Consider the following 288,358-nt stretch of genomic DNA (forward strand, 5'->3'; position numbering starts at 1 on the left):
CCTATGCGGAGTGGGCCTATGGAGTGCTCAGAGACCTGGGCAGAAGGGACCTGTGCACATGTTTTTTAGTTAGCATAGTGGTTAGGTACTACATGTGGAACGCACAGTGTTTAGTTTCAACAAGGCAGAAAGTCCTCCCAGTGGATGAGGTGTGTAGGAACATTCTGGGGGACTTGGTGAAGGTACGTTCTCTCGAGTACGAAATACTGGGTACCAGCAGGGCCTCTCTCCTCTGGAGAGGTTTTGCTTTTAGTGTACCATAGCCTAGTAGTACTCTTCCTAGTGGTGGACTGATACTCTCACGCTAGATTTTTGTTTTGGATAAAGTGTATGGTTTTGAAAGGCTTGCAAAGGCTGAACTTGGTCCTTCGGGAGTGGTTATGTGTGGTTATAGTAATGTTTATTGTAAGTTTATTGTATGGTATATTGTATATATTGTGTATATTATGTTGAAGGATAGGGTAAGTGGGGGTTAGTTAGTTAGGTTGGGTGGGTTAGGGTTGGGGGGGGGACACTTACAAAATGTGGGGAGGCCTACATCCAGTCCTGGACTACGCGGACATGGGGCGAGGGCTGGATGTGGGTGGTGGGGGTAGGGCTGGCCTCGGACTATGCGGACATGCAGAGGACATGAGGCGGAGGTCAGTCCTGGGGGTTTTAGTTTAGGATAGGGAATGGCTAGGGACAGGTTAGGTTAGGGTAAGTTTGTAGTTTGTAGTGTTGTTTATATATAAAAAATATATATATAATAATTTTTGTATATAAAAAAATTGTTTTTTGCTTAGGGGCAAGTTGCCTAAAGTTAAGTTACGGCGAAGTAGCCATATTTTTGTTTGAGTTTGATTTTTTCTGTGTTTTATTTTAATTTCTTTGGGTTAGGTTATTTCGGCCAAACCGGCTGGGTAAGTTTTATTTATTTTAGGTTATTTATTGCAGGTTATTTATTGTAGATTGTAGTTTTATATGTAGGTATGAATGTGTGTGTGAAAGTGGCTGGGGCAGCTGGAATGCTGTCTATGTTTATGTTTTGTTTTTCTGTACTTGTAATTATTTATGTAACGTTTTATAATTTTATAATAAAAAAAGCGTTCCCATAGCAGAGAATCAGGCTTCATGTCACCCACCACTGGAACAGGCCACTGTCAGATATTTTTAGGTCCCGGCACCCAGACAGAGGAGAGAGGTCCCATAGCAGAGAATCAGGCTTCATGTCATAGCAGAGAATTGCATGATTTTCCTAAAATATGATGTAAAGTCATGATTTTATTAAAGACACGGAGGCGAGTATTGCTAGGAATTTCTTTACTGGATCTACCATAGCAGCAAAGAAAAAATATAATGTGGAAACCATGGTAACAGCTCCTCCCCTTATCCCAGTATATCAGTCCTCATCTGCCTGGGATCCTCCTCTTTCTTTGCGCCTCAACCAGCGCTGATCAAACTGGAACTTCTGAAGTCGAACATCCTCCGAAGGGAACAAGGTAACGAAAACACATCTTGAACCTGTCGGCTTGGATCACGGAGAACAACCGGATACCTGACTATTCATGAACTGTTGAACGTAAGTGATTGAAGCGTCAGCCCCTCAACCTAGGAAGAAGGATATAAAGAAAACATTCTATAACCAAGACATTGTACCACACATCATAGGGCTCACCTGTAGAAGACCACTAACAATCTCAATTATCTTGACTATAGTGTAAACAGACATTACATACTCACCCAGGCCGTAACTCCACGGTGGGTCCGGGGAGGGCAATACTCGCCTCCGTGTCTTTAAAAAAATCATGACTTTACGTCATATTTTAGGAAAATCATGCAATTTTATAACAAGACACGGAGGCTCCTATTGCTCGTTTAAAGCTGAGCCACTATAGAAGCAAATGCGTGTGGCGCCGGTCTAAAGTAAAACTTGCGGAAAGTGGACACCCTGGACCAATCCGCCAATCTCATCACGTCTTCCAAGCGTGCTCCCGATGAAGTCATCAAGGTAGCCGCCGCACTGCGAACCGAGTGTGCAGTGAGAACGGTCGTATCAATTCCCGAAAGGGAGAGAATCCACTTAACCCAGCGAGATAAGGTAACACTGGTGACCGGGGCAAAAGGACTGCGAAATTATATGAATATGACTGTGACGAGGGGACATCCTATGCGTCTGGAGGAAAGAAGGTTTGTACACAAACATAGAAGAGGATTCTTTACGGTAAGAGCAGTGAGACTATGGAACTCTCTGCCTGAGGAGGTGGTGATGGTGAGTACAATAAAGGAATTCAAGAGGGGCCTGGATGTATTTCTGGAGCGTAATAATATTACAGGCTATAGCTACTAGAGAGATATCGTTGATCCAGGGATTTATTCTGATTGCCTGATTGGAGTCGGGAAGGAATTTTTATTGTGAGGAAAATTGGCTTCTACCTCACAGTTTTTTTTTTGCCTTCCTCTGGATCAACTTGCAGGATGACAGGCCGAACTGGATGGACAAATGTCTTTTTTCGGCCTTATGTACTATGTTACTATGTTACTAATAAGTGGGGAGAAGAAGGAGACCGTAAGGAACGGGTTCGTTCTTCGTACTCCCGCAAACAAGTCACTGGACATAGTTGTGGTGAAGATGGAAAACGGGGGTAAGAGACCGAATGGATATTGGTCTTTGTGCGTCTGGAAATATTAAATTGAACCCCTTCCGGGGTGAAAGATCTAGCATCAAAATCCAATGCACGCACATCTGATACTCTCTTACAAGAGATCAAGCAGAATAAAGTGACCAATTTAGCTGATAATTGACGCAATGACAATTGGGCATTAGAGGGCCAGTCGTTCAGGAAAGCCAAGACACAAGAAACATCCCAGGTTGACGAAAAACGTGGCCGAGGAGGCTAGGTCAAGCGTTACCCCTTGAGCAAACGACAGACAAGCGGATGTTGTCCCGCCGGACGACCCTCAAAGCCTTTATGTCTGGAGGAAATCGCTGACCTAAAGACATTGATGGTACGGTAAGCCTTCCCGGCCTCATAAAGAGAGGACAAAAAGGTCAAAATGGAATTCACAGGTGCCTCAACGGGATCCAGAGTCCGCTCGATGCACCAGCGAGACCAAGATTCCCAGGCGGCTCTATAAGCTCGCCTTGTTCCGGGTGCCCAAGCGCTGTCCAGTAACAACCTAGTCGTTCCTGAAAGGCCAGCGCCTCCTCCGGGACTCCCGAGATCTTGCAGGCCAGGAGTCGTAACGATCCGTTCTGCAGGAGTGGATGAAACTCTCCTGAGGGACCTCGAAGCAGTGACAATTGATCGGGAAGGAGAAATGGAAAATCTACTAAAAGTTCCAGGATCTGAGGGAACCACGATTGTGTCCTCCAAAAAGGCACAACCAGAACCAGGTTCGCCAACTGCTGACGGACTTGTAGGAGCACCCTCGGGATGAGCGCGAATGGAGGGAAAGCGTACATCAGCGCGCCTCCCCAGTGTTGGAGTAGAGAGTCTACAGCTTCCGCTAGTGGATCTGGTCTCCAGCTGAAGAACCTGGGTAGCTGGGCATTCAAACGGGAAGCGAACAGATCGATGTAAAAAGGACCCAAAAGAGAGGAGATGGCTGAAAATTCCGTCTCGTCTAACCTCCAATCGCTGGAGTCCGAAATGTAGCATGAGCTCCAGTCCGCCAGCGTATTGTGGAGGCCTGGAAGATACTCTGCCACCACTGAGATGTTCCTGTCGAGACAGAATTACCAAAAATCTTTCGCTAGATGGGTCAGAACAACAGAACGTGTTCCCCCCCATGCAGTTGACATATCGGACAGCCAATATGTTGTCCATGCGGAGCCTGATGACCGTACTGACAACCCCATTGGCAAAACTGCGAATGGCAAACGACCCTGCATGAAGTTCCAGGGCGTTGATATGGAGACGGGATTCTTCTTGTGACCACGGACCACCCGAGGATACCCCGTTGCAATGTGCTCCCCACCCGTGCAGGCTCGCATCGGATTCTATGATCAGATCCGGTTGAGGGCCAAAAATTGCCCTGCCGTTCCAGACTGATAGGTTGTGGATCCACCACCTCAATTCGTCTTTCGTTTCTGTATCCAATGTGACGACATCGGCATAGGAAGCCCCCGTCCGAAGATGAGCGATTTTGAGGCGTTGCAACGCCCGATAATGGAGGGGGGCTGGAAAGATGGCTTGGATTGATGAGGCCAGAAGTCCAATCAACCTCGCCAAATGTCGCAGCGACATTTGGGGCATTAGCAGGGCATGCCACAGCTCTTTGCGAATGGCCTTGACTTTTGAGAGAGGGAGACTGAGGGATAACTCCACCGAATCCACCTGGAACCCCAGGAATTCCATCGATTTGGAGGGGGTCAGACAAGATTTCTCTTGGTTGACGATGAACCCCAAGTTGGAAATGAGTGACACCGACATGTCTAGATGCTTCAAAAGGAGAGAATGAGATTGGGCCATGATTAGGATATCGTCCAAGTAGACAATCAGACGGACTCCTCTGCTGCGGAGCCACGCCCCCACAGGACACATGATCTTGGTAAAGCACTAGGGGGCGGAGGAGAGGCCAAACGGTAGGCATGTGAAGCGCCAAGTTTGACCATTCCATAGGAACAGAAGCAGGTCTCTTGAAGAGGGAGTCACTGGAACCGTGAGGTAGGCGTCCTTGAGATCTATCTTGGCCAACCAATCGCCTGAAAGGAGGAGGTCTTTCAAAAGATGGATGCCCTCCATCTTGAAATGTTAATACTGTACGAAAGCATTTAAAGCTTTCAGATTGATGAAGGGGCGCATCTGGCCCCCTTTCTTTTTCACAAGAAAAATACTGCTGACCACTCCCCCTTGATACTTGGGTGCGCGTGTAACAGATCCGACAGCTCTTTCTAAAAGAGGGAGCGTGCAGAATTGGACAGCTGTGTTAGAGGGGGAGTTGGGATGGAAGTTGGATCGGCAACCAGATCTATCGTGAACCCCTGCACAGTAGACAGAACCCACGGGTCAGAGGTTACGCTTGACCACACATGAGAAAAGAACCAGAGTCTGCCTCCGACACAATGGTCCAAAAAAGGTAAAGGAGGAAGAACAGGACTTACCAAATGGGCGTTGAGAGTTCGGATTTCCTCTGAAACCACGTGATCGGTATGGGGCGCCTCGCGACGGGAAGAAGGAAGGCTGGTGCCTCTGATCCTGGAGAAATGCTCTATACGCAAAGGAGCCTCTGCCGGAGCCCCGGGCATGAACGTTGGAACGGCCGGACAGTCGGCCCCTAAAACTGCCGGCCCTGCTGGAGAAACGACCCTGAAAGACCTTTTACATTGATGTCTGTTGCCTTATTGAGTGCCGTAAAGGCTCCCACATATTTACTCAACTCTTTGATAAAAGAGTCGCCAAAGAGTAAACCTTGGGCATCCTTGCCCGCTTCGGTCAAAGCTAAGTTAAATAACTTTGGTTGGATTTTCATCAAAATTGCTTTGCGCCGTTCTATGGCGAGCGAGGCATTTACATAACCAGCCACACAAATGGCCCTTTGGGCCCATTCCCTAAGCTCCTCTGGGTCCACTTGGCTACCTGCCGCCTTAGTGGACTCAGCCATGTCAAATATTTTTGCTAAGGGACCTGTGATGTCAAGTAATTTATCCTGGACTGCCTTTAGAGCAGAGTCCAGCCCTTTGCGGGGGTTAAATCCAGTTTTTGCTAAAAATTGGACCATTTTTGGGTCCACCGAGGGGGTTTCACACACCTTGTGTGGAATCAAGGGTAGAGGACACTCCGCCCGCAGTTTATTACGCGACGCCTTGCTTAGAGGATTGCGTATACGAGCTTCTAGATATTGCGCCACATGAGTGGCGGGCATCCATTCCAGCGAGCAGGGATGGTGCAGTTCGTCTGGATTAAATAACGGTTCTCCGGAAGGATCTTTCAAGAGATCCACCGATGACCCCCGGTGCTCTAATGCGGTCTCAGGGCATACATTAAGTGTTGGGTCCACAGCCACATCCGCCAATTCCTCCTCTAAATCATAAATCAATCATGCGCCTCCTCCTCTGACTCTCTATCAGAGTCTGACCCTGGCTCAGGTAAAGACCTGGCTGTCTTCCATGCCCGCGTTTTTTCCACCTGGCGGGTGCAAGCTCTTTTACGCGGACGAAGCACGTCATCCTGGGATGGGGAAGGCCCATCAGTCTGAAGTGTTCTGGAGGCAGTAACTATTGATACTGGCGGGAGAGCTGGGCCCTGGTTAGCGGTGCTAGGATGAGCAATGAGGGCCTGAGAAATAGAATGGGTTAATGCCGATGACATGGAACCAATGGCAGCAATTATGGCGTTAGAGATTGACTGTTGCAGTGCCAAATTATGAGCATCCGGCTGAAGCACCTCGGACCTCCTATCCTGAGTAGGGGAACCCTGACCAGAAGGGGGGGATCATTAGGGGCCATAGAAACAACAGAATTACTTCTGACCGACATTCTTGCAGAGAAAAAGGATGCCAGGAGTTAGTCACCCCAGCCAAGGAAGGCATCAAGCAGGACTTCACACTGGAAAAGAAGAGAGAAAAAACACCAATGTAGTCCAAAGAATGGGAGGTTATATATAAGAGGTATATAAATGGTTCCAGGGAACTGGCCAACTTACATTAGGGAATAGGGAGAAAAGTGGAGGCTATCCGGCAGGAAAAGATGGAGCAGTGCTGTCTGGTGTGTGCAGAGCGATGGCGTCCGAGTTCTCCTAGTGGCGACCGAAATCTCGCGAGATCCAGGCGCAAGCAAAAGGAAAAATGGCCAAAGTCCCGACTCGCGAGACTTCAAGGCCGGGACTAAGCGCAGGAAATGGCGCCCGAAGGAAATCGCGAGACTTCGGGCGAATGGGAAGAAGGAGAAGGGCCTAGGAACGCGGGAACGGAAAATGTCGGATGCGACCCAAGGTAAACGACGGGAAAGCCGGCCAGGGACAAGGAGGGGGCGCAAGAACGCCTGGAGGGGCAGAGGAACTGTAAAGGGGCAAACGAGAAAGGAAGGACCTGAAAGAAAAATCCCAAGGGGAAAAAAATAATTATATATATATATATATATATATATATATATACAGACGTGGACAAAATTGTTGGTACCCTTTGGTCAATGAAAGAAAAAGTCACAATGGTCACAGAAATAACTTTAATCTGACAAAAGTAATAATAAATTAAAATTCTATAAATGTTAACCAATGAAAGTCAGACATTGTTTTTCAACCATGCTTCAACAGAATTATGTAAAAAAATAAACTCATGAAACAGGCATGGACAAAAATGATGGTACCCCTAGAAAACACAGAACATAATGTGACCAAAGGGACATGTTAATTCAAGGTGTGTCCACTAATTAGCATCACAGGTGTCTACAACCTTGTAATCAGCCATTGGGCCTATATATATGGCTCCAGGTAATCACTGTGTTGTTTGGTGATATGGTGTGTACCACACTCGACATGGACCAGAGGAAGCAAAGGAAAGAGCTGTCTCAAGAGATCAGAAAGAAAATTATAGACAAGCATGTTAAAGGTAAAGGCTATAAGACCATCTCCAAGCAACTAGATGTTCCTGTGAGTACAGTTGCACATATTATTCATAAGTTTAAGATCCATGGGACTGTAGCCAACCTCCCTGGACGTGGCCGCAGGAGGAAAATTGATGACAAATCTAAGAGACGGATAATCCGAATGGTAACAAAAGAGCCTAGAAAGACTTCTAAAGAGATTCAAGGTGAACTTCATGCTCAAGGAACATCAGTGTCAGATCGCACCATCCGTCGTTGTTTGAGCCAAAGTGGACTACATGGGAGACGACCAAGGAGGACACCATTGTTGAAAACGAATCATAAAAAAGCAAGACTGGAATATGCCAAACTACATGTTGACAAGCCACAAAGCTTCTGGGAGAATGTCCTGTGGACAGATGAGACAAAAATCGAAGTTTTTGCCAAGGCACATCAGCTGTATGTTCACAGACGAAAAAATGAAGCATATCAAGAAAAGAACACTGTCCCTACTGTGAAACATGGAGGAGGCTCTGTTATGTTCTGGGGCTGCTTTGCTGCGTCTGGCACAGGGTGTCTTGAATCTGTGCAGGGTACAATGAAATCTCAAGACTATCAAGGAATTCTAGAGAGAAATGTACTAGCCAGTGTCAGAAAGCTTGGTCTCAGTCGCAGGTCATGGGTCTTGCAACAGGACAATGACCCAAAACACACCGCTAAAAACACCCAAGAATGGCTAAGAGGAAAAAATTGGACTATTCTAAAGTGGCCTTCTATGAGCCCTGACCTCAATCCTATTGAGCATCTTTGGAAGGAGCTGAAACATGCAGTCTGGAAAAGGCACCCTTCAAACCGGACACAACTGGAGCAGTTTGCTCATGAGGAGTGGGCCAAAATACCTGCTGAGAGGTGCAGATGTCTCATTGACAGTTACAGGAAGCGTTTGATTGCAGTGATTGCCTCAAAAGGTTGCGCAACAAAATATTAAGTTAGGGGTACCATCATTTTTGTCCATGCCTGTTTCATGAGTTTATTTTTTTACATAATTCTGTTGAAGCATGGTTGAAAAACAATGTCTGACTTTCATTGGTTAACATTTATAGAATTTTAATTTATTATTACTTTTGTCAGATTAAAGTTATTTCTGTGACCATTGTGACTTTTTCTTTCATTGACCAAAGGGTACCAACAATTTTGTCCACGTCTGTATATATATATATATATGAAGAATACAGAATACAGATATATATATTACAATAATCACCAAGAAAAGAATACAGTATGCAGATATATATACTACACTAATCACCAAGGAGGTGATAGAATAAGCAATCTAGACAAACGATAGATATCCCAGACCCTGAGCAGAGCTACAGAGCTGGAGGTGTACTTATCTGCCTGGTAGCAGCAAAGAAAGAGGAGGATCCCAGGCAGATAAGGACTGATATACTGGGATAAGGGGAGGAGCTGTTACTATGGTTTCCACATTGTTATTGTAATGCAAGGCACCAACAAACAGACCAGTGATGAAAGCAAAAAGGTGTTTATTCACCAGAAACATAAACGTCCAGGACACTTGCTGGTAACAAGGAATAATAACAAAAAACCAGGCAAGGAGATTCCAGGAATAGTCCCAACCAGTGCTGAATGATGCTGTGCACTTGGCAGTCGAGTCACTCCAGATCTTGGGTCCGCTGTAAGGACAAAGTTCCTGGCAGTCTTCAGTCACTAGGAGTTGTGACCTATACCTGGTTGAGGGAAAATAACAGTGGGCACTGATCACCCTGAGAGACCTCCTTTTAAATGCCTGCTGACCAATCCCAGGGTGCCAAGTGTCCACTACCATAGGTGAACAAATTGCCCTGCACCTGAGTACAAGGCCTAAGGCAATCACAAGTTGATTAACCCATGGCTGGCTCCCTAATCCACTTTGCTCTTGTGAGTCAGTATAATATGCGCCACTGGTCGACGAAGTGCATAAGAAGCGCGTACTCGCGACCGTGTATCCCTTTGCGAACCTGCCCTCGTGCGTACGCACGGACGCATGATTGACTCAGCGTGAGTATGCGAGCGCGTGGACCCAGATGCGGAAACGGAAGTCGCAGGAGACACCGGAGACAACCCTGGCCGCGGCGTCTTGTCACTCGCCTGGCCACTCTGTCCCCGGGACTCCGACGGTCCTCCCCTCCGATGTCCACGCGAACGCATCTCCGCACTGGCTCGCAAAGGGGTCAGCGCTGGTGCATCAGAGACACGCATAACCTGTCCCGCAACTCCACGAGGACCCCTCTTGGTTCCCCTGGAGTGCAAAGCAGGTGAGGATCTTACAGTTATGTTTTTTCTTTGCTGCTCTGGTAGATCCAGTAAAGAAATTCCTAGCAATAGGAGCCTCCATGTCTTTGTATAAATTCAGGCTTCATGTCACCCACCACTGGAACAGGCCACTGTCAGATATTTTTAGGCCCTGGCACCCAGACAGAGGAGAGAGGTCCCATAGCAGAGAATCAGGCTTCATGTCATAGCAGAGAATCAGGCTTCATGTCACCCACCACTGGAACAGGCCACTGTCAGATATTTTTAGGCCCCGGCACCCAGACAGAGGAGAGAGGTCCCATAGCAGAGATACAGGCTTCATGTCACCCACCACTGGAACAGGCCGCTGTCAGATATTTTGGCCCGGCACCCAGACAGAGGAGAGAGGTCCCATAGCAGAGAATTAGGCTTCATGTCACCCACCATTGGAACAGGCCAGTTTACGATATTTAGGCCCCTGGCACCCAGACGGAAGAGAGGTTCATTCAACTTTGGGTTGCCCTGCAATATAATGGTAAAATTAAAAATAGAGGATTGAATGAAGAAGTGCCCTGGAGTACAAGAATATATGGTTAAGGGGAGGTAGTTATAAATGTCTAATCTGCACAAGGGATGGACAGGTCCTGTGGGATCCATGCCTGGTTCATTTTTATGAACGTCAGCTTGTCCACATTGGCTGTAGACAGGCGGCTGCGTTTGTCTGTAATGACGCCCCCTGCCGTGCTGAATACAAGTTCAGACAAAACACTGGCCGCTGGGCAGGCCAGCATCTCCAAGGCATAAAAGGCTAGCTCTGGCCACGTGGACAATTTGGAGACCCAGAAGTTGAATGGGGCCGAACTATCAGTCAGTACGTGGAGGGGTATGCACATGTACTCTTCCACCATGTTAGTGAAATGTTGCCTCCTGCTAACACGTTCCATATCAGGTGGTGGTGCAGTTCGCTGTGGCGTGGTGACAAAACTTTTCCACATCTCTGCCATGCTAACCCTGCCCGAGGAGCTGGCCGTGTCACAGCTGCATTGGCGACCTCTTGCTCCTCCTCTGCCTTCGCCTTGGGCTTCCACTTGTTCCCCTCTGTTCTGTCACCACATGAAGGCGAATGAAGGTATAACTGGTAATGACTATGTGACTGTCCTACCTTCGTATCCAAGCAGTGGAGCAGACCGGACCGGCAGATGCTCAGGTTAGATGGACCCAGACATAGACACGAGAATGCAATCAAACGTGGGTTTATTTGATCCGAGGCAGCGACATATGATTGATGCAATACAGTAATGCAGTAGCAGAGTAGATGCTGTCATGTGGATGTCTTTTCTGAGGCTAACTGCTGGTCAAAAACTGATGCCTTCACAAGCCAAGGTGTGTGTCTCCAGTCACAAAGGAATGCAGCACTGAAAAATGGCTACAGGAAGTGACAAGGACCAAGGCTGCTAAAACCACGCCCAGCAGAGAAAAACTTTAATGACAAGAACAAGGCGTGCAGCATACGAATTCCGGCCAGCAGATGGCAGCAGAGAACAATACATAGAAACAACATAGTAAAAGAAGAGTTAATAATACAGTGCATGAATTAAATTTGAAAGAACAGCACACTCCCCGTCTGAAATTCACTTTGGGGATTTCACTACGATGAATGTCCATAAAATATAAACAACCTGTAAAAAGAACATGTTAGAATCCAAAACATAGATTAGTCCTGTTTTCCAACTTGGAATGGAGAAGATCTGCGAAGCTAGATATAGTCCTGTTCACCCAGCAGGGACGTTCTCGATGGGTAATATTAAAATTAGTTTGTTAATTGGTCTTGAGAACGTTTTAAGCTCGCCCTTCCTGAAGATCTTCAACTCCACCTTCCGGACCTTGCCATCCTGGCTAGGGAAAACCTTTGAAATTAGTCCGATAGGCCAGTCAATCCTTTCGGTTTGTTGCTCTTTCATCAATACAAGGTCTCCTTCCTTCAAGTTTGGTTTGTGGTGTTGCCATTTTCTTCTTCCTTGAAGAACACTGAGGTACTCTTTTCGCCACCTGTTCCAGAAGTAATCTGCTAGGTATTGTACACGTTTCCAGTGTTTTTGATAGATGTTAGCATGAGTAAATTCTCCACTAGTTATTAGCGTATTCTCAGTTTTTTGGGTAAGTAGAATAGCCGGAGTCAGTATGGCTGGTGTTTCAGGATCCATAGACACTGGCACAAGGGGTCTTGAATAGGGATGAGCGAACTCGAACTGTATAGTTCGGGTTCGTACCGAATTTTGGGGTGTCCGTGACACGGACCCGAACCCGGACATTTTCGTAAAAGTCCGGGTTCGGGTTCGGTGTTCGTCGCTTTCTTGGCGCTTTTGTGACGCTTTCTTGGCGCTTTTTGAAAGGCTGCAAAGCAGCCAATCAACAAGCGTCATACTACTTGCCCCAAGAGGCCATCACAGCCATGCCTACTATTGGCATGGCTGTGATTGGCCAGAGCACCATGTGACCCAGCCTCTATTTAAGCTGGAGTCACATAGCGCCGCCCGTCACTCTGCTCTGATTAGCGTAGGGAGAGGTTGCGGCTGCGACAGTAGGGCGAGATTAGGCAGATTAACTCCTCCAAAGGACTTGATTAACTGATCGATCTGCAGCTGTGGATCATTGAGCTGCTGATCCTCAATTGCTCACTGTTTTTAGGCTGCCCAGACCGTTTGTCAGTCACATTTTTCTGGGGTGATCGGCGGCCATTTTGTGTCTTGTGGTGCGCCAGCACAAGCTGCGACCAAGTGCATTTAACCCTCAATGGTGTGGTTGTTTTTTGGCTAAAGCCTACATCAGGGTGAAGCTGTCACACCAAGTGCATTTAACCAGCAATAGTCTGTTCATTTTTTGGCCATATACAAAATCAGGGGCAAGCTGCGCCTGTCACCAAGTGCATTTAACCCTCAATGGTGTGGTTGTTTTTTGGCTAAAGCCTACATCAGGGTGAAGCTGTCACACCAAGTGCATTTAACCAGCAATAGTCTGTTCATTTTTTGGCCATATACAAAATCAGGGGCAAGCTGCGCCTGTCACCAAGTGCATTTAACCCTCAATGGTGTGGTTGTTTTTTGGCTAAAGCCTACATCAGGGTGAAGCTGTCACACCAAGTGCATTTAACCAGCAATAGTCTGTTCATTTTTTGGCCATATACAAAATCAGGGGCAAGCTGCGCCTGTCACCAAGTGCATTTAACCCTCAATGGTGTGGTTGTTTTTTGGCTAAAGCCTACATCAGGGTGAAGCTGTCACACCAAGTGCATTTAACCAGCAATAGTCTGTTTATTTTTTGGCCATATACTACATCAGGGGCAAGCTGCGCCCGTCACCAAGTGCATTTAACCCTCAGTAGTGTGGTTGGTCAAGCTGTGACACCAAGTGCATTTAACCAGCAATAGTCTGTTCATTTTTTGGCCATATACTACATCAGGGGCAAGCTGCGCCCGTCACCAAGTGCATTTAACCAGCAATAGTGTGGTTATTTTTTGGCCATATCCCAGTCTAATTCTGTCACTAAATCCATACCGGTCACCCAGCGCCTAAATACTAGGCCTCAAATTTATATCCCGCTAAATCTCTCGTTACCGCTGTCCTGTTGTAGCTGGGAAAGTTATTTAGTGTCCGTCAAAGCACATTTTTTGTTCTGGGTTGAAGTACAATTCCCAATTTAGCAATTTCATAATTTAGTGGTTTCTGCTATATCAGAGCTATTTGAAATCTATCCCTAAAAGGGTATATAATATTCAAGGTGCACATTGGGTCATTCAGAATAACTTCACACACACCCGCTACTGTGTATTTCCAAGTCTAATTCTGTCACTAAACCCATACCTGTCACCCAGCGCCTAAATACTAGGCCTCAAATTTATATCCTGCTAAATCTCTCGTTACCGCTGTCCTGTTGTAGCTGGGAAAGTTATTTAGTGTCCGTCAAAGCACATTTTTTGTTCTGGGTTGAAATACAATTCCCAATTTAGCAATTTCATAATTTAGTGGTTTCTGCTATATCAGAGCTATTTGAAATCTATCCCTAAAAGGGTATATAATATTCAAGGTGCACATTGGGTCATTCAGAATAACTTCACACACACCCGCTACTGTGTATTTCCAAGTCTAATTCTGTCACTAAACCCATACCTGTCACCCAGCGCCTAAATACTAGGCCTCAAATTTATATCCTGCTAAATCTCTCGTTACCGCTGTCCTGTTGTAGCTGGGAAAGTTATTTAGTGTCCGTCAAAGCACATTTTTTGTTCTGGGTTGAAATACAATTCCCAATTTAGCAATTTCATAATTTAGTGGTTTCTGCTATATCAGAGCTATTTGAAATCTATCCCTAAAAGGGTAGATCATATTGAAGGTGCACATAGGGTCATTCAGAATAACTTCACACACACCCGCTACTGTGTATTTCCAAGTCTAATTCTGTCACTAAACCCATACCTGTCACCCAGCGCCTAAATACTAGGCCTCAAATTTATATCCCGCTAAATCTCTCGTTACCGCTGTCCTGTTGTAGCTGGGAAAGTTATTTAGTGTCCGTCAAAGCACATTTTTTGTTCTGGGTTGAAGTACAATTCCCAATTTAGCAATTTCATAATTTAGTGGTTTCTGCTATATCAGAGCTATTTGAAATCTATCCCTAAAAGGGTATATAATATTCAAGGTGCACATTGGGTCATTCAGAATAACTTCACACACACCCGCTACTGTGTATTTCCAAGTCTAATTCTGTCACTAAACCCATACCTGTCACCCAGCGCCTAAATACTAGGCCTCAAATTTATATCCTGCTAAATCTCTCGTTACCGCTGTCCTGTTGTAGCTGGGAAAGTTATTTAGTGTCCGTCAAAGCACATTTTTTGTTCTGGGTTGAAGTACAATTCCCAATTTAGCAATTTCATAATTTAGTGGTTTCTGCTATATCAGAGCTATTTGAAATCTATCCCTAAAAGGGTATATAATATTCAAGGTGCACATTGGGTCATTCAGAATAACTTCACACACACCCGCTACTGTGTATTTCCAAGTCTAATTCTGTCACTAAACCCATACCTGTCACCCAGCGCCTAAATACTAGGCCTCAAATTTATATCCTGCTAAATCTCTCGTTACCGCTGTCCTGTTGTAGCTGGGAAAGTTATTTAGTGTCCGTCAAAGCACATTTTTTGTTCTGGGTTGAAATACAATTCCCAATTTAGCAATTTCATAATTTAGTGGTTCCTGCTATATCAGAGCTATTTGAAATCTATCCCAAAAAGGGTATATAATATTCAAGGTGCACATAGGGTCATTCAGAATAACTTCACACACACCCTCTACTGTGTATTTCCAAGTCTAATTCTGTCACTAAACCCATACCTGTCACCCAGCGCCTAAATACTAGGCCTCAAATTTATATCCTGCTAAATCTCTCGTTACCGCTGTACTGTTGTTGCTGGGCAAGATATTTAGTGTCCGTCAAAGCACATTTTTTGTTCTGGGTTGAAATACAATTCCCAATTTAGCAATTTCATAATTTAGTGGTTCCTGCTATATCAGAGCTATTTGAAATCTATCCCAAAAAGGGTATATAATATTCAAGGTGCACATAGGGTCATTCAGAATAACTTCACACACACGCTTCTGTGCATTTCCAAGTCTAATTCTGTCACTAAATCCATACCGGTCACCCAGCGCCTAAATACTAGGCCTCAAATTTATATCCCGCTGAATTTGAATACAATACATTGGGCCAAATAATATATTTGTTGTTGTGGTGAACCATAACAATGAGAAAAACATCTAGTAAGGGACGCGGACGTGGACATGGTCGTGGTGGTGTTAGTGGACCCTCTGGTGCTGGGAGAGGACGTGGCCGTTCTGCCACATCCACACGTCCTAGTGTACCAACTACCTCAGGTCCCAGTAGCCGCCAGAATTTACAGCGATATATGGTGGGGCCCAATGCCGTTCTAAGGATGGTAAGGCCTGAGCAGGTACAGGCATTAGTCAATTGGGTGGCCGACAGTGGATCCAGCACGTTCACATTATCTCCCACCCAGTCTTCTGCAGAAAGCGCACAGATGGCGCCTGAAAACCAACCCCATCAGTCTGTCACATCACCCCCATGCATACCAGGGAAACTGTCTCAGCCTCAAGTTATGCAGCAGTCTCTTATGCTGTTTGAAGACTCCGCTGGCAGGGTTTCCCAAGGGCATCCACCTAGCCCTTCCCCAGCGGTGAAAGACATAGAATGCACTGACGCACAACCACTTATGTTTCCTGATGATGAGGACATGGGAATACCACCTCAGCATGTCTCTGATGATGACGAAACACAGGTGCCAACTGCTGCGTCTTTCTGCAGTGTGCAGACTGAACAGGAGGTCAGGGATCAAGACTGGGTGGAAGACGATGCAGGGGACGATGAGGTCCTAGACCCCACATGGAATGAAGGTCGTGCCACTGACTTTCACAGTTCGGAGGAAGAGGCAGTGGTGAGACCGAGCCAACAGCGTAGCAAAAGAGGGAGCAGTGGGCAAAAGCAGAACACCCGCCGCCAAGAGACTCCGCCTGCTACTGACCGCCGCCATCTGGGACCGAGCACCCCAAAGGCAGCTTCAAGGAGTTCCCTGGCATGGCACTTCTTCAAACAATGTGCTGACGACAAGACCCGAGTGGTTTGCACGCTGTGCCATCAGAGCCTGAAGCGAGGCATTAACGTTCTGAACCTGAGCACAACCTGCATGACCAGGCACCTGCATGCAAAGCATGAACTGCAGTGGAGTAAACACCTTAAAACCAAGGAAGTCACTCAGGCTCCCCCTGCTACCTCTTCTGCTGCTGCCGCCTCGGCCTATTCTGCTGCTGCCGCCTCGGCCTCTTCCTCCGCCTCTGGAGGAACGTTGGCACCTGCCGCCCAGCAAACAGGGGATGTACCACCAACACCACCACCACCACCTCCGTCACCAAGCGTCTCAACCATGTCACACGCCAGCGTTCAGCTCTCCATCTCACAAACATTTGATAGAAAGCGTAAATTCCCACCTAGCTACCCTCGATCCCTGGCCCTGAATGCCAGCATTTCTAAACTACTGGCCTATGAAATGCTGTCATTTAGGCTGGTGGACACAGACAGCTTCAAACAGCTCATGTCGCTTGCTGTCCCACAGTATGTTGTTCCCAGCCGGCACTACTTCTCCAAGAGAGCCGTGCCTTCCCTGCACAACCAAGTATCCGATAAAATCAAGTGTGCACTGCGCAACGCCATCTGTAGCAAGGTCCACCTAACCACAGATACGTGGACCAGTAAGCACGGCCAGGGACGCTATATCTCCCTAACTGCACACTGGGTAAATGTAGTGGCAGCTGGGCCCCAGGCGGAGAGCTGTTTGGCGCACGTCCTTCCGCCGCCAAGGATCGCAGGGCAACATTCTTTGCCTCCTGTTGCCACCTCCTCCTTCTCGGCTTCCTCCTCCTCTTCTTCCACCTGCTCATCCAGTCAGCCACACACCTTCACCACCAACTTCAGCACAGCCCGGGGTAAACGTCAGCAGGCCATTCTGAAACTCATATGTTTGGGGGACAGGCCCCACACCGCACAGGAGTTGTGGCGGGGTATTGAACAACAGACCGACGAGTGGTTGCTGCCGGTGAGCCTCAAGCCCGGCCTGGTGGTGTGTGATAATGGGCGAAATCTCGTTGCAGCTCTGGGACTAGCCAATTTGACGCACATCCCTTGCTTGGCGCATGTGCTGAATTTGGTGGTGCAGAAGTTCATTCACAACTACCCCGACATGTCAGAGCTGCTGCATAAAGTGCGGGCCGTCTGTTCGCGCTTCCGGCGTTCACATCCTGCCGCTGCTCGCCTGTCTGCGCTACAGCGTAACTTCGGCCTTCCCGCTCACCGCCTCATATGCGACGTGCCCACCAGGTGGAACTCCACCTTGCACATGCTGGACAGACTGTGCGAGCAGCAGCAGGCCATAGTGGAGTTTCAGCTGCAGCACGCACGGGTCAGTCGCACTACAGAACAGCACCACTTCACCACCAATGACTGGGCCTCCATGCGAGACCTGTGTGCCCTGTTGCGCTGTTTCGAGTACTCCACCAACATGGCCAGTGGCGATGACACCGTTATCAGCGTTACAATACCACTTCTATGTCTCCTTGAGAAAACACTTAGGGCGATGATGGAAGAGGAGGTGGCCCAGGAGGAGGAGGAGGAGGAGGAGGAAGAGGGGTCATTTTTAGCACTTTCAGGCCAGTCTCTTCGAAGTGACTCAGAGGGAGGTTTTTGGCAACAGCAGAGGCCAGGTACAAATGTGGCCAGCCAGGGCCCACTACTGGAGGACGAGGAGGACGAGGATGAGGAGGAGGTGGAGGAGGATGAGGATGAAGCATGGTCACAGCGGGGTGGCACCCAACGCAGCTCGGGTCCATCACTGGTGCGTGGCTGGGGGGAAAGGCAGGACGATGACGATACGCCTCCCACAGAGGACAGCTTGTCCTTACCCCTGGGCAGCCTGGCACACATGAGCGACTACATGCTGCAGTGCCTGCGCAACGACAGCAGAGTTGCCCACATTTTAACCTGTGCGGACTACTGGGTTGCCACCCTGCTGGATCCACGCTACAAAGACAATGTGCCCACCTTACTTCCTGCACTGGAGCGTGATAGGAAGATGCGCGAGTACAAGCGCACGTTGGTAGACGCGCTACTGAGAGCATTCCCAAATGTCACAGGGGAACAAGTGGAAGCCCAAGGCCAAGGCAGAGGAGGAGCAAGAGGTCGCCAAGGCAGCTGTGTCACGGCCAGCTCCTCTGAGGGCAGGGTTAGCATGGCAGAGATGTGGAAAACTTTTGTCAACACGCCACAGCTAACTGCACCACCACCTGATACGCAACGTGTTAGCAGGAGGCAACATTTCACTAACATGGTGGAACAGTACGTGTGCACACCCCTCCACGTACTGACTGATGGTTCGGCCCCATTCAACTTCTGGGTCTCTAAATTGTCCACGTGGCCAGAGCTAGCCTTTTATGCCTTGGAGGTGCTGGCCTGCCCGGCAGCCAGCGTTTTGTCTGAACGTGTATTCAGCACGGCAGGGGGCGTCATTACAGACAAACGCAGCCGTCTGTCTACAGCCAATGTGGACAAGCTGACGTTCATAAAAATGAACCAGGCATGGATCCCACAGGACCTGTCCGTCCCTTGTCCAGATTAGACATTAACTACCTCCCCATAACCATATATTATTGGACTCCAGGGCACTTCCTCATTCAATCCTATTTTTATTTTCATTTTACCATTATATTGCAAGGCTACCCAAAGTTGAATGAACCTCTCCTCTGCCTGTGTGCTAGGCCTAAATATATGCCAATGGATTGTTGCAGTGGTGGCTGACGTGAAGCCTCATTCTCTGCTATGACATGCAGACTGATTCTCTGGTGACATGAAGCCAGATTGTCTGTTACGGGACCTCTCTCCTCTGCCTGGGTGCTGGGCCTGAATTTATGACAATGGACTGTTGCAGTGGTGGCTGACGTGAAGCCTGATTCTCTGCTATGACATGCAGACTGATTCTCTGCTGACATGAAGCCAGATCCTCTGTTACGGGACCTCTCTCCTCTGCCTGGGTGCTGGGCCTAAATTTATGAAAATGGACTGTTGCAGTGGTGGGTGACGTGAAGCCTCATTCTCTGCTATGACATGCAGACTGATTCTCTGCTGACATGAAGCCAGATTGTCTGTTACGGGACCTCTCTCCTCTGCCTGGGTGCTGGGCCTAAATATCTGACAATGGACTGTTGCATTGGTGGCTGACGTGAAGCCTGATTCTCTGCTATGATATGAAGACTGATTCTCTGCTGACATGAAGCCAGATTGTCTGTTACGGGACCTCTCTCCTCTGCCTGTGTGCTAGGCCTAAATATATGCCAATGGATTGTTGCAGTGGTGGCTGACGTGAAGCCTGATTCTCTGCTATGACATGCAGACTGATTCTCTGGTGACATGAAGCCAGATCCTCTGTTACGGGACCTCTCTCCTCTGCCTGGGTGCTGGGCCTAAATTTATGAAAATGGACTGTTGCAGTGGTGGGTGACGTGAAGCCTGATTCTCTGCTATGACATGCAGACTGATTCTCTGGTGACATGAAGCCAGATCCTCTGTTACGGGACCTCTCTCCTCTGCCTGGGTGCTGGGCCTAAATTTATGAAAATGGACTGTTGCAGTGGTGGGTGACGTGAAGCCTCATTCTCTGCTATGACATGCAGACTGATTCTCTGCTGACATGAAGCCAGATCGTCTGTTACGGGACCTCTCTCCTCTGCCTGGGTGCTGGGCCTAAATTTATGAAAATGGACTCTTACAGTGGTGGGTGACGTGAAGCCTGATTCTCTGCTATGACATGAAGACTGATTCTCTGCTGACATGAAGCCAGATCCTCTGTTACGGGACCTCTCTCCTCTGCCTGGGTGCTGGGCCTAAATATCTGACAATGGACTGTTGCATTGGTGGCTGACGTGAAGCCTGATTCTCTGCTATGATATGAAGACTGATTCTCTGCTGACATGAAGCCAGATTGTCTGTTACGGGACCTCTCTCCTCTGCCTGTGTGCTAGGCCTAAATATATGCCAATGGATTGTTGCAGTGGTGGCTGACGTGAAGCCTGATTCTCTGCTATGACATGCAGACTGATTCTCTGGTGACATGAAGCCAGATCCTCTGTTACGGGACCTCTCTCCTCTGCCTGGGTGCTGGGCCTAAATTTATGAAAATGGACTGTTGCAGTGGTGGGTGACGTGAAGCCTGATTCTCTGCTATGACATGCAGACTGATTCTCTGGTGACATGAAGCCAGATCCTCTGTTACGGGACCTCTCTCCTCTGCCTGGGTGCTGGGCCTAAATTTATGAAAATGGACTGTTGCAGTGGTGGGTGACGTGAAGCCTCATTCTCTGCTATGACATGCAGACTGATTCTCTGCTGACATGAAGCCAGATTGTCTGTTACGGGACCTCTCTCCTCTGCCTGGGTGCTGGGCCTGAATTTATGACAATGGACTGTTGCAGTGGTGGCTGACGTGAAGCCTGATTCTCTGCTATGATATGAAGACTGATTCTCTGCTGACATGAAGCCAGATTGTCTGTTACGGGACCTCTCTCCTCTGCCTGGGTGCCGGGGCCTAAATATCTGAGAATGGACTGTTCCAGTGGTGGGTAACGGGAAGCCAGATTCTCTGCTATGATATGAAGACTGATTCTCTGCTGACATGAAGCCAGATTGTCTGTTACGGGACCTCTCTCCTCTGCCTGGGTGCTGGGCCTAAATTTATGAAAATGGACTCTTACAGTGGTGGGTGACGTGAAGCCTGATTCTCTGCTATGACATGAAGACTGATTCTCTGCTGACATGAAGCCAGATTGTCTGTTACGGGACCTCTCTCCTCTGCCTGGGTGCCGGGGCCTAAATATCTGAGAATGGACTGTTCCAGTGGTGGGTGACGGGAAGCCAGATTCTCTGCTATGGAACCTCTCTCCAATTGATTTTGGTTAATTTTTATTTATTTAATTTTTATTTTAATTAATTTCCCTATCCACATTTGTTTGCAGGGGATTTACCTACATGTTGCTGCCTTTTGCAGCCCTCTAGCCCTTTCCTGGGCTGTTTTACAGCCGTTTTAGTGCCGAAAAGTTCGGGTCCCCATTGACTTCAATGGGGTTCGGGTTCGGGACGAAGTTCGGATCGGGTTCGGATCCCGAACCCGAACATTTCCGGGATGTTCGGCCGAACTTCTCGAACCCGAACATCCAGGTGTTCGCTCAACTCTAGTCTTGAATTGATAATGGCAGAAAATTCAGCGAGAAGGTTGACTAAGTCTCATGTGTGAGTTTAGACGAGTTTACATCCATCAACATAGAATTTAAAGGGAACCTGTCATGTGGATATTTGATTATAATCTAACTAATTATATACAATCATTAACTACTAAAAAGTACCTTAGATGTATTCACTTACTGGTGTGACAGATGGTTACCTCATAATATACACACAAAGATGCCGCATGCTAATGAGCTGATTGGAGTCCAGCGTGATGTCATCGAGTCAGTGTATATTTAATTCAGAGATATAGCCATTCACCTGCCCACCTGCTGCTGAGTCATATGGAAAATAACTGTCACTCAGCAGCAGGTGGGCGGGGAGAGTTAGGAGCTCATGAATATTCAGGACTCATCATTATCAGCTTATCAGCTGGAGCTTTTCAATACAAGATGTTGGCAGATTGACTGGGTCAATTAAAGAAAGTCACTTATTTATGTTGCCCCTTAGTTAGGACACCATAAAACTGGTGACAGGTTCCCTTTAAGATGTTGCGTGAGATGCTGATCATTCTCTCCCAGGAGCCCCCCATGTGGGAACTATGAGGAGGATTGAAAATCCAGGTGCAACCTTTTTCTGCCAACTGATCTTGAATGGACTTGGCTGCACAACTTATCTGAAAACCGAAGGAGTCAGCCGAGAGATCCCATCTGAGGCCCAAGCTCCTCTGCACAGGTGGACTGTCCAGTCCCAAGTTAATGTCCTTGAATACTGGTGCATGATCACCTGATTCGAAGGCCCTCATAACGGCCAGGCTGTTTGAAGCAATTTTGTGTAGTCTAAGTTTAGCTTGGTACAACATACTTTGAGTCCTTTTGAGCAGATCGATAGCCGCTTCTTCAGTCGGTAGTGATTTGAGTCCATAGTCTACGTAGAAGTCCTTTTCTACAAAGTCTCTGGCGTCTTTACCGTACTCTGATTCTCCCTCTAATGCAGTTCGCTGAAGGCTGTAAGTTGCCACAGCAGGTGAAGGGCTGTTACCAAATACATGTACCCTCATTCGATATTCTGCCATCTCTGCGTTGGTGTCATTATTCTTGTACCACAGAAACCTGAGGAAATTCCGGTGGTCCTCTCTGACTACGAAACAGTGGAACATCTGCTCAATGTCAGCGGTGATGGCAACAAGCTCTTTTCTGAACCTCATCAGCACTCCAACTTGGTTATTTGTCAGATAAGGACCTGTGAGAAGGACATCATTAAGAGATACACCTTGATGTTTGGCGCTTGAGTCGAAAACAACCCTAATTTGATAAGTTTTCCGTGGGTGATACACTCCAAATGAAGGCAAGTACCAGCACTCGTCGTTCTTCCCTAAGGATGGAGCTGGTTCTGCATGGTTGTTGCGGAATATTTTGTCAATAAAGGCAACAATGTGTTCTCTCATCTCAGGTTTACTGTTCATGGTACGCTGAAGAGAGTTAAATCTAGACAGAGCTTGTTCCCTATTGTCCGGGAGTCTCACCCTTGTAGCTCGGAAGGGTAATTGAGAAACCCAGTGATTGGTTTAGTCTTTAAGGAACTCATTGTCCATTATCTTGATAAATTCTCTGTCCTCTACTGACAAAGCTACTTTATCATCATCCTTGCTTGTGTGAAAGACTAATCTTCCCAAGTTGTCAGCAAAGAAGGGAGGAATGTCGTCACGTGTTTGTATGAGGTCTGGAGGCTTCTCTTTCACCTCATAGTGATGAGGGCAAGGCTTAATGCAAGTTGTGCATCCATCTCCACGCACGTACGTTTTGAAAGAGCGGATTCTTGGTTGATCCAAGCATACATTTCCTATGACTACCCATCCCAAGTCCAGTCTCTGGGCGTATGGTGCATAGTCGGGACCATTACACTGTTGACGCACCTTGTGTTCCCTTAGATTGTCTCTGCCAAGCAGGAGTAGAATCTCTGCGTTGTTGTCCATAGGTGGGATAACGTTGGCTAGGTGCCTTAGGTGTGGTTGGTGAAATGCAGCTTCCGTGGTAGGAATTTCATCCCTATGGTTGGGTATTTGATCACATTCGATCAGCGTCGGTAGAGGTATCGCAGTATTCCCACTGACGGAACAAGCGATGAATCCTTGTGCCCTCCTGTTGCTAGTCTCTATGCGACCCGAGCAGATGTTTAAGATGTAGGGTTCTGACGGTCCCTTTATTCCAAAGGCTTCAAAGAATTTAGATCCTGCTAGGGAGCGGTTTCTTTGGTCATCAATGATGGCATACATTTTTACTGCCTTTTCTGGTAGCTCCTCCGGGTAGACCTTGATTAGGCATATGCGGGCACAACATTTCTCACTCTGGCCCTCCCCACATACGTCCAAGCATGAGCAGGAAACAGCAGTGGCTGTGTTAGCGTGGTTCTGGGGCTCCCCGCCATGACTTTGAGCAGGACTGGTGGTGACAGCAGCAGGTGAATCCTTTGTGAGTGGAGTTGGGTGCATAGCTGAGGCATGTCTTTCACTATGACACTCCTCATACTTGATAATGGATTTACAGTCCTTAGCCATGTGCTCCAATTAAGCGCGGCATCTGAAACATACCCCAAGCTCGGTGAGGACTTTCTTGCGCTCCTGTATGGTTTTGGATCTAAATCCTCTGCATTTGTTCAGTGAGTGTGTGTGAGGAATATGGATTAATATTTACTGTCAGCCATGTCCTCACACCCCCATCTGCTGACAGATGGCTCCACAGGAGGGCCCTGCTTCAAAGCCCCAGCCCTGATTGTAATTTGATGCACCTCTTGGCATGTTCAGTGTACATGCAAAATGGGTTTCCACCCCCCCAGCCATCTGAGTGTCAGTTGGCAAGAAGAGAGGCCCCCAGGGGGTCCAGGCTTCAAGGAGAAGGTCACACCTCAGTGCACCAGTTTGGAGCCAACTGAATCTTGCAGAAAACCCCCAGCATGGGGTATCCGCCCTTGCCCAGGATCAATGAGACCTCCCAGACATGTTAGCACCTACCTTTCATAAGGAATTATGAATCGCCTGGCCATCGCAGGCGCAAACCGGATACATATTTGTGTCCCGGTGGCCACGAGGTACGTTCCCATGGTCTTTGTTTACTGGGAAGAGGTCGGGAGATATCCATATCTCCCCATAGAAACCACATAACGGTATCTACTTGTAGCCGGAACCCAGGCAGGTCCATTGGTCCCAGAACCATCTCCCTGTGACCCTCTGGTCTGGATCTATGAACCCTAAAGGGTTTTGTGGGTCATTTGCTGCCAGCCCAGAAGAGGGGGATGAACCTTCGTATTGAAGTTGGGGAAACGCGTCGGGAGATTCGGATTCTGGGCCACCCATTGGACTTTTATCATCTACATTGGGCATCTGTGCATGGGATATCCAGGCAGGGATTCTAATTCCAGGGGCAACGTTTATAGGTAGGATAGTTCTCCCTATGGGGGGGGTTCTGTCCTGCTTTAGGTAGGGAGAGTATAGGCTGCTAGGGTCAGTTATCCCATTGTCCGCCTATCTATGGTTGTTTTCATCTTTTTTACTGGGTTACCTCGATTCATCATCAACGGATATCCAGTAATAACTGCTGATCCTCCTCGGGGCCAATCCTGTTCCAGTTCACCCTACCCATGATTTACGTTATCGTGAGTGGTTACTCCATTTACAAGCTAAGGTACCGTGAGTAACCGCATAGCGGTAACCTCTCTTTTTTATACTGCCTCTAATTATTTATAGTCCCACTGGGCTATCGGTCCTAATTATCCTATCATCCATTATGTTTATTTGTTTGTCTGTATCTTTGTGGGTTCTATTTTATTTATATATATATTAAAAGTGACATTTTAACCACTTCAGCCCCGCTAGGTGAAACCCCCTTCATGACCAGGCCACTTTTTACACTTCGGCACTACACTCCTTTCACCGTTTATCGCTCGGTCATGCAACTTACCACCCAAATGAATTTTACCTCCTTTTCTTCTCACTAATAGAGCTTTCATTTGGTGGTATTTTATTGCTGCTGACATTTTTACTTTTTTTGTTATTAATCGAAATGTAACGATTTTTTTTGCAAAAAAATGACATTTTTCACTTTCAGCTGTGAAATTTTGCAAAAAAAAACGACATCCATATATAAATTTTTCGCTAAATTTATAGTTCTACATGTCTTTGATAAAAAAAAAAATGTTTGGGCAAAAAAAAAAATGGTTTGGGTAAAAGTTATAGCATTTACAAACTATGGTACAAAAATGTGAATTTCCGCTTTTTGAAACGGCTCTGATTTTCTGAGCACCTGCCATGTTTCCTGAGGTTCTACAATGCCCAGACAGTAGAAAACCCCCACAAATGACCCCATTTCGGAAAGTAGACACCCTAAGGTATTCGCTGATGGGCATAGTGAGTTCATAGAACTTTTTATTTTTTGTCACAAGTTAGCGGAAAATGATGATGATTTTTTTATTTATTTTTTTCTTACAAAGTCTCATATTGCACTAACTTGCGACAAAAAATAAAAAATTCTAGGAACTCACCATGCCCCTCACAGAATACCTTGGGGTGTCTTCTTTCCAAAATGGGGTCACTTGTGGGGTAGTTATACTGCCCTGGCAATTTAGGGGCCCAAATGTGTGAGAAGAACTTTGCAATCAAAATGTGTAAGAAATGACCGGTGAAATCCGAAAGGTGCACTTTGGAATATGCGCCCCTTTGCCCACCTTGGCAGCAAAAAAGTGTCACACATCTGGTATCGCCGTACTCAGGAGAAGTTGGGGAATGTGTTTTGGGGTGTCATTTTACATATACCCATGCTGGGTGAGAGAAATATCTTGGCAAAAGACAACTTTTCCCATTTTTTTATACAAAGTTGGCATTTGACCAAGATATTTTTCTCACCCAGCATGGGTATATGTAAAATGACACCCCAAACACATTCCCCAACTTCTCCTGAGTACGGCGATACCACATGTGTGACACTTTATTGCAGCCTAGGTGGGCAAAGGGGCACATATTCCAAAGTGCACCTTTCGGGTTTCGCCGGTCATTTTTTACACATTTTGATTGCAAGGTACTTCTCACACATTTGGGCCCCTAAATTGCCAGGGCAGTATAACTACGCCACAAGTGACCCCATTTTGGAAAGAAGACACCCCAAGGTATTCCGTGAGGGGCACTGCGAGTTCCTAGAATTTTTTATTTTTTGTCACAAGTTAGCGGAAAATGATGATTTTTTTCTCTCTCTTTTTTCCTTACAAAGTCTCATATTCCACTAACTTGCGACAAAAAATAAAAAATTCTAGGAACTCACCATGCCCCTCACGGAATACCTTGGGGTGTCTTCTTTCCAAAATGGGGTCACTTGTGGCGTAGTTATACTGCCCTGGCAATTTAGGGGCCCAAATGTGTGAGAAGTACCTTGCAATCAAAATGTGTAAAAAATGACCGGCGAAACCCGAAAGGTGCACTTTGGAATATGTGCCCCTTTGCCCACCTAGGCTGCAATAAAGTGTCACACATGTGGTATCGCCGTACTCAGGAGAAGTTGGGGAATGTGTTTGGGGTGTCATTTTACATATACCCATGCTGGGTGAGAAAAATATCTTGGTCAAATGCCAACTTTGTATAAAAAAATGAGAAAAGTTGTCGTTTACCAAGATATTTCTCTCACCCAGCATGGGTATATGTAAAATGACACCCCAAAACACATTCCCCAACTTCTCCTGAGTACGGCGATACCAGATGTGTCACACTTTTTTGCTGCCAAGGTGGGCAAAGGGGCACATATTCCAAAGTGCACCTTTCGGATTTCACCGGTCATTTTTTACAGATTTTGATTGCAAAGTACTTCTCACACATATGGGCCCCTAAATTGCCAGGGCAGTATAACTACGCCACAAGTGACCCCATTTTGGAAAGAAGACACCCTAAGGTATTCCGTGAGGGGCACTGCGAGTTCCTAGATTTATTTATTTTTTGTCACAAGTTAGCGGAAAATGATGATTTTTTTTTTTTTTTTTCTTACAAAGTCTCATATTCCACTTACTTGCGACAAAAAATAAAAAATTCTAGGAACTCACCATGCCCCTCACAGAATACCTTGGGGTGTCTTCTTTCCAAAATGGGGTCACTTGTGGGGTAGTTATACTGCCCTGGCAATTTAGGGGCCCAAATGTGTGAGAAGAACTTTGCAATCAAAATGTGTAAGAAATGACCGGTGAAATCCGAAAGGTGCACTTTGGAATATGCGCCCCTTTGCCCACCTTGGCAGCAAAAAAGTGTGACACATCTGGTATCGCCGTACTCAGGAGAAGTTGGGGAATGTGTTTTGGGGTGTCATTTTACATATACCCATGCTGAGTGAGAAAAATATGTTGGCAAAAGACAATTTTTCCCATTTTTTTATACAAAGTTGGCATTTGACCAAGATGTTTATCTCACCCAGCATGGGTATATGTAAAATGACACCCCAAAACACATTCCCCAGCTTCTCCTGAGTACGGCGATACCAGATGTGTCACACTTTTCTGCAGCCTAGATGCGCAAAGGTGCCCAAATTCCTTTTAGGAGGGCATTTTTAGACATTTGGATCCCAGACTTCTTCTCACGCTTTAGGGCCCCTAAAAAGCCAGGGCAGTATAAATACCCCACATGTGACCCCACTTTGGAAAGAAGACACCCCAAGGTATCCAATGAGGGGCCTGGCAAGTTCATAGAATTTTTTTTTTTTTCGCATAAGTTAGCGGAAATTTTTTTTTTTTTGTTTTTTCTCACAAAGTCTCACTTTCCGCTAACTTAGGACAAAAATTTAAATCTTTCATGGACTCAATATGCCCCTCAGCAAATACCTTGGGGTGTCTTCTTTCCAAAATGGGGTCAGTTGTGGGGTGTTTGTACTGCCCTGGCATTTGAGGGTCTCCGCAATCATTACATGTATGGCCAGCATTAGGAGTTTCTGCTATTCTCCTTATATTGAGCATACAGGTAATGAGATTTTTTTTTCCGTTCAGCCTCTGGGCTGAAAGAAAAAAATGAACGGCACAGATTTCTTCATTCGCATCGATCAATGTGGATGAAAAAATCTCTGCCCAAAAAAAAAATGGAGGGGAAAGGCGTCTGCCAGGACATAGGAGCTCCGCCCTACATCCATACCCACTTAGCTCGTATGCCCTGGCAAACCAGATTTCTCCATTCGCATCAATCGATGTGGATGAATAAATCATTGCCGGGATTTTTTTTTTTTATATATATATATATATATATACAAAGTGTTTGCCAAAGCATAGGAACGCCGCCTCCTCCTCAGCTCGTATGCCTTGGCAAACGTATCTGTCACTGCAGAGGAGAAAATCCCGTCTTGCAGCGCCGCATACACCGACTTGCGTGTAATCTGACAGCAGCGCAATGCTTCTGTCAGAATGCACATCGGTGCTGCAGCTGGTCGATCGGTTGGTCCACCTGGAAGGTAAAAAAACAAAAAAAAAAAAAACCAGGCCACAACGCAATAATTTTATTAACTTTGGAACAGAACATGTAACTTTAACTTTTGGAACTAAACATTAACCTGTTTGCTTACCTGTTTTTTTTTTGTTTTTTTTTACCTTTATAGAACAAACCTCTCCTTCCCCATGGGTCAATGTGCAAAGCGCAAATCGCCCAAAGATGTGGCGAAGTGCATTATGCACTTTGTCCCATGTGAAAGGAGACGTTTGCAGCAGCAGTGAGTGAATGGGCCCTAATAGCCCTGTGTGCCTGTCCTGGTGAGATGATCCCTATGCTAATAGTGTACCTGTGAGTGGTACTTCCGGAAACACTCTCCAAAGCATAGGGCAGGGTGGTCCGGACAGTCAGGACAGAAATAGCGGGTGTCACGCCTTATTCCACTCCTGCTACAGACACGACATCTTTTTCGGGGTGACTGTTGGGTTGAGGTACCAGGAACGACATTGGGGAAATGTCGCTCGTGTAGACGGCTAACTACACTGGTGGTTGGGGCCACGGAACCTCCTGGATACAGGAGGTTCTCGATGATCTCTTCCTGAAATTTGAGGAAGGATCCAGTTCTCCCAGCCTTACTGTAGAGAACAAAACTATTGTACAGAGCCAATTGAATTAAATATACAGACACCTTCTTATACCAGCGTCTGGTGTGTCGGGAAACTAAATACGGAGACAACATCTGGTCATTGAAGTCGACCCCTCCCATGTGGAGGTTATAGTCGTGGACTGAGAGGGGCTTTTCAATGACACGGGTTGCTCGCTCAATTTGTATTGTCGTGTCTGCGTGAATGGAGGAGAGCATGTAAACGTCACGCTTGTCTCTCCATTTCACCGCGAGCAGTTCTTCGTTACACAGTGCGGCCCTCTGCCCCCTTGCAAGACGGGTGGTAACGAGCCGTTGGAGGAAGCCCGCGCGACTAGTTCGCGCGGTACCACAGGCGCCAATCCGTTCTAGAAACAAATGCCTAAAGAGGGCCACACTTGTGTAAAAATTGTCCACATAAAGATGGTACCCCTTGCCGAATAAGGGTGACACCAAGTCCCAAACTGTCTTCCCACTGCTCCCCAGGTAGTCAGGGCAACCGACCGGCTCCAGGGTCTGATCTTTTCCCTCATAGACCCGAAATTTGTGGGTATAGCCTGTGGCCCTTTCACAGAGCTTATACAATTTGACCCCATACCGGGCGCGCTTGCTTGGGATGTATTGTTTGAAGCCAAGGCGCCCGGTAAAATGTATCAGGGACTCGTCTATGCAGATGTTTTGCTCTGGGGTATAAATATCTGCAAATTTCTGGTTGAAATGGTCTATGAGGGGCCGAATTTTGTGGAGCCGGTCAAAAGCAGGGTGGCCCCTGGGACGGGAGGCGGTGTTGTCACTAAAGTGCAGGAACCGCAGGATGGCCTCAAAACGTGCCCTGGACATGGCAGCAGAGAACATGGGCATGTGATGAATCGGGTTCGTGGACCAATATGACCGCAATTCATGCTTTTTTGTCAGGCCCATGTTGAGGAGGAGGCCCAGAAAAGTTTTAAGTTCGGAAACTTGGACTGGTTTCCACCGGAAAGGCTGGGCATAAAAGCTTCCCGGGTTAGCGGTGATAAATTGTGTGGCATACCTGTTTGTTTCGGCCACAACTATGTCTAAAAGCTCCGCAGTCAAGAACAGCTCAAAAAATCCCAGGGCCGAACCGATCTGAGCCGTCTCAACCCGAACTCCAGACTGGGCAGTGAAAGGGAAAACTACAGGTGCGGCTGAAGTTGGGGACTGCCAATCAGGGTTTGCCAGCACCTCTGGGATTCTAGGGGCTCTACGGGCACGTCTTTGCGGTGGCTGCGACGGGGTCACTACTGCACGTGCCACCGTACCAGCTTCAACTGCCCTTCTGGTGCTCGCTACTTCACCAGGTTGTACGGCAGTGCTGGTACTAGGTCCAGGGAGGGCTGGGCTGCTGGTGTATGCCTCACCACGTAATCCGACAGCACCAGCCCCACTCTGCTGCTCTTGAAGCGGATCCTGCGCAACCTGCGGTCTAGCGACACGGGGCCGGGTACGCCTGGTGGTATCAGGGACCTCAGCCTCCTCGTCCGAACTTTGGGTCAGAGAGCCACTGCTTTCTACAGGTTCGTATTCTGACCCGCTGGATTCATCAGATGAGGGTTCCCACTCCTCATCCGACTGGGTCAGAAGCCTGTAGGCCTCTTCAGAGGAATACCCCCTGTTAGACATGTGGGCAACTAAATTTAGGGGTATTCCCTGAGACTACCCAAGAAAAAAAAAGCAAGCCTGTCTTACAAAGGGGAGGCTAGCGAAGTACCGGAGGCCGCTGCGGTTGATAAAAAATATCAAAACTGATTTTTTTATCGCCGCAGTGCGTGTAAAGTGAATGTGCAGTGATCAAAAAAAAATATTTTTTTTGTCACTGCGGTGGGGCGGTTGTGGGCGAACGCACGTGTGGGCGACCGATCAGGCCTGATCGGGCAAACACTGCGTTTTGGGTGGAGGGCGAACTAAAGTGACACTAGTACAATTATAGATCTGACCGTGATCAGTTTTGATCACTTCCAGATACTATAAAAGTACAAATGCTGATTAGCGATACGCTAATCAGCGAATAACTGACTGCGGTGCGGTGGGCTGGGCGCTAACTGATTGCTAACTACCTAACCAAGGGACCTAAACTATACCTAAAACCTAAAGGTCAATAACAGTGAAAAAAAAAAGTGACAGTTTGCACTGATCACTTTTTTCTTTTCACTTGTGATTGACAGGGGTGATCAAAGGGGTGATCAAAGGGTTAATTGGGGTTCAGGGGGGTGATCAGGGGCTATAGTGTAGTGTTGGTGTACTCACTGTGAAGCCTGCTCCTCTGCTGGATCCAACCGACGAAAAGAACCAGCAGAGGAGCAGGCAGCCATATAACAGATCATATTTACAAATATGATCTGCTATCTGGCACTTTGATTGGATTTTTTAAAAATCAGCAACCTGCCAGCCACGATCATTGGCTGGCAGGTTGCTGACGAAATACTGCTGTGCGAAATGCCGGCGCGAACTGCGCATGCGCGCGCGCATATTCGCGTCATCTCGCGTCTCGCGAGATGACGCGTATATGCGTGACTGTGCGCAGCGCTGCCACCTCCGGAACGCACATGTGCGTTAGGCGGTCCGGAGGTGGTTAAAGGGTACATTTACTAGCTTCAGTGATATTACTATTTTAGGGTACAGATGATTTTTGGTTGCTCTATATTACACTTTTTGTGAGGCAACGTAACAAAAAAATTGCTGTTTTGCACTTTTAATTTTTTGTTATTTAGAATGTTCATCTGACAAGTTAGATTATCAGCTATTTTTATAGAGCAGGTTGTTACGGATGCGACAATACAAAATATGACAACTTTTTGGGTTGTTTGTTTCATTTTTACATAATAAAGCAATTATGAAAATATATTTTTTAGTGTCTCAATATTCTGAAAGCCATATTTATTTTATTTTTTGGGGCGACTGTCTTATGTAGGGGCTCATTTTGTTCAGTATGAGATGACCGTTTGATTGGTACTATTTTAGGGTGCGTTTAACTGTTTGATCGCTTGCTATTACACTTTTTGATGTAAAGTGACAAAATGTATTTTTGATACCATTTTTATAAGTTTTTTTTTTTACGGTGTTCACCTGAGGGGGTAAATCATGTGATATTTTTATAGAGAAGGTTGTTACGGATGCGGCATTACCTAATATGTATACTTTTTATTTATTTATTAAAGTTTTATACACTAATATCATCTTTGAAACAAAAAATAAAATAATGTTTTAGTGTCACTATAATCTGAGAACCATATTTTTTTTTACTTTTTGGGCAATTCTCTTAAGAAGGGTATAATTTTTGTGGGATGAGATGACTGTTTGATTGATACAATTTTGGGGTGCATATGACTTTTTGATCGCTGCCATTACACTTTTTGTGATGTATGGTGCCAAAATGGCTTTTTGACAATTTTTTTTATTTTATTACGGTGTTCACCTGAGGGGTTAAATCATGTGATATTTTTATAGAGAAGGTTGTTACGGAAGCGGCGATACCTAATATGTATACTTTAAAAAAATAATAATTACATTTAACACAATAAAAGCATTTTTGAAACAAAAAAAATAATGTATTAGTGTCTCCATAGACTGAGAGCCAAAGTTTTTTTTTTTTTGGGGGGGGCGATTGTCCTAAGTAGGGGCTCATGTTTTGAGGGATGAGGTGACAGATTGGTACTATATTTGGGGGCATACGCCTTTTTGATCTCTTGGTGTTGCACTTTTATTGATGTAAGGTGAGAAAAGTGGCATTTTTTGACAGTTTTAATTTTTTATTTTCTATGGTGTCTATCGGACAGGGTGGATCATGTGATATATTTATAGAGCCGGTCGTTACGGACGCGGCGATACCTAATATTTGTGTGTTCTTTCTTTTTTATTATAAAATCACGGGAAAGGGGCGTTTTTTTTTCCATTTTTTATTGAAAACACTTTTGTTTTAAACTTTATTTCTGTCTCACTCTGGGACTTCAACCTTTGGGGGTCTGATCCCCTCTGCAATGCATTACAATACATCTGTATTGTAATGCATTGCCTGTTTGTGTACTACAGTGAGTAGTACACAAACAGGTTGCCTAGGAAACGGGCCTGGGGCTGGATCTCCTGGGCACCCGTAGGAGGCAGGTCCCAATGCCGTGCGAGGCATTGGGCAGCCTCTGCACGGTATCGGGCTACCTTCTGACACATCGAGTCCCCAGCGCGGGGACTCGATGCCCTCTCTCACCCGACACAAACCCCTGCTATGTCGCGGTCAGCGTGGACAGCGGCATAGGAGGGGTTAATCCACCAGAAACAGCTTTTACAGCAATGCCGGCGGATACAGCAGGGACTTGGCTACCAGGGACTGCCGGGCCCCTGCAGTGATCGGGCGCGCACCACTCCCGTGCTCGCACGATCAGCCCGCCGTGCATGTACGGCGCAATGCATCCCCTGCCATACCTGCATGCCGTTTTGCGTTAAGGGGTTAATGAAAGCTGTTATTATAAAGTAATTACAGATCTTTTAGCAATCATTGACAGACTAACTCAGGTTATAAATACATAGCTCTAATTTAGTGCTCTCATTGAGAGAAACAAAATAAGAGTATTGCAGGTTTGATACCTTTTAATGGCTAACAAAAATAGAAGTAATGATGTTACATAGCGAACTTTTGAGACATCACCAGTCTCTTCATCAGGCTTACTGCAAGAATATATAAAGAAACAGCAATATACAGCACAGACCAAAAGTTTGGACACACCTTCTCATTCAAAGAGTTTTCTTTATTTTAATGACTATGAAAATTGTAGATTCACACTGAAGGCATCAAAACTATGAATTAACACATGTGGAATTATATACATAACAAGAAAGTGTGAAACAACAGAAAATATGTCATATTCTAGGTTCTTCAAAGTAGCCACCTTTTGCTTTGATTACTGCTTTGCACACTCTTGGCATTCTCTTGATGAGCTTCAAGAGGTAGTCACCTGAAATGGTCTTCCAACAGTCTTGAAGGAGTTCCCAGAGATGCTTAGCACTTGTTGGCCCTTTTGCCTTCACTCTGCGGTCCAGCTCACCCCAAACCATCTCGATTGGGTTCAGGTCCGGTGCATGTGGAGGCCAGGTCATCTGGCGCAGCACCCCATCACTCTCCTTCATGGTCAAATAGCCCTTACACAGCCTGGAGGTGTGTTTGGGGTCATTGTCCTGTTGAAAAATAAATGATGGTCTAACTAAACGCAAACCGGATGGAATAGCATGCCGCTGCAAGATGATGTGGTAGCCATGCTGGTTCAGTATGCCTTCAATTTTGAATAAATCCCCAAAAGTGTCACCAGCAAAGCACCCCCACACCATCACACCTCCTCCTCCATGCTTCACGGTGGGAACCAGGCATGTAGAGTCCATCCGTTCACCTTTTCTGCGTCGCACAGACACGGTGGTTGGAACCAAAAATCTCAAATTTGGACTCATCAGACCAAAGCACAGATTTCCACTGGTCTAATGTCCATTCCTTGTGTTCTTTAGCCCAAACAAGTCTCTTCTGCTTGTTGCCTGTCCTTAGCAGTGGTTTCCTAGCAGATATTCTACCATGAAGGCCTGATTCACACAGTCTCCTCTTAACAGTTGTTCTAGAGATGTCTGCTGCTAGAACTCTGTGTGGCATTGACCTGGTCTCTAATCTGAGCTGCTGTTAACCTGCGATTTCTGAGGCTGGTGACTCGGATGGACTTATCCTCCGCAGCAGAGGTGACTCTTGGTCTTCCTTTCCTGGGGCGGTCCGCATGTGAGCCACTTTCTTTGTAGCGCTTGATGGTTTTTGTGACTGCACTTGGGGACACTTTCAAAGTTTTCCCAATTTTTCGGACTGACTGACCTTCATTTCTTAAAGTAATGATGGCCACTCGTTTTTCTTTACTTAGCTGCTTTTTTCTTGCCATAATACAAAGTCTAACAGTCTATTCAGTAGGACTATCAGCTGTGTATCCACCTGACTTCTCCACAACGCAACTGATGGTCCCAACCCCATTTATAAGGCAAGAAATCCCACTTATTAAACCTGACAGGGCACACCTGTGAAGTGAAAACCATTTCAGGTGACTACCTCTTGAAGCTCATCAAGAGAATGCCAAGAGTGTTCAAAGCAGTAATCAAAGCAAAAGGTGGCTACTTTGAAGAACCTAGAATATGACATATTTTCAGTTGTTTCACACTTTTTTGTTATGTATATAATTCCACATGTGTTAATTCATAGTTTTGATGCCTTCAGTGTGAATCTACAATTTTCATAGTCATGAAAATAAAGAAAACTCTTTGAATGAGAAGGTGTGTCCAAACTTTTGGTCTGTACTGTATATACAATAAGAACAGAGGCGTGGGGGAATGAATGGACATTTGAAAAAAAACAGAACAACATATTAAAGGGTTTCTACCACTTAGGTGTCACATATTTGGCTGTCAGACACTAGCGATCCGCTAGTGTCTGCTCTGGCCAACCATCCTAATATAATTGCTTTTGGGGCGGTGGTTTGGCTAAAAAAACTACTTTTATTAATATGCTAATGAGCCTCTAGGTGCTATGGGGGCGTCATTAGCACCTAGAGGCTCCGTCTACCTTCAGAAACTGCCGCCGCCCAGCGCGTCCCTCCAGCCCGCCCATCTCCTCCTGAATGCGATCCTCCTTGTGAGCGCCTGTATTCGGCGCATGCGCAGTAAATGTCTGACAGCTTCCCTGCTCAGACATCTCCACTGCGCCTGTTCCTCGGAGCACTATGGCGTCATCACGCAGGCGCAGTGGAGATGTCTGAGCAAGGAAGCGGTCAGACATTCACTGCGCATGCGCAGAATACATACGATCGCATTCAGGAGGAGATGGGCGGGCTGGAGGGACGCGCTCGGCGGCGGCAGTTTCTGAAGGTAGACGGAGCCTCTAGGTGCTAATGACGCCCCCATAGCACCTAGAGGCTCATTAGCATATTAATAAAAGTAGTTTTTTTAGCCAAACCACCGCCCCAAAAGCAATTATATTAGGATGGTTGGCCAGAGCAGACACTAGCGGATCGCTAGTGTCTGACAGCTAAATATGTGACACCTAAGTGGTAGAAACCCTTTAAAGATCTTGAGAATGAGTCCTTTAATTATCTTACAGAAAAGGGGTGTGAAAGTTTTATGGTCTCTAAATTGATGTTATCTCAGAGACCTGGTGCCCCGACTATGTCTATAGAAGACTCTTTAGATCTTGTAGTGTGTCATAAATCCCGGGGACAAATTCAGTCCAGTATTCAAAGTATCAAGCAGTGTTATAAATTTGTATTCCCAAATTCTTCTAGTTTTTGGGGATTTGAAGTTACCTTTTAATATGAGAACTTTCATGTGTTCTACATTGTGTCCTGGGCTACAGAAATGCTTAGCCACAGGAAAGTGTAGCTTCTTCTCTTTAATTGTCTGGCGATGGGACCTCATCCTTGCATTGAGTCTCTGTTCTGTTTCTCCAACGTAGAGGCCTCCAACAGGACATTTAGTGCAGAGAATCAGATAAACAACATTAGATGTAGAACATGTGAATGTCCCAGGGATCCTATAGTCCTGCTGTGTGTTGGGGATCCGGATCTTATCTGTTGTCATGTAGAACACATGAAAGTTCTCATATTAAAAAGGTAACTTCAAATCCCAAAAAGCTAGAAGAATTTGGGAATACAAATTTATAACACTGCTTGACACTTTGAATACTGGACTGAATTAGTCCCCGGGATTTATGACACACTACAAGATCTAAAGAGTCTAGAAATGGTTGTGAAGGTGGACCTGGCCTTTAAGAGGACGACACAAAGAACGGGGAGGTTACCAAAAAAGTGCTCTTATTTCCTAATAGAGCAAAAAAGCTGCAGTTTGTGAATCAAGATGTGCAGTTAACAAATCAACTGACAAAGTCCGTAAACCCATAAATGTTGCTGGGACCATGCGTCTCTGCGCCCCTATTCCGTAAATACTGACGATCATGTGATTGGTCTGTGTCCCTGGTCAGAATGTGACTGCCACTTCAGGCGGGTGACCGGTCAGGGCCAAGTCGTTTCATTCCAGCATCTCACGGTCCACACAGTGACCTCTACTGGTCACAATGGAAACTACAGGTCTCATGGTTTTACAGAATGCATAGGGACTGGAGAAGAGACTGCAGGTCCTAAACCATTCTGTAGGAGGCGGTCCTCAGCCATATCACTGGATGCTTCTCTATAGTTCAGTATGCCCCTGACCAAGGGTTAAAAAAACCACCACTTGCTTCCTTTGGTCGGCATGACCGGAGTTTCACCGACGTCCACCGTGAGGTTGGTATAGAGCTCAACCTTCTCTCTGGAAAGCAGGTGATAATCTATGGAGTTCATGCCGTCTTCTCTCCAGGTTTCTCTCGTTTTACTTAACAGATTATACCTGGGAAGATAAAGGAGGAGAACGTCAGATCAGAAAGCTGGCCTTCAGCAGCTAAGTGGTTAACGGTCCCTAGAATACCCACAATGCACTGGTTTCTGATGACGAAAGACTGCTAAATGCAGCTCTGGATGTGACTGGAGTAAAACGTGAATGGAACAAACATTTACTTTACTTAACACTTTATGTCGATTTACAGTTCCACAAAGTGTTCACCGATTGGATGAAATATGAGGAGAAGCGTGTAATTTGTCTGCAGCTCCACCACAGGAGAGGAGAAGTATTACACAGTGGCCATTTACATCAGTGGACGTGCCAGGTCCTCCAGAGAGAGATAAAGATGCTCCTTGCAGTCTCTCGCTACTCTAGACAATGGAGGAGGACCTGGAATTTCCATATTGATGGCCAATTCTCCAGGGAAGGGGGAAGAGGGGGGGACTCCAGGCAGGACCACTGAGCAGATGTTTGAAGAGGCTGTGGCGCTCCAGCGACTGTTGCGGCCTCCTCAAAGATGATACAGGGCTGTACACTGTATGGTGGCTGTGCGTGGTATTGCAGCAAAAGGCCTATCCAACTGAATGGGATTGAGCCGTGCCTAGGGCATGGGACTGGTAAATGTGACGTCACTGGCCTAGGAAGAAGCCGCATGGTGCGCCGAGGCCTCTTCAAACAGCTCATTGGCAGAGGTGAAGAGAGTCTGACTCCCGCCAATCTGATACTGATGACCTATCAAAATCCCAGAACACCCCTTTAAATTCTATGTAAATATCACATTTTTACTGTGCAAGGATCATTACCGGCAGCTGACACTTTCACTAGGTCCCGTTTACCTGTAAGAGTTCACCTCATTGCCGGAGTCTCGGTCATGTGGGATCATTTTATATCGGCCAAGGCTTAAAGGCGTCCGAGTGATTTTCATCCCCGAGAGGCGAATCCTTGTAAAAGAGGAAAACACATAAAAACCTATTAAAGGCCACGTCCAATCGTTGGCCCTTCTGGAAGATGATTACAAGGGAATCTCCACAAAGAGCGCACAATCTAAGGGCACCTGAAGAAGCCATCATATGCCGGGCAAAAGGGGCTCAACCTCACTCATTTTCAGACCTGGATGTAGCCTTCTGGCCATTCAGAAGTGTTCTGAGGGTTACATGAGCGGGGCCCACATAATGGATGTAGGTCAGGTCTCTCCAACGTGTCCTCCAGGACACTTGCCGATGCATTAGATATAGCGGAGTCCAAAATGTTACGTGTAACGTGCAGATTTCGGGTCTATCCCTCTGCTGGGTTCTCATATAGGCAATTTCCCACCATCCCCAACGGATGGGTGAGCTGGAGGCCCGGGGCCCACATCCTTCAGCAGTCAAGCTGTTGTGATACTACCATTCCCAGAGTACTCCACTAATTTCTATGGAGAGTTCTGAAAAGAGAAGACGCAGTATACATGCTGGGAGTTGTAGTTTCACAACAGCTGGAGTGCCGGCCTTCTGCTGCTTCTCCTCCTCATTGGCGTTTTACACTAGATGGGTTCTCGTGTGACCGAGGAGGTTTCTGAACACTTACAGAGCGGCTTCTAGTAGGGGAAAGGGAGAAAGACAGCGCTCGTCCCAATCACAGCTTTGTGACCCTCACCGCCAGGGCCGTCTTTACCAAGGGGCAAAAGGGGCAGCCTCTTGAGCCCTGTTAGCTACTGCCCCGGGTGTCAAGCTGTCTGTGTACTTTAACGTTGTGATCTAGGACCTTAATGACATCATCACCACGTGACCAGTAACCTAGCAATTACTGGTCACATGGCTATGAGGTCATCACAGGTCCTATCAGGAGTGTTGCAGAAGTTAACTCTGGAGCTTTTTTGTGTAAAGATTACATCAGAAAAAGGTGACAGGGGCTGTTATGTTAATATACTGTAAACTACTGTATAGTGGGGTGCTGTATATTGTGTGGGGGCCTGTATACTGTGGGGGGCTGTATATTGTGTGGGACTGTATACTGTGTGGGGCTGTATACTGTGGGGGGCCTATATACTGTGTGGTGGGCCTGTATACTGTGTGGGGGCCTGTATACTGTGTGGTGGGCTGTATACTGTGTGGGGGGGGGCTGTATACTGTGTGGGGGCCTGTATACTGTGTGGGGGGCCTGTATACTGTGTGGGGGGCCTGTATACTGTGTGGGGGGCCTGTATACTGTGGGGGGGCCTGTATACTGGGGGGGGGCCTGTATACTGGGGGGGGGCCTGTATAGTGTGGGGGGGGGCCTGTATAGTGTGGGGGGGGCCTGTATAGTGTGGGGGGCTGTATAGTGTGGGGGGCTGTATATTGTGGAGTGCTATACTGCTGTACTGTATACTGTGGGGGTCTGTATACTGTGGGTGCGGTATAGTGTGGAGTGCTATACTGTATAGTGTGGGGGGCTGTATCGTGTATAGTTTGGGGTGCTGTATACAGTGAGGTGTTGTATACAGTGAGGTGTTGTATACAGTGAGGTGTTGTATACAGTGGGCTGCTATACTGCTCTACTATATACTGTGGGGTACTGTATAGTGTGGGGTGCTATACTGCATACTGTGTGGTGCTGTATACTATAGGGTGCTATACTGCATACTGTGGGTTGCTGTATACTATAGGGTGCTATACTGCATACCGTGGGGTCCTGGGGTGCACTGTAACACTAGGGTGAGCTGAGCCCCTGTTTCCTTCCTGCAGAGCGGTGCCAACTTCCAGCCTGAGCCCAGCTGCCCAGAGCACTGATCCTGAGCCGCTGGAGTCTTCAGAACTGGAAGTATTTACAGTCATTCATTAGACTCTACCAGGTGTGTGGATTTTTTGTGTGTGTGTGTTGTGGTGGAGGCCGTGATTGCCTGCTAAGGTGTGAGAAGGCGGGATCCAGGGGGCCCAAGTAAATTTTTGCCCAGGGTCCAATCAATATTAAAGACGGCCCTGCTCACAGCGGTAGGTTACCTCATAGCGAAATCATCGTCCTCTCCTCCCCAGCCCCAGTATGTGTTGGGGAATCCATTGATCCTCATGAACTGATCTGGTGTAAGTGCAGACACTCCTCCAAAACATGTCCAATATGGCAGGCTGTAGGGGAAGTAAAAGAGAATTACAACCACTGGCGTATTCACAGAAAATGGCTGCCGGCGCCTCATGAGCCCTAAAAAAGCGCAGGTGGTGCACAGGATTTTTGCATTCTGTATCAGTGAAATGCAATCCCCTGAAATCCTTAATGTGTTACCTAACGCCCGATGGTCTCTGTCATGGCTTCAGCCAGAGTCTCCTTCCCATTCCTCTCCCAGCTCTCCCTGGCAGTCAATCACAGAAGGAGATTACAAGCATTATACTGTATGTCTAGAGCAATACTGCAACTCCCAGCTGTTCCCGAGTACTCCCATATACAGTATGTGAATGGGGCATAATGAGAACTGTAGTTACACAACTATTGGAGTGGCAGAGACTGATGATCCCTGGTCTGAAGTATAGGGTCATATGGATTATTGTAGTGTATGGCAGAAGCATTGCAACATACTGTGTGCGTGTGGATATATATTAGTGTAACATACATGTACATATTAAGTTCAGCACTCAGAGCTTAGCTGTACTGCACCTATACAGTGAGCAGCAGTGACACCGTGTGGCGAGTGCCTAGTACTGCATATGTGCACAAACAAAGTTTGAATCATTGCTGGACCTCAGTCATAAGGGCAAACGTCTGCACAGAGTTGTAAATATTTTTACTATATTAGCATACAGATTTAGCTGAAGAGGAAAATATTTAACAATATGTTGGTATCGCCCTGCAGAAATATATCTATACATCAGATAGATAGTATGACATGTTTTGTAGCCACCAACTTGCATTGTGACATAAGATATTCTAACTAAAACTGTAATACAGATGCATAAATACAGTCTTTGGATAAGTTCTGAAACTAAATGCTACCTCATACTTAACTACTATAATACAGCTCCTATGTACAAGAATATAACTACTATAATACTGCTCCTATGTACAAGGATATAACTACTATAATACTGCTCCTATGTACAAGAATATAACTACTATAATACTGCTCCTATGTACAAGAATATAACTACTATAATACTGCTCCTATGTACAAGAATATAACTACTATAATACTGCCTCCTATGTACAGGAATATAACTACTATAATACTGCTCCTATGTACAAGAATATAACTACTATAATACTGCTCCTATGTACAAGAATATAACTACTATAATACTGCTCCTATGTACAAGAATATAACTACTATAGTACTGCCTCATATGTACAAGAATATAACTACTATAATACTGTCTCCTATGTGCAAGAATATAACTACTATAATACTGCTCCTATGTACAAGAATATAACTGCTATAATACTGCTCCTATGTACAAGAATATAACTACTATAATACTGCCTCCTATGTACAGGAATATAACTACTATAATACTGCTCCTATGTACAAGAATATAACTACTATAATACTGCTCCTATGTACAGGAATATAACTACTCTAATACTGCTCCTATGTACAAGAATATAACTACTATAATACTACCTCCTATGTACAAGAATATAACTACTATAATACTGCTCCTGTGTACAGAAATATAACTACTATAATACTGCTCCTATGTACAGGAATATAACTACTATAATACTGCTCCTATGTAAAGAATATAACTACTATAATACTACCTCCTATGTACAAGAATATATCTACTATAATACTGCTCCTGTGTACAGAAATATAACTACTATAATACTGCTCCTATGTACAAGAATATAACTACTATAATACTACCTCCTATGTACAAGAATATAACTACTATAATACTACCTCCTATGTACAAGAATATAACTACTATAATACTACCTCCTATGTACAATAATATAACTACTCTAATACTGCTCCTATGTACAAGAATATAACTACTCTAATACTGCTCCTATGTACAAGAATATAACTACTATAATACTACCTCCTATGTACAAGAATATAACTACTATAATACTGCCTCCTATGTACAAGAATATAACTACTATAATACTACCTCCTATGTACAAGAATATAACTACTATAATACTGCTCCTATGTACAAGAATATAACTACTATAATACTACCTCCTATGTACAAGAATATAACTACTATAATACTGCTCCTATGTACAGGAATATAACTACTATAATACTGCTCCTATGTACAGGAATATAACTACTATAATACTGCTCCTATGTACAAGAATATTACTACTATAATACTGCTCCTATGTAAAGAATATAACTACTATAATACTACCTCCTATGTACAAGAATATATCTACTATAATACTGCTCCTGTGTACAGTGTGACACAGTGAGAAATTTTGTCTGGCAAGGCAGATATTTTCTGTCAGGTGAGGTCAAATACCAGACAGGATTTTAAGTGCCGATCCGGTTTTGGCAGCACCTGGCTATACTTAAATAGGCAGCTGGGCTCAGAAGCGAGGTCTCTTTGTTGGGATCTGGGAGCCTTGTGTCTGGATGAAGGTTTGCTACCTGTTTGGCGTGAAAACAGGTTGGTGCTGCTATCAGCAAGGACTCTTTGAGCAGAAGTGCCGCATGGTGTGAATTAATACCAACACTGCAAGGTGACGTTTTGTTTGATCATGACTGCTTGTTTTGTCACTTGCCTAAAGTGTGAATAAAACACTGAACTGTTTGAGCCAAAGAACTTGTATTTTGACTCTATACTGCGTCCGCTAATCCTGTCTACCAGAGCGAGTCCCCACAATTGATGGAGGATGCGGGCAAGAGCAAAGCTAATAAGCAGCAGCAGGAGACTAACCAGTTGCTGCTACAACACGTGATGGCTTTGCAGACAGCAGGAGCAACCCCGAGTGTCCACGTCCACAATGCCCGGGAAGCAGTCAGAGTCGCAATTCCTAAGATGACCCCCACAGACGACATCGAAACCTACCTGGCGATGTACGAGAAAGTGGCCATCAGGGAAAAGCTACTCCGTGACCAGTGGGCTGAGGTAGTCGACCTGTTCCTGGCATCAGATTCTCAGCGGTTGTATTTCGACTTACTGGACGATCAAGCGGCCGACTACCAGAAAGTCAGGGGTGAGATTCTGGCAAGACTGGGGGGTGAATGTGTGGGTCCAGGCCCAATGGGTACATCAGTGGGGGTTCAACCCGGCTGAGGCTGCAAGACCCCAGTATTATAACTTACTTCACCTCTTGCAAAAATGACTACAGCCTGACGTGCTGAGTCCCACTGCTATGCTGGATCGTCTGTTAGCCAATATGTTCTGGAGGGCTTTGCCATACCCTCTCCAGCACTGGATCGCTCAGGTGTCTCCTGGCAATGCCCTTGAGATAGTGGACCTGATGGAACGCTATGAAGCTACCAGGAATCTAAAGGTGGGTTCTGTCAGGAGGGGGGTCGTCGGCAAACCCTGGGAATCTCCAGGCCCGGAGATTTGAGCCGATAAAACCCACCCGGGATGTACCCACGGCAGACCTGGCTCCGATAGTCTGCTGGCGGTGTCAGGAGCCTGGCCATGTAAGGGCTGACTGTCCCTATAGAGTTGAGCCCATGGACACTAACTATGGCTACCGTCAGTGGCTATATGCCAGGAGGCTGTGTGCAACAGGTACCCCTGAGACTCTAGATCATTTGTGCCAGGTGGAAGTGGGAGACACTCCGGCGGAGGCTCTGCTGGACAGTCTGGTGACCCTAGTAAGGGCTTCGCTGGTGCAGGTCGACTAAGTATACTGAACGGAAAGTCGGGCTGATGTGCATCCACGGAGACTTAAAAGACTACCCCACCACGCTTGTATCTCCAACTACAGTGACCGTCGCCACAAATCTACATAATGAACTCATAATAGGGAGAGACTTCCCGGCACTGTGGCCTATTATGAGAGTGACTGATACCCATGAGACAGGGGTAAACCTAGCAGAGTGGCCCGGCTCAGGGGGGAGACCAGAACCCTGGGAACCTGAGACCGAAGGGCCAGCGGTAGGGGTGTCCGCCACTTCGGTGGAAGAGGAGGATACTACCCCGCTAAGTGTGATGGTGGGAGACATGAAGGACTTGCCGCCGGGTCCTGAATTTGCAGACCTCAATGTCTCCTGGGATAATTTTGGTACCGCCCAACGTCGGGACCCAACCCTATCCCGCACCTGGGAAAATGTGTTAATAGTAGATGTGAACCACAACAACCTGGGGCAGTGTCAGGGTTTCCCGTTTTGTGGTTCATCAGGATATGATGTATCGGGTAAAACAAGAACGGGGTGAGCCTATTGAACAGTTGGTGGTCCCCGAGGCTTATCGCAAGCTTGTGTTAGATCTAGCCCACCAACACATTCCCGGGGGTACTGAAGTCCGCCAAAGGGCATCAACACATCTTAGTCATTCTAGACTATGCCACTCAGTACCTGGAGGTGGCGCCACTGCGACATACCCCAGCCAAACTCATAGCTAAGGAATTAATGGAGAGTTTTTCCCGAGTAGGACTACCTATAGAGGTTCTGACCGACCAAGGGACCCCTTTTTTGTCCAAGGTGATGAGTGAACTCTAAGTTGCTGCCCATAAAACAGCTACAGACGTCCGTTTACCATCCGCAAATGGCCGGTCTGGTAGAAAGGTTCAACCAAACATTAAAAAATATGTTGAAAAGGGTGGTGGCTAAAGATGGGAAGGACTGGGACCTCCTTCTGCCCTATCTCATGTTCGCAGTGCGAGAGGTACCCTAGGCCTCTACTGGGTTCTCGCCCTTCGAACTGCTATATGGCAGATACCCTCGCGGTCTCTTGGACAAGGCCAAAGACACGTTGGAAAAACAACCCACTCTACTTAAGTGTCATTGAGTACGTTACCCCGATGCAAGATCGGATAGAGACAGTGTTGCCTCTTGTTAGGGAGCATATGGAGGCAGCTCAGCGAGCCCAGAGTCAGGTCTATAATCGGCAGGCTTGGGTCCGGATCTTAACCTGGGTGATCGGGTTTTGGTTCTGGTGCCGACCGTGGACAGTAAGTTCCTGGCTAGGTGGCGGGAGCCCTACGAGGGACTCGAGAAAATTGGAGATTTAAACTACAAGGTACACCAGCCAGGGTGGCGAAAGCAGGAGCAGGTTTACCCTGTGAAATTACTCAAACCGTGGTAAGAGAGGGAAACCTGTGTAGAAGACAGCCCGCAGCCGGAATTTCTATCAGAAGAGGTACCAACCCCTCTGTCTGATGCAAGAGAGGCAGCTGCCACAGTAAAAATTGCTGACAGCCTCGCCTCTAAACAGATTCAGGAGGCCAGGGAGTTCATTAGTCGGAACACGGATGTGTTCTCAGACCTCCCTGGATGCACGTCTATAATCCAGCATGACATTGTCACTGAGCCTCAGGCAAAAGTCCGATAAAAACCATACTGGGTACCCGAGGCTGAGCGACAAGCCATATCGGAGGAGGTGCAGCTAATGCTGCAGCTAGACGTCATTGAGGAGTCAAAAAGTGAGTGGGCCAGTCCTATAGTATTGATACCCAAGCTGGAAGGGATGTTGCGGTTTTGTAACTACTTTCGAAAACTTAACAAGGTTTCCAAATTCGATGCGTATCCCATGCCCCGGGTGGATGAGCACATCGAGAGGTTAGGACAAGCCTGGTATTTTTCTGTTTTAGACCTTACGAAAGGGTAATGGCAGGTGCCCTTAACGGAAGCTGCCAAAGAGAAAACTTCCTCCATCACGGTCTTACCCTTTGGTCTGCATGGCGCCCCCGCCACTTTTCAGTGACTAATGGACATCGTGCTTCGTCCACATTGTCGGTATGATTCGGCTTACCTGGACGATATTGTCATCCATAGTACCAACTGGGAAAGTCACCTGAGTGCAGGCTGTAGTGGACTCCCTTCGGAAAGCTGGCCTAACCGCTAACACCAAAAAAATGCGCGATAGGGTTAGAGGAGACTAAGTACCTGGGGTATGTCATTGGGCGTGGAGTCGTTAAACCCCAAGTGAACAAAATAGAGGCGATACGGAATTGGCCCTGACCTGTCACCACTAGGCAAATAAAGTCTTTCCTATTGGGCTATTACATGAGGTTTGATCCCCACTGCTACTCTAGCCGCCCCCCTGACAGAACTCTTGAAGGGACACAAAACAATGATCGTTCGCTGGGATGATTGGGTCCGCTTTGAAGTTGGCCCTATGCTGGTTCCCCGTTTTGGTGACGCCAGACTTCAAAAGGGAGTTTTTAGTACAGACTGATGCCTCTGAAGTAGGCTTCAGTGCTGTACTGTCTCAGGAAGTCAACGGGAAGGAGCGTCCCGTTTTCTTCCTCCGCCTTAAACTCACCCCAGCCAAGACCCGGTATAGTATAGTGGAGAGAGAGTGCCTGGCTATCAAGTGGGCACTAGAATATCTCCGCCATTATTTATTGGGGAGAAAATGCCGCCTGGTAACCGACCACTCCCCTCCCAAATGGATGAGCCAGGCCAAGGACAGAAATGCCCAGGTCACCCGATGGTTTCTCTCCCTACAAAACTTTAAGTTTTCGGTGGAACACAAGGCATGCTGGTTACAGAGAAACGTGGATGCCCTATCCCCTGTCTGGCGTGTGTTTACCCCCTAAGGGTTGAACAAAGGTATGTGACACAGAGGTTTTGTCTGGCAAGGCAGGTATTTTCCTCCCAGTATGTGCTGCTGGGCTGATTTACAGCCAGGTGAGGTTAAATACCGGACCAGATTTTAAGTGCCGTTCCGGGTTTTGGCAGCACCTGGCTGTCCTTAAATAGGCAGCTGGGCTCAGAAGCGAGGTCTCTGTGTTGGGATCTGGGAACCTTGTGTCTGGATGAAGGCTTTGCTACCTGTCTGGCGTGAAAACAGGTTTGTGCTGCTATGGTCAAGTACTCTGAGGCAGAATTTCTGCATGGTGTGAATAAACACCAACACCGCAAGGTAACTTTGTGAATAAAACACTGAACTGTTTGATCCAAAGAACTTGTTGTTGACTCTATACTGCGTCCGTTAATCCTGTCTACCAGAGCCAAACCCCACAACAGAAATATAACTACTATAATACTGCTCCTATGTACAAGAATATAACTACTATAATACTGCTCCTATGTACAAGAATATAACTACTATAATACTGCTCCTATGTACAAGAATATAACTACTATAATACTGCTCCTATGTATAAGAATATAACTACTATAATACTGCTCCTATGTACAGGAATATAACTACTATAATACTGCTCCTATGTACAAGAATATAACTACTATAATACTGCCTCCTAGGTACAAGAATATAACTACTATAATACTGCCTCCTAGGTACAAGAATATAACTACTATAATACTGCCTCCTATGTACAAGAATATAACTACTATAATACTGCCTCCTATGTACAAGAATATAACTATAATACTGCTCCTATGTACAAGAATATAACTACTATAATACTGCCTCCTAGGTACAAGAATATAACTACTATAATACTGCCTCCTATGTACAAGAATATAACTGCTATAATACTGCTCCTATGTACAAGAATATAACTACTATAATACTGCTCCTATGTACAAGAATATAGCTAATATAATACTGCCTCCTATGTACTAGAATATAACTACAATAATACTGCTCCTATATATATGAAAATACGTATCTAGACTAGTAGGTAATATTTCTATCTCGATGACAGACAACATCTATAATCTCAGTGAATATATGCCGTACAATCTGTGACATATAACATGACGGTCACACACTGGAGCTGTATTCATACCGCTATGTGAATCCTTCCAGCATCTGTTAAACCTATAGAGCGCACAGCATCCTACATAAAATGTCCACTAGAGGGCAGTCACAGACAGAAGTAACGTTCTATCCATGTACAGAAGGTACTGTAATTCCAATGACAGGTTCAGCTCTGCTAGATTTGTATATTTATTCAATGTATTCTACCCATGTAACAGATGAGTGGTTTTGTAATAGCAGTGCCAAAATGCCCGGCATTCCTAGCGTGTGTGGCAGCCATGACCCGGCGCTGCATGCGCAGTGCATTACCTGTACTGGAATTTGTCAATGGCGCTGGAGAGATGCTTGGGGTAATGATCGTCGCATATGTACAGGTTGTAGTCATTTTCCGGAATAAGGTCAACGTCTTGAAAGATTAAACAGTCCCAGCTGTCGTAGCGCAGCGCTTCTCGCACGCCGATGTTGAAGAGCCTGCCCTTGTTAAATGTTGCGTTCCCCGCCTGTGAAGATAAATGTCGCTGTTAGCCGGGAAATTGAGGAGAATCTGCCTCGCAGAGTAATAGAAGTGGTGACTATTTCACGGACCATTACAGGAGGAGGAAAAGGAAGGCGACACAGTGTTATCCTAACCGGGATTTATCACTGTATGCAGGGAATAAAAGGGGGGTTTATTATCCGCTAAGACGCCAGGAAGAGTTATAGGAGGAATTTTATGTGTATAAAGAAGTCGCTTTCTCTGCCCCTCACCTTTCCTTTCCTGCAACTCTGATAAATGGTCCCTTTTACCCATAAAAGCAACAAGGGATATATGTGCAGACAGCCTATCCCGCCCCTTATATACCCACTGACGCTGGGTTTAGACCTGAGCTTACTGAACGTACGCTCTGTATGCGCGATTGTACGGGCATTTTCAATCGCGCATTGCGAGACAAGCGAACGCCCATTGTCGCGCGTTCCCGCTGAAGTCTATGTACGGGAACGTGCGACAAGACGCCCCAAAGAAGCTCCTGTACTTCTTGGGGCGTCGGGAATTTTACAGCGCGATCGTACGCGCTGTAAAACGCTCAGGGGAGAACCATTCCCATAGGGAATCATTGGTTCTTGCCTGCTGAGCGTTTTACAGCGCGTAGGAACGCGCTGTAAAACGCTCAGGTCTGAACCCAGCCTAAAGGGATATGTGTGCAGACAGCCTATCCCGCCCTTATATACCCACCGAGGGATATGTGTGCAGACAGCCTATCACACCCCTTATATACTCACCAAGGGATATGTGTGCAGACAGCCTATCACACCTTATATACCCACTGAGGGATATGTGTGCAGACAGCCTATCACACCTTATATACCCACTGAGGGATATGTGTGCAGACAGCCTATCACACCCCTTATATACTCACCGAGGGATATGTGTGCAGACGGCCTATTACACCTTATATACCCACCGAGGGATATGTGTGCAGACAGCCTATTACACCTTATATACCCACCGAGGGATATGTGTGCAGACAGCCTATCACACCCCTTATATACTCACTGAGGGATATGTGTGCAGACGGCCTATTACACCTTATATACCCACTGAGGGATATGTGTGCAGACAGCCTATTACACCTTATATACCCACCGAGGGATATGTGTGCAGACAGCCTATTACACCTTATATACCCACCGAGGGATATAGTAACATAGTATATAATGCCGAAAAAAGACATTCGTCCATCCATTTCGGCCTATTATCCTGCAAGTTGATCAGGAGGAAGGCAAAAAAAAACAAAAAAAAACACTGAGGTACAAGCCAATTTTCCCCACTTAAATTCCTTCCCGACTCCAATCAGGCATCAGAATAACTCCCCGGATCAGCGACCCCTCTCTAGTAGCTATAGCCTGTAATATTATTACGCTCCAGAAATACATCCAGGCCCCTCTTGAATTCCTTTATTGTACTCACTATCACCCCCTCCTCAGGCAGAGAGCTCCATAGTCTCACTGCTCTTACCGTAAAGAATCCTCTGCTATGTTTGTGTACAAACCTTCTTTCCTCCAGACGCAGAGGATGTCCCCTGGTCACAGACCTGGGGATAAATACATGATGGGAGTGATCTCTGTACTGACCCCTGATATATTTATACATAGTAATTAGATCTCCCCTCAGTCGTCTTTTTTCTAAAGTGAATAACCCTAATGTGGATAATCTTTCAGGGTACTGTAGTTGCCGCATTACAGTTATTACTTTAGTTGCGCTCCTCTGGATCCTCTCCAGCTCTGCTATGTCTGCCTTGTTCACAGGAGCCCAGAACTGTACACAGTACTCCATGTGTGGTCTGACCAGTAATTTGTAAAGTGGTAGGACTATGTTCTTATCACCGCCATCTATGCCACTTTTGATGCAACCCATTATCTTATTGGCCTTGGCAGCAGCTGCCTGACACTGGTTTTGACTGCTGAGTTTGCTGTTTATTAAAATTCCTAGGTCCTTTTTCCATGTCAGTGTTACCCAGTGTTTTACCATTTAGTATGTGCGGGTGATTTGCATTATTCCTTCCCATGTGAATAACCTTACATTTGTCAGTCTTAAACCTCATCTTCCACTTCTCTGCCCAAGCCTCCAATCTGTCCAGATCCATCTGTAGCTGTAGATTGTCCTTTTCAGTGTTAGACAGCCTATTACACCCCTTATATACCCACCGAGGGATATGTGTACAGATAGCCTATCACACCTTATATACCCACGAGGGATATGTGTGCAGGCAGCCTATCACACCCCTTATATACCCACGAGGGATATGTGTGCAGGCAGCCTATTACACCCCTTATGTACCCACAGAGCCAGCTCAGCTCAAAGGACGTCCTTCATGAGCTCCATGCCGTATACCATATAAAAGTTAAATATATAAAAATATATGGGCAATGCAATATATATATATTTTTTTTTAATAAAGTTATTTCTCTTTTACAAAATAAAAAATAAAAATAAAAAAATAGTGGATCCCTATGAAAATTTATAGGAGACAGTCTGTACAGAACCAAAGGGTGCAGAAAACTCCCATTAAAATCTGCATGGAGTTACCTGCATTTTGCTGCACATTTCACGCTATACATGGCAATTTATTCTGCCGATCTTTGTGCAGTTTTTGGATGAGATTGGCTTAAATTCAAAGGTGAAAGATCTGCAGTGTATATGCCCAACGCGCCAGTGCCATAGGATGCCAAACACCAATCTGTAAGGCCTCGTTCACACTTCAGTGTTTGGTCAGTGATTTCCATCAGTGATTTGTGAGCCAAAACAAGAAGTGGAGCCTCCACAGACATGAGGTAGAAGGGAAAGATCTGCTCCTGTTCTGTGTTTAGAGTTGCACCTGGTTTTGGCTCACAAATCACTGATGGAAATCACTGACCAAACACTGAAGTGTGAACGAGGCCTAACACTTCTGATCTACCCCGGTCACCTGTAAGCGCTATTACTGTGAAGTGGAGGCATCTGGGAATAACGAGCAGCTTCACCACAAAGCGCGAGACTACGGAAACTCACAGAGCGGGGCTTCCGAGTGCAGAAAATCTATAAGTAAAAAAAATCAGCAATATGTTCTGGATGGCTGAGCTGTGTATCCCCCAACCATCCACAGTTTACAGCCATCTTTTAGCAGAAAACCAGAATTCTGAACTTAGCTTTGGATGTGAACCGAGAAGAACATACTGAAAAAAAAAAACGTGCTAATGTCACAAGGCGCCGGCATCGCACTCCTTCCCTTCGGGGCGCCGGCGCCCTGCGATAACTTTGGAGCGAGGACGTGCGCTGCGTCCTAGTCTCCAAGGCAACGGGGGCGGAGAGGACCCGGCCGCGCACGCCTCCTTAGCGTGGCCGGCGTCCTCCACTCTCGTAAGTTCGGCGAAAAGTCTGAGCTCCGAACTGGCCACTCGGCGCTCATGCAGGGGGATGAGTCATGTGACGCTGGCCACGTTACATGACTCCTTCGCTCCCCTATTTAACAGGCAGCCTGCTGGTCACAGGTTGCCTGTGATTAAGGTCCTATTCCTTGTGAATATTCGGTGGGCGATTTACTGTGTATTTGTATCTCAGCTTTCTTGACTACGTCCCATGCTTGATCCTTTTGTACTTTTGCTTCTCCTGGTATTTGACTTCGGCTTGACCTTTTGACTTGTCCTTGCATGCTCCCTGGTACCGCATTGACCTCCTGGTTTTGACCTTGCTAGTTTGACCTCTCTTTGTTTGTTTGTCTCTCCGCACATACGCAGATTAGGGATCGCCGTCCAGTTGAGCTCCACGAGGACCCTTTTTGGTCACACCGGAGTGCGAGACAGGTGAGGATCTTACAGATATCCAAAATCAGCACGGACCAAAAATTATGATTTCTCTCTATTGAAATTAATTTGATGTTCCTTTACACTCCTCAGCGAGCGGCCCGATGCCCCGTCAGCTGCCAGGAATAGACGAGTAATTAATTATCGTACAGGAAAAAGACTGCAAGGGGGTGGAAGGTGCCAGCTGCATCAGCTCGACCAGAAACCGGACATGTGTCCACTGGGGCCCGAGCCAAGATTTAGAGGTTTAAAGGGTAGGTGCGTTTATATAGAGAACCACAAATGTGTATATGTAATATAAAGTAACTGTAGACAAAACACTTGTCACTGAGCCTAAGGTGTTTCCGGGGTTATCTAGATTTGTAAACCCAGTTGAAGTATTTGTAGTATCCCATTAGGCAATTCTGTATTAATAGATTATTTAAAAATAATATTAAAAGTTATGTTTTATTCATGCTTACTGTGATCTATTTACATTGTCATCCAGTGTAATTTTACATCACATTCTCTCCAATGTGCATTGAAATCCTTGTTAAATGTATTTTCTGTAATTTCGATGTTCACCAGAAGGTGGCAGCAATGTGTTTAGCAGGGACTTAGACAGTTTAGTGTTTCTGAACTGGAATAGTACATTCCAGTTTAGCTCCCCCTCTATGAGCAGAAGTGGGCTGGCCCATGGGGAGGAAAGGAAGTTAAGTTAGTGTGCCAGCCACCCCGGCTAGGGGAAGGCTGTGTCTGTAGGAGCTCCCAGTTTTAGGGATCCAAAGCCAGGATCTTGTCTCGGTTGAGACAATTGATCATCATTCCCAGCCTGAGCCTTGTAGCCTCAGCCGGTGAAAGCAAGCAGCCACCTCCAGTATTCCAGGAAGAAGCATACCCTGTGAGCACAACTGAGTACTGTCCAGAGACCAGGAGAAGCTAAATTCCTCCTCAGCTAGTCAGTCCCCAATACAGCAGAAGATAGTAAGCGCAGAAGATATTAATTTCTGCCACATTACAGAGCCACAAGCAGATGACTTATCCTGCAAAGAGCTCCAGACACATGATAGAAGCAGAAGACAGATCCCTGCCACACATTGCCAATATCTGCTGGGACCCAAGACTATTGCTGTATCTCACTTAGATGAAATCTGCATATAGTAAAGACAACTTTGAACTTTATTCAAAATTATGGATCTCAGATATTGCTGCAAATCCCTCAATTACTCCTACTAGCAACATACTCATTTTGTTGCAGGTGAGCCGAAATCCAGGAGTCCAGCCGTGCCAAGGTAGGAGACACCGTTGGACACCATTACCACTACCTCACAGAGACATTACACCACTCTGGCATTCCTAACCTGGTACGTGAGTTACAACACCTTAAAGGGCCCTGTAACTGCACCCTGCGCACGCTGTAATTGGCATCATGAGCAATACTATAAACTATCATTTACACCTGACCCAGCCATTGCATATTATTGGCATCAGAGTGCATTTTCCCAATCCGGCTTGCTGCATATTTTGTCTTCACTGGAACAGGATCAAGCGGTGTGCCAACAGGAAACAAACTGAAATGTGTGCCAACAGAACCGGCTCCAATTGTGTGCTTAACCGGATCAAATTGCATGTTTCACAGTAATGCAATATCTACAGATTTTGCAAAAACCCCTGAAAATTGACTTTATTGCTTTGTTGCTGTGCCAGAAAGCACTATGCGGTGCCCTCGAGCACTCAAAAGGTTAATTCCCCATATTTGCAAAATGGCGCTGCCTCTCCATGCTTGTCGGAAGTGGGAAAAGTAAAAAATGACCTCTCAAGAGCGCGAAAATGCCGAATGCGCCCCCTAGAAGCGGGAAATCTAAAGCCTGCCAACCAAGAACTTTGCACTGTGAGCCAAGGGAGTGAAGTCTCCTCCCTCTGTGCTCCACCCTCACTTCCTGAATGCACCCCGAGAGAGGAGCCAAGGAAGATGGTGCTCCCTTCACCAAGATGGAACCAAATGGTTATTGGAGGAGAGCCTGTGTACGAAGACCACCTACCGGAGATTCAAGTCTCTCAACTGGTGAAGAGAAGTGGTCCCTCCGTCTTTGCCGCAAGCCCGGAGGCAGTGGATCCCTCTGCGGCTACGGAGCCTGCAACCCAGATTGCTACCAGCACCGAAGAAGAAAAGGCCGCTGCTCCCGCGAAAGAAGACGTTGTGACCAGTCCAGACCTCGGAGGCAGTATATTCCTCCGTCGCTACCGATTCAGCGAACCGGACTGCTGCCAGCGTCAAAGACAAGACGTCCCCAAAATGGCCGCCGATGCACTGCAGACGGCACCCGAAGTCCGCGATGACCACAAGGAGGCACAGGAACCGGCCGCGACACCAGGTAGGAGCAGACTCGCTCCCTGAGACCAAGGCCCGGTCCGTAGTTACCCCTGCACCGCTTCCTGTGGGTCCGATACACCAAACAGGCCTAGGCCTGCTCCCCCAAGGACACCTACTGGTGCAGCGGAGGCGGACGGAACTTTAACTCCGCCACTCAGTGCTGCGGCTACTGCCAAAACGGGATGTCTCAACCCCGAAGTTCCGTGGGAGATCACTGTGCATGCCCAGACCCCATGGGAATATAAGACCAACATAGGGCTCTTTCACACCTGCGTTCTTTTCTTCCGGCATAGAGTTCCGTCGTCGGGGCTCTATGCCGGAAGAATCCTGATCAGTTTTATCCTAATGCATTCTGAATGGAGAGAAATCCGTTCAGGATGCATCAGGATGTCTTCAGTTCCGGACCGGAACGTTTTTTGGCCGGAGAAAATACCGCAGCATGCTGCGCTTTTTGCTCCGGCCAAAAATCCTGAAGACCGGATCCGGAATTAATGCCCATTGAAAGGCATTGATCCGGATCCGGCCTTAAGCTAAACGTCGTTTTGGCGCATTGCCGGATCCAACGTTTAGCTTTTTCTGAATGGTTACCATGGCTGCCGGGACGCTAAAGTCCTGTTTGCCATGGTAAACTGTAGTGGGGAGCGGGGGAGCAGCATACTTACCAGTCCGTGCGGCTCCCGGGGCGCCCCAGAGTGACGTCAGGGCGCCCCAAGCGCATGGATCACGTGATCGCATGGCACGTCATCCATGCGCATGGGGCGCTCTGACGTCATTCTGGAGCCGCATGGACTGTAGGTATACCGCTCCCCACTACTACTATGGCAACCAGGACTTTAATAGCGTCCTGGCTGCCATAGTAACACTGAAAGCATTTTGAAGACGGATCCGTCTTCAAATGCTTTCAGTTCACTTGCGTTTTTCCGGATCCGGCATGTAATTCCGGCAAGTGGAGTACACGCTGGATCCGAACAACGCAAGTGTGAAAGAGGCCATAGAGGAGTGGGTCAAACAAGTCCTAGACGACCCCCAGCCTGGCGACCCTAAGCTCACCAGACGGACAGGGACAGTCCTCTGGTTTTCCGTACAGCGAGAAGTGGGCTTCCTTCAGGACAATTACTCTGGAACAGATATGTTTGTGGGCCGCCGCTCTGAAGCGCCCCTATTTGCCGCAGGCCCGCCACAGTCTGTATGTGGGCGACCAAGTGGAGTACACCCCTATGCGCTCCTTTGCTGCCGGTGCGACCCTGCTGGCCAAACCGTTAACCCCTGCAGTCACTCCAGAGACCTGGCAGGAAGACCCAGGCTCTGCAGGAAGAGTCCGCTGCATACAGGAGACCCCAGACGGCAGGTTGAGGTTCAGAGAACAGCCAGACAGAACCTGAGCCACTAATCCCTGACCTGGCCGCACCACCAACACTGCGGGTGGGCCAAATAAACAATTCGGTTCTCCTCTTCAATCCTAGCGTGCAACCGTATGTTTTGCCATGGAAGCAGCCCCAGGCACCTGCAAGTTGCCTTCCAGAACCCCTTCAGCCGGAGGTTTTAACCGCCTCTGCACCGACTAGGGATCCCGGCCTGCAGCAGGTCACAGCTGCATTCAACAGGCTGTCTGCACAGTCACCACCAAAAGCCACCACTAGAGGGCAGTGGCGTACTACAACAGCTGCAACCCTGAGCTACCAGAGGCAAGAGCGCCCCCTGATGCGCTTCAGTAGCTCAAGCAGCGAGGAGGACATGGACGTCCTTCTCTAAAATGCATCCTTCTCAAGAATAAGGACTATTGGGAGCCACGTCGTGGACTGTTCCTGACGGGTGAGGGCCCGTTGGCATTGGTTTTTAATGTTTCCTTTCCAGGTTGCCCTATTTTGTCCTCACCCTGATGGTCATGCACTGTAAAGACTCCCCCCATCATCATTTAACCCCTTGCATCCAAGTTCACATTGTTTTATCCCCTCTCTCAGGTTACTTGATAACCTTATGGAACTACGGTTCTAAAATATGCTGCTATTTTACCCGTTTTTACATGACATTTTTTACCTCCTTTGGATTACAATTAAGGCTACTTTCACACTAGCGTTCGATCGGATCCGTTCTGAACGGATCCGCTCATATTAATGCAGACAATGGCTCCGTTCAGAACGGATCCGTCTGCATTATATTGGCAAAAAATGGCTAAGTGTGAAATTAGCCTGAGCGGATCCGTCCAGACTTTTACATTGAAAGTCAATGGGGGACGGATCCGTTTGAAGATTGAGCCATATTGTGGCATCTTCAAATGGCTCCGTCCCCATTGACTTACATTGTAAGTCTGGACGGATCCGCACGCCTCCGCACGGCCAGGCGGACACCCGAACGCTGCAAGCAGCGTTCAGGTGTCCGCCTGCTGAGCGGAGGCTGAACGCCGCCAGACTGATGCAGTCTGAGCGGATCCGCATCCATTCAGAATGCATCAGGGCTGGACGGAAGCGTTCGGGTCCGCTCGTGAGCCCCTTCAAACGGAGCTCACGAGCGGACCGACGAACGCTAGTGTGAAACTAGCCTTACTCTTTTATCCCTGTGGATTACAGTTGACTTTTGCCCTGTTTCCAGAGGATTCAACATTAAGCACTTCAATCAAAAGGACTCAAGCTTTATTTGAGCGTTCTATTCCATTAATAAAATTGCACTACTTTTTAAAAATGTTTACTGCAACGTAAAAAGCCTGCACCCAAAGAAAAGACTTAAACGATACCTAAGCTCTTTGTTATTCCTATGTGATATTTTTGCACTAATTGTACCAGTTTACAAGTTATGTAATGTTTAAGAATAACATGCCCATTGTGTGTATTCTCTTCTAGGTGACTCAACGTGACCTTCCTGCACCATTTGTGAAGATTGCACTTAACATTGCACTTACAAAAAAATTTAGCAACTTACTTTAGTATGCCTTATTTGACAGCTCTTATTCTCTCACCTCTTTATACGGACTGCCTTTATGCGGACACTTAATACTAATGGCCTACATCTGGAGTTATATATCCTAGGTACCCAGGTAGAACCAAGTGGTAAGTCCTGGCAGGTCCAGTAACTACATGGGTAACCCCGCTGCTTCGGGAATGGTTAGAAGTCATAGACCCCTCCTTCCCTCTTGCTATGTGTTCAGGATTGCTTCCATCCTGAGGTGTTTCTTCCAGGAATTCCATGGGATTATATGACCCTCCACCTGTGACATTGCCAGAAGTGTATGGAGACGCTAAATACCTCCCCTTCTGAGCCTTTGCCGAAGGTATGGCCCCTCAAACCTTAGAGCCACAATTTAGCTACCCTTAGTCACCATAGTGATCGTGCTATAAGCCATATTTTTCAGACTTTGGTGCAGGGAAGGGAATACAGGATAAAACCACTCTTCCATTTGCGGTCATCTCATTACATAATGGCAGGACTACAGAGTAAAGACACCCCCATGCTTTCTTTGGTGTCTAGAGGCCAGGACACTTCAAAGTCAGTCAGTAATGTTTGCTTAGTGCAGTATTTGGTTCACTGGTTATACCGAGAGAGGGAAACTGTTAATTAGGACACCCTACTCATGCGGGCAGGAACCTTGGGATAGCCGTTTTATGTTTGTCTATGTATGTCTTTATGTGTAATACACGCAGCACTTTGTACTTAATTGGGTACCCCAGAGCTAGTTCTCTTCTCCCTCCTAACCAGAAGCCGAGGGCGGCTTAACTCGTAGTAAGGGGTAATGTAACATCCCAGAGTTATGTTACGAAACTCTTTTACCCCACTACAACCTGTATAAGTGTATTTACATTGTCAAACTAATCACTTTAAACCTCACTTTAAACCTCGCTGAGGATATACATATTTATGATTGTGAATTCATGCAGTAGAAGCAAACGGATCACAGTAAGCATGAATAAAACGTAACTTTTAATATTATTTTTAAATAGTCAATGATCCACCCACTTTAGAAAAACAACGATGCAAACAAATATGTATAAAAAAATGGGAGAAAAGACAGAGTGAGGGGGAGGACAAACGCGAGGGACTCCACTATCCCTATGGGGACCCTCACTATTACCTCAACCCACAGGAACACCCTGATGGTGGATGGCCTGTGGTCCCGTACCTGCCCCGACTCTCCCTAGAAAGACCCTAAGACCTCCCAACGCGTTTCCCTTAGAAAAGGTTCATCAGGGGAGCGATAATGGGTAAAGAGACAGATAAACACACACAGTAACATATCAGTCTTGGATAAAAATTCAATAGATCACCCAATGCCGGGTACAAATATTATTCTTAATCACGGGCCATGACACCAGCTCATATAGTTATAGCAGATATACAATAATAAGATGTATCCAGGGGTCCCACCTATATAAAGGAACTCATTATTCAGATGTCACAATTGATAGTCACTCAAGCACTTGTTCCTCAGGGTCACATGTATGAAAATAACAATGTCATATGCTGTGAACCTTACTTTAGTTGTAAGCGCCTCAATCCACCAGTCAACATGCATGAAATTAATGCTACAGATCTTATTATCACTACTTATAAACTACTTCTGTTCACACCCCAAGGAGTATATATCAATTTGTTATACGGCTTAAGAAAAAGTAACGGATGTGGTCCAAAGGACCTCTTACTTGTCCTTAACTGCCTCAGGACCGCCGCACGCAGGATTGCGTCCTGGTGGCGGCCCTGTTATTCCTCCTGGACGCGCCGGCGCGTCCTCTCGCGAGAGGCAAGATTTCCTGTGAAAGCGCGCACACAGGAGTGCGCGTTCACAGGAACCGGAGGTAAACGAGTGCATCTACAGCCTGCCAGCGGCGATCATTCGCTGGCAGGCTATAGATGCGATTTTTTAACCCCAAAAAGGTATATTAGACGCTGTTCCGATAACAGCGTCTAATATACCTGCTACCTGGTCCTCTGGTGGTCCCTTTTGCTTGGATCGACCAGAGGACACAGGCAGCTCTGTAATAAGTAGAACCAATCACCACACTACACTACACCCCCCTATCACTTATTAACCCCTGATCACCCCATATAGACTCCCTGATCACCCCCCTGTAAGGCTCTATTTAGACATCCGTATGTGTTTTGCGGATCCGCAAAACACATACGGATGTCTGAATGGAGTCTTATAGGGGGGTGATCAATGACAGGGGGGTGATCACCCCATATAAACTCCCTGATCACCCCCGTCAATGATCACCCCCTGTAAGGCTCCATTCAGACGTCCGTATGTGTTTTGCGGATCCAAGGATCCACAAAACACGGACACCGCGGATCCGCAAAACACGGACACCGGCAATGTGCTTTCCGCATTTTGCGGATCCGCACATTGCCAGAACTATATAGAAAATGCCTTTTCTTGTCCGCAATTGCGGACAAGAATAGGACATGTTCTATAGGCTCTACAACAAACGCAGTGTTCCCCCGATCAGGCGCACACTTGTGTTCAGTCTGCCCCACCGCAGTGACAGAATTTTTTTTTCCTGATCACTGCAAAAACACCGTAAAATCGCTGCGGTGCTATAAAGATCACTTTTGAGGGGCATAGCCAGTTCATAGAAGATTTTTTTTTTTTGGCACAAGTTAGCAGAAATAGATTATTTTTTTTTTCTTCTTACAAAGTCTCATATTCCACTAACTTGTGACAAAAAATAAAATCTCACATGAACTCACCATACCCCTCACGGAATCCAAATGCGTAAAATTTTTTAGACATTTATATTCCAGACTTCTTCTCATGCTTTAGGGCCCCTAAAATGCCAGGGCAGTATAAATACCCCACAAATTACCCCATTTCAGAAAGTAGACACCCCAAGGTATTCGCTGAGGGGCATATTGAGTCCATGAAACATTGAACTTTTTGTCACAAGTTAGCGGAAAGGGAGACTTTGTGAAAAAAAAAAAAAAAAAACATTTTCCGCTAACTTGTGCCAAAAAAAAAAAAAATATTCTAGGAACTCGCCATGCCCCTCACGGAATACCTTGGGGTGTCTTCTTTCCAAAATGGGGTCACTTGTGGGGTATTTATACTGCCCTGGCATTTTAGGGGCCCTAAAGCGTGAGAATCCAAATGCCTAAAAATGCCCTCCTAAAAGATATTCATTGGAATTTGGGCACCTTTGTGCACCTAGGCTGCAAAAAAGTGTCACACATGTGGTATCGTCGTACTCAGGAGAAGTAGGTCAATGTGTTTTGGGGTGTATTTTTACATATACCCAAACTTTGTGTGAGAAATATCTCTGTCAAATGACAACTTTGTATAAAAAAAATTGGAAAAGTTGTCTTTTAGAGAGATGCGGCGATACCACACGTGTGACACTTTTTTGCAGCCAAGATGCACAAAGGGGCCCAAATTCCAATGAGTACTTTCAGGATTTCACAGGGTATTTTTACGAATTTGGATTCCAAACTACTTCTCACGCTTTAGGGCCCCTAAAATGCAAGGGCAGTATAAATACCCCACATGTGACCCTATTTTGGAAAGAAGACACCCCAAGGTATTCCGTGAGGGGTATGGTTAGTTCATGTAAAATTGTATTTTTTGTCACAAGTTAGTGGAATATGAGACTTTGTAAAAAAAAAAAAAAAAAAAAAAAAAAAAAAAAAAAAAAAGATAAAACATTTTCCGCTAATTGTGACAAAAAATAAAAACTTCCATGAACTCACTATGCCCATCAGCGAATACCTTAGGGTGTCTACTTTCCGAAATGGGGTCATTTGTCGGGTGTTTCTACTGTCTGGGCATTGTAGAACCTCAGGAAACATGACAGGTGCTCAGAAAGATGGAGCTGCTTCAAAATGCGGAAATTCACATTTTTGTACCATAGTTTGTAAACGCTATAACTTTTGCGCAAACCAATAAATATACACTTATTGCATTTTTTTTTTATCAGACATGTAAAACAATAAATTTAGAGAAAAATTTATATAGAAATGTAGTTTTAATTGAAACATTTTACAACCGAAAGTGAAAAATTTCGTTTCTTTGCAAAAATTTCAGTCAATTTCGATTAATATAAAAAAAAAGTTAAAATAACAGTAGCAATGAAATACCAGCAAATGAAAGCTCTATTAGTGAGAAGAAAAGGAGGTAAAATTCATTTGGGTGGTAAGTTGCATGACCGAGCGATAAACGGTGAAAGTAGTGTAGTGCAGAAGTGTAAAAAGTGGTCTGGTCATTAAGGGGGTTTAAGCTAGGGGAGCTGAGGTGGGTAAATAAATAAACTGTTGGGTCACTTAAATGGCCGCCGCTGGTGAAGGGAACCTGTGCAGAGTCGGACATCCTGGGAGCAGAATCACTGTTAGGGCCAAAAAACAGGTCTCCTCTTTTTAGGGCTTGAATAATTGTGCCATAATGTCTACATCCGGTCAGTGGAACGCACGCTGACTTCACCTGAGTGCGTTCACCGCCAGATCTTCCCCTCTGTGAAGTGCTCGCTTCACTTCCGGTAATTGGAACGCATATGCGTTCCACCTGCCGCTGACTTCCTGTCAGTGGAGCGCAATATGTGTTTCACAGCGATGCCGATAATCTAGCAGGTCCGGGAAGGAGGATATAGAGTTGATACTGCATTTCTGAGAAATTTGGCCCTGCGTTCCTCACACCTAGAGTATGGGGGGGGGGGGCAATCTGAACCTAGTAACATCTAATTAGAGTGCTATAATCTCTATTTTGAGCAAGACTACAATTGTTATATAATAACCCACCTAGCTTGGGCAGAGATGTATCATTCTATAATTGGCAGCCACATGATTCAGATAATGCCGCCACTCTCAAACCTAAAACTAAATTATATATTATATATGAATATACATAGAGACACTTCCCGTGTCGATTTAATGGCCAGATAATATCCTCAATGAACCTATTCAAGAGTCAAAGAACGGAAAAAGGTTTATTATAAAAACAGCAACACCATGTAGTCATAGTGGAAGGGGAGATCTTACATCCACATACCCTTCCTCCTCCTCTGGTCAATCCTCTACTATGCCTCCCTTGAACCAGCCCAATCTTTTATCAAGAGGCCCGGCCCCGTATCAATTGAGAAACTGACCAAAGACTGGGGAATGAGACAACAGGGAAAAGGGGATAAACTGGAAATTACTAATCCATCATCATATAAGTTAAAGGGGTTGTCCGGGTTCAGAGCTGAACCCGGACATACCCTTATTTTCACCCCGGCAGCCCTCCTGAGCCTGGCATCGGAGCATCTCATGCTCCGATGCGCTCCTGTGCCCTGCGCTAGATCGCGCAGGGCACAGGCTCTTGTGTTTTCAATAACACACTGCCGGGCGGTAACTTCCGCCCAGCAGTGTGTTCGGTGACGTCACCGGCTCTGAGGGGCGGGCTTTAGCTCTGCCCTAGCCGTTTTACTGGCTAGGGCAGAGCCAAATCCCGCCCATCAGTGCCGGTGACGTCACCGGGCTGCCTGTCAGCCCCATAGAGAACCCCGGTACGTCACCGGAACTCAGAAAAATGCCTTTGCCCTGCGCGATTTAGCGCAGGGCAAAGGAGAGCATCGGAGCATGAACTGCTCCGATGCTCATGTCAGGGGGGCTGCCGGGGGGGAAATGGAGGGCTGTCCAGGTTCAGCTCTGAACCTGGACAACCCCTTTAAGTGATGTAGAAATAAATCTTTTACAAAAAGGTTTGTCCTTTGTCCCTACAACGAGATTTCATGCCTTTACTTGGGTTAAAGACCTGCACTTATTTACGAGAAAAAACTTAAATGGCATAAATTCATGAAAAATACTGATAGACGGGTTTGTGAACAATTGGGTGTCCAAGAGTGTGATCTACCAGATATTCAGACCTTGGCAGATCTATGGGATGAGGGCTCAAGACCTCCAGGACAGGGCCCTTTTACCAAATTAAAACCAAGGAGTAAAAGACTACCGCCCCCCCGTTAAATCCAAACATATCGATATTTTTCTTGAGATGGTGATTAATGAATTGGAAAAAATACCAGATTATCCCTTATCATATTATAACATATCTAGGGAGGAGATGGAGGCTTTAACTAAATTAGAAAAAGTTGATACTATAATTATTAAGCCTGCGGATAAGGGGGGGAATCTTGTAGTTATGGACACAGACCAGTATTGTAATATGTGCAGAGCTTTGTTATATGATAGTAATTGTTATAGGATTTTGTTATCTGATTCAAAGGATATATTGGTAGCAAGTCTTAAGAACATCCTTGGTCTTGCTCTGAGATCAAAATTAATTGGAGAAACTGAATATCATTTTATGCTCCCGGTGAAGCCCTGTATAGCCACAGTCTATGGGTTGCCCAAAATCCATAAAGGGGTTAGTCCCTTAAAGGGCAGACCTATAGTCTCTGGAGTAGATTCTTTGACACGCAATTGTGGCATATACAGGGAGTGCAGAATTATTAGGCAAGTTGTATTTTTGAGGATTAATTTTATTATTGAACAACAACCATGTTCTCAATGAACCCAAAAAACTCATTAATATCAAAGCTGAATATTTTTGGAAGTAGTTTTTAGTTTGTTTTTAGTTTTAGCTATTTTAGGGGGATATCTGTGTGTGCAGGTGACTATTACTGTGCATAATTATTAGGCAACTTAACAAAAAACAAATATATACCCATTTCAATTATTTATTTTTACCAGTGAAACCAATATAACATCTCAACATTCACAAATATACATTTCTGACATTCAAAAACAAAACAAAAACAAATCAGTGACCAATATAGCCACCTTTCTTTGCAAGGACACTCAAAAGCCTGCCATCCATGGATTCTGTCAGTGTTTTGATCTGTTCACCATCAACATTGCGTGCAGCAGCAACCACAGCCTCCCAGACACTGTTCAGAGAGGTGTACTGTTTTCCCTCCTTGTAAATCTCACATTTGATGATGGACCACAGGTTCTCAATGGGGTTCAGATCAGGTGAACAAGGAGGCCATGTCATTAGATTTTCTTCTTTTATACCCTTTCTTGCCAGCCACGCTGTGGAGTACTTGGACGCGTGTGATGGAGCATTGTCCTGCATGAAAATCATGTTTTTCTTGAAGGATGCAGACTTCTTCCTGTACCACTGCTTGAAGAAGGTGTCTTCCAGAAACTGGCAGTAGGACTGGGAGTTGAGCTTGACTCCATCCTCAACCCGAAAAGGCCCCACAAGCTCATCTTTGATGATACCAGCCCAAACCAGTACTCCACCTCCACCTTGCTGGCGTCTGAGTCGGACTGGAGCTCTCTGCCCTTTACCAATCCAGCCACGGGCCCATCCATCTGGCCCATCAAGACTCACTCATTTCATCAGTCCATAAAACCTTAGAAAAATCAGTCTTGAGATATTTCTTGGCCCAGTCTTGACGTTTCAGTTTGTGTGTCTTGTTCAGTGGTGGTCGTCTTTCAGCCTTTCTTACCTTGGCCATGTCTCTGAGTATTGCACACCTTGTGCTTTTGGGCACTCCAGTGATGTTGCAGCTCTGAAATATGGCCAAACTGGTGGCAAGTGGCATCTTGGCAGCTGCACGCTTGACTTTTCTCAGTTCATGGGCAGTTATTTTGCGCCTTGGTTTTTCCACACGCTTCTTGCGACCCTGTTGACTATTTTGAATGAAACGCTTGATTGTTCGATGATCACGCTTCAGAAGCTTTGCAATTTTAAGAGTGCTGCATCCCTCTGCAAGATATCTCACTATTTTTTACTTTTCCGAGCCTGTCAAGTCCTTCTTTTGACCCATTTTGCCAAAGGAAAGGAAGTTGCCTAATAATTATGCACACCTGAGATAGGGTGATGATGTCATTAGACCACACCCCTTCTCATTACAGAGATGCACATCACCTAATATGCTTAATTGGTAGTAGGCTTTCAAGACTATACAGCTTGGAGTAAGACAACATGCATAAAGAGGATGATGTGGTCAAAATACTAATTTGCCTAATAATTCTGCACTCCCTGTACATTGATAAAATCCTGAGTCAATTTGTATCTGCATTACCATCCTACACCAGGGACACTATGGATTTTTTGAGAAAGGTGGAAACTCTCAGCTTTGACTCTGACTGCATTCTCGTTAGCATCAATGTTGAATCTCTGTATAGTTCAATCCCCCATGCCGAGAGCCTGAGGGCAACAATGTATTTCCAGAAGACTAGGGGCATACACTTTCAGAACTATAATCAATTTATCGTCGATTTAGTGGAATATGTGTTAACACACAATTTCTTTTTATTCGATTGTCACTTCCACCAGCTCAGGGGGACCACTATTGGGAGCCCTTGTGTGCCCTCATATGCTAATCTCCTCCTGGGCTGGTGGGAAGATGTCATAGTGTTCCCAGGGAATCCTGCCTGGTGGTCTGAAAAAAAATTGTTTTTTGGACTCGATACATCGATGATGTGTTTATTGCGTGGAAGGGGAGCCTTGATGAGCTTAAATCTTTCATTGGGCACCTTAATGATAACCGTATTGGTCTCCTTCACCTATGAACACCACTATGACAGGATCACCTTCTTGGATGTAGAGGTGACTAAGTGTATGGCCACAAACAGTATCTTACAATGGTCCAGCTATCATCTGTACGCCCTCAAGAAAGATATACCTAAGGGCCAGTTTTTACAAATTAGAAGGAACTGCTCAAACGTGAAGGGATACTATCAGGAGGCATTCAAACTCTAACAGAATTAGAGAAAAGGGGTATCCAGACCCAGTGTTGAGGGAGGCTTTTAAGAATGCAAGAGACCAGAATGGAAATGAACTCCTCACCCCAAAAAATAATAAGCAAGAGAAGGATGTTGGTATGATTTGATTATATCTACGTTTGACACAGCCAACAAGGGAATGAGAAATATTTTAAATGAATTCTGGCCCATTTTGAGGATGGATCCGGACCTCATAGATGTGGTCCCTCCACGTCCCAGCTTTACATTTCGAAAAGGGAGGAGCCTGCGCGACCATCTCGTGCACAGCCATTTTCTCTGACTCCAAAAAAAGAGGGTACATGGTTGGATTGCAAACCCCTGGGAATGTTCAAGCTTGTAGATACATCAACAATACGAAAATGAATATATATGTTCTGTCATGGGAAAAGAATATTACATCAGAGATTTTGTGAACTGTAGAACCAAAGGGGTAGTATACCTATGTCAATGCACATGTCCGATGGACTACGTAGGCAAGACATTTAGAGAACTGCGTCATCGGATATGTGAGCATATTAATGACATAGAAAAAAGGAAAGACACACCGATTGCTAATCATATGGTGGAAGTGCACGACGGTTATCTGGACGCCCTCAGGTTCTCGGCTTTGGAGGTCATACACGAGTCTGAGAGGAGGGGGGACTGGGACCGACAGATTCGCCAAAGGGAGTCTGAATGGATCTATCGCTTTTGGTCCCAGTCCCCGAACGGCCTCAATGAGAGACTGACATTTTCATGCTTTCTGTGAGGTCTGGTCTCCCTCGTGTATTGACTATAACGACATGGTGTTGCTGTTTTTATAATAAACCTTTTTCCGTTCTTTGACTCTTGAATAGGTTCATTGGGGATATTATCTGGCCATTAAATCGACACAGGAAGTGTCTCTATATGTACAGTGCAGACCAAAAGTTTGGACACACCTTCTCATTCCAAGAGTTTTCTTTATTTTCATGACTATGAATATTGTAGATTCACACTGAAGGCATCAAAACTATGAATGAACACATGTGGAATTATATACATAACAAAAAAGTGTGAAACAACTGAAAATATGTCATATTCTAGGTTCTTCAAAGTACCCACCTTTTGCTTTGATTACTGCTTTGCACACTCTTGGCATTCTCTTGATGAGCTTCAAGAGGTAGTCACCTGAAATGGTCTTCCAACAGTCTTGAAGGAGTTCCCAGAGATGCTTAGCACTTGTTGGCCCTTTTGCCTTCACTCCTCTGCGGTCCAGCTCACCCCAAACCATCTCGATTGAGTTCAGGTCCGGTGACTGTGGAGGCCAGGTCATCTGGCGCAGCACCCCAACACTCTCCTTCATGGTCAAATAGCCCTTACACAGCCTGGAGGGGTGTTTGGGGTCATTGTCCTGTTGAAAAATAAATGATGGTCCAACTAAACGCAAACCGGATGGAATAGCATGCCGCTGCAAGATGCTGTGGTAGCCATGCTGGTTCAGTACGTCTTCAATTTTAAATAAATCCCCAACAGTGTCACCAGCAAAGCGCCCCCACACCATCACACCTCCTCCACCATGCTTCACGGTGGGAACCAGGCATGTAGAGTCCATCCGTTCACCTTTTCTGCGTCGCACAAAGACACAGTGGTTGGAACCAAAGATCTAAAATTTGGACTCATCAGACCAAAGCACAGATTTCCACTGGTCTAATGTCCATTCCTTGTGTTCTTTAGCCCAAACAAGTCTCTTCTGCTTGTTGCCTGTCCTTAGCAGTGGTTTCCTAGCAGATATTCTACCATGAAGGCCTGATTCACACAGTCTCCTCTTAACAGTTGTTCTAGAGATGTGTCTGCTGCTAGAACTCTGTGTGGCATTGACCTGGTCTCTAATCTGAGCTGCTGTTAACCTGCGATTTCTGAGGCTGGTGACTCGGATGAATTTATCCTCCGCAGCAGAGTTGACTCTTAGTCTTCCTTTCCTGGGGCGGTCCGCATGTGAGCCAGTTTCTTTGTAGCGCTTGATGTTTTTTGTGACTGCACTTGGGGACACTTTCAAAGTTTTCCCAATTTTTCGGACTGACTGACCTTCATTTCTTAAAGTAATGATGGCCACTCGTTCTTCTTTACTTAGCTGCTTTTTTTTTGCCATAATACAAATTCTAACAGTCTATTCAGTAGGACTATCTCCACAACGCAACTGATGGTCCCAACCCCATTTATAATGCAAGAAATCCAACTTATTAACCTGACAGAGCACACCTGTGAAGTGAAAACCTTTTTTAGGTGACTTCCTCTTGAAGCTCATCAAGAGAATGCCAAGAGTGTGCAAAGCAGTAATCAAAGCAAAAGGTGGCTACTTTGAAGAACCTAGAATATGACATATTTTCAGTTGTTTCACACTTTTTTGCTATGTATATAATTCCACATGTGTTATTTCATAGTTTTGATGCCTTCAGTGTGAATATTACAATTTTCATAGTCATGAAAATAAAGAAAACTCTTTGAATAAAAAGGTGTGTCCAAACTTTTGGTCTGTACTGTATATTCATATATAATATATAATTTAGTTTTAGGTTTGAGAGTGGCGGCATTATCTGAATCATGTGGCCAATTATAGAATGATACATCTCTGCCCATGTTATGTGGTTTATTATATAACAATTGTAGTCTTGCTCAAAATAGACATTATAGCACTCTAATTAGATGTTAATAGGTTCAGATTGCCCCCCCCCCCCCCATACTCTAGGTGTGAGGAACGCAGGGCCAAATTTCTCAGAAATGCAGTATCAACTAGATATCCTCCTTCCCGGACCTGCTAGATTATAGGCATCGCTGTGGAACACATATTGCGCTCCACTGACAGGAAATCAGCGGCAGGTGGAACGCATATGCGTTCCAATTACCGGAAGTGAAGCGAGCGCTTCACAGAGGGGAAGATCTGGCGGTGAACGCACTCAGGTGAAGTCAGCGTGCGTTCCACTGACCGGATGTAGACATTATGGCACAATTATTCAAGCCTTAAAAAGAGGAGACCTGTTTTTTGGCCCTAACAGCGATTCTGCTCCCAGGATGTCCGACTCTGCTACGTTTCCCTTCACCAGAGGCGGCCATATAAGTGACCCAACAGTTTATTTATTTAAGGGCAAGTAAGAGGTCCTTTGGACCACATCCGTTACTTTTTCTTAAGCCGTATAACAAATTGATATATACTCCTTGGGGTTGGAACAGGAGTAGTATGCATCTGTGGCATGATTAGCAGTGATAATAAGATCTGTAGCATTAATTTCATGCATGTTGACTGGTGGATTGAGGCGCTTACGTCTAAAGTAAGGTTCGCAGTATATGACATCGTTATTTTCATACATGTGACCCTGAGGAACAAGTGTTTGAGTGACTATCAATTGTGACATCTGAATAATGAGTCCCTTTATATAGGTGGGACCCCCGGATACATCTTATTCTTGTATATCTGCTATAACTATATGAGCTGGTGTCATAGGCGATTAATTATCTATTCTAGAAGCCCGTGATTAAGAATAATATTTGTACTTGGCATTGGGTGATCTATTGAATTTTTATCCAAGACTTATATGTTACTGTATGTGTTTATCTGTCTCCTTACCCAATATCTCTCCCCTCATTAACCTTTTCTAGGGAAAACGCGTTGGAAGGTCTTCGAGTCTTTCTAGGGAGAGTCAGGACAGGTACGGGACCACAGGCCATCCACCATCAGGGTGTTCCTGTGGGTTGAGGCAATAGTGAGGGTCCCCATAGGGATAGTGGGGTCCCTCGCGTTAGTCCTCCCCCTCACTCTGTCTTTTCTCCCATTCTTTATACATGTTTGTTTGTATCGTTGTTTGTCTAAAGTGGGTGGATCATTGACTATTTGAAAATAATATTAAAAGTTATGTTTTATTCATGCTTACTGTGATCTATTTACATTGTCATTCTGTGTAATTTTACATCACATTCTCTCAAATGTGCATTAAAAACCTTGTTAAATGTATTTGCTGTAATTTCTATGTTCACCAGCAGGTGGCAGCAATGTGTTTAGCAGAGACTTAGACAGTTTAGTGTTTCTGAACTGGAATAGTACATTCCAGTTTAGCTCCTCCTGTATGAGCAGAAGTAGGCTGGCCCATGTCCTGCCTCATGGGGAGGAAAGGAAGTTAAGTTAGTGTGCCAGCCACCCCGGCTAGGGGAAGGCTGTGTCTGTAGGAGCTCCTAGTTCTTGGGATCCAAAGCCAGTTCTTGTCTCGGTTGAGACAATTGATCATCATTCCCAGCCTGAGCCTTGTAGCCTCAGCTGGTGAAAGCAAGCAGCCGCCTCCAGTATTCCAGGAAGAAGCATACCCTGTGAGCACAACTGAGTACTGTCCAGAGACCAGGAGAAGCTAAATTCCTACTCAGCTAGTCAGTCCCCAATACAGCAGAAGATAGTAAGCGCAGAAGATATTAATTCCTGCCACATTACAGAGCCACAAGCAGACAACTTATCCTGCAAAGAGCTCCAGGCACATGCTAGAAGCAGAAGACAGATCCCTGCCACACATTGCCAATATCTGCTGGGACCCAAGACTATTGCTGTATCTCACTTAGATGAAATCTGCATATAGTAAAGACAAGTCTGGATCTCAATTATTGCTGCAAATCCCTCAATTACTCCTACTAGCAACACACTCATTTTGTTGCAGATTAGCCGGGATCCAGGAGTCCAGCCATGCCAAGGTTGGAGACAACGTTCACACCATTACCACTACCACACAAAGACATTACACCACTCTGGCATTCCTAACCTGGTACGTAAGTTACAACACCTTAAAGGGCCCTGTGACTGCACCCTGCAATTGGCAACACGAAGAATACTATAAACTATAATTTACACCTGACCCAGCTATTGCATGTTATTGGGATCAGAGTGAATTTTAACAATCCGGCTTACTGCACAAGTGTGGGCAGAAGGTCTGATAGTAACATAAGATGGTACAATATACAATTTAACAAAACAATTAGGGCTGTGCAAACCTCATAAGAAACCCACCACCTAGACCAAGGATCGGCAACCTCCGGCTCTCCAGCTGTGGTGAAACTACCACTCCCAGCATGTACACTTGCTAGACTGTTGTTAGTACTCCCATATAAGTGAATGGAGCATGCTGGGAGTGAAAGTTTCACCACAGATGGAGTGACGAGGTTGCTGATCCCTGACCCATCCAGGTTTAGTGGGACACCAACAAGAGATTTGGCTCAGTGATTGGTTGTTTTAGATTTACATCAGTATTTGTGAGCAGGTCAGGGTGAGGATAGCTGGGAGTAAGAGGTAAGTAAATACTGTCCTTTTTAGATCATCTGTGGTCCGATTTAGGGGTCTGAATACACTTCGGGGGTTCTTTTTAAATAACCTTTTTATCTCTTTAGAAAAATAAAAATTGTAGGAGGTTCTTACCAAGAAGATTGTTTTTTTATTTACCAGGATCTTACCAATGTAAAAAGGTTGGGGACCTCTGACCTAAACCAATAAATCTATCAAAATTTACAAGAGACGATGCTGAGAAATGCACGTTACCTGATGGACCACAAATATCGTGTAGTGCAGCTGTTGGCGTTGCAGGAAGGGGTGAAGGTAGTAGAGCAAGCTTCGGAGGTGAGACTCTCTGTTCCTGTGTGGTATAATTATAGCTGTGCGGTACCTTCCAAAGCAGTGCCTGGGGCTGAAGCTACCTCCAGACGTCACATAGCGGTTCTTCATCTGGATCTTCTTCAAACTTGGCGGCTTGTTGAGCGTTATGGTTAAAGGACCAACTAAAAAGAAGAAAGCCCAAGTCACAACCAAAAAAACCTAGAAAGGATAGTCAAACCCTGGGCTCCACGCTTGGTCAGTAGTGATGGACGAACATCGGCCAGGACGTTCGCAATGGGCCCTATTCACATTAATTGCAGGCGAACCTTAAAAACCTTCAGGACATATTTGCAGCCACCAAATACTAGAAGTGCACAAATAGTGCCACAACATGGACACAGTGACATACCAGAGGGGGATCAATGGCAAAAATTCCCACAAAAATATGTATTTTAATCAGGAGCCATTTTTATGCGTCTTAAAGGGAAACTCAAAAATGTGCTCTGCTGGAGCCTAGAAAAATATTATTTTAGGCCACGGGAGTACAGGCCCCAAAAATTAGGCATTCACCTGAACAAGTGATTATGTGGCTGGAGGTATATTAGATGGTCACTGAATAACTATTTTACTGTAGGCCAGTACAGGCCCCAAAAATTAGGCATTCGCCTGACAGAAAAGAACTTGTGATGATGTGGCTGGCGGTACATTAGGTGGTCACTGGCTAAAAAATTTACTGTAGGCCAGTACAGGCCCCAAAAATTAGGCATTCACCTGACAGAAAAGGCCTTTTATGCTGCTGTATATACAGTGAGGAAAAGTAGTATTTGAACACCCTGCGATTTTGCAAGATCTCCCACTTAGAAATCATGGAGGGGTCTAAAATTCACATTGTAGGTGCATTCCCACTCAGAGACAGAATAAAAAAAAATATAAAAAGAAAAAAGAAAATCAGGAAATCACATTGTATGATTTGTAAAGAATCTATTTGTCTTGCACGGCTGAACAAAAGTATTTGAACACCTGGGAAACAGCAAGAATTCTGGCTCTGAAAGACCTGTTACTGTGCCAAAGTCCACCTTTACTCCACTCATTAATCTCACTTAGTAGCACCTGTCTGAGCTCTCTAAAGACTCCTGTCCACCCCAGTCAGTCAGACACCAACTACTACCATGGGCGAGAGCAAAGATCTGGCAAAAGACGCCAGAGACAAAATTGTGGCCCTCCACAGGCCTGGAAAGGGCTACAGGGCAATTGCCAAACAGCTTGGTAAAAATAAATCAACAGCTGGAGCAATTGTAAGAAAATGGAAGAGGATAAAGACGACTGTCAGTCTCCCTCGGACTGGGGCTCCATGCAAGATATCACCTTGTGGGGTATCACTGATAAGAAAGGTGAGGAATCAGCCCAGAACTACAAGGGAGGAGCTGGTCAATGACATGGAGAGCGGAGACCAAAGTTTCAAAGGCACACTACACCAGGGATTTCCCGATTGTACTTCTGGCGGTCGTTTTCGGTTGTGAGAACGAGACAAAGGAGCACACGGCGACATCAGATGGCGAGCCCAGGAAGGAAATAATTTTTTTTCCCCTGTTATCAGCAGAACTTAAAAGGAGACACAGTTTAATTTTCAAAAAGCAAAAAAGGCCGGCATAAGGTAATATCCTTTTCTTTACTCTCATTTTTGAGAAAGTTTTGCTCTTTGTGAACTGAAATCTGTGTACTCCAATCTGCTGGTATCAGAGGAAAAAGAAATCTATTCAAACAACCTATGTGGTTGTTGTCTGCCGCATCAAGGGGTGTGGGGATAAGGTAAGCGTTTTTCCATTGTGTTGATTGTACAGAGATTGTATGATGAGCAGTACAGGGAATTGTGTTTTTTGTAACTTCTTAACTTTTATGTTACTGTGATTTTGTAAGAGACAATTTTATAGAGGTTTATAGAGGCAGCAATTGGTTTTAGTGTGTGTATGACCATGTGCTTGTCGGCCATCTTGACCATGTGCTTGTCGGCCATCTTGACCATGTGCTTGTCGGCCATCTTAGTTAGTTTGCTATGGAAAGCGATTTGATTGTTTTTGACTAGTGTTTTGTTTTTTGTAGCAACCATTGTGGTGTTTGTTTTCTGGTAACAATCGAAAAGTATTTTTAAAGAAGTAGCAAAGTTGAAGGACACAGCGCCCATTCTTCAGGCTATGCAGGGATCTACTGATCCATGGCTGCAGGCCCAGAATTGTGTAGCAAACCTGATCAGTACCAAAAAATGGCGCAAAAGAAAAGGAAAGTATGCTCTGATTTTTGCTGCTGGGTGGATAGCGGATAAATATTAGGAGTCTTGTAGGCTGAAGCTGAGTTTGGAAGGAGAAGTGGAAGATTTAAAAGTGGAAATTCTTAAATTGAGATCTCTTGTCCAGCAGGCAGCTGAAGCTAGCCCTGAGTATGAATGTACTGTGAGGGGTAATACTGAGCTGTGCAAGGAGAATGAAAGTTTATCTGAAAGCCTGAGGCATGCACAGGGTGCTGTAAGGGAATTGCCAGAGTTATTGAAACAACCGTTGGAGAGTAATGTGTCTGGGATTAGAGGCAATGTATGGGCTGTAAGCATGGAGAAGTCTGAGGATTGTGGGTCGCATGGTGGATCTGACTCAGGAATGGAGATGGACAATGTGTCTGACCCTGGAGTTGGAAGTGTTAACACTTCAGAAGATTCCTCAGATGAGTCCGTTGTAAGTTGACTCAATACAGATCGTAATGTGGGAGCTACTCATGCTAGGATGGTTAATGTTATGCGCCAATTCAAATCGCCATGTGAAAGTTATTGTGGAGGGAGGCGAGCTATCCTTTGTTTCGCATGCAGGGAATACGGTCACATTGCACGATATTGTAATGTTGCTAATGGCAACAGACACAGGTATGTTAAGTACCCCAGAACCACACCTAGAAGTAAAGTGGCTTATTCGGCGAGGTGGGGTAATGGTCCCAGATATGCTTCTTTGCAAAGGCAGAGAACCCAGGGACAGCCAAGATCTTGGATCAATGAAGCGGATTTTAAATCACAATATGAACGGTTAAAATGTGAAAGAAACCGGTTTTGGGACCTTGTGATGTTAAGTCCTGCTTCTCTGGTCAAATGAATCTGAAGCTGTTTGGGGCTGGGCAAATTAACATTTCAATTACTGGCTGGGTAGGAATTTCTCCTGTACGGTTTCAGGGGAACCCTCCAGGACATTGATTTGTTAATTCAGTCCTATACAATTGTATGTGTTCCTAAGGGTTTAGTTTTTGTATGCGTTTTGGTTAAGGTAGAATTAACTTTTTACTAAAGCTCAATGTATGTAATCAAGTGTTTTTTTCCTTTTTATTTTTCAGTTATATTTGTCTATTTTTGTTTGGGTATTTCTTTGATTAATTTACATTTACATTTTTCTTCTTTTACTAATTCATTTTTATTTTTTAGGTTTTTATTTAAGTTTCTTTCAGTTTTCCTTACTAATTCATTATTATTTTTTCCTTTCTCATATATTGGAGCTTTTCTCTTTTTAGCTCCCTCTCTTTTCTCTGTAGATTTGGTTAGGAGTACTGTGGGTCTCATGATATTGTGTGGGAACTACTGTCTGAATTCAAGGGTTGCTGCTGAGCGAGAGGTTTTTGATCAGTCGCTGCAAAAAGGGCTTCATGTGCTGTTCAGCTTGACTATATAGAATCATATCGGCAAAGGAAACGGAGTTGATGAGCATTTTTTTTTAAGGAGACAAGGTGATATATATCACTTGGGCATACCAATAGCTGTGTGAGTAACCCCATTCCCCACAGGAGTACTGTGCGTTTGTTCTCTGTGCACCCCCTTTTTCCTCTCCAGGTCAATTGGAAGCCCTATCCTGTGGTCAGGTCACTATTCAGAGCCAAAACTGAGGCTGGTATATCTCATTAGGAGACTCAGAGGGCCGCCGTGTGTCGGCGAGAGCCCTTTTCCTCACACTGATTACTCCTTTTCCTGAGGTCTATCTAGGGTGAACGGAGTCCGTGTGTCGGTGCCAGAAACCCTAGGGCAACTCAGAGGCGAACGGAGGGGAGTAACAGCCGCCCAGCGTGTCTCGCAGGGCAGTCCTAGCGTAGGTCGCAGGACAATTCCTTGCGTAGGTCGCGGGAAAATTCCTTGCGTAGGTCGCGGGAAAATTTATGTAGGGAAAAATTAGGGATCAGAAGGGTACCACTTCTGACTACTATAGGACAGCCAAGCAGTACATGAAATCCATCTATGGAGGAGGAGTTGTTAAGCCCCCTCAAAGATTGGCACCAAGGGACTGGAGGTTCAGAGTGGACCATCCCCAAAGAAGGGACCTTTGAGGTCTGGATTGGGAAAAAGTTTGTCTGTAAATTCCCCACTAGACTCCAAAGCCATGGTTCCCTCCAGAAAGCAGAACTGTCGCTGCACAAATCCATCGATCTCCAGCAACAGGACATTCAAAAGTCCCAGACAGTGCGGACTAACACTGTCATGTACTCCCGTCCCGCTAAGACTGCAGAGTCCAAGAAAAGCGCTTTTCTCTTTCTCTCTCATCCCTCCGTCATCTCTCCATCTAACCTTGAGACGATGCACCATGTTTAATCCAACTTCTCTTCGTCCTGGTTTTAAGGACGATGAGAAGGGGGGAAAGTGGTGCAGAAATCAACGATCTTCAAACTTTCTAACCTCTCAAATGTCAATCAATCACAACTGCCTTTTCTTTGCTGGTACTTGGGTCAGATTTTTGCAAAGCAGGTAAAAATCACGGCCGATCCATGGCCTGAATGTTCCGCTGTAACCCTTTTATTCTATCAGGTATGCCTCCAGGCAGCCCCATGGGTTATCACCCGATGTCCACCACTGGGTTCGGGACTCTCTCCCGGACCCAGACTCAATAACCAGTGTTCATTTTTAGTCAACCAGGTAATTGGGTCGTGCTAAAGAAACATCCGAGGACAGGATTAGAGCCAAGAGATCTTGGGCCATTCCAGGTGCTGCTGATGACGACAACCTCTCTGAAGTTCGAGGGACGAGACAACTGGATCCACACCGGTCACTGCAAGAAGCTGCTCAACTAAGTCAAAGAATGCAGAGTATCACTTTTGTTTATTTGTTTCAAGGAGGCATTTGTTGATGGACGATATTAATATTAGCTCTGGCTCCTGCTCCTCGCTTGTTAATCCTGTATGGGTGTCCGGGCAGCTAGGCGACCCGTAGATTTGGGACCCTCCAGTTGTTAGGAAGGTAGATGGTTATGCCAGGCTAGCAGACACCATTGACAAGGGTCAGGCCCATACTGACAGGAGCAGGGCAGGGGCGGAGCTATGACAAGTGAGAGTCAGAATCCTTTTTAAAACTTTGGGAGGTCTTGGGGCTCACTGGTTTTCCATTGGATCCGGGCGAAAGGAAATAGGACATGTACTTATGTTTTTTGTTTCCATTCCTTCTATACGCCGGAGTGAGATGTACCTGATGTCTAATCGACTGATATACCGAAGCCTGAACAGACAAGACGCCCTGAAGACCAGACCATGGACCAGATGCAGAGGATTTCAAACCAGCCGGCGACCAACGCGAAACGCCGCCTCCTAAGTCACCTCCCGAAGAAAAGAAGCTACGTGTCAAGATTGATTCTCTGTTTTCCATCATCTGTTTTGTTTTATGGATTCAGGACTTTTCGTAGACAAGACTGTTTTTTTCAAAGAAGAAGATCAAGATTCGTCAAGGGACACTGGGGAGCATATGACAAAGAGGAGGGACTGTTGTGGAAATGTTATTATTCGGACATTTTATCTTAGGATGTGTGTGTGTGTTTTATAGATTGTCATCATGTCTCACAGTGGTAATGGTAGGGATATGTTATACAGGGATGGGGTGTGTCCATTGTCTGCACAGCCACATTGACTGCCTCTCCCTGTCCTTTGATATGTCATCACTTCCTGTATCCTTGTCTTGGGCCAGCCCCTTTTACACCTTTTATTGACTAAACAAAAGGTGTAAAAGGGGCTGGCCCAATACAGGAAGTGATGACATATCAAAGGACAGGGAGAGGCAGTCAATGTGGCTGTGCAGACAATGGACACACCCCATCCCTGTATAACATATCCCTACCATTACCACTGTGAGACATGATGACAATCTATAAAACACACACACACACATCCTAAGATAAAATGTCTGAATAATAAAATTTCCACAACAATGCGTTGCATGGAAGGTTCTCCTGCTCAAGTCATCACATGTCCAGGCCCTTCTGAAGTTTGCCAATGACCATCTGGATGATCCAGAGGAGGCATGGGAGAAAGTCATGTGGTCAGATGAGACCAAAGTAGAACATTTTGTCGTGTTTGGAGGAAAAAGATGGATGAGTTGCATCCCAAGAACACCATCCTTACTGTGAAGCATGGGGGTGGTAAAGGGGACAGGACGACTGCACTGTATTAAGGAGAGGATGAATTGGGCCATTTATTGTGAGATTTTAAGCAACAACCTCCTTCCCTCAGTCAAAGCATTGAAGATGGGTCGTGGCTGGGTCTTCCAACTTGACAACGACCCGAAGCATACAGCCAGGATTACCAAGGAGTGGCTTCGTAAGATGCATTTCAAGGTTCTGGAGTGGCATGGGCAGTCTCCAGACCTAAATCCAATAGAACATCTTTGGAGGGAGCTGAAACTCTGTATTGCTCAGCGACAGCCCCAAAACCTGACAGATCTAGAGGAGATCTGTGTGGAGGAGTGGGCCAAAATCCCTGTTGCAGTTTGTGCAAACCTGGTCAAGAACTATAGGAAACGTTTGACCTCTGTAATTGCAAACAAAACTTCTGTACCAAATATTAACACTGATTTCCTCAGGTGTTCAAATACTTATGTTCAGCAGTGCAAGACAAATAAATTCTAAAAAAAAAAAATCATAGAATGTGGGAATGCATCTACAATGTGAAATTCAGACCCATCCATGATTTCTTAGTGTGAGAAATTGCAAAATCGCAGGGTGTTCAAATACATTTGTTCCTAACTGTACATAAGACAAGGACCATTCTTTTTCTGGGTGGTGTCAGATATGTGTGGGTTGGCATGAGGAAATTCAATTACACGTGGTCGTCAAAGGTGTTGAATTCCTCCGAGATCCAGGCCTCATTCATTTTTAGAAATGTGAGGTAGTCCACACTTTCGTGAGCTAGGCGAGGGCACTTATCGGTCATGATCCCCCTGCTGCACTAAATGTCCTTTCGGATAGGACACTCGACGAGGGGCAAGCCAAGAGTTCCATGTCAAATTGTGCCAGCTTTGGCCACAGGTCAAGCCTGCACACCCAGTAGTCCAGGGGGTTCCTCACTTCTCAGAGCGTCCACATCGGCCGTTAACCTGATGTTGTCAGATACCTGTCGGTCTAGGCATTCCCTGAGGCTAGATCCGGAGGGCGGCTCTCGATGGGTTGGCTGCAAGAATGATCTCATATCCAAAGTGACCAACACATCTTCAAACTGTCCTCTTCTTGCAGGCGCGGTAGGATTGCTACCCGAAACTGTTTCACTGTGGGTGGAAATTCCTCTGCCAGCGCCCGCAACAGCAGAATGCAGCATCTCTTGCAGCAAGGCCTGGAAATGCTGAATTCTGACAGCCCTCTGTGATGCTGGTAACATGTCCGCCATTCTGTGTTTGTACCGGGGGTCTAAGTACATTGCCACTCAGTACTGGTCCTTGCCATTTATGCTTATTATACCGGGATCCCTCTTCAAACACTTGAGCATGAAGGCTCCTATTTGCACTAAATTGGAAGCGGTGGAGCGCCCTGGCTCCTGCTCATCGCCTAAGAGAATGTAGTCCTCGGTCTCCTCCCCCCAGCCACGGACAACACCAAGAATCTTAGAAAAGTTTAAAGTCCCCCTCAAAGCCTGCTCTTCTTGCTCCTCCTCCTCCCCCATGCCACCAACCTCCTTTGACTCCTCCTCAGACTCCTGCTGACTTGTCTCAGATGGAGTAACCCCCCCCGGGAATTCATTTAGCATTGTGACTTCCTCATTTTCCAGCTCCTGCTCCTCGATGGCTTGATCAATAACACGACGCAATGCACGGTCCAGAAAAAAGGCGTAAGGAACGATGTCACTGAAGGTGCCCTGGCTGCGACTGACCAGTTTGGAGATCTCATCAAATGGCCGCAGAAGTCTGCATGCATCGTGCATGAGCAGCCACTGGCGCGGTGAAAAGAAAGAAACCAAGCTTCCCAGAAACTGTCCTGCTGCAGAGTTCGTACAGGTAGTCGTTAACGGCACGTTGCTGCAGGAGCAGCCTATCAAGCATATACAAGGTGGCGTTCCAGCACGTCGGACATCTGGTGCGGTCGCCTGCTTCACAAAGCAACCTCTCCATACACTGGCAAAACACAGAATGTAAAATGGCGGCCAGATCGGGTTCTGTTATAGAGTGGGGGTGTGTCCATGTGCTGAAATGTCTCAATTGGCTGTCCTGTCCCACCTGATGGATGTGTCATGGGTCAAAGTTTGGCACAATGCAAAAGAATATAGCGTAAGCGAACATTGCCATATGTTCGCATGTTCCGCGAACAAGCAAAGTTCACAGCGAAACGACCGCCGGGTGAACCGCAAGGGCATCTCTATTGGTTAATGCGCAAAGATTTCGGCTGATCAAGCGTCAAGCCCAAAAGATATAGCGCAGGCACAGATGACAGGTCTCCACGCTTGTTCTTCTTCAGCGCTGAGCAAGAGACGAGACCAGGAGATAGAGCGCAGCACAAGTGACAAGTCTCAGCATTCGGCGAGCAGTAGGAGCAGGCAGAACACGCGCTGAGACCTGAAGAACAGGCACCAGAAGACATGGGTATACCTGATCTAGCCCTGTCAATCCACAGGAGCGGGGGACTAAAGGTGAATGAGTGTAACAAACTGGTGCTCCAAGAGCTTTGGCCAACCACTCGGTGCTCCAGTTAGGTCATTAGTACCTGTATATAAATAAAAGAATATATAAACTCTTCCGATTTTGCTATATAAATTAGTACCTGTATATAAAGAAAAGGTGAATGTAACAAACTGGTGCTCCAAGAGCTTTGGCCAACCACTCGGTGCTCCAGTTAGGTCATTAGTACCTGTATATAAATAAAAAGGTGTTTCTCAGCAGTGTGGCCATGGATATATACCAGACTGTATGCATGGCTTAATAAGGTTGATCATGCTGACAGAGGAGCTTTAAGGTGGAAAGCTTTTCCTCAGTAATGGTTGTAAATTAAGTTATGTGGACACTGAGTAGTTGTAAATGTGGGTAAAGATGCCCATTCCCAACATGGCGCAGACTGTCCCTTTTAAGGCGGTAACATCTTCTGTTGTGTCATTCTATTGATGCTGCGCGATGAGGCTCGGCACTTGTGTTATGTTCCAATCACGTGATCTCTGTGGTGACGTGGTTCGGATCATTATCGCGAGACTAACCAGCGATTCTAATTAGCCCAGGTGCTTTATGAGAGGAATTAATGGGAGGGGTATATATAGGAAGGATAGTGGATGGTTTGACACCAAGCGCGTTTATGAAATGTATTTCGGGCTCCTGGGCACCCCAGTTTGGTCAGCATTAATATTTATTATTATTTAATTCCAGTTGGTCTTTTCCTGGACTACCAATGTATGTATTTCAGTGGTGTTTGGCCCTGTGTCCTCAATAATTGGGTGGTTGGCTGCTAATCCAGCTGATCCTTGGTATTTTACATATACTTATTTTACTGTGGATTGGCCTCCCTCTGTCACCACTACCTACATGATATTGGCTTGGGTGGTAGAACTAGTTATGCCAGTTATGGGATTGTGTTTACATGTAGTTTACTGCCAAGTTTGTGCTTTTCTAGCTCTACCACTTTCGGATCAAAAGATTATTTATTATTTTCGGGATTTGTTAATTTGTTATATATCCTTTTATTATTTACAGTCTATTTGTTCCCGCCATATTAATCTATATCAGGATTGATATCTTATTGTTACTGACCTGATCTACAATCCTGGGGGGGGGGGGATTTCTCACATTGGATTTATTATAGTCATTATATCACTTTTGTGTTGCATATGTCCTTGTTTTGGATTCAATAATAAAGATTTGTATTATATCTTGATATGTGTTGTATTTTTGATTTGGAGTTTCCACTCAGTAGTTGTGTAGAGGGGTTGCAGGGATTGTTGGTTGAAGTGTTCTCAGATTTTTAAGTATGAAATATGAGGCAAAGCCTTTGGCGGAGATGAGGGGTGCAAGATGGGGCACCAGGGGACGGAGTAGAGAGATAAAAGTATTAGAGGTTTAGAGATATTTTTATTCATAACCTATCCTCAGGATAGGTCATCAATATCAGATTGGCAGGGGACAGACACCCGGAACTGGCACCGATCAGTTGGTTGAAGAGAAGGCTGCGTGCAGTGCCTGTACAGCCTTCTATTCATTGTTTACCTGCCTGCCGTCAACATCGCAGCGGTGAGCAGGTGAAATTACAAGAAGCCAATCCATTCAGTTCTATGGGGTTCTTATGTCTGGGGTGGGCAGGGACACTGCATCTTTCACCCTCCTGCTGCTGTGGGCCGAAGGATTCAGATCCATCAGTTTCCACTCCCTAAAAGCCAGAGGCCCCTCTTCCCTTTCTTCTGAGGCTACGAGTGTGCTCTTGCCAATTCTTAAGTCCAGCGCACGTACACCATGATCTATCCCCTGCCTGGTTGAGGGTGCCTGAGCAACAGGTGTATCTATCTTTACTAGTCATTGCTAAAGGTATGCTGTTCCATTTTTCTACCCATGTACGGACCTCTGCTAGTTTACAGATTCTGACCCTCCACTGCCTGACCAAACTCATGCCTGCTTACCATATTGACTCTCTGCTGCCTACCCTGACCTTGTGCGGATAGGTGAAACCTGTTCAATCTCAGCCTTCCCTGACCCCAGCCTGCTACTGACTATGAGAATAGCTTGAAGCCTCGGTGCTTTGCACAAGTGTCTTTAACCCTCGTGGGTCAGCTGCCAACAACACCTGGACTACTCCAGGAGGAAGCAGCCTGGTGGCTCACCTGCAGTGAAGTCCAGATGCCTGTATACGGGTTAAAAGGTGTAGACCAAGGGAACGCCAGGATAACGCCCTTAGGATTAGCTCTAGATCACACTAGATGGTTGACACAGTGGTTGTCACTGCCCGTGACCAGAGTGTGTGAATAGAGAGGTTTGAGGTTTCCACAAGGCAGTTTATGGACACGTAGAGCAGCTGAAGAGTATGGTTGACAAAAGATTGTGGTCATAGAGGGGGAGAGACCAGAGTTTAGATGGGAAGCAGAGGTGGGTGAAAACAAGGTCTAGTGTGTGTCCATCTTGCTGGGTGGCTGTGGAGGACCATTGTGCGAGGGCAAAGGAAGTAGTAAGAGATAGGAGTTTGAAGGCAGTTAAGTGGCGTGTCAACAGGCATACTTGAATCCCCCATGATGGTGGGAAGGTGACCTGAGAAGTGTAGCAGCCAGGTATTGAAGTGCTCAAGAAAGGCTGTAGCGGGGCCTGGTGGTGTAACGCACCTAGTTGATCAGTTAGGATCTCAACTGCGGAAGCAATGGACATCCACTATTATCCCACCACCCTTGTTTGGCTGTGGGATTTGCGGTTACTCAGTATGTACCCCAGGCGTCACTCTCAGTCTTAGGCGGAGAGTTTGGGGTAACAAAATCATTTACCGCTATCCATCTAATTAGTTTTACTGATGGTAAGGAGGGACTCTCAGAATTACAGGAGTCACGAGTTAGTATAAGCTTGTGCAACGTTCAGAGTTAGCATCTAGTATGCAATAGCTTCAGAGGTAGTATATAGCATGTCCTCAGTTTAGCATATAGTATGCCATAGGTTCAGAGTTAGTATAGCATGTCCACAGTTTGGTATATACTATGCAGTAGGTTCAGAGTTAGTATAGCATGTCCACAGTTTGATATATACTATGCAGTAGGTTTAGAGTTTGTATAGCATGTCCGCAGTTTGGTATATACTATGCAGTAGGTTCAGAGTTAGTATAGCATGTCCACAGTTTGATATATACTATGCAGTAGGTTTAGAGTTTGTATAGCATGTCCACAGTTTGGTATATACTATGCAGTAGGTTCAGAGTTTGTATAGCATGTCCACAGTTTGGTATATACTATGCAGTAGGTTCAGAGTTAGTATAGCATGTCCACAGTTTGGTATATACTATGCAGTAGGTTCCCTCTGAGTTCCAGGACATTAATCAGAGCAGGTAACAGGCATATACTTGCGGTTAGTTGGTCCTGGCTAGAAAGCCAGTGGCAAGAAGGTAGACAGTCCTTCACGATGTAGTTAGGCATCCAGGTTTGGATATGTGGACAGAGTGTTCAGATACCATGGAGCTAGCAGGGTGCGCACTCCATTAGTGGAACACCCTGCTTAGCACCTGTCTTCAATTTAAGGGCTGAATGGTAAGTGGGCGGAGTCACAGAAGGCCCGGCGGCCACTGCGTTCCACGCTGGAGCGCAAGCCAGCGTAACACAGGCGGTCGCTGCGTTCCACGCTGGAACGCAAGCCAGCGTATCATCGCAGACGGCCGGTGCGTTCCACGCTGGAGCGCAAGCCAGCGTATCGTCACAGGGAGCCGCTGCGGTCCAGGCTGTATTGTTACAGTACCCCCCCCTTTAAGGGACCCCTCCGGGGTACCCCGCTAGGAGAGGGTCGGTTGGGAAATCTTCTATGGAACAATCTTTGGAGTCTGGGAGCATGAACGTTTTGCACATCTTCCCAAGAGTCATCCTGGGGACCATACCCCTTCCATCTAACGAGATACTGGATCTTCCCCCGTCTTCTTCTGGAATCAATGAGCTGCTCAACTTCAAACTCTTCTTCTCCTTGGACCTCTATCGGAGGCAAGGGTCGAGGGTCATTTGATGGGAACGGTCTAGGTCTAAACGGCTTCAGTAGTGACACGTGAAATGTGGGATGTACCTGTAATCGAGGAGGAAGGGTGAGTCTCACCGTGTTGGGGTTAATAATCCTTTCTATCGGAAAAGGACCCAGGAATTGTCTTCCCAATTTCTTGGAAGGTACCCCCAACCGAAGGTTTTTTGTTGATAACCAAACCGAGTCCCCGACCTGGTAGGGAGGACTTTCTCTCCTATGACGGTCGTAGTAACGCTTCTGTCTTTCTTTTGCCCGTTGAAGGTTGTCTTTTAGCGTCTTAAGGGTAGTTTGCAAAGTGGTCAGATAATCGTCTGTGGCTGGAACGTTTGTGGGAAGGCTGGTTTGAGGAAGAGACCTAGGGTGAAATCCGTAATTAGCAAAGAATGGAGTATGTAATGTGGAGGAATTCGTAGAATTATTATAGGCGAATTCAGCGAGAGGAAGTAGGCCCTCCCAGTCATCCTGGAGAAATGAGCAGTGACATCTGAGAAACTGTTCCAGACACTGATTCACCCTTTCAGTCTGCCCATTAGTTTGGGGGTGATAGGCGGTAGACATTCTGTGGTCGATTTGAAGTCTGGAACAAAGTGCTCTCCAGAATTTGGATACGAATTGCGAACCCCTGTCTGATATGACCTGGCTAGGAATTCCATGTAACTTAATAATATTAGACAGGAATACCACGGCCGTGTCCTTGGAGGAGGGTAACTTCTTGAGGGGCACGAAGTGTGCCATTTTAGTCAGCAAATCCACTACCACCATGATGGTGTTGTTTCCTCTGGAAAGGGGAAGTTCAACTATGAAATCCATCGAGACCCATTCCCAGGGTCTGTTGGCGATGGGAAGACTCATTAGGAGACCATAAGGTCGGTTCCTGTCAGTTTTACATGAGGCACAGGTCTCGCACGTGGAAACGTATTCCTCAATTTGTTTGGTCATCTTTGGCCACCAGAAGTTCCTGCGTATCAGGGTTGTGGTTTTAGCAATGCCGGGATGTCCCGCGAGGGGTAAATCATGGCAAAGTTTGATCACCTGATTGGTGAGGGAGGGTGGTATATACAGTTGGCTGTCCTTGTAAAGGAGACCCTGTTGATTCTGCGAAAGACCAGGGGGGGTATTAGTATGGTCATTAATTAGAGCATCCTTGAGCTGGGTTTCCAACGTTATGGTGGCAAGGACGAGTTTCTTCGGTGGAATGATCCATGTGGGGGCCGTGTCTGAGGTGCGAATTTCAGCCAGTCGTGACAAGGCGTCGGCCTTCCCATTTTTTGAGCCTGGTCGGTATGTAATTTGGAAGTTAAACCTGTCAAAAAAAAAACTCCACCGTACTTGACGGCCTGATAATGTTTTATTGGTTTTCAGGTATTGTAGATTACGGTGATCCGTATAAATTGTGATGGGGTGTATTGATCCTTCTAGTAAATGCCTCCAATTTTCCAGGGAGCATTTTATGGCGAGGAGTTCCTTTTCGCCTATGGGGTAATTGAATTCGGCGGTATTTAGCGTCCGGGAGTAGAAGCCGATAGGATGTAACGGAGTTGAAAAAGAGCTTCGCTGGGACAGAACAGCTCCTATGGCTGCCTGGGATGCGTCTACTTCCAGCACGTAGTGATGGTTCGGATTTGGGAGAGTCAGTATCAGGTGCCGTAGTGAACCTGTTCTTTAATAACTCAAACGCTGATTGGGCGTCCTTGGACCAAACGAACTTCGTGTTGACACTAGTTAAACGGGTTAGTGGCTTAGTGGTAGCGGAGAAATCCTTAATAAATTTCCTATAGAAGTTTGAGAACCCCAGGAACCGTTGAAGAGCTTTCCTGGAATCCGGAATCGGCCAATTTTGGATGCAAGTGATTTTTGAGGGATCCATCTGGATACCTTTGGGTGAAATTATGTATCCGAGAAAGGGAAGAGAGGTAGTCTCGAATACACATTTTTCCTGTTTGATGTATAAACGATGAACACTTAACCGTGCGAGAACCCAACGGACATGTTTCCTGTGATCGTGTAAGTTATCAGAATACACTAGTATATCATCAAGATAGATGATTACACATACGTCCAGTAGATCCCTAAAGATGTCGTTAATAAAATTTTGGAATGTGGCGGGAGCATTGCACAACCCGAAGGGCATCACTGTATACTCGAAGAGTCCATACCGAGTGCGGAAAGCTGTCTTCCATTCATCCCCTTTTCTGATCCTAATTAAGTTGTATGCGCCTCTCAAATCCAGCTTGGTGTAGATTGTTGCTGTTTGTAATCTTTCTATGAGTTCGGATATTAGCGGCAAGGGGTAGCGATTTTTGATTGTTACTTTGTTCAAGGCTCTGTAATCTATAATGGGCCTTAAGCTTGAATCTTTGTTTCTCACGAAGAACATCCCTGCTGCTGCCGGGGAGGTTGAAGGCTGAATAAAACCTTTTCGTAAGTTCTCTTCTAGGTACTGTTTGAGGTGAACAAGTTCTGGTTGTGCCAATGGATAAATTCTACCCGTGGGTATCTCACTACCCGGCAGCAAGTCTATGGGGCAATCGTAAGATCTATGGGGCGGAAGAGATTCCGCCTTCTTTGCGCTGAACACCTCAGCAAAGTCTGCGTATTGGCTGGGGACCTGGTTCACTCCCACGTGCATGAGAGATTTAAGGGGAAAACAGGTCTCCATACAATAAGGTGATGTGAACTGAACTCTCCCCTGTTTCCATAGGAGGGTTGGCTGGTGTATTTGCAACCATGGCAACCCAAGAATCACGGGAAACAATGGAGAGTGTATGATATCAAGGGATAAGAATTCTGTGTGGTTATTTTCACATGTCACCATGAGGGGTTGAGTCTGACTGTGGATAGAACTAGAAGTAGTACCGTCAATGAAACTCACGGATATCGGAACGTTTTTTCTCATGTGGGGAATTTTATTTCGCTCGACCAGATGCGTGTCGATAAAATTCCCCGAAGCTCCCGTGTCCACCATGGCTTCAACGGTAATCCGGTTTTGGTCCCACTGTAAGGTGAGAGACGTGTAAATGTAACCACCAGTACTATTTTTTGTACTGCCTATGGTACAAGACGTGCCGCTCTTACCTTCGCACTTCTTACGTATCGCGGGACATCAGTCAACGGTATGGTCAGCAGACGCACAGTATAGACAGAGCTTGAGGTTACGTCTCCGGGCTTTCTCTCTCTCGGTCAGAGGTCCTCGGATCGCCCCAATCTCCATCATCTCTACAGCAGGACCCTGGCAGAACGGTCTTGTGTGAAGCCTGAGACTCTCTCGGCTCTGCGTTCCCTCAGCCGTCTGTCAATGGTGGTGGCCTTCTGCATCAAGGCATTAAGTGTAAGTGGTAATTCTCCTCGGGCTAATTCGTCCTTCAGGGCCTCAGAAAGACCTAGGCGGAACTGATTCCTGAGAGTGATATCATTCCATTCAGTCTCCCGGGCCCAGCGAGTGTATTCCGCAATAAAGTCCTCTACAGGTCGTTTCCCTTGTTTAAGGCTGCGTATAGCGGTCTCAGCGGTCAGCTGTTTACTATGGTCCTCGTAGAGAAGGGCCATTTTTTCAAGGAACAGAGGAAAGGATTCCAGGACTGGGTCTTCTTTTTCTAAATAAGTATTGGCCCATGCTCTGGGCTCCCCCCTGAGGTATGAGATCATGGTAAGTACTTTTGATCTGTCAGTTGGGTATGTCCGGGGCTGCATCTCAAACATTAATTTGCATGCGTTCAGGAAATCCCTGAACTGTCTTCGGTCACCCGAGAATAACTCAGGTGGGCTTACTTTGGGTTCAGGTCCATCACGGTGGTGTCCTGGCCCCTGAGTGACCAGTTGCCGTAGTGCCTGGTTTTCTAGCTGGAGATGTTGTACAGTCACATTGAGGGTCTCCACCCTCTTAGTGAGGGTGACGAGGTGACCTGAAACCTCCGCTGGATCCATCTGGGTTCCACTAATATGTAACGCACCTAGTTGATCAGTTAGGATCTCAACTGCGGAAGCAATGGACATCCACTATTATCCCACCACCCTTGTGTTTGGCTGTGGGATTTGCGGTTACTCAGTATGTACCCCAGGCGTCACTCTCAGTCTTAGGCGGAGAGTTTGGGGTAACAAAATCATTTACCGCTATCCATCTAATTAGTTTTACTGATGGTAAGGAGGGACTCTCAGAATTACAGGAGTCACGAGTTAGTATAAGCTTGTGCAACGTTCAGAGTTAGCATCTAGTATGCAATAGCTTCAGAGGTAGTATATAGCATGTCCTCAGTTTAGCATATAGTATGCCATAGGTTCAGAGTTAGTATAGCATGTCCACAGTTTGGTATATACTATGCAGTAGGTTCAGAGTTAGTATAGCATGTCCACAGTTTGATATATACTATGCAGTAGGTTTAGAGTTTGTATAGCATGTCCACAGTTTGGTATATACTATGCAGTAGGTTCAGAGTTAGTATAGCATGTCCACAGTTTGGTATATACTATGCAGTAGGTTCAGAGTTTGTATAGCATGTCCACAGTTTGGTATATACTATGCAGTAGGTTCAGAGTTTGTATAGCATGTCCACAGTTTGGTATATACTATGCAGTAGGTTCAGAGTTAGTATAGCATGTCCACAGTTTGGTATATACTATGCAGTAGGTTCCCTCTGAGTTCCAGGACATTAATCAGAGCAGGTAACAGGCATATACTTGCGGTTAGTTGGTCCTGGCTAGAAAGCCAGTGGCAAGAAGGTAGACAGTCCTTCACGATGTAGTTAGGCATCCAGGTTTGGATATGTGGACAGAGTCTTCAGATGCCATGGAGCTAGCAGGGTGCGCACTCCATTAGTGGAACACCCTGCTTAGCACCTGTCTTCAATTTAAGGGCTGAATGGTAAGTGGGCGGAGTCACAGAAGGCCCGGCGGCCACTGCGTTCCACGCTGGAGCGCAAGCCAGCGTAACACAGGCGGTCGCTGCGTTCCACGCTGGAACGCAAGCCAGCGTATCATCGCAGACGGCCGGTGCGTTCCACGCTGGAGCGCAAGCCAGCGTATCGTCACAGGGAGCCGCTGCGGTCCAGGCTGTATTGTTACAGGTGGACGGTAGATGATGGCCATTTGGAGATTGAGTAGAAGCGGACAGTAAACTTCAAAAGAAGATAGGTTGATGAAGAGAAGAGATGGGTTGAATAAGCAGTTACCTGATAGGAGGCCAACACGACCACCAAGTCTGTCCGCATAGGGAGTGTGGGTAAATTGCAGTTTTTCCGGGCAGAGTGTGGCTGTGTCAGAGGGTGTCAGCCATGTTTCTGTGAGACCAAAGAAGGTAATATTTTGGGAAATGAAGAGCTGATGGATGTAGGAAAGCTTATTGCAAACAGAACGCAAGTTCCATAGTGCTCCAGGAGTCAGGTGAATGGGTATGAGGTTAGAGTAATGAGAGCAGTTAGTGGTAGGGGCTCGGTGATAGAAGGGAGATTAGACAAGGGGGTCCAGTATATGAAAAGAGGTCTCCGGCAGTCCGAAAAAGAAGAGTGGGATAGCAGGTGAGGGTAGGATAAGGCATGAGGCAGCTGAGTGGGTTTAGAAGGAGATTAGCAAAGGTGAGATGAAGGGATGGAGAGATAAGGAGGTCATTGCTGAGTGTAGGGGTAATGAAATATTATGTGGGATATGGAAGGAATAATTATGACTACATAAAGCATAGTTAGTTCTTTAAAATGTAGAGGGAAAAAATGGCTGATGTATGATGACTTTTGTTCACTTCTGTGCACTTACTAGTTGCACTTGAAGGTAGATATACAAGTCCAGATAATCGGACAGATTATTGGGAATGAATGTTCCCGAGAATGCTCGTTCCCCATAATCTGCCCGTGTAAAGGTGCCACGAAACGCTCGTTCATTGGGTGAAAGAATCGTTAGTGCAGGCACGATAAGTATAATTTATGGTTGCTGGCACGATCTGCTGCCCAGAAACAATGCAGCTGCATGAGGACGAGCAATCACAAAAGGGACCACTTGTCCTTATACTGTGGAGGAGATCGTTGCATGTAAGTGCAGTGATCACCTCCACTGAACGAGCAGCCGAGTGTTGAGAAGTAACGTTTCCTTTCCAACAATCGGCTTTAGCTTGGCCCGTGTAAGTGCACCTTAAGATGTTGCACAGAAATTTCCAGATATCTTGGATTTCTACAACTTCTAATGAATGATACCAAGTGTGAAAAAAGGGTGATGAGGAGCACGTGGCCGAAGCAGAACAGACTCAGAGGTGCGGAAAAATAAAAGGTATAGATGCTGAATTGCCTCGGAACAGATCAGCATTTAGGATGTCATGAATACCGTAGCTGACGCAGCACCCATGATGATCAACCAAGCATTTCTAAACGTGGGGCAAGTATTGTAAATCCCCAAAAAATAAATAAATTATGTTTTCTCTATATGCTCGTCCCAGAGAGTCGGATGCCCACCAAATCTAATCCTGTCTCGAGGATAGGGAATACATTTTAGGCTAGATAGCCTGTTATTAGAGGGTCTCCTCTGTTCATGATCCTCATTAGTGTTAATCAAGCACCATAGTGCTCAGGTCGAACACCTCGGGATGCTCGGGTGCTCTACAGAGCACAATGGAAGCCAATGGGAAAACCCGAGCATTAACCTCCTCAGGACCGCCGTACGCAGGATCGCGTCCTGGCGGCGGCCCTACTCTTCTGGGTGGACGCATATACGCGTCCTCATGCGAGAGCCGAGATTTCCTGTGAACGCGCGCGCACAGGCGCACGCGCTCACAGGAACGCAAGGTAAGCGAGTGGATCTCCAGCCTGCCAGCGGCGATCGCTCGCTGGCAGGCTGGAGATCCGAATTTTTTAACCCCTAACAGGTATATTAGACGCTATTTTCATAACAGCGTCTAATATACCTCCTACCTGGTCCTCTGGTAGGTCCCTTTTGTTAGGATCGACCACCAGAGGACTCAGGTAGGTCAGTACAGTCGCACCAAACACCACTACACTACACCCCCCCCCCCCGTCACTTATTAACCCCTTATAAACCCCTGATCACCCATGATCACCCCATATACACTCCCTGATCACCCCCTGTCATTGATCACCCCCCTGTCATTGATCACCCCCCTGTCAGGCTCCGTTCAGACGTCCGCATGATTTTTACGGATCCACGGATACATGGATCGGATCCGCAAAAAGCATACGGACGTCTGAATGGAGCCTTACAGGGGGGTGATCAATGACAGGCGGGTGATCACCCATATACACTCCCTGATCACCCCCTGTCATTGATCACCCCCCTGTCATTGATCACTCCCCTGTAAGGCTCCATTCAGACGTCCGCATGATTTTTACGGATACATGGATACATGGATCGGATCCACAAAAAGCATACGGACGTCTGACTGGAGCCTTACAGGGGGTGATCAATGACAGGCGGGTGATCACCCATATACACTCCCTGATCACCCACCTGTCATTGATAACCCCCCTGTAAGGCTCCATTCAGACGTCCGCATGCGTTTTGTGGATCCGATCCATGTATCCATGGATCCGTAAAAATCATGCGGACGTCTGAATGGAGCCTTACAGGGGAGTGATCAATGACAGGGGGGTGATCACCCTGATTACCCTGATCACCCCCTGTCATTGATAACCCCCCTGTAAGGCTCCATTCACACGTCCGCATGCGTTTTATGGATCCGTAAAAAATCATGCGGATGTCTGAATGGAGCCTTACAGGGGGGGTGATCAGTGACAGGGGGGTGATCACCCTGATTACCCTGATCACCCCCTGTCATTGATAACCCCCCTGTAAGGCTCCATTCAGACGTCCGCATGCGTTTTGTGGATCCGATCCATGTATCCATGGATCCGTAAAAAATCATGCGGATGTCTGAATGGAGCCTTACAGGGGGGGTGATCAGTGACAGGGGGGTGATCACCCTGATTACCCTGATCACCCCCTGTCATTGATAACCCCCCTGTAAGGCTCCATTCACACGTCCGCATGCGTTTTGTGGATCCGATCCATGTATCCATGGATCCGTAAAAAATCATGCGGATGTCTGAATGGAGCCTTACAGGGGGGGTGATCAGTGACAGGGGGGTGATCACCCTGATTACCCTGATCACCCCCTGTCATTGATAACCCCCCTGTAAGGCTCCATTCACACGTCCGCATGCGTTTTGTGGATCCGATCCATGTATCCATGGATCCGTAAAAAATCATGCGGATGTCTGAATGGAGCCTTACAGGGGGGGTGATCAGTGACAGGGGGGTGATTACCCTGATCACCCCCTGTCATTGATAACCCCCCTGTAAGGCTCCATTCACACGTCCGCATGCGTTTTGTGGATCCGATCCATGTATCCATGGATCCGTAAAAAATCATGCGGATGTCTGAATGGAGCCTTACAGGGGGGGTGATCAGTGACAGGGGGGTGATCACCCTGATTACCTGATCACCCCTGTCATTGATAACCCCCCTGTAAGGCTCCATTCAGACGTCCGCATGCGTTTTGTGGATCCGATCCATGTATCCATGGATCCGTAAAAAATCATGCGGATGTCTGAATGGAGCCTTACAGGGGGGTGATCAGTGACAGGGGGGTGATCACCCTGATTACCCTGATCACCCCCTGTCATTGATAACCCCCCTGTAAGGCTCCATTCACACGTCCGCATGCGTTTTATGGATCCGTAAAAAATCATGCGGATGTCTGAATGGAGCCTTACAGGGGGGGGTGATCAGTGACAGGGGGGTGATCACCCTGATTACCCTGATCACCCCCTGTCATTGATAACCCCCCTGTAAGGCTCCATTCAGACGTCCGCATGCGTTTTGTGGATCCGATCCATGTATCCATGGATCCGTAAAAAATCATGCGGATGTCTGAATGGAGCCTTACAGGGGGGGTGATCAGTGACAGGGGGGTGATCACCCTGATTACCCTGATCACCCCCTGTCATTGATAACCCCCCTTTAAGGCTCCATTCACACGTCCGCATGCGTTTTGTGGATCCGATCCATGTATCCATGGATCCGTAAAAAATCATGCGGATGTCTGAATGGAGCCTTACAGGGGGGGTGATCAGTGACAGGGGGGTGATCACCCTGATTACCCTGATCACCCCCTGTCAGTGATAACCCCCCTGTAAGGCTCCATTCACACGTCCGCATGCGTTTTGTGGATCCGATCCATGTATCCATGGATCCGTAAAAAATCATGCGGATGTCTGAATGGAGCCTTACAGGGGGGGTGATCAGTGACAGGGGGGTGATCACCCTGATTACCCTGATCACCCCCTGTCATTGATAACCCCCCTGTAAGGCTCCATTCAGACGTCCGCATGCGTTTTGTGGATCCGATCCATGTATCCATGGATCCGTAAAAAATCATGCGGATGTCTGAATGGAGCCTACAGGGGGGGTGATCAGTGACAGGGGGGTGATCACCCTGATTACCCTGATCACCCCCTGTCATTGATAACCCCCCTGTAAGGCTCCATTCACACGTCCGCATGCGTTTTGTGGATCCGATCCATGTATCCATGTATCCGTAAAAAATCATGCGGATGTCTGAATGGAGCCTTACAGGGGGGGTGATCAGTGACAGGGGGGTGATCACCCTGATCACCCCCTGTCATTGATAACCCCCCTGTAAGGCTCCATTCACACGTCCGCATGCGTTTTGTGGATCCGATCCATGTATCCATGGATCCGTAAAAAATCATGCGGATGTCTGAATGGAGCCTTACAGGGGGGGTGATCAATGACAGGGGGGTGATCAGGGAGTCTATATGGGTGATCACCCCCCTGTCATTGATCACCCCCCTGTCATTGATCACCCCCCCTGTCATTGATCACCCCCCCTGTCATTGATCACCCCCCCTGTCATTGATCACCCCCCTGTCATTGATCACCCCCCCCTGGTAAGGCTCCATTCAGACATTTTTTTTGGCACAAGTTAGCGGAAATTTTTTGTTTGTTTTTGTTTTTTCTTACTAAGTCTCATATTCCACTAACTTGTGTCAAAAAATAAAATCTCACATGGACGCACCATACCCCTCACGGAATCCAAATGCGTAAACATTTTTAGACATTTATATTCCAGACTTCTTCTCACGCTTTAGGGCCCCTAAAAAGCCAGGGCAGTATAAATACCCCACATGTGACCCCATTTCGGAAAGAAGACACCCCAAGGTATTCCGTGAGGGGCATATTGAGTCCATGAAAGATTGAAATTTTTGTCCTAAGTTAGCGGAAAGTGAGACTTTGTGAGAAAAAATAAATAAATAAATCAATATCCGCTAACTTATGCAAAAAAAAAAAAATTCTAGGAACTCGCCATGCCCCTCATTGAATACCTTGGGGTGTCTTCTTTCCAAAGTGGGGTCACATGTGGGGTATTTATACTGCCCTGGCTTTTTAGGGGCCCGAAAGTGTGAGAAGAAGTCTGGGATCCAAATGTCTAAAAATGCCCTCCTAAAAGGAATTTGGGCCCCTTTGCGCATCTAGGCTGCAAAAAAGTGTCACACATCTGGTATCGCCGTACTCAGTAGAAGTTGGGGAATGTGTTTTGGGGTGTCATTTTACATATACCCATGCTGGGTGAGAAAAATATCTTGGTCAAATGCCAACTTTGTATAAAAAAATGGGAAAAGTTGTCTTTTGCCAAGATATTTTTCTCACCCAGCATGGGTATATGTAAAATGACACCCCAAAACACATTCCCCAACTTCTCCTGAGTACGGCGATACCACATGTGTGACACTTTTTTGCTGCCAAGGTGGGCAAAGGGGCACATATTCCAAAGTGCACCTTTCGGATTTCGCAGGCCATTTTTTACACATTTTGATTGCAAGGTACTTCTCACACATTTGGGCCCCTAAATTGCCAGGGCAGTATAACTACGCCACAAGTGACCCCATTTTGGAAAGAAGACACCCCAAGGTATTCCGTGAGGGGCACGGCGAGTTCCTAGAATTTTTTATTTTTTGTCACAAGTTAGCGGAAAATGATGATTTTTCTTTTTTTTTCTTTTTTCCTTACAAAGTCTCATATTCCACTAACTTGCGACAAAAAATAAAAAATTCTAGGAACTCGCCATGCCCCTCACGGAATACCTTGGGGTGTCTTCTTTCCAAAATGGGGTCACTTGTGGCGTAGTTATACTGCCCTGGCAATTTAGGGGCCCAAATGTGTGAGAAGTACCTTGCAATCAAAATGTGTAAAAAATGGCCTGCAAAATCTGAAAGGTGCACTTTGGAATATGTGCCCCTTTGCCCACCTTGGCAGCAAAAAAGTGTCACACATCTGGTATCGCCGTACTCAGGAGAAGTTGGGGAATGTGTTTTGGGGTGTCATTTTACATATACCCATGCTGGGTGAGAGAAATATCTTGGCAAAAGACAACTTTTCCCATTTTTTTATACAAAGTTGGCATTTGACCAAGATATTTCTCTCACCCAGCATGGGTATATGTAAAATGACACCCCAAAACACATTCCCCAACTTCTCCTGAGTACGGCGATACCAGATGTGTCACACTTTTTTGCTGCCAAGGTGGGCAAAGGGGCACATATTCCAAAGTGCACCTTTTGGATTTCACCGGTCATTTTTTTACACATTTTGATTGCAAAGTTCTTCTCACACATTTGGGCCCCTAAATTGCCAGGGCAGTATAACTTCCCCACAAGTGACCCCATTTTGGAAAGAAGACACCCCAAGGTATTCCGTGAGGGGCATGGCAAGTTTTTAGACTTTTTAATTTTTTGTCGCAAGTTAGTGGAATATGAGACTTTGTAAGAAAAAATAAAAAAAATAAAATCATCATCATTTTCCGCTAACTTGTGACAAAAAATAAAAAGTTCTATGAACTCACTATGCCCATCAGCGAATACCTTAGGGTGTCTACTTTCCGAAATGGGGTCATTTGTGGGGGTTTTCTACTGTTTGGGCATTGTAGAACCTCAGGAATCATGACAGGTGCTCAGAAAGTCAGAGCTGCTTCAAAAAGCGGAAATTCACATTTTTGTACCATAGTTTGTAAATGCTATAACTTTTACCCAAACCATTTTTTTTTTGCCCAAACATTTTTTTTTTATCAAAGACATGTAGAACAATAAATTTGGCGAAAAATGTATATATGGATGTCGTTTTTTTTGCAAAATTTTACAGCTGAAAGTGAAAAATGTCATTTTTTTGCAAAAAAATCGTTACATTTTGATTAATAACAAAAAAAGTAAAAATGTCAGCAGCAATGAAATACCACCAAATGAAAGCTCTATTAGTGAGAAGAAAAGGAGGTAAAATTCATTTGGGTGGTAAGTTGCATGACCGAGCGATAAACTGTGAAAGGAGTGTAGTGCAGAAGTGTAAAAAGTGCTCTGGTCATGAAGGGGGTTTCACCTAGCGGGGCTGAAGTGGTTAAACCAGGCGCCCCCTGCTCTGCAGAGGGGAGGGTGTCTGGTTCATAGGAAAAGGTCAGAAATTGATGGAAACACCACTGAAATGGTTCGGGAACAGCATGGGGAGGATGTCTGGATGCATCTTGGACTCCTAAGTCGCTGCTGGGAATGATGTAGTCCGAGTAGTACGCCACTTTTACAGACTGACAATAATACGCACAAAACCAAAGATAAAATTGATTTTAGAGGAAAAATTGTTAGGAAACATTCTTTCCTGTAAATTTACTTGTATATAAAGAGCAAGTGCTGCCAAAAAGGACAAGGAAGAGGCACTCCGATACACCCTGTATATCACATAAAGGAGGGCCTCATTCACATTGTGGTACAATTGTTCAGGTAGTGGGACTCCTACACTCATAAAGCCTATGCACTAAGTGAGAAGGGCTGCCAAAAATTACAAGGAACCGGCACTCCATTACACCCTGTATTACACATAAAGGAGGGCATCATACACCCTTGAAAAATTATGATTGATGGCATGCTGGTGACCCTCAAAAACATTAGGAGCGAGGGCCTGCTGGTGACCCTCTAAAACATTACGGGCGAGGGCCTGCTGCTAAGCTGACCATCTAAAACAGTGGTTCTCAACCTAGGGGTCGCGACCCCTTTGGGGGTTGATCAGCCCTTTCCAGGTCCCCTGAGGCTTCCTATTGTGGGTCGCCTGCACAACGGCAGCGGCCCCTTATCCTCGCACACAGGAAGTGATGTTCTATCACTGCCTGTGCTTGAAGGAGCCTGACGTCTGGCCTGACGTCTGGACGTCTGCTGAGGTCAGAGTTTTTTCGTTAATGACACCGCCGCTGAGCACCACTACCACCAATGATTTAATTGAGCCTGGCTGAGCCTGGCTAATTTTATTTTAATTATTTGGCTGAGCAAGGCTTAATTTATTTGGGGGGGACATGAAGCACCACTGATTTATTTATTTGGGGGACCCTGAGCACTTCTGATTTATTTATTTAAGCCTTAAATAAATAATACAGAAGTGCTCAGGGTCCCCCAAATAAATAAATCAGCGGTGCTTCATGTCCCCCCAAGTAAATAAATAAATCAGAAGTGCTCCGGGTCCCCCAAATAAAAAAATCAGCGGGGCTTCAGGTCTGCTTAAATTTTAAGCAGACCTGAAGCACCGCTGATTTATTTATTTGGGGGACCCGGAGCACTTCTGATTTATTTATTTGGGGGACACTGAGCACCATTGATTTATTTATTTGGGGGAAACCTGATGCACCACTGATTTATTTATTTGGGGGACCCTGAGCACTGCTGATTTATTTATTTGGGGGAGACCTGAAGCCCCGCTGATTTTTTTATTTGGGGGACCCTGAGCACTTCTGATTTATTTATTTGGGGGGGACTTGAAGCACCACTGATTTATTTATTTGAGGGGTACCCAACATTTTGTCTTTGTGATTAATTACTCTGCTTTAAATATGTTCAATTTGTAGCAATAAAAATACATCCTGCGTATCAGATATTTACATTACAATTCATAACAGTAGCAAAATTAGTTATGACGTAGCAAGGTAAAAATAAAATGGTTGGGGGTCACCACAACATGAGGAACTGTATTAAGGGGTCACGGCTTTAGAAAGGTTGAGAACCACTGATCTAAAAGGATGGTGCTGCAGAGCTGACTCTCTAAAAGATTAGGGGCTAGTGCCTGCTGCTGATCTGAGCATCGAAAAAATTATGGGCAAGTGCCTGCTGCTGCGCTGACCATTGGAAAAAAATTATGGGCGAGGGCCTGCTGGTGAGCTGACCATTGAAAAAAAATTATGGGCGAGGGCCTGCTGGTGAGCTGACCATTGAAAAAAAATTATGGGCGAGGGCCTGCTGGTGAGCTGACCCTTCAAAACATTGCATGCGAGGGCCTGCAGGTAAACTGACCCTCTACAACATTAGGAGTGAGGGCAGCCTAATAAGCATGTTGATATGATGGAGGAGGAGGAGGAGAAGAAAAGGAAGATTGAACCACATACCCTTTTTTGTGGTGGAAGGGGTGCATGGGAATGCAGTGTATTCAGTACATTATAAAAAACACATTTAAAGTGCCTTTATGTTCAGCCGCTTTCCTCTGGTGGAGTAGAGAAGTCAGGGGCAATCCAGGCCTTGTTAATTTTTATGAGTCAACCTGTCAGCATTTTCAGTTGACAGGCGGATACACTTATCAGTTATTATGCCCCCAGCAGCACTAAATACCCGCTCTGACAAAACGCTGGTGGCAAGGCAGGCCAGCACCTCAAAGGCATAGAGCGCCAGTTCGTGCCACGTGTCCAGCTTGGACACCCAGTAGTTGTAAGGCACAGAGGGATCATTGAGGACGCTGACACGGTCTGCTATGTACTCCTTCACCATCTTCCAAAACTTTTCTCTCCTTGTGACACTAGGCTGCGCATCAGGGTGAGGGTGCTGGCGGGGTGTCATGAAACTGTCCCAGGCCTTGGAGAGTGTTGGCTTGCCTCTGTTAGAACTCTTGTGTGTTCCCCTCGTCTCCCCTCCTCGGTTGCCTAAGGAACTACATACTCTGCCGCCAGCATTGTCAGCTGGAAATCTTGGGAGCATTTTTTACATAAGGACCTTCTGGTATTGCACCATTTTGCTCACACAGGAATGAGAGATGAGAAGTTCTCTTTGTAGCGAGGGTCGAGAAGGGTGAAAAAACAGTAATCGGTGTTGTCCAAAATGTGCAAAACGCGTGGGTCACAGGAAAGGCAGCCTAACAAAAAGTCAGCCATGTGTGCCAGAGTCCCAACAGGCAAGACTTCACTGTCGTCATCAGGAGGATGACTCTCAATCTCCTCATCCCCCTCTTCTGCCCATCCACGTTGAACAGATAGAATTAAACTTTCATGGGTACTACCCTCTACAGTGGAGGCAACCATCTCCTGCTCCTCCTCATCGTAATCCAATTTGCACTGAGAAGACGCAACTTCTCACACTCTTCACACACTGATGATGTGTTTCCCTTTTTATACACTGAAGCTGGCACGTTCCCCGAGTTTTTCCAGCAAGATGGTGCACTACCACATTATGGGTGTCAGGTCCGAGCATTCCTAGACGAGCAGTTTACTGGAAAGTGGATTGGTCGTCGTGGGCCAGTTGAATGGCCCCGATCTGACCCCCTTAGACTTATCTTTGGGGTCATCTGAAGGCAATTGTCTATGCTGTGAAGATACGAGATCTGCAGCACCTGAAACTACGGACACTGGAAGCCTGTGCTAGCATTTCTCCTGCGGTGTTGCTATCAGTGTGTGAAGAGTGGGAGAAGAGGGTTGCATTGACAATCCAACACAATGGGCAGCACATTGAACACATTTTATGAGTGGTCAGAAACTTGTAAATAACTCATGAAAGAATAAATTTACGTTAAAACCAAGCACACCATTGTTTTTCTTGTGAAATTCCCAATAAGTTTGAGGTGTCACATGACCCTCTTCCTATTGAAAAAAACAAAAGTTGGATTCAAAATGGCCGCCATGGTCACCACCCATCTTGAAAAGTTTCCCCCCTCACATATACTAATGTGCCACAAACAGGAAGTTAATATCACCAACCATTCCCATTTTATTAAGGTGTATCCATATAAATGGCCCACCCTGTATATGCTTGAAAGTATGTCACACGTACAGTAGTGTAGGATTTGTAAGTGTATGCAACAAAAAATTAAAAACGGTATTTGGCATGTGGAAACGTCACTCAGGACATATACCACAGATAATGTTGCTGATGTCAGCAGCGGCTAATAAAAAATTACAAGGAATGTCACAGGTATTTGGGATGTGGAAACGTTACACAGGAGATGTATGTAGCGCAGCTAATGTCACTGTCCGCAGCGGACACAGTCTATGGAAAAAGTACACTGGATGTCAGATATTTATCGGATGCTCACACGTTACACAGGAGATGTAGCGCAGATAATGTCGCTGTCTGCATCGGCCTAACTATGTCACGCTATTTAGCGCAGGATGCGCTAAAAATAGATATTGCTGCCACACACAATAGTCCTTTAAACAACTTTTGGGTCTGTAAAGTTTTAGCAATTTAGTGCAGGTTGCACTAAAAATATATATTTGCTGCTGCCACACACAATAGTCCATAAAAGGCCTTTTGGGTCTCTGACAAGTTTTTCAACTTACCCCCCAAAAAATTTTCTCTCCCTACACTATCTTTCCCTTCCTCAGCACAGCTCTCCCTGACTAAGACAAACACATGTCATCGGGTGCTATATAGCACCCGATGACGCATTCCAGCTAGCAAATCACTGTAATGCCAGTAACCAACATGGCTACGGCCAGGGCCGGCCTTTGGGGTGTGCGGGCTGTGCGGCCGCACAGGGCGCCATAGCAACAGGGGCGCCGGGCGGCCGACAGCCCGCAATGTAATATGGGCAGGCGAGGCGGCACTTATGTTTTCTCCCCCCCCCCCCCCCTCCCTCCTCCTATATTCAGCAGGGGGCGCCCGGCGCCCGTTGCGGTTTAAAAAAAAAAAAGTTACTTATATAAGTTGGGGGCGGCTGGCGGCGCCCCTCATTCTGCGCCGCCTGAGTGGCTGAGGCTGAGCGCTTGCCGCTCTAAAGAATCCTGCGCCTGTTAATGTAGCGTGGCCGAGCTCTGTTAGGTCCGCGGTACAGGAGCTTTTGTTTCCTGTACCCGGCCGGACTGACAGGAAGTGCTCACTTAGTGTGCACTTCCTTTCAGTCCGGCCGGGTACAGGAAACAAATGCTCCTGTACCGCGGACCTAACAGAGCTCGGCCACGCTACACTAGAGGTGGAGCCAGGTGGGAGTAGAAAGAGAGTGACAAGGGGGGAGGGGGGAGGAAAGAAAGAGAGTGACAAGGGGGGAGGAAAGAAAGAGAGTGACAAGGGGGGAGGGGGGAGGGGGGAGGAAAGAAAGAGAGTGACAAGGGGGGAGGAAAGAAAGAGAGTGACAAGGGGGGGAGGGGGGAGGAAGAAAGAGAGTGACAAGGGGGGAGGAAAGAAAGAGAGTGACAAGGGGGGAGGGGGAGGAAAGAAAGAGAGTGACATGGGGGGGGGGAAAGAAAGAGAGTGACATGGGGGGGGAAATAATGAGAGTGATGGGGGGGAAATAATGAGAGTGATGGGGGGGGGAATAATGAGTGATGGGGGGAATAATGAGTGATGGGGGGGGGAATAATGAGTGATGGGGGGGGGGAATAATGAGTGATGGGGGGGGGGATAATGAGTGATGGGGGGGGGGAATAATGAGTGATGGGGGGGGGGAATAATGAGTGATGGGGGGGGGAATAATGAGTGATGGGGGGGGGAATAATGAGTGATGGGGGGGGGAATAATGAGTGATGGGGGGGGGAATAATGAGTGATGGGGGGGGGAATAATGAGTGATGGGGGGGGGGAATAATGAGTGATGGGGGGGGGGAATAATGAGTGATGGGGGGGGGAATAATGAGTGATGGGGGGGGAATAATGAGTGATGGGGGGGGGAAATAATGAGTGATGGGGGGGGAAATAATGAGTGATGGGGGGGGGAAATAATGAGTGATGGGGGGGGGAAATAATGAGAGTGATGGGGGGGAATAATGAGAGTGATGGGGGGGGGAAATAATGAGAGTGATGGGGGGGGGGAATAATGAGCGTGACAAGGGAGGGCGGGTGGAAGGCCTCTTTCACACGACCGTTTTTTTTTCCGTTTTGCGGGCCGTTTTTTGCGGTCCGTATACGGTCCGTATACGGAACCATTCATTTCAATGGTTCCGCAAAAAAAACGGAATGTACTCCGTGTGCATTCCGTTTCCGTATTTCCGTTTTTCCGTTCCGTTTAAAGATAGAACATGTCCTATATTTGGCCGCAAATCACGTTCCGTGGCTCCATTAAAGTCTATGGGTCCGCAAAAAAAACGGAATGCATACGGAAATGCATCCGTATGCCTTCCGTATCCGTTCCGTTTTTTGCGGAACCATCTATTGAAAAAGTTATGCCCAGCCCAATTTTTTATATGAAATTACTGTATACTGTATTTGCCATACGGAAAAACGGAACGGAACAACGGAACGGAAACGGAACCACAACGGAAGCAAAAAACGGAACAACGGATCCGTGAAAAACGGACCGCAAAACACTGAAATGGACATACTGTCGTGTGAAAGAGGCCGAATAATGAGAGTGACAAGGGAGAGGGGGGATAATGAGAGTGACAAGGGAAGGGGGGGGGGGGAAAGAGTGACAAGAGAGGGAGGGGGGGGGGGGAAGAGAGTGACAATGGAGTCCCCAGAGCCAGACTGCAGCCAGAGTCCAGATCATCTAATTGTCCTGGCGGTAAGTAGACAATGCAATATGTTTATTATTTAATTGTTTAGTTATTAATACTACATTGGAAACGAATTTTCTCAGCTGGACACCGGCCGACACTGCGCATGCGCTGGGAGCCTCACCAGCGGTTAGGGTAGGGAAAAAGCACTGGCCCGTACGTAATTTTTCCCTTCCCTAACCGCTGGTGAGGCTCCCGATGCATGCGCAGTGTCGGCCGGTGTTCAGCTGAGAACATCCATCCGATCACTGCGCCTGCGCATTGGCCCATAGTTTTTCCCTACCCTAACCGCCGGCGAGGCTCCTGGCGCATGCGCACTCTGCTGTGAAATTTCCCTAACCTGTCGTTGTGCGCCTGCGCGGCACACCTCCTCACGTCATGTCCGGTGCGACCGGAAGTGACGAGGGTAGGGAAATCTCACGAACTAGGGAAGTATAACATTACACCGGCCTTTGGGGTGTGAGGGCTGGTAACTACTTGGTTGGATAGTCAGCCAGCCTATGCCATGATGCCAGCAACAAGCAGTGTTTTTTTTTTTTTGGGGGGGGGGGGGGGCGCCCCAAGGTTATCTCGCACAGGGCGCCTGAACACCTAAGGCCGGCCCTGGCTACGGCATTACAGTGAAGGGCAGTAATTACCTGCATGTTTATTGGCTGCATAGCAGCCAACAAACGTGCGGGGAGGAGACTCGTGCATTGCGCTCTAGCACATGCGGTATTCAGCCGAATACCAATATGTGCAGAGCTTCTAGATGCCTCGAGCCGAACTGGTGTTCGGCCGAGCATGCTCTATCAACACTAATCCTCATCTCTTGGTCAGAACTTGACCGCGGTTACAACAAGCACGTCTCTAGAGGACCTATCCTGTCCTACATTACATGTGTAATGCTTCATATTCCCTTGTGGTTGCGCTGCAGAGAACACTTACTGCTACGTTTCCCCAACGATTACAGCTGATCGCTGTGGGTCCTAGCAAGGGGACACTTTATGATCTTCTTATAGTACAAGAATAGGGTTGAGCGAACCCAAACTGTAAAGTTCGGGTTCGTACTGAACATTAGGATTTTTGGACCCCGGACCCGAACATTTCAGTAAAAGTTCGGGTTCAGTGTTCATCGATTTCTTAGCGCTTTTTTAAAGACTGCAGCGCAGCCAATCAACAAGCCTTTAACTCTCTGACCTTACAAGCCATCACAACCAAGCCTACTAATGGCATGGCTGTGATTGGCCAGTGCAGCATGTGACCCAGCCTCTATATAACCTGGAGTCACGTAGCGCTGCACGTCCCTCTGCTTTGCTTAGTATAGGGAGAGGATGCTGCTGCTGTGAGGGAGAGAATAGGACAGAATCTGTTATCAGAACTCCAATTGAACTCAGCGATCTACATAGATTTAGTTGTGTGGGTGCAGGCACAATCTTTTTACGCTGCCCTGAGCCCAGTGACTGAGAAAAATAACTTTTATCCGTCTGTTAGTTAGGTGGGCGGCAGCGGCCATTTTATGCAAGCTCAGTGCACCATCACTGCATATGTGCTTTTGTGACATTCAAATCCAAGCTTGAAATACTGCAATAATAATCTGGCTTTGAAAAAACACCCATTTTTGGCAACATCCAACATCTGGTGCCTTTGCAGGATTAGTCAGAGTGCAATCGAAGCTAGAAATACAGCTATAATTTTCTGGGTTTTCAAAAAGACCCTTTTTGGGCAAACTACACTATTTTACAGCACTTGCAGCATCTGCACGTGTGAAATTCAAGGGTTATATACTGCTGTCATATTCAGTTATTAAACAAACACCCATTTTGGGCAAAAAACATAATTTTGCAGCCTTTGCTGCATGTCATTGTGAGATACACACTTTAGATACTGTGGTTCTATTCAGTTATTTAAAAACCACCATTTTGGGCAAAAAACTTAAATTGCAGCCTACTCTGGATCTGTACGTTTGAGATACACACTTTAGATACTGTGGTTATATTCTTCTATTAATAAAACACCCTTTTTGGGCAAAATACACAATTTTACAGCCCTTGCTGCATCAGCACGTGTGAAATTCAAGGGTTATATACTGCGGTCATATTCTGTTATTAAACAAACACCCATTTTGGGCAAAAGACTTAAATTGCAGCCTAGTCTGGATCTGTACGTATGAGATACAACCTTTACATACGGTCGTTCTATTCTGCTATTAAACACCCATTTAGGGCAAGATCCTAAATTTGAAAAATTTGAGAGAGTCAAATAAGGGACGTGGCCCAGGTCGTGGTGCTGCTGGTAGAGCTCCTGTTGCAGGGAGAGGACGTGGTCGATCTGTGCCAGCTACATGCACAAGTGAAACCCCTTCCTCAGGTGCGATTAGGCGACAGAACTTGCAGCGGTATTTGGTTGGGCCTAATGCGGCTCTACGAATGGGGAGGCCAGAACAAGTACAGGCGATAGTAGATTGGGTTGCTGACAGTGCCTCCAGTTCCTTCACATTATCTCCCGCCCAGTCTCCTGCTGAAAGATCAGAGTTGGCACCTGCAGCTGATGTCCATCAGTCTTTCACCTCACCCCCTTGCAAATCAGCCAAGCAGTCTGAGCCCCAAGTCATGCAGCAGTCTCTTCTGCTTTTTGATGACTCTGTTAGCAGGGTTTCCCAGGGCCATCCACCTATCCCTGCCCTAGAAGTGGAAGAGATTAAGTGCACCGATGCCCAACCACTTATGTTTCAAGATGAGTACATGGGAGGACCATCACAGCACGTCTCGGATGATGACGAAACACAGGTGCCAACTGTGTTTCGTGCCTAGGTCCTCGACCCCACATGGAATCAAGGTCATGCAAGTGACCTGTGTAGTTCGGAGGAAGAGGCAGGGGTCGCACAGAGCCACCAGCACAGCAGAAGAGGGAGCAGGGTGCAAAAGCATAGCGGCCATCCCCTAGATAGCATGCCTGCTACTGCCCACCGCAGGGACGAGCAGACCAAAGCCAGCTCCAAGGAGTTCCCTGGCATGGCAGTTCTTCAGACAATGTGCTAACGACAAGACATGAGTGGTTTGCACGCTGTGCAATCAAAGGCTGAAGCGAGGCATAAACAAACATTCTTGTGGCGAAACCAACCTCGCCACTTGGTGCTGGAGAAGCCTGGTTGCCAGCCTCTTGCCCCAGGATTATGGGCCCTCTCATCAGCCCATGCTAAACTTAAACCCCATGGCGATTTGACGGTGTTTGTGGCATCTGAGCGCTGTTTGGATATATTGAGCGCTCAGATCCAAGCCATCTGGGAATATGTTAAATGTCTATATTTACTGTAATGGTTGGGACATTGTATATTTGAATAGTGATGTCTGTCCTATTGTCCCCACGTGTGTATTGGCGATTTCCCTTTGTCCTGAGAGATAATTGAATTGCTCCTCGGTTCTCTGCAGGACATAAGACATTGTTTAAAACTATGTATTTTCCTGCCTGTGATAATTACATCAACCCATTGTGTAAGGTAATTGTATCACAGGCAGAGGGGAGGATTTTATATGGGAGTGTTTAAATTATAAAGCTGTAAAGGATTGGCTGCTAGGTTATGTCCTCAGTTCCCAACCAGGTCCACGGGGGTGGTAACCTTGTTGGAAAATATGTAAGTCAATATGTAAGTCAATGCTTGTGTGTTTAATAAAGAGTTCCTGTTTTACATTCAACATAGAGCCTCGTCTCATGTGTATGGGGATTGCTATACGCTGTATACTCCCCTGGCTATAAATACTAGCTCTTGTAAGAGCTTGTTCCAGTTACTTGTCCCTGCTCTCTGGATTTAGGAGAGGTTCACCCACTGGAGCCTGGTCGTAGGTCCAGGGTGGGTAGGAGATGGTGAGACCTCCCTGGGGTCTGCAGTGCTTACAGTGCCAAGTGGAGTGCTTGGAGTCCTCGGGAAGCACTAGGAGCATCTTTCGACGGAGGTACCAGTCGGGGTGCCAGGAGATCCGTTAAAGTTCTCAACCTGAGCACAACCTGCATGACCAGGCATTTAAGTGCAAAGCACAAGCTGCAGTGGAGTAGACACCTCAAAAACTAAGAAAGGTCTCTGGCTCCTCCTGCTTCCTCTTCTGCTGCAGTCTCGGCCTCTTCATCCACCTCTGGAGTGACATGCCACATGCCACCTGCCACCCCGCAAACAGGATCTGCCAGCAACACCAACACCAAGCATCTCCACCATGTCCCATGAAAGCTTTAGATCTCCATCTCCCAAACACTGGAGCAGAAGAGGAAGTACCCCCCTACCCACCCACGATCCCTGGCCCTGAATGCCAGCATTTCTAAATTACTGGCCTTTGAAATGCTGTCCGTCAGTCTGGTGGAGACGGAGGGTTTTAAAGGCCTTATGGCGGTGGCTGTCCCACAGTACGTCGTGCCCAGCCGCCACTACTTTTCAAGGCGAGCCATCCTTTCCCTGCACAACCAAATGGGGGACAAAATCAGGTGTGCACTGCGCAACGCCATCTGTGGCAAGGTGCACCTCACTACATATACATGGACCACTAAGCACAGTCAGGGACGTTCTATCTCCATAACAGCACTAATGCAGTGGCGGCTGGGCTTGAGGCAGATAGCAGTTTGGCGCATGTCCTTCCACCACCGAGGATTGCAGGGCACTTCAGTTTGCTCCTGTTGCTTCCTCCTCCTACTCCGCTTCCTCATCCTCTACCGGCTCCTCATAAGGTCAGCGTAACACCTACACCACCAACTTCAGCACAGCCAGGGGTAAACGACAGCAGGCAGTTTTAAAACGTATCTGTTTGGGGGACAAACCCCACACCGTGCAGGAGCTGTGGACGGGCCTTGAATAACAGACCGATGAGTGGTTGGTGCCAGTGAGCCTCAAGCCCGGCCTGGTAGTGTGCGATAATGGGCGAAATCTCGTAGCAGTTCTGAAGCCGGTTTGACGCGCTTCCCTTGCCTGGCGCATGTGCTGAATTTGGTGGTGCAGAGATTCCTTAAAAATTACCCTGATATGTCAGAGCTGCTGCATAAAGTGCAGGCCGTCTGTGCGCGCTTTCGGCATTCTCACCCTGCTGCTGCTCGCCTGTAAGCACTGCAGCGTAACTTCGGCCTCCCCGCTCACCGCCTCATATGCGACGTGCCCACAAGGTGGAACTCCACCTTGCACATGCTGGCCAGACTGTGCGAGCAGCAGCAGGCGATAGCGGAGTTTCAGCTGCAGCGCACATGGGCGAGTCGCTCTGCGGAACAGCACCACTTCACCACCAATGACTGGGCCTCCATGCGAGACCTGTGTTCCTTGTTGCGCTGTTTCGAGTACTCCACCAAGATGGCCGGTGCCGATAACGCCGTTCTCAGCATTACTATTCAACTTCTATGCCTCCTTGAAAAAACGCTGCTGGCGATGATGGAAGAGCATGTGGCACAGGAGGAGGGGGAGGAAGAGGGATCATTTCGTAGGGTTTCCGGCCAGTCATTCACAAGTGGCTCCGAGGGTGGGTTCCTGCACCCATAAACGCCAGTTACACAATTGTCCAGCCAGGGCACAGTTATGGAGGATGAGGAACATTGTTCACAGCAGGGTGGCACCCAGACCAGCTAATGGCCATCACTGGTGCGTGGATGGGGGGATACAGAGGACACAGACGATACACCTCCCACAGAGGACAGCTTTTCGTTGCCTCTGGGCAGCCTGGCACACATGAGCGATTACATGCTGCAGTGTCTCTGCAACGACCGCCGAGTTGCCCACATTCTAACTTGTGCTGATTACTGGGTGTCAGAATTTTTTTAAATTGGTCTCTTGGACCTAGAGCGTGTGTCTGCAACCTCTCTGATAATATAACTTAAACTAAATCTTTATTAGAATACTTGGATTACACAAATGTGATACTCTTAGGAACGAACATTTAAAACTATCAGGTCAGGGTAAATTCCGGGGTAAGTGTGTCTACTGCTGATGCGTGATTCACATGTGCATCCATGTAATCCCCGAAGGGGAGCTGCACTCTGATGCTTCAATGCTTTATTATTAGCCCCTATCTACCTTTCCTGCCTAAAAACTAAAGACCTGCTTCCCTACATGTTTCGCCGAGCGATTCGGCTTCTTCAGGGGAAAACAACAAAGGTAATGAAAATTGGGGGCAAGGCTAGGGCATTTAAACCCTCGGATTACTTCGCGATCCTTTTTTACCCAGTCAAATCTCTTTCCTCGTTCTGCGTATGTGCACGTCACCCGGAAGGTCCTTCCTATTGGGTCAGGCTATGCTCCCATGATCCGTCGCGGCCGGGGGCATCATCACGGTGCGTCGCACATGCGCGGTTCCTGCACTAGCAGCCGTACTTCATTGAGATTTTCTCCGCATGCGCCGTTTCTACACTACTGTGGGCGCTCCGCCGGGCACTTCTGCGCATGCGCTGGACTCCGTTCTCTCCTGATCCCGTTTGCCTTCTATCGCGCATGCTCCGGATCGCTGCTCCTCAGTGACTGAGGTAAACTGCGCCTGCGCCCGTACTTAGAATTCTGCCTCGGGTGCCTATGCTAATGTACGATTGCATTATCTATATCCTATACCAGCATGTGTATAAATAGGTCATGTTTTCACAATGTTTCTGCATCCCAGCCTCCAATACCCAAAGGGTACCCTCTATATTGATGGATCTCTGCATATACCGATGTTATCTACACCTCTTGATGGGTACCCGTCTCTGACATGTATATACATATATGTGTGTGAATTTATGCGGTTGTCCTCAAGGATGTACCTTATTTCTTGGGCACTTTAAAAGCGATTTCTATTATTATTACTTGTACATGCCTGTATGTCACTGTCACTTTTGTTTTAATGGGATTTGTACATCTCAACTGGTTTTTATGGTGATGACCTTCTACCCATGGATTCTACGGACCTGCAGTTCCGCCCCACACGCCGATACCCTCAGCTAGGGTCTGCAATATTCCCAAGTGAGTGATATCCCCATGACTAACGGGACGACTGTCATTTTTCCATCTATAATTCACCCTCTTGTCAACATTTACTTGATTGTCCCAGTCCCTTATATTTTCAGATATAACAACTATACTCATCCCATAGGTTATCTAATAAATAATCAATGTTCTTGGTGCTTTCCTTAGTGTTTTAAAAAAAAAAAAAATTCAACTTTTTTAATTTTTGACACGCCGGTTCACTACAGTTTACAAGAAGGAGGTAAAAGTAAAGCCTTCATTCAGCCCATTAGGGGCCAGTGAATGGAGACGATATATCCATCTCGTCTCCTCTTGTTGCAGCTTACGGTCTACGCTGCCCTGCCTAGGAGAACTCTGCATCTTTTGTATCCCCCAGACCTTCAGGCCATTGGTCTTGCAGTCATGGCACTCCTGTAGATGTCTAGACAGTGGCGTCTCCTTGCTCGTATTGAGTATGCTGAAATGTTTTGACAGCCTTCTCCTCAATTCCTGAATGGTTTTGCCAATATACAGTTTGTCACACTCGCATTGTATACAGTATACTACCCCCGTGCTTTTGCAATTTATGAATTCACGTATTTTAAATATTCGACCATCTAGTGGATTAGCGAATTCCTTTATGGGAATCATGAATTTACAGAAGCTGCCCCACATGGATAGGATCCCGTAGTTTTAAGCCATGTTCCTTTACTTCTCGATGTTCTCTGGAAGTGACTTCGGACCAGCATTTCTTTTAAGTTTGGGCCTCTTCTATATGTGATACTGGGATTTTTTGGGAGTATCTGAGGTCTTTATCCATCCTGAGGATATGCCAGTGTCTTTACTGGGTGGCCACACTGCTGGATCCAAGTTACAAGGACAACGTACCGTCCTTAATTCCCTCACTGGATCGTGATCATAAGATGCTCGAGTACAAGCGCACGCTGGTAGACTCGCTGCTGGTGGCATTCCCACCTGACAGCGGGGGCACAGTGGAAGCACAAGGCGAAGGCAGAGGAGGAGGAGGAAGAGGTCACCAGCACCTCAGAAGGCAGGGTTAGCATGGACGAAACTTGGAAAAGCTTTGTCAGCACAACAACCAGCACCACCAGATGATATGAAACGTCTTAGCAGGAGGCAGCATTTCACCAACATGTTGGAGCAGTATGTGTGCACACAACTACACGTACTGAATGACGGGTCTGCCCACTTTAACTTCTGGGTCTCCAAATTGGGCACATGGCCTGAGCTTGCCCTTTACACCTTGGAGGTGCTGGCCTTCCCTGCAGCCAGTGTATTATCTGAACGTGTGTTTAGCACAGCAGGGGGCGTCATCACAGACAAGCGCAGCCGCCTGTCCACAGCCAATGTGGACAAGCTCACGTTCATTAAAATGAACCAGGCATGGATCCCACAGGACTTGTCCGTACCTTGTGCAGAATAGACATGTATACTGGCCTTAACCAGCCATTGTTATACTGCAGCGCAATTGCTCATTCTTGTATTTTGGATATTTCACACTCTTGGAATGTACCCTAATAAAAAAAAATATATTAAAACCTCTTCCGCCCCAGACTGTAATAACTGGCTGAGTATAGTTGAGAAAGTGAAAAGCTACGAGAAGATACTTCATAAACAAAGAGGATCCTACTTAAAGTGGAGTAACTTATGGAAAGACTGGGACACAGATAATTAATTAATTAGAAATATTTTTTTTTTTTTTCTCTCTTCCTGCAAGGTGGGAGGGAGGGTGGGTGGGGTGATATAGGGGGTTACTTTATTTGTCTGGCTTGCTCTATATGTATTGCACTGGGGAAGAATGTGAAGATATATTTGAGCACATGAGGATCTCTAGGAATGTGGAGGATGGGGGGGACTTCCGGCATTAAAACAAAGGTTGTAACTTTTGTTTATTCAGAAGGCTACATATATCTGCTTACTAGGTTCCGGATTCTGCCATCCTCCTCAGCTAGAGTCCTCCATTTGAATTTTAAAATCTTTACACAAGTATGGATATTTCTATGCAATTATTGTCAATTACGTCCATAGACCAGATTTGACGGACTGATGGACTATAAATTATTTGCTATGTACTTTGGTTATTAATTTTGTATTAAAACAATAAAAATTTATATAAAAAAAAACACACGTGTTGGCCACCTCATCCTCCTCCACCGCTGCTTCGACCTACACTGCTACGTCCACTGCCTCCTCAAACTCCTACTCCATATGGACCTCCACCTCATAAATCCCCAATATTTTTTTTAAATTGTATGCATTTTATTTTATGTCATTTCACTACTTAGTTACATTTTCGGGTGAAATTCACCAATTTTTGGGTGTGATGTACCACTGCTATACCTAGTAGACAGGTTAAAAAATTCACAAGTTTGTCCGTTATATTTTCAGGTGAAATTCACCAATTTTTGGGTGTAATATACCCCTCTACCTAGTTGACAGCTTAATACATTTCGCAAATTTTTCTTTTACATTTTCGGGTGACATAAAACAATTTTTTTTCTGTCATAGACCCCTGCTCTACCAAGTAGACAGGTTAATAAATTTCACAAATTTTTCTGTTACATTCTTGGGTTGACATTTTACAATTTTGGACATGAATAAACCACTGCTGCATAGGTGACAGGGAATAAAATTTCAGAAATTCTTCTTTAACCACTTCAACCCTCCTAGCTGAAACACCCTTAATGACCAGGCCACTTTTTACACTTCTGCACTACACTACTTTCACCGTTTATTGCTCGGTCATGCAACTTACCACCCAAATGAATTTTACCTCCTTTTCTTCTCACTAATAGAGCTTTCATTTGGTGGTATTTCATTGTTGCTGACATTTTTACTTTTTTGTTATTAATCGAAATGTAACTATTTTTTGCAAAAAAAGAATTTTCACTTTCAGTTGTAAAATTTTGCAAAAAAAACGACATCCATATCTAAATTTTTCGATAAATTTATTGTTCTACATGTTTTTGATAAAAAAAAAAAAATGTTTGGGTAAAAAAGAAAAAATGGTTTGGGTAAAAGTTATAGCGTTTACAAACTATGGTACAAAAATGTGAATTTCCGCTTTTTGAAGCAGCTCTGACTTTCTGAGCACCTGTCATGATTCCTGAGGTTCTACAATGCCCAAGACAGTAGAAAACCCCCACAAATGACCCCATTTCGGAAAGTAGACACCCTAAGGTATTCGCTGATGGGCATAGTGAGTTCATAGAACTTTTTATTTTTTGTCACAAGTTAGCGGAAAATGATGATTTCTTTTTATATTTTTCTTACAAAGTCTCATATTCCACTAACTTGTGACAAAAAATAAAAACTTCTATGAACTCACTATGCCCATCACAAAATACCTAGGGGTGTCTTCTTTCCAAAATGGGGTCACTTGTTGGGTAGTTATACTGCCCTGGCATTTTAGGGGCCCAAATGCGTGCAAAGTAGTTTGAAATCAAAATCTGTAAAAAATGACCGGTGAAATCCGAAAGGTGCTATTTAGAATGTGTGCCCCTTTGCCCACCTAGGCTGCAAAAAAGTGTCACACATCTGGTATCGCCGTACTCAGGAGAAGTTGGGGAATGTGTTTTGGGGTGTCATTTTACATATACCCATGCTGGGTGAGAGAAATATCTTGGCAAAAGACAACTTTTTCCATTTTTTTTATACAAAGTTGGAATTCGACCAAGATATTTATCTCACCCAGCATGGGTATATGTAAAATGACACCCCAAAACACATTCCCTAACTTCTTCTGAGTACGGCAATACCACATGTGACACTTTTTTGCAGCCTAGATGCGCAAAGCTGCCCAAATTCCTTTTAGGAGGGCATTTTTAGACATTTGGATCCCAGACTTCTTCTTACGCTTTCGGGCCCCTAAAATGCCAGGGCAGTATATATACCCCACATGTGACCCCATTTTGGAGGGGCATGGCGAGTTCATAGAATTTTTTATTTTTTTGGCACAAGTTAGCGGAAATTGATTTTTTTTTTTGTATTTTCTCACAAAGTCTCCCTTTCTGCTAACTTGGGACAAAAAAGGCAATCTTTCATGGACTCAATATGCCCCTCAGCGAATACCTTGGGGTGTCTTCTTTCCAAAATGGGGTCACATGTGGGGTATTTATACTGCCCTGGCATTTTAGGGGCCCTAAAGCGTGAGAAGAAGTCTGGAATATAAATGTCTAAAAAAAAATTTACGCATTTGGATTCCGTGAGGGGTATGGTGAGTTCATGTGAGATTTAATTTTTTGACACAAGTTAGTGGAATATGAGACTTTGTAAGAAAAAAATAAATAATAAATTTCTGCTAACTTGGGCCAAAAAAATGTCTGAATGGAGCCTTACAGGGGGGTGATCAATGACAGGGGGGTGATTAGGGAGTCTATATGGGGTGATCACCACCCTGTCATTGATCACCCCCCTGTAAGGCTCCATTCAGACGTCCGTATGTGTTTTGCGGATCCGATCCATGTATCCAAAATCATACGAACGTCTGAATGGAGCCTTACAGGGGGGTGATCAATGACAGGGGGGTGATCAAGGAGTCTATATGGGTGATCAGGGGTTCATAAGGGGTTAATAAGTGACAGGGGGGGTGTAGTGTAGTGGCGTTTGGTGCTACTTTACTGAGCTACCTGTGTCCTCTGGTGGTCGATCCAAGCAAAAGGGACCACCAGAGGACTAGGTAGCAGGTATATTAGACGCCGTTATCAAAACAGCGTCTATATAAAAAAAAAAATCGCATCCCCAGCCTGCCAGCGAACGATCGCCGCTGGCAGGCTGGAGATCCAGTCTCTCACCTTCCGTTCCTGTGAACGCGCGCGCCTGTGTGCGCACGTTCACAGGAAATCTCACCTCTTGCGAGATGACCCACGGATGCGACCAGGAGGAATGAAACGACCGCCTCCCGGACGCATCCGTGCGTTACATGGTCGGGAGGCGGTTAATTGATGCGCGCCACCTCCTTTCTTTCAATGCTTAAACTTTAACAAGTTGTCCCACATTTGCGCTTAATAATTTGTCCCAATTTGCGCTTCAATAACTTTTACCATATTTCTGCTCAATCAAAATAAAATTTCATCCATTTATCTCCCTTGGATGAGGTCTCTATTTCTCACGCTCCCTCTCTGGAGTGGAACCCTTATTCACGGATAACCGTGATCAACATGGTAGGCTCAGAAAAGAACATCGAAAGTTGATAGAGAAGATATCCAAATGGATTGTGGACGTCACAGGGACGTGCGATCAGGCAGAAGTTATCTAGAGTCAGCAAAGCGGCAGCAGGGCCTCTCCTGGCTAACGTTTCCAAATCCAAAATACCCCAGTGACATTCCCTGTAATTTTTTATTAATCATTCCAATAACAGGGCATCTTAAGAGTCCTGTATTGTTATTTATCGTCACTACCTCCCTGAGTCGTGAGTGGGTAATTGCCGCGCGCCCCCTCCTTAACTTGGGAGCTTATGCTTCAATACTTTGTCCCACATTTCCACTCTATTGCATTTCATTTCATCCATTGAGCTCCCTTGGATGTGGCATCTCTTTCTCACGCTCCCTCTCTGGCCTGGAACCCCGATTCCCCTCCACCCGTGATCACCATGGTAGGCGCAGAAGAGAACATTGAAAGTTGATGAAGCAGATATCAAATTAGATCGTTAACATCACAGGGACGTGCGACATGGTGGGGCAGTATGTGTGCACACGCCTACACGAACTGACTGACAGGGGTCTGCCCCTGCAACTTCTGGGTCTCCAAATTGGGCACATGGCCTGAGCTTGCCCTTTACCCCTTGGAGGTGCTGGCCTGCCCTGCAGCCAGTGTATTGTCTGAACGTGTGTTTAGCACGACTGCAGGGGGTTATCACAGGTTATATTTCCCAATGTTTTGGGGTGTACCCCAATTAAAAAAATAATTTAAAACCAAAAAGCAGTGTAGGCTGCCTCCTCCTCCTCGACCTCAACCTCCTACTCCATATGGACCTGGTCCTCCTAGATAAAGATTATTTTTTATTTTTACGTATTTTATGTTATTTTAAGTCATTTCCCTATTCACATTTGTTTGCAGAGCACTTGCCATGCTCTTAACCATATTTTGATGCAATTTGCTGCCCTCTAGCCCTTTCCATGACTTCAGTCATTTTAGTGCTCAAAAGTTCCGGTCCCCATTGACTTCAATAGGGTTCGGGGTCAAGTTCGGGTGCCGAACTCAAACTTTTTTGTGTGAAGTTCGGCCGAACATCCAGGTGTCCGCTCAACTCTATACAAGAATCCTAAAAGGAAGGGAACGTCGCAGTGGAGAAACCCTTTAAAGAGGTTGTTCAGCTTCAACAAATGTATCCAACTCATAATGGAATAACACATTCAGCAACATTGATACATTTTATATACAATATTACTATATTTTTTGCCCCATAAGATGCACTTGGAAAAATGTCAATGCATCTTATGGAGCGAAAACTAATGAGAGCTTTCATTATAAGAGGTCATTAGTATGCAGGAGACACAGGGAGTGATGAGTGTCACGCTGCTAGCAATGGCTGTACTCACCGCTCCTTGGTTTTCTTCTGGGCACCGCATGTGTCCGGACTGTGTACAGCATCAGGACATAGTGCACGTAGGACCACACTATGACATGACGCTGTGACGTGTGAGGCCACAGTGCAGCGCGGCACTCAGAAGACAAGGAAGCGGTGAGTGCAGGAGACAACACTGGATCCACAGAGTGGCGGCACCACCTGGAACAGGAGAGGTAAGTTCATGTATTGTTTTAGGTCCGATTTGAGGTTTGAAGGATCTTGGGGTCTGATAAGGAATTGGGAGTCATATTTTAGGTCTTACAAAAAATATTTTATTTTCCTCCTCTATATCTTAGGAGTGTCTTATGGTTTGATGCGTCTTATAGAGCAAAACATACGGTAATTCCCCACAATTTTCAGTATCTCTGCTTGTTTTTAGTGAATGGGAACCTTTGCCATTTGCTACCAGAAGATGAAAATGTGTCCTGGTCTGTAGTGTACGATTCTGTACAAAATGATGGACGCCATAATAGAAACCTGATGGAACTTATTACAGTTCAATGGGGTCCACTCCTGAAGCACAGAGCGGGTCTTAAATCTGTACGGACTCTGAAGGTGGAATATTACCTCTCCGCATACTGGCTGCCCTGTACATGCCTAATCCTTTTGTTTTTTTGGGCAGCAGCTTACTCACATTCAATGACACATGCACACTTGACTGAAGCCAGAGTGCATGTGTATAGGGTAGCTGGGGGGACCAGCTGACAGCCATCTAATGTCAATGGGCAGCTTAAATGGGTTGACTTACAAAGATAACCCCAATCTATATGTCCTATTAGAGGGAGTTTACGATGTCCGTATGCCCTATGAGCCAGAAAGTAGAGCTGTCCCACTAAGGAAAACTCAAACTACCCTTGGCTGACCATCTGAATGACTGCCATGTAACACTACAATACCGCCAGATCAGTGGTTGCTCCATTCAACATATATGGCCACACAGTGTGTACCTCAGCGGAGGTCAAATGGGTCTGTTGGATTCTGCTAGCGCCCATTGTGTGGCTAGAGCCTGACACGGACAGCCCAATTATTTCAACAGGCACCATGTAATGCATCATTTCTCCTGTTGGAGAGCTGCAGGGGAATTAAACCCCTGTCATATCAGAAGTTCACCTCCCATCACTATGCAGTGCTGCACGGGGAGAGTTGCCATGCTGACCAGACAATCTCTGGTGCCTGGACCTGGCAGTGTGACTGAAAACCAAGCCAATCGGGTTTCTGTCTCTGTGCAATCCTGGAGCTAGGCAGAGGAATTAAGTCAGCTGCTTCGTATCATCATTGCCTGTGATTGTGTTGGTCTTCTCTAGGCTCTGTCCTGTGCAACTTCCTTCTCCAGTTTTTGACTTCTGGCTTGTTTTATGGATTATCCTTCTGGCTGCTGATTCTGCTTTCTTCTACTCTCCTGGTGATCAACCCTGGCTTGTCTCTGGATTTAACCTCTAATGTACTGCATTCATCATGTTTCTCACTCCTGTTTTTTTTGTCCCTGCTTGTTTACTTCTATTTTCCCTCCATGGTCATTCTAGAAGGTCTGCTAGTAACATGCCCACACCAGTATTCTGCTATCAAGCTCTGCAGATGTATCCTGGGTCCCCAGCAGCCAAGTGATCCTGTCTCATGGCGATCTCTGGTAAAAAGCTAGGGGCAACCTTAGTTTCATACTACTTGGAAAGGTTTCAGAAGGCTGGTGGCAGTTTTGGGGTTCACTAGCGGTGGTTAGGATGGGGAACATCTCACAGGCCCAGTATGGAACAGATTCATGGTCTTGTGGACCAAATGCAGGGCTTAACCCAGTTGGTCCAGGATCTGGCTGAAAGGATTTCAACATTAAGAGACCTCACGTGCTTGGACAAAATGTTACTGCAGGTACCATTCCAGATCCAGCTACATTAAAAGGTAAACCTTCCTGTTTTCTGATGATCGGAAATTTCAGGAGAGTTGCAAGCTATATTTCCATTTGAGACCTCTTCCACCAGGAATTTAGCAGCAATGAATGGAATTCATTATGCCTCTTCTACAGGAGATCCTCGGGCCTGGTCCTTATCTCTGGATCTTAAATTTTTTTTTTTGCAGCCTTGGGTTTGCCATCTGTTAATTTCCTCTTCCTGTTGAAGATTACAGTTATGAATTTAGGAGATTGTCTATTGCTTCCCAGTGGAATAACCTAGCTCTTCCTTGTAATTTCCATCAAATGTTTATCTGCGCGTTTGAAGGATTTTATTAAATTATTTGCAGAGATGTCCTTCAAATAAGCTATGACTCTAGCCATCAGAAGTGATAGATGTCTAAAGAAGCGTAACAAAGGAGTTCATTTCATTGCAGCCTACTCCATTGAAATCCAGGCTCCATTCCTTGTCTTCTGAGGAACCTATGCAGCTAGGATCCACCATGTCAGCCCAGGAGCAGCGAGTGCTCTTGTTTTACTATGGAGATGCTGGCCATATGCTCAAGAATTGTTCCAAGCTGGCAAACGCCAACCTCTAGGTAGTTCTTGGGAAAACCACCTAGGCAGCCAGGTATTTCCCCATTGGGCCATGCCCTTGCACTTTACTTGTTTACAATACCATATATGCGGTCTGACCTCAAGATTTTATATGCCCTAATGTTAGTACTTTATATAATCATGTATTGATATACTGTGTCGTGCCAGTTTGCCTCCCCTTCCCAGGTATTTTTGCTTCCTCACATGTTATTTGTTTCCCCTTGGATTTTATGGACCATAACTAGAGTTGAGCGAACCCGAACTGTTAAGTTCAGGTTCGTACCGAACTTTAGCTTTTTTTGTACCCGGACCCGAACATTTACGTAAAAGTTTGGGTTCGTGCTCAGTGATTTTTATGGCGCTTTTTGAAAGGCTGCAAAAGCAGCCATTCAACAAGCGTTTAACTGTGTGTCCTTAGGAGCCATCGCTGTGATTGGCCAACTGCAGCATGTGACCCAGCCTCTATATAAGGCCGAGTCACGTAGCGCTGCACGTCACTCTGCTATTCTTAGTGTAGGGAGAGGATGCTGCTGCTTTCAGGGACAGATCAGGGATAAATACTAAGAAGAACTGCCTTATAACTCAGCGATCTCAATCCAATGTGTTTTGTGGGTGCAGTGCACAGTTTTTTTTAAGCCTGCACTGAGCCAACTTCTGTTGAAAACGCATTTTTTTTTTTAACTTCAGTTTGTCACTATGAATACCTAATCGGCAGCAATCTTATGCAGACATGCTGGTGCAGCACTATCTATCTGCATGTCTGCTAGTCCAGAAATACAGCTTTTTTGCTGACTGTGCTTAAAAATATTTTTTTTCCATATACTGCTCACTTTAAAATTTTGCGTACATAGAATACAGTCACATTTAGGCCACAAATACGGCCATTCGTTTACTGCGGTCGAAATAAACCGTGTGTTCATATACTGGTCATCTTTGATTACACGTGCATAGGTGCATCAGGCTGGTGGACACAGACAGCTTCAAACAGCTCATGTCGCTTGCTGTCCCACAGTATGTTGTTCCCAGCCGCCACTACTTCTCCAAGAGAGCCGTGCCTTCCCTGCACAACCAAGTATCCGATAAAATCAAGTGTGCACTGCGCAACGCCATCTGTTGCAAGGTCCACCTAACCACAGATACGTGGACCAGTAAGCACGGCCAGGGACGCTATATCTCCCTAACTGCACACTGGGTAAATGTAGTGGCAGCTGGGCCCCAGGCGGAGAGCTGTTTGGCACACGTCCTTCCGCTGCCAAGGATCACAGGGCAACATTCTTTGCCTCCTGTGGCCTCCTCCTCTTCTACCACCTCTTCATCCGGTCAGCGACAGACCTTCACCACCAACTTCAGCACAGCCCGGGGTAAACGTCAGCAGGCCGTTCTGAAACTAATGTGTTTGGGAGACAGGCCCCACACCGCACAGGAGTTGTGGCGGGGATAGAACAGACCGACGAATGGTTGCTGCCAGTGGGCCTGGTGGTGTGTGATAATGGGCGAAATCTCGTTGCAGCTCTGGGACTAGCCAGTTTGACGCACATCCCTTGCCTGGCGCATGTGCTGAATTTGGTGGTGCAGAAATTCATTCACAACTACCCCGACATGTCAGAGCTGCTGCATAAAGTGCAAGCCGTCTGTTCGCGCTTCCGGCGTTCACATCCTGCCGCCGCTAGGCTGCCTGCTCTACAGCATAACTTCGGCCTTCCCGCTCACCGCCTCATATGCGACGTGCCCACCAGGTGGAACTCCACCTTGCACATGCTGGAGAGACTGTGCGAGCAGCAGCAGGCCATAGTGGAGTTTCAGCTGCAGCACGCACGGGTCAGTCGCACTGCGGAACAGCACCACTTCACCACCAATGACTGGGCCTCCATGCGAGACCTGTGTGCCCTGTTTAGAGTACTCCACCAACATGGCCAGTGGCGATGATGCCGTTATCAGCGTTACAATACCACTTCTATGTCTCCTTGAGAAAACACTTAGGGCGATGGAAGAGGATGTGGCCCAGGACGAGGAAGAGGGGTCATCTCTAACACTTTTAGGCCAGTCTTTTAGAAGTGGCTCAGAAAGAGGATTTTTGCAACATCAGAGGCCAGGTACAAACTTGGCCACCCAGGGCCCACTTGGCCAGCCAGGGTGGTATCCAACGCAGCTCGGGCCCATCACTGGTGCGTGGCTGGGGGGATACGGAGGACGCAGACGATACGCCTCCCACAGAGGACAGCTTGTCCTTACCTCTGGGCAGCCTGGCACACATGAGCGACTACATGCTGCAGTGCCTGCGCAACGACAGCAGAGTTGCCCACATTTTAACGTGTGCCGACTACTGGGTGGCCACGCTGCTGGATCCCCGTTACAAAGACAATGTGCCGTCCTTAATTTTCTCACTGGAGCATGATCAGAAGATGCGGGACTACAGGTGCATGCTGGTAGATGCGCTCCTGAGAGCATTCCCGACTGACGCAGGGGGACAAGTGGACGCACAAGGCGAGGGCAGGGGAGGAGGAAAAGGTCGCCAAAGCAGCTGTGTCAGCGCCAGCACCTTAGAAGGCAGGGTTAGCATGGCCGACATGTGGAAAAGCTGTCACCTCGTCTCAACAACCGGCCCCAACTGCCGATATGGAGCGTGTTAGCAGGAGGCAGCATTTGAACAACATGGTGGAACAGTACCTGTGCACACGACTACACGTACTGACTGATGGTTCTGCCCCATTCAACTTCTGGGTCTCCAAATTGTCCACATTGCCAGAGCTTGCCCTGTATGCCTTGGAGGTGCTGGCCTGCCCTGCAGCCAGTGTACGCTCTGAACATGTATTTAGCACGGCAGGAGGCGTCATTACAGACAGACGCAGCCGCCTGTCCACAGCCAACGTGGACAAGCTCATGTTTATTAAAATGAACGAGGCCCGGATCCCACAAGACTTGTCTGTACCTGTTGCAGAATAGACATTTATACCACCAAACATACATTCTTGTACTCAAGTCAAGTGCAATGATTGTTTTATTTATTTTTTTATTTGTCCCAATATTTTGGGGGCTACCTACCCCAATAAATAAAAAATAAAAAAAAAACATTGTTGGCTACCTGTTCCTCCTCCATTGCTGCCTCCACCTACAACACCACATTCACTACCTCCTCAACCTCCGACTCCATATCCACCTCCTTCTCCGAGTTGCGGGTTAATAATTTGTAATTTTTAGTTATTTTATTCCATTTTAAGTTATTTCCCTATCCACATTTGTTTGCAGAGCAGTTGCCAGGCTCTTAAGCACTTTTACATCCCTCTAGCCTTTTCAAGGACTATTTTAGAGCCATTTAAAAAAAAAAAAAAAAAAAAAAAAGCCAAATTTTAGTGCCCTAAATTGAAAAAAAAAAATCTTATTTTCAATTGTCGGGTGACATTTTATCATTTTTGGCGTATACAAACCCCTGCTGTGCCTGGGTGACAGGGGCCTAAATCTCTCAAAATCCTCTGTTGTATTGCTGGGTGACACAAACCCCTTTTTGCCGTGAATGAACCCCGGCTCTGCATTGCTGACAGGGAACTAAATTTAGTGAAAACATCTGTTATTGATCGGAAGATGCGCGACTACAAGTGCACGCTGCCGATGATGGCATTCCCACCTGACAGCGGGGGCACAGTGGAAGCACAAGGCGAAGGCAGAGGACGAGGAAAAGGTCGCCAACGCAGCTGGGGCACCGCCAGCACCTGAGAAGGCCCAAATGTGGAAAAGCTTTGTCAGCCTTGGAGGTGCTGACCTGCCCCGCAGCCAGTGTATAGTGTGAACGTGTGTTTAGCCGGCAGAGAGCTTTATCACAGGCCGCAGCCAATGTGGACAAGCTTACGTTTATTAAAATGAACCAGGCACGGATCCCACAGGACTTGTCCGTACCTTGTGCAGAAGAGACATTCATACCAGCCTCAACCATCCATTCTTGTACTCAAGTGCACTTATTCTTTGTTTTATTTTATATGTCCCAATATTTTGGGGTATACCCCAATTTAAAAATAACACAAATCAGTGTTGGCTACTGTGGCGAAACCAACCTCGCCACGGTGTATTGGGGGGGGCTGTTTGCCAGCCTCCTGCCCTGGGATTATGGTCTCTTAAGTTATTGGGTCTTAAGGCACTTGGGTCGGAGCCCTCTGTCCCTGGATTGCATCCTCTGCCTTACTTGCTTGGATGAAGCACATGGTGAGAACAATAGATAGCGGCCATTTTAACTCACAGACACTGTTCTGGCTTTTCAGCACGGTGCCATCTTGCCTGTATTTGGTGCACAGAGACATCATTCAGTAGTTTGAAACTACCAAACAGGGGACACATTTATTAGTGACTATTTTCTGTATAACTTGTATATTTTTAGTGTAACTGTATCTTCCAAACTACTGAACGGATGTGGGTGAATTTTGGACATGTGGTTCACCCAGATCCCCCGGTTCCGAGGATATATTGGTTATGGGGTTATTGCATGTTTTGGGGTTCCTGTGATATGTTTTATAAAACTGTATTTCTCTGCCTTTGATAATTATATTCGCCCTTGTGTTCAAATAATCATCATCGGCAGAGGGGAGGATTTTGTGTGGGTGTGTTTCTATTGTCCCATTGTGTGTTTAAATGGTGAGGTCTGTCCTGTTGTCTCCACGTGTGTATTGGCGATCTCCCCTTTGTCCTGAGAGATAACTGGATTGCCCTCGGTTGTCTCCCAGGCAGAGAGGCGGAAACTATGATGCATTGTGGGGATGTGTTGTATCTGTTCTGTATTTGCAAAACTGTAATAAAAACCAGGCTGGGTGTGCCAGCACATCAGACCACTGCTGACCCTCAAGACGGAGCCTTGTCTCGTTATTGGGGGGATTCCATGTATGCTGTTGGAGACTGATTGCCAGGAGTGTAAGCTGACTGTACACTTTTCCTGTTCGTCTGCTGACAGCTATTTGCGAGGTTCCAGTTTGGAGTGCTATTTTGTATCCAGTTCGGGAGGTTGGTGTTCTGCAGTAGCAGTGCCTGTCTCTCAGAAAGAGGCATATCGCCTAAACGGATTTTAACCCCTTGTCTGCTGAAACGGTGCCGTTACAGCTACCTATTCCTCCCTCACCGCCGCTTCCACCTACACCACCACATACACCCATCCACCGCCTCCTCAACCTCCTACTCCTAATTCCAGATTGTTATTTTTAATTTTTCTGTATTTTATGTTATTTTAAGTCATTTCCCTATCCACATTTGTTTGCAGAACAGTTGTCATGCTCTTAAGCACATTTTGATGCCTTTTGCAGCCCTCTAGCCCTTTCCAGGACTATTTTGGAGCCATTTTAGTGCCCAAAAGTTTGGGTCCCCATTGACTTCAATAGGGTTCGGGTTCAGGTTCAAGTTCGGGTCCCGAACCCAAACTTTTTCTTCAAGTTCGGCTGAACCTGCCGAACCCGAACATCCAGGTGTCCGCTCGAGTCTAACCATAACTTGTATCCATCATGTATATTGATTTTTAAATGTTGACATCAATAAACGTATATTTATATTAATTGTTTGGTGATTTTTTACTTGGGCTAACACATCAAGTATTATAGGTTGTATGTAGCTTTCCACTCCAGTTAAAGAGGTTGCCTGCTTTTGTTATATTGATGACCTATCCTCAGGATAGCTCATCAATAGCAGATTCGTTTACCGGCTTGCAGTCGACACTGCAGCGGCCAGCAAGAGTAATTACAGCTTTGCAGTGCCTATTCACTTTAATGGGACGACTCCGTCCTTTTAACTTGACTAGGAAGGATCCATCTGATGGCGGAGTTGTGAAATGGAGACCACGAGCGCTTCGTTCTCTTCAAGCAGCTGGTCAGTTGTCGCAATGTCAACGGCAAACTGAGAAGAGAACACATCGCTTGCACCAATAATAAAAAATATAAATAAATAAAAATAAAAATAGGGACTGTCCAAAGCAACAACCCCTTTAAGTAATAAAATATAAATGTATCTACCACCAGAAAGCGGTGCCCATCCCCCAACATTGGTTAAAAAGTCTCAATATATGTGTACAGAGACTGATCCCACATTTTGAGGTTTTCCCATTACAAAAGAGGCAAGTAGACAAATCCCTCTTGACGGCTTTATCTGTATGTTGACCTTTTAAGCCCAAACACCTTCCATTTCTTAACGTAAGTGCAGTGTCAGATGTGACCTTTAAGCCGGACATTCTGCTTTTCGTACGCCAGGTCCGAGGGGGAGACGCTGTCAAAGCCTCTGATGTGTGAGGGTACAGCGCATTCTTTACCGCCCAGAACCACAGCAAACAACTTGTCTTATAGAAAGCATACAAGTGAGATAATGTGCTTCATCTCGCCTTAAAGGGGTCCATCTCTGGCAGCTCCATAGAGAATGAATTGAGCTGCAGCGCACATGCTCGACCATTAGCCTCATTCAGGGAACCCTGTTCTCACGATAGCCATCGATCATGACCCTGATCTCGAAGAAAAAAAATTAGATGCTCGCGCATTTTGAGCCCTCAAAGGGGGATTTTTCCTGGACTTACGTATCGACGGCCGAAGGGTTTGAAGCTTCTGGTGTGAAAAAATACCTATCCTCTGTTGTATCACTCACTACAGAGATCCAAACTGCACAAGAACTGTGTCTGAGGAGTTTCACGAGATGGGTTCTCCATGGTGGTGGAGCAGCTGCACACAAGCCTAAGCTCAATGCCAAGAGTCTGCTGGAGTGGTGCAAAGCACGTAATTTCTGGAGTAGTAGAAACGTATTTCCTGCAGTGATGAATCCTATCTATCTGGCAATCTGATTAATGAATATGGGTTTGGATGAAGCTTGGAGAACGTTACCTACCATATTGCATGGTACCTACTATAAAGCTATTGGGGAGGAGGTTGTTCCCTGGGGTTCAGCCCTTTATTTCCGGCCAAGGTTAATATTAAAGTCACACCCAACTTTACGGGTGGCCCATGTGCACAAAGCTGTAATGACATAGGGCGACAAGTTTGGTGGGTGCACAGAACCCTAACCTCAGCCCCATCCAACACCTTTGGGATGGACTAGAATGACAACTGAGCCAGACTTAGTCTTGACCTCATCAGCACTAATACCCATAGACACCCTCCAATATTTCAGTGGTCACCACACCAGTTGCCTGGACCAGGATTTATAGATAAGAAACCTACCAAGTATGGGAGACCTGATGGGACAGTACTGAGTCTTTGCAGCTTCAGGGTTCGGAATGAATAGGCTCAGGTTGGTGTAGACGTCCTGGGTTTTCGAATAATCCCATACAGAGTAGGCTCCGAAAATTCCCTGAAACATGCTGGAGGCTCCAAGCAGATACAATAGCAAGATGAACAGCAGCTGAGAGGCAGCCAAACACATGAAGAAGCACCGCTTGTCTGTCCGGCCTGAGAACATGGCGCCAGATGCACTCGCCTTTTGTGAAGTAGAAACGTGTCAAAGCTGGGAGGGAATCCAACGGGAGGCGCAGGCATCCTTATGAAGTCAGATCCACGCAGGGGAGGATGGACAACGTATGCCGCTGGGTCATGTCCTGCAAATGACAAATATTAATAAAAAAATAAATATATATATTTGACTTTGCATCAGAGATCTTGTTCTGTTCTCTCACTCCAGTAACATCTAAAGCCTCAATCACATTTCTGCTGGTTTTGCAATTGCTCGGGGGCTTGTGCCAACCAACCTTGACCCATCTCTGGATTAACCATCCAAAAGTTCAGAAAAAAATAATGAGTCATATTTGAGTAAAAAAAAAAAAAGTTTAATTTGGCTTTTCCTCCATATCAGGTCTTCTGGATGGGGTCACGAGACATGAGGTACACATCTGTGCAGAATTTCAGGTGTCTTTTGTCCTTCCTCCTGGCTCTACAAATGGTCCCCATGCAGGACTTTGGGATACTCTATCAGTAGACTATTATGCTATATTTGTCTGAGTGACCGCCAAGTGGTTGCAATAGGTACTGCAGCCTGTCGAGTCGCGCCCCCCCCCCCCCCAAACATGTCTCGATATTTTATTGAATTTGTATTGTGAGAAATTGGGGTGTTTAACTAAAATTTGTGGAAAGACAAGAGTGGATTCCATTTCCTTCAGTCACATCATGTCTTGTACTCTAGTCACATCCAGAGCTGCGTTCATGAATCTGGTGACTGGAACTTGTCACATGGGTTTCCTAGCGTCAGGTTAATAAAGCTAAATGAGAAGTTCTACGGCTTTCTAACAGACTTGATGCTTCAGTTCCTCACCATCTTCAAGATCTCTGCTTAGGCTACTTTAACGCTCACGTCATGGACGGATCCGTTCAGATAATACAACCGTCTGCATCCGTTCAGAATGGATCCGTTTGTATTATCTTTAACATAGCCAAGACAGATCCGTATTGAACATTCAAAGTCAATGGGGGACGGATCCGTTTTCTACTGTGCCAGATTGTGTCAGTGAAAACTGATCCTTCCCCATTGACTTGCATTGTGTGCAAGCAGCGTTTTGGTGTCAGTCTCCAAAGCGGAATGGAGACTGAACTGATGAAAACGGATGCATTCTAAGCGGATCCTTTTCTATTCAGAATGCATTAGGCCTCATGCACACGACAGTAAATAATGGGCGTGTGACGGCCATCTAAGTAATGGCCATCACACGGCCACTTTTAGAACCAATGAATGTCTATGGGGCTATTCACATGGCCGTTCTTTTAACAGCCAGTGAATAGCATCTGTCCGAAAATGGGAATGTCCTATTTTTGGCCGTTCCACGGCCAGACGGACCCCATTGAAATCAATGGGACAGTTTGTAACGGCCGATTGACAAGAGTGCACCAGTCTGACGGCCGTTAAAGGGTACACCTCATCTATATGGCCATTTAGGGGTTAAAAGAAAAACCTCACCTCAATCAATTGCTCACACTGCGGCTGTCTCTTCCCTCTTCATTGAGTAGGACCTGCGATATGCGTGGTGACGTCTTTCGGCAGGTCCTGTTCAGTGAAGAGAGAAGAGACTGCTGCAGCAGCACGAGCAAGTGGATAAGGCGTTTTTTTTTTTTTTTTTTTTTTTTAAATCAACTAAATAAATAATAATTAAATAAAAAAAATGACACACTATGGGGGACATTATTTTACCAAGGGGCTACATGAAGGACATTATTTTAGCTGGGGGCCTACTATCCTGTGGGTGTTCTCAGAAGGTTGGGTCTAGAAATAACTGCCAAATTCATCCATTTTTCATGTTTTTAACAGACATGAAAAACTAATGCAAAACTGACATACGGCCAGAAAATGGATGCACACACTGATGCAACATGGCCATGAAAAACGGACTGTGTCCGTTTTTAACGGACAATTTTTCGTGTGCATGTAGCCTATGAATGCAAACTGATCCGCTTTGGACTGCTTGTGCGAACCCTGAACGGATCTCACAAACTAAAAGCCAAAATGCGAGTGCGAAAGTAGCCTTACTGTGTGAGCGAGAACACTTGCTTCCATTCAGAGGCAGTAAACGTGTCTATAGCTTGTGCTTCTTGTAGTTCATGCTTACTGCTTGTGAATGGAAACACAAAGGTTCTCATTCACTGAAAATTGTTAGAAACCAAAACAGGGAGGGGAGAGAATCCTAGAGAGGACTAGTATATAATAATAATAATAATAATAATAATAATAATAATAATAATAATAATAATAAATCAAAAGTTGAAAAAAAGACCCAAATTATGGTCTTCTGACAGCCTCTCACCTGCTTGTTAATGGTTTCCCTTTACCAACCTATGTGTATTTAGTTAAAGGTATCTGTCAGCAGTTTTGTCTCTGACACTGGCTGACCTGTTACATGTGCACTTGGCAGCTGAAGACATCCGTGTTGGTCCCGTGTCTATATGTGCCCGCATTTAAATAACGATCTAAAACTATACGCGAAAATGCTGGCCAACAGGTTAAAAATATACTTACTGGATCTTATATTGGCGGAGCAAGTCGGTTTTATTCCTGGTAGAGAGGGGAAAAACAATATAATTAGAATTATTCAACTTATGCAACTAGCTAATAAAACGAGAACATAGTTAGTCATCCTCAGTATGGACGCTGAGAAAGCTTTCGACAGGGTAGCTTGGTTATTTATGTCGCAAGCTGTGGTCGAATTCGGCATCCCGGACACCTTCATAGCGGGGGTCATGGCTATATACCAGGCTCCCACAGCTCGCATATTAGTGAATGGCACCCTCTCCCCAAAGTTCCCCATAACGAACGGTACGCGTCAAGGGTGACCTCTCTCACCGTTACCATTTGTATTAGTCATTGAAACGCTCTTGCAGTCATTTAGACAAAACCCCGATATTGCTGGAATGTCAGTTGGTACCACGATTCATAAAACTGCTGCCTTTGCAGATGATGTTTTACTGCTGATCACTAACCCAAAGACTGCGTTTCCAGAAATTGAAGCAATCCTTCAGACATTCCATACACTCTCCAATTTTTTGGTGAATCTTTCGAAATCTACGGTTCTAAATGTGTCTCTCCCAGTAACAGACATGACTGCGTTACAGAAACTTACCGTATTTTCCGGCGTATAAGACGACCCCCAACTTTTCCAGTTGAAATATAGGGTTTGGGCTATACTCGCCGTATAAGACTACCCCTCCAACAACATTTACTTTGGCATCAAGAGCTGCAGGTAATTGTTGTGCAATTTTCGTCTTTTGCCTCAGTACCATACTATGCCTTTCCAAGAATCTAGTACACCAGGATGCAGTGGCCTTAAATCTGTTGCTGTGATCTGGGTTAGATTTGGCCACTGAGGTGCAAACAAACGTATTTTATTTTGTGTCACTACATAACCGTTTTGGCGATGCTCTTTCACCATGTCTGCTACATGTTTTTCGAGTTCTGGCCAATGTGGGGTGCCTCTCCTTAATGCACACTTACCCCTTGGCATACTCTGATGCTTTTAATTTGCTTTCCAGTCGCAAACCATCTTTTCTGTTACTCCATATTGTCTTGCAGCAGCGCAGTTATTATGTTCCATGGCAAAGTTTACAACTTTAAGTTTGAAACTGGCTTCATATTTCTTTCTTCTTGCTGGTAGAGCCATGATGGGGTCTTGACTATTAGCCATTTGTATACTGTACTGTATGTACTGGCGCTATACTGTATAAACCGGTACAGATACTGGTGCTGTACTGTATGTACTGGTGCTGTACTGTATGTACTGGTGCTATACTGTATGAAACGATGCAGATACTGGTGCTGTACTGTATGTACAGATACTGGTTGCTGTACTGTATGTACTGGCGCTATACTGTATGAACCGATGCAGATACAGGTTGCTGTACTGTATGAACCGGTACAGATACTGGTGCTGTACTGTATGTACAGGTACAGATACTGGTGCTGTACTGTATTCACCACCACATGTATCTGCTCCCCAGATAGACTCTGTTTTTTCACCACAGATAAGATGCACACCAAACTTCATTAGAGATCCGCCGTTCCAACATTAGAATTGTCTGAAGTGCAGATGCTCCTGCTCCCCCCCGCCTTCCCTCAGAATCGCCTATCCAACCCAGTATACAACAACCAGCCAATCACAGCAAGCGATGTACCGGTATTTTCTGTGCATACAAAGCCTGCTTGGATTGGGTGGGTCAGCTCTCCCTGCCTGCCCAGCCCTCCCTGTCTTCAAGACGATCTGAGCGGTAGTACGCAATGTGATACTGCCGGCATGAGAAAACCACTGAGAGTAGGGAGAGGGGGCTGCTTCAGGAGCGGCTGGCCGGGATGCAGCACACGGTGGCTCAGCTAGAGGGCACCTGTCCCTGAAGCTGTATACCGGCATATGAGACGACACCCGGCGTATAAGACGACCCCCGACTTTTGAGAAGATTTTCATGTGTTAAAAAGTAGTCTTATACGCAGGAATATACAGTACTTCTTTTCAGTGGACTTGGCAATCTGCGACGTTCTTAGGGGTAAAACTCACGCCTGAATTCTCTCACCTGTTCGAGAAAATTTTCTTCAGCTACCTAAACGGTTAGAAGGCCTGATCGGCTCATGGGATATACCCTTTGTCTCATGGTTTGGGCTCAGAACGCTACTCAATTCCATTCTTCTGCCCACTATCCTTTATTATCTCCAAGCTCTGCCTATACCAATTTCTAAATATTACTTTACAAGATTACAAAAAAAAACATTCGAGATTTCTGTGGGGGGGCGGGGGGTGGGGAAGGAAAGCTAGGTTACCTAATAAACAAATACAAAATGGTCCGCAGCTGGGGGTCTTGGAGTTCCAGACCTCAACACTTACCACAAGGCGATAGTGTGTTCGAGATGTCTGGATTGGTTGAGACCGTTTGGGAACCGACTGGACCTAGTGGTTGAAGATCGTATGTCTTCTCTTCCGCTCTCTACTCTTTCTGAACCGCTCTCACGCGAGTAAAGTAATACGTTCTCACAGCTCCATTACCGGGTATACGCTAAGTATGTGGACTGACTTTAACTGGCTGAATCAGCTATCTCCGAACTATCCCGAACTGCTGCAAGTAAGATGTGCTTTTCCATTCCTCTGTCCATTTTCAGGAGACTTTACCTGATAGAGCGAAAACTATTTCATCCCCAGCTTTAGATCTATGCCCAGACAACGATGTCCCATCATTCGCGGTTCTACAAAAACACCCCTTGATGGTTAGTTTGTCTACCTTCCATTTGGGACACTTTATTCAGTCTATGAAAAAACATTTAATCGAGCTCTCTGAACCTCAAATTCATTCCTTTTTTTTTTTTTAAATAGTTCTACAGGCCAAAAGAGCCAAAAGGGCAAAATAACTAAATTATACAACCTCCTAATGTCTGACGTGTTCTGAAACCCACCCTTACATTACGCACTGGGAAAGAGATTTAAAATATCACATTCACCCCCAATGACTAAAAAGTGCATTATTAAACCCATCCAGGGTGTCCAGCTGTGCCAAACTGCAAGAAAAGAGTTATAAAATATTAATGCAATGGTACTATACTCCACAACGCCTCAACCGCATGTTCCTGGAATGTGCCCCCGAGTGTTGGAGATGCCGGTGTGACTTGAGAACGGACAGCCACATTTGGTGGACTTGCTCTAAAATAAAACCCTACTGGCAGCTAGTTTGCAAAACCATCTCAGAACTCTGCAAGGTTCCTGTTCCTGCATCTCCTAAGGCAGTGATGGCGAACCTTTTAGAGGCCGAGTGCCCAAACTGCAATCCAAAACCCACTTATTTATAGCAAAGTGCCAGCACAGCAATTTACCCTGACTACTACAGTCCAGTATAGTATATCCTCTATGTACTTTATCATGTAGCTATAATAGCCTGCCTACATTCAGTGCGCTGCCTGTGTTGTTCATAGTGCGCCCTGCGCTGATGAATGGCAGGAAAAGTCTAAGACATATTGGTAGACCATAGACTTTTTCCAGACTGCGAGTGCCCACAGAGAGGGCTCCGAATGCCGCCTCTGGCACCCGTGCCATTGGTTCGCCATCACTGTCCTAAGGTATGCCTCTTTGGGGTATATAGTTGTCTCAAATGCTCTAAACCCACCTGTAGCCTTTGCAATATCTTGTTAGCCGCAGCTAGACTATTGATAGCTGTGAGGTGGAAGTCTCCGGACTCTCCTACAATGCCACAATGGATACAGAAATGTGATCAATTGTACCGTCTTGAGCAAATAGCAGACTGGGACTCCCGTACCTCTCACCAGTTTGAGAATGTTTGGGGACCCGGGAAAAATTACAGAAACTTCTGATACCTAAATCGTCATGGTATGTGGGAAGGGAGTTGTCTCCCAGTGAAATGCACGGCTTTTGTGTAGAGTCCTAGAATCTTCTACGCACGTTTACACTATTTTGTGAGTTACTTTTACAAATCCCGTCACATCTATGCAATGTCCTCTCACCCCAGCGAGATAATACATGAGGTGCTTCACCTGAAACCACAACCCACTTCCCCTTCCTCCTCCCCTTCCCCCAGAACTGATTTTCCTCCTGTTTATTACTCGTTCGAGTTTCTTGTCACGCAATTCTGTTTTGCTATTCGGTATTTCACCGATTTCTGAAACTGTATTTTTGTACTGCATTGTAATAAGGCTTTGTAACTGCGTTATGTAATTACTTTCCATAATGCCCTGTATATTGGCATTTGTGTTATAGCTAATTGTTCGTGGAAGATTATAATAAAAATAATTTTACAACATACAGTACAGACCAAAAGTTTGGACACACCTTCTCATTCAAAGAGTTTTCTTTATTTTCACGACTATGAAAATTGTAGATTCACACTGAAGGCATCAAAACTATGAATTAACACGTGTGGAATTATATACATAACAAAAAAGTGTGAAACAACTGAAAATATGTCATATTCTAGGTTCTTCAAAGTAGCCACCTTTTGCTTTGATTACTACTTTGCACACTCTTGGCATTCTCTTGATGAGCTTCAAGAGGTAGTCACCTGAAATGGTCTTCCAACAGTCTTGAAGGAGTTCCCAGAGATGCTTAGCACTTGTTGGCCCTTTTGCCTTCACTCTGCGGTCCAGTTCACCCCAAACCATCTCGATTGGGTTCAGGTCCGGTGACTGTGGAGGCCAGGTCATCTGGCGCAGCACCCCATCACTCTCCTTCATGGTCAAATAGCCCTTACACAGCCTGGAGGTCTGTTTGGGGTCATTGTCCTGTTGAAAAATAAATGATGGTCCAACTAAACGCAAACCGGATGGAATAGCATGCCGCTGCAAGATGCTGTGGTCACCATGCTGGTTCAGTATGCCTTCAATTTTGAATAAATCCCCAACAGTGTCACCAGCAAAGCACCCCCACACCATCACACCTCCTCCTCCATGCTTCACGGTGGGAACCAGGCACGTAGAGTCCATCCGTTCACCTTTTCTGCGTCGCACAAAGACACGGTGGTTGGAACCAAAGATCTCAAATTTGGACTCATCAGACCAAAGCACAGATTTCCACTGGTCTAATGTCCATTCCTTGTGTTCTTTAGCCCAAACAAGTCTCTCCTTCTTGTTGCCTGTCCTTAGCAGTGGTTTCCTAGCAGATATTCTACCATGAAGGCCTGATTCACACAGTCTCCTCTTAACAGTTGTTCTAGAGATGTGTCTGCTGCTAGAACTCTGTGTGGCATTGACCTGGTCTCTAATCTGAGCTGCTGTTAACCTGCGATTTCTGAGGCTGGTGACTCGGATGAACTTATCCTCCGCAGCAGAGGTGACTCTTGGTCTTCCTTTCCCGGGGCGGTCCGCATGTGAGCCAGTTTCTTTGTAGCACTTGATGGTTTTTGTGACTGCACTTGGGGACACTTTCAAAGTTTTCCCAATTTTTCGGACTGACTGACCTTCATTTCTTAAAGTAATGATGGCCACTCGTTTTTCTTTACTTAGCTGCTTTTTTCTTGCCATAATACAAATTCTAACAGTCTATTCAGTAGGACCATCAGCTGTGTATCCACCCGACTTCTCCACAACGCAACTGATGGTCCCAACCCCATTTATTGACAGGGCACACCTGTGAAGTGCAAACCATTTCAGGTGACTACCTCTTGAAGCTCATCAAGAGAATGCCAAGAGTGTGCAAAGCAGTAATCAAAGCAAAAGGTGGCTACTTTGAAGAACCTAGAATATGACATATTTTCAGTTGTTTCACTCTTTTTTGTTATGTATATAATTCCACATGTGTTAATTCATAGTTTTGATACCTTCAGTGTGAATCTACAATTTTCATAGTCATGAAAATAAAGAAAACTCTATGAAAGAGAAGGTGTGTCCAAACTTTTGGTCTGTACTGTATGTGCCCACATTGCTGAGAAAAATGAAGTTTTATTATATACAAATGAGTCTCTAGGAGCAACAAGGGCGTTGCCGTTACACCTAGAGGCTCAGCCCTCTCTGCAGCTGCTGCACCCTCTGCACTTTGACTCACAGGACCAGTGTAAACGTGATCACACCTGGTCAATCAAAGTGGAGAGGGAGCAGCAGTTGCAGAGAGAGCTGAGCCTCTAGGTGTAACGGCAACGCCCCCGTTGCTCCTAGAGACTCATTTGCATATATTAAAACATGCAGTTGAGCACAGTGCACTGCGGGAGAAGGTGCTATTTTTGCCTACATGGCGTCTAGTGTAACCCCTACACGCCTGAGAAGCAGTACAACAGAATATAACCTACACAGACACTCCTCCGACGACAATGGGTGGAAGTCTTAAGTTGAATTCTGAACGCAGATTTGGATGTTACTGGGAGTATAAATCATGATTATACCAAGACCAGTGCATGAGAGACGAGACTAAATATCTATAAATATAAACAGAGGTCAGCCGGACCTCACAGAAGGTAAAATGATGGTCAAAAGTGGAGCTGTACTTTAACCCCTTACTGCCTCAGGGCTCCAGATGGCGACCAAAATGGTCACCAATGCGACTTAGAATTTACAAATGGCGACAAGACTTTTTAGTCTTGTCACCATTTGCGACTAGACCCGCCGCCGCAGCTCTGCAGTTTAATACAGCGGCGGGCACAGGAGATGATAGTTCTCTGCCCCGCCGCCGATGTTCTTCTCAGCAGCGCAGTGGAGTCTTTTCCCCCCCCTCCCCTGTGCTGCTGCCCCCGCTGATCGGTACCAGGTGCGGTACCTGAGGGGTTAACTGCCGCTGATCGCAGCTCCCTGTCACAAAGGTCGGGTGTCGGCTATTCCGGCACCCGCCTCCTGTATTTGTATAAGAAACATTGGTGGCACAGTGCGCCCCGCCCCCCCTCATTGGCACTGCCCACTGCGCCACCAATGTTTATTATACTGGGGTGTTGGGGGGGGGGGGGGGGCGCACTGCGCCACCAATGTTGATCATACTGGGGTGTTGGGGGGGGGGCGCACTGCGCCACCAATGTTTATTATATTGACCTTCTACTATGCATTCTGTATTAAAGAATGCTATTATTTTATATTATTATATAACCATGTTATAAAGGGAAAATACTACAGTGAATAGACTTTCATCCTAGCAACCATGCGTGAAAATCGCACCACATCCGCACTTGCTTGCGATTTTCACGCAGCCCCATTAATTTCTATGAGGCCTGCGTTGCGTGAAAAACGCACAATATAGAGCATGTTGCGATTTTCACGCAACGCACAAGTTATGTGTGAAAATCACCGCTCATGTGCACAGCCCCATAGAAGTGAATGGGTCCGGATTTAGTGCGGGTGCAGTCCGGTATTTTGAATGCCAGATCCGGCACTAATACATTCCTATGGGGAAAAATGCTGGATCCGGCGTTCAGGCAAATCTTCAGTTTTTTTCGCCAGAGATAAAACCGTAGCATGCTGCGGTTTTATCTTTTGCCTGATCAGTCAAAATGACTGAACTGATGCATCCTGAACGGATTACTCTCCATTCAGAATGCATGGGGATATGCCTGATCAGTTATTTTCTGGTATTGAGCCCCTAGGACGGAACTCTATGCCGGAAAAGAAACGCTTGTGTGAAAGTACCCTAAAATATTAAGTTTAAACCCCCCCTTTCCCAATTTTACATATTAAATATATAAACAATAAATAAACATATTACATAGCGCTGTCCAAACTATTAGATTATTAAAAAATATCTCCTATACGGTGAGAATTCGCCATTTTTTTGTCACCCCAAAAAATAGGATAGCTCCTAAATTTCTTAGTTTGGGAGCCAATGGCTACTAGGTATTTTTTTTAGACTGGAGCACTGTGCCTGCCAACACACCTTTTTGGGCGGGGATGGCGGTTGGGGGGCGATGTGGAACGAGGCCGGGTAATTCTGATGGTGCAAAAAAAAAATAATAAAAATTATAATGAATAAAGTGAGGAGTTAAGATTTCCGGTTAATAGTTAATTTCACTACGTCTGAGTGACACTTCTATGTCTGTTGGAGGCAGCGGTAGTCTGATATTCACTCACTGTCAATAGCGGCTCTGACCGGTACCTAGTCCCCTAGCTGTACACTGCAGCACTGCTCTATTAGGGCACAGCTGTGATCAGCGACTCCATCATAGCTGCAATGTCTATCCTGAGATCATGCGAAATCCACTTCCTGTCCCAACAGTGACCTGAGCTGCTTCCTAGTCCCTTGGTACACCTGTTGGAAGACCCGAATGATTTGGAAAAAATAAAAACTAGGGGGCGCTAGTGTAGGGGGAATTAATCGGGGCATTCAGGGCTAAGCAGCAGGATGGCGATTTGTGTGCAAAGATAAGTCACAGCTGGAAGAGGTCTTCATGGTGGTCTGGAACCGATAGAGAAGAAAAAAGACAAAACTACACTGAGAAGGCGCCATCTAGGAGTCACTGGCTGTAACGGCACTTTAGTCACTTCTCAGAATTAATGATGTTCTGGGAAGAATGCAGACGCTTCAATAAATTCCAGACAAGCCTGCTCCACCTGCACGTGTCTCACGTTACTGCCAGCAGGTGGCGACAAATTGCAAAGGAGAAAGCTTCAGGACATGGAGAGAAATAAAACCCCAGCAGCGTCCTGATGTAGGATGGAAGGCCTCAGTATTAGGGCTCATGCACACAAACGTATTTTCTTGGCGTGTCCGTTCAGTATGCAGTACCATTCACTTCAATGGGTCCAAAAAATTCAGTTTCCGTTCCGCAAAAAAAATAAAAAATAAATAAATAAAAATAGAACATGTCCTATTGTCCGCAATACAGACAAGGAGAGTGCTGTTCTATGAAGGGCCAGCTGTTCCGTTCCGCAAAATACAGAATGCACACAGATGTCATCCGTATTTTTTGCGGATCCGTTGAAAGCTGTTTCATCAGGGCTGGAATGCAACTATGGTCTGTCTGCATGCTTCTACTGGAGCGTCACCACCTGACATCAGGAGCTGCACTCATATATAGGGCACAGAGAGGCAGCGTATCCCAAGATGTTCAGCAAATATTGGGGACAGTCAGGAATCAGCTAGTGGGGCGACAGGCTGCAGTACAGAAATAAAAACTTTAAGGGAATGTCCAACTCAGAGCATCACAGTTTATATACAGATATCATCTAACTAAAAAGTTGCTGTATGTACATTACTTATCCTGCATTATACTCCAGAGCTGCACTCACTATTCTGCTGGTGTAGTCACTGTGTACATACATTACTTATCCTGTACTGATCCTGAGTTACATCCTGTATTATACTCCAGAGCTGCACTCACTATTCTGCTGGTGCAGTCACCGTGTACATACATTACTTCTACTGAGTTAAAGGGAATCTGTCACCTGCTTTTAGCATTTTAAGCTGGCACCATCGCTATGTTGACTAAAGTACCTTATTTCCAGCAGTCTTCTTTTTACTTATTTTCGTTTGGTAGTTTTGATAAAAATCGCTTTTATATGTTATGCTAATTAGGGTCCAAGGTGCCCAGAGGGGCGTTTTTTTCACTCTCCGGTGCCCAGTGACACCCCCTGCAGTGCCCAAGACAGCCTCCTGATCATCAAAACACCTCCCACAGCCCGGCAAACGGTTCCACCCCTTCCTCGTGTCATAATCTACCTTATAGAAATGCCCCGTTCTCCTTCCTGTCTGCGGCCAGAAAACTTGCGCAGGCGCAGTACCGCCTGCGCGATCATCAACCTCCTGAGGGCAACAGCCTCAAAAGTCTCACTGGGCATGCGCCGAGCCCAGTGATGTGACCTGAGCGCTGTTGCCCTCAGGACGTTGATGATCGCGCAGGCGGTACTGCGCCTGCGCAAGTTTTCTGGCCGCAGACAGGAAGGAGAACGGGGCATTTCTATAAGGTAGATTATGACACGAGGAAGGGGCGGAACCGTTTGCCGGGCTGTGGGAGGTGTTTTGATGATCAGGAGGCTTTCTTGGGCACTGCAGGGGGTGTCACTGGGCACCGGAGATTGAAAAAAAACGCCCCTCTGGGCACCTTGGACCCTAATTAGCATAACATACAAATCGCTTTTATATCAAAACTACCAAACTAAAATAAGTAAAAAGACTGCTGAAATAAGGTACTTTAGTCAACATAGCGATGGTGCCAGCTTAAAATGCTAAAAGCAGGTGACAGAATCCCTTTAAATCCTGTATTATACTCCAGAGCTGCACTCACTATTCTGCTGGTGCAGTCACTGTGTACATACATTACTTATCCTGTACTGATCCTGAGTTACATCCTGTATTATACTCCAGAGCTGCACTCACTATTCTGCTGGTGCAGTCACTGTGTACATACATTACTTATCCTGTACTGATCCTGAGTACTGATCCTGTATTATACTCCAGAGCTACACTCACTATTCTGCTGGTGCAGTCACTGTGTACATACATTGCCTTCTTTTTTGCTCTAGAAGCGTGAGCTCCCACTCCTCCACATGTGTCCTTTTACCCATTTTCTTTTCAGCCTACCTGCAGTGATGTGGTACTTGGATCAGATCTACGGTGATCTTCACCGCATGTCTGGTCTGACAATCATGCCACTACCATCTATTCTTTGCATGGGTCGTTATTTGGATTTTTCTCTATAGTCCGATCCCATGTATGTTTTGTCTATATGCCATGAAGCATATCATCATGTTTATAGCTCATACAATCGAATTGAGTTTGGTTTTACCAATCATGTCCATTTGAATAGACTTTTGTAATGCTGTAATTTCATGTTTAAAGTATAACTGTCGTTTTTTTTTTTTTTTTTGTATTGGATTGTGGTGATTAATATCTCCTTGGTGGCCCTATTTCAACTTTTCACTGTGTATTCAATTACCCCTTAATTCCACAGTTTTGTTCCCTGTACTGCCTACTTTTACCTGTGCTTAAAATAGGGTTGCTAGTCATGGTCCGTCTATCTGTTGAAGGACGGAGGACGCAGATGCAGGCTCACAGTAAATGATTACAGCCAGGTCCTCCCCAGCAGCTGATACCAGTGCCTGGGCTGTGTACACTTCTCCCTGTCCCTGCGCTTGGCAGACGCTCCCTCACTCAGCAGAGCTGGACAATGCAGAGTTGGAGCAGCGCAGACCAGGGAAGGGAGATCTGCCGTCTGCTCAGTGTATACATGAAAGCAACATGTGGTAAGAGGACCCCTTTGTGCTGCAGGAGATTAACCCTTTAGGGGGTAGGGCTCTGGTTACTGACACTTTTGGGGGGCTATTGTTACTGGCTAGTGAGGGCAGGCAGGATTAGCCTCAGGAGGAGGGCAGTGGCGGCCTATCTTAACTGAATAGTGAAATTGCAGTTTTATGCAGACTGGTTGCTGAGGGCGGAATCTTATTACATATGGGGTAAGTCAGTCTAATAGTAACTGATTCTGGAATATCACGTTATTAGTAACTACATATATGAAAATTGAAATTAGGGTCTAAATGTGACAGTTATCCTTTAATGAATACTCTATAAACAATATTATATTACTATTTCTTGTAGATTATGTTTTGTCAGCCTGATGAAGGGCGTATGTTAGCCCGAAACGTTGCACGCAACTGATGTACCACTGTTTCCGGCTGAAATATGAAATAAATTACCACTTATTAGGATCATCATCGAGTGCTGTCTAAATATTTGTGCGATATCTACAGTTCTTGAGGTGGAGCTACAGAGCACAACCCGGACGCGCACCCACCCTTGCCATTTTTTTTTTTTAAAGAGTGCTGTGGTCTATTGATTTGAACCCAAGTACCAGTAACATACAGAGCCCATATAATACCGCCATACATGGTGCTCAACAAGGATTTCCATCCTGTTTGGCATTGGGGGCATCCCATAAAAAGCTATCAAAGCGTCACTGATCGGCGGGAGCACCGATGGTCAGACCCCCACTGATCTGCTGTCAATGGTTTATCCCAACACCAACTAACACATTGGCTCCTAAGAAATTGGTTGTTGTGAGTAACAGATACCGATCATCAGCCCAAATCAAGGACACAGCAAAGAAATTGTGGTGCAAAATACTTACATTTATTGTTCAAATGTACAAAAAAAAATTAAAAATGGCAGCAAACTACATAACACAGGAATAAACAACCAGTGAGTGCCATTTGTCAATAAATGCAACCCCTGGATAACTGAACTCCTTATCATAGAGACCTTCTCTCACCACCTGAATTAGAGAAGGAAGACGGGCATAATACAAATCCCAAATAGTATAGTACTCATTCCTTCCTAATAGTCAGTGTGGGTAAAAGGCAATATTACTACGACATAAGTAAAGTGCTAAGTGCATGCATATAGGCAGTAATGCTTTAATGTAATACAGACCAGTGTAGTCCTGACCCCGACGCGCGTTTCGCCGTCACTTCCTCAAGGGATGATAATACAATGGGCTCCCTGACCTTATCTACTCTCTTAATTAAGGAAGGTGAAAACACATGTAAAATACTTTAGGGGGGTGTCTTTAAATGTACGCTGCGTGTAAGGATGGCGTGACATTTTCGGTTCCTGGTAAGAAAAAAAAAAACACCCACTATTATGTTTATTGTAAATAAATAAAAAAATAATAATAAACCTAAAGAATAAAGATAACTGGAGGGGTACTGGCCTACCTGGCCTAATAAAGCTACAGGTGAAATATACAAATCCGCACAAAGAGGGGACCGATCGGGAGTGTTCTCCACGGTGGAACGCATACCCATCGGACATCCGGCATGCGTTCCACCGTGGAGCGCAAGTAGCGATCCACCCCCCTCAAAGCGGTGATCATGCCTACCATTCAAACGCTGCCTTTACCACTGACTAGGGCGATATTTTTTCTTCTTTATTAATTCTGATAATATGCCAATAATGTTTAAAGGGGTAATAGTGCTACAATCACCTCCTATATAATACTCTGAGAATCATGACTATAATCGTGATTAACCTAATTACCATGATTACACCCCCTATATACCAAATATAAATATATAAACACAACTACTTAAATCAATGTTTCATTGTTCATACATAATAGTGCCCTAATGATAACTTCAAAACCTTGTACATAAAATATAATACATGATTAAACCCTTAAATGCACATGATTATTCAATACCTTTATAATAATAATACATGACTATACCCTATTCATATGTCACAGCTAAGAAGATATCCCGTCAGAGGGAGTAATCACAGATTGTATGTATCGTTATCTAATCACAGGTATATGTGTTTATATACCCTATTCATGACATCAAATCAATAAATATATAATTGCTAATACCAATACACAGTGATAAATACAATATAAATACACTAAACTTCAATTTATATATTCAAAATAAGTGATAAAGTGCCATGTGCAACACACGTGACTGTGCCAAGTGAGCAAAACACACCATGCAATCCTAATACTTAATGTATATCAATTCAGAAAAAAAATATGTAAATACCTGCAAAAGATATAAATAGATTCATATACTGTATAATCCCATGACAAATTTTTTTATTTCTAGATGTTCATAATTAATTTTCATAATTGATTGATTATCCGTGATGCGGCTTTTATTTGCAGATCTTCCCGTTTAAAACATCCTTCACTGACAATGACTGTATTACCATGTAGCTTCAATATGATCAGAAGGAAATCCTGAACCCTCTTTTGGCTTATGTTCACGTGGATATTATTCCATCCCTACACCAGCACATACAATATACACAAGGAAAATGGACAAGAAGAGAGACTAAATAAAGTACAAAATACAACACTATTAAAACACTCTATATAAAAAGAAATAGAGCACATATTAAAATCAAATTTAAAAAAATGAAACAACGAGATACATGAATATTAGACAACACCACAAACAATCAACTTAAGAATAGGGAGAAGCTGAAGCCTTCATTCAGGCCATATGGGGCAACTGTATTCAGTTCAAAAATCTATTTGGCTTCTCTTTGTGCCAATAGTTTTTTCCAGTTACCTCCCCCGTTGCTGATCAATACCCTATCTATACCCCTTCACGAGAGAGCTGTCAGTTATGAGGAGTTTTTAAATGACAGGGGATGGTCTTCAATCTTGTTAGATCCTTCTCATCTCTTGCTGTGCCAATTCCCAGGACATGCTCTCTGGTGCGTTTTTTCAGTTCACGTGATGTCATACCTACATATAAAAGACATGGACAAGTGGCCACATAGATTACACATACCATAACATGCAGTACAATTGGTGTTATGTGGTAAAACCTGCGGCCCGTACCATCTGTGAAGGTTGTAGTCCTCACAATATTGGGGTAGGCAACGCAGTTTCCACATGGACGACATCCCCATTTTGGGTTCTTTGAGCCAAATAGCCTATTGAGATTAGTACCTTGGTATTGACTGTGTACTAAGAGGTCCTTAAGGTTTTGCTCCTGTCTATAGGTTAAGGAGGGATTTGGAGGCAAGTGCTTCCGCAAGGTATTGTCCATAAGCAGGATATTCCAATATTGTTTTCAAAATGGAAAAGACTTCTTTATGCCCTGAATTAAACAAGGTAATGAACCTCACCGTCTCTCCTTTCCGGTCTTTCAATGTATTTTGACCTTGCAATAAGGCATCTCGTTTAGAGTGTTTCGCACGTAAATATACTCTTAGCAATGAAGACCAGTAGAGAAAATATGGACTTTTTGGATGTTCTGCTGCAAGTTGACAATGATGGCTTTATTTATACAGATTTGTTCCAGAAACCAACGTCAGTGAATGGTCTTCTCCACGCCAATTCCTTTCACCCAAGAAAATTGATTGATAGTTTTCCCATAGGCCAATTTTTGCGATTGAGAAGATTATGCTCTCGGGATGAGGAATTTCGAGACGCAAGCAAAAAAATTACATAACAGAGTGGAACAGAGGGGATATAGCAGTTCATCGCTAAGAGGACATTTACGTGCGAAACACTAAACGAGATGCCTTACTGCAAGGTCAAAATACATTGAAAGATTGGAAAGAAGAGACGCTGGGGTTCATTACCTCATTTAATTCAGGGCATAAAGAAGTCTTTTCCATTTTGAAAAAAATATTGGAATATCCTACTTATGGACAATACCTTGCGGAAGCACTTAACTACAAATTCTTCCTTAACCTATAAACAGGAGCAAAACCTTAAGGACATCTTAGTACAGTCAGTCATTACCAAGGTACTAATCCCAATAGGCTATTTAGCTCAAAGGGACCAAAATGGGGATGTCGTCCACGTGGAAACTGCGTTGCCTGCCCCAATATTGTGAGGACTACAACCTTCACAGATGGTACGGGCCGCAGGTTTTACCACATTACTTCATCATAACTGACAGCTCTCTCCTGAAGGTAAGGGGTATTGATCAGCAACAGGGAAGGTAACTGGAGAAAAAAAAAATATTGGCACAAAGAAGCCAAATAGATTTTTGAACTGAACACAGTTGCCCCATATGGCCTGAATGGAGGCTTGAGCTTCTCCCCATTCTTAAGGGTTCTTTCACACTAGCGTTTTTCTTTTCCGATGCAGAGTTCCACCCTAGGGGCTCAAATCCGAAAAAGAACTGATCAGTTTTATCCCCATGCATTCTGAATGGAGAGCAATCCGTTCAGGATGCACCTAGTTAAGTCTTTACTGATCAGGCTTTTCAGAAAATCATTGCATGTTGTATTTTTACCTCTAGCCAAAAATCCGGAACACTGACTGAACGGCGGATCCGGCATCTTTCCCATGGACTTGCATTAATGCTCCGGCTTTTGCATGTTAAACCCTAAAATGTGCAAAAAAAAAAAAAAAGTTACGTCCATAAATGGCGGATCCGTTTTTTTTCCAATGCATTTTTTCATTGTGATCAGAATTCAAATGTAATCCTTTTTTACAAGTTTTTCCAGATCCAGGGGAAAGTTCCGGATTCAAACAACGCTAGTGTGAAAGTACCCCAAGCTGAACATTTGTGGTGTTGTCTAATTGTTTCATCGTTGAATTTTTTTTTTATTTGATTTTATTATGTGCTCAATTTGTTTTATATAGAGTGTTTTAATAGTGTTGTATTTTGTACTTTATTTAGTCTCTTCTTGTCCATTTTCCTTAGGTGTATATTGTATGTGCTGGTGTAGGGATGGAATAATATCTACGTGAACATAAGCCAAGAGGGTTCAGGATTTCCTTCTGATCAAATTGAAGCTACATAGTAATAAAGTCATGGTCAGTGAAGGATGTTTTAAAGGGGAAGACCTGCAAATAAAATCCGCATCACGGATAATCAATTAATTATGAACACCTAGAAATAAAATTATTTCTGTCATGGGATTTTATATGAATCGATATTATATATTTTGCTGATATTTACACATTTATTTTAGTAATGGTGTTTATTTATATATGGTATATAGGGGGTGTAATCATGGCAATTAGGTTAATCACGATTGTATTCATGATTCTCAGAGTATTATATAGGAGGTGATTGTAGCACTATTACCCCTTTAAACATTATGGGCATTTTTTTCTCTATTAATCCTGATACTATATTGCCCTAGTCAGTGGCCCATAGTGGTAAAGGCAGCGGTCGAATGGTAGGCATGATCACCGCTTTGAGGGGGGTGGATCGCCACTTGCGCTCCACGGTGGAATGCATGCCGGATGTCCGATGGGTATGCTTTCCACTGTGGAGAACACTCCCGATCGGTCCCCTCTTCGTGCGGATTTGTATATTTCACCTGTAGCTTTATTGGGCCAGGTAGGCCAGTACCCCTCCCATTATCTTTATTCTTTAGGTTTTACATGTGTTTTCACCTTCCTTAATTGAGAGTATAGGGAGCACATTGTATTATCCCCTGAGGAAGTGACGGCGAAACGCGCGTCGGGGTCAAGACTACACTGGTCTGTATTACATTAAAGGGGTTATCCCATCATAATGATCACTGTTAAATCTGTTAATGATTTTACAGTGATCATTTTTGTAAATATACTTTATTAAATTCCCACCGATTAGGATAAAATTCATCCCCACTTACCTTATTGTTGTGACTCTGTCTCCCCTGGTTACGACCACCGCTCTTCTCCAAAATCCCGATGGTCGCGCTTGCCCAGAAGACTCCTTTTCTCCCGGCCGGGCCGCTCGCTGTTCTGAACGCGCACGCTGCCGCGCATGCGCGACGGTGACTTCTTCCCAGCCAGAGTAGTACAGAGCTGCAAACGCACACGCCGGCTCTGTACTATACTGGGCAGGAATAAGTCACCATTGCGCATGCGCGGCGGCGTGCGCGTTCAGTCCAGCGCGCGGCACGGCGGGAGAAGACTTCAATCAAGATGAAGCCCGCCCCCAGCCAGAATCCAGGAAGTGAACGCGCTGTGGCAGCAGATAAGTATAAAAACGCAAAGTGGGATAACCCCTTTAATGCATTACTCTTGGATTACTGCCTATATGCATGCACTTAACTTATGTCGTAGAATATTGCCCTTTACCCACACTGACTTTTAGGAAGGAATGAGTACTATACTATTTGGGATTTGTATTATGCCCGTCTTCCTTCTCTAATTCAGGTGGTGAGAGAAGGTCTCTATGATAAGGAGTTCAGTTATCCAGGGGTTGCATTTATTGACAAATGGCATTCAATGTGTAGTCCTGTTTGTTCATTCCTGTGTTAGTTTGCTGCTATTTTAGATCATTTGCTTTTTTTATAGAGCAGGTTGTTACGGATGCGATGATGTCAAATTTGTCTACTTTGTTTGTTTCACTTTTACATAATAAAGCATTTTTTTTTAAAATATACAGTACAGACCAAAAGTTTGGACACCTTCTCATTCAAAGAGTTTTCTTTATTTTCATGACTATGAAGGCATCAAAACTATGATCTAACACATGTGGAATTATATACATAACAAAAAAGTGTGAAACAGAAAATGTCATATTCTAGGTTCCTCAAAGTATCCACCTTTTGCTTTGATTACTGCTTTGCACACTCTTGGCATTCTCTTGTTGAGCTTCAAGAGGTAGTCACCTGAAATGGTTTTCACTTCACAGGTGTGCCCTGTCAGGTTTAATAAGTGGGATTTCTTGCCTTATAAATGGGGTTGGGACCATCAGTTGCGTTGTGGAGAAGTCAGGTGGATGCACAGCTGATAGTCCTACTGAAAAGACTGTTAGAATTTGTATTATGGCAAGAAAAAAAGCAGCTAAGAGGAGACTGTGTGAATCAGGCCTTCATGGTAGAATATCTGCTAGGAAACCACTGCTAAAGGACAGGCAACAAGCAGAAGAGACTTGTTTGGGCTAAAAAAACACAAGGAATGGACATTAGACCAGTGGAAATCTGTGCTTTGGTCTGATGAGTCCAAATTTGAGATCTTTGGTTCCAACCACTGTGTCTTTGTGCGACGCAGAAAAGGTGAATGGATGGACTCTACATGCCTGGTTCCCACCGTGAAGCATGGAGTAGGTGTGATGGTGTGGGGGTGCTTTGCTGGTGAAACTGTTGGGGATTTATTCAAAATTGAAGGCATACTGAACCAGCATGGCTACCACAGCATCTTGCAGCGGCATGCTATTCCATCCGGTTTGCGTTTAGTTGGACCATCATTTATTTTTCAACAGGACAATGACCCCAAACACACCTCCAGGCTGTGTAAGGGCTATTTGACCATGAAGGAGAGTGATGGGGTGCTGCGCCAGATGACCTGGCCTCCACAGTCACCGGACCTGAACCCAATCGAGATGGTTTGGGGTGAGCTGGACCGCAGAGTGAAGGCAAAAAGGTCCAACAAGTGCTAAGCATCTCTGGGAACTCCTTCAAGACTGTTGGAAGACCATTTCAGGTGACTATCTCTTGAAGCTCATCAAGAGAATGCCAAGAGTGTGCAAAGCAGTAATCAAAGCAAAAGGTGACTACTTAGAAGAGCCTAGAATATGACATAATTTCAGTTGTTTCACAATTTTTTGTTATGTATATAATTCCACATGTGTTAATTCATAGTTTTGATGCCTTCAGTGTGAATCTACAATTTTCATAGTCATGAAAATAAAGAAAACTCTTTGAATGAGAAGGTGTGTCCAAACTTTTGGTCTGTACTGTATATGTTTTTGGGTCTCCATTTTCTGAAAGCCATATATTTTTTTTTATTATTATTTGGGCGATTGTCTTAGGTACAGTGTTATTTTTTGCCGGATGAGGTGACGGTTTGATTGGTACTATGTTGGGGCACATATGACTTTTTGATCGCTTGGAATTATAATTGTGATGCAAGGTACAAAAATGGCTTATTTTGGCAGTTTTTATTTTATTGTTTTAAATGGTGTTCACCTGAGGGGTTAGGTCATGTGATATTTTTATAGAGCTGGTCTTTCCGGACACTGCAATACCTAATTTGTATACTTTTATTTTTTTATTTAACTTTAACACAATAAAAGCATTTTAGAAAAATAAAAAAACATGTTTTTCTGAAAGCCATATTTTCATTTTTTGGGTGATTGTCTCATGTAGGGGCTCATTTTTGCGGGATGAGGTGACGGTTTGATTGGTACCATTTTGGGGTACATACGACTTTTTTGATCACCTTAAACCTTTTTTTGTGAAATGAAGTGGGCAAAATATCAATTCCATCATTTTTTATGGCGTTCACCGTCCGGGGAAAGTAACATGACCATTTCATAGATCAGGTCATTATGGACGTGGTGATATCAAACATGTGTAGTATATTTTATTTTATAAATTTAACAATTATAAATGTGCGGCTAAAAGAAGAAATTGGATTTTTTTTATTTTACCTTTTTTTTAAAAAGGACCCAGACCCACTTGGTTCTTGAAGATCCAGTGGGTCTGATGCCTCTATAATCCACTGCAGTACAGTATACTGCAGTTTTTTTGTGACTTTACACTTAGCCTGATCAGGCTCCTGCCTATACCATAGCAAGCCGGAAGCCTGTGAAGGCGCCCGTAACCATCAGGATGCTGCCACAGTAGAGCAGTAGCCCGATGGGGGAGGGAGTCCCCTCCCTCTGTGAAACTATCAATCGGGTTGCTGCAATGGCACAGCAGCAACCCAATAGGAGAGGGAGCTCCCTCCCCGTTAACCCTTTCCATACAGCGGTCCCTATGGGCCGCGGTATGGAAGGGGTTAAACGGCAGACACCGATGTCAGCTGTCTCAAGCAGAGTGTCAACTGTATGTTCACTCTGCTAACCGCTTGGCTATCCCGAAACAGATTGGAGCGGGATCAGCAGCGCTGCCGCCAGCCATCCTGAAATTAGGGGGGGCACAATGAGTGCTGGAGGCTATGGGGGAGGGGGCGGGGATATTATATATACACACAATTTTAGAAGGTTCTGATCACAGACTGTGGGGATCAGAACCTTTCAGGCGGCATTAGGATCGCCCTCATTGGTCCCAGGTCAGTTAGCTGAGCTCCCTGGCAGTGTGTAACAGCTGGGGTCTCAGCGTGGTCACCATGTCTGCAGACATGGTGACAGTTTAATGCCATGATGTGTATACTAGTCATGGAGCAGGGCCTTGCATTCGGGTACAGCTAGAACTGTTAAAACAGAGTGCAAAAATAGAGAAAAATATCGCTACAATAAAATTTAACTAATGTTAAAATAAAAAGGTTGTTGAAATACTGTTTTCTGCTACAAATAGTTAGATACAGCGATGCTGTTTTTATACGACGTGGTAAAACATGGAGATAGATAGATGCAAAGATCACACAGCACTCCAAAAACAACAGAATTTTTATTCCCCCATGTGGCAAAAAAAGCTACGTTTCAGCTCAACAATAGAGCCTTTCTCAAGCAAAAAACACCAGTACAGAGTGATATATAGGTATATATTCTAAACAATTCATCAAATCAATATACATAACATCGGTTTATAATTAATCTGCAAATACATATTATAATGATAAAAACAGTGATAGTTACAAAATATTAAAAATAATTGAGAAAAGTGTTACATGATATACAAAATTCATTAATATATAGATCATAAAGTGCATAATAGTGAACAGCTTTGTTGATACCCCAATATAAAAACCATAATCAGGGGGCGGAAAACAAGGGAGAGGAAGACATGTAATCATACCCAACAGGTGGATCAGAAATCTCGTGTTGGGGGTGTGGCCTGCAGCGCGAGGTGGATGGCCGCACTGTAAAGGAGCCCTGCTAACTTTTCCCCATAAAACGACTTCAAAGCTTGTCTAGAGGGGCATCCCTCTCCGAACACCAAGCCGGCACTATCAGCGACTGCTATGATGACCCATAAGAGGTCCAACCGCTTGGAGATTCGCTGTTTGACAGACTTTTACACGCTGTTTGACAGACTTTTACACGCTGTTTGACAGACTTTTACAGCACAGGAGCCTGGCAGTGGCGCGCTCCCGGCGCGGCCTTCTCCCCAGAGTCTGCAATTTGATGAGCAAAGATCTACTGCAGTGGTGGAGGTTCACTCACCTCCACGCCAGAAGACACAGAGACCCCCTTCCTCTTCAGGCTCAGACAGAGAGAGAAGTGAGGACGCCTGCCCGACACACCGGAGCAACAAAGACAGCGGGAAGCGGCATATGCTGATGCAGGAGATAAAATGGCGCCTGATTCTGCGGCGAGTGTCCCAGAGGTCAATTCGCCACGTGGTCTCCCTCAGAGGCCTTCTGTGCCTGCAAACTCAACCAACCCTCTCCACACCGAACTTGCTTTAGCAGATGATCCCATGCATGACTTCCCCCGCTTCAGATGAAGCTGCGTCAGAGGGAGTCTTAAAAGCCATGATGTCTGCCCTGCACCGCTCCCTTAAATCTCAGCTCCACCGGGTAGCCTCAGCCATTACTTGTCCATAGACGACATTGGCACGAGAGTAGACCACATAGAAAATAAGATAAGCGAGCTTACCAACTCCCATAATGAGCTAATTGATGCTCACTATTCTTTGGAAGAAGTGGCCCTCTTGAAATTAAAATGGCCAACCTGGAGGACAGGAATAGGCGTAAAAACCTGAAATTCAGAGGTATTCCAGATTCGGTGCCGTCTCCGGACCTCAATAGATACCTGCAAGACCTTCTGCATGCTGCCTTACCAGATGTAGATCCTCAGTTTTTTCTCATTGATCGTGCCCATTGTCTCCCAAACCGAAGCATGTAGCGGAAGCTCTCCCTAAAGAGGTGATTGCTAGAATTCATTTTTATCATATCAAGGAGGACTTAATCTCTGCGGTGAGAAGAAAGAAGGGTCTACCACATCCTTACCAGAAAATACAAATTTATTCAGACCTCTCATGCTACACCACAAGCAAGGAAAAACCTCTCTCCTGTAACCAGTGTCCTGAGAGAGAAGAAAATGGTCTACAGGTGGGGTTTCCCGCTCAAGCTATTGATCTACAAAGATAGCAAAATCCATGTTTTAAAAACTTGGATGAAGGGGTAAGCCTTTTAAAGGAGTGAACATCCCGGTTCCCTCCACTGGGGGAAGGGGAAATCACCATAATACGAAGAATCCTTCTCGTCTGCCGCCGGATTGGTCTACTGTGGGAGATTGATTACTCCATGTCTAGGTGAATTGGGATGGTCCTACGGACTTTAACTGCCTCCGGACCGCCTAATGCAGGATTGCGTTCTGGCGGCAGTCGATCTGTTCCTCCTTTACGCACCGGCACGTCATCTCGCGAGACTCGAGGTTCCCTGTGAACGCGCGCACATAGGAGAATCGGGAGGTACACGAGTGCATCTACAGCCTGCCAGCAGCGATCATTCGCTGGCAGGCTGTAGATGCCATTTGTTTTAACCATTGAAAGGTATATCAGACGCTGTTTTGCTAATGGTGTCTGATATACCTGCTACCTGGTACTCTGGTCGATCCCAGCAAAAGGGACCACTACCAGAGGACACAGGCAGCTCTGTAAGTAGCACCAAACACCACTACACTACACTCCCCTCCCCCCTGTCACTTATTAACCCCTGATCACCCCCCTGTAAGGCTCCATTCAGACGTCTGTATGTGTTTTGCGGATCCCCAAAACACGGACACCGGCAATGTGCTTTCCGCATTTTGCGGATCCGCACATTGCCAGAACTATATAGAAATTGCCTTTTCCTGTCCGCAATTGCGGACAAAAATAGGACATGTTCTATGGGCTCTACAAAAAACGCAGTGTTCGCCCGATCAGGCCTGATCTTGTGCGCACACTTGCGTTCAGTCCGCCCCACCGCAGGGAGAGAATTTTTTTTTCTGATCACTGCAAAAACACCGTAAAATCGCTGCGGCGCTATAAAAAGATCACTTTTGAGGGGCATGGCGAGTTCATAGATTTTTTTTTTGGGCACAAGTTAGCAGAAATAGATTTTTTTTATTTTTATTTTTTTCTTACAAAGTCTCATATTCCACTAACTTGTGACAAAAAATAAAATCTCACATGAACTCACCATACCCCTCACGGAATCCATATGCGTAAATTTTTTTAGACATGTATAGTCCAAACCTCTTCTCACGCTTTAGGGCCCCTAAAATGCCAGGGCAGTATAAATACCCCACAATTGACCCCATTTTGGAAAGTAGACACCCCAAAGTATTTCGTGAGGGGCATGGCGAGTTCCTAAAATATTTATACTGCCCTGGCATTTTAGGGGCCCTAAAGCGTGAGAAGAAGTCTGGAATCCAAATGCCTAAAAATGCCCTCCTAAAAAGGTATTCATTGGAATTTGGGCCCCTAGGCTGCAAATAAGTGTCACACATGTGGTATCGCCGTACTCAGGAGAAGTAGGGCAATGTGTTTTGGGGTGTATTTGTACATATACCCATGCTGGGTGAGAGAAATCTCTCTAAAAGACAACTTTTCCCATTTTTTTTTATACAAAGTTGTCATTTGACAGATATTTCTCTCACCCAGCATGGGTATATGTAAAAATACACCCCAAAACACATTGCCCTACTTCTTCTGAGTACGTTGATACCACATGTGTGACACTTTTTTGCAGCCTAGGTGCACAAAGGGGCCCAAATTCTAAAGAGTATATTTACGATTTCACAGGGCATTTTTTACGCATTTGGATTCCAAACTACTTCTCACGCTTTAGGTCCCCTAAAATGCCCGGGCAGTATAACTACCCCACGAGTGACCCCATTTTGGAAAGAAGACACCCCAAGGTATTCCGTGAGGGGTATGGTGGGTTCATGTAAAATTTAATTTTTTGTCACAAGTTAGTGGAATACGAGACTTTGTAAGAAAAAATAAAAAAATAATATATGAATAAATCATTTTCCGCTAACTTGTGACAAAAAATAAAAAAACTTCCATGAACTCAGTATGCCCATCAGCAAATACCTTAGGGTGTCTACTTTCTGAAATGGGGTCATTTGTGGGGTTTTTCTACTGTCTGGGCATTGTAGAACCTCAGGAAACATGACAGGTGCTCAGAAAGACGGAGCTGCTTCAAAATGCGGAAATTCACTTTTTTGTACCATAGTTTGTAAACGCCATAACTTTTACCCAAACCAATAAATATACACTTGCATTTTTTTTATCAAAGACATGTAGAATAAGTTGAGAAAAATGTATATAGAAATGTAGTTTTAGCTGAAAAATTTTACAACCGAAAATGAAAAATCTTTTTTTTGCAAAAATTTTGATTAATATAAAAAAAAAAAAAAAAAAAATTGGAGTAAAAATGTCAGCAGCAATGAAATACGACCAAATGAAAGCTCTATTAGAAGAAAAGGAGGTAAAATTCATTTGGGTGGTAAGTTGTATGACCGAGCAATAAACTGTGAAAGTAGTGTAGTGCAGAATTGTAAAAAGTGGTCTGGTCATTAAGGGGGTTTAGGCTAGGGGAGCTGAGGTGGTTAATTCATCTTAAGGGGGGGGGAAAGCTCCACAGTGAACTGAACCCCGTGAAGTTCTTATGATCCACAACATCTGAGTCCCTGTTAAAGAATAATGTTCTATATTATGTGTCTGTTTCACGTCGCTTTGTCTTTATTTCTGTGGGTCTCCAAATACCTTTTTTCCCTATTGGCAGTTCACAGTATCAGGTGCTTTTATACTACTTAGAGCATCCTTAAGATAGGTTCGGTATGGCGGTTAAAATGCTGTCAATTAATGTTAAAGGTCTGAACTCCCCTTACAAGAGGGCTTCATTATGGAAGGAGGCCAGTCTTAACCAGGCTGACCTAGTGTGCTTGCAAGAGACTCATTTTGCTAAACTAAAGCACCCAACATTTTCACAAAGGTTTTTCCTAAAGTATTTCTGGCTAATTCAGACAAAAAGAAAGCTGGCGTGGCCATTGTGGTGATGGACCCCCTAAGCATTCAGATAGACGAGGCAATAGTAGATGGAGGCCGTTATATCATGCCAATAGCCAGGATAGGAACAGCTATTCTGACATTGGCAAATATTTTACGCTCCAAATAAATCTCAGATAAGTTTCTTGAACAAAATACTGAAAAAGATCAGGAGTGTCCAAAAAGGTTATTTACTTTTATCTGGAGACTTTAATATCATTCCTGACAGAATGATTGATTCCACAGGAAGCGGAAGGACTCCTTCCCCTACCATTAGTAAATGGTTGGGAGATTCCAGCTTATATGATACCTTCCGATGTCTGAATGCTTGATCACGGGAGTTTACTTACTATTCCCCACGCCATAGATCTTTTTCTCGTATTGACTTAGCTGTTGTGGATAGACCTCTGCTCTCTAGAGTATGCTCGGCCAAGATAGGAATAACTTCTTGGTCTGACCATGCTCCGATCTTCTCTACCGTTTCCATATCTCCGGTCTCCTCCTGCTCAGACATCACAAACTACAAGAAGGTCAAAACGGAGTCCTGTTTAACAGATATTTTCGCTTTAATAATGTAGAAAATATTAGTCCTTTCCTTCTAACCCTAGCTCACAAGGCTACTATAAGAGGAACTCTCCTAAAACAAGGTTTGCATTTTAAAAAACGTAAAGAAGCTAAACTAACTTCACTATTGCTAGAAATCTCCAAATTAGAAGGCATGCTACGGGACAATCCCTCACTAGGCTCACACAGGTCATTAATGTCTCTCCGACACAAAGTTCACTCTATTCTACAAATTGATTACAAGCGTCAAATTACCTCCCTACGCATGTTCTATTACTGATCTTATAATAAACCTAGCAGGTTAATAGCGAGAAAAGTGAAACCAATTGTGCAAAAATCTAACACATACCATACATATTAGATGTTGATGGCGTCACCAAACTTTATTACCCCAAAGATATAGCAGATGCTTTGAGCAGGGCTTGACAAATTTCCTTGGAATCTAGGAGCCAGCTAAAAAAGTTAGGAGCCGTTTTTTTTTTACCTTATAAAGCCTTATTTTCAGCGACAAAAATAACACCTCTTAAATTAACATATAAAGAAGTCTAGAACCAAACAACATGGGCATTGTTTATAATCCCTGCGCTGTGACGTCACTGTGTGTATAATCCCTGCGCTGTGACGTCACTGTGTGTATAATCCCTGCGCTGTGACGTCACTGTGTGTATAATCCCTGCGCTGTGACGTCACTGTGTGTATAATCCCTGCGCTGTGAAGTCACTGTGTGTATAATCCCTGCACTGTGACGTCACTGTGTGTATAATCCCTGCGCTGTGAAGTCACTGTGTGTATAATCCCTGCGCTGTGACGTCACTGTGTGTATAATCCCTGCGCTGTGAAGTCACTGTGTGTATAATCCCTGCGCTGTGACGTCACTGTGTGTATAATCCCTGCGCTGTGACGTCACTGTGTGTATAATCCCTGCACTGTGACGTCACTGTGTGTATAATCCCTGCGCTGTGAAGTCACTGTGTGTATAATCCCTGCACTGTGAAGTCACTGTGTGTATAATCCCTGTGCTGCAGCTGACAGAACTGAGATCCCTTCCCCAGGATGTTTGGTCCGGGCTCATTCATCTCATAGAACTGCAGCTATGAAATCCACAGCGTATTGCAGCCAATACCAGCAAAATGGATAAGATTTTACCAACAATCCTCACACTTCATAAAATCCACACGGAAATGAACGTACTGTGCACATTTCAAATCCGCACCGTGGTAATATAGGATTTCACCGTGTGTAACTGATCGTGGCTGAATTCCACACGCTACATGTAGAGTTTGATAAAAATCCACAACAGGTAATACTCTGTGGAAAGTATTTCCATTGGAATTACCCTAGGAATACTGAGGAGGCCTTCCAGCTCTCTCATGGATTGTCACCCAGCTTTCCTGGTCTCGTAGTCCTGAGGAGAACATATCTCACTACGGGAACATATAGAGAAGTTATCAGAGGATTTAGCCATTCAGGAGTCTTATGGCAGCTCCTAGGAGACCTGTGTGGTATACAGCCTGTCACCCAGCTTTCCTGGAGACCTGTGTGGTATACAGCCTGTCACCCAGCTTTCCTGAGGAGAATATATCTCAGTACGGGAACATATAGAGAAGTCATCAGATGATTTGGCCATTCAGTAGTCTTAGTTCTCATAGGAGCTCCAACCCGGCTTTCCAAGACTCCTGAATGGGTAAATCATATGAGATAACGTATCTAAATGTTCCTATACTGAGATATATTCTCCTCAGGAGACCAGGAAAGCTGGGTGACAGACAGCCTGTATACCACACAGCTCTCCTAGGAGCTGGCCCCCCCCGGCTTTCTGTGTGATATACAGGCTATCACCCAGCTTTCCTAGAAAGGGATAGAACTAAGAAATGGCCGCATGGTAACTGCAGGGATGGTGCAGGAATGGCCACCAGTTGTGGCTAGCAGGAGCTCCGGCCTAATGACGGCAGCAGGTATGCAGCTCCCCGCTGGGTTCATGGCCGTAGCAGGCAGACATTACAAACTTTGAGCCTGGAGGATAAGAGCAGAGCGCATCATTTACCGCCGCAGAGCCGGCAGTGCAGGGACCTGGCAGCACTTGGTGCCTTGGGATGTTGCGCTGCTGCTGTATACAGCAGGAGGAATGATGGGCTGATTGTCTTACCTCCACTTGTCAGCGAGTGCAGCGCCGCTACCTGGGCTCCCGCTCTCCTGTACTAACTAATCTTCCCCCGCCGAGGCTCTCTCACTGGGACACGGGCTCCGATATCTGCTGGACAGTTATCACATAAGTACCGGCCGGAGTTCGCCATTTTCAACTGCCCTGGAGATGACGCACGGCGACTTAAGCACGCTGCGACTGCTAGACGGCGAGAGAGAGTGGCCAAACCACGATGGAGCCGAAAGCTGAGGGGTACGGGCAGGGTGGCAGTCCGAACCTGGGCGCACGTGATTAAAAAAAAAAAAGTTTCATTTTGCTCCTCGCGGTCCTAACTCTCCAGTGGCTGCGCTGGGCCTATTTCAAGCAGGGGCGAATACCCAGGCGCCAGGACAAAATTCCTAGTCGCCATGGCGACCTGGCGCCTGGGATTTGTCGAGCCCTGGCTTTGAGCACGTATTCGAGAAGATTATCCAATTTAAAAATTGGACCCTTTGACACCACAACCCACGACTGAGAAAATAGCGTCCTTCTTGGATGCTATCCATCTTCCTTCCTTAACTGATGGCCAACTTACTGCCCTTAACTCCGCTATCACACAAACGGAAGTCCAGGCAGCTATAAAAACCTTAAACTGAATAAAGCCCCAGGGCCGGATGGCTTCTCAAATGAATATTATCAAAATTTATGCTTCAACGCTGCTTCCCCATCTAGTAGATATGTTCGATGCTGTCCTAAACGGATACCACTGGTACCACTCTTGTCTGATGTGCCCATTTTGGTGAGGTTTCACCCCTCTGAAGAGGCATGTCCTCTCCTTTATGTGGTGTACAGGTTAGCAGTCTTTTTGAGCCTTACAAGGTCCGTATTGGCTCTTACTAACAGTGTGGGCAGCTCGCCAGATTCCAATACGGCGATGCGCACATTACCACCTAACCGATATACCGCACACAAGATGAATGGGTGGATAGCGTTGAATATCGCAGGCGTTGAATATCGCTGCACGTCACTTCCTGCTTTCACATACAGATGACGCAACCTGGAGCATGCGTGCCGTGACAAGCTGTACACAGAGTGTGGCGTCACAACACACGACATTTCTGATCCACCTGTTGGGTATGATTACATGTCTTCCTCCCCCTTGTTCTCCGCCCCCCTGATTATGCTCTTTATATTGGGGTATCAACACAGCTGTTCACCATTATGCACGTTATCTATATATTTATGAATTTTGTATATCATGTAACACTCATCCTTTTTTATATTTTTTTATGTAACGATCACTGTTTTTAGCGCTATTTATAAAAAGTATTTGCAGATTAGGGCTGCAACAATTAATCAAAGTTATCGATAATATTCGATACAGGATTCGTTGTCAACGAATCCTGTTATCGAATAATCTGCCGATTCGTTGCTATGCGGGTGGTTTACTTTAACTTTAAATCAGCGCATCTTTATTACCTTACAATGAAGCTCCAGTAATAGGCAGAGCGGGCGACGGTGTAACGTCACTTACTCAAGTGGGCGGAGCAGGCGCGTCATGTGAGTAAGTGACGTTACGCCGCCGCCCGCTCTGACTGTTACCGGCGCTTCATTGTAAGGTAATAAAGATGCGCTGATTTAAAAGTTAAAGTATAAGCTACTGCCAGGCCGGGGCCGTTATGGGGAGGGGGGGGGGGGGGGGGAATCTGTGAATTACACACAGCAATAGATGCTATATAGTGCCACCCACAGGTCCTCCTCCCCATAACAGCGCCACCCACAGGTCCCCCTCCCCATAACAGCGCCACCCACAGGTCCCCCAACACGGTGCCATCCACAGATCCCTCATAACAGTGTCTCATCCACAATCAGTTTTTATATAGCCTTTGAACATAATTTTTTAAGTAAAATCATATAAACCCTTGTGTCATTTTGGTGTTTTTTCCCCGATTAATCAATGAAATCAACAACTAATTGATTATTCAAAATAGTTAGCTGCAGCCCTATTGCAGATTGATCAATTATGCAGTTAGACACCGATGTTTTGTACTGTATATTGATTTGATGAATTGTTTAATATATACATATATTACTCTGTACTGGTGTTCTTTGCTTGAGAAAGGCTCTATTGTTGAGCCGAAACATAGCTTTTTTGCCACATGGGTGAATAAAAATTCTGTTATAGTGCTGTCCGATCTTTGTTTTTACATTTTGGCATTGAGCACATTCCCTGGGACATAGCACCCGCCCTAAGTTTATTTGCTCGGTGCAGAGACAGACCCATATTGTCAATATTTATATTAAATATAACTATACAAAATGTAACGCCTCGTAACACATGTACAATCTCTTTGCAGGCACGCTGGAAGAGGAAATTCAGCAGACCACCCCACCCTGTTCTATTTTTATAAATGCTAAGTTTAAGATCCTCTTTCTGATAAATATGTTACATTTCTTCTGTCTTTGTGGTTTTATGTGAGCACGGCTGTTGGGCATCTACCAATAATCATGGTATAAGATTGTCTGCTAAAAGTTCAATAAAAGTAGATTACAACCATTGTGCATCAGCCTTCTCTGTGCACATTACGCTATTTGAATTCAGAACCCATAGGTCATAGACGCAGGGGTAATTGCCCTCACAAAACTTGGCGCCCAACGTAGGGCTGGACTAATCGGCTGTCCCTAGACACCCTGATAACCACGGTCAGAGGACATACAGATCCACTTAAAGCAGCACTGCAAGGTAAGATACTTTATTTTGCTAAAATCTGTGCCTCATCTCCTGTCTGTCCAAATCGGTGTGGAGTTGGAGTCTAAAAAGCTGATTTACAGTCCAGCCTGTTTTTGTTAAAGAACTCTAAAGAGATGATAATCCTATGATTATTGGGTAAGACTTTTGACTATGACGTTTGACACAGTAAACTGGGATTGCTGACATAGATATCTGTGGTCGGGTATGTTTTGCGGAAAATAACTAAGAACACCAAAAAGGGAAATCAGGAGCCCTGGAACCCCCTGAGAGGTTGAATAAGCCGAGGCCCAGTGCAGAATACACTAGGTATATAGTGGGGAAGTTCTATAGAAAACTGAGTTGGGTTCGCTGGAAAATTATATAATTACACTTACCGGTAATCAGATTTTCCAGACTCCACCACAGAGAGGAATCCACCCCCAGGGACGGGAAACCTACAGAATAAAAAAATGTGGAGCCTCTCTACCCCTTCAGTGGATTTCAGAGCAAGAGAGGGACTGCTACATTAATCATTCTGAACCAGCATATAGACAGTATAATCACTTTTTTTTGCTACTCCATGTGAACACACAGAACCCATCACCAAGGGAGGCAATTAGGAAGGGTGCTGTCGTGGGGTCTGGAAAATTTGATTACCGGTAAGCGTAATCATCATTTTTCCCCTCCCCACGACAGCACCACAGAGAATCAGAGGAATAGAACCCTTCCTAGGGAGGGACCACCGCCTGTAAAACTTTTCTACCGAAAGATAGATCAGAGGAAGAGTGCAGATCCAAGCGGTAGTGAGGGAAAAAAGGTACAAGGCAAAGACCACGTGGCTGCCTTACAAATCTGCTCAATTGAAGGCCCCGACCTGTCAGCCCAAGAAGTGGAAACAGAGCGAGTACAGTGAGCCTTCAACGAGACAGACCTTCCTCAAAGTAGGATTGTATAATACCCAGCCTAAGCAATCTAGACAAGGTACTTTTGGTAGCCTTCTTCCCTTTAAAAAGAGAGTGAACAAAGCAGAAGACTTTCTCCATCCTTCCGTAACAGATATTGCAACAAGCATCTCCAGACATCTAGAGTATGAAATGCCATTTCCCCAGAATTTTTAGGATGGACACAAAAAGGAAGAATTGTTTCTTGGGACCTATGAAATTTAGAGGACACTTTAGGTTAAAAAAAAAAGCCAGATCAGGTTGAATAATGACTCATCCAGAACTCTAGTGAAGGGAGAATTAATGGAAATAGCCTGCAACTCTTATTCTTCTAGCAATGGTGAGGGCTACCAATAAAACTATTTTGTAAGCAAGATGTTTTATGCTAGCAGAATCCAGGGGTTCAAAGGGTGCCTTGGTTAAGGAATTAAGCACAAGATTAAGGTCCCACGGTGGGACCCTGGGGGATAAGACTGGAGTCATCCCATCAACCGCTTTAAAGGGTTTCTACCACTTCAGTTTGACCAAATTAGCTTTCAGACACTAGCAATCTGCTAGTGTCCTATCTCCATAACCATGCAATTCTCAGACCTTTGTGTGGAGCAGTTTCATAAAAAAACTAACTTTTATTCCTATGCAAATGAGCCTCTAGATGCTATGGGGGCGTCTTTTCAGCACCTAGAGGCTCGGTCTACTCACACTGTATGCCGCCCAGCTCGTCCGTCAAGCCCGCCCATCTCATCTTGAATGCCTGCCTCCATCACAGCCATCGGACGAAGTCACGCGCCTGCGCCGTTCACTTCTGTTTTCGGCATAGGCGCAGTGAGTGAAGGCCGCTCTCCTGATGCCGGCTTCCTCACCGTGACGTAGTTGGCGCAGGCGCAGTGAGGAATCCGGCACCAGGAGCGTATCATTTACTCACTGTGCCTGCGCCAGGCATTCAAGACGAGATGGGCGGGCTTGACGGACGAGCGGGGTGGCATACAGTGTGAGTAGACCGAGCCTCTAGGTGCTGAAAAGACACCCCCATAGCACCTAGAGGCTCATTTGCATAGGAATAAAAGTTAGTTTTTTAATGAAACGGCTCCACACAAAGGTCTGAGAATTGCATGGTTATGGAGATCAGACACTAGCAGATTGCTAGTGTCTGAAAGCTCATTCGGTCAAACTGAAGTGGTAGAAACCCTTTAAAAAAATCTAATGATCCATGGATTAGAGGCAAAGTTTTGTTCAAACAGTACTGACAGGGCAGAGACCTGTACTTTAAGAGTACTCTTTGCCAGACCTAATGATACAGTTCTTAAAAAAAATTCCAGGACCTGGGAAATAGGGACAGATCAGGGTAAATTTTTTGGGTTAAGTTTACTAAAATCTATATATTGTTCTGGATTGAACCAAATAGATCCATTACCGGCATGTGAATTGTTCAGGGACCACTTCCCTAGCTTCAAGGAGTACCTGCTTAGGAAGTCTGCGTGAACATTCTCCTTGCCTTTTATATGGAGAGCAGATACATGACTGACTTGTTTTTCTAAAGTTTCTAGCAACCTTCTCGCCTCCCACCCTAGGGTTATCGATCTTGTTTTCCCCTGGTGATTAACATACGCCACTGTCACCTGATTGTCTGAGAGAATCCTCACGTGACCCGTGCCAAGAAGGGACTGAGAAGCTTTCACGGCCAGCCTTACCGCCATTAATTCTTTCCGATTGGAAGAGAATAATCTCTGACTTGGGGACCACAGACCCTGAAAACTGTACTCTTGAATATGGGCCCCCCACCCCCCAAGGGCTTGCATCCATGGTCAGGACAATAGGATCTGGATACGACCAAGGGACTAGCTGAAATAGATTGTCCCTGTCCAGCCACCAGGATAGACCCTTTACTGTCATGTTTGTATTTTTTGAAGGCTGTTAAAATCTCTGACTAACTGGCGGGAGTGAAGTTGTGCCCAATCCACTGCAGGGATGAAGGAAACTAGAGACCCCCAGAACCGACATTGCCTTCCGAAGAGTCAGAGAGGTGGAGGAAAGTGACCTGATCTGTTTCCAAATTTTTGAATTTTTTTTCCTCTAGAAGATATACTCTGTTTCTAAATTCAAAACCAGGCCTAGAAAACTCTGTATTTTTAACCTGGATTTTTTGCAGTTTATTATCCACCCTAGTTCTTGAAAAGTCTGTACAACCATCTGAACGTTCTTTTTGCAATTGAGTCGGGAATCCGCTATGATCAAAAAATCGTCCAGGTATGGAACTAGCAACACGTTCTTGATCCTTAGGAATGAAACCATTTCTGCAACTACTTTCATGAATATCCTTGGGGCCATGGACAGGCCAAAGGGCAACGCCTGGAACTGATATTGTAGAATGTGACCTTCCATCAGAATCGCCACCCTGAGGTATTTCTGAAATTCTTGGTGCATAGGAATATCAAAAATAGGCACCTTTTAAATCTATCACTGCCATGAAACAATGAGGAAAAAGAAGCAGGACCGTATTCCTCATTGTCTCCATTTTGAACTTTTTGTACACCAGAAAAAGATGGGAGAAGTAGCCTTCGGATTGTTCTTCTAGGGGAATAGGAATCAGGACATCTTTTATAAGGTCTAATACTTCCTTTATTATGGGAAAACAGCCCTTTACACAAATGCTTTTTGTAATAACGAACCTTTGCGGAGGGAAGGAAAGGAATTCTGGTTTTAGACCTGAACGAATGACCTCCAAGACCCAAGGCCCCGCCATCTTTTCCCAGGCAGACTTGAAGAATTTTAGCCTTCCTCCCATTCTTGACCTGGCGTCATTGTTGAGGTTGTTTCTTATTTGTAGAGGAAGAGTTTCCAAATAGGAATCCTCTTCCCCCCCCAAATTCTTAGATCTAAATATCTGGTCCTCATCTCTGACTGGTCTTCTACCTGCATTATTCCTATAGGGATGAAAAAACTGCCTATTCTTAGAACCAAATACCCCAGAAGGGTTAGGGACCGGAAACCTTCTCTTCCCATCGGTTGCTTTCTCTCTAATAGGTCATCTAGCTCAGGACCAAAAAAATAATAAAATAAATAAAAAATAAAAAATTCTCCCTGGCAGGGGAGGCCACATAACCTTTGTTTAGAGCAGGCATCTCAAACTGCAGCCCTCCAGCTGTTGTAAAACTACAACTCCCACAATGCCCTGCTGTAGGCTGATACCTGTAGGCTGTCCGGGCATGCTGAGAGTTGTAGTTTTGCAACAGCTGGAGGGCCACAGTTTGAGATGCCTGGTTTCCTGGTTTAGAGGCTATATCCCCCCCCCCCCACACACACACACACACACACACACACACACACACACACACACCAAATCTTCAGCCAAAGGGCCCTTCGAGCGGAATTGGTAAGGGATGCCGACTGAGCACTCAGCTTGATAGAATCGACTGAAGCATCTATTAAGAAGTCAGCCGCTTTTTGTAGAGTGGGCAAGGAAGATAAAATGTGTTCCCTAGGGGATCTCTCTTAAATTGCACTTCCAGTTGCTGCAACCAAAGAGCCAGTGTTCTAGCCGTAACAGTAGCGGCTATAGCAGGGCAAAAAGATAATGTGGAGGCCTCCCATGCTCCCCTAAGGAAAGATTCAGCTTTTTTGTCTAAGGGTTCTTTAAGCATACCAGTATCCTCAAAAGGGAAGTGAAGATTTTTTCGAAGCCTTAGAGATGGCGACAAATTTTTGGGGCTTTCCCCCCAGTAGGAGGAGTTACCTTCCTCAAAAGGATACTTGCGCTTAAAGGACCTAGTAGCAAAGACTTTCTGGCCTGGCTTACTCCACTCCCTCTGATTTAGAGACATAATACTATTATGTACCGGGAAACAATAACCTTTCCTTTCTTGTAACCCTTCAAACAAACGGTCCGCTACTGATTTATCTTCTTTACCGTCCTCAATGTTCATGGTAGATCTTATGACCTTTAGTAAATTTATCCGTGTCTTCCGGAGGAAAAAAGGAATTAGCCATAATTTCATCTTCCAAAGAAGAACCAAAAGAAGACTACTCCTGTGGAGAGTCACTGTCGTCGGACGAGTAATTCTGAGATAAGTTCTAAATTTAGAACTTCTCCTTCACTGATGTTCTAGCCCTCTTGCTTGGCTTCCAGGGATTTTAATGAGGGATCTTATGTTTTCTAATAATGAAGGTGACTCGTCTGATATGGTCTTGTCGATGCAAGCCTGGCATAATTTCTTCCCATAAAAAGATAGCGATGTCCTACACAGCGCACACTTTGTTTTTTCTTTTTGCCAGCATCTTCTTAGGTTTAGGCTGGAAAAAAGACAATACAAAGGGCCCAAAATGAGATTGAGTATCATAAATGAGCCACTTACCCCAAGGAAGATTTACCAACTACCAGGATGGGATTCACCAATTCTCCCTCTGCAGATTCTTGTCCTTTCTTCCTCCATGGTAGAAAAATAGGAAGTAGGGAGCCTATTCACTAAGAATAAAAATTGAATAGTTAACCCTTAATCTGCAAATTACCTATAGAGAGGGATCATTTAGGGATCTCCGTACATTCAGTCAAGCGCAGACCGTCCTGTAATAGCTCTTGGTCTCTTACATACCGCAAAAGCGGCATCCCCCATTGAAAGCACGTCATCACGCGCACCGCATTACCACTCCTGGAAGACGCCGCCCACGTGACCCTGCTGGAAACGCGTCATCACGTCTTCCAGAAGTGACCTGGCGCTACGTCTCATGGCCGGAAGCGTCTCACACCGGGCCGCTATTCTCAGAAAAAAGTGCGGCAGAGCCTTGCCTCAAGGATTCCCGGATGTCGCGTCCGCTCCCGGATGGAGCATCCATGGGGCAGAGCTTTCCCTGAGAGGCAACCCACATGCCTGCCGCAAGATACAGAGGGCCCCTGGAGCACCTCCATATCCTAGAGTCCTGTCAGCCTGCCCAGCAGCACGATGGACCCCGGCAGTTACTGTCAGTCCTCTAGGGCCTCCTAGGAAACAGACCGATGGTAAGGAACCTAAAAGGAAAAAACTGTAGGTCTCCCACTCCAGGGACAGGAAACCACTGAAGGGGTAGAGAGGCTCCACCTTTTTATTCTGTAGGTTTCCTGTCCCTGGGGGTGGATCCCTCTCCCTCTGTGGTGCTGTCGTAAGGGAGGGGAAAAATATGCCTACCCAGAGCCCTCTACCCTATGATGGCTCAGGTGGCCCACTCAACTATCGAAAGGTGCCATGGTAAGTGTGGTTAATACAGGGTAGATTGCTCCAGGGTTCTCTGTGAACTGAATAACCCCGGTCAAGTGGTGAAGACTCCAAGCAAGCACAAACCAAGGCCACTTTACCCGTTTCAGAGACTGCAGATAGACTATATACAACTACCAAAGGTAGGAGTGTATGAATTCATTCTTGTGTGTTGATCTCTTTTCAGGTTCGCCGGAAGCCTTCCCGATAGCCAAAGCAAATGCCAAGAATACGGCAAAGAAACTGGTCAGTGAACTGATATGCATGTATGGTGTTCCTGAAGTTATTGAGTCAGATAGAGGTTCTCATCTCGCAGTTGAAGTGATGAGGGAAGGTTTGCAAGCATTAGGGGTGATCCAAGCTTTCAGAGATGTTGCGCGTTTGAATGGTTAAAAGGCCATGAGGGATATCCAGAGGCCCTGGACAGAGTGCTTGCCTCTGGCTCTATATTCAGTAAGGACTACCCCAAACAAGAGGACAGGGTTGTTTGAGATCCTGTTTGTAAGTGCCCCCAGGTTAGGGTTGTACTTTACCCAGCAGCTGCAGATTAATAATGACAGTCTGACCAGTTACATACGGGCCATCACAGAAAGGCTAGAATACACTATAAACAGGTGTTTGCTTCATTTCCAGATCCCGACTCAGAAGGAACTCAACTTGCAGCCCGGAGACTGGGTGGTGATAAATAGGCATATGAGAAAAGGACTATTTCCAAGATTCGATGGTCCATTTTAAGTACTGTTGACCACCCGCACCGTTGTAAAGGTTAAAGGAAAACCCAACTGGGTACACGCTTCTCACTACAAGAAAGTCTTGGAACCACAGGATGAAGATCCTCCTGCTGACAGTGGCTCTGACCCCGAGCGTGTCAGCAGTGTTCCGTCCACTGAATAATGAATGGGACAATGCTTTGATACGGCACCATCAGGTTCTGTTTGAAAGAATGAAATTGAGGGACTTTTGGATCTGTACTCAGCCCTGTGAGTTCAGCCAGTATGCCCTATTTCGCCGTGCCCCTCAGTTTTTCTGAATTGACTAAACTGGCCAACTCTACTATCATTTTCATAGGCATGAACTAAAAACAGGGAGGTACCCTTACCCGTTGCAGGATGGGCTGAGATCAGGGCCACCAGTTGATTATAGCTCTACCCCCTGGAACGAGAACATGTGGTGCAATGTGTCATGCTTTCCAAGTTAGACATACTGTTATTGTTTGGAAATACAGTCGAAAGTTATGTCTTTTAGTCCTCATGACAAATTCGGCTACAATGACTAACCCGAACAGCCTGGTGCAGTGTGTTGGTATAGATCCTGCAAAGGGTAAGAATTTGGCCTGCAGCAACCGTACCTCATTTGATTTCATTGCAGGAATAACCTCCAACTCCTCAGAGGGTCAGGAAAAGGGACCAAAACTGGCAGAAGGTGTCCGACTGGCCAAATTGATAACTCAGTTGTTAGTACGGTGGTTGCAGTCCCAAAAGATATATTCCTGGTCTGTGGGCATAAGGCCTACAAGTGGTTGCTCAGAAATGTCACTGGTTTATATCCAATGGCCCGGCTTACTCCTGCAACCTCTATAATACCCCATTCCGACATAGATATGTTTATTAATAAAGTTTGTAAGAAGGGAAAACAATATCGATATTATTGAGTGTATCTGTGGTACTGTTCCCCCTGAAGGGAATCCTTAGGGCAGAATAGGATTAGCTTGTTCTGAAGTACCTTTGGGCAGTAACAGTTCACAGATTTCTCAAAATGGGGGAATTGAGAGAGATAGAACTCCATCTTGTATATCCTACAATAAAGAAGATTACTGATTACAACCATTGCGTGTATCAGCCTTCTCTGTGCACATTACGCTATTTGAATTCGGAACCCATAATCATAAACGCAGGGGTAATTGCCCTCACAGTTCTCTTGTATTTATTGATGATGTGACTGCTGACTAAAGCAGCAGGATGAATTCTGAAGGGTTTCGGGCAATATTATCTGCTCATATCCAGCCCAATGCTTCAGAACTCATTGGACGGCGCTTCACAGTGCAGATGGACAATGACCCAAAGCATACTGCAAAAGCAACCAAAGAGTGGAAAGAAGTGGAATGTTCTGCAATGGCCGAGTCAATCACCGGACCTGAATCCGATTGAGCATTTCACTTGCTGAAGACAAAACTGAAGGGAAAATGCCCCAAGACAGTTGCAGTAGAGGCCGGGCAGAGCATCACCAGGGATGAGACCAGCGTCTGGTGATGTCTATGCGTTCCAGACTTCAGGCTGCAATTGACTGCAAAGGATTTGCAACCAAGTATTAAAAAGTGAAAGTTTGATTTATGATGATTATTCTGTCCCATTACTTTTGGTCCCTTAACAAGTGGGAGGCACATGTGCAAACTGCTGTAATTCCTGCACCGTTCACCTGATTTGGATGTAAATCCCCTCAAATTACAGCTGACAGTCTACAGTTAAAGCACATCCTGTTTCATTTCAAATCCACTGTGATGGTGTATAAAGCCAAAAATATTAGACTTGTGTCCATGTCCAAATATTTATGGACCTGGCTGTAAGTCCAGAGACCTAGGAGAAGCCTATTCCTCCTCAGCTAGTCTGTCCCCACACAGCAGAAGTTACAGATCAGTGCAGAAGCTAAACCTGCCGCAGTTACAGAGCTAGCAGACGTTTATCCTGCAAGTTCCACATTTAAAGCAAAAGTATAAATTCCTGCCAATTATTGCCAAAACCTGCTGGGACCAGAGACCAGAGCTGTACACTGCTTGGATACAAGATATTTCAAATAAAGCAAACGTTTGAAGTTCATCTAAAGGTCTGGACATCATTTATTCTGCAAAGTTCCTCTATTACTCCTACTATCACTACACTCAAATTTATTGCAAGTGAGCCAGGAGCCAGGAGTCCGGCCGTACCCAGGTAGGAGACACCGTGACACTTATCACCGCTCTATAGAGACATTATAGGCCATTACCCCACTCTGGCATTGCTAATCTGGGACAGGCGTTATAACACCTTGGAAGGGCCCTGGGGTAGTACCCTGCGCACGCTGCAATCGGCGTCACGACAATACAGAATATTATTGACCCGTACCTAGCCACTGCATGATGAGCCGAAGTAAGTTATTCACAACGTCGCTCGTGACTTTGTTGAATAACTTCGGTAGTTGATTTTTAAAGTGGAAAACCGGTTTAAAACTTGGAACCGAACTTGGCTTTGGTTCTGACCGGTACCTAAGAACTGAAGCAGAGTTCGGTTTCAAGTTTTAAAGGGAGTCTGTCGTCAACATTTCACCTTTGTAACCCTTCCCATAGCTTTCTAGCAGCCTTACAGTTAAAAAAAAAAAAACGTTACCTTTATGAGCAATCCTGGACTTATAAAACCGGCAAAACACATCTTTGTAGCATGCAAATGAGGGCTCGCAAGTGCCCAGGGGCGGCGTTACCCTCATAGGTGCCCAGCTAGCTCAGCCTTATCGTCGCTTCCCCCCTTCTGCCCCCCCATCTACTAACTTCTTGTTTCGCCGAGATCCCGCGCCTGCGCACTCAGTCCGTCGGCCGGCGCAGGCATCATTTCCAGGATGGCCGAGCGGTTTTAGCAGAGTGTCAGCACATTGCTGACACTCGTCTTGAAACGGCTGACATCTGTGCTGTGATGTCAGCCGTTTAACCCCTTCCATGCTGCAGTCCCGCTGTATGGAAGAGGTTAACAGGGAGGGAGCTCCCTCCCTCTCCCATCAGGGGCTGCTATGCCATTTCAGCCCCCGATTCTTGACGGGATCACAGAGGGAGGGGGCCCCCCTCCCTCCCTATCACCCGCTGCTCTGTAGTGGCAGCGAGTGATGGTTACCATGGCAACCGGACACCTTCACAGGCTTCCGGCTGTCCATGGTGCTGATCAGACTTCTGCTAAAGGCAGAAGTCTGATAAGACTAAGTAAAGTGAAAATACAGTACAGTACACTATACAGTGTACTGTATTTTACAGACATCAGACCCACTGGATCTTCAAGTGGGTCTGGGTAAAAAATAAAATAAAAAATTATCAGATTTAAAAAAAAAAAAAAATGCACTACACATATTAGGTATCACCGCGTCCGTAATAACTTGCTCTATAAAAATATCACATGACTGTCACGAGGGTGGCAAGAGCCACGTCTGACTCCGTTATACCCGGGGTCAGGAAGTCGCAGCGGGTGGCTGCGCGCTCTATGTCTAAAGATCACGGTGTTTCTTAGTGTTTGTTTTCTGTGTTTGCCTTGCTATCCTTTTTGTCTCACTCAGGGATCCGTAGCTTCTCCTCCTCAGCTGTTTCTTGTCTGCCACTCCCAACCTCCTTATATTCTCCTCTCACACTTCTCTAGTTGCCAGTTATAGAGCTTCCTGCCTGGACATCTATACTGACCCACTGGAGCTGAGAATCTGGTTGTTGTTCCAGAGTGCTACCCTCCGGATCCCTGTTGGGCTTTTGTTGTCTCCTGTTGTTGCCCACCTGGGATTATATGTTTAGTTTGTATTGTCTGTCCTCCCCTTGGTGTTTTCCTTTAGAGCTAGTGGTGCGGACTAGTGTTCCCACCGCCCTGTTCACTATCTAGGGCTCATCCTAGGGAAAGCCAGGGTTTTAGGCACGTGATCGGCGTACGGGTGAGGAACCCGTCTAGGGACGACAGGGCAGCCAGGCGCCAGCCGCAAGGTGAGTTAGGGGTCACCACCTTCCCTCTCACTAGGGCAGGGCCTCCCTCTTTTCCTCCCTCCGTGTCACGTATGTGACAGTTACGCCGATCGTGATAATGACCTCACCCCTCAGGTGAATACCATAAAAAAAAGCAATTTTTTGTCACCTTACATCACAAAAAGTGTAATAGCAAGCGATCAAAAAGTCAGGCGCACCCCCAAAATAGTGCCAATCAAACCGTCATTTCATCCCGCAAAAATAATACCCTACCCAAGATGATCGCCCAAAAACTGAAAAAACTATGGCCCTTGGACTATGGAGACACTAAAACATGATTTCTTTTGTGTCAAATGAAATGATTGTGTAAAACGTACATAAATAAAAAAAAAGTAGACATTAGGTATCGCTGCATCCGTAATAACTTGTCCTATAAAAATACCACATGATCTAACCTGTCAGATGAATGTTGTAAATAACAAAAAAAATGCTATTTCTTGTTACCTTGCCTCACAAAAAGTTTAATATAGAGCACCCAAAAATCATATGCACCCTAAAATAGTACCAACAAAACTGCCACCCTATCCCGTAGTTTCCAAAATGGAGTCACTTTTTTGGAGTTTCTACTCTAGGGGTGCATCAGAAGGGCTTCAAATGGGACATGGTGTCAAAAAACCAGTCCAGCAAAAGCTGCCTTCCAAAAACCATATGGTGTTCCTTTCCTTCTGCTCCCTGCCGTGTGCCCGTACAGCAGTTTACGACCACATATGGGGTGTTTCTGTCAACTACAGAATCAGGGCCATAAATATTGAGTTTTGTTTGGCTGTTAACCCTTGCTTTGTAACTGGAAAAAATTGATTCAAATGGAAAATCTGCCAAAAAAGTGAAATTTTATCTCCATTTCCCATTAATTCTTGTGGAACACCTAAAGGGTTAACAAAGTTTGTAAAATCTGTTTTTAATACCTTGAGGGATGTAGTTTATAAAATGGGGTCATTTTTGGGTGGTTTCTATTATGTAAGCCTCACAAAGTGACTTCAGACCTGAACTGGTCCTCAAAAAGTGGGTTTTAGAAATTTTCTGAAAAATTTCAAGATTTGCTTCTAACCTTCTAAGCCTTGTAACGTCCCCAAAAAATAAAATGGCATTCCCAAAATGATTCAAACATGAAGTACACATATGGGGAATGTAAAGTAATAAGTATTTTTGGAGGTATTACTATGTATTATAGAAGTAGAGAAATTTAAACTTGGAAAATTGCACATTTTTCAAACTTTTTGGTAAATTTGGTATTTTTTTTACATTTTACCAGTGCCATGAAGTACAATATGTGATGAAAAAATAATCTCAGAATGGCCTGGAGAAGTCAAAGCGTTTTAAAGTTATTTACACATAAAGTGACACTGGTCAGATTTGCAAAAAATGGCCATGGCCGTGTCCTTAAGGGGTTAATATTGATGACCTAGCCTCGGATAGGTCATCAATATCAGGTCGGCAGGGGAGGGGGGGCGCCGGGTGTCAGCTGTATGAAGGGAAGGTGACCGCACGCGCCGTCTTCCTGCTCACCATAGTTATACCAGCAGCGAGAGAGAAGGGAGACGGCACATGCACCCTGCGCGCGCCTTCCCTTCATACAGCTGATCGGCGGGGGTCTGACACCGGAGGAGAGGTCATCCATACTAAAAACCCGGAGAACCCCTTTAAAATCTTCAGCAAGAGACTCCAGACCGATACCCCTTACCTGCGCTGATACACTGTAGAAAAAAAAAAAAAAAAACACGGACAGGAGAAGTACTGCTGCTGTACTTCACTCACAAAGGACTGAAGACGCCTGTAACAAACCCTCAGCTCTGAGATGTATCAAACTTTTCAGCCTTTGGATGTTAACAAGCATTCACTAACAGCAAGCAGGGATCTTGAACAGGAGGAGGAAAAAAAATAGATATCGAGGCATATCGCAAAGTTGCAGAATTTCAAGGCATAATTAACCCCTTAACAACAAACAGCATACAGGTATAGTCAGGGGCTGCGACACACCGCTCACACCCGCCTACCACCCCCTGTTTAACTCCTCAGATGCCACAGTCAATTGTCATATAGATATAGAGATAGATAGATATATAAAAAAATTATTTAAAAATATTATTTATTTTCTCCTGGCGGTTTGTTGGCGTACTTACTCAGCATTACCTCTGTATCGTGATATTGTCATCGCGCCGTTACACCGGCTCTAGGGCTGGGGGTCTTCCTTAGGATCCCCGGCTGCCCTGACAACGCCCTTCAATAGCGTCTCAGGTAGTCGGCAAGACAACGCCCTGACAACGCCCTTCAATAGCCGACTATATATATATATAAAAAAATCTAACACAAAAGAGCTATTTTTTGTTTATAAAAGTAGTCAAAGAGAACGTTCTGTAGATCCGGTATTACCAGCCCCGACCGAGCTTTTAAACTGTATCCGTACATTAAAGGGGGTCTCGTCCCACCGTCAACAAGGCGTCGGGCGGCTAGGACAATGTAAAATAGAAAAAGTTATGGTTCAAAAAAGGAGTTACGGTATAAAAAAAATAAAAAATTCTGCCTTTGTGTTTTTTTTTTCTCTTCAAGGGGTTGGGGTGCCACCTCAAGGACACCCAGTCATCAGGAGGAATGGGGGTCATCTAATGACAAGGAGGACCCCATATAATACACTGTAAGCAAACTTAGCTAAAATGCCATTCGTCTCCTGAGAGTTCCCGAACACAGTCCGCTCTGCTACATCTCTAACGGTTAGCACATAACTCTCCATTATAAGCTTATTACACTGCAGTGTATGCCCCCCATTCTCCGCACACCCTCCTATATAACACACCCGGTACAGTTACTCGGCCCCCGGTCTCGGAGGACGCGGTGACACTTACCTGCCCAGCTGTCACCCGTCACTCAACCAGTACCAGTCAGTTGTTGCCGTGCGCGCCCCCCATCATTTATACGTGCGCGCTCCCGCTCAGGCGCTGCCACTAGTCCTACAGAGCACAAGCCCCGCCCACCACCCGATGACGCGGCGGATGAGGGAGAAGTTCTCCCTCAGACTTGAAGCGGGCTAAGCGTTTCCCGCGCTGTTGTCATGGTTACCGTGGATGTAGTGCAGTACACTAAGGGGGGCCAGGTCTGCAGGAGGACATTTTTGTTGCGGGACACATAGTTTACAACTACACTGCAATTTTAATAATGGTAGTTTATGGTGTCGCACTGCGACATGCTGCCACCCGACTGTCACAGAAAAATACATCTTGAATGTTTTTTTTGTGACTGTCTCGCAGTGCAACACCATAGACTACCATTACAAAAATTGTTGCGCGACAAAATGTCGTGTAGACCTAGCCTAAGGCTCCTTGCAGACGAGCGTGTCCGGATTAGGCCAGGTCTACACGACGACGTGTCGCGCGGCACATAGGGCACAACTACACTCCGACACTGATGTTGCACCAATGTCACGAGACAATTTTTATAATTATAGTCTATGGTGTCGCACTGCGACGCGACAGTCGCAGAAAAATCAATTTCGAATGGATTTTTTGCAACTCGCAGTCGCAGCATGTCGCAGTGCAACACCATAGACTATCATTATAAAAATTGTCGTGCGACAAATGTCGTCGTGCAGACCTAGCCTTAGTTCCGGATGCGTTCAGTGATAACTGAGCGAGTTCGCAGGCAAAGTCCTTTAGTTTTGCCTGCGATCGCGTTCAGTTTTTATTGCGCGGGTGCAATGCGATTTAGGGCTTGTTCACACGACCATTGCCCCTTCGTGCCCGTGCTGTGGACAGCAAATTTCAGTCCGCAATGCACCGGCCGAGGAGCTGCTGCATGCAGATCGCGACCCCATTCACTTGAATGGGGTCCACGATCCGTCCGTTCCGCAAAAAGATAGAGCAAGTCTTATCTTTTTGCGTTGTGGAGGCACAGAACAGAACCCCAGGAAGCACTCCGTAGGGTTCCGTTCCGCATCTCCGGATTTGCGGACCCGTTCAAGTGAATGGGTCCGCATCCGTGATGCGGAATACACATGGCCGGTGCCCCGTGTATTGCAGACCCGTCGTATGCAGGCCGCAATAAAGCAACGGTCCTGTGAACAAGCCCTTAATGCGTTACACACGTAGTAAAAAACTGAATGTATACAAACAACATCCAGCAACCATGCGTGAAAAACGCATCGCATATGCACTTGCTTGCGGACCCAAAATGGCCATGGACCCAAAATGTCAACGTTTTGGTCCCCGATCCACTTAGTTATCACGTTTGCCTTATGGCACGGTGCTCCATCGTGCTGGAAAATGCATTGTTCTTCACCAAACTGTTGTTGGATTGTTGGAAGAAGTTGCTGTTGGAGGGTGTTTTGGTACCATTCTTTATTCATGGCTGTGTTTCTGGGCAAAATTGTGAGTGAGCCCACTCCCTTGGATGAGAAGCAACCCCACACATGAATGGTCTCAGGATGCTTTACTGTTGGCATGACACAGGACTGATGGTAGCGCTCACCTTTTCTTCTCCGGACAAGCCTTTTTCCTGATGCCCCAAACAATCGGAAAGAGGCTTCATCGGAGAATATGACTTTGCCCCAGTCCTCAGCAGTCCATTCACCATATTTTCTGCAGAAGATCAATCTGTCCCTGATGTTTTTTTTTGAGAGAAGTGGCTTCTTTGCTGCCCTTCTTGACACCAGGCCATCTTCCAAAAGTCTTCGCCTCACTGTGCGTGCAGATGCGCTCACACCTGCCTGCTGCCATTCCTGAGCAAGCTCTGCACTGGTGGCACTCCGATCCCACAGCTGAATCCTCTTTAGGAGACGATCCTGGCGCTTGCTGGACTTTCTTGGACGCCCTGAAGCCTTCTTAACAAGAATTGAACCTCTTTCCTTGAAGTTCTTGATGATCCTATAAATTGTTGATTGAGGTGCAATCTTAGTAGCCACAATATCCTTGCCTGTGAAGCCATTTTTATGCAACGCAATGATGGCTGCACGCGTTTCTTTGCAGGTCACCATGGTTAACAATGGAAGAACAATGATTTCAAGCATCACCCTCCTTTTAACAGGTCAAGTCTGCCATTTTAACCCAATCAGCCTGCCATAATGATCTCCAGCCTTGTGCTCGTCAACATTCTCACCTGAGCTAACAAGACGATTACTGAAATGATCTCAGCAGGTCCTTTAATGACAGCAATGAAATGCAGTGGAAAGGTTTTTTGGGGTTAAGTTAATTTTCATGGCAAAGAAGGACTATGCAATTCATCTGATCCCTCTTCATAACATTCTGGAGTATATGCAAATTGCTATTATAAAAACTTAAGCAGCAACTTTTCCAATTTCCAATATTTATGTAATTCTCAAAACTTTTGGCCACGACTGTACACAGCCCCATTGAAATGAATAGGTCCGGATTCAGTGCTGGCGCAATGCGTTCGCATCACGCATTGCACCCGCGCGGAAACATTGCTGGTGTGAAAGGGGCCTAAGGGTACTTTCACACTAGCGTTATTCTTTGAGTTCCGTCCTAGGGGCTTCAGTTTTATCCTAATGCATTCTGAATGGAAAGCATTCCGTTCAGTATGCATCAGGATGTCTTGAGTTCAGTCCCGTAACACTTGGCGAATTGCTGGATCCTGCATTCATTTCCATTGAATGGTATTAGCACCAGATCCGTTTTCTGGATTACACCGGAGAGACGGATCCGGAATTTCAATGCATTTGTCAGACAAATCAGTCTACAAATGATATCCGCTTGCATACGGATTTCCGGATTCGGCAGGCAGTTCCTTACAACGCAAGTGTGAAAGTACCCTAACCGTTTCCCAACGACGACGGCGCTGTTGTCATAGTTACCGTGGATGTAGTGCAGTACACTAAGAGGGGCCAACGGCCCCAAGATAGACTTACTACACCTCTGTATGAGGAGCCACAGTTCCCCCATAACAGTGTGTCATCCACAGATCCCCCATAACAGTGTGTCCTCCACAGATCCCCCATAACAGTGTGTCATCCACAGATCCCCCATAAGGCCCCTTTCACATGAGCGAGTTTTCCGCGTGGGTGCATTGCATGACGTGAACACATAGCACACGCACTGAATCCTGACCCATTCATTTCAATAGGTCTGTGTACATGAGCGTTGTTTTTCACGCATCACTTGTGCATTGCGTGAAAATCGCTGCATATTCTATAGCGCCTGTAGGATTGTGGGGCACTGATGTAGACCGAAAAATTCTTTAATGACCTGCCTTTATGCCGAAGACAGCACCGCAAGACGCAGCAGCATTATAGTAATGGCCGGACTGGGGGACAGAGCACTTAGGGTAGGCCTTCATGATGGGGGGTTTGGTTTAGGGAGCCCCCGGGGAATAGGGATTGGAAAGAGGGGCCATGTAGGATGGGCAGCTTAGCTTCAGTGAGCAGGGATTGGGCAAGTCAAATAGAGAGGAGGAGCTGAGGGGTTAAAAGGCGATGTAGGGGTGAAGAAGGCAGCCATTTTAGGTGGAGGAAAAAGTTGCAGCACATAGTTAGTCACCGTTGCTTACCTTGATGGAGCAGCTTGAGGAGGCCATCCGTGAGTTGCGGGCGGCAGCGGAGGTTCGTGGCTCCGAGTGGGTACAGGGCCAGGTGCAGCTACAGGGCCGTTCTGCCTCAGCCACCAGTAATCTGGCCGCGGCGGGCCAGGCGTCCCCAGTCTCCCCCTCACCCCCGGGCTCAGTGCTGGATTCGGAGCCCTTCTGAGGACCCTCCACTTCGGGGGGCCTCACGCAGGTCCCGACGTGCGAGGAATCCGGGGAGTAGGTGGAGCCCTCAAGGTGGCCAGACCCGGTCACCTTGTCCTTCAGCGAGGAGCGCCGTAGGTTCAGGACCAGGCACGGCAAGCACCTCCTTAACTCCAGACGAGGTGGGTGCTCCCCAGCGGGTGCATGATATCTCCCTCCACGGGGCTGCTGGAAGTCCAGAGGTTTCGTTCAGCAGGCCCCCTTCACCAGGTTATGGCAGAAGCTCCGCCTCACGGGAGCCATGCATGGAGGAGACCAGGTCCATCGCCCCTGGACAGAGTGTTGCCGGGGGGCAGATCGAAGAATCCATTTCTACAGGATCCAGAGGGTCATCGCAGTGGAGCGGTCATCTGGACTCAGGATTGGCGGCTGATGGGAACACAGCACCCAGGCAGCCAGGTGAAATGCCGTGGGGACCGTTAGCGCAGTTAGGGCAGGGTGGGGCGGGGGGCCTCAGATGGATTTAGGTAGGGGTTTAGGTCAGCTTCTAGGGGGGCTGGCAGGCCTGGTGGCCGGGTGGGGTATGGGGGGAGCTTCCCCGTTGCCGGCGTGGGGTGTGGCGGGAGTGCAAGGGTGGTCTGGGTCTGTGGTTGAGGGACGGCGGGCGTTAACAGGCGGGTGGGGAGGAAGAAAACGTGTGGTTAGATGATAAGGCCAGAGGGAAGGTTTATGTATGTTTTGAAGGCCCTTTGGGGGCTCATGTAAAACCAGAGGTGAAGGAGCACATCTGGAAGGGGGAGTACATGGAGATTTTTTCTCTGTTTCCGCTGGATAGATTTAACCTCTACAGGGCAAGGAAGGCCGAGGGTAAAAAGGAGGATGAAGAGAAGCGTAGATTTCGGTAATACCACGGACGTTCCCCAATTGGTTGCAGGCGTTTGCGATATTGGCCACTGTGATTGGGGAGAAGACGCCGGACTGTTCGGCGCTTTTTTGTTATCTGGATTCGATCGGCTAGGTGTATCGGGTGTATGGAGGGATTGCTTGGCTGTGTTACGACAAGCAATTCCGGCAGTGGAAGGCGGTGCGTCCGGACATAAGGTGGGACCACAAAGATATAGCTTGAAGGTGACGGCGCCAGTCCTTTCGAGGGGAGTCGGGAAGTGGGGGTACATCAAACATCGCAACGGCGTCCGCGAGGGTTTTGTGTTTCTCGTTTAATAAGGGAAGCTGCAGATTCGGGGGAAATGTAAATTCAAGCATGAGTGCTCCATATGCCGGGGGGACTCACTGAGCGGCGAGGTGTTTTAGGGGTAGCAGGCAAAAAGGGGGTGATTCAAATTCCAAAGGTGGAGACGCCAGTGCGGCTGGTAGAGATGGAGCCGTACCTCGCTAGATACCCGGATGAGGGGATGGTGGCGTTGTTACGGGAAGGGTTTTTGGTGGGTTTCAAGATTCCGTTCGTGCCGGGGGACGCGGTGTTGTTAAAGAGGAATTTGCGGTCAGCGAGGGAGCATCCAGAGGTGGTGGCTGATAAACTAAACAAGGAGGTTAAGCTGGGGAGGATGGCGGGCCCGTTTGTGGAGCCACCATTTTTGAATTTGTGGGTCTCGCCGTTGGCGGTAGTTCCAAAGAAGGAGGCGAATAAGTTTTGTCTTATTCATCACTTATCGTTTCCGAAGGGATCGTCGGCCAATTACGGTATTGACCCTGCATTGTGTTCAGTGGTTTATACCTCATTTGACACGGCAGTGGCTTGAGTGAAACGGTTCGGGGAAGGAGCGTTGTTGGCGAAGACAGATATTGAGGCAGCAATAGAAGATGTCAGTCTTGTGTCCCAAAAAACGGACAATTACTTGCGCTGCTGGTTCCGGTGTGGTGTGGTGGGTAGTTCACACTAGATAATCATATGATAAAAGTTTGAAACCGCGCTGCTTCAGACTCTGTCTTCCGAAACACAGGTGAATGAATCAGGGTATTAGCCTCTATCCTCCCCCCAAAGGCTCCGATCCTCCTCAGACCGCCTCCTCTGCAGGATTAGATAATCGGCAAATAGTGTAGTACCCTCTTGGTAGTTGGTATAAAAAGGCTTTATTCTACTTACAGACGTTGGTAGACAATAGGCATATCACAATAATAAAATCTGTAATGTTTCTGCCCGACCCGGGTTTCGCTCTCTGGCTTCCTCAGGGGCGACAACTGCGCATGTCCGTAGTGGGGCCCTTTAAATAGCCCAGCTTCCCATGTTACGGGAACCACCACTCAGTCAAATACTTCGGTACAGATAATCATTTCCACATAGTTTTCAATCCATATAATAAAATACTTAATTCCAAACATTAATATTCACAAATATTGATAAAAAGAATCCTCTCCTAATCAAAACCACCTTTTTTCTATATTCCCCCTCTCGGGTTACTGCAGCTTTATAATCCAAATAAACCTCCTTGGTCCTTTCTATTAAAAACTTTTTTGTCTAGATCATGTCATATCCTCCGTTCTTTTCAATTCCCTTTATATTCCTACAGCCTTTATCCCAGTTTTCTCAATCACCCTCTCAAATCGTAAAATTCTCACATATTCCTATACCATACGTGATGCAGTCACCTACTTAATTCACCACTCCCAATTGGCCACGTCATCCAGGGAACTCTCAACCCCTCCTCCCTCCCCTCATGACGTCCACATCACATGGTACAACCGCCCAATGAGCAGCCACATCTCATGACGTAGCCCGAAGGTCCTCAAGAGGAAAAGTAAAGAGCTCACCAGATAACGTCACCCATACAAAGTACTTCTAATATTGAGGCAGCGTTTAGGTTATTGCCAGTGCACCCGGATTGCCTGCATTTGTTGGGATGTTTTTGGGATGGGGGTTTTTTCGTTGATCGTTGTCTGCCGATGGGTTGTTTCCTGACGTGCACGTATTTCAAAATGTTCAGTTCTTTTTTAGAATAGGCCGTGGTGGACGCGTCAGGTTGTGAATCTATCATTCGCTACTTGGAGGATTTTTTGTTTGGGGTCCCTTTGGTGTTGGAAAAGGCGATGGGTCCAGTAACGGGATTAAGTTTTCTGGGGATAGAGCTTGATACGATTAAGATGGAGTGTAGATTGGCTGCGGATAAGTGGGATGACTTGAGAAGTGAGGTAGCGAGGGCTCAGCGTTTAAAGAAGATACAACCTTCAGTCACTGCTTGGTAAATTTAATTTTGCGTGCTGGATCATGCCTATGGGGAGGGTTTTTAGTAGACGTCTAGCGGGGGCGACGGCGGGTGTGGTGGCGCCATGCCATTATATACGTTTGGGAAAGGAGTTGCGAGCGGACTTGCAGGTTTGGAGCTCCTTTTTGGAGAGGTATAATGGTCGCTCGCTGTTTATGGGCGAAGTGGTGGACGCATTTGACTTCAAACTGTTTACGGACGCAGCGGGGAGCTGTGTTTTTTTTTTTGCGGGGGTCAGCGCTGAGCGTTGGCCAGTTACGTGGGTGAAACAGGGCTGGGTGAAGAACTTGGCCTTGCTAGAACTCTTTCCAATTGTGGTGGCGGTCATGTTATGGAGGGAGAGTTTTTGGAATAGGAAGGTTCGCTTCCATTGTGATAACTTGGGGGGGTTCAGGCAATAAACGGGTTGACCGCGTCATCGCCGTTAGTGGTATGGCTGCAGCGGCTGGTATTGGACTATCTGTCGCTTAATGCATGGGTGGTGGCGGTGCATGTCCCCGGGGTTGAGAATGGTATTGCTGACGCCCTTTCTCTTTCACAGTGGGAGCGTTTCCGGCAGCTGGCCCCAGAGGCAGAAGAGTTTGGGATGCAATGCCCGAGCTGTCTGTGGGATCTGCTGGAGGGACAGTAGCTGGGCTCATTCAGGCTTCGTTGGTGCCGGGTACGTGGGCTACATATGTAAAGGCGTGGCAACATTGGGAAGAGTGGTGTAGGAGGTTATATGCGGGGAGCGGGGATTTAGAGCTTCCGTTATTGCTGTTGGTTGGGCATTGTAGGGATGAGGGTTGGTCGGTGAGCAAGATGAATAGTTTTATATCGGGGTTGGCGTTCTAGTTTAAACTGAGGAACATGAAGGACTTTACTAAATAGTTTCTAGTGGTTCAGGCGTTGAAAGGTTGGCGGAGGTTAACTACTTCACATCTGGGCCATTTGCACCCTTCCTGACCAGGCCTAATTTTGCAAATCTGGCATATCTCACTTTATGTGGTAATAACTTTGAAACGCTTTTACTTATCCAAGCCATTCAGAGACAGTTTTCTCGTGACACATTGTACTTCATGCTAGTCATAAATTTGAGTCAATATATTTCACCTTTATTTATGAAAAAATCCCAAATTTACCAAAAATTTAGAAAAATTCAATTTTCAAAATTTCTATTTCTCTGCTCTTAAAACAGAAAGTGATACCTCATAAAATATTTATTACTTAACATTCCACAAATGTCTATGTGGCATCATTTTGGAAATGTCATATTTTTTTTTTTTTAGGACGTTAGAAGGCTTAGAGGTTTAGAAGAAATTCTTAATATTTTTAAGAAAATTGCCAAAACCCACTTTTTAAGGACCAATTCAGGTCTGAAGTCACTTTGTGGGGCCTACATAGTGGATACCCCCATAAATGACCCCATTGTAGAAACTACACCCCTCAAGTTACTTAAAACTGATTTTACAAACTTTGTTAACCCTTTAGGCGTTCCACAAGAATTAAAGGAAAATGGAGATCAAATTTTAAAATTTCACTTTTTTGGCAGATTTTCCATTTTAATCCAATTTTTTGTTTTACACTTCGAGGGTTAACAGCCAAACAAAACTCAAAATTTACTACCCAGATTCTGCGGTTTACAGAAACACCCCACATGTGGTCATAAACTGCTGTATGGGCACACGGCAGAGCGCAGAAGGAACGGAGCGCCACGTGGTTTTTAGATGCCATGTCCCATTTGAAGCCCCCCTGATGCACCCTTACAGTAGAAACTCCCAAGAAGTGACCACATTTTGGAAACTAGGGGATAAGGTGCCAGTTTTATTGGTACTATTTTTGGGTACATATGATTTTTTGATCATTCATTATAACACTTTATGGGGCAAGGTGACCAAAAAATTGGTTGTTTTAGCACAGTTTTTATTTATTAATTTTTACAGCATTCACCTGAGGGGTTCAGTCAAGTGACATTTTTATAGAGCAGATCGTTACGGACGTGGCGATACCTAATATGTATACTTTTTCTTATTTATTAAAGTTTTACACAATAATAGCATTTTTGAAACCAAAAAACTATGTTTTAATGTGTCCATGTTCTGAGAGCTATATTTTTTTTTTTTTTTGCGATTTAGAGGCTCATTTTTTGCGGGATGAGGTGGCGGTTTTATTGGTACTATTTTGTGTGACATACGCCTTTTTGATCACTTGGTGTTGCACTTTTTGTGATGTAAGGTGACAAAAATGCCTTTTTTTGACACAGTTTTTATTTTTAATTTTTTACGGTGTTCACTCGCTGGGTTAGGTCATGTGATATTTGTATAGAGCTGGTTGTTACGGACGCGGCGATACCTAATATGTATACTTTTTTATTTATTTCACTTTAACACAATAATAGCATTTTGTAAACCAAGAAAATGCTGTTTTAGTGTCTCCATTTTCTGAGAGCTAAAGTTTCTTTATTTTTTATTATGTAGGGGCTTATTTTTTGCGGAATGAGGTGATGGTTTTATTAGTACCATTTTGTGGGACATACGCCTTTTTGATCACTTGGTGTTGCACTTTTTGTGATGTAAGGTGCCCAAAAATTTTTTTTTACATTTATTTTCTTTTTTATGGTGTTTATCGGACTGGGTCGATCACGTGATATATTTATAGAGCCGACCATCACAGACGCGGCAATACCAAATATGTCTATTTTATTTTTTTCTATTTTTAACTTTTTTTTATTAGTTCCTTACTTGGAGAATTTTTTTTTACATGTGAAACCTTTTTTTCCATTTTTTTTAACACTTTATTATTATTTTATTTTTATTTTACACCTTTTCGTCCCCCATAAGGTCATACAAGACCTATGGGGGACATTTAACTTCACTTTTTCATTATTATTTTTTTTACTGTTGATTTCTCCTGTAACTGGGGCTGACATAATAGCCCCAGTTACAGAAGAAATACTCCCCCAGAGAGGCTGTACAGCACTATACTGTGTTGTACAGCCTCAGTGCAGGGCTAATCGAGGTCTGTAGAAGACCTCACAGCTCCTACACTCACCCGACTCCGGCGGTCGCATGACCGCCGGGCCGGAACAGGGAGCGCATATCGCTTCCTGCACTGTATACACAGCGCTCTGTGAGCGCTGTGTATACAGCGGTCTAGAAGGCAGGGACACCTGGGCACTGTCCCTGCCTTCTCTAAGGGCTGCCCTGCTGTCACTGACAGCGGGCAACCCGATCTGCATCTGCACGATTAGCTGCAGATGTTCAGAGATATAGAACCACCTCCCGGACGTTTTTAGTCTATGGGTGGACGGGAGGTGGTTAAGGACAGGTTCTGTGGTGTCCTGTGACATATACTGTCCTGCATCTGAAAACTGTGTCTGTATTGCAAATTCCAATAATCAGGGCCTAATATAGTGTAATAGGAGGCCGGTGTAATGACCGGCGTCACGCACAGGGAGGGAAAAGGGAAAGCCCTGCCCAAGGGAGAGGGAAAGGTGGTGACCCCTGACTCACCTTGCGGCTGGCACCTGACTGCCCTGACGTCCCTAGACGGGTTCCTCACCCGTGCGGCGATCACGTGCCTAAACCCTGGCTTTCCCTAAAATGAGCCCTAGGTAGTGAACGGGCCGGTGGGATCGCTAGTCCGCACCACTGACACTAAGAGGGAAACACCAGGGAGAGGACAGACAATACAGACAAACACATAAACCCAGGTGGGGTGACCACAGCAGACCCCAAAGGTCCAACAGGGATCCGGAGGGAAACGTTCTGGACCAACAACCAGAGAACGCAGCAACACAGCTTCAGTGGGTCAGTATAGAAGTCCAGGCAGGAAGCTCTATATCTGGCAACCAGAGAAGTGGGAGAGGGGAATATAAGGAGGTTGGGAGTGCTGGACAAGGAACAGCTGAGGAGAAGGAGCTACGGATCCCTGAGTGAGCCAAAAAGGGTTGCAAAGCAAACCCAGAAAGCTACCATAAGGAAACAGCCCTATCTTACATAGAGCGCGCAGCCAACCGCTGCGACTTCCTGACCCCGGGTATAACGGAGTCAGGCGTGGGTCTTGACACCCTCGTGACAGCCGGTCTCCTTTGATTTGCTTTTACAGTTGGGTGAGCGATTGGAGGGTGTTTGTAGTTCGGCGCGGGAGGTGCAGTTGTTTAAGTTAGCTTTTTCCTAGGCGTTCTTTGGAGCCCTGCGTTTGGGGGAGTTGGTTTGTCCGACTATTAGCCGGGTGGGAGGGCTATTGAGGGATGACATGAATTTGTTTCAGGACAGATTGGTTTTATCGATACGTCGTTCAAAGACAGACGTGGAGGGCAAGGGGCGGAAGGTGGTTTTATTTAGCATTCCGGATTGTGCGATGTGTCCGGTCCGTTGTATGTGGGATTATGGGGCAGGGGCAACTGTTGGGTCATTACCATTGTTGATGCACGCTGATGGCTCATTTTTGTTGCATTTTCAATTGGTGAATAACCAATACCCCTGTCAAGTAATGGCCGGACTGGGGGCTAGGGTAGGCCTTCATGACGGTGGGTTTGGTTTAGGGTGCCCCCGGGGAATAGGGATTGGAGAGAGGGGCCAAGTAGGACGGGCAGCTTAGCTTCAGGGAGTAGGGATTGGGCAAGTCAAATAGAGTGGAGAAACTGAGGGGTTAAAAGGCGATGTAGGGGTGAAGAAGGCAGCCATTTTAGGTGGAGGAGAAAGATCCCACCCACCCTCCCTAATTTGGGGGTTCGTCCTCCCAGTTAGTGGGGAGTTCAAGGGTTGTTGTAAGGGGCAGGTTTTTTCAAGGGGTGGTTGGGTTTTTTTTGCGGAGAAGGGTTAGTACCTGTCACGGCGGCGGAGAAGGGTTAGTACCTGTCACGGCGGCTGTGTCGGTGGGGGGTCCTTGAAGTTGGTTACATTCGCAGGAGAGGACATTGGGAGGGCTCAACGGTTGGGGTTGGACTCCCATGATGGGCGAGCTGTTGTGGCGGATTAAAGGGCCATTCAGTGGTGCTTCCGAGCTGGCGGGCAACGGCTGGAGGCAAGATGGCTCACCCCGGTGGCGCAAATCTGTTTTGGGGCTTCAAGGACCTCCCCCGTTAGGAATGGTAATTTGTTATGAGGTTATGTTTACGGTTATTTATATAATTTATGTTAATAAACGGCTGCTGTGGCCAATTTATTCCAGCCTGGTGTCTGAGTTTTATTATGGGGGTTTGAAGGGGTATGGAACGCTGGGTTGGGTAGGTATTGGCAGGGTAGGGGGTTGAAACAAAATGGAGTCGGTAAGTATGGGAGGGGGCGATCGGTGAATAACCAATACCCCTGTTAAGTATCTAGTTAGAACCACATGATTTATTGCGTGCTCATTGTTGATAGTTACACAGTTTTGCAGGTTACGGTGACGCCAATTACTATAAGAAATGAATAAGCAGTTTGCATTGGATTATATAACAATGCTACAACTTGTGCTGTCCGATCCCAGCAGCGGCTCAGCTACACCATATGATTGGTCCCTGGCTGTGTTTGTACCAGATTCTTCCCATAGATTCTAATCTATCTGCTGGATCCACCCGGTAACAGGGAAAGGGAAAGGTCCTGGTCAAACTGCGCCAACACAATAATATCACATGGCTTCTACCCAATTCCTTCGACATTGGGAGAGAGAAAGGTGTCTGCTTCTACCCTGGTCAGCCCAGGAAGTACTTCAGATGTGGCAAGACCGGTTATCTGGCCAGTGCACTGTGGTAAAGTGCAATCTATCTGGTGAGGTCGGCTATGCAAGTGCAAGCAGTGTGGAAATATGAGCCACCCTCACAGAGATTGCCCAGATGCATGGCACAAAATCTGTAAAGAGCTCCCTGATGAGGAACTGGTGGAAGAGGCATTGTTGTCAGGGACAATACTGACCAGGCAAGAAGTCCAGCAGAGGTCGGATAGTGTAGAGCCAGAACATCAGGGATAGGAGAGTGTGCAGGGTGACATGGAGACTGTCCCTTAGGTCTAACAACAGTCAGATTGAGCCTCATTTGTATCACCATCTCTGTACCTGAGAAAAGCAAGCAGGGCAAACAGAGATAAAAAAAAAAAAATGATGATAGGGACTTCACTGCTTTTACTTTTTTTTATGCTCTGATGGCCACATTTTCTTTAAAAATAGCCTCAAGTAATGTGAACAGCATAAAAGTAAGGAGTACGAGACACTCAGTGTATGACCATCTCAGGTATCTGGGTGCAGATGTCAGCTTCTTGCAGGAGACCCGTCTGACTATATTACGGCTTTTAGGTGAGGCAGAAAGAGATTGGAAGTCTGGTCTTTCTTTCAGGTCACTGGCTGTGGAGCCTTATGCCGGGGTGGCTATCATTTTCACCACCAATAATGTGACAGTACATCGGTTAATAGAGGTAGCTATGGGAAGACATCTGGTTCGAGATGTCACTATTCATGGTAGGAGGCTCCGGCTCATTAATATCTATGGGCCACAGTCAGTGGCCAAAAGGATCCACTTATTCAGTGAGGTGAAGCAGTATCTTTTTACCTCAGTTCCTATGGTAATGGCTGGAGATTTTAATGTCGCTAGAACATTGGGTGACAGATCCTCTGGCCGAGCAGTGACCAGGGACTCCAAGGTCTTAAATAACATGATCTTGCAGGGAGGCCTCAGTGATGTCTTCACCCAGAGAGGTAGGAAGCCAAACTTCACCTACTCTTGTGCCTACAGAAGAAGTACGATAGATTTGGCTTTTGTTAGTCCTGCAGAAACTGTTAGTGGGATGAAGGAGCGAGTAGTCCCTTATTCAGATCATCTGGCCTTGTTTTTCTGCTTGGGATCCATGAAGCGACCTGATATTGGTAGGGGGTTATGGAGACTTAACTCCAGTCGTCCGGAGGATCCTTATGTCCAGGATTGTGTCCTCTCTCTTTTTCAGCATCAACTACAAAGGGTAGACTTTTATGACAATATGGCTGACTGGTGGGAGGATGTCAAGGAGGAGATCAGATCCCTCTTAAGGAGACTGTCATTTAAGAAAGGGAAGCATAAGTACAGCAAGTATCTCAAGCTGCAGAAATAATTGGAGTCACTGTATTCGGCGGGTGGGGATAAAAACCAAAAGATCAACCGACTGAAATCTGAAATAAGTCAGTATCAGTACAGAAGATACATCTCCCTGGTTCTTGAACGGGATTATGGGACCTTAGGGTCACCTGATGCCTTTGAGAACTGCCGGGAGCGTGAGGAAAAAAAAATGGTTGCAGGTCTCACTGACTCCCAGGGTGTTTTGCAGGAATCTTGGAAAGGTTTCCTGGAGGTGGTGAGATCTTACTACGCTGACTTGTTTCAGAGGAAGGTTTCGGATAAAGAGAAGATAGCTCATTTCTGCAGGCAAATCCACAACCTGATACTAATAATTTTGACTTTTCTCCTTTAACAGCAGAATTGACATTGGAGGAGGTTAAAGTGGCCATTGATAAATTACATCTGAAGAAGGCACCAGGTCCCAATGGTATTACAGTAGAATTTTTGTTGGTCAACCAGGCTAAAGCCTTTGACAGAGTAGACCACGAGTATCTATAGGCTACTATGTGAAAGTACGTATTTCGGGACAATTTATTGATTGGCTAAAAACCTTGTATAGAGAGGCAGAGAGCTTTCTTCTGGTCAATGGTTGGCAGGGTGACACATTCAGGGTTTAGGCAGGGGTGAGACAGGGTTGCCCTTTGAGTCCACTACTGTATGTGTTTGCCTTAGACCCGTTCCTGAGGTCACTACAGGAGTGTGATTTTCGGGGGTGCCGGTCCCCCACTGCTTGCCTCTGAGTGTTATTACCTACATGGATAATGTGACTGTGGTGATATCTGAGCCTCGTGAGGTGAAGATGTTGGCAGCCATCAGAAGTTACTCAGAGGCCTCAGGGTCTCTGGTCAATCTTGAGAGGAGTCAAGCTTTCTGGACACTGAAATCTGATCCAGACTTTGATCTGCCACAATTTGCGAAAGCCTCCACCTATATTAAAATCCTTGGGGTTAAATTCGGGAGGGAAGATAATGCCAGGCTAAATTGGGAAGAAAGATTGGAAGCCGGAAATGCAAAGCTTCAGTGATGGAAGAACTGGAGGCTGACCTATAGAGAAAGGGTTAACATGTTGAAGACTTACCTGGTCCCTGTCTTCTAATATGTCTCTGTTGTCTTTCCTTTGCCAGAATCTTTCTCAGCTAGGCTCTTTAACCTGTTCTTCCAACTTCCTTGGGAGAACAGGTTGAACCCAGTTAATAGAGGGATCACTTACCTACACCGAAGAGAGGGTGGGCTGGATGTGATAAATCCAATGGTGTTCTTTGACTCCTTGTTTCTAAAAGTTAATTTTGGTTGCCTGGATTCGGAGAACAGCTCCCTGTGGGCGAACAGTGTAATAGACTGGATATTGCCTTTTGCAGAATCTTGGGTACGAGGCAGCGATCTCAAGAGAGGGAGATCGTCTCGTGACTACCTCGCCCAGTACCTGGACTATGGTCTCAGATGGTTGAAGAAGTGGGGTATAGAGAAGTCTTACATTCAGACTAATACCAGGAAAGAGCTGTACTTTAGGGCATGTAAGACCTTCTGTTTACAGCTCACACTGAAAGACTGTACGACCACCATCTTACAGGACAGTCTAAGGTTCCTTAACGCGGTGAGACTCCCCCCACTAAATTTTATGACATTGCTTGGCTGTCTTTGCATGGGAAGCTTTTTGTTAAAGAAAATGTAAAATATGTGAGCGTGTCAAATCGCATGTGTGAGGAGACCATGGCACATTTTATATCACAGTGCTGGGGAGAAAAATATGGCAGGTAATACCCAGCAAGCTAAAAATCCCAAGACTGCAGTCTCTAAAAGACCCAGATATCATCTATGGCAGGCATTCTCAACCTACTGCTCTCCAGCTGTTGTAAAACTACAACTCCCACAATTCCTTGCTGTAGGCTGATAGCTGTAGGCTGTTCGGGCATGCTGGATGTTGTAGTTTTGCAACAGCTGGAGGGCCGCAGGTTGAGCATGCCTGATCTATGGGGTAACCATCTAATGTAGGTGATATTGACCGCGGGACCATGTATTTCATCATTATTCATCATCAAGTACTATCACTGGAATACCAGAACCAGATTGTCCATCAGTAACAAGCCATTCCAGCACACAACAGCAATGAACCTCATCATGTCAGAGCTGAGGAGGATCAAATCCCTGGAAGTCAGGAAAAGAAAGAACGACATGACTTTAGGGAGGAATGTATATATGGATTGATGATACTTTAATGCAATTGGATTATGTTTGATTAATATTATTTTTCTATCCTTTTACCAGAAATGGAATCATGATATATTGAAATTATGAGTTTACTCTGTATTAGAGGTGTATGATTTCTGTTTAATGACTATTGTTTTTCAAATCTTTCTTGGAAATGTATATTTCATATTTCTGTTTGTTTTTACTAAGGCTACTTTCACACTGGTGTTTTGGCTTTCCGTTAGTGAGATCTGTTCAAGGCTCTCACAAGTGGTCCAAAACGAATCAGTTTTGCCCTAATGCATTCTGAATGGAAAAGGATCCGGACACCAAAACGCTGCTTGCGTTGACGAAACTAAGCCAAACGGATCTGTTCTGACACACAATATATGTCAATGGGGACGGATCAGTTTTCTATGACACAATCTGGCACAATAGAAAACGGATCCATCCTCCATTGACTTTCAATGGTGTTCAAGCATGGCGTCTTGGCTATATTAAAGATAATACAAACGGATCCATTCTGAATGGATGAAGACGGTTGTATTATCTGAACGGATCCGTCTGTGCAGATCCATGACGGATCCGCACCAAACGCAAGTGTGAAAGTAGCCTAATAAAAATTGCCTCCTATGTACAAGAATATAACTACTATAATACTGCCTCCTATGTACAAGAATATAACTACTATAATACTGCCTCCTATGTACAAGAATATAACTACTATAATACTGCTCCTATGTACAAAAATATAACTACTATAATACTGCTCCTATGTACAAGAATATAACTACTATAATACTGTTCCTATGTACAAAAATATAACTACTATAATACTGCTCCTATGTACAAGAATATAACTAGTATAATACTGCTCCTATGTACAAAAATATAACTAGTATAATACTGCCTCCTATGTACAAGAATATAACTAGTATAATACTGCCTCCTATGTACAAGAATATAACTACTATAATACTGCTCCTATGTACAAGAATATAACTACTATAATACTGCTCCTATGTACAAGAATATAACTACTATAATACTGCCTCCTAGCTGTGAGGACGTGTGTCAGTAGCTCTCCTGAGGCTTTGGATGTCTGGAGAAAGCCCAGGGCGGGGCCACTCTGGGTGGGAATGCTCCCCAAGCAAGGCCCAGGCTTCAAGGCCTATTCTGGGAAATAATTCCCTGACTTCTCACACCATGGATAATTATCCAAAAGTTTCTTTGGAAGGAAGGAATGTTCCGAGTGCTGCCAGTCCCAGTGCAGCAGGAAGCAAAGATGAAAAGAAAATGTTGGAAGTAAAGAAGGAGACATCACTGAGTAAGACCATGGCTGCAGGTGTGCAATCCACCCCACCCGCAGTCAGACAGAGGAGAACATCCCTGGAGAAGCAGACATGCAGGAGAATCTGCAACAGTCTGTCCTGATGCGGTCTGACCGCACACGTTATGGGAGTGGGAACAGCGCAAAAGTCGCCAACATGACAGATGAGACCAGAGGGAATACAGCAGGAAGGCTTCATGGGGCCACAAGTGCGGTCACTGGGAAGAACCAGGGGCCCAGTCACCAATCTGGAGATAGTGACCTTGCAGCAGTGACCACGGCTGCACCAAGCCCAGTGCAAGGACCAAGCAGAGGGACGCCTGCAAGGAGCCATTCTGTGAGTACACTGCCGACACAGCCCCCCAATACTCAGCGTGCACCAGAACTATGTCTGGCCGAGCGGATCCCAGCTCTGGTCAAGAGACCAGAGACATTAAAAAAGACAAAACTACAGCTGCAGAAGTAGATAGATTGTGTCTATAAACTAAAGGCAGCAAACCCCAACAATCAGGCTGTTCACGACAAGAAGCTGAGCTCCCTCGCTGTGCAGCTCGCTGACACTGTGCAGGACATGGAGGCTGTATTGGAGCAGATGGGACCAGTCGCTGAATCCTTCAGGAACCAGCAAAGATATGAGGAAAGACCTGCACCAGAACCATCTCCATCTAAACCCAGGTCTCTAACCTGTCCAGATGACACCCAGCAGGCCTGTGCAAGACCAGTCCTCAGACCAGCCAGCTTCCCTTTTGAGAAAGGGAATTTGTACAGAGAAGTGGAAGAAAGTGTCCAGCACCAGCAAAGACCTGCAGAGACTCCTCAAAAGGTACCACAAGTTCCAGCAGTTTGTACTGTGAAGCAGGACTATGGACTCCAACCAGAAGGTAACTCTGCAGTAGCAGTGCAGTCACCACAAGGCCTGGGGGCAGTAGAGAGCGGCAGGACTGTGGACTGAAACCAGAAGGTAACTCTGCAGTAGCAGTGCAGTCACCACAAGCCCTGGGGGGCAGTAGAGAGCAGCAGGACTGTGGACTCTCGCCTGAAGGCAGCAGTGCAGCAGAGAGCTCACAGGTCATGGCTCAGCAGGACTGTCGGGGCTCTGTAGAGCAGGATCATACTGCTAGTGACTGCATTGATATGACTGTATGTGATGTTACTGATGATGTTTCTGCAGAGGGGAGCGCTTCACAGTCTGTGTGGGATTTGGGGTCATCTCTAGAGTCGGGTCCACCATTAGATCAGCCTTCAGAGGCTTGTGACCCGCAGAGTATTAAGGATGATGGTGGGGAGGGGGCTGTACAGTCTGATGCACAGCACTTCCCCCCTCTAGTTACACCAGAAGTGTCAGACCCCCATAGTGCAGGCAGTCAGCAGCCACCACAGCGCCCCCAAGTACAGCAGGAGGGTGGAACTGGTGGTGTCTCCTCTGGTAATGCCTGGAACCATGGGTCACCATCCTTCACGTCTAATGTGAACTATACAGGTCAGGCTTTTAAGAGGAGGAATGTGGTCAGGTTCAGACATAGAGGGGCCAAGGAGAAGTTGCCTGACAGGAGGTTTGTGGTCCGTGAACTTCTGTGCCACCAAATGGGTTTCTTGCCATCTAACATCCTGGTAGTGATAAACCTTCCTGACAGGCAGGGGTATGACGTCAACTTTAAACTCATGTCTGACCTGGACCGCTTCTGGGCTCATTTCGCCCGGGTGAGAGAAGTTGATGGCTGGAATAAGTTCAGCCTCATCCCCATCTCTAGACCAGACACAGCAAACGTCACCATAATATTCTGGAACGAGTCGGTACCATACCAGGATATTGTTGTATGGCTAAAAAGACACTGTGACCTAATGTCAGATCTGACCAAGACCAGGGACGAGGATGGCATATGGACTGGGGGGTGGAAGGTCCTGGTAAAGTTATGGCAGGTTAACAACATTACCCAACATCTGCCCAACTCATTCTTTATTGGCCGGGAGAAAGGGGTATGCTTCTATGCGGGTCAGCCTAGAAAATGTTTTAAATGCGGAAAGGCCGGTCATATTGCGAGTGTGTGCACCCTGGTAAAATGTAACTTTAGCGGGGAGATCAGCCATGTCAGCGCCACCTGCCAGAACATCCGGTGCAACCTCTGTGGTAGGATCGGTCACTCCCACAGGGACTGTCCAGACGCCTGGCATAATATCTGTAAGGACTTCCCTGATGAGGACTTGCTGGAAGGGGCAGATGACCTAGAGGAGGAGATGTTGTTGTCAGGGTTAGCAGTGACACCGCCCGAGCCTCAGCACAATATGGGTGACAATATAGGTGACATAGTGCCTGACCAGTCCCAGCCAGGAGCCACTGAGGGGAACGGGGAGGTCACTGAGCAGGTTGTGGGCACGTCGTCTTCTGCCCCAGCATCAATAAATCCACAGAAAAGACAGAAGAAGGACAAAACCAGCCGTGAGCCTGAGGGGGAATGGACCACTGTCCAAAAACCTTCCAAAAAGAAAGTAGACCACGGGTCAGGTGTCATTACTATAACAAATAGGTACGGTGTCCTATCAGAGTCAGATGCTGAGGAAGAGATGGAGAGAGAGTTAAAGAGAGTGGTAGATTAATTTAATGAGGACCAAGAGGGCGACCCCCCCCCCCCCCCACAAAAAGGAAACCCCCGCGAGCTAAACGTCTGTCCGAATCAGACATGGAGACAGGTGGTTGGCAGGTGGGCTCAGACTCAGATCTATGATGATGGGGGTAATATCTCTGCTACTTGTGCTTTGCTTTGATGGCTGACTTTAACCTTAAAGTGTTTTCCAGTAATGTGAACAGTGTCAGAGTGAGGAGGACCAGGCACGTGGTTTATGAACATCTAAGGTCTCTTGATGCTGATATATTCTTCTTACAAGAGACACGTTTAAATACTTTAGGACTCTTACGGGAAGCCGAGCGTGAATGGTGGTCTGGTCCATCCTTTTGGTCACTGGCTGTAGAACCAAGTGCCGGGGTCTCTATCCTCTTTAACACCAATGATGTAACTATGCATAGGTTGACAGAGGTATTGATGGGAAGGTGCCCAATTCTGGAAGTTACTATTCGGGGTAGGGGGCTCCATCTTATCAATATCTATGGTTCGCAGACAGTGACTGAAAGGGTTAACCTTTATAATGAAGTGAAGCCATATCTCTTCACATCTATCCCTGTCATCATGGCTGGAGATTTTAATGCCACCAGGGCATCTAGTGACAGGACCTCTAATAGGCCTCTTACCAGAGACTCCAAGATCCTAAACAAAATTATTCAACAGGCGGGTTGTCAGATGTGTTTGTGCAGGGTGGTCGGAAACCAAAATTTAATTATTTTTGTGGTGAAAGAAGAAGTCGTATAGATTTAGCTCTGGTGAGTCCTACAGAGACCATTGGTGAGAAAGATGAGAAGATCGTCCCTTATTCAGACCATCTGGCCTTATATTTCTGTTTGGGTGTCACAAAGTGTTCTGAGATAGGTAGAGGGTTATGGAGACTTAATTCCAGTCTATTAGAAGACCCTTCGGTTCAGAGTCATGTTCACTCTCTTATACAGAGTCAGCTAGAGAGAGTGGACTTTTATGGCAACATGGCCGACTGGTGGGAGGATGTCAAGGATGAGATCAGATCCCTCTTAAAGAGACTGTCAGTTATAAAGGGGAAGAGTAAGTATGGCCAGTATCTCATACTGCGGAAAGAATTGGAGTCACTATATTCGGCGGGAGGGGGGGGGGGACCAACAAAGGATTGACCGGCTGAAATCTGAGATGAGGCAGTATCAGTACAGCAGGTATACCTCCCTGGTTCTTGAACGGGATTATGGGACCTTAGGGTCTCCAGATCCCTTTGAGAATTGCCGGGAGCGAGTGGCAAATAAATCTGTCACCGGTCTCACTGACCCCCAGGGTGTTTTGCAAGAATCTCGGGAGGGTATCCTGGGGGTGGTGAGATCGTACTATGCTGTCTTGTTTCAGAGGAAGGTTTTGGATAGTGACAAGATGACCCAATTCTTGGAGGCAACTCCGCTCCCTGATACTAATGATTTGGACTTTTCTCCTTTGACAGCAGATTTGACGGTGGCGGAGGTTAAAGAGGCTATTGATAAGTTACATCTGAAGAAGGCACCAGGTCCAGATGGGATAACAGCAGAATTCTATAAGACATTCAGAGACCTCTTAGCCCCAATCCTCGTGGATGTATATACAAATTGTCTAGAAAGTCACCTGATGCCTCCATCCATGAGAGTGTCCTCGCTGATTCTGCAGTCCAAAGGTAAAGAGCCGAGTGACATCAAGAACTGGAGGCCGATTGCCCTCTTGAATGTCGACAGAAAGATTCTGGCAAAAATTCTGTTTTCTAGATTAGTTTGTCTGTCCTCAGCACTGTTGTCAGGCTGTCAGTTTGGCACAGTAAAAGGGCGGAACATCTCTGGAGCAGTCATCTCGATAAGGGAGATGTTTGAGAGATGTAAAGCCCTGAGGTGTGGGAGATATGTCTTGAGTCTTGACCAGGCTAAAGCCTTTGACAGAGTAGACCACGAGTATCTATGGGCCACTTTGTCAAAGTACGGTATTCCGGGGCAATTCATCGATTGGCTGAAGACTTTGTATTGCGAGGCTGAGAGCTTTCCTCTGGTCAATGGTTGGCATGGTGATACCTTCAGGGTTGAGGCAGGGGTGAGACAAGGTTGCCCACTGAGTCCACTGCTGTATGTATTTGCTTTAGACCCATTCCTGAGGTCACTGCAGGAGTGTGGTTTTCAGGGGGTGCCGGTCCCCCATTGCCTGCCGCTGAGTGTTGTTGCCTATGCGGATGATGTGACTGTAGTGATATCTGAGCCTCGTGAGGTGGAGATGTTGTCTGCAGCCATCAGAAGTTACTCGGAGGCCTCGGGGTCTCTGGTCAACCTTAAGAAGAGTCAAGCTCTTTGGATATCAGACAGTATTCCAGACTTTGATCTGCCACAATTTGTGAGAGCCTCCACCTATATTAAAATCCTAGGGGTCAAATTTGGGAGGGATGATAACGCCAAACTAAATTGGGAAGAGAAGTTGGAAGCCGGAAATGCAAAGGTTCAGCGATGGAAGAACTGGAGGCTGACCTATAGAGAAAGGGTTAAAATGTTGAAGACTTACCTGGTCCCTGTCGTTTTTCCTTTGCCGGAATCTTTCTCCGCTAGGCTCTTTAGCCTGTTCTTCCAACTGTTGTGGGGGAACAGGTTGAACCTGATAAAAAGAGGGATCACCTACCTACAGAGGAGAGAGGATGCGTTGGATATGCTGAATCCAAGGGTGTTCTTTGACTCCATGTTTCTAAAAGTTAATTTTGGTTGCCTGGACTCAGAGAACAGCTCCCTGTGGGTGAACAGTGTCAGGGACTGGATATTGCCTTTTGCAGAATCTTGGGTGCGAGGCGGCAGTCTCAAGAAGGGTCGATGGACGAGTGACTACCTCCCCCAGTACCTGGACTATGGGCTGAAGTGTGTGAGAAGGTGGAAGCTAGAGAAGTCCTACATTGAGGGTAAGCCAAGGAAAGATCTATATGTGAGGATCTGTAGGGCTTTCTTTTGTTCTCCACTAGTCTTGAGGGATTGTGTGACTAGCACTTTACAAGAAAGTCTGAAGCTCCTCAATGGGAAACGTCTCCCCGCCAAATTCTTTGACATAGCTTGGTTGTCATTACATGGAAAGCTATTTGTTAGGGGTAACCTAAAATTTTTAAGTGTTTCAGATAGGAACTGTCCTCTCGGTTGTCAGCAGGAGGAGACAATGGAGCACTTAATATCTGACTGTAGGGGTGGGAGGAGAATATGGGAAGAGGTGTCACAAAAGCTAAACATCCCATTACTACAGTCCCTGACTTATCCTGATATCATCTATGCTGTTCCATCCAGAAATAGTAATGTAGACAGGGGGACAATGTACCTGATCATTTCTGTAATAAAATATTACCATTGGCACATGAGAACCTGCGTGTCTATACACAATAAGCCATTCCACCACACCACAGCCGTAAACCAAATAATGTCTGAGCTCCAATGGGTTAAGTCATTAGAGATAAGGAGTAACCCGAATAATAGGAAATTATGGAGAAATGTGTCTTTGGTTTAAAACAGAAAATATTTTATTTTGTGTTTGTTTTTTTGTCCCCCCCCCCCTCTTCTTTTTCCTCCCCAGCAAATGTGGACTTTATCAGTTTAATATAATTCTATAGGCATTCTAGTTGAGTAGTCATTGTGTGTACGATGCCTGTTATTTTTTGGGTTTTGTATTGTAAGAATGTATTTTTATTGTATTTTTTTTGTTTGTTTTCACAATAAAAATTGCCTCCTATGTACAAGAATATAACTACTATAATACTGCCTCCTATGCACAAGAATATAACTACTATAATACTGCTCTTATGTACAATAATATAAATAGTAAAGGCTGTGTACAGCCTGTAATTGTGGGAGGGGCTGCCTCCTCTACTTATATCCAGCGGCCGGGAGTCAGAGGGCGGTCGTTCTGTGCATCAGGTTCTTACCTTGGTCTCGTGCAGGCAGCCTGGCAAGCGATCGCGACGTCACTTCTGGTCTCGGCAACTTCTGGTTTTGTTCCTCCAGGTGCGGCCCAGCGGTGAGTAAAGCTATCGGTTCCTCCAACCTGCACCAGCCTCCCCGTAGCTAAACGGCCGCATCGTCCCCCAGCTGGTACGAGTCCACGGCAGGCGCTCAGCGGCCTGGTGGGGGGCTCCCGACGCCGGATGGTCCGTTCCGGTTCGGCGTCCCAGGTGGCCATACCGGTCAGCAGGGGACAGAGCCAAATCTGTAACAATTTCAATTCAGGGGGTTGCGGATTTAACAGTTGCAGAGCTTTGCATATCTGCTCCCTCTGTTTCAGGGCCCATCCTCGTGCTAGCTGCCCGAAAAAACAGCACAAGACACTATGACTAGCCGACATTAATATCAAGCTTTTAGGTGTTCTGTTGCAGGACCATCCTGATCGCCAATTGGTTCAGTTCCTTCTCTCCAGATTCGAGAGGGGTTTCCACATGGGTTTCGTTGCCCTCCCTCAAGTTTCCTGGGAGGGAAGGAACTTGCTGTCGGCTACTCTGGAACCGGCTGCGGTAGATAGCCTGTTGCAGGCGGAGGTCCAGAAGGGTTTCCTGTTGGGTCTGTTCCTGTCGCTCCCCTTCGCGACTTGGAGGGTAAACCCGATTGGTCTGGTAACCAAGCAGTCCTCCAATAAAAAAACATTAATTTACGACTTGTCTGCTCCTCACATGTCATCCGTTCCCAGCTTGAATTAGTTAATTCCATCCGAAGAATTCGCCATGAGGTACTCGTCCATCGATGAGGCCATTCAGTATATCTTGCAAACCGGGGAAGGGGCTTGGTTGGCTAAGGCCGACATAGCGGATGCGTTTAAATTGCTCCCTATTCTTCCCCAGTTGTGGAATTATTATGGCTTGCATTGGGCACATATGTATTACTTCGCCAACCGGCTCACTTTCGGGTCTAAGAGCAGCCCATGGCTGTTTGATCGATTCGCGTGTGCTTTACACTGGATTCTTGTTCATCATGGGGGCTTGGACATGGTCATCCATTATCTCGATGATTTTTTGATCATCAAGAGCCTCCAGGGTGAACCTACGGGTTTAGGAAGTTTGCTGCAACTTTTCGCCAAGCTAGAGGTTCCCGTGGCTGCAGCAAAGACTGAGGGGCCAGGTACCAGGGTTACCTTCTTGGGCATCATCCCCACAGCAAAGCTTTCCAAGATCCAGGCCGCTGTCTCCTCTGCGGCTTTGTCCAGGGTCCTGTCCAAGCGGGAGCTCCAGTCCCTGTTAGGTTCCCTAAACTTCGCTTTTAGGATCATGCCCCAGGGTAGATCATTCACGTCCAGGCTCCTCAGTCTCCTACCTTCAGCGCCGGATCAGGATTCCACCATCCAACTGGACAATCATGCTGTGGCGGACCTACAAATGTGGCAATCATTCCTTTCCAGGTGGAACGGCATTTCTCTGTTCGTGCCTTCCCCGGATTCTGCATCACCCACTGTCTTCACCGACGCCGCAGCCTCTTGTGGGTTCGCTGCCATATTCTATCCCCACTAGTTTGTTTGCAGGTGGCCGGTGGAATTCATCTCCAACGCCGGTTCTCTGAGGTCATCCCCATTATTAGAGCTGTACCCGATAGTGGCAGCCGCCCAAATCTGGGGCTCACTCTGGGCCAATAAATCAGTGATTTTTATGACAGACAGCCAGGCTTTAGTAGATGTCATCACGAAATGGAGGGCAAAGTCCCAGAGAATCATGTCCCTCTTGCGTAAGTTAGTCTGGCTGTCCTTGCAGTTTAATTTTCATTTCTTTGCATTTCACATTCAGGGGCAAAGAATGTTGCGGCTGATGCATTGTCCCGCTTTAATTACGCCATCTTTTTCCAGGAACTACCAGATGCATACCCAGTCGGTTCTCCAGCTCCACCGCTCAGCTCCCTCCTGATGGACTAGGGTCCCTGGTAGCCTCTGCACGGATCTTAGTTCAGCATTCTTTAGCAGCCAAACTGCCAGGAACTACAAAGCAGGATTTAAGGTCTTTCTTCAGTTTGTAGACGCCCATCCACAGGGTGACTTGGACGATGTCACCTTCCTCATGGCATTCATAGCATATTGCCATTCTCACCGCCACCTATCTTTAAATACTATCAAGCTGTATCTAGCGGGAATTCAGCACCATCGGATGCTCAGCCACCCCTCTGGCAAGTCCATCATGGCAAACCAGGCCATCAAAGCTACGCTTAGGGGTCATCAAAAGAATTGCGCGGGGGTGCAGGTCCGCAGGCAACCGGTCTCAAGCAAGCTGTTTCGCAAGTTGTCTTTAGCCCTGGACGGTCTTCCTTTTGGGCACTCGGCCAGCATCACCATCAAGGCGGCCATGTACCTCGGGTTCTATGGGTTCCTCAGACCCGGGGAGTTCACCTGCGGCTCGTTCAGCCGTACCACCCTCCTCAAGCGGCATCTCATCTGGCATGATAACCACTTCACGCTGTACATTCCATCCACCAAAACTAACCAGGCAGGTCCTCCCACCGAAGTCGAGTTTTTCCCCACGTCCAATTGCTGGTGTCCTGTCAAGGTTCTCAAGGAACTTATAGCCTTACCTCAGTCAGCTGCCTTAGACGGCCTGTTGCTCCCGTTAGATGGCAGGCCCCTTTCTTCTGCCCGTTTCATCACTAACGTTCGCATACTAGCGGCAGGTTTAGGCTACAATCCTAGCTCAATTTCCGGGCACTCCTTCCGGATAGGAGCGGCTTTTAGGCATCAGGTTCCGGCTCATGTGATCCGCCAGATGGGTCGCTGGCGGTCGTCATGTTACGCGAAATATATTCCTAATCCACAGGTTAAAATATCTAGAGCCTTTTGTTCTTTAGCTTTGTAAGTCTCATTTTGCTCAATAAATTATTTGCACCCTCCACAGTGGCGGCTGTCATTATTTTGCCCACATATTTAGGCCTTACCTCGTACCTGGCTCCGGGCACACTCCAGCCAGATAGGTCAGGGCAGTGTGCAGGCATGCCTCTTCTGTCCCACGCTCAGCTCTTACTACAACTATTATACGCTCTTCCACAAAATACTGATTGAGGGGTGCTATTGCTATATACCTTCTTCCACCAAATACTGATTGAGGGGTGCTATATACCTGTTTCCGCCAAATAATGATTAAGGGGTGCTATATACCTGCTTCCACAAAATACTGATTGTGGGGTGCCACATACCTGTTCCCACAAAATACTGATTGAGGGGTGCTATATACCTGTTTCCGCCAAGTACTGCTGGAGGGATGCCATATACGTTCTTCCACAAAATACTGATTGAGGGGTGCTATTGCTATATTCCTTTTTGCACCAAATACTGATTGATGACTGCGATATATCTTCTTCCACAAATACTGCTCTTCTCTATGGATTTTGGCACAGGGTCATTTAGAAAATGACAGGCAGAGGAAGAGAAGAGGCAGACCATTCCACAGGGATGGTAGGGATCGGTCAGGTGCACCAGACCATAACCTAAGTGGGAAGTTGGAGAAGGCGCGTGCGATAACTTCAAAGGGCTCACCAGCGTTGGTTGATTGGCTCACTTAGCCTTCCGCTTCTGCACCCTCCCCATCCTCTGTATCTGCACCATCCTCACTCTTTGCTGTGTGCACCCCCAAATATACTACTACCACCAAAGCCCCTCCACTCGAGTCAAAGGAATTATTTTCCCATCCATTCCCAGACCTTACTGATGCGCAGCCATTCTTGGCATCGGATGAGGAAGAGGAGGTAGCAACGGCCGCCACCCAGCGGTCTGACAACAGTACCCAGATCAGCTCAAAGAGGGTGGTCCCCGCTGTTCTTGCCTACCCTGAGATCTCTAATGTCAGCGGTGGTGAAGGGGACAATGATGACGTGTCGATGGACGTCACATGGGTGCCCACAAGAGAGGAAGAGGAGGGAAGTTCAGAGGGAGAGACGAAGCAGCAGATAGGGATGAGAAGAAGGAGAAGTAGGCAGAACTCGCAGTGCATAGGAGGCAAAAAGCAGACAAAGGTATCTGGAATGAGCCATCCAACATGCATAGTCACATCTCGCGCTCCCAGGACGCCGGCACATGGCTCCGCAGTGTGGGCTTTTTTTAACTTGTCAGCTTCCTGATAATAGTCTGCAGCCTGTGCTGTCAACGCATAAGTCGCGGTAAGCCCAACACTCACCTAGGGACGACCACCATAAGAAGGCACCTGGCCTCCCATCTCCAAGCCCAGTGGGAGCAACATCGTCAGAAGCCACACTCCCGGTGCTCCACGTCCTGCCTCTTCTCCTTATCCTCCCATTTGTCCTCCACTCCACCTTCCACCGTGCCGTCGTTGTTTTCATCTGGCACAAGGTTAACGGCCGATGTGGAAGCTCTGAGAAGCGAGGAACCCCTTGACTACTGCGTATGCAGGCTTGACCTGTGGCCAGAGCTGGCACAATTTGCCATGGAACTCTTGGCTTGCCCCTCGTCGAGTGTCCTGTCCGAAAGGACGTTCAGCGCAGCAGGGGGGATCGTGACCGATAAGCGCACTGGCCTAGCTCACGACAGTGTGGACTATCTTCCATTTTTTTAAATGAATGAGGCATGGAATTTGGAGGAATTCAACACTTGTGCTGACCAAGTGTGATTGAATTTCCTCATGCCAACCCACACATATCTGTCACCACCCAGAACAAAGAATGGTCCTTGCCTTATGTATATACAGCGGCATAAAAGGCCTTTTATGTCAGGTGAATGCCTATTGCCTAATTTTTGGTGCCTGTACTGGCCAACAGTTACATATTTAAGCTATGACCGCCTAATGTACCTCCAGCCACAAAATCCAAAGTTCTTTGCTGTCAGGTGAATGCCTATCACCTAATCTTTGGGGCCTGTACTGGCCGACAGTTACATTTTTTATCTCTAGCCACATAATCACAACCCCTGTCTCACTCCTTTGCCTCTCATTATGTTGGCGTATGAACCGCATTCACCATAAGGACCTTTGTATGTCACAGGGTCATGTGACTGTGCCCCCTTATACCCTGAATTGTGCCCTCTTACCACACCCTGTGCAGTGTCCCTATTCATTCCCTGTACTGTGCCCTTTTATACCGTTTTATCCGGTCACGGTATGGTGGTGTTACCCGGTCACTGTATGGCGGTGTTATCCGGTCACTGTATGGCGGTGGTATCCAATAACTGTATAGCCATAACTGTATCCCTTTCCCTGCCCACGCCATCCTTTTTTAGACCTAGTATTAATGGGAAAAATATGCAGATTGCGGTGCTAAGGACCTTTGCGCCACAATCTGTGTCAGAGATACGCCTAACATAGACGTATTTCTATGTAATAAATGACTACCTAATTGTATTATTATTCAGGGGTAGGGCTAATATCTTCATATTATATAGATTCTAGTGTATTATACTGTGCCCTGTATTTCCCAGTAGAAAATGATCCTTGGGAAACACAGTCCTCATTCCTGTCCACCGGGAACAGGTAGCGCTCTGTCAGTACATGGCGGCCTCCCCTCTCCGCCACGCTGCTCCGCTGTGTACTGGGACTTATTCTGACACTAGGGCTGGGTTCACATCCTTTTTGTGCCATCCATTTAATGCATACCACAAATGTCTGCATTAACAGATGCCTCAGACTGATGCCGTACAGTGGCGTCCGTTCACCATACAGTTCCATGGTAGAAATTTTTTTTACGTTAACGTATGCATTTTTTTAAGGACTCTGCAGGATAAAAAAACGTGGAGTGCTGCACTTTGTATACATCAAACCGTTAGGAAATTAAATTCTTCTAGGCTCCGGCAGGGCACATTTTTAAGAGTTTCCCTTTAAGACGCATAAAAATGGCCTCTGATTAAAATACATAATTTTTGTGGGAATTTTTGCCAATGACCCCCCTCTGGTATGTCACTGTCCATGTTGTGGGACTATTTGTGCACTTCTAGTAAGTGTTTGCTGGCTGCAAATATGACCTGAAGGTTTTTCAGGTTCGTCTGCCATTAAAGTGACTAGAGCCCGATGCGAACGCACAGTTCGTGAAAATTTGATCGCGAACACGCGTTCATGAATCGTCCCGACTGATGTTTGTCCATCACTACTTCTGGGTGTGGTGGAGAGATTGGTGGAGGATCAGGTTCAGGAAATGATGATAAACGGGCTATATATGGAGAGGAGTTACAGTAGATCAGGGGATGTGATAGGCCAACCTAAAAAGATGTGTTTTTAGGGAGCGCCTAAAACTGGGTATATTGTGATTTAACCTAATTTCTTGGGGTATGGCATTACTGAGAACTGGCGAAGCTCTGGAGAAGTATTGGAGATGGGAGTCAGAGGTTTGGATTATGGTGGATGTCTGTCGTAAATCGTTTGCAGAGCACAGAGCACAGGTAGGGTGGTAGACAGAGATGAGGAGGAGATGTAGGGGGGTGCAGCGCTGTGAAGAGCTTTGTGGGTGAAGTACATCAGTGAGTGTTAAATGCATTGACCATAGCATCTAAGGGGCTAAACTGCCGGGATTGGAGTTATCTCTGATCCCAGTCATTAGAGAAGGTGCTAGCTGTGTACTACACCTGACAACTGTATTATCACTGCAGCATAATAGTATATCACTGAGCATTATGTTAGTTTCAAATGTGCAGCAGGCTGCTCCGACAAAGAAAAGCCTGCCGGAGTTCTCAACTCCTGTCATTACCGGATACCGCCACCTATGCGCCGGCCTCCATTGACTTATAATGGGGTCCGTCAAGGATCTGGAAACTACCTAGCAAATGTGCGAAGAATCGGCTGGACACAAAAGCTGCATCCCACAGATGTAAAAGTAGCCCTAATTGCATTGTCCGTAGCATCTGAGGGGTTAAATTGCCGGGATCTGAGTTATCTCTGAACCCAGCTGTTAGATGGGATGCTAGCTTTGCAATATACCCGATATCCGTAAGTGTTGGCGCGTGCACAGCTTATGACCCTGTTCCATCATCGTACATCAGCGATTGTTAAGTACTTTCCAGGCACAACATACTATTATGCCACAGAGCGGGAAGGGGTTAAGTATGGCACAGTGTTTTTGATGGTCTGTTTGGTGGAATATCGTTACAGGTAACCCAATGAGCAGCGGTGCTGCCCACGTCTTGGTGGAAACACGATCGACTTCTCCTGGTATCTTTCTGCAGAATGAGGGATAAACTTACCTCCGAAGCTTTGTGGTGCGTGGCCAGGACGTCCTCCACGATGCACCCGGATCGGCACTTCAGGTTCTTTGTTTCAGTGCTCTTTTACATTTACCTTAAAGATGTTTTTTAACCGCTGATCCTCGTATGAAAGAGCATTTACAATCAGCTCTTAAGATATTAATGAAGACTCATCATTAATGAAAGGGAAGGACAATCAATTATTCACCTGCCATCAGCGGAGGCTCGCTTTTTCATTCTTTGTAAATCACAGGTGAATAGGACAGATGAGGAAAGTATTTAGGGTTGCACACAGCTAACCAACATAGATGCATGGTTCAAAGAACAACGCCACATTTCTCCACTGGTACGGGGTGGTATTGTGAAAAAAGGCAGAGGGCTGGGCCCACAGGTACAGAGGGTACACAGTGCCACGCAGACACAGACAACGGTTCTTTCCCAGCAGTTGAGTTTACTGAACAATGTAGTGAACAAGAAGCTGAGAATATATAAAACAGATTGGTACACAGAGAATGGAGCGAACCACATGTGCATAACTTGAGGGGAGCCATGATGTCATGGCAACCTTCAAGTTATGGTATTCATTATAACTCTTCTTACCTGATAATAAGCCTTTGGATTGATCCCAGGCACCTGCTTGATCTCGGGGTCTTCTTGACTGCTGATTGGAGATCTTTCAACGGACATCCTGAACCTATATAAACAGAAAACATCGTCACTGGCACATTCTCGTAAGTGTAACTTTCAGAGAAAGACCTGCTCTGCAATTCATCATGGATGATCTCCTTAAACAGTTAATGGCGGAAACAGTTTGAAGGCGGAAAACGAAGGAGGTGAAGCCTGGTTACATCGCTGTCTCCTGCTTCCATCCGGACAAGTTGATCTCATTCAACCTACTTTTTCCCCTGATCCAGTCTGTCCAGGACTCAGCGCGAGCCCACATCCAATCGATGTAACCTCCGTCACTGGCGCGCGCATGCGCAGTGAATCGGAGGTTACGTCTCCGGCCAGGAAACGAAATAGAAAGGTAAAGAGGGCATATTCTCCTTCCCAAAATGCACCTCCTTCTTCCAAAAAGAAATCCAGATGTCAGCCTTCTTCGGTTATCAGAGGGGCCAGTAATACTCATCGTAGTCGGATCAACTCTTCAACTGCCACTCTGCAGTCCGCCCGTGCAGCATCTACCAACCTCCTGCCTGATCAACAGATAAGTGGTGAGATACCTGTTGATCTTTTTATAAGTGACTGCGCCTTGCAGGGCACTTCTTCTCTGGACAATTCTACTCCTGTTTTGGACTCTTCTTTAAAGATTCAATTATTTAAATTAATTTATTCCATTTTTACAGAAACAATCTGTTACACCTGCCAATGTTTTGACTGATCCTGCTAATCTTAGCCAGTCCAACATTGACATTAATGTGACAGATGCCATTCCAATTTTACCTATTCCTCCTGCCGTTAATTCATCAGAGCTCTTTATCCTGGAGCTTGAAAACAGTTCCGGGATCAGGGAGACGGTAGTAAAAGAAATTATGACTTGTCAAGTTTCCCCTTTAGGTTTTCATCTCTCTCAATCTACTAAGGAAAAAATTTGGAGGAAAGATTATATCAATTTTTTTATTTATTACTAGGGATGAGCGAACTCGAACTGTATAGTTCGGGTTCGTACCGAATTTTGGGGTGTCCGTGACACGGACCCGAACCCGGACATTTTCGTAAAAGTCCGGGTTCGGGTTCGGTGTTCGTCGCTTTCTTCGCGCTTTTGTGACGCTTTCTTGGCGCTTTTTGAAAGGCTGCAAAGCAGCCAATCAACAAGCGTCATACTACTTGCCCCAAGAGGCCATCACAGCCATGCCTACTATTGGCATGGCTGTGATTGGCCAGAGCACCATGTGACCCAGCCTCTATTTAAGCTGGAGTCACATAGCGCCGCCCGTCACTCTGCTCTGATTAGCGTAGGGAGAGGTTGCGGCTGCGACAGTAGGGCGAGATTAGGCAGATTAACTCCTCCAAAGGACTTGATTAACTGATCGATCTGCAGCTGTGGATCATTGAGCTGCTGATCCTCAATTGCTCACTGTTTTTAGGCTGCACAGACCGTTTGTCAGTCTCATTTTTCTGGGGTGATCGGCGGCCATTTTGTGTCTTGTGGTGCGCCAGCACAAGCTGCGACCAAGTGCATTTAACCCTCAATGGTGTGGTTGTTTTTTGGCTAAAGCCTACATCAGGGTGAAGCTGTCACACCAAGTGCATTTAACCAGCAATAGTCTGTTCATTTTTTGGCCATATACAAAATCAGGGGCAAGCTGCGCCTGTCACCAAGTGCATTTAACCCTCAATGGTGTGGTTGTTTTTTGGCTAAAGCCTACATCAGGGTGAAGCTGTCACACCAAGTGCATTTAACCAGCAATAGTCTGTTCATTTTTTGGCCATATACAAAATCAGGGGCAAGCTGCGCCTGTCACCAAGTGCATTTAACCCTCAATGGTGTGGTTGTTTTTTGGCTAAAGCCTACATCAGGGTGAAGCTGTCACACCAAGTGCATTTAACCAGCAATAGTCTGTTCATTTTTTGGCCATATACAAAATCAGGGGCAAGCTGCGCCTGTCACCAAGTGCATTTAACCCTCAATGGTGTGGTTGTTTTTTGGCTAAAGCCTACATCAGGGTGAAGCTGTCACACCAAGTGCATTTAACCAGCAATAGTCTGTTCATTTTTTGGCCATATCCCAGTCTAATTCTGTCACTAAATCCATACCGGTCACCCAGCGCCTAAATACTAGGCCTCAAATTTATATCCAGCTAAATCTGTCCCTAGTGCTGTAGCTGGGCGAGTTATTTAGTGTCCGTTCAAGCACATTTCTTGTTCTGGGTTGAAATACAATTCCCAATTTAGCAATTTCATAATTTAGTGGTTCCTGCTATATCAGAGCTCTTTGAAATCTATCCCAAAAAGGGTATATAATATTGAAGGTGCACATAGGGTCATTCAGAGTAACTTCACACACACCCGCTACTGTGTATTTCCAAGTCTAATTCTGTCACTAAATCCATACCGGTGACCCAGCGCCTAAATACTAGGCCTCAAATTTAATTCCCTCTAAATCTCTCGTTACCCACCGCTGTACTGTTGTTGCTGGGCAAGATATTTAGTGTCCGTCAAAGCACATTTTTTGTTCTGGGTTGAAGTACAATTCCCAATTTAGCAATTTCATAATTTAGTGGTTTCTGCTATATCAGAGCTATTTGAAATCTATCCCAAAAAGGGTATATAATATTGAAGGTGCACATAGGGTCATTCAGAATAACTTCACACACACCCGCTACTGTGTATTTCCAAGTCTAATTCTGTCACTAAACCCATACCTGTCACCCAGCGCCTAAATACTAGGCCTCAAATTTAAATCCCTCTAAATCTCTCGTTACCGTTGTCCTGTTGTAGCTGGGAAAGTTATTTAGTGCCCGTCAAAGCACATTTTTTGTTCTGGGTTGAAGTACAATTCCCAATTTAGCAATTTCATAATTTAGTGGTTCCTGCTATATCAGAGCTATTTGAAATCTATCCCAAAAAGGGTATATAATATTGAAGGTGCACATAGGGTCATTCAGAATAACTTCACACACACCCGCTACTGTGTATTTCCAAGTCTAATTCTGTCACTAAATCCATACCGGTGACCCAGCGCCTAAATACTAGGCCTCAAATTTAATTCCCTCTAAATCTCTCGTTACCCACCGCTGTACTGTTGTTGCTGGGCAAGATATTTAGTGTCCGTCAAAGCACATTTTTTGTTCTGGGTTGAAGTACAATTCCCAATTTAGCAATTTCATAATTTAGTGGTTTCTGCTATATCAGAGCTATTTGAAATCTATCCCTAAAAGGGTATATAATATTGAAGGTGCACATAGGGTCATTCAGAATAACTTCACACACACCCGCTACTGTGTATTTCCAAGTCTAATTCTGTCACTAAACCCATACCTGTCACCCAGCGCCTAAATACTAGGCCTCAAATTTAAATCCCTCTAAATCTCTCGTTACCGTTGTCCTGTTGTAGCTGGGAAAGTTATTTAGTGCCCGTCAAAGCACATTTTTTGTTCTGGGTTGAAGTACAATTCCCAATTTAGCAATTTCATAATTTAGTGGTTCCTGCTATATCAGAGCTATTTGAAATCTATCCCAAAAAGGGTATATAATATTGAAGGTGCACATTGGGTCATTCAGAATAACTTCACACACACGCTTCTGTGCATTTCCAAGTCTAATTCTGTCACTAAATCCATACCGGTGACCCAGCGCCTAAATACTAGGCCTCAAATTTAATTCCCTCTAAATCTCTCGTTACCCACCGCTGTACTGTTGTTGCTGGGCAAGATATTTAGTGTCCGTCAAAGCACATTTTTTGTTCTGGGTTGAAGTACAATTCCCAATTTAGCAATTTCATAATTTAGTGGTTTCTGCTATATCAGAGCTATTTGAAATCTATCCCTAAAAGGGTATATAATATTGAAGGTGCACATAGGGTCATTCAGAATAACTTCACACACACCCGCTACTGTGTATTTCCAAGTCTAATTCTGTCACTAAATCCATACCGGTGACCCAGCGCCTAAATACTAGGCCTCAAATTTAATTCCCTCTAAATCTCTCGTTACCCACCGGTGTACTGTTGTTGCTGGGCAAGATATTTAGTGTCCGTCAAAGCACATTTTTTGTTCTGGGTTGAAGTACAATTCCCAATTTAGCAATTTCATAATTTAGTGGTTTCTGCTATATCAGAGCTATTTGAAATCTATCCCTAAAAGGGTATATAATATTGAAGGTGCACATAGGGTCATTCAGAATAACTTCACACACACCCGCTACTGTGTATTTCCAAGTCTAATTCTGTCACTAAACCCATACCTGTCACCCAGCGCCTAAATACTAGGCCTCAAATTTAAATCCCTCTAAATCTCTCGTTACCGTTGTCCTGTTGTAGCTGGGAAAGTTATTTAGTGCCCGTCAAAGCACATTTTTTGTTCTGGGTTGAAGTACAATTCCCAATTTAGCAATTTCATAATTTAGTGGTTCCTGCTATATCAGAGCTATTTGAAATCTATCCCAAAAAGGGTATATAATATTGAAGGTGCACATAGGGTCATTCAGAATAACTTCACACACACGCTTCTGTGCATTTCCAAGTCTAATTCTGTCACTAAATCCATACCGGTGACCCAGCGCCTAAATACTAGGCCTCAAATTTAATTCCCTCTAAATCTCTCGTTACCCACCGCTGTACTGTTGTTGCTGGGCAAGATATTTAGTGTCCGTCAAAGCACATTTTTTGTTCTGGGTTGAAGTACAATTCCCAATTTAGCAATTTCATAATTTAGTGGTTTCTGCTATATCAGAGCTATTTGAAATCTATCCCTAAAAGGGTATATAATATTGAAGGTGCACATAGGGTCATTCAGAATAACTTCACACACACCCGCTACTGTGTATTTCCAAGTCTAATTCTGTCACTAAATCCATACCGGTGACCCAGCGCCTAAATACTAGGCCTCAAATTTAATTCCCTCTAAATCTCTCGTTACCCACCGTTGTACTGTTGTTGCTGGGCAAGATATTTAGTGTCCGTCAAAGCACATTTTTTGTTCTGGGTTGAAGTACAATTCCCAATTTAGCAATTTCATAATTTAGTGGTTTCTGCTATATCAGAGCTATTTGAAATCTATCCCTAAAAGGGTATATAATATTCAAGGTGCACATTGGGTCATTCAGAATAACTTCACACACACACGCTTCTGTGCATTTCCAAGTCTAATTCTGTCACTAAATCCATACCGGTCACCCAGCGCCTAAATACTAGGCCTCAAATTTATATCCCGCTGAATTTGAATACAATACATTGGGCCAAATAATATATTTGTTGTTGTGGTGAACCATAACAATGAGAAAAACATCTAGTAAGGGACGCGGACGTGGACATGGTCGTGGTGGTGTTAGTGGACCCTCTGGTGCTGGGAGAGGACGTGGCCGTTCTGCCACATCCACACGTCCTAGTGTACCAACTACCTCAGGTCCCAGTAGCCGCCAGAATTTACAGCGATATATGGTGGGGCCCAATGCCGTTCTAAGGATGGTAAGGCCTGAGCAGGTACAGGCATTAGTCAATTGGGTGGCCGACAGTGGATCCAGCACGTTCACATTATCTCCCACCCAGTCTTCTGCAGAAAGCGCACAGATGGCGCCTGAAAACCAACCCCATCAGTCTGTCACATCACCCCCATGCATACCAGGGAAACTGTCTCAGCCTCAAGTTATGCAGCAGTCTCTTATGCTGTTTGAAGACTCCGCTGGCAGGGTTTCCCAAGGGCATCCACCTAGCCCTTCCCCAGCGGTGAAAGACATAGAATGCACTGACGCACAACCACTTATGTTTCCTGATGATGAGGACATGGGAATACCACCTCAGCATGTCTCTGATGATGACGAAACACAGGTGCCAACTGCTGCGTCTTTCTGCAGTGTGCAGACTGAACAGGAGGTCAGGGATCAAGACTGGGTGGAAGACGATGCAGGGGACGATGAGGTCCTAGACCCCACATGGAATGAAGGTCGTGCCACTGACTTTCACAGTTCGGAGGAAGAGGCAGTGGTGAGACCGAGCCAACAGCGTAGCAAAAGAGGGAGCAGTGGGCAAAAGCAGAACACCCGCCGCCAAGAGACTCCGCCTGCTACTGACCGCCGCCATCTGGGACCGAGCACCCCAAAGGCAGCTTCAAGGAGTTCCCTGGCATGGCACTTCTTCAAACAATGTGCTGACGACAAGACCCGAGTGGTTTGCACGCTGTGCCATCAGAGCCTGAAGCGAGGCATTAACGTTCTGAACCTGAGCACAACCTGCATGACCAGGCACCTGCATGCAAAGCATGAACTGCAGTGGAGTAAACACCTTAAAACCAAGGAAGTCACTCAGGCTCCCCCTGCTACCTCTTCTGCTGCTGCCGCCTCGGCCTATTCTGCTGCTGCCGCCTCGGCCTCTTCCTCCGCCTCTGGAGGAACGTTGGCACCTGCCGCCCAGCAAACAGGGGATGTACCACCAACACCACCACCACCACCTCCGTCACCAAGCGTCTCAACCATGTCACACGCCAGCGTTCAGCTCTCCATCTCACAAACATTTGATAGAAAGCGTAAATTCCCACCTAGCCACCCTCGATCCCTGGCCCTGAATGCCAGCATTTCTAAACTACTGGCCTATGAAATGCTGTCATTTAGGCTGGTGGACACAGACAGCTTCAAACAGCTCATGTCGCTTGCTGTCCCACAGTATGTTGTTCCCAGCCGGCACTACTTCTCCAAGAGAGCCGTGCCTTCCCTGCACAACCAAGTATCCGATAAAATCAAGTGTGCACTGCGCAACGCCATCTGTAGCAAGGTCCACCTAACCACAGATACGTGGACCAGTAAGCACGGCCAGGGACGCTATATCTCCCTAACTGCACACTGGGTAAATGTAGTGGCAGCTGGGCCCCAGGCGGAGAGCTGTTTGGCGCACGTCCTGCCGCCGCCAAGGATCGCAGGGCAACATTCTTTGCCTCCTGTTGCCACCTCCTCCTTCTCGGCTTCCTCCTCCTCTTCTTCCACCTGCTCATCCAGTCAGCCACACACCTTCACCACCAACTTCAGCACAGCCCGGGGTAAACGTCAGCAGGCCATTCTGAAACTCATATGTTTGGGGGACAGGCCCCACACCGCACAGGAGTTGTGGCGGGGTATTGAACAACAGACCGACGAGTGGTTGCTGCCGGTGAGCCTCAAGCCCGGCCTGGTGGTGTGTGATAATGGGCGAAATCTCGTTGCAGCTCTGGGACTAGCCAATTTGACGCACATCCCTTGCTTGGCGCATGTGCTGAATTTGGTGGTGCAGAAGTTCATTCACAACTACCCCGACATGTCAGAGCTGCTGCATAAAGTGCGGGCCGTCTGTTCGCGCTTCCGGCGTTCACATCCTGCCGCTGCTCGCCTGTCTGCGCTACAGCGTAACTTCGGCCTTCCCGCTCACCGCCTCATATGCGACGTGCCCACCAGGTGGAACTCCACCTTGCACATGCTGGACAGACTGTGCGAGCAGCAGCAGGCCATAGTGGAGTTTCAGCTGCAGCACGCACGGGTCAGTCGCACTACAGAACAGCACCACTTCACCACCAATGACTGGGCCTCCATGCGAGACCTGTGTGCCCTGTTGCGCTGTTTCGAGTACTCCACCAACATGGCCAGTGGCGATGACACCGTTATCAGCGTTACAATACCACTTCTATGTCTCCTTGAGAAAACACTTAGGGCGATGATGGAAGAGGAGGTGGCCCAGGAGGAGGAGGAGGAGGAGGAGGAGGAAGAGGGGTCATTTTTAGCACTTTCAGGCCAGTCTCTTCGAAGTGACTCAGAGGGAGGTTTTTGGCAACAGCAGAGGCCAGGTACAAATGTGGCCAGCCAGGGCCCACTACTGGAGGACGAGGAGGACGAGGATGAGGAGGAGGTGGAGGAGGATGAGGATGAAGCATGGTCACAGCGGGGTGGCACCCAACGCAGCTCGGGTCCATCACTGGTGCGTGGCTGGGGGGAAAGGCAGGACGATGACGATACGCCTCCCACAGAGGACAGCTTGTCCTTATCCCTGGGCAGCCTGGCACACATGAGCGACTACATGCTGCAGTGCCTGCGCAACGACAGCAGAGTTGCCCACATTTTAACCTGTGCGGACTACTGGGTTGCCACCCTGCTGGATCCACGCTACAAAGACAATGTGCCCACCTTACTTCCTGCACTGGAGCGTGATAGGAAGATGCGCGAGTACAAGCGCACGTTGGTAGACACGCTACTGAGAGCATTCCCAAATGTCACAGGGGAACAAGTGGAAGCCCAAGGCCAAGGCAGAGGAGGAGCAAGAGGTCGCCAAGGCAGCTGTGTCACGGCCAGCTCCTCTGAGGGCAGGGTTAGCATGGCAGAGATGTGGAAAACTTTTGTCAACACGCCACAGCTAACTGCACCACCACCTGATACGCAACGTGTTAGCAGGAGGCAACATTTCACTAACATGGTGGAACAGTACGTGTGCACACCCCTCCACGTACTGACTGATGGTTCGGCCCCATTCAACTTCTGGGTCTCTAAATTGTCCACGTGGCCAGAGCTAGCCTTTTATGCCTTGGAGGTGCTGGCCTGCCCGGCAGCCAGCGTTTTGTCTGAACGTGTATTCAGCACGGCAGGGGGCGTCATTACAGACAAACGCAGCCGCCTGTCTACAGCCAATGTGGACAAGCTGACGTTCATAAAAATGAACCAGGCATGGATCCCACAGGACCTGTCCGTCCCTTGTCCAGATTAGACATTAACTACCTCCCCATAACCATATATTATTGGACTCCAGGGCACTTCCTCATTCAATCCTATTTTTATTTTCATTTTACCATTATATTGCGAGGCTACCCAAAGTTGAATGAACCTCTCCTCTGCCTGTGTGCTAGGCCTAAATATATGCCAATGGACTGTTGCAGTGGTGGGTGACGTGAAGCCTCATTCTCTGCTATGACATGCAGACTGATTCTCTGCTGACATGAAGCCAGATCCTCTGTTACGGGAGCTCTCTCCTCTGCCTGGGTGCTGGGCCTAAATTTATGACAATTGACTGTTGCAGTGGTGGGTGACGTGAAGCCTGATTCTCTGCTATGATATGAAGACTGATTCTCTGCTGACATGAAGCCAGATTGTCTGTTACGGGACCTTTCTCCTCTGCCTGGGTTCTGGGCCTAAATTTATGAAAATTGACTGTTGCAGTGGTGGGTGACGTGAAGCCTGATTCTCTGCTATGATATGAAGACTGATTCTCTGCTGACATGAAGCCAGATTGTCTGTTACGGGACCTTTCTCCTCTGCCTGGGTTCTGGGCCTAAATTTATGAAAATTGACTCTTACAGTGGTGGGTGACGTGAAGCCTGATTCTCTGCTATGATATGAAGACTGATTCTCTGCTGACATGAAGCCAGATTCTCTGTTACGGGACCTCTCTCCTCTGCCTGGGTGCTGGGCCTAAATTTATGACAATGGACTGTTGCAGTGGTGGCTGACGTGAAGCCTGATTCTCTGCTATGACATGCAGACTGATTCTCTGCTGTCATGAAGCCAGATTGTCTGTTACGGGACCTCTCTGCTCTGCCTGTGTGCTAGGCCTAAATATATGCCAATGGACTGTTGCAGTGGTGGCTGACGTGAAGCCTCATTCTCTGCTATGACATGCAGACTAATTCTCTGCTGACATGAAGCCAGATTGTCTGTTACGGGACCTCTCTCCTCTGCCTGGGTGCTGGGCCTAAATTTATGACAATGGACTGTTGCAGTGGTGGCTGACGTGAAGCCTGATTCTCTGCTATGACATGCAGACTAATTCTCTGCTGACATGAAGCCAGATTGTCTGTTACGGGACCTCTCTCCTCTGCCTGGGTGCTGGGCCTAAATATATGCCAATGGACTGTTGCAGTGGTGGCTGACGTGAAGCCTCATTCTCTGCTATGACATGCAGACTAATTCTCTGCTGTCATGAAGCCAGATTGTCTGTTACGGGACCTCTCTGCTCTGCCTGTGTGCTAGGCCTAAATATATGCCAATGGACTGTTGCAGTGGTGGGTGACGTGAAGCCTCATTCTCTGCTATGACATGCAGACTGATTCTCTGCTGACATGAAGACAGATTCTCTGTTACGGGACCTCCCTCCTCTGCCTGGGTGCTGGGCCTAAATATATGCCAATGGACTGTTGCAGTGGTGGGTGACGTGAAGCCTCATTCTCTGCTATGACATGCAGACTGATTCTCTGCTGACATGAAGCCAGATTGTCTGTTACGGGACCTCTCTGCTCTGCCTGTGTGCTAGGCCTAAATATATGCCAATGGACTGTTGCAGTGGTGGGTGACGTGAAGCCTCATTCTCTGCTATGACATGCAGACTGATTCTCTGCTGACATGAAGCCAGATCCTCTGTTACGGGAGCTCTCTCCTCTGCCTGGGTGCTGGGCCTAAATTTATGACAATTGACTGTTGCAGTGGTGGGTGACGTGAAGCCTGATTCTCTGCTATGATATGAAGACTGATTCTCTGCTGACATGAAGCCAGATTGTCTGTTACGGGACCTTTCTCCTCTGCCTGGGTTCTGGGCCTAAATTTATGAAAATTGACTCTTACAGTGGTGGGTGACGTGAAGCCTGATTCTCTGCTATGATATGAAGACTGATTCTCTGCTGACATGAAGCCAGATTCTCTGTTACGGGACCTCTCTCCTCTGCCTGGGTGCTGGGTAGTGTTGAGCGCGAATATTCGAAAAGCAAATTTTTTTCGCGAATATCGCAACTTCGCGATTTCGCGAATATTTCGAATATAGTGCTATATATTCGTAAAAACGAATATTCGTTTTTTGTTTCCCCCCCCCCCCCCACAAAATTACAGTACACATATAATTGATTGTTTCCCAAAGGTCCAACAGCTCAGATCTTACTCACATTGCCTAGAAAGTGATTGAGGCGCGAATCTTCGTAAGGCGATTTTATTAGCGCACATGCGAATATCGGCACGTCCCAGAACAGAGGCAAAGGGCTTTGCATTCATACATTAGTGAATTGAGTTGCGAATCTTCGTAAGGCGATTTTATTAGCGCACATGCGAATATCTACACTTGTCCCAGAACAGAGGCAAAGGGCTTTGCATTCATACATTAGTGATTGAATTGAGCTGCGAATCTTCGTAAGGCGATTTTATTAACGCAAATGCAAATATCTACACTTGTCCCCAGAACAGAGAGGCAAAGGCCTGTGCATTCATATAGTATAGCACCATATTCGCGAATACGTAGAACTTCGTAAAATTCGATTTACGAATATTCGTATTTTTTATTTTACTTTCCACCTTACAGATTACATTGATCTGTACTCTGTCAACTACTGTCATCACCCCCCACTGTATCTCGATTGATTCCCAAAAGTCTCACATTCCCTAGAAAGTGATTGAGGTGCGAATCTTCGTAAGGCGATTTTATTAGCGCACATGCGAATATCTACACTTGTCCCAGAACAGAGGCAAAGGGCATTGCATTCATACATTAGTGATTGAATTGAGTTGCGAATCTTCGTAAGGCGATTTCATTAGCGCACATGTGAATTTTGCATAGCATATGTATTATGCGATAATTCGAATTATCGCATATGCGAAATAATAACGAATTTGAATAATCGCGAATATTTTACGAATATTCTTTCGAATATTCACAAAATTTCGCGAATTCGAATATGGGACATGCCGCTCAACACTAGTGCTGGGCCTAAATTTATGACAATGGACTGTTGCAGTGGTGGGTGACGTGAAGCCTGATTCTCTGCTATGACATGCAGACTGATTCTCTGCTGACATGAAGCCAGATTGTCTGTTACGGGACCTCTCTCCTCTGCCTGGGTGCTGGGCCTAAATATATGCCAATGGACTGTTGCAGTGGTGGCTGACGTGAAGCCTCATTCTCTGCTATGACATGCAGACTAATTCTCTGCTGACATGAAGACAGATTCTCTGTTACGGGACCTCTCTCCTCTGCCTGGGTGCCGGGGCCTAAATATCTGAGAATGGACTGTTCCAGTGGTGGCTGACGTGAAGCCTCATTCTCTGCTATGACATGCAGACTAATTCTCTGCTGACATGAAGACAGATTCTCTGTTACGGGACCTCCCTCCTCTGCCTGGGTGCTGGGCCTAAATATATGCCAATGGACTGTTGCAGTGGTGGCTGACGTGAAGCCTCATTCTCTGCTATGACATGCAGACTAATTCTCTGCTGACATGAAGACAGATTCTCTGTTACGGGACCTCCCTCCTCTGCCTGGGTGCTGGGCCTAAATATATGCCAATGGACTGTTGCAGTGGTGGCTGACGTGAAGCCTCATTCTCTGCTATGACATGCAGACTGATTCTCTGCTGACATGAAGCCAGATTCTCTGTTATGGGACCTCTCTCCTCTGCCTGTGTGTGTGCTGGGCCTAAATATATGCCAATGGACTGTTGCAGTGGTGGCTGACGTGAAGCCTCATTCTCTGCTATGACATGCAGACTGATTCTCTGCTGACATGAAGCCAGATTCTCTGTTACGGGACCTCTCTCCTCTGCCTGTGTGTGTGCTGGGCCTAAATATATGCCAATGGACTGTTGCAGTGGTGGCTGACGTGAAGCCTCATTCTCTGCTATGACATGCAGACTAATTCTCTGCTGACATGAAGACAGATTCTCTGTTACGGGACCTCCCTCCTCTGCCTGGGTGCTGGGCCTAAATATATGCCAATGGACTGTTGCAGTGGTGGCTGACGTGAAGCCTCATTCTCTGCTATGACATGCAGACTGATTCTCTGCTGACATGAAGCCAGATTCTCTGTTACGGGACCTCTCTCCTCTGCCTGTGTGTGTGCTGGGCCTAAATATATGCCAATGGACTGTTGCAGTGGTGGCTGACGTGAAGCCTCATTCTCTGCTATGACATGCAGACTGATTCTCTGCTGACATGAAGCCAGATTCTCTGTTACGGGACCTCTCTCCTCTGCCTGTGTGTGTGCTGGGCCTAAATATATGCCAATGGACTGTTGCAGTGGTGGCTGACGTGAAGCCTCATTCTCTGCTATGACATGCAGACTAATTCTCTGCTGACATGAAGACAGATTCTCTGTTACGGGACCTCCCTCCTCTGCCTGGGTGCTGGGCCTAAATATATGCCAATGGACTGTTGCAGTGGTGGCTGACGTGAAGCCTCATTCTCTGCTATGACATGCAGACTAATTCTCTGCTGACATGAAGACAGATTCTCTGTTACGGGACCTCTCTCCTCTGCCTGGGTGCCGGGGCCTAAATATCTGAGAATGGACTGTTCCAGTGGTGGGTGACGGGAAGCCAGATTCTCTGCTATGGAACCTCTCTCCAATTGATTTTGGTTAATTTTTATTTATTTAATTTTTATTTTTATTCATTTCCCTATCCACATTTGTTTGCAGGGGATTTACCTACATGTTGCTGCCTTTTGCAGCCCTCTAGCTCTTTCCTGGGCTGTTTTACAGCCTTTTTAGTGCCGAAAAGTTCGGGTCCCCATTGACTTCAATGGGGTTCGGGTTCGGGACGAAGTTCGGATCGGGTTCGGATCCCGAACCCGAACATTTCCGGGATGTTCGGCCGAACTTCTCGAACCCGAACATCCAGGTGTTCGCTCAACTCTATTTATTACCTTCTTCTAATGAAATCTTTAAAAATGATTCCTCTAAAGATAAAAAGTTAGAGTCTGATGATAAGAAGAAACCGATACAAAAAACATTTCTCAATTGGATTCAGGCATTTTGCATCTATGCTGCTGTACTAGGGGAGAAACACCCCTCCTTATGTACCGTTCTCTTTTATCATATTGACTCTATTCTAGAAACTTACAGAAATTTTGGAGGCATGGGATAGTGTTCTTATGACGAATCATTTCGCCAAAAGATCGCGGTTTATCCTAATTTAAGCTGGGGTAGCAAAGGCGTAACCTGTGGTTGAGCCTTATGCTTCCCAATAAAAATTATCTTTTTCGCCAACAATCTAATCCCAATAATCTCAAAAAAGGTATCTGTTTTGCCTTCAACGAGGCTTACTGTAGATGGCAATCCAATTGCAGATACCGCCACGAATGTTCATACTGTGCCGGTCCTCACCCAGCTAACAAATGCTTCAAAAAACAGGGAATTCATTTTCCAAAATCCGGCAGAGACATTCATTCAAATAAGTCAGGTGACACCACTGAATTTACAAAGATTACTCCATTGGTTAAAGTTTTATCCAAACATTCAGATGGCTAAATTTCTATATATTAGTTTTTCTAGGGGTTTTTACGTACCTCAATTTGTTGGTCCAGGTTGCGTTTCTGTTGATAAATTTAGTTATCGTTAAGGATAAGATACTGTCTGAAATTTCTGCAGGCAGAATAGCAGGTCCATTTGATTCTCCTCCCTTTTTTAATTTTCGTGTTTCCCTATTAGCTATTGTTCCCAAAAAAGTGCCTAATTCTTACCGCCTTATACACAATCTAGCTTTTCCAAAACAATTTTCTCTTAATGATGAAATCAACAAGAATAAAGCTAGTGTGAAATATTCTTCGTTTGATCAAGCTTTGAATTTTCTTCAAAAAGCTGGTCGTCATGCTCTTCTAGCTAAAGCAGACATTAAGTCTGCTTTCAGATTATTACCAATTAATCCGAATGGTTATAATTCTCTTGGTTTTAAATTCCTTGTTAAGTTATTTTATGATAAGGCCCTCCCCATGGGTTTTACTTTATCTTGCTTCTATTTCGAAGCCTTTTCCACATTTTTGCATTGGATAGTTGAAGCTCATTCAGATTCTGGATTTATCCTACATTACCTTGATGACTTTTTATTTATAGGTCGCAGGGATACTCCAGAATGTATGAATCTCCTTCACAAGTTCTTCGGTATTGCTGATTATTATAATATCCCGCTAGCTATGGAAAAAACTGTTTTTCCTACTACATCTTAAAAATTTTTAGGTATTAACATCAATACAGACGATATGGAGTTCAGTATTCCGAGGGAAAAAATTTCTGAAACTATACAACTCTTATCCTTGATTGCTTGCAAGGAAAAAATGACTCTTAAACTTCAGTCTTTACTCGGTTCTTTAAATTTCATTACTAGAGTGATTCCCATGGGAAGGGTCTTTTCTAAAAGACTTTATGCAGCCACAGCAGGTAAGTCTTCTCCTTTCTCTCATATAAGAATAACCAGAGAATTAAAATTTGATATTACTATATGGTTACAATTTTTGAACGACTTTAATGGGCACACAATTTGGCAAGAAGAATTTGTCGACTCTGACACTTTATCTTTTTACACTGATGCATCAGGTGCTATCGGTTATGGAGCCTTCTTCAACAATAGATGGTCTGCTGAAAAATGGCCTCAAAATTGGGTCGAGAACAAAAAGTATTCTAAAAATTTAGTTTTTCTTGAATTATTCCCTGTTTTGGTCTCGCTATTAATTTGGTCTGAGAATTTCCAAAACAGGCGAATTTTATTATGTTCAGACAATATGGGAGTTGTTTTTTCCATAAATTGTCTGTCATCCAAGTCACCTTTGGTAGCGACCTTATTAAGAAAATTAGTATATTGACGAAGCCGTGAGGTGAAACGCGCGTCGAGGTCCCGCGCCCAGGGTCTGCCACTTCAACTGCCGCCATGTCCTCAGGTACGGTCTGCATTAGCATGTGCTAGATTTATGTGGGGTCCCCTGTATGTGTTCTCACCAGGTTCCATACATTCAGGCGTCCACCTATTGTATCTTTTGTCACTTTCTTACCATAACATTGGACTGATAGTGATGCCCACATTATTTAGGGTATATCAGCTGAGACTCCAGGGTTCACCCAGCATCTGTGGTGCCGTGTGTACCATACCCTTATTGGGGTGACCACCATATCAGATACCCTCTGGGGTTCCCTGAGCCTCAGTCTTTGCCCTATCTCTTTGACCGTACCTCACTGCACACCTATTTGTGCAGGTCCATGGTGCTCCTTTTGAATGTGCTTACCCTGTGCTTTTTCCGTGTACTGTATGACAACATCCCGTTGTTCTCCATCTTTTATATTTTATAATAAATGATATTTTTTGATACAATATTCCACTTGGTTGGTTTTTAGTTTTTTGCAAACATATACCTCAGTGAAAATATAAGGGGTGTGATAGGCAGTCTGCACACATATCCCTCGGTGGGTATATATGGGGTGTAAAAGGCTGTTGCATACATATCCCTCAGTTGGTACATAGGGTGTGATAGGCTGTTTGCACACATATCCCTCGGTGGGTATATATGGGGTATAATATGCTGTCTGCACACATATCCCATGGTGGGTATATAAGGTGTGTGATGGGCTGTCTGCAAACATATCCCTCAGTGGGTATATAAGGTGTGTGATGGGCTGTCTGCACACATATCCCTCGGTGGATACATAAGATGTGTGATAGGCTGTCTGCATACATATCCCTCAGTGGGTATATAAGGGTTATGATAGGCTGTCATCACATATATCCCTCAGCTGGTATATAAGGGGTGTGATATGCTGTCTGCACACATATCCCTCAGTGTGTATATAAGGTGTGTGATGGGCTGTCTGCACACATATCCATCAGTGGGTACATAAAGTGTGATAGGCTGTGTGCACACATATCTCTCGGTGGGTATATAAGGGGTGTGATAGGCTATCTGCACACATCTCCCTCAGTGGGAATATAAGGCATGTAATACGCCATTTGCACACATATCCCTTGTTGGGTATACAAGGTGTGATAGGCTGTTTGCACACATATCCCTCAGTGGGTATATAAGGTGTGATAGGCTGTATGCACGCATATTTCTCTTTGGATATATAAGGGGTGTAATACGCTGTCTGCACACATATCCCTTTGGGGGCGATATAAGGGGTGTAATAGGCTGTCTGCACACATATCCCTCTGTGGGTATATAAGGTGTGATATGCTGTCTGCACACATATCACTCAGTGGGTATATAAGGGGTGTGATAGTCTGTCTGCTCACAAATCCCTCGGAAGGTATATAAGGGGTTTGATATGCTGTCTGCACATATATCCTTCAGCGGTGTATATAAGGGGTGTAATAGTCTGTCTGCACACATATCCCTCAGTGGGTATATAAAGTGTGTGATAGGCTGTCTGCACACATATCCTTCGGTGGGTACATAAGATGTGTGATAGGCTGTCTGCACATATATCCATCGGTGGGAACATAAAGTGTGATAGGCTGTCTGCACACATATCTCTCGGTGGGTATATAAGGGGTGTAATAGGTCGTCTACACACATATCCCTCGGTGGGTATATAAGGGGTTTGATAGGCCATCTGCACACATATCCCTCGGTAGCTACATAAGGTGTGATAAGCTGCCTGCACACACATTCCCTGGTGGATATATAAGGTGTGATATTCTCTCTGCACACATATCCCTCGGTGGGTATATATGGTGTGATAAGCTGCCTTCAAACATATCCCTAGGTGGGTATATAAGGTGTGATAAGCTGTCTTCACACATATCACTCAGTGAGTATATAAGTGGTGTGATAGGCTGTCTGCTCACAAATCCCTCGGTAGGTATATTAAGGGTGTAATATGCTGTCTGCACATATATCCCTCAGCGGTGTATATAAGGGGTGTGATAGTCTGTCTGCACACATATCACTCAGTGGGTATATAAGGGGTGTGATAGGCTGTCTGCACAAAGATCTCTCGGTGGGTATATAAGGTGTGTGATGGGCTGTCTGCTCACAGATCCCTTGGTGGGTACATAAGATGTGTGATAGGCTGTCTGCACATATATCACTCTGGGAACATAAAGTGTGATAGGCTGTCTGCACACATATCTCTCGGTGGGTATATAAGGGGTGTGATAGGTCGTCTGTACACACATCCCTCGGTGGGTATATAAGGGGTTTGATAGGCCATCTGCACACATATCCCTCAGTAGGTACATAAGGTGTGATATGCTGCCTGCACACATATTCCTTGGTGAATATATAAGGTTTGATAGGCTCTCTGCACACATATCCCCCAGTGGGTGTATAAGGTGTGATAAGTTGCCTGCAAACATATCCCTAGGTGGGTATATAAGGCGTGTGATATGCAGTCTGCACACATATCCCTCAGTGGGAATATGTGGGGTGTGAAAGGCTGTTGCATACATATCCCTCAGTGGGTACATAGGGTGTGATAGGCTGTCTGCACACATATCTTTCGGTGGATATATAAGGTGTGTGATAGGCTGTCTTACACACATATCTCTCGGTGCGTATATAAGGGATGTGATAGGCCATCTGCACACATATCCCTTGGTGGATATATAAGGGGTGTAATACGCCATTTGCACACTTATACCTCGATGGGTATGTAAGGTGTGATAGGCTGTCTGCACACATATCCTTCGTGGGTATATAAGGGGTGTAATATCCCTCATTTGGTATATAAGGGGTGTTATAGGCTGTCTGCACACATATCCCTCCGTGGGTATATAAGGGGTGTGATAGACTGTCTGCACACATATCCCTTGGCGGGTATATAAGGTGTGTGATAGGCTGTCTGCACACATATCCATCAGTGGGCACATAAGATGTGTGATAGGCCGTCTGCACATATATCCCTCGATGGATACATAAAGTGTTATAGGCTGTCTGCACACATATCCCTCGGTGGGTATATAAGGGGTGTGATAAACTGTCTGAACACATATCCCTCAGTGTATATATAAGGTGTGTGATAGGCTGTCTGACACACATATCTCTCGGTGGGTATATAAGGGGTGTGAAAGGCTGTCTTCACATATATCCCTTCGTGGGTACTAGTGATGAGCGGCAGGGGTCATATTCGAATTCGCGATATTTCGCGAATATTTTTAGAATATTCGTTGAATATTCGAAAATTCGAAAATTCGCGATTTTTTTTCTTGACAAAAAATAGGCAAGGTAATGATTGGGTAATATGCGAATTTTCGTAATTCGAATTTTCGGATTCGAATTTTTATTGCGAATTTTTCAACTTACAACTATTAGACAAAGAAGATTATAGCACTATATTAGCTAAATTGCTCTATATTCGTTTTTTTTGAATATTCGCTATATTGCTATAACTTCGTTTTTTCGAATATTTGTAATATTCTAAAACAAGAATATATATATAGCAATATAGCAAAAATTCGAAAAAACGAATATAGAGCAATTTAGCTAATATAGTGCTATAATCTTCTTTGTCTAAAAGTTGAAAAATTCGCAATAAAAATTTGCATCCGAAAATTCGAATGACGAAAATTCGCATATTACACAATCATTACCTTGCCGATTTTTTCAAGAAAAAAAAATCATGCATTTTCGAATATGACCCCTGCCGCTCATCACTACTCCTAAAGTCAAGTATATTGCAGCCTTCTTATTGGCCCACAAGCTAGAAGCAGGAAGGGATCATGGGTACTGATTAAAAAAAAAAAAATCGGAAAGAATAAAAAAAAAATAAAAAAAAAGGGAAAAAATTCGAATATTCGAAATTGCGAATATATAACTATATTCGAAATATTCGCGAATTTTCGAAGTACCTACATTCGCGATAAAAATTCGAAATTCGAATATTCGTGATCAACACTAGTGGGTACATAAGGTGTGAAAGGTTGTCTGCACACATATGCCTTCAGTGGATATATTAGGGGTGTGTTAGGCTGTCTGAACTTATATCCCTCAGCTGCTATATAAGGGGTGTGATAGGCTGTTTGCACACATATCCCTCAGTGGGTATATAACAGGTGTGATAGACTGTCTGCACACATATCCCTCATTGGGTATATAAGGTGTGTGATGGGCTGTCTGCACACATATCCATCGGTGGGTACATAAGATGTGTGATAGGCTATCTGCACACATATCTCTCGGTGGGTATCTACGGGGTGTTATAGGTCGTCTGCACACATATGCTTCTTTGAGTATATAAGGGGTGTGATAGGCAATCTGCACACATATCCCTCGGTGGGTATATAAGGGGTGTGATGGGCTGTCTGCACACATAACCCTCAGTGGGTATATAAGGGGTGTGATAGGCTGTCTGCACACATATCTCTCAGTGGTTATATAAGAGGTGTGATAGGTCATCTGCACACATATCCCTCAGAGGGTATATAAAGGGTCTGATAGGCCATCTGCACACATATCCCTTGGTGGGTACATAATGTGTGAAAGGCTGTCTGCACACATATGCCTCAGTCGGTATATTAGGGGTGTGATAGTCAGTCTGACCACATATCCCTCGGTGGGTATGTAAGGTGTGATAGACTGTCTGCACACATATCGCTTGGTGGGTATATAAGGGGTGTGATAGGCTGTCTGCACACATATCCCTCGGTGGGTATATAAGGTGTGTGATTGGCTGTCTGCACACATAACCCTGAGTTGGTATGTAACGGGTGTGATAGGCTGTCTGCACACATATCTCTCGGTGGGTATATAAGGGGTGTGATAGGCTGTCTGCACATATATCCCTTGGTGGGTACATAAGGTGTGAATGGCTATCTGCACACATATGCCTCAGTGGGTATATTAGGGGTGTGATAGGCAGTCTGCAGACATATCTCTAGTCGGTATATAAGGTGTGATATACTGTCTGCACACATATCCCTTGGTGGTTATATAAGGGGTGTGATAGGCCTTCTGCACACATATCCCTTGGTGGGTATATAAGGGATTTGATAGGCTGCCTGCTCACATATCCCTCGGTTGGTATATAAGGTGTGTGATGGGCTGTCTGCACACATAACCCTCAGAGAGTATATAAGGATTGTGATAGGCCATTTGCACACTTATCCCTTGGTGGATACATAATGTTTGATAAGCTGCCTGCGCACATATCCCTCGGTGGATATATAAGGTGTGATAGGCTCGCTGCACTCATATCCCTCGGTGCGTATATAAGGTGTGATAAGCTGCCTGCAAATATATCTCTCGGTGGGTATATAAGGGGTGTGATAGGCAGTCTGTACACATATCCCTCGTTGGGTATACATGGGGTTTGAAAGGCTGTTGCATACATATCCCTCGGTGGGTACATAAGGTGTGATAAGCTGCCTGCAAACATATCCCTCGGTTGATATATAAGGTGTGTGATAGGCTGTCTGACACATATATCTCTTGGTGGGTATATAAGTGATGTGATAGGCCATCTGCACACATATCCCTTGGTGGGTATATAAGGGGTGTGATAGGCCATCTGCACACATATGCCTTGGTGGGTACATAATGTGTGAAATGCTGTCTGCACACATATGCCTCAGTCGGTATATTAGGGGTGTAATAGTCAGTCTGCACACATATCCCTCGGTGGGTATATAAGGTGTATTAGACTGTCTGCACACATATCCCTCATTGGGTATATAAGGTGTGTGATGGGCTGTCTGCACACATATCCATCGGTGGGTACATAAGATGTGTGATAGGCTATCTGCACACAAATCTCTCGGTGGGTATATACGGGGTGTTTTAGGTCGTCTGCACACATATGCTTCTTTGAGTATATAAGGGGTGTGATAGGCCATCTATACACATATCCCTCGGTGGGTACATAAAGTGTGATAAGCTGCCTGCACACATATCCCTCGGTGGATTTATAAGGTGTGATAGGCTCTCTGCACACATATCCCTCGGTGGCTATATAAGGTGTGATAAGATGCCTGCAAATATATCACTCGTTGGGTATATAAGGGGTGTGATAGGCAGTCTGCACACATATCCCTCGTTGGGTATATATGGGGTGTGATAGGTTGTCACATACATATTCCTTGGTGGATACATAAGGTGTGTGTTAGGTTGTCTGCCCATATATCCCTTGGTGGATACATAAGGTGTGTGATAGGCTGTCTGTACACATATCTCTCGTTGTGAATATAAGGGGTGTGATAGGCTGTCTGCACATATATCCCTTGGTGGGTACATAAAGTGTGAAAGGCTGTCTGCACACATATACCTCAGTCGGTATATTAGGGGTGTGATAGGCAGTCTGCACACATATCCCTCGGTGGGTATATAAGTTGTGATAGACTGTCTGAACACATATCCCTTGTTGGATATATAAGGGGTGTGATAGGCCTTCTGCACACATATCCCTCGGTGGGTATATAAGGGGTGTGATGGGCTGTCTGCACACATAACCCTCAGTGGGTATATAAGGGGTGTGATAGGCTGTCTGCACACATATCTCTCAGTGGTTATATAAGAGGTGTGATAGGTCATCTGCACACATATCCCTCAGAGGGTATATAAGGGGTGTGATAGTCCATCTGCACACATATCCCTTGGTGGGTACATAATGTGTGAAAGGCTGTCTGCACACATATGCCTCAGTCGGTATATTAGGGGTGTGATAGTCAGTCTGACCACATATCCCTCGGTGGGTATGTAAGGTGTGATAGACTGTCTGCACACATATCGCTTGGTGGGTATATAAGGGGTGTGATAGGCTGTCTGCACATATATCTCTCGGTGGGTATATAAGGGGTGTGATAGGCTGTCTGCACATATATCCCTTGGTGGGTACATAAGGTGTGAATGGCTATCTGCACACATATGCCTCAGTGGGTATATTAGGGGTGTGATAGGCAGTCTGCAGACATATCTCTAGTCGGTATATAAGGTGTGATATACTGTCTGCACACATATCCCTTGGTGGTTATATAAGGGGTGTGATAGGCCTTCTGCACACATATCCCTTGGTGGGTATATAAGTAATTTTATAGGCTGTCTGCACATATATCCCTTGGTGGGTACATAAGGTGTGAATGGCTATCTGCACACATATGCCTCAGTGGGTATATTAGGGGTGTGATAGGCAGTCTGCAGACATATCTCTAGTCGGTATATAAGGTGTGATATACTGTCTGCACACATATCCCTTGGTGGTTATATAAGGGGTGTGATAGGCCTTCTGCACACATATCCCTTGGTGGGTATATAAGGGATTTGATAGGCTGCCTGCTCACATATCCCTCGGTTGGTATGTAAGGTGTGTGATGGGCTGTCTGCACACATAACCCTCAGAGAGTATATAAGGATTGTGATAGGCCATTTGCACACTTATCCCTTGGTGGATACATAATGTTTGATAAGCTGCCTGCGAACATATCCCTCGGTGGATATATAAGGTGTGATAGGCTCGCTGCACACATATCCCTCGGTGCGTATATAAGGTGTGATAAGCTGCCTGCAAATATATCTCTCGGTGGGTATATAAGGGGTGTGATAGGCAGTCTGTACACATATCCCTCGTTGGGTATATATGGGGTTTGAAAGGCTGTTGCATACATATCCCTCGGTGGGTACATAAGGTGTGATAAGCTGCCTGCAAACATATCCCTCGGTGGATATATAAGGTGTGTGATAGGCTGTCTGACACATATATCTCTTGGTGGGTATATAAGTGATGTGATAGGCCATCTGCACACATATCCCTTGGTGGGTATATAAGGGGTGTGATAGGCCATCTGCACACATATGCCTTGGTGGGTACATAATGTGTGAAATGCTGTCTGCACACATATGCCTCAGTCGGTATATTAGGGGTGTAATAGTCAGTCTGCACACATATCCCTCGGTGGGTATATAAGGTGTATTAGACTGTCTGCACTAGGGTTGTTGCGGGTATCGAAATTTCGATACCCAATCGATACTTTTGTCCCGGTATCGATACGATACCGGGATTTCCGTTTTTTCGATACTGGGCTGCGCTTCTGCGCAGTCTAGTATCTCTGAACATGAGCGCGCTGCTATCGGCGCGCTCATGTTCTCTCAGCAGCACGGGGAGAAGGAAGCTGTCCTCCCTCCCCCCTGTGCTGCTGCCGCTGCCACCAATGAGAAGAGAGGGGCGGAGGAGGGGCGGCAATGAGAAGAGAGGGGCGGAGGAGGGGCGGCACCACGGAGGAGGGGCGGCAATGAGAAGAGAGGGGCGGAGGAGGGGCGGCAATGAGAAGAGAGGGGCGGAGGAGGGGCGGCACCACGGAGGAAAGGCGGCAATGAGAAGAGAGGGGCGGGCGCACTGCGCCACCAATGATAGGTTTATTTCCACACAGAGCGGCGCCCAGCGATGTCTCTGCACTCACCATTAGTCCTGGGCGCCGTTCCGTTCGCCCGCAGTGCCCCATTACTGTCTCCTCTCCTGCTCCACATGCTGCTGATTACTATCGGAGCGATGGGAGGAGACATCAGCTTCACTAGTGGGCGTTCCTTCTCCCTGCGCTGCGATTGGACAGCGCTACAGCCAGGAAGAAGGAACGCCCACTAGTGAAGCTGATGTCTCCTCCCATCGCTCCAATAGTAATCAGCAGCATGTGGAGCAGGAGAGGAGACAGTAATGGAGCACTGCAGGCGAACGGAGCGGCGCCCAGGACTAATGGTGAGTGCTGAGACATCGCTGGGCGCCGGCACCCTGACAGGGAGCTGCGATCAGCGGCAGTTAACTGCCGCTGATCTGCCAGTACCCGCCTCCTGTATAAAGGGGTAATTATCATTGGTGGTGCAGTGTGCCCCCCAACCCATTAAAATCATTGGTGGCACAGTGCGCCGGCCCATCTCAACCCCCCAGTATTAAAATCAGGGACCTCTCCCCTCCCCTCATTGGTGGTGCAGTGGCAGCTTCTGATCGGAGCCCCAGCAGTGTAATGCTGGGGCTCCGATCGGTTACCATGGCAGCCAGGACGCTACAGAAGCCCTGGTTGCCATGGTAACATCCCTGATGCTGTGTGCACAAAGCACAGAGCAGCAGGGACAGTGTGAAGTCCTATTCACCCTGATAGAGATCTATCAGGCTGAATAGGAAAAGGGATGAAAGATCCCAGGTTCTAGCCCCTAAGGGGGGGAAATAGTTATTAAATAAAAAGTGTAAAAAAAAAAAAAAACACTAAAATATGAAGTATAAATCACCCCCTTTTCCCAATTTCACATATAAAATATATAAATAATAAACATATTACGTCGCCACGTCAGAAAAGTCCAAACTATTAAAATATAAAAAAAAATCTAGGTGGTGAATGCCGGAACAGAAAAAATAAAATAAAAACTGCGCGATTCGCCATTTTTAAAAATGAGGAATGCACGTGGCTTTTTTTGTTTATTATTTTTTGCGTGGTATCGAATGGTATCGAGTATCGCAATACTTTTTCATGGTATCGAAACCGAATCAAAAATTTGGTATCGCAACAACTCTAGTCTGCACACATATCCCTCGGTGGGTATATAATGTGTGTGATGGGCTGTCTGCAGACATAACCCCTTAGTGGGTATATAAGGGGTGTGATAGGCTGTCTGCTCACATATCCCTCGTGTATATATAAGGTGTGTGATAGGCTGTCTGACACACATATGTTTTGGTGGGTATATAAAGGTTGTGATACGCTGTCTGCACATATATCCCTTGGTGGGTACATAAGGTGTGAAAGGCTGTCTGCACACATATGCCTCAGTCGGTATATTAGGGGTGTGATAGGCAGTCTGCACACATATGCTTCGGTGGGTATATAAGGTGTGTGATGGGCTGTCTGCACACATAACCCTCAGTGGGTATATAAGTGGTGTAATAGGCTGTCTGCTCACAGAACTCTCAGTGGTTATATAAGGGGTGTGATAGGTCATCTGCACACATATCCCTCAGAGGGTATATAAGGTGTGATAAGCTGCCTGCAAACATATCCCTCGTGGGTATAAGGGGTGTGATAGGCAGTCTGCACACATATCCTTCGTTGGGTATATATGGGGTGTGAAAGGCTGTTGCATACATATCCCTTGGTGGGTTTATAAGGTGTGATAAGCTGCCTGCAAACATATCCCTCGGTGGATATATAAGGTGTGATAGGCTGTCTGACACATATATCTCTCGATGGGTATATAAGGGATGTGATAGGCCATCTGCACACATATCCCTCGGTGGGAATATAAGGGGTGTAATAGGCTGTCTGCACACATAGCGCACGGTAGGTATAGAAGGTGTTATAAGCTGTCTGCACACATTTCCCTCGTTGGGAACGTGATCGGCATACGGGTGAGGAACCTGTCTAGGGACATCAGGGCAGTCAGGTGCCAGCCTCTAGGTGAGTTAGGGGTCACCATCTTTCCCTCTCCCTTGGACAGGGCCTTCCTTTTCCCTCCCTTTGCGTCACGTATGTGATCGGCACGCCGGTCGTGATAGATATGCCATCTGCACACATATCCCTCGGTGGGTATATAAGGCGTGATAAGCTGCCTGCAAACATATCCCTCGGTGGATATATAAGGTGTGTGATAGGCTGTCTGACACATATATCTCTCGGTGTGTATATAAGGGATGTGATAGGCCATCTGCACACATATCCCTCGGTGGGTATCTAAGGGGTGTGATAGGCCATCTGCACACATATCCTTTGATGGGTACATAATGTGTGAAATGCTGTCTGCACACATATGCCTCAGTCGGTATATTAGGGGTGTCACGTACCGGCAGGACAGGTAGTGGATCCTCTGGACCAGAGAGGCGATGGCGCGGGTTGTACTAAAGGACCGGTTCTAAGCAGTTACTGGTCTTCACCAGAGCCCGCCGCAAGGCGGGATGGATTTGCTGCGGCGGTAACTACCAGGTCGTGTCCCCTAGTAACAACTCGACCTCTCTGGCAGCTGATAAGGCGTGGTACACAGGGAGAAGGCAAGAGCGTAGTCGGACGTAGCAGAGGTCAGGGCAGGCGGCAAAGGTTCTAAGGCGAGTAGACGGTAGCAACGGGTTCGGCAACAGGCAAGGCAAACAAACACTGTGGAACGCTTTCTCTGAGGCACAAGGCACAAAGAGCCGGCAGGAAGCTGTGGGAGGAGAAGGTATAAATGGGCAGTGCACAGGTGCAGCCTAATTAAGTCAGCACTGCCTCTCACAAACCTTAACCCTTAATATCCCTTTTGGACCAAGCACCAATCACTGGTGCACTGGCCCTTTGAATCTAAGAGTCCCGGCGCACGCGCGCCCTAGAGAGCGAGGAGGCACACGCCGAGACACTGGAGTGCTGCCTGGGGGCATACGCTGTGAGTGCTCCGCGGCCAGCAGGGGACCCGGAGCGCTCAGCGTAACAGTACCCCCCCCCCCTTTGGTCTCCCTCTCTTTTTGGTACCGAAGAACATGCGGATGAGACTGCGGTCCAGGATGTTCTCCTCCGGCTCCCATGACCTCTCCTCAGGACCGCAGCCCTCCCAGTCGACCAAAAAAAATCTTTTTCCCCGGGAGATCTTGGTCGCCAAGATCTCCTTGACAGAGAATATATCGGAGGTACCGGCGACAGGGGTGGGAGAAACAAGCTTGGGAGAAAAACGGTTAAAGACAGCAGGTTTAAGAAGGGAGACATGGAAGGAGTTATGGATTCGGAGGGAGGGAGGAAGATGGAGCTGATAAGAAACTTGATTGATACGACTCTTGATTTTATAGGGTCCCAAGAAACGAGGGCCCAACTTGTAACTTGGGACCCTAAATCGGATGTACCTAGAGGAGAGCCACACCTTGTCACCCGGGCGAAATTCCGGAGGAGATCTGCGTCTCTTGTCAGCTTGAACCTTCATACGGGCGGAAGCCTTGAGGAGAGCAGCGTGGGTTTCTCGCCAGATGGAGGAAAAATCCTGTACAAGACTGTCCACGGCAGGTACAGAAGAAGGAGTGGGAGACTGCGGCAGAGGTGGAAGAGGATGACGGCCAAAAACGACAAAGAAAGGAGACTTGTTAGAGGCAGAGGATTGTTTGTAGTTGTAGGAGAACTCCACCCAGGGAAGTAGATCAGCCCAGTCGTCATGGCGTGAGGATACAAAGTGACGCAGATAGTCACCCAAAATTTGGTTCACCCGTTCTACTTGGCCGTTAGACTGAGGATGGTACGAAGAAGAAAAGTCCAATTTGATCCCGAGCTGAGCACATAGAGCCCTCCAGAATTTGGAGACGAATTGTACCCCACGATCCGAGACAATATGTTTGGGAAGGCCATGGAGACGGAAGATGTGTTGGAAAAATTCTTTGGCCAACATGGGTGCAGAGGGTAGACCGGGCAGGGGTACAAAGTGAGCCATCTTGGAAAAGCGATCCACCACGACCCAAATAATGGACTTGCCATGGGAGGAGGGAAGATCTGTAATAAAGTCCATGGCGATGTGAGACCAGGGAACTTCAGGAATGGGTAGAGGCAAGAGGAGACCCGCTGGTTTCTGGCGAGGCGATTTATCCCGGGCGCAAATCATACAGGCCTGGACAAAGTCCGAGACATCTTTCTCTAGAGAAGACCACCAGTACCTTTGGGAGATTAGTTGGAGAGACTTTTGCACCCCTGGATGACCGGCAAAAGGGGAGGCGTGGCCCCACTTGAGAATTCGCAGCCGCTGACGTGGGGGTACGTAGGATTTGCCAGGAGGAAGAAGGCGCAGGTCCACGGGAGCGACTGTTATAAGGCGTTCTGGAGGGATAATATATCGAGGTGTTAACTCGTCGCCCACCACATCAGAGGAGCGAGACAGAGCATCTGCCCTAATGTTCTTACAAGCTGGACGGAAATGGATCTCAAAATTAAAGTGGGCGAAGAACAGAGACCAACGAGCCTGACGGGGATTTAATCTCTGAGCAGACTGGAGATAAGCCAGGTTCTTGTGGTCCGTGAAGATGTACACAGGATGTGTGGCGCCCTCGAGTAAATGTCTCCATTCCTCCAGTGCCAATTTAATAGCCAGCAGTTCCCTGTCCCCAATGGAGTAATTTCTCTCTGCGGAAGAGAATGTTTTAGAAAAGAAGCCACAAGTAGAAGTCTTGCCCCGGGAAGACTTCTGGGTGAGGACAGCTCCGGCTCCCACCGAGGAGGCATCCACTTCAAGAGAGAAAGGCTTGGTGGAATCTGGTCTAGAGAGAACGGGTGCAGAGGCAAAGGCGCATTTCAGGGATTGGAATGCTTCCTCGGCTTGGGAAGGCCAGGATTTGGGGTTAGCTCCTTTTCTTGTGAGGGCCACGATAGGAGCTACCAGAGTGGAATAGTGAGGGATGAATTGCCTGTAGTAATTCGCAAAGCCCAGAAATCTTTGTATGGCTCGGAGACCAGAGGGGCGTGGCCAATCCAGAACCGCCGAGAGCTTGGCTGGGTCCATTTGAAGTCCTTGGGCTGAGATAATGTATCCCAGGAAAGGCAGGGAGGTCCGTTCAAAAAGACATTTTTCAAGTTTAGCGTACAGGCGATTTCTCCTAAGACGAGTAAGAACTTGTTGCACATGGACCCTGTGTTGATCCAAATTGGAGGAAAAGATCAGGATATCATCCAGGTATACGACCACGCAGGTGTAAAGTAAGTCCCTGAAAATATCATTGACGAATTCCTGGAAGACAGCAGGTGCGTTGCAGAGGCCGAAGGGCATCACCAAATACTCAAAATGGCCATCCCTTGTGTTAAAGGCGGTCTTCCATTCGTCTCCTTCCCGGATACGGATCAGATTATAGGCCCCTCGAAGGTCCAATTTTGTGAAGATCTTAGCCCCTCGGAGACGATCATATAGCTCAGAGAATAGAGGCAGAGGGTAACGGTTCTTGATGGTAATTTTATTAAGACCTCTGTAGTCAATGCAGGGGCGGAGGGAGCCGTCTTTTTTTGTCACGAAGAAAAAACCGGCCCCAGCAGGAGAAGAAGATTTTCTTATGAATCCTCTCTGTAGGTTCTCACGTATATAGTCGGACATGGCAAGAGTCTCAGGAGGTGAGAGAGGATAAATTCTGCCCCGAGGTGGAGTAGAACCGGGTATCAGGTCGATCGGGCAATCATAGGATCGGTGAGGAGGAAGGACCTCAGCTTGTCTCTTGCAGAAGACATCCGCGAAGGAATGGTATGGCTTGGGCAGCCCAGAAGGCGGAGAAACTTGCGGGTTCTGTTTGACCAGAGCAGGCTTGAGACAGCGGTCCGAACAGGAGGAACCCCAACGCAGGATCTCACCGGTGGACCAATTCAGGACAGGACAATGACGTTGAAGCCACGGCAGACCCAGGAGGAGTTCGGAGGAACAGAAGGGAAGGACAAAGAACTCTATAGTCTCGGTATGAAATATTCCGATGTCCATCTGCAGAGGCTGGGTACGGAACTGTACGGTGGCAGAGAGTCTCTCACCGTTAACAGTAGAGATGAAAAACGGCTTGGGTAGACGGATTACTGGAATACGGTACTTATCTACCAAGGAGGCGTGAATGAAGTTGCCAGCTGAACCGGAATCCAAGAAGGCGGCTGCGGAGAAAGAGGACTTGGAAGAGATGATCAACTGCACGGGTATGATGAGACGTGGAGAGGAAGAATCCACACCTAGCAACGCCTCTCCCACGTTTACTAGGTGCGAGCGTTTCCCGAATGCGGTGGACGGAGAGGACAATCTCTAAGGAAGTGCTCGGTACTGGCACAGTACAGACACAGGTTCTCGTTTCTGCGGCGGCTTTGTTCTTGCGGAGTCAGGCGTGACCGATCCACCTGCATGGCTTCGACGGCGGAAAGCCCAGTAGCGGGTTGAGGTGGACGCAGAAAAACGGGAGCCAGACGAGGAAAGCGTCTAGGACGAGCTTTTTCCTTTTCAAGGAGGAGTTCCTCTTGTCTTTCGGCGAAACGTTTGTCTATCCTAGTGGCCAGCAAGATGAGGTCACTAAGAGTGGAAGGAAGCTCACGTGCAGCCAGAACGTCCTTTACTTCACTATTAAGTCCCTTCTTGAAGGTGGCGCAAAGGGCTTCATTGTTCCAGTTCAGCTCAGAGGCCAGGGTGCGGAACTGAATGGCATAGTCACCCACGGAAGAACCTCCTTGGGTCAAATTTAGTAAGGCAGTCTCTGCGGAGGTAACCCGGGCAGGCTCCTCAAAAACATTCCGGAACTCTAGGCAGAAGCTCTGGACGGAAGCGGTGGCAGGATCTGCGCGGTCCCATAGTGGTGTAGCCCAGGCCAGGGCCTTCCCGGACATCAAACTGAGAATAAAGGCTACCTTGGCTCGCTCAGAAGGAAACTGGTCGGACAGAAGCTCGAGGTGGAGAGAGCACTGCGACAAGAACCCACGGCACTGCTTAGGATCTCCGTCATATTTGTCTGGTAGGGACAAACGGATTCTGGAACCGGTGGCAACTGCATGCGGAGGTGACGCAGCAGGAGCAGACGGAGGAGCTGGCTGTTGCTGAGAAGGCAGGAGCTGCTGCAACATGGCGGTCAGCTGGGCCAGCTGTTGACCCTGCTGGGCCACAATAGTGGTGAGGTCCGCTAGGCTTGGCAGGGGAACATCAGCGGGATCCATGGCCGGATCTTACTGTCACGTACCGGCAGGACAGGTAGTGGATCCTCTGGACCAGAGAGGCGATGGTGCGGGTTGTACTAAAGGACCGGTTCTAAGCAGTTACTGGTCTTCACCAGAGCCCGCCGCGGCGGGATGGATTTGCTGCGGCGGTAACTACCAGGTCGTGTCCCCTAGTAACAACTCGACCTCTCTGGCAGCTGATAAGGCGTGGTACACAGGGAGAAGGCAAGAGCGTAGTCGGACGTAGCAGAGGTCAGGGCAGGCGGCAAAGGTTCTAAGGCGAGTAGACGGTAGCAACGGGTTCGGCAACAGGCAAGGCAAACAAACACTGTGGAACGCTTTCTCTGAGGCACAAGGCACAAAGATCCGGCAGGAAGCTGTGGGAGGAGAAGGTATAAATGGGCAGTGCACAGGTGCAGCCTAATTAAGTCAGCACTGCCTCTCACAAACCTTAACCCTTAATATCCCTTTTGGACCAGGCACCAATCACTGGTGCACTGGCCCTTTGAATCTAAGAGTCCCGGCGCACGCGCGCCCTAGAGAGCGAGGAGGCACACGCCGAGACACTGGAGTGCTGCCTGGGGGCATACGCTGTGAGCGCTCCGCAGCCAGCAGGGGACCCGGAGCGTTCAGCGTAACAAGGGGTGTGATAGTCAGTCTGCACACATATCCCTCGGTGGGTATATAAGGGGTGTAATACGCCATTTGCACACATATCCCTCGGTGGGTATATAAGGTGTGATAGGCTGTCTGCTCACATATCCCTCGGTGCGTATATAAGGGGTGTAATAGGCTGTCTGCACACATAGCGCACGGTAGGTATATAAGGTGTTATAGGCTGTCTGCACACATATTTCTTGGTGGGAATATTAGGTGTGTAATACGCTGTCTGCACACATATCCCTTGGTGGGTATATAAGGGGTGTAATAGGCTGTCTGCGCACATATACCTTAGTGGGTTTGTAAGGGGTGTGATAGGCTGTCTGCACACATATCCCTCGGTGGGTTTTTAACTGGTGTGATGGTTGTTTGTACACATATCCCTCAGTGAGTATATAAGGGGTGCTATAGGCTGTCTGCACTCATCCCTCGGTGGGTATATAAGGGGTGTGTTTGGCTGTCTGCACACATAGCGCTCGGTGGGTATATAAGGTGTGATAGGCTGTCTGCATACAAATCCCTCAGTGGGTATATAAGGGGCGTGATATGCTGTCTGCGCACATATCTCTCGTTGGGTACATAAGGTGTGTGATAGCCTGTCTGCACACATATCTCTTAGTGGGAATATAAGGGGTGTGATAGGCCGTCTGTAGACATATCCCTCGTTGGGTATATATGGGGTATGATAGGCTGTCTGATGCACATATCTTTTGGCGTTTATATAAGGGATGTGATATGCCATCTGCACACATATCCCTCAGTGGGTATATAAGGGGTGTAATAAGCCATCTGCACACATATCCCTCGGTGGGTATATAAGGTGTGATAGGCTGTCTGCACACATATCCCTCGGTGGGTATATAAGGGGTGTGATAGTCCGTCTGCACACATATCCCTCGGTGGGTATATAAGGGGTGTGATAGGCTGCCTGCACACATATCTCTCGTTGGGTACATAAGGTGTGTGATAGGATGTCTGTAGACATAGCCCCCGTTGGGTATATACGGTGTGTGATAGGCTGCCTGCATACATATCCCTCGGTGGGTATATAAGGTGTGATACCCCGTCTGTACACATATCCCTCGGTGGGTACATAAAATGTGTGATAGGCTGTCTGCACATATATCCCTGTGTGGGTACATAAGGTGTGATAGGCTGTCTGTACACATATCCCTCAGTGAGTATATAAGAGGGGTGTGATAGACTGTCTGTGCACATATCCCTCGTTGAGTATATAAGGTACTATAGGCTGTCTGCACACATATCCTTCAGTGTGTACATAAGGTGCGATAGGCTGTCTGCACACATATCACATGGGCCATATGCCCGTGCAATAAGATATACGTTAGGATGACTGCGCGCCAATTTAAGAATCAAATTCGTAAACATGTTTTGGCCATAGAAGCGGCCAGGGATACCGTAGATGTGGATGGGTAAACAACGATACCCAGACACTTTCAGGCAGTACATGTTTGTGATGGTTCTGGATTACGGTTTAGGGGTATTGATTATGTGATGGTACCCCAAAGGGGCGGGAATTGGAAAAGGCTCCTTGCACAACGTGAAACACAGTGGATCTACACCCTGAAGTTGATGACACCATCTGGATTAAATGACAATAATATCTTCAGTTCCTTTCTGTAGATCTCCCTTGTGCTCCAATCCCATGGGTCTTTGATGACCACTGGGTTAGTTCATTTTAGCAGTTTTTTTTAATGATGTTTAGTCGTCTTTTATTTTATGGATGTAGATTGAAAGGTTACTTGGTCATCATCTGTTACTCACTCACTTCTCTTTACCTTCCTAGTTGTTACCTGAATCATACTGTATGGATAATGATGTCCTTTATGGCCACCTTGTCGGAAGTTTGACATCTGGGACACAGTATATTAATTTGAGTAGCCAGGGAGATGAGGTCATCCAGGGTGGAAGGAATATCCTTTATCCAGCAATTAAATATAGGTTTTTAATAAATGGGTCAATGAAGAAGTACAAATTCCAGCTAAAGAGTCAACCCTTCCAAATGACGATCGCTTCAGTTAGTACATATTATTTAATATCTCAACACATATATCGAATGTCCACGGTGGGTCCACCACCTATCTGGCTAACTGGGTTTAGCTGTGGGCAAGGACAATGTCCCTATTATGGACCCTATGCTAAGCCCTTTGCCCAGGGACGGCCCCTAGTGGTGGGGACTCCCTGTCCTCGAGCCTAAGGCTAACAGTTCCTAGATAACCCTCACTGTTAAGATGAACCTATTCTGTGGGGGACCTCCAAGGACAGCGAGACAAAACAAACACAAAATTAGTGCGCCATGTATACAACCCTAGTGATATGTGGATATCAAAAGGTACACGACGCACCGGACTAACTCATTAAAAGACACCCCGTTTTTGGGGTGTATGCGGTTACCCAGATATATGGACCAAATCAATACAATACACTAGAACCCCAATGCGTTTCCCCCACAGTGTGGGATCATCAGGGGGTGAATGGATCTTTCAGTTTAATTAAATAATGAGGTGTAGGAGATGCTGCGTCAGGTCAGCAGCATATAGCCTACATATCACACTGATAGGATAGAGGCCCAGATAATGGGACCACTCTATTGGTGAATATCTCTCACCATCCTTAGTGTGATACTGTCTGTTACTGCACAGATAGCAGTTCGAACTGGACCTATTAGTCTTGCACGATATTATTAATATTAGAGAGAATTGAAGGGAGCATCCGACATAATAACTGAGCTGATAACAGGGTGCTTCACTGATGAGACCTCCAGAATCAACTATAAACTGCAGTGAAACCCATCAGCAAGTGTTCAATTCCCCTGCAGTGCCACCACAGGAGAAAAGAAGCATTACATGGTGATTAGGGTAATATACAGTATAGTTAAGGCTGAACATAGAGGTAGGGGAGCATTAATACCCTAATTATATATAGGGGTTCTTGCTTGTAGTTAGAGATGACCTTGCGGTTCACCCGGCGGTCGTTTTTATCCTTCATATAAGATAGGGCCAGGGACTATTCATAGGATTCAGATATATTGGGCAGACTAGATGGGCCAAATGGTTCTTATCTGCCGACACATTCTATGTTTCTATAATCTACCCTATATGCATGGTCATTAAGTACATAAATGCAGGACTTCAGAGTAGGTTTCTGTGAAAAGAAACAGAAAAAATGTATATGTATAATTGTGTGTCATCTTCAGCACTGACTCATCACCTGGTAATTGTGTGCCCACCACCGTGCTAATCACACAGTATTTATGGGTGACTCACTCTGTCCAGGTATTTTGATGTCACTCCTTGTATAGTATGCCAACAGGGCACAGATTGTGATATTATAGGACAAGCGTCCCTATATGATATAGCTATATAGCTGAAAAAGAAGGGAATATATATGTATACATATTTATTGTGTTTCCAGTCAATCTAAGAAACCACCACCATAAGACTCTCATATTAATAAGTAATGCTACCTCGGATAAATCCTTGATCACGTAAATCTGACCCCACAGATATGGCGAGTGGATGGATGGAACTTAGGCATTCAAGACATTGAATAATGAACAAAGATGTATCTATACATCTTGAGCCGGTTCATAGCAGTCTTAGGAGGTTACTCACATTTAAGTTGTCCTACGTTCCAGTCCTCCCTTGCAATCCCTATGACGGTCCAGAGCCATTATCTAGCTGTCCCAGCCCACTTTATAGCCCCCCTAATTGCCTCAGATGTATCGGCTACAGGTGTCCTTTGCTGCAGGCATGCGGTGTGAGCGTGCGTGCGTTCCAGCGTGGAACGCACCCCGCCGCCGCAGCTTCCGATATCCAGTGTCTTGTGGGTGGAGTGCCGAGTCTGAGCGTGCGTTCGACAGTGGAACGCACGCGCACTTCCGCCCATTCGCATGACCATTTCCGGGTTCTTGTCACTATTACTATATATGGAGCGCACGATGCATCCGGTAGTTGAACCGCATCATGCACACTCTCCCACTTCGTCAGATCAGGTGCATATAGTGAAGGGAACAGATATTATTATTGATGTTCGATATAGCAGGGTCAGTTTATTAATGATACAGCGGCCCTCACACTGCGGATAAAGTGGATCTCAATTTTTATTATGTATATCTATATAAACATGTATCTCAAAACATCTGCTGCCTTATATGACATGTATATAGTGACTTGTTACATATATATATCGGTCATAGTCATACAGTCTATCAGTATTTTCAGAGGGACTACACAGTGGGGTTAGGACATACAATAATGTATGAGAAAATGTCATTATGGTTATTTTACCCCGTAAAGATGCATCAGGGGAGACCGAGTATACAATGAATCCATTTTCATTCATGTGTTCTTTATAATCATATTTCGGCGCTTTACGCACCTGGTCCAGTTTAAGGGACAATCTAATCATTAGAGCCTCCACAGCTATAGGGGATATACAAACACACACATAAAGAGAAGGAGCAGGAGGGGGAGGGGGGGGGGGAAGGAACCACAGATTAAGGATGTCCCAGGAATACGCGGAAGGGCCGGTAATTAAGGTACAGGTGGACATTTTAATTAGGGGTATATAGATACAGGCATCCTCTGTCAATACAGCATTGGCGCACAAGAATTGAGGGTCTCAGGATCTTTCTTACATAAGAAGGATCAAAGGAAACACGAAAAGGTCAGCCTTTCATTAAGACCACGTGGGGACTGGGAACGGAATCTGTGGATCCATTGACTCTCCTTTTGCAGGATCCTTCTGTCCCAGTCACCCCCACGTGGAGGTGGAGGGATCACCTCAAGGACCGAAAACCGTAGAGACCTCAGGTCACCCCCATGTATGGTGTTTACATGGGTGGCGACCGGTGTCGCCTCGTTGTTTTTAATGTCGTTGACGTGTTCCAGGATCCTTTTCCTCAATTCCCTGATTGTCTTGCCCACATAGTCCATGGGGCAGGAGCACTGACATATATAGACCACACCTTTTGATCTACAGTTAATAAAGTCCCGAATATGAAATAACCGACCTGTTGTTGAACAGGTAATTGTTTTGGCCGTAGATAAGAACTCACAAGCTTTGCAGCTCCCGCATTTGAAGATACCCACTGGTTTTCTGTCCAGCCAGGTACCAGTTTTAGTAGGTGGTACAAAGTGACTGGTGACCAGGCGGTCTCTCAAACTTCTGCCTCGTCTATTTGAGACAGCGGGGTGTTCAGTGGTTATCTCCAAAAGATCAGGATCCATTGTAAGCATCGGCCAATATTTTCTGAGTATTTGTTTTATGTCATCATTTGCTGCATCAAAGTTGGATATAATCCTTAATGGTTGTGAGTCAGTTGTTGTTTTATCTTTGGGGACTAGTAAATCACTTCAGTCTTTAGCAACTGCATGTTGAAATGCATCTCTCAGTACTGTTTGAGGATACCCTCTGTCTTTAAATCTAGACTGTAAGGCCCTTGCCTCGCTGTAGAAAGCCTCATCGTTGGAGCAGTTTCTTCTTATTCTGAGATATTGTCCTCTAGGGATCCCTCGTTTCAGGGGGGTTGGATGATAGCTCCTCCAGTGTAGTAGGGAGTTGGTCGCTGTGATCTTTCTATATATATTGGTTGACAATCTATCCCCCACCTTGCTAACTTTAACATCCAAGAATGGGATGGTGGATGAGTCATATTCAGAGGTGAATCGTAGGCCTATTTCGTTTTTATTCAGATCAACTATAAATCCTTTAAAGTCTGTTGGCCCACCCTTCCACACAATAAATATGTCGTCAATAAATCGGGTCCAGAACTGTATGTTGCTGGACCACCAAACAGCGACATCCGGAAATACATGCGTATCCTCCCACCAGCCCAGGAAGAGGTTCGCGTATGTTGGGGCACAAGGACTGCCCATCGCCGTCCCCCTGAGCTGGTGGTAGAATCTTGAGTTGTATAGAAAATAATTATGCGTCAGAGTAAATTCCAACAACTTTAGTATAAATTCATTGTGTATGTTATATTGTATCCCTCTTGTGCGGAGAAAGTATCCTATGGCCAAGAGGCCATGTTGATGGGGAAACGAGCTATATGGCGATTCTACGTCTATACTTCCCAGAATACAATCTGGATCCAGTTTAAGGCATCAATCTTATTGAGGAAGTCCATTGTGTCCCTCGTATATGCCGGGAGGGACACAACAAACTCCCTCAGCACCTGGTCCTGATATACTCCACAGTTCTGGGTCAGGGAATTTATTCCCGACACAATCGGGCAACCCTTTAGGGGAGTGGTCCCCTTGTGGATCTTGGGAAGCCCGTAGAAGGTGGCTATGGTGGGTTTTGCTGGTAGTAAGAACTCAAATTCTGAGGTACTAATTACCTTGTCTTGGAGACCATCCACAAGAATCTGTTTCAGGTCAAGCAAGAAAGGCTGGGTGGGGTTAACAGATAGGATCCTGTATCCATCTTTATCCTTCAGGGTGGAAGGAATATCCCGTCCGTCCAATTCATCTTTAATTCTCCCACAGAGGCCCTCCCAAAAGGTGGCCACAAGTGCCTCCTTATTCCAGCCGAGTTCAGAGGCTAGCGTATGGAACTTGACTGCATACCAGCCCACAGATTGGTTCCCTTGACGGAACCTCAGTAGGGAGGATGTGGCGGAGAAGGTGCGTCCGGGCTCGTCGAACACCTTGCGGAAGGCCTGTAGATTCATTATGACTGGGTCGTTCCTTTCCCAGAGGGGATTGATCCAGGCCAGTGCCTCCTCAGTAAAGTGTGACATAAGAAAAGCCACTTTGACTTGGTCCGAGGCAAATTGATGAGGCAAAAGTTCAAAATGAAGGGTGCATTGATTTATCAACCCCCGGTACTGCTTTGGGTCACCGTTGAAACGTTGAGGAGCAGAGAGACGAGGTCCAAATCCGGGTACGTAGGAAGAGGATGGAGCATGAGCCGAATTAACCTGGTCAGAGAAGCTTGATGACTCTGGTTTAGCAGATGTCAGGTCATTTAGACGCATATTCACATTGCGTAGGTAGGACAATATTTGATACACTGCTGGGCCAACTCCTGGTGTATCTCAATGCTACTGGGAGGGATCGGATCAGCGGGGTCCATAGCCTGAGCAAACTGTTATGCAAGCGGGTGTGGACCCACTGCGCCACTTACTGGGTATACTCCGGAGGGGCGTAACTAAGCAGCTACCTGGTATTCACTAGAGCCCATGATGGTGGGGATAGGCTTGGGCCGTAGGGTAGCTGCCAGGTTCCACTCTAGAGTAGTCCCCAAGTCAGTGGCAGCTGACCAGGGGGTCAGAGTGCTCGGTGCAAGCACCAAGGGGACGTACAAGGACTGGAGGTACGGGTCAGGACAGGCGGCAATCAAGCAAAGTCAGTAAACAAGATCCTAGGTCAGGGGCAGGCGGAAAACAGGCAAAGTCTATAAATGAAGTCCGAGGTCAGAGGCAGGCGGCAGAAAGCAAAGTCCAGGAGTACAATAGCAGGATTCGGTAAACAGGAAGGCAGACAAGATAAACACCTTTGCACAGGGACTAGACAGGCTAGACACTGAGGTTGCAAATACCTGCTGCAATCCAGCCATAGGCTACTAAGACAGAGGGCGTGTGTGTTGCCTCTTAGGTGAAGAGAGGCACACCCACGCATACGGGATATGTGTGCAGACAGCCTATCACATCCCTTATATACCCACCGAGAGATATGTGTGCAGACAGCCTATCACACCCCTTATATACCCACCGAGGGATATGTGTGCAGACAGCCTATCACACCCCTTATATACCCACCGAGGGATATGTGTGCAGACAGCCTATTACACCTTATATACCCACCGAGAGATATGTGTGCAGACAGCCTATCACACTCCTTATATACCCACCGAGGTATATGTGTGCAGACAGCCTATCACACCCTTATATACCCACCGAGAGATATGTGTGCAGACAGCCTATCACACCCCTTATATACCCACCGAGAGATATGTGTGCAGACGGCCTATCACACCTTATATACCCTCCGAGGGATATGTGTGCAGACAGCCTATCACATCCCTTATATACAAACCGAGAGATATGTGTGCAGACAGCCTATCACACCCCTTATATACCCACCGAGGGATATGTGTGCAGCCTATTACACCTTATATACCCACCGAGGGATATGTGTGCAGACAGTCTATTACACCTTATATACCCACCGAGAGATATGTGTGTAGACAGTCTATTTCACCTTATATACCCACCGAGAGATATGTGTGCAGACAGCCTATCACACCTTATATACCCACCGAGGGATATGTGTGCAGACAGTCTATTACACCTTATATACCCACCGAGGGATATGTGTGCAGACAGTCTATTACACCTTATATTCCCACCAAGGGATATGTGTGCAGACAGTCTATTACACCTTATATACCCACCGAGAGATATGTGTGCATACAGCCTATAACACCCCTTATATACCCACCGGGGGATATGTGTGCAGACAGCCTATCACACCTTATATACCCACCGGGGGACAGGCTCGGACTGACCCACCGGGGAACCGGGTAAACCCTCGGTGGGCCCCTGGCATTTTTATTCATAATGATTATTGAGTGCGGCAGCCAGCTCCGCAGCTTCCCGCTGACCAGCACCGCTGCCTGCCACTTCAACGAGCACTGACGGGCCGGCTCACATCTCCATACTCAGACACAGACTTCACATAAGTGGCGAGATGACTGATCCAGGCTATGATCATTCACCTCGCCACTTCACTTGCCATAGCCGCCCAGCGCCTCCTCTCCAGAGTCCAGACCGCTCCCCTCATCGCTGCTCGTGGTGGGCCCCGCCTCATCATACGAGATGTGCCTGCGCTGCGCTCTCCGTACAGAGCATCCCTACGCAGCGCAGGCATGCAGCCAGTAAGGTTTCCCGCCGCGCCCTGGAGTCTGCAGAGCGCAGCGGCGGGCCGGGTAACGGTTTATAGTGTGTGCCGCACAGTGCCGGGGTGCCCAGTTAGCTGCCTCCTGCCAGATTGCCTGCAAGACAGATAGAGCCGAAGCAGTGGACATCACATCAAGCTCTCTGTCTCAGGCTAGATAGGTAATACCATATTCCTGTAATAACTGAAAATACTATTAAAAAAATATTCACATTTTATTGCCCCCCCCGTCCCTGGAAAGTACAACTCCCAGCATGCCTTGTCAGATGCAAACCTTCAGGACCTGCTGGGAGTTGTAGTTTTCCTTTCAGCAAATAAGGGTGGGTTTACACTTGCGTTCTGGCTTTCCGTTATAGGCTCCATTTATAACTGAATACCCAGACCGAATAAAAAACATGAACCTTTAAGAGGCATTCCATTTTGATACGTCACAATAGAAGTCTATGAGCAAGTATAACGGATCCATCTGGTCTGGTTTCCGTTATGCAAGACGGAAAACAAAGTACTGTCGCCAGGATCCGTTATGATTGCCCATAGACTTCTACTATGACGGATCAAAACAGAATGCCTCTTAAAGGTTTCCGTTTTGCATTCCGTCTGTGCGTTCCATTATAATCAGAACCTATAGCAGAATGCCAGAAAGTAAGTGTGAACCCACCCTTAACCTGTTTAGGACATAGGGCGTACCGGTATGTCCTGATGTCCCGGTACGTCCTATGTATTTCTGATCACCGCCGCTCAGCGGGCGGTGATCGGAATCCGGTGCCTGCTGAAATCAATCAGCAGGCACCTAGGGTCACTGACCAGGGGGTCCTGTGACCCCCCCCCCCCCCCCATATCAGCGATCGCTGCAAACCGCAGGTCAATTCAGACCTGCGGTTTGCAGCGCTTTCGGGAGGTTTCTGATCCCTGTGACCAGAGGGATCAGAAACTTTAAAATGCCTTTATTTTATGTTTAACCTTCCCCCCTGCAGCCCTCTGTGTTATGTGCCGGCGGGCGCAGCGGGGTTGGGGGTGCGGGCGGGAGGGCTGCGCGATCATCAGGGCGGTGCTGGGGGGCGGGCAGGTGCGCAATCATCCGCCCGCCCCCTCTCTCAGGATGAGGGGTGTAGTTTATTAGATGGGGTCACTTTTATGGAGTTTCTACTCTAGGGGTGCATCAGGGGGGCTTCAAATGGGACATGGTGTCAAAAAACCAGTCCAGCAAAACCTGCCTTCCAAAAACCGTATGGCGCACCTTTCCCTCTACGTCCTACCGTGTGCCCGTACAGTAGTTTACAGACACATATGGGGTGTTTCTGCAAACTACAGAATCGGGGCAATAAATATAGCATTTTTTTTTCCGCTGTTAACCCTTGCTTTGTTACTGGAAAAAATTTCCATTTTTTGTTCCCCGCAAAGTTTATATGCACCACAGCATGGGCATAGTCAAGTGCTCTGCTTCTGCCAATGACATGCTGCTTGTGGCCATGTAACTGCTGAAGCCAGTCATTGGCTGCAGCAGAGCATACTACTATAGCCACACTGTGCCAGATGTAAACATAGTGCAGAACAGAACATGGATATGCAGACGGCAAAGTGGTGGGGAGCAGGTAAGCATGAATCATCTGTTTAGAGAGGCAGGCTGCGGGCACTTGCCAAAAATCTTTGTTCCCAGAGAATCCCTATATGGGCCACATCTTTAACAGTTGTAAAATAAAGTAATGCAGAACAGTTTCTTCTTTACAATGAATGAAATGATAGTATTAAGCATTCTTATATCTAGGACTAACGGGAATGCTGTGCAATGTGAACAGCAAAGTGACTTCACCAGAGCACGTGTTCTTCCTGCGCAGACCTGAGAATACTGCATAGACCGCCGGATCAGTTGATAGCCAGTTATACAGTGATACAGGGTAGGTGTAATCTAGTATTGACAGTTAGCTTTTGGTTTTTATGATAGAAACTTGACACATAAATACAAAATTAAATAGGTGTATTTCAGTTTTTTTTAAAGGGCATCTATCACCAGTTTTATGGTGTCTAAGAGCAACATAAACTAGTGGCAGACCCCTTAGCAAAATGCTAGGTCACTTTTAGTGCTGAAGGAACCAAAGTATCCGAAGTGGACTTCGATTTGAAATTCAGGAAAAATTTGATTTGCCGCAAAGCGGAATCGATTTTCCCTGAAATGGCAGTTAAAAAAAACAAAAAACATACTTGCCTCATCCATTTGCACACAAAGAGACCGCTGCGGCCATCTTGATTGAAGATACTGCATGAAATCTCATGCACAGTGACGTATGATGTCACCACGCCTGCCATGTGATCACATCATCACTTCACTGTGCAATATTTTGCGTGGTGTCTTCAATCAAGATGGCCGATCAAATGGATAAAGTGAGTATTTTTGGTTTAACTAATTAACTCCTGAAAGCCCTCACTATTATTCTCAGATGCCGCGTTCAGCGATGAATGCAGCATCTGAAAGGTTCAATGACAGGGGGTAGTGCAATCGCGGTTCCCCATTATTGCACCCACTACATACAAAGAAATGCGATTTGTGACAAAGTAATTCGTCATGAAGCAAGTTTCTTTGTGAAATTCAGCAAAGCAGCCGAATCAAATTTTCCATAACTTTGCTCATAATTAATCACTTTGTTTATTTGACCAGCTCCAGTGCATTATGATGAGTCGTGAATATTCAAGAGCTCCTGGCTTTTTTCACCCCCTGCTGCTGATTCAGTTGGAAAAGAACTGTCAATTAAAGGTAGATCAGTGGAATAGCCTTGAGTTCATGAATATGGGGACTTGGCGTGTGCTGAAGCTGTTATAACCTAGCAGCATGAAACTGGTAACAGACAACGTTGATAATAAAAACGAAGCATTAGGGCTCTTTCACAGAAGCGTGTTCCTTGCACGCTCCAGGTTAGAGAGGGATGGTGCGTTCTGGACTTCTGCCGCGTTCCTTGCACGCTCCATGTTAGAGAGGGATGGTGCGTTCTGGACTTATGACTGATAATGCTCTGTGCCTCTGTATGACCTTATCGTTACAGAATCATAGTGACAGCTTTATGTCAGTATGATTCTGTAAAGGAAAGGTCACGCAGAATCAGGAAAAAGTGAACAACCACGCAGTCCTAATTTTAATAATAATATTTTGTAGGGCAATGTCTTCTAAACGACCCTCTGCTTCTGAAGAAAAATCAGAAGAAGCACCCAAAAAAAAAATATAAAACTGGTGCACAAAAGAGACTAACTGCTACCCGAAAAGATCTTGCAAAAGCTGGATCAGCTCCAGGGCAGCAGAAATTATGGCACTCAATAGGTGCTACCAGCCAAAACTCTGTGGAACCAGCGGCATCTTGCTCTACAGCTCCTGCACAGTCTGAGACAGTGGCAGATGTAGAAGCAACTATACTTGATGAAGATGAGGCTGGTGAATCATCTTTACCTGAAGCGATAAAATACATATACACGCAAGACTTGACTGGTAATTTACAAACCGGATTCCCAAAAAGTTGGGACACTAAACAAATTGTGAATAAAAACTGAATGCAATGATGTGGAGATGGCAAATGTCAATATCTTATTTGTAATAGAACGTAGATGACAGATCAAACGTTTAATCCGAGTAAATGTATCATTTTAAAGGAAAAATACATTGATTCAAATTTTCACGGTGTCAACAAATCCCCAAAAAAGTTGGGACGAGTAGCAATAAGAGGCTGGAAAAAGTAAATTTGAGCATAACGAAGAGCTGGAAGACCAATTAACACTAATCAGGTCAATTGGCAACATGATTGGGTATAAAAAGCGCTTCTCAGAGCGGCAGTGTCTCTCAGAAGCCAAGATGGGTAGAGGATCACCAATTCCCACAATGTTGCGCAGAAAGATAGTGGAGCAATATCAGAAAGGTGTTACCCCGCGAAAAATTGCAAAGACTTTGCATCTATCATCATCAACTGTGCAGAACATCATCCGAAGATTCAGAGAATCTGGAACAATCTCTGTGCGTAAGGGTCAAGGCCGTAAAACCATACTGGATGCCCGTGATCTCCGGGCCCTTAAACGACACTGCACCACAAACAGGAATGCTACTGTAAACTAAATCACAGAATGGGCTCAGGAATACTTCCAGAAACCATTGTCAGTGACCACAATCCACCGTGCCATCCGCCGTTGCCAGCTGAAACTCTACAGTGCAAAGAAGAAGCCATTTCTAAGCAAGATCCACAAGCTCAGGCATTTTCACTGGGCCAGGGATCATTTACAATGGAGTGTGGCAAAATGGAAGACTGTTCTGTGGTCAGACGAGTCACGATTCAAAGTTCTTTTTGGAAATCTGGGACGCCATGTCATCCGGACCAAAGAAGACAAGGACAACCCAAGTTGTTTTCAACGCTCAGTTCAAAAGCCTGCATCTCTGATGGTATGGGGTGGCATGAGTGCGGGTGGCATGGGCAGCTTGCATGTCTGGAAAGGCACTATCAATGCAGAAAAATATATTCAGGTTCTAGAACAACATCTGCTCCCATCCAGACGTCATCTCTTTCAGGGAAGACCCTGCATTTTTCAACAAGATAATGCCATACCACATTCTGCATCAATCACAACATCATGGCTGCGTAGGAGAAGGATCCGGGGACTGAAATGGCCGGTCTGCAGTCCAGATCTGTCACCTATAGAGAACATTTGGCGCATCATAAAGAGGAAGGTGCAACAAAGAAGGCCCAAGACGATGGAACAGTTAGAGGCCTGTATTAGACAAGAATGGGAGAGCATTCCTATTTCTAAACTTGAGAAACTGGTCTCCTCGGTCCCCAGACGTCTGTTGAGTGTTGTAAGAAGAAGGGGAGATGCCACACAGTGGTGAAAATGGCCTTGTCCCAACTTTTTGGGGATTTGTTGACACCATGAAATTCTGATTCAACATATTTTTCCCTTAAAATGGTACATTTCTCAGTTTAAACTTTTGTTCCGTGATTTATGTTCTATTCTGAATAAAATATTAGAAGTTGGCGCCTCCACATCATTGCATTCAGTTTTTATTCACGATTTGTATAGTGTCCCAACTTTTTTGGAATCCAGTTTGTAGATGAACTTGAGAAAGAGGGAGATTCAGAAAGTTCAGACTATGACATAATGTCAGAAATACCATCCACATCTGCAGTAAGCAATGCTTTTGAGGCACCAGACCCTGTGTGTAATTTGACTGCTAAACTAAATTTTATGAAACTGCACCCAATCCAGCCATTGTCAGACGCTACTTATACACTGCCTTTCAAAGCACACAAGGCTTATCTAAGGTCTGTGCCTGGGGGCAGTGCAATTCAGAGGAAATGGTTGTCCTATCGTATAGAAACACAGGAAATTTTTTGCTTAACATGTATGGCTTTTTGCCCTAACAGGCGAAGTTTTTTCATTGCTGGGTGGAAGGCCATCAAGGCGCATGTTTATACATGCATTAAAGAACATGAGGAGTCAAACTTGCATCAAGCCTCTGTATCTGCTTATTTAGCTGCAGAAAAGAAAGGAGATATTGAAACATTGATCAATGTCAACTTAGTTAAAAGACGGAAAGAAAAGGTTCAGCAAAATCGTACTGTTCTTAAAAGAATAATTGATATTATTCTTTGTATTTCAAAACTGGCTCTTGCCAGAGGGAAGGATGAGGCAGCTCACACTTTACTGAATGCTGAATTAAATCATGGCAATTTTCTGGAGTTGGCAATACTTTGCAGCAAATGTGATCCCACATTCAAAAAACATGTTGACGAGGTAATAGCCATTAGCAAAAAACGAAAAGGCAAAAATCCAGAAAGTAAAGGGAGAGGTAGTCTTGTTACTTTCTTAAGCAAAACATCTATAAACCGACTAATTTTAATAATGGGCAGTATGGTGAAACAAAAAATAACCGAAGACGGGAAAAAAGCTGTACAATTTAGTGCAGAAATGGATAGTACTCAAGATGTTGCCATTAAAGAGCAGTGTAGCATAATTTTGCGCTACGTCAAGGATAGAAACGTGTATGAGCGTTTGTTTTCTCTAATTAATGTCAGCAGCACAACAGGAGAAGAGCTTTTTACAAAGCTGAAAGAGGAGTTAGAAAAGTTCTCCCTAAGTGTCAATAACATCATTGGCTGTTCATTTGATGGTGCTGCAAATATGAGTGGTTGCTACAATGGAGTTCAGGCCCACATAAAAGCCATAGCGTGCAATTCCATATACACTTGGTGTTACGCACATGTTCTCAATTTAGTGATCATTGATGTGACTCAATGTGCCACTTCAGTCAAATCATTTTTTGGCCTGTTAGAAAAAACTGCTGTTTTTTTCTCTGAATCCTACAAGAGATCATCTGTTTGAACAGAACAGGTATCATCTCATGCTGAGGGCCCAGCAAAACTAACTAGGCTAAAAAAAAATAGGAGACACTCGCTGGTGGAGTAAGCCAAGGGCACTAAGCACAATTTTTGGCTCATCTCATGATTATTCAAAACAGCTGTATAGTACTCTGTTGTACTGCTTGGAACACATTGCAGATTCTCCTAGATTCGACAGTAAGGCTGTAAATGAGGCAAACAGTACTTCATGGATGGACAAGGTATGAAACCTTGCTGATATCGTTTCTATTCATGCAGATTTTTGAAATTGCAAGTCCAGTTTCTGACTATCTTCAAACCCGTGGCCTGGACATTCTACAGGCATGGCGAATGATCGAGAATGCCAAAAGACAGATTGTTTCCCTTAGGGATTAATTTTCAAATCTAACTATGTTGGTAAATCAATTCATTGAACAGATTGAAACAGTTCTTGATGAGCAATCTGTAAAGGCTGTGATTGAGCACAATTTACCACAAAAGAGACCACCAAAGAAATAAACTATGCCTGGTGAAATAGCCAAACATGAGCCTCCTCCTGACCCCATTAAAGGTTTTCAGTATCAAATATTTAATGTGGTCATAGACCAGGCAATAACCAGCATTGAGGCAAAATTTTCCAAAAATGAAACCCTTATCCGAGATATATCACAATTAGACCCAAGAAGATTTGGCCAATTAACACAAAAAGACATTCCATCTGAGTCTTTGAAAACAGTAGCTCAGTTGGCCAATGTAGATATTGTACAACTTAAACTTGAGCTACTAAGTTTCCAAGAGAACTATGCTGCTTTGAAAAAACCGTTCCCTGCTGCCAGGGATGTATTTGATGTGGATGATGATAATGATGGTGAGGATGACATCAGTGAGGGAACACATGCAGCTTGTGAAAACTGCCTGACTTGCTGTTATAGACTTTTATACGATCATAACTTACATTCAGCTGCATATACGAATCTTTTTGCCGTTTATAAAGCACTCCTTAGACTTGCGTGCACTCAGGTTTCTTGTGAGCGTGTGTTTTCAAAACTAAAAATTGTAAAGAATAGACTGAGATCGTTGATTGGACAGCAACTGTTGGAATCCCTCATTATAATGAACATCGAGAGGGATATTTCCATGACTTTAGATTATGATGACATTATTGACAGATTTGCAAACTCGTCTTCTGTTCTCCAAAAAATGCTGCTGTAAACTGGTTGTGTAATATGGCATTCTTTAACTGTTTGTAAGTTATAGCATTAATACCATTTTAATGTTACTACTGTATTTGTACGGTACTGTGCAATTACTATGTGCAGTAAGCGGTTTGAGTGGTTTAATATTATTTAATATTTGAGTTTAATATTTAATGTTATTTATTCAGTGCATTTGTTTGTGCAATAAAAATAGTTTCTCACATTTTTCTTTTGCTATATGTCTAGATTATATGGTTTGTGTACGGATGTTCATGCACATGACCCTATTTTGGATCTGTATCATACATGGATACCACCATGATAGCAAAGACAGAAAAAAAATAACTGTCAGCCTAAAGTAAAGTAAATGTTTGTCGGCATCTTCAAATGAAAAAGTTTACTGGAGTGAATACGGCGTTCACCACCATGTATCGACTCCTATAGGGTCTTACTCAAGTGGTCAAGACACTTGAGAAAGACCCTATAAGGGATGGTTACATGGTGGCCTATTCACTACAGTACACTTTTCTATTTGAAGATGCCGACAAACATTTACTTTACTTTGGATATTGTTTAGGATGAGGGAAAGGGTGGTTTATCAAGGATAAGGAATTTCCATGTGTGAGTGCTATCCAAACTACTACTGACTGTAAATAACAGATAAATTATCAACTACAATAAGTTGCTTAATGATAAACACTTTGATATCGTTCAGTGCACAATACCATTCTGTTTTGCAAACTGTATTGTGTACTAAACTGCAAAGATTCATGTATGTAAGCCCAAAAAAATGAACAAGTAATATTTCCGTTTATAGCAGCTGTAGGGTGGGCCCCTAGAATGACTCCCACTGGTGGGCCCTAGGCACCCCAGTCCGACACTGCCGGGGGATATGTGTGCAGATAGCCTATCACACCTTATATACCCACCGAGGGATATGTGTGCAGACAGCCTATCACACCTTATATACCCACCGAGGGATATGTGTGCAGTTAACTCCAATAGAGATCGAAACCCCATAATATCACGTATGGAAAAATGCCATAAACTCCTATAAATAACCCAAACACCATACTAAATAGTCCACAAGAAAACTTTATTGTTGTATATACATCAAGACAATAAATATGATGAAAAACATATATTGTAAAAAGTGCAAGAGTATGGGGAAAACATGTATCCCAGCAACCACGGGACTGAATGTGGTTAAATAATGCAGCTATACAGCCTATGTGGATTAATGCCACCTGCCCATAATATTATAAATGATCGGTACCAACAGGCATCCATATGGACTAAAAACTAGGAACACCTATATTGTCTCCTAATAGACACAGAATCCCACCACTACGGCTGCAAACTGTGTAAACATATACAGTACATACCCGGGTGCAGGAGACCGGCCCAATGTCCGTTTCGCTGTCGCGCTTTGACAAGGGCACAACCCACCTATCCCCTAACCCCTCCTATATACCCATAACTAGTAATGCCCAACCAATAAAAAAAGCATGGGACACCATCACATGATCACTTTGCTACCCCCATCGTGATAACGTGCTCTCACGATGCTTCAGTACGTCCCATCGAGGGACGTCACACGTGATCAGTCACATGGTGCGGCCCAACCTCCAGTACGTCATAGTCATCTGATGCGGCTACATACAAGACATCACCGCCTACTATAGTCACATGACCGATGTTGGTAAATATACACCGTAGGATCGTATAGCATAACAGACCCTCTCTATTCCCCCGATCTATACCCCCCATGCCTTCCGGGAAACCGGCACCGGCACCCCTGAAGCAGGATATCACCCCCCTAGGCATGATAGACAAATTACATACATATCTAGAATATAATAAATATCATTAAATAAACATCCATACATCATGATCTACATAATAGTGCAAACAAAGTGCTAAAAAACTAAATGTAAGTATTGTCGATCAACAACATATAACAATAGCAGCATTATTAGAATGTACTCAAATAAATTACATAAAATACTACAGTACATATTATAACAACTAAAGTGCAAGTACAAAGTGCCAGTGAGCAAAGTGCGTAAGTGAACATGCAGAACATATAAATTTGCCACCACGTGAAGTGACAATAATGTCATATTAAATCAAAACTCATGATAATAACCTTTAAATGCCTCAAATTTTATAGCTGGATTCTGGATCAGCAGGAAACTTCCTGCAGCAAGCCATAGTGGATCAATATCGTATTCCAGTCCGACGCCTGCAGAGACCATTGATCGTGTCATCCGTCGATGGAAGGGCTCTATCTGAGTCCGTACAATTTTGTACTGAACCTGTAAGACTACAGGTAGGAGCTCTTCATACAGAAGAGATTTCGTTCCTGGTTCTTCAAAGTCTTTCTCACCCTCTCATTTTGGGGCTTCCATGGCTCCGTACCCACGAGCCTGTTCTTGATTAGAAGTCTGGAGAGGTGCTTCGTTGGGAGAGGTGCTTCGTTGGGGACAGTACTGCCTTGGAAAGTGTCTTTCTCCTGTTCGGCCTGCTCGGTTACCCCGGGTACCACCAAATCTTGAAAATCTGCCTGCTGCATACCATGCCTATGCTGACGTCTTTGATAAGAAGGAGGCTGAGATGTTACCTCCACAAAGGCCTAATGATTGTCCAATTGATCTGATTCCTGGTTCTTCACCTCCTGGTCGCATTTATCCTCTGTCACCAGCCGAGACACAAGCCATGTCTGAGTACATCAAAGAAAATCTTGACAGAGGATTTATCCGGAAATCATCTTCTCCGGCTGGCGCTGGCTTCTTCTTTGTAAAGAAAAAAGATAGTTCTCTCCGCTCATGCATCGATTATTGGGGCCTAAATGAAATCACTATCAAGAACAAATACCCCCTTCCCCTTATTCCAGAGTTGTTTGACGGCCTCAGATTAGCTAAAATCTTCTCCAAATTAGATTTGCGTGGGGCCTACAACTTGATCTGAATTCATCAAGGGGACGAGTGGAAGACAGCCTTCAACACCCGTGACGGTCACTATGAATACCTGGTGATGCCGTTTGGACTAAGCAATGCTCCTGCAGTGTTCCAAGAATTCATTAATGATATTTTCAGAGACTTGTTATATTCTTGTGTTGTGGTTTATCTAGATGATATCCTTGTCTTTTCTCCATATTTGGATACTCACCAGAGTCAGGTTTGCCTGGTCCTTCAAAGGCTAAAAAAAAATCATCTGTATGCCAAGTTTGAAAAATGTCTCTTCGAACAAACCTTGCATCCATTTTTGGGGTACATAATATCTGATACTGGCCTACAGATGGATCCTGAAAAGCTGTCTGCAATTTTGAAGTGGCCCCGTCCTTCTGGTTTAAAGGCTATTCAACGCTTCCTGGGGTTCGCCAACTACTACCGCCAGTTTGTGCCACTTCTCGTCTTTGACAGCCCCCATCTCAGCCTTGACACGTAAAGGGTCGAATCCCAAAAATTTGACTGCTGAAGCTGAATCAGCCTTCCAAGCCTTGAAACAGGCCTTCTCTGCGGCTCCAGTGCTCCATCGTCCTGATGCCAGTAAGCAATTTTTCTTGGAGGTGGATGCCTCGTCTATTGGAGCTGGGGCGGTGCTTTCACAAAGATCACCCTCAGGTAAGATGACATCATGTGGCTTCTTCTCCAGGGCCTTCTCCGCTCCGGAGCGCAACTACTCGATCGGGGACAGAGAGTTGTTGGCCATAAAAATGGCATTGGAGGAATGGCGATACCTTCTGGAGGGAGCCAGTCATCCGGTAGTGATCTATACGGACCACAAGAATCTCACCTACCTACAGTCTGCACAGAGACTTAATCCACGCCAAGCTCGATGGTCCCTCTTCTTTGATCGTTTTGATTTTGTTCTTTACTTTCGTGCTGCAAATAAGAACATCAAAGCAGATGCTCTTTTAAGATCCTTTGATTCCACTGACCAGGAGGAGGAGCCCCAATTCATCATTGATCCCACTAAAATCTCGGCCTGTCCAGTCAAGCAAGTTTACGAAATTCTTCCTGGAAAAACCTTTGTTGCAGAATCTCTGAGAGCAAATCATACTATGGGGTCATTCATCTAAAGTGGCTGGTCAGAGGAAGACCTTCAGGTTCATTGCACAGCGGTACTGGTGGCCAACCATGGGACAAGACATCCTAGAATTTGTAGCTGCTTGTCCATCCTGCGCGCAAAATAATACTTCCAAACAGCGTCCAGCCGGCCTTCTGTTTCCCCTTCCAGTTCCTGAGGTTCCCTGGCAACAAATAGCCATGGACTTTATCACAGATCTACCCACCTCTTTCAGTTGTTCTGTAATTTGGGTAGTGGTTGACCGCTTCTCCAAAATGGCACATTTTGTCCCTCTGCATGGTCTTCTTTCTGCTCCCCAACTGGCCAAGAAATTTATCGAATAGAGGCGTACAGTTCACATCTGAATTCTGGAGAGCTCTCTGCAAACTATTAAATGTATCTCTGGAATTCTCGTCAGCATATCATCCTCAGTCTAACGGTCAGGTGGAGCTTGTTAACCAAATTCTGACAAACTTCTTGCACCACTTCACTAACAGTGATCACGACAACTGGGTCGAACTATTGCCTTGGGCTGAGTTCTCATACAACAATCATGTCAGCGAGTCTTCCAAGAAATCTAAATTTTTTGTTGTTGAAGGCCAACAACCAAATATTCCACTCCCGGTGTCTCCTTCTTCTGGTATCCCTGCTGCAGACGCTACCTCAAGAGAGTTCTCTAAAATATGGGAGGAGACTAGGGGAGCTCTGAAAGAGGCTTCTGTGTGCATAAAAGAGTCTGCGGATAAAAAACTGGTGATAAAGTCTGGCTCGCTTCCAAATACATCCGGCTCAAAATACCTCCTACAAATTGGGTCCTCGCTTCATCGGTCCATTTGAAATTCTTGAACAAATTAATGATGTTTCCTACAAGCTTAAGCTACCAGCCTCCCTCCGGGCACTGAATTCCTTCCATGTCTCCCTGCTGAAGCCCGTCATCCTGAATAGTTTTTTCAAGAAACCAGTCTCTGCTCCTGTTGCGGTCAGTGATGAGAACGTCTATGAAGTAAAGGCCATTCCAGGGATGAAGAAGAGTAGAGGGAAAACCCTGTTTCTGGTGGATTGGAAGGGGTTTGGCCCTGAGGAGAGATCTTGGGAACCCAGGGAGAACATCAATGCACCTCTAAAGGCATTACGTTATGCATTCCGTGATACAATTGTGTTATGGTCCGTGGTAACGGAATCCATAACACAATTCTGCTTTTACTACCAAATGAAGCATGAACGAATTTCAAAATATTACCCATATAAGGTGAATCTAATTAAAAGGAACTGACTATAATCAACTTGATTTACTCCAGCAAGGTCCAAACTAACAGGTATTGTATCTATTACTACATATATACATAGTGATCGGATATATTATATCAGTTGCTTTACAAATAGGTTTTGTGTGATCTAATACTTTATACAATTAGTTATATATTATATTCTTGTACAAAGGAGCAGTATTATATTAGCTGTATTATTGTACATAGAGTTTATAAGTATTGACATACTGTGTGTCTGACTGTTGGACACGTTTGTGAGTTTGTTTTTTAATCTGCCTATGGTCACATTAGGTGACAGTTGGTATAATGCTAACAATTAATGTTTATAGCAGGTCTGTCAGGGAATAATATTTGCTTTTCTGCACTCTACAGTTTTAGCAAAGTTAAGTTTATTACTTTATTTATTAAGGTTACTGCTTACGCCCTGTTTCATAAGCAATCAGGTATTACTTCTTTTCAGGTTTTATTAGTTGATAAGGAGTCGTTGCCATGATTCACTCATGTTGGTATATGGCCAGTATTGTACAGCATTGCTATAGTTGGGTGTAGGCAGACAACTCTGCAGTCTTGAACCTTCATATGCATACAAAGGGCTTGGTGCCTGAAATTGCAGCAGTGGATTATATGGACTTGAGGTTATAGCTGTACATGTTTTTTCCCCCGAAGATTTGTAGTGGTGCTTGAAAGCTTGTAAACCCCTCAGGATTTCTATTTTTCTGCCTGAATTTGACCTACATCATTTTCACACAGATCCTAAAAGTAGAAGGAAGAAAATCGCCCAAGATCATGTCTGTGAGTGGCAAAAGTATGTGATACTTAGAATATGAAGGCCAGTCAGATGTTTTCAATCAATTTCATGACATTCAGATATGAATGTACAACCTGTTTTATTTAAAGAACAGGATCTATCAAAGAATAATCTTTAGAACACACATTTGTGGAAGTGTATCATGGCATGAACAAACGAAATTTCTGAGGACCTCAGTGGAAGAGTTGTTGATGCTCATCAGCCTGGAAGAGGTTACAGAACCATATCTAAAGAGTTTGAACTTCACTAGTCCACAGTTAGACACATTGTGTATAAATGGAGGAAATACATGACCCTCCTCAGGAGTGGTTAACCAACAAAGATCACTCCAGGAGCAAGGTGTGTAATAGTCCACGAGGTCACATAGGAGCTAGATATAAGCAAACGTTTTGACATTTGGTTTGCTTCCGGTTCGCTGAATTTCCGGTTCAGACTTGAATCGATTCTACCCAAACCAAATTTGCATAGAGAGAGGAAAGAGAAGAGAGAGCACAGCATGCGTGGCTGCCTGAGAGGCCTTGGTTGGGGTACTATTTCTGCTAAAGTAGAGTGCTTTTTCTCTCAGTTCATTAGAAAATGATGTTTTGGGGTATATTCGGTATGAATTAGGTTAGTTCAGAATTGATTCATCCTCTCTCACATTAGCAAATGTTAATATTCATGAGTCCACCATCAGGAGAACCTGAACTACCATGGTGTGCATGGCAGGACTGCAAGGAGAAAGCCTCTGCTTTCCAAAATGAAAATTGCTGCCCATCTGCAGTTTGCTAAAGATCACCTGGACACGCCAGGAGGGTATTGGAACAATGTTCTGTGGACAGATGAAGGAAAAATATTATTTTTTTTGTTTACATGAGAAGCGTTATGTTTGGAAAAAGAAAAACCCTGCATTTTCTCATAAAACCTCATCCCATCTGTGACACATGGTGCTGGCAGTATCATGGCTTGGACCTGTTTTCCTGTATCTGGGCCAGGATGCCTTGTCATCATTGATGGACCAATGAATCCTGAATTATACCAGCATTTTCTAAAGTAAATGTCATCTGTCCGTGGGCTGAATCTCAAGAGAACGTAAGTCATGCAACAAGACAACGAACCTAAACCCAAGTCCTTCTACCAAAGAATAGTTAAAGAAGAAGAAAGGGAAAGTTCTCGAAAGGCCAAGTCAAAGCCCTGACCCTAATCCAATAGTAATGTTGTGGAAGGACCTGAAGCGAGGAGTTTGTGGAGTAAACCACCAACATAGCAGAGCTGAAGCTGCTTTGTATGGAGGAATGGGCTAAAATTCCTCCAAGCCAATATGCAGGACCAATCAACAATTACTGGAAATGCAAAAGGTACATATACTTTTACCACTCACAGACAGATGATATTGGATCATTTTCCTCATTAAATAAATGACCAAGTCTGACATTTTTGACTAATTTGATTATTTTTATCTTCTTTTAAAACTCGCGTGAAAATCTGATGTAGTTTTCTGGCCAGATTTATGCAGAAAAATTTAAAATTCTGAAGGGTTCATAAACTTTCAAGCACCACCGTAGCTGTACCAGGTGTCTAGCCCCTAAAGACAGTTTTAAGAGGGTTTCTCCATTTTGTTTGGTAGTTTGAAAATGTGATATCTCTAGGGTGGACTATGAGTCCAGTTTGGGTTGTCTGTGCTGCTATTTTTATATTTTTTAACTATTTGTTTTCCATCGTAGTCAGTGGCGTACATAGAGAAGTAAGGGCCCCATAGCAAGGATCAAACTAGGGGCCCCACACAGGACAGGTTTCCGCCTAAACCCTTTTCAATGACACTTGGGCCATTTTCCCACTCCCTTATTTGCTAAAAGTTTTTCCTTTAGAGGGTAGAGTCCTGACCAGGTTTTCACCCACAGTAGAAGAGGAGATGATCCTAACTAAGACTGGGCCCCCTCTTGCCCTAAGCCCCATAGCATAGTCTTCCGCTATTGTAGTTACACCGCTGATTGTAGGCTAGAGGGCTGTTAGGCCACTTTTCACGTATCATGGGCACATTTTTTGTCCCCATATTATGGATAAGTGTCCTTTTGGGACAGCTGGTCTGTGGACCCGAACTTACTTACGACCGTTTGGTGCATAGCCATTATGCTCCCCCTACCAGGGAGGGCACTTGGCTGGACCGCAAACCCCTCGGGATGTTTAAATGCGGAACCTGTAAAGCCTGCCAATATATATCCACGGCCAAAACCATAATATGTAGTGCCACTGGACAGGCATTCGATATTAGGGACTTCTGCAACTGTTGCAGTAAAGGGGCTATTTACATCTGCCAATGTCCCTGCCCTAAAGATTATATAGGGAAGACGATAAGGGAGCTACGTAGGAGAGTTTGCGAACATGTTAATGATGTCATCAACAAAAAAGTCACTCCAGTAGCCTCTCATATTAATGACAGTACATGGAGGGGACCCTCTCTGTTTAAAATTCTCCGTTCTTGAACTCATACCACCCTCACCTAGAGGTGGGAACTGGGACAAAAAAATCCTGCAGAAGGAATGTGTGTGGATACACAGATTTCGATCTCAGGCACCCACTGGTATCAACGAAAGGCTGACATTTACCTGTTTTCTATGAAGTGTGACTGTGTCCGTGATATCCCTATTTCCGTTTCTATAAGCCGAGCATCATGTGACTTAAGTAATGTACTGAAGATTAGACCACATGCGTAAAGCATGAAAAATATAATGTTATATCTGATTGGACATCAGTGACTCACTATCGGATCACTGTCCAGAGGTAACCATGTACCTTGGTTACCCTTTTAAGGATGTATACATCAAAATTAATAGTGCTATATGCCGGAACGTGTATTTTTAAGTCTCTGCATCACAAACCTTATAATCAAATATGTATATATACTTCGTTACAGTAAATGTAGGGTATTATATGATCCCGTTGCCTAATGTATGCTCCTTCCTTGATATATGCTGGTAATGGTATGACCAGTATATGAAAATATATATGCCTATACATTATAAGATTATACATCATGGCCATGGTTATATGTCAACTATGGCCATAGGTATATGTGAATTATAGCACAATATAGGATTCCAGGCTTGCCAAATTATATCATAATCCTACCAAACTAAAGGTCTGTATATTTGAACAGGATTTGAGCTTAGCCTGGTATCAGCTATTAGGGAGGAGATTGATATACAGAGCGCACCGCATCTTACATAAATGTATACACAGGAACTGGAGGGAGGCCGGAAGACCGGAAGTCGCTCCTTGGAACGCATATGCGTTCCAACACTTAGAAGGGCGGCGCTGGTAATGATCGTATAGCCCAGCCCCTAGGAATGAGTACTTCCGGTAGTTGGAACGCATGTGCGTTCCAACAGCAGGAAATGGGGCCAAGCCTGAATCGAATCAATTGTTAGTAACGTGATGCGGCGGGGCTTTTAAATACAGCCAGCGCACCAGTGAATAAATCGCCTACCAGGGGGATATAGAACATAGAGGAGACTCCACCATGTAAGTCAGAGGTCTTTTGAACTCCATATGTTTAGTGAGCACTAGTATCAATGCTCTAAACTAATGATGCGCCTTATTTTCAGTGTGTGCTCTGTCAAGTTATCATGGCAGGGGATTAACAAAAATCAACCATGGTCTACTATATCTACTAAACCGTGAGTTTGCACTTACCAGTGATTTCATATATATTTAGATGTTTACACATTGAAATTGACCGTGGTTTATAATTGTTTCCTGCCCCTTATAGGATGTAGATGTGGATAACATTATCCGTACTGGATGGAGTCCTCAACAGGCATAAGTATCATTGATATGAATATATCCCCCCCCGTTTCAATCTTTGGTAGAGCGTCTATTTCACCTGTGCGTTCAGGCTTTTCAGCCGTCACATATCTTTTGAGCACCTCTTTTATGTGATCTAGCTCTGTATCGGTACCTTTTTAGTCACATATAAAGACTTGTATAGATTAAATATATAATTACACCTCCTGATGATCCCACAATTCTCACGTGGGTGAAACGCGTCGAGGTAATTGAGGTGTTTGACTATAATGTCAACCCTTCAGGTGTATGACTATAATATCAACCCTGATTAAGTGTTTTTGTGTTTGTCTGTACTATTGTCTGTGTTTCTTATTCTTTCAATTCCCATCCAGTGTACTTACATAGTTGGTAATTTATTATCCATATCTTACCTGGGATAACTGTCCACGCATTCTGCCGCACCCCTTTAGGGAACAGGAAGGGCTAGCAGTATAGGAACGCGGACAGGGGGTCTCCACCATTAGGAGCCCTCCCTGGGCTAAGGCTTTTAGGATAGGGGTAGATTTAGGGACATAATTCCCCCATACCCCAGGTTAAAAATCATTCTGGATGTGGTTTTTTGGTCACTTTATTAATTAATTTTTGTCTGTATACTTAATAGTTTTGATCTAGTGGATCCTCTCGGGATCCTTTTAACGTATACCATTAAAAATGATTTTTTAGGGGTTCAATTAATATAAGGCTGGATATTACGAACTTACAATACCATCGGGATCTATGAAACCGTATTTACTAGCAAAGGAAAATTTCTGTAAAATCATAGTCAAAATGTTTCTCCAATTATTTCCAATAGTAAAAAGTAATTAAAAAAAAAAGTTTAGAATGTTTGGAATAGCAACTTTTTGGATTACCGCTGTGATTTTTATTCGGAATTTACTATTTTTTTTGTCTTAAAAGGGGTTGTCTCACTTCAGCAAATGGTATTTATCATGTAGAGAAAGTTAATACAAGGCATTTACTAATGTATTGTGATTGTCCATATTGCTTCCTTTGCTGGCTGGATTCATGGTTCCGACCACCCGTCAAATCCATCAGTGGTGGTCGTGTTTGCACACTATAGGAAAAAGTGCTAGTCTCTCTGGTGGCCAGGACCGTGGGACCACACATAGGCTAGCAGTTTTTCCTATATTGTGCAAGCACGACCACCACTGCTGGATTGCAGGGTGGTCATAACCATGGAAACAAAGTGTATAATGTGATGGTAAAATGAATCCAGCAAGCAAAGGAGGCAATATGGAGAATCACAATACATTAGTAAGTGGCTTGTATCTACATAATAAATGCTATTTGCTGAAGGGACACAACCCCTTTAAGAAATATTTTCACATTTTATATGACACTTAAACATTGTATACCTTGACTTTCTGCAATCCTGCTTTACTTTATATTCTGGTTTCAATTTCTGACCGTATCCATGATGCTGTCAGTGAATGAAAACATTCTTATTTGCATCCATTAGCTGAAAACCCAGGCGGATCTAATCCAGCTCTCACTGTAAGAATCCATGCGCCAGTACCCGTTGGGCAAGATCAGGCTGGAGTCTCTGGAACCAGAATGTTCCTGGTCATTGTGACAACTAGCGGAGATCTTAAAATTGGCGACATACTGGAACACAGAATATTAGGAAGTTGTAGAACTTTTCAAAATGCATTTGTTAAACCTGATTTACAGTATGTAAAAATGGAAAAAAAACCATCAAAGGGAAAGTAACAGTATTTTCACTAGGCAGCATTTAAGGGACCGTGCAAAACACTCCCATCATCCGAATCTGAACTGGGCTCTTTTCCTAGAGACAGCTATTCCGTGCTTAACCCTTTGCAATCAGTCTGTTCACACCTTTCTTGTACGTGCCTCGTGCAGCTGCTTTATCACCGGCAGGCCGTACTGTATGCACTGTGTCAGCTCAATGCAGCCGAATGAACACAAAATGTCACTGACTTTCCTGTAGGGGGCGCTAGAAAGAGATGATCTATATTATCCCAGCAGTCCTAAGTATGGAGATCATTGCTGGTAATGACTTACAGTTTATGGATCACTGTTATATATGATCTGCAAGCAGCGTCGGACTGGGGCACTTAGGGCCCATCGGTGTAACTGATTCTGGGGGCCCACCTTAGGGTTCCTGCACAGTAACTTATTTTTTTTCCATGTCTGTACTGTTAATTATTTTTAATTATAAAAAATGACACCTTGTGCATTCCGTGTCTGTATGTCCGCATGGCCGTTCTGCAAAATTATAGAACATGTCCTATTGTCGGCATTACAGACAAGGACCGGACGGTTCTATTAGAGGCCGACTGTTCTGTGCAATGCACACACCCGGTATCCATGTTTTGCGGATCCGCAATTTGCAGACTGCAAAACATCCAACGGCCGTGTTCATGAGCACTTACAGTGATAACCGAAATATTACAGATGAAGTAGGATGGCGGACAGTCACAGTAACATGCACAAACATACATGCGGCAGAATTTACACGTACAGTTGAAACCAGAAGTTTACATACATTATATAAAAAGACACATCTGCAGGTTTTTCTCAATATCTGACATGAAATCAGAATAAACCTTTCCTGTTTTTGGTCAGTTAGGATTAACATAATTATTATTTTTGCCAAATGCCAGAAAAATGAGAGAGAGAGAGAGAATGTTTTAAGGCATTTTTATTACTTTCTGCAAAGTCAAAAGTTTACATACATTTAATTAACCCCTTCTACCCCGGGCCATTTTTTGCAAATCTGACATGCGTCACTTTATGTGGTAATAGCTTTGGAACACTTTTACTTATCCAAGCCATTCTGAGATTGTTTTCTCGTGACACATTGTACTTCATGACAATTTGAGTCAATATATTTCACCTTTGTGAAAAAATCCTAAATTTACCAAAATTTTTAAAAAATTCCCAAATTTTCACATTTCAATTTCTCTACTTTTATAATAATAGTGATACCTCATATAATAGTTATTATTTTACATTTCCCATATGTCTACTTCATGTTTGGATCATTTTGAAAATTACATTTTATTTTTTGGGGATGTTAAAAGGCTTAGAAGTTTAGAAGCAAATCTTGAAATTATGCGCTTTGAGTCCTATGGGAGAAAATCACTTTTAAAAATGTTGTTGTTTTTACAGTCTTTGTTAACACTTTAGGTGCTCCACAAGAGTTAATGGAAAATGGAGATGAAATTTCAGAATTTCAGTTTTTGGGCAGATTTTACATTTTAATCAATTTTTTCCAGTAGCAAAGCAAGGGTTAACAGCCAAACAAAACTCTTGATTCTGCGATTTACAGAAACACCCCACATGTGGTCATAAACTGCTGTATGGCCACACGGCATGGCGCAGAAGGAAAAGAACACCATATGGTTTTTGGAAGGCAGGTTTTGCTTAACTGGTTTTTAGATGCCATGTCAGGTTTTAGATGTCTGTCAAATGACAACTTTGTATAAAAAAATGGGAAAAGTTGTCTTTTAGAGAGATATTTCTCTCACCCAGCATGGGTATATGTAAAAAGACACCCCAAAACACATTGCCCTACTTCTTCTGAGTACGGCGATACCACGTGTGACACTTTTTTGCAGCCTATGTGCACAAATGGGCCAAAATTCTAAAGAGTATCTTTACGATTTCACAGGGCATTTTTTACGCATTTGTATTCCAAACTACTTCTCACGCTTTAGGGCCTCTAAAATGCCAGGGCAGTATAACTACCCCACAAGTGACCCCATTTTGGAAAGAAGACACCCCAAGGTATTCCGTGAGGGGCATGGTGAGTTCATGTAAAATTTTATTTTTTGTCACAAGTTAGTGGAATATGAGACTTTGTAAGAAAAAAAATAAAAATAAACAATAAATCATTTTCCGCTAACTTGTGACAAAAAATAAAAACTTCCATGAACTCACTATGCCCATCAGCGAATACCTTAGGGTGTCTACTTTACAAAATGGGGTCATTTGTGGGGTGTTTCTACTGTCTGGGCATTGTAGAACCTCAGGAAACATGACAGGTGCTCAGAAAGTCAAAGTGCGTAAATTCATATTTTTGCACCATAGTTTGTAAACGCTATAACTTTTACCCAAACCAATAAATATACACTTATTGCATTTTTTTAATCAAAGACATGTAGAACAATAAATTTAGAGAAAAATGTATATAGAAATGTAGTTTTAATGAAAAAATTTACAACCGAAAGTGAAAAAAGTCATTTTTTTGGCAAAAATTTTGGAAAATTTCGATTAATATAAAAAAATGTAAAAATGTCAGCAGCAATGAAATACCCCCAAATGAAAGCTCTATTAGTGAGAAGAAAAGGAGGTAGAATTCATTTGGGTGGTAAGTTGTATGACCGAGCAATAAACGGTGAAAGTAGTGTAGTGCAGAATTGTAAAAAGTGGTCTGGTCATTAAAGGGGTTTAAGCTAGGGGGGCTGAGGTGGTTAAGGGCAATGGTATAAAATATTAACCCCTTCACGACACATGACGTACTATTATGTCATGGAAGCCACTGCCTTCCCGCAATTTGGTGTAATAGTACGTTCTGTTCATTGGGCGGGCACCAGAGTGGTGCACGTCCGATCACTGCAGGGGCCCGGCAGTCCCTGGTAGCCGGGCCCCTGCTGTATCTGCCAGCATCGCTGTAAAAGCTGATGCCCGCGGATTAACCCCTTCTATGCTGCAGTCTGCGCAGACCGCGACATAGAAGGGGTTTGTGTCGGGTGAGGGAGCGCATTGAGTCCCCGCGCTGCTGTGGCAGGGACTCAATGTGTCAGAAGGCAGCCTGATGCCGTGTAGAGGCTGCCCAATGCCTTGCATGGCATTGGGACCTGTCTTCTACGGGTGTCTAGGAGACCCAGCCTCAGGCCCATCTCCTAGGCAACCTGTTTGTGTACTACTCACTGTAGTAGTACACGAACAGCAATGCATTACAATACATATGTATTGTAATGCATTGCAAAGGGGATCAGACCCCCAAAAGTGAACGTCAGAAATAAAGTAAAGAACAAAAAGTAAAAAAAGTTAATAAAATTAATAAAGTTTTTAAGTAAAAAAAAGAAAAAAAATGTCCCTTTCCCCTTATTTTATAATAAAAAACAGAAAAAAACACACACATATTAGGAATTGCTGCGTCAATAATAATATTTATTTTTTCAAAAACCGTGTAAAAACAGCCATTTTTGTCACCTTACATCACAAAAAGTGCAACACCTAGCAATCAAAAAGGCATATGCCCCCCAAAAAATGAGACCCTACCTAAGACAATCACTTAAAAAATAAAAAAAATAGGGCTCTCAGAATATAAAGACACAAAAACATGATTTTTTTTAAATAAAAAAATGCTGTTATTGTGTAAAACTTCAATAAATAAAAAAGTATACATATTAGCTATCGTCGTGTCCTGATATATAAAAATATCACATGACCTAACCCCTCACTTGAACACCGTAAAAAATAAAAAGTGTGTCAAAATAGCAATTTTTTGTTATGTTACATTACAAAAAGTGTAATACCAAGTGATCAAAAAGTCATATGCACCCTAAAATAGTATCAATCAAACAGTCACCTCATACCGAAAAAAATTAGACCCTACATAAGACAAAAAAACAACCAAAAACGATGGTATATTTGACATATTTGGTATTGTCGGGTCAGTAACACCCTGCTGTATAAAAAATACCACATGATCTAACCTGTCAGATGAACATTGTAAATAACAAAAATAAAAACGGTGCCAAAACAGCTATATTTTGTTACCTTGCCTCACAAAAAGTGTAATATAGAGCACCCAAAAATTATATGTATCCTAAAATAGTACCGACAAAACTGCCACCTTATCCCATAGTTTCCAAAATGGGGTCACTTTTTTTGGAGTTTCTACTGTAGGGGTAACATCAGGGGTCTTCAAATGTGACATGGCAAGTTAAAATTATCCCAGTGAAATCTGCTTTCCAAAAACAATATGGCGTTTCTTTCTTTCTGTGCCCTGCCGTGTGCCCGTACAACAATTTTCGACCACATATGGGGTGTTTCTGTAAAGTACAGAATCGGGGCAATAAATATTGACTTTTGTTTGGCTGTTAACCCTTGCTTTGTTAGTGAAAAAGATTGATTAAAATGGAAAATCTGCCAAAAAAGTGAAATTCTGAAATCTTATCTCCATTTTCCATTAATTCTTGAGGAACACCTAAAGGGTTAACAAAGTTTTTAAAATCAGTTTTGAATACCTTCAGGGTTGTACTAAAATAGGGTTATTTTGGGTGGTTTCTATTATGTAAGCCTCACAAAGTGACTTCAGACCTGAACTGGTCCTTAACCCCTTAGTGACCAAGCCTGTTTGGGCCTTTATGACTAAGCGTTTTTCTTCCTTTTTTCATGGTCTCGTTCCAAGAGCTATAACTTTTTTATTTTTTCGTCTATATAGCTTTATGAGGGCTTGTTTTTTACGGGACAAGTTGTAGTTTTTAATGGCACCATTTTGGGGTACACATAACTTTCTGATTAACTTTTATTAACTCTTTCTGGGAGGGAGATGGGGAAAAATAGCAATACTGCCACTGGGTTTTTACATTATTAATTTTACGGCGTTCATTTTTTGGTACAAATAACATAATATCTTTATTCTCTGGGTCAGTACAATTACAGTGATACTAAATACTTATAATTGTTTTTACGTTTTACTACTTTTTTTTCCAATAAAACCCCTTTTATCAACCAAAAAAATGATTTTGCATTGCCACTTCACAAGACCCATAACTTTTTTTTTTCTTTTTCTATGGAGTTGTGTGAGGGCTTGATTTTTGAGGGACAACTTGTATTTTTCATTGGTGTAATTTTGGAGTAAATGGCGCTTTTTGATCGCTTGTTATTACGTTTTTTTCGGTGGAAACTAAGAATAAATTAGAATTTTTTTATTTTATTTTTTTTACGGCGTTCACCATAGGGGATAATTTATGTAATATTTATGTAGGCTGGGTCGTTACGGACGCGGCAATACCAAACATATGGGGGATATTTTCTTTTTGCAATTTTTTTCATTGAAAAGCGTATTTTCAATGGAAAAAAAAAGCCAATTTTTTATTTTATGGAATTTTTTTTATTTAATAAATGTGTATTTTTTTTCAATTTTTTTTACTACTTAAAAGTCCCACAAGGGGACTATAATATACAGTATTTTGATTGCTTTTAAAATGTAATGCATTATCTCTATAAATGCATTACATTTCAATAGCAATGCATTTCAAACATTGACCAGCAGGCTGCGCCAGAGAGGCACAGCCTGCTGGAGAGAACTGAACACAGGCTCAGGGCCCTGAACGGAAGCAAGGTAAGCTTCCGAACACATCAGCACCCCGCGATCTTATTTTCGGGGTGCTGATGGGAGACAGAGGGAGTCCGCTCCCTCTGTCACCACTTTACATGCAGCGGGCGCCATTGCGCCCGGCATGTAAAGGGTTAAACAGCCCGGATCGGCACTCCTGCCGGTCCGGGCTGTTAGAGCAGGGCCCCGACTCTCATGTGAGAGCCGGATCCGCGCTCCCTGCTGCACGGGGGAGCCGTGCAGCGCTTAGACCGGGCCGCCGTAAAAACGCGGCGGCCCAGCCTAAGGCCCCTTAGTGACCGCCGTAAAAACACGTATGGGTGGTCACTAAGGGGTTAATTAACACCTTAAGGACCAGGCCATTTTTAGCAAATCTGACCAGTGTCACTTTATGTGGTGATAACTTTAAAACGCTTCTGCTTATCCAGGCCATTCTGAGATTGTTTTCTCATCACATATTGTACTTCATGACACTGGTAAAACTGAGTTAAACATTTTCATTTATAAAAAATACCAAATTAACAATTTTTTTTTAAAATTAGCAAATTTCCAAATTTCTATTTCTCTACTTTTCTAATAGATAGTAATAACTCCAAAAATAGTTATTACTTTGCATTCCCCATATATCTACTTCATGTTTGGATCATTTTGTAAATGCCATTTTATTTTTTGGGGGAAATTAGAAGGCTTAGAAGTTTTGAAGCAAACCTTGAAATTTTTCAGAAAATTTCCAAAACCCACTTTTTAAAGGCATAGTAATCTTAGTGTATGTAAACTTTTGACTTTGCAGAAAGTAATAAAAATGCCTTAAAACATTCTCTCTCTCTCTCTCTCTCTCTCTCTCTCTCTCTCATTATTCTGGCATTTGGCAAATAATAATAATTATGTTAATCCTAACTGACCAAAAACAGGAAAGGTTTATTCTGATTTCATGTCAGATATTGAGAAAAACATGCAGATGTGTCTTTTTATATAATGTATGTAAACTTCTGGTTTCAACTGAACATGGATATCCTGGACTTAAGTCAGTCAGAAACAAGACACATGCAGCGCACACCAATCACTCATTGGACACATGTGGCCCGCAAGACACTTATACGTGGCTCACATGCCACTGATGCATATGTCACATGCTGCACATACACCACTGATACATAGAACATATATAACACACACCAATCACAGATAGGAAACACGCAATGCACACACCAAGACATTTATGCCTAACCCTATTAAGTTATATCACTGTCGTAGGGAACGCTATGACAATGAGATAAAACTAATACTTTATTGTTTCACAAAAGCAAAGGGAAAAGGGGAGAGGAAAACTACAACCTATATTAAAATTCTAGAACACCACCTAACCCCAAATATGAGTCGGATCAAGATGGCACATGAAACCGCATGACGCGGTACCGCTCAAATGTGGATAGGGTCGCTAGAAAGTCCACTGCTGGTGCGTTACTAGAGGCTGCACCACTAGGCCAGCCGGCCGTGATGGATTAACTCAGCCAGAAGTGTGCACCGTGGAACGGACAGAGTGCTCTGCTCAAAAGTCGCGCGCCTGTGTTGATTCGGCGCAGGCGCTCTGAGATAAGGAGGCTTGCCTCCTCAGCACTCCCTCAGTGCGCCTGCGCCGATGACGTCACCGAAAGAGAAGACGTCATCGGCTCAGGCGCACTGAGGGAGTTCTGAGGAGGCGAGCCTCCTTATATCAGAGCGCCTGTGCCGAATCAACACAGGCACGCGATTTTTGAAATGCTGACAGGGCCAGCCAGAGGAGGAGATCGCGGCTGGCCCTGTCAATCAACAAGAGAAGGGGGGCGGTTTTCTGTGGCTGCTACCAGCAAGTAGACGCCCTACTTGCTGGTAGACAGGTAATTAGCATATCATAAAAGTAAGTTTTTTGCCAAATCTACTGAACGAAAATTATTAATAACATAATGTATAGCAATATTGCAGGATAGGGATTATAAGTACACAAAAAAAATAATATATGAGTTTAGTGGGGTGACAGAAGCCCTTTAAGCATAAATGTCTAGCATGAAATTTACCAAATCTTAACCTCCTCATATTGTACATAATCTACATTATAATTAGAGATGAGCGAATTTTTCAAAAATTCGATTTGCCAATTCACCAAATATTCCTTGAATAATTCGTTTCGATCCGAATTTATTCGTGGAGAATCTCGTTAATAAACGGCTATTTCCTGGCTGCAGAGAGGCTTTATAGTGGTGTAGAACACTGTGCCTTGCAGTAGCACACATAGGGAGTCTGCTTTGGTAGTAAAATAATACTGTGAGTCCGTATCATATGCAGATGACAGGCGTCGCTCTTAGAATCACTTATTTGGGCAGTTACGGGGCCAAAACCTCTTAATAGCACCAAAAATTTCAACCTAAAAATCTATCCTTTACCTGACCGTCCGCACATAAAAAACCCTCAACTACAAAAAAAATGTGTAAATTTGGATGAAATAGAGAAACCCAACATAACCATAAAACAAATACCAAACATAACTCCCCCAACAGCAGAAACTGCCCATTTTATCCCCAAAAAACAAGACCTCTCCACAGAAGAATATATGGACAAATTTTGTGCACTCAGAACAATAAACCACAAATTGTTAAAGGGGATATTAATTATTGATATTTATGCAAATCTCAATAATTAATATTCATAACTAGGCGTGAATCGTCTTATGATAACTCTGCCTATTTATGCCTTAATTATTAACAAATCGCTACTGATTGCCTTACGTTAATCACTAAACTAGCTGCATGCGCCTTACTAACTACCGCTAGTAACCACACGTTACACAATAGCTATAAATAACACAGTATTTATTAATCCTTACAGAATATAACATACGTAATACACTAATCATAGAGTACCAACAATACACTACGACTACAAAGGAACATATGTTTATAACCATATATATCTATATCAAGGGAATAGATATATATAGTTATAACAGCACACAGCAATAAGTACACATACTATAACAATACACTAATACGGTCCCAACTACACTCACAGTCCCAATTCCTCCCCAGAATTTAACTACAATCTCATACATACACTTTATCCAGAGCCCACCCAATCCTGGCACTATACTATCCCTACGGGGAATTACAAGGGGTAAATACAGGCACTGCGGCAGCTGGGGTAAACAGGGCAGCCGGGAAGGGGGTAACCGGGGTAATACCAGGGTAGCAGGCATCCTGGGGGAACACAGGGGGATTAGGCTCAGGGCAGGGGAAGGTAAGGGTTACCAAGGGTACAGAGGGAACACAGGGGAATTGGGGTCTGCTGGAGGTGTAAGGGTTAATAATATAACAGGTGATCGTTGGTGGTATAGGGAGGGTAAAAAGGGTTAAATGCAGGGACTCAGGGAATAATATAGCCGGGGATCGTTGGTGGTATAGGGAGGGTAAAAAGGGTTAAATGCAGGGACTCAGGGAATAATATAGCCGGGGATCGTTGGTGGTAAAGGGAGGGTAAAAAGGGTTAAATGCAGGGACTCAGGGAATAATATAGCCGGGGATCGTTGGTGGTAAAGGGAGGGTAAAAAGGGTTAAATGCAGGGACTCAGGGAATAATATAGCCGGGGATCGTTGGTGGTATAGGGAGGGTAAAAAGGGTTAAAGATACTTAGCGATCCTGCTCGTTGTCCAGGGGGGGCTCGTTAGTCCAGGGGATGCTTCTTCTTGCCGGTGGTGTTCCTGCCTGACTGCTGAGCGGAGCGCCGCCGGCCTATTTAAGTTTAGCGGCGCCCGCTCGCAGTCCCACCATTGCCGCCGTGCGCATGCGCACGGCCGGCCTGAACATGTGGGCCGGCGCGGTGATATGACGTCACCGCGCCGGCCTGAGGATCTCGGAGCGCGCTTCCAGGGGGCGGGGGGATCCTTTGATCCTCTCGCCTGTGAAGCGGACGCCTACCTCCGGCGCCTACCTCAGCCACTGACAGGGGCATGGGAACTCTTTGTTCCCATGTCTCTGTTAGGCGCACCATCTCCGGCGCGGCCGGAAATGGTGACAAAGGGCAGAGGATCTTATTGATCCTCTGTCCTTTGTAGAGGCCAACGCTGGACATGATTGTCCAACTGTCGGTCTCTTCCACCCCCCCAGCAGGCGCATTTGAGCGGGATTCTGGCCATATATGCCCATAGATGCTTGGGGCACATCTATAAGCATATTTGAACGGACATATATACACATAGGGGCAGGAATAAGCCCTCCTATATACTGTATAGGGGCACATATATATCCATAGATGTCTGGGCCACATCTATAGATATATATGTACCCATACCCCCGAAACCCACTCCCATAATATATCCTATATACATAGAGATGTATGCTGCCAAGGGGGCACACATACATCTCAATGTATGCAACACATCCTAACTGGACGGGCCCAGAAGAAGGGCCCATATATATATATGTATATATGTCAGGGCTTATATACATATATATACTTCAATATGCCACTTCCCTCAACACAAATACAAGGCCAGATGTGAAGCATTACACACAGATAGGGTAAACCAGGCCAATCTTATTGATCTTGGTATAGATCAAAACATAAAAACTAGTACCTCACAGGTTGAATTAAATTTCTCCCTTCACCTATCGCCGGGTCCCATCAACGAACCCTCTACAAACTTTATAGTAATATATAATACAGACTCAGGAACAGGAGGCCTAGTTCCTTTCCTTGACCAAGCCATCAAACCAACACTCATAAGTGAACCCGCCTCCACCCCTTTCCCCTTTTCTTTTTTAGGGGTGATGAAAAATACAGGCGCAATCCCAAAAAATAACCAAGTTTTTCAAACCAACACCAACAAAAAGAAAATTAGAACAAGAGGAAAGAGAGGAAGAGCCCAAAAAAAGGAAAATTAAAATAAATAATTTAAGAAAAATAATCAAAAAACAAGATACCAAAAATGAAACAGTAAAAATATTCAATTTATCGACATACCAACTCAATATGCATGAAAACTGTTTACTTCACAAAGGGCTCTCTTTCAGCCCATATAACAAAGTTAACCCGTTTGAGTTATTCATTGACATCCAGAAATTCAGAAGGAACCTAACAATAAAAAGGCATTTTGAAATTGAAATCCCCTTGCCACAAAAACAAACTACTATAGAGGAAGAAAAAGAGAGTATATCAGAAGACCAAGACTTCAGACATATAGATGTACATCCAAAATCTAACTTTTTTCCCTTACAAAGCCAATTCCATTGCATCCCTACCTTTTTTTATCTAATCTCTACAGACCTAAAAAAGGCCACCAACGAACCAAGCTGTCACGAATGGTGTTGCAGAAAACTAGAAGACAACAAATGAAGATCCGACTGACTTGATCCCAAACTAAGGAACATAAGGGTGAGCCCTGTAAAAGCCCTAGCACTCTCCCTGACTTCTCAGCCCATGCAAAGATCTCTATGATAGATAATTGCATGCCCTCATGCCTCGACTGTATGACACCTGAACACCCTATAATAGTGAGGGGACACGACCACCGGCTCCCTACACTTAATACGGAGGGAGTCAGGGTCACCTAGGATCAAGCCAACAGGAAAACACAAATAAAGAAACAGACTTATCTGTACAAGCATCAGTTGCAGCATCCAGCATGAGCACAATCCAGGAAGTTGTATAAACCACAAAGTGATGCAGTATGGGAGGGGATTTAAAGTGAAGCATTCAGTGCAACTAGATGACAGCTGAGAGAGGGAAACGAGATGAAAAAACAAAAGCAAAACAAAAGAACCTCAAGCAACAGGTTCTGAAGAACGTCTGTCAGAGCTTCTCAGATATCTGGCGGTGACACAAGCATTCTAAATTATAAAGGCAACCTAACAAAATTAGAACAAAAAACTCTCAATAACCTAAAAAACAACCAAGACATAATTCTCCGCCCTGCAGATAAGGGGCTATAGTCATTCAAAACTATACTTACTATGAAAATGAAGCTCAGAGGATCCTTGGAGACACAGAATATTACACAGAAGTACAATATGACCCTTTTACAGATATAAATGTGAAACCTACTAGCTTAATAAAAGAGGCCCACAGTAAGGGTATATAAATAAAAAAGAAAATAACTTTCTTTTACCTAAAACACCTTGCAATCCATACTTTTACCATCTCCCAAAGATCCATAAAAGCCTAGAGAACCCCCAAGGGAGACCAATAGTCTCTAATACCAGAATGCGCCACGAGTAATGTCCCAATATATGGATCTACACTTACAGCCATACGTTAAAAACCTACCTAGCTATCTCCATTACTCAAGCCAGCTTATCCGCAAACTAAAAACTATCAATTGGCAGGAGTCATATGCATTTCTAACTATGGATGTCACATCATTATACACCAACATAAGACATGACCTAGGCCTATGATGCACCCAATCAGTCTTGTAGAAAGACATCAGCCTTAAACCTCCCTCAAGTAAGTTTTCTATTACAGAGCCTACGCTTCATATTAGAGAATAACTACTTTATATACAATGATGATGTATAGTCTTGTGTACATGCAGTCTTACCCTTCGAGCCTCGATGCGCTTAGCTGACTAATTCAACAGGGAGAAAAAAAAGAAGGCATGACACTTTGCCATGGGCCACAAAGGCCTAAAGAATAAGGCACCTATTCCAGAGACCAATTTCCTAGCACTTATCAAATGAAGAGTCAAGAAAAAGGGATCTCAAGGTTCAAAGGGTTCGGACGAGATATAGAGAATGTGATGAAAACTATTTAATAAACGTGGGGAAAAAGTATCTTTAAAATAAAAGAACATTACCAACCGTGAATTTATAGACTAAGATTTAAGAAAACCCCCAAAATTATATAAACCAAATAAGTGTTATATAGGAAGATCAAACGCCTGTTTGAAAAGTAAGGTTTTCAGTGCACGTCTGAATGAGAGAAGACTGGGAATCATTTTCAGGGCCAGAGGTAGGTGGTTCCAAAATCTGGCCCCTTGAGCCGAAAAGGATCTACCTCCACGTCTGATCTTGTTAACTTGCGGGATGTTAAAATTCGCAGAGTTACTAGACCTCAATGTCCTCAACCAATGTACCTGGTGAATTTACGTCGCAGGTACAAGGGCCCCACACCATGGAATACCCTATGCATGAAGCATCCAATCTTGAACATCACCCGTTGTTGGACGGGGAGCCAGTGTAAGGCATTAAGAGAGGGAGTGATATGCTTTCTGCGGGCAACACCCGTTAGGAGCCTTGCTGCGGCATTCTGCACAAGTTTAAGTCTATGCAAGTTCTTCTTAGGGAGTCCCATGAACAAGGCATTACAATAGTCCAACCGACTGCTGATCTTTGCTCCGACCAAGGCTTTCCTGAGCGGGGATTCGATGTATTTTAAAATCCTCCCCAGACGTTTCAGCTGGTAGTGGCAGGTACTAACCACCTGATTTATCTGAGGGGCCAGGGTTAATCTGGAGTCCAAGACCACTCCCAAGTCCCTGACCTGGGTGGCTGTCTCAGGGACAGGTCCAAAAGACAATGGCCATTGGGGTGCTGAGGGTGTAATTTTCTGGTCACTGAATGTAATACATTCAGTTTTGGTGCCATTAAGCCTTAGATAATTGGCACTCATCCAGTGACCGATCTCCAATAGACATCCGGCCAGATCGACTTGATAAACTGTTCCTTTGGCAAGCCTGAAGTACAGTTGTGTATCATCCGCATAAACATGAAACTGAAGATTGTGGCTCCTGATGATGTCGGCCAATGGTCTCAAATAGATGTTGAACAAGACTGGGGATAGTGCTGAGCCTTGTGGTACTCCACAGGACAGTGAGAGATTGGTTGAGTGAAATAATGCCAGCTTCACTCGTTGTACCCTGTCCTGGAGCAATTAAACCATCCATGCCAAGGTCTTTACATTTAATCCGGCTACCACTTTCAACCAGTTCAATAACACTTGATAGTCAATAGTGTCAAAAGCGGATGATAGGTCCAGAAGGACTAGGACCATGGAGTCGTTATGGTCTAATGCCATCAGTAGATCATCCTGGACATTGACCAGAGCGGTCTCTGTACCCCTTCCGCGTCGGAATCCCGACTGGAAGTCGTCAAGAATGCGATTGGCCTCCAGATATCCCTGCAGTTGTGCAACAACTTCACTCTCGCCTATCTTTGCAACGAACGGCAGTCCCAAAATCGGTCTAAGGTTACTCAGATCGGTCACAAATAGCGCCGGTTTCTTAGGCAGAGGTGTTACCACTGCCTGCTTCAGAATAGCCGGCACCTCACCACTGGAAAAGGAACTATTTATAATGTCTCGAATGTATGATGCCATTGCAACCGCGGCGGACTTCACCACGGCCGCCGGGCATGGGTCTAGAGGCGAGGAGGAGGATCTAAGAGCTCCAATGATTTCAATCATTCTCTCCTCAGAGATGGGCTGAAATTCTGTGAAGGAATAGGGTAAGGTTGAAAATGAAGAAGAAAGTGTCTCGTCCGTCCTATGAACCGTTGGGATATTGTCCCTAAGTTTCTGAATTTTTTCAGCAAAGTAGTCGGCCATTTCCTGGCACAGTGCTTGAGAGTGCTCCGTCGTTGCAATCTTACAATTAGGATTGGCTAGTTCTTTAGCCACTTTGAAAAGTTCTCTGGAGTTGTTAGCCGCATTGCCTATTTTATTTGAGTAGTATGTTCTTTTGGTATTTTTAATATTATCTCTGTACTTTCTCATACTTATTTTGTATTTAATTTTGGTGTCTTCTATGGGATTTTTTGTCCATGCCCTTTCAAGGGCTCTGGTAGTCTTTTTATCCTCTCTTAATTCAGCAGTGAACCAAGGCGGGTTTTTATTAGGGGGACGAGGTTGCTGTTTATGTTTCATAGGTGCTAAGGTGTTTAGTATAGCCTCTATGTAATCATTAAAAGCTGTTAGCTTTGCTTCCGTGGATTCTATGGAGCGGATTAAATCTATATTCAGATTCTCCTTAAAGCTGTTGCCAAATTACTCCAAATTAAGAATTTTCAAATTTCTTTGTTGGGCGAGAGTCTTATCTCTCACTGGAAAATGGGGAGCTAGTTAGATTAAAAAGTATATTTTTATGATCAGTCCACACCAGATCATGTATGGATTGGACCTGTATCTTCACCCCGGATGTCAGAATCCAGTCCAGGATGTGGCCGTCCCTGTGAGTCGGGGAGGTCACCTCCTGCATGAAGCCAATGGTCTCAAAATATGTTAATAATTGCTGGGTTTGGCTGTTGGCCACATCATCAGCCCAACAATAAATGTCGCCCACAATGATGTTCTTAAGACTATCTAGGAAGGCCGATGTGGCCAATTCCAGCAGTTCATCATCAAATCCTGTTTTTAAATCTGGGGGGGGGTGGTAGACAATACAGGGAGTGCAGAATTATTAGGCAAGTTGTATTTTTGAGGATTAATTTTATTATTGAACAACAACCATGTTCTCAATGAACCAAAAAAAACTCATTAATATCAAAGCTGAATATTTTTGGAAGTAGTTTTTAGTTTGTTTTTAGTTTTAGCTATTTTAGGGGGATATCTGTGTGTGCAGGTGACTATTACTGTACATAATTATTAGGCAACTTAACAAAAAACAAATATATACCCATTTCAATTATTTATTTTTACCAGTGAAACCAATATAACATCTCAACATTCACAAATATACATTTCTGACATTCAAAAACAAAACAAAAACAAATCAGTGACCAATATAGCCACCTTTCTTTGCAAGGACACTCAAAGCCTGCCATCCATGGATTCTGTCAGTGTTTTGATCTGTTCACCATCAACATTGCGTGCAGCAGCAACCACAGCCTCCCAGACACTGTTCAGAGAGGTGTACTGTTTTCCCTCCTTGTAAATCTCACATTTGATGATGGACCACAGGTTCTCAATGGGGTTCAGATCAGGTGAACAAGGAGGCCATGTCATTAGATTTTCTTCTTTTATACCCTTTCTTGCCAGCCACGTTGTGGAGTACTTGGACGCGTGTAATGGAGCATTGTCCTGCATGAAAATCATGTTTTTCTTACCTTGCAGACTTCTTCCTGTACCACTGCTTGAAGAAGGTGTCTTCCAGAAACTGGCAGTAGGACTGGGAGTTGAGCTTGACTCCATCCTCAACCCAAAAAGGCCCCACAAGCTCATCTTTGATGATACCAGCCCAAACCAGTACTCCACCTCCACCTTGCTGGCGTCTGAGTCGGACTGGAGCTCTCTGCCCTTTACCAATCCAGCCATCTGGCCCATCAAGACTCACTCTCATTTCATCAGTCCATAAAACCTTAGAAAAATCAGTCTTGAGATATTTCTTGGCCCAGTCTTGACGTTTCAGCTTGTGTGTCTTGTTCAGTGGTGGTCGTCTTTCAGCCTTTCTTACCTTGGCCATGTCTCTGAGCAGGGCCGTCTTTAATATTCATTGGACCCTGGGCAAAAATTTACTTGGGCCCCCTGGATCCCGCCTTCCCACACCTTAGCAGGCAATCACACCCTCCACCACAACACACACACAAAAAATCCACACATCTGGTAGAGTACAGTGAATGACTGTAAATACTTCCAGTTCTGAAGACTCCAGCGGCTCAGGATCAGTGCTCTGGGCAGCTGGGCTCAGGCTGGAAGTTGGCACTGCTCTCCCTAGTGTTACAGTGCACCCCAGCACCCCACAGTATGCAGTATAGCACCCTATAGTATACAGCACCACACAGTATGCAGTATAGCACCCTATAGTATATATAGTATATAGCAACCCACAGTATGCAGTATAGCACCCTATAGTATACAGCACCACACAGTATGCAGTATAGCACCCCACACTATACGGTACCCCACAGTATATAGTATAGCAGCCCACAGTATACAGCACCCCACAGTATACAACAGTATACAGTAGAGCAGTATAGCACCTCACCGTATACAGCACCCCAAACTATACATGATACAGCCCCCCACACTATACAGCCCCCCCAAACTATACAGTACAGCAGTATAGCACTCCACACTATACATCACCCACAGTATACAGTATACAGCCCCCCACAGTATACAGTACAGCAGTATAGCACTCCACAATATACAGCACCCACACTATACAGCCCCCACAGTATACAGGCCCCGCACAGTATACAGGCCCCCCACAGTATACAGCCCTCCACAGTATACAGCCCCCCCACAGTATACAGGCCCCCCACAGTATACAGCCCCCCCACAGTATACAGCCCCCCCACAGTATACAGACCCCCCCACAGTATACAGCCCCCCCACAGTATACAGGCGCCCCCCCACACAGTATACAGGTGCCCCCCACACAGTATACAGGCGCCCCCCACACAGTATACAGGCGCCCCCCACACAGTATACAGGCGCCCCCACACAGTATACAGGCGCCCCACACAGTATACAGGCGCCCCCCACAGTATGCAGGCCCCCCACAGTATACAGCACCCCACTATACAGTACTTTACAGTATATTAGCATAACAGCCCCTGAGTTTTCTGATATAATCTTCACACACAAAAAAGCTCCACAGTTATGGCAAACTTCATCTGCAACACTCCTGCTAGGACCTATGATGACCTCATAGCCATATGACCAGTAATATTGCTAGGTTACTGGTCACATGGTGATGATGTCATTAAGGTCCTAGATCACATTCACAGCTCTAACACAGTACGATGCCGGGACTCAGTGCCGGCTGGCATGGCAGCACCCCCTGTGAAGCTGACAGTCTGACACCCGGGGCAGTGGCTAGCAGGGCTCAAGAGGCAGCTGCCTTGGGCCCCCCAGGAGCAACTGGGCCCGGGGCAGCTGCCCCTTTTGCCCCTTGGTAAAGACGGCCCTGTCTCTGAGTATTGCACACCTTGTGCTTTTGGGCACTCCAGTGATGTTGCAGCTCTGAAATATGGCCAAACTGGTGGCAAGTGGCATCTTGCGACCCTGTTGACTATTTTGAATGAAACGCTTGATTGTTCGATGATCACGCTTCAGAAGCTTTGCAATTTTAAGAGTGCTGCATCCCTCTGCAAGATATCTCACTATTTTTGACTTTTCTGAGCCTGTCAAGTCATTCTTTTGACCCATTTTGCCAAAGGAAAGGAAGTTGCCTAATAATTATGCACACCTGATATAGGGTGTTGATGTCATTAGACCACACCCCTTCTCATTACAGAGATGCACATCACCTAATATGCTTAATTGGTAGTAGGCTTTCGAGCCTATACAGCTTGGAGTAAGACAACATGCATAAAGAGGATGATGTGGTCAAAATACTCATTTGCCTAATAATTCTGCACGTAGTGTAAAGACAGAGAAGGCCTCTTCTGGCATTTGATAGCTAGGTGTTCAAAAGTTTTTAAAATTGGGCCATTCTTAAGGGCTGTCATCATTAGATGCTCACGAAAGACCATTGCAACACCTCCACCTCTAGTGGCCCTGTCTATGTGGAGAATTTTGTAGAATGGGGGGACCAATTCATCCAACATAGGATCCACCCCCTCCAAAAACCACGTTTCAGTTAGGCACAAATAATCTAAATTATTGGATAAAATCATAAATGTTGGCTGCATTCTTAACCGCAGAACGGCAGTTTAGAAGTGCTCCTTTCAGCAAATGCTGGTTCTGAGTTGGAATCGGCCCCGAAGGTGTAATCGTTTTCGGGAAGCTTTTCCTTCTTCTTAATTGCCTATGGGTTTTGGGCAAGATGGCGGATTTCCACAAATGATGTGTGGTAAATTTCCTCGTTGTTTGTGCGGGCAATAGTGACAATGTGGCCCCATTCAGAGCAATTAGCTCATTACGCGTGTACATTATCATATCTATAACCATCCTAATAATTCAGTTATTGGAGTAAATTACTGTAAAAGTCATAATAAAAATTAAAACTACAAGACATTAAAATGTCAATTGTGTTACCCAAGTTCTCCAATCAAACCAGGCGAGCGTTTCCCAATAATAGAGGAGTCTTGGTGACGGCCAAGGGCGCATCGGCAATGTCAATTAATCTAATAATCCATCCGTGCCTGTCCGCGCCCGGACGGGCACAGACAGGCTTGCCTTTGGTGCGCCCGCTGCGTTGGCGCAGTGGGGCCGGGTTAATAAGGGTACCTAATCAGGCCACACCCACAGTGTCTCTGTCGGGGCTCCGCCCAGAGTGGTGTTCTTGGGATTCCTGGAAGATAGGCTCTGGCAGGAGAAAGTCTCTTATCTTTGAGGTAGGTGCTGGAAGTTCAATCTGGATAAAGTGCTCGTGCTTCTCAGTTGGTGCAAGGTGCAAACAGATCTGGGATCCGGGATCCACTGCCTGCTCACCCGCTGGGGCGAGTCAATGGTAATATATACCACCAGTGCAAGGGGACCGCATAGGGGACATGGGTAGCGCCTTCCTTTGCTAACCTTTTTTGCGGCGGCCCTGTAATTCCTCCTGGATGCGCCGGCGTGTTTTGGGGTGTCTTTTTACATATACCCATGCTGGGTGAGAGAAATATCTCGGCAAAAGACAACTTTTCCCATTTTTTTATACAAAGTTGGCATTTGACCAAGATATTTATCTCACCCAGCATGGGTATATGTAAAATGACACCCCGAAACACATTCCCCAACTTCTCCTGAGTACGGCGATACCAGATGTGTGACACTTTTTTGCAGCCTAGGTGGGCAAATGGGCCCACATTCCAAAGAGGACCTTTCGGATTTCACTGGGCATTTTTTTACAGATTTTGATTTCAAACTACTTATCACGCTTTGGGGCCCCTAAAATTCCAGGGCAGTATAACTACCCCACAAGTGACCCCATTTTGGAAAGAAGACATGAGTTCATGGAAGTTTTTATTTTTTGTCACAAGTTAGTGGAATATGAGACTTTGTAAGAAAAAATAAAATAAAAAAAATCCATCATTTTCCGCTAACTTGTGACAAAAAATAAAAAGTTCTATGAACTCACTATGCCCATCAGCGAATACCTTAGGGTGTCTACTTTCTGAAATGGGGTCATTTGTGGGGTTTTTCTACTGTCTGGGCATTGTAGAACCTCAGGAAACATGACAGGTGCTCAGAAAGTCAGAGCTGCTTCAAAAAGCAGAAATTCATATTTTTGTACCATAGTTTGTAAACGCTATAACTTTTACCCAAACCAATTTTTTTTTACCCAAACATTTTTTTTTTTATCAAAGACATGTAGAACAATAAATTTAGCGAAAAATTTAAATATAGATGTCGTTTTTTTAATAAAAATTTACAACTGAAAGTGAAAAGTTAAAATGTCAGCAGCAATGAAATACCACCAAGAAAAGCAGGTAAAATTCATTTGGGTGGTAAGTTGCATGACCGAGCAATAAAGGGTGAAAGTAGTGTAGTGCAGAATTGTAATAAGTGGTCTGGTCATTAAGGGTGTTTAAGCTAGGGGGGCTGAGGTGGTTAAATTACACCGACTGGGGGATCACCTTTAGTCCCAATTTTAATAGGATAGAGCTTGAGTTTTTGGATATTGTCATCTCAAACCATAATAATATCATATCCACGAAGACGTATTTCAAGCCTGTAGATACCAATAGCTACATCCATTACCCCAGCTTTCACCATAAAAAATGGCTGCAAAAAATCCCATAAAGCCAATGCAGACGGATAAGACGAAACTGCACGTATAAGGATGACTTCTTACAGCAGATACATATCATCAAAAAGAGGTTTTATGATAAGAATTACCTGGCCAAACTAATAAAGAATGCAACCAAGAAGAACATATCATCCTCTGAGGAGGAACGCCTGACAACAACTATTAAAAAACAGGAAGAACAAGACCGTATGAACTTTATTACACAATACAGTACCTCAAACAGATATATCAAAGAAGTGCAAACAAAGCACTGGCATGTACTACTTCAAGACCCACACCTCTCAAAATACGTATCCCATAAGCCAAAGATTACATATAGGCGTTCACCAACCATCAAAAGTATCTTAGCCCCGAGTAAACCTAGGCAGCATAACCAGAAACAGAGTAACCCCAAAAGGATCACGACATCCAATGTAGGGAGCTATAAATGCAAATCTAATCGTTGCCTATGCTGTAAAACCATCGCCCATAATCAGATGACTTGTATGTCAAACCATAGCGGTATGGTCTTTCCCATAAAACAACACATGACCTGCCATTCCACGTATGTTATATATCTAATTGAGTGTGGATGCGGCCTACAATAGGTAGGGAGCACAACACAAGAGCTACACTGCCGCATGAACCAACACAGATACAACATACAGCGACAATATCAGAAACACAGCCTCTCCAGACACTGTGCCTCCGCTATAGAGAAAGAGAAACACCCCATACAGGTCACTCCAATTGAACATATACCAGAAAACCCTTTCAACCGTTTTGACACTTTACAGAAACGTAAGATTTTTTTGATTTACTAACTCGACACCTTAACCCCACATGGCCTGAACGAAATTAATGAAGCAATACTTTATCAACAGGATTCATGGCCCGTCGACCTATTTTATATATCACCTGACGTCATGGAAGCGCCCTGACATATGCATAAAAAATCGATATGTATAGTAAAGGATCACGGGGGGGGGGGGGGGGGAGAATGGATATCCTTTCGACATATGTTACCCCCTAAGGACGACGAAATATATATCTGTTTCTTTCAATACAGAAGTATAGAATTATCCTTCCCATATCCAAAAAATATGCATATATTCGCATACCCATGGTTTCTGCGCCCCCAGAGGTATACCCATATCCTTTTATGCATTTACATATATATTTTTGTACACAGGTTCTATATGTTTAGTTTCTGGTGTATATATAATACATTTCCACAAAATCCCTCAAAGCTTTCAAGGTTACCTACCAACCCCCAGACGTACCCATGTATGTATTTACTTATATGTATTT

General features: G+C 45.4%; 1 protein-coding gene and 1 long non-coding RNA gene across 6 annotated transcripts; one reads left to right on the forward strand and one right to left on the reverse strand.

The window, feature by feature from the left end:
- Positions 1-37,413: 37,413 nt before the first annotated feature.
- LOC122930596 (beta-1,4-galactosyltransferase 3-like) lies at positions 37,414-174,823 on the reverse strand. 5 transcript variants are annotated; one of them, XM_044284087.1, is made up of 10 exons: positions 174,752-174,823; positions 146,017-146,109; positions 143,800-144,041; positions 130,396-130,431; positions 127,620-127,993; positions 72,755-72,990; positions 49,179-49,369; positions 41,073-41,195; positions 38,949-39,053; positions 37,414-38,121 (listed from the first exon to the last, which is right to left on the reverse strand). In XM_044284087.1, the coding sequence occupies exons 5-10, from the start codon at positions 127,855-127,857 to the stop codon at positions 37,953-37,955; spliced, it is 1,062 nt and encodes a 353-aa protein (XP_044140022.1). In that variant the 5' UTR covers positions 127,858-127,993; positions 130,396-130,431; positions 143,800-144,041; positions 146,017-146,109; positions 174,752-174,823; the 3' UTR covers positions 37,414-37,952. The 5 variants fall into 5 exon arrangements, with proteins under 5 accessions (XP_044140022.1, XP_044140023.1, XP_044140025.1 ...); XM_044284088.1 differs by lacking the exon at positions 174,752-174,823 and adding an exon at positions 174,032-174,052; XM_044284090.1 differs by lacking the exon at positions 143,800-144,041.
- LOC122930597 lies at positions 160,769-169,099 on the forward strand. The gene is made up of 3 exons (XR_006388150.1): positions 160,769-161,025; positions 167,364-167,422; positions 167,810-169,099. It is a non-coding gene; the product is annotated as an uncharacterized LOC122930597 (long non-coding RNA).
- Positions 174,824-288,358: the final 113,535 nt, after the last annotated feature.

This window comes from Bufo gargarizans, chromosome 3, assembly GCF_014858855.1.
Source record: "Bufo gargarizans isolate SCDJY-AF-19 chromosome 3, ASM1485885v1, whole genome shotgun sequence".
In the NCBI taxonomy this organism is placed as follows: Eukaryota; Metazoa; Chordata; class Amphibia; order Anura; family Bufonidae; genus Bufo; species Bufo gargarizans.

Coding starts and splice junctions, on each gene's coding strand:
- LOC122930596 (XM_044284090.1), bottom strand. CDS start 127,857: ATGTTCTCAGGCCGGACAGACAAGCGGTGCTTCTTCATGTGTTTGGCT. Junction 41,196..49,178: donor ATTGACAAATTCCAGTACAG/GTAATGCACTGC, acceptor CTTCCCCTACAG/CCTGCCATATTGGACATGTT. Junction 39,054..41,072: donor GACGATGATTTCGCTATGAG/GTAACCTACCGC, acceptor CTCTTTTACAAG/GATTCGCCTCTCGGGGATGA.